The 288,358-nt window shown below is 43.1% G+C and overlaps 1 protein-coding gene and 1 pseudogene across 8 annotated transcripts; both read left to right on the top strand.

Annotated features, from left to right (window-relative positions):
* Positions 1-15,464: 15,464 nt before the first annotated feature.
* Positions 15,465-43,935, top strand: LOC118656519 (annotated as a pseudogene).
* Positions 43,936-154,626: 110,691 nt separating this feature from the next.
* SEMA6A (semaphorin 6A) lies at positions 154,627-285,311 on the top strand. 8 transcript variants are annotated; one of them, XM_036309091.1, is made up of 20 exons: positions 154,628-155,259; positions 225,080-225,216; positions 227,409-227,526; positions 231,499-231,559; positions 232,527-232,589; positions 233,313-233,414; positions 239,914-240,004; positions 243,051-243,170; positions 243,828-243,916; positions 244,776-244,993; positions 248,411-248,542; positions 250,920-251,075; positions 252,458-252,634; positions 253,002-253,142; positions 253,223-253,303; positions 255,265-255,323; positions 257,412-257,432; positions 257,570-257,620; positions 262,885-263,049; positions 282,151-285,311. In XM_036309091.1, exons 2-20 carry the CDS (start codon positions 225,117-225,119, stop codon positions 283,344-283,346), a joined length of 3,141 nt encoding a protein of 1,046 aa, XP_036164984.1. In that variant the 5' UTR covers positions 154,628-155,259; positions 225,080-225,116; the 3' UTR covers positions 283,347-285,311. The 8 variants fall into 8 exon arrangements, with proteins under 8 accessions (XP_036164987.1, XP_036164986.1, XP_036164984.1 ...); XM_036309094.1 differs by lacking the exon at positions 248,411-248,542 and having other exon boundaries at positions 154,627-155,259; XM_036309093.1 differs by lacking the exon at positions 253,223-253,303 and having other exon boundaries at positions 154,627-155,259.
* Positions 285,312-288,358: the final 3,047 nt, after the last annotated feature.

The raw sequence follows: 288,358 nt of genomic DNA, 5'->3' as shown, positions 1-288,358 counted from the left end.
TCTGTGCGCATGGGCTGTGCACAGTGACTTCCTTCCAAAGAATACAGTGTGGGGGGCGGGGGAGAGAGAACAACTTTACAGTGCAGACACCTAACCAACACCACCTCAGCCAGGTGATCAAGGCTAACATCATCAGTGACAATTCACGCTGATATGATGTGATGACGATAGCACAACAAATCCATAGCCCCAGTCTAGTTATAAGAAAAACATCAGCTAAATCTCAACCAGCCAGGTATCCTCAAAACTGTCCAGGTCATCCAAACGAAGGAAGTCTGAGAAACTGTCACAGCCAAAAGGAGTGTAAATGCAAAGTGGTCCCCTGGATGGGATCCTGGGTCAGAAAAGGATACAAGGTGAAAGGCAAGGAAATCTGAATAAAGTAGGGATGTTTGTTAATAATAATGTACTAATATTAGTTCAATCATTTTAACAAAGGTACCACACCAATGTAGGATATTCATAATAGTGAAGACTGGGTGTGGGATATATGGGAACTCTCAGTGCTATCTTTGTAACTTTTATGTATATCTAAAAGTATTCTAACATCAAAGATATCTTTAAAAAAAATCAATTTACTTCACATTAAAATCTTGAGTCCTAGCTCTTCAATAATGCAATGTTGAATCTGGGATCCAAAGATCAGAAGGTGAGTGCCCTGCTACCGCTACCTCTCTATAACCTGCAACCCTACTTGCCAAGCGAAACAAGAAGAGTAAGATGCTCCCAATCCCATTTTCCAAATCTTATACAGCGCATCTAACTAGCAGAGCTTAATTCACCTAGAGTACCCGACCTGCAATCCAGAAATCTGCATAGAATAATACAGAAAAGCACGCTGAGTACCAAGAGCAAAGACAGGTCCATCACACTCGCTCTCCCCAGCACCGAGGCCAAATGTGACCCATCACTGACCTTGTGCTTACATTGTTCTACACGTGCCTCTGCTTCCCTCATTCACAGTCCGTTCCTACTCCAACTTAAGGACCCTGGCACAATTTAAAGGTGTTCTATACATGCTGGTGGGAAAGTTTGGGAACAATCAAGGTTTCAAAAGTCATCTTTCATATTCTATTCAACAAAATTTATCAGGCTTAAAATACTCAGCTAAAGTAGGGAAGAGAAATGAAGACACCTATTTTGTATGAAAAACTGCCATCCTAGTTGGGGCGACATCCTGTGAACACAAATCACTCTATCACAAGGCAGAACACTGTAATGTCATGCATGTTAACTGCGCAAATATCATAAGCAGAATAATAAATACTATTTTTATTATAGATATATTATTCAAACATTGCATGTATGTTCACACATCCTATATAATAAAACCCTAATATGCAAATTGACCGAATGGCGAAATGACTGGTCGCTATGACACGCACTGACCATCCGGGGGCAGATGCTCAACACAGGAGCCAGAAGCCGGGCTCATGGCTGGCGAGTGCAGCTTCTTAGCATTGCCTCTCCCACCTCTGAGGCAGTGCTAAAAAGCAGCGAGCCCGGCTTCTGGCTGGTGAGTGCAGCAGTGAGCCTAACCCAGCAGTTGGACATCCCCCGAGGGGTTCCAGATTGCAAGAGAGCGCAGGCCAGACTGAGGAATCCTCCCACCCCATCCCCCCCTCCCAGTGCATGAATGTCATGCACTGGGCCTCTAGTCTAACTATAACTACAGAAAACTTAAAATTTTAAACTTAGTTACATACATTTAAGAATATTACATATCACTATTTTCCAACCATCACACCATTTATTCACTGATGTTTTATAAACAAGAAAATCTATCAATTATCTTTACAATTAGTCTTTTTTTAAAAAATATATTTTATTGATTTTTTACAGAGAGGAAGGGAGAGGGATAGAGAATCAGAAACATCGATGAGAGAGAAACACCAATCAGCTGCCTCCTGCATACCCCGTACTGTGGATGTGCCTGCAACCAAGGTACATGCCCTTGACGGAATTGAACCTGGGACCCTTCAGTCTGCAGGCTGATGCTCTATCCACTGAGCCAAACCGGTCAGGGCCAATTAGTCTTTTTTAAAAAATATATTTTATTGATTTTTTACAGAGAGGAAGGGAGAGAGATAGAGAGTTAGAAACATCGATGAGAGAGAAACATCAATCAGCTGCCTCCTGCACATCTCCTACTGGGGATATGCCCGCAACCCAGGTACATGCCCTTGACCGGAATCGAACCTGGGACCTTTCAGTCTGCAGGCCGACACTCTATCCGCTGAGCCAAACCGGTTTTGGCCAATTAGTCTTTTTTATGTGCTGAGCCTACCTTGAAGTATTCTCTTGAAACCTTCCAAACATGCCAGTGTTAGAACTGTTCAAGAAGCCCCTTCCCCTGGAGATTCAAACATTGTTTACACATGTCCATCTGCAAGCACCTTGCAATAGCTTGCAAGAAAATTAACAGGCAGAAAACAAGGTCCAGCTACTTGAACGTAAAGAAAATCCTGACTGAAGAAAATACCTGGCTACAGTCATCTGCTCTTTCTAGCTTATATTTTATGACTAATACCTGTTTGGTGGGGAACATGCACACACAGCACCAGTTTTCTCTTCCATTTGATAGGTATTATTTTCCTAAAGGAAAATAGCCCTGCCAGAAAATGTTCTAGCTGGGATTTGAAACCTAAAGACAGATATTAAAGGCCTATGAAGTGAGGGCCAAATGGCATCATAGAGGTCATCCACTCAGCCTCTAAACCTTACACAGGATCTCTGACAGATCCAAACTTCACGTGACTAGTCCTACAGATGAGAATCTTGCTGCCTCATGAGGTTCTTGGTTTAAATATGCAACTAGCTCTACTTGATAGAAAGGGCTTTTGCTGAGGGAACTGGCCTCCCTTCTGCTTACTGCTTTCTGGAACTGGACAGAACACAATTGCTCCTTCCATCTCCCCTGGAGCTGCTGAATAACTTAAAGCAGCTGTTCTTAACCTGTGGGTCGCGACTCCTTTGGGGGTCGAACGACCCTTTCACAGGGGTCGCCTAAGACCATAGGAAAACACATATATAATTACATATTGTTTTTGTGGTTAATCACTATGCTTTAATTATGTTCAATTTGTAACAATGAAATTGGGGGTCACCACAACATGAGGAACTGTATTAAAGGGTCGCGGCATTAGGAAGGTTGAGAACCACGGATAAAGGATCAAGTACACAGTGGGGGATTTGATACGGCACTGTAAGGAACTGGCAGGCCTGTGCCTTTTAATTGAAGGAAGTTCTCTGAAGCCAAAGAAGCTGGACAATCAAGTTTAGTTAGTGTTGCTTGTAATTTTTAAAGAAAAGTAGCAAATAAGGATCATTATATAAAATTATATTATATTAAAAAGAAAATAAGCAACTATGTGGATCAGACAAAACATGTCTCTGTAAGACATTTATCTAGATGCCAGAGACAATTAGTGGGGTTTTTCCCAAAGTCGCATTTTCTTTGAGCTCATCCTGAACTTCCTGCATGACTATTGCTTGCAGGCCAGTTTCCTGGGTCCTGGCTAGAGGCAGGGGGTTTTGGACAAGCCTGGTATGAAACCCCAGCTCTCTGCTCATCAGCTGTGCGACCAGGGAAAGATTCTGGAGGACCTTGAGTCTCATTTCTCATCTGTGAAAGACAGTGCATACCTCCTAGAGCCCTCCTGAGAAATAAATGAGACAATGCTTGTATACTGCTCAGCGGTGCGCCCGGCCTACAGTAAGTGCAAACTAAGGCTGGCTGGAAAATTTCTTGTCATGCTTCTCTTGACACATTCATGTTCATACTGCTTATTTTTAAAAGGTATTGTCTATAGGGAAAAAAATACCGCTGATGGGTTTTGAACAACAGAGTATGACAGGCCTGTTACTTAAGAACATTACAGCTTGGACTTGTATAAAAGCAGCATGAGACGGCTGTTTTAATAACTACGTCACAATGCTGACTCCAGTTAAGCTCAAAACCAGCTAAAAACCCTCAGCAGCTTTACAGAGGAGAGGGGCTGTTTCCAATCTGGGCATACCTCCTCATAGACGAATCAATTGATTTGGGGGGAACTCAAATATGTTACTGTAGATTCATCGCTATTTGAGTTCAGATGGTTGGTGTGAGTACTGCCAAATCTGTGGCAACAGGAGTGTATTAAGAATGTAGGGGGTGGCCCGGCTGACATGGCTCAGTGGTTGAGCATCGACCTGTGAACCAGGAGGTCACGGTTCAATTCCAGTCAGGGAACGTGCCCAGTTGCAGGTTTGATCCCCAGTGTGGGGTGAGCAGAAGGCATCCAACAGATAATTTTTCTCTCATCATTGATATTTCTATCTCTCTCTGCTTCTCCCTTCCTCTCTGAAATCAATAAAAAGATATATTTTTAAAAAAGAGTAGGGGGTGTGGAGTCATTTATCATGGAGTCAAATCCTGGCTCAGTTTCCCTATCTGTACAATAAGAATAATAATAGAACCTACCTCACAGGGTTGTCATGCAGATAAATGAGATAATGGAGACAAAGCTTTTAGGGAGAGCCTGAACAGCAGCACTCTGTGCATTAGTGATGACGGTGGTGGTGATGATGATATTATGTGATCAAAATACCAAAAGGAGCAGAGGACTCTTCAATACTCAAACAAAGCTGGGAAATGTTTGTTCACAAAGATATAAATCATCTAACAGAAGTATTATTTAATCTCTATTTGGCATGTTTCTTGGGTCACTCTGCCAAATCACGAACAAGGAATATAAGAGAATGTCCCGATAAGCTAGGTCTCATTTGAGGTGCAAACAGCTTAATGGACTCCCTGCTCCAAGGAGTCATCTGTAGCTTAAGATCCCATGCCCACCCAGAACTAATATAACACTGTATGTCAACTGAAACTGAAAAATAAAATTTGAAAGAAGATCCCATGCCTTGATGCCTTACATATAAAAATAATATCCTCCAGAGCTCTCAGACTCCTGCCTGTCACACTCCCGTCACACTCCCGAGTGAGTGTGTGTGCGTGTGTGTGTGTGTGTGTGTGTGTGTGTTGGGATGGGAGGGGGGCAGGAAGTGAAGCTGACCTTTGCTCCCAGGTCAGAACACAATATTTGATCCAAAAAAGAAGACTGTTTTCTCTGCTGATGGGAACAGATACTGCAGAGAAGTTGCTGTTCCTCAGGAATGCCTGCCTTCCTTGTTCCATTGCTCCTTCCTCTGCTTACAGGTTACCTCTGAAGCTCCCGCTAGTCTAAGAACTACTATTAACTCCATTAACTCCATCTTTATACTTATAAAAAGCAACATGCACTTCTAAAACATGTAAAACACACCAAGGAGGTACAAAGGAAATACAATTTACAATCCCCCTCTGCACTTCTTCCATGAGGGCACCCCGGTGACCCTGTTAGGACAGGGTCCTGGCTCTGGTTCTCCACACACATAGCAACTCAGCATCACAGGCACAGAGAGGGGGGGAGTCCCTTGTTCGCTTTTGGTTATAGTTGTTAATGCCTTCACTTAGATGTTGCATACCTCATAGGCATCCTTAACCCTAAATCAAGTGGAATTTTAAATAGGCGCCTAATACTCCATATCAAACATGAACCATCATTTATTTGTCTATTGATGGGCACTTAAGTTGTTTTCTAGATTTTACTACTAAAAGCAATGTCACTGTGGTGGGGGTGGGAGGGAGAGTCCTTATTTCATTTTTTTATTACTTTTATTCTTTTACTTCTGAGGCTAGATTTCTTTGGGGACTACTGGGTCAAAAGGATGTGTGACTTAATTTTATTATGTTTTACCAGGTTATATAATTGGACTCTGTACCTGACTTTAGGTTGTTTTCCCCAAGACCCCAGCTCCCTGAATGTCCCCAGAGCTCCATGCACAGCATTCAGCAGGTTCCCATGTACCTATGGCACAGCTGAAAACCCCCATGTAGCCAGGGCCCTGCACCATGGATCCCTATGACCTGGGCCAGGGCAAGGCGTGCCTATTGTCACTCTTCTGGAAGACCAGGTAGTCCCCAGCTCCACTGTTGAGAGGAAAAGGATGTGTGTCTGGCATCCTGCCTTGAAATTCGCTAATTTTTCCACTGAAATGATGTTTAGACAGTAGGTAGATGGAGGGGGACTAGCACCACAATAGTACTAGTACCAAAGGAGAGATACATTAGGGCTGAAAGGGGAAGGATTGCTGGGCCAGTGTGGGAATCTGACCAATGTTTACACCACGGTTTTGATGGGAACATACACTTCACATGCCAAACAGCAAATGAGCTTCCAGGACACTACTTATTTCTGAACTGGGAACATATCTTCGCAACTTGTGAGAAGCTCATGGTAGAGTCTAAGGCACAGCTATAGACACAGTGAGTTGATCATCTGACCATGGAGACTTTCTCAGTTAACACACGCCCTTGGGGTCAGGTGCCAATGATTTGAAGGGCCCTGGGAGGTAGGAAGGCACACAGTGTCACTTCAGCAGGCCCCATCAGGGCCATAGACTCTGACTCCTCGCCCAGGGTCCAGCAGGACTCAGCTTCAGTTTCCTTATTCACAAAAGGTGGATAATACCCATGGGTATTTCATAGGTATAGTTTGAGAATTAAAGGAGACAATGCATGCAAAATGTTTAATATCAGATATGATACATGTTAAGTCCTCAATAAATGTTATATATGACTGGCTACTGTCATTATACCTTGTGTCCTGGTTCCTCCTCCTCCTTCTCCTCCTCCTCCTCCTAGAGTTCTGGGCACAAGCTTACTCAAAAAAAAAAAAAAAATCGCAATACATCTCAGCAGGCACCTCATGTAACTGTAGTCTTTAAACATCTGAGATCTGCTAGGTGCTGAGGGTTGGCAGGCACTAGGGAGATAACAGTGATGATGACAACTAGCAGACAAGCATTTCTTCAGGACTTAAATCCATGGATAATTACGCCTTCAGGAAAGTATTGAAGGGAAAAAAGAGCATGACCAAAATTCTGGCTGGCATGAGGGGAATGAAACAAGGGGAAGCAGAATCATGGTCAGATTGGTTAAGAGTGGTATTGTTCAAAAAGAATTGAACTTGGATTCTTGAGACTGGCCTGGCCTCCTCTGACTACTCATTCCACCCCTCCGCAATGCTTCTAATTCATACAAAAGGAAGAACTAGACCTGAGACCTTAAACTCCACTCTTTAATTCTTCTCCAACAAGGCCATGCAGAGTCTGACTTTGCAAAGCTGATGGGTCTCTGTGCGCTAAATCTGGTGAAAATGAGCCACAGCACTTCCCCGCTCTGCTTACACAGGCTCGCCACTGCTTCCCAGCAGGTGCTGCACACTGACAGAAAGTGAGGGACAAGAGAGTCATCTCGCCTTCTTTCTAGGCTCATTTCCCCCTTCTGATGACAATGATGACAATATGCTCAGTTCAACCACTTCTAAAGAGAATGACTCCCGTGGCCATCATGTTAGCAACCACTTGGATAGAAATGGGACAACATTTTCTTTTGTGTTCCTGCCAAGTTTCCAACTCTAGAGATGTGGCTTTTAGGATTTACCATAAAAGCCCAAAATGGCAACATAAATAAACTTACCACAATAATTGCCACCCCCCTCCACCCTCCTCCAGCTTCCCAATAGAAACTCTTATCTTTCTTCTCAGTAGTTATCCTATTTGAGCTCTCTCAGATTTATTACCTATGTGGGGCAATTCATCATCTGGGATAAATACCACTTTCCTCCATTGGGCAGGCTCATGCTTCAGGTGGCTGTCATTTCTATCTGGTCTGCATAATTAAATCTGGGCTGGGGGAAGAAGGAGACTGTTGAGATATGGGTTGCTTTTTTCAGAGTTATATGTTCACAGAACAAGAAATTTGCAGTGAGCTTTATTTCTTTTGTCTTGGGCACCTTGAAGGATTCAAGCACAGTGTTTTAAGTCGATGTGATACGGTGAAAAGTGTATGGGTTTCAGAGGGACAGACAGTTCAACTATTGGAACTTGTGTGAACTTGAATAAGTAAATTAAATAACTCTGAACCTTGGCTGCCTCATTTGTAACATAGAGTTAAAAATTTTCTATTTGCAGGATTGTTATAAGAATTAGAAATACTGCCCAGTCAGTGTGGCTCAGTGGTTGAGTGTTGGCATATGAACCAGGAGGTCATGGTTCAATTTCCAGTCAGGGCACATGCCCAGGTTGCAGGTTTGATCCCCAGTGGGGGATGTACAGGAGGCAGCCGATCAATGATTCTCTCATCATTGATGTCTCTCTCTTCCTCTCCCTTCCTCCCTGAAATCAATAAAAATATGTATTTTTTAAAATCAGAAGTGCTATTTATAAAGTATCTAGTCTTATACCTGGCATATAGTAGGTACTTAATCGTTATTATTGTGACTAATTTCACATAAAAAAACTAGAATGGGGAGAGAATTTACAACGTTTTTTAATAATGTTAGTTTAGTTTTTAAATAATATTATTTTCTATAAACATAGTGAAGAATAATATATCTTTCAAAATATATAATAACTAAGGCTGACGAGATAGAATCACTTGAAGATAGTTAGGATGGGATTCTCAGTGTTAGTCCTGTCCTTAGTAAGGGGCTTTCAAAGAGAAGTTTCTACATAGATCATTCAAGACCAAGGAGTCCTCCTCACAAGGGGAACCAAGATAGTGGCAACTTGGAACAACTTTGGAACTGAATATTGATCTAAGAGTATTAAGTGTGACTGGCTGTCTTTCTCTCTCATTAATTAATTAATATTCAACAAATGTTTATTGAGCACCTACCCTGTGTCAGGCTTTGTTGTAGGTCTTAGAACAGTGTTTCTCAACCTTCTGGCCCTTTAAATACAGTTCCTCATGTTGTGACCCAACCATAAAATTATTTTCATTGCTACTTCATAACTGTAATGTTGCTACTGTTATGAATCATAATGTAAATATCTGATATGCAGGATGGTCTTAGGTGACCCCTGTGAAAGGGTCGTTCGACCGCCAAAGGGGTCGTGACCCACAGGTTGAGAACCACTGTCTTAGAATAAAACAGAAGTCTGCGCTCATGAGACCTCCTGACCTCCCATAAATATTCCCATCACCAGCCAGAACCGGTTTGGCTCAGTGGATAGAGCGTCAGCCTGCGGACTCAAGGGTCCCAGGTTCGATTCTGGTCAAGGGCATGTACCTTGGTTGCGGGCACATCCCCAGTGGGGGGCGTGCAGGAGCCAGCTGATCGATGTTTCTCTCTCATCGATGTTTCTGGCTCTCTATCCCTCTCCCTTCCTCTCTGTAAAAAATCAATAAAATATATTTTAAAAAAAATATTCCCATCACCAGATCAGGGGCAGAGGCCCTGAAAGCATACATTCTAGAATATTGCTGTCCAAGAGGGTTGGAAGCCACTAGCTACATGTGGCTTAATTCAAATTTTTATTTTAATTAGTTAAAATTAAATGAAATTTGAAGTTCAGCTCCTTAGTGGCATTGGCCATGGTTTAAGTGCTCAGCAGCCACATGTGGCTACCCTGATGGCTATTAGAGATACAGAATACTTCCATCATCACAGAAAGTTCTACTGGATGGCACTGTCTCTGGAGGCGCTGCAAGCTGATACTGAGCAAGCTGAAACACGTCCACTGAACTACAGGACCTGAGGTGCAATCGCAAGGCATCCACAGCCATCTACCTGCCAGGCTGTCCCAAATGTGCTCTCCACGGAGGGCTGTGAGGCTGGCCTGGCTCTTCTCCTTGAATATCCTCAGGCAGTAGTAGAAGGGGCCCCAGCTCTTCTATTCCTACATTCAAGTTTTCTTCCCTGGGAAAGCATCCCTGGTTAGATCTTATCTACGAGGGACCTATTTGCTGACCCCATCCCCTCAGATACACTTCAACCCACTATTTGGTCCCCCATTTTGTTTTTTCCATGGAGCCCCAATCTTGTGGCCCTCATGTTTCATTGCAGATAACCAGTCTAGGTCTCTTCTGCCTTGCCACTGTGTTTGGACATAGGCCACCAGATCTGATCCTTGGCATATTCTCTCAGAAACCACTTTGTATCTACTCCCTGGCCCTCATATGCCACTTGGTGCAGTGTCTTACGTCACCTGGAAATACTCAAAGTGGACCATTTTGGAATACCAGGATATTCTTTAGTAAATTACTATGTCACAAAACTCTCTGGTAACTGGATTCATGCGTGAAGTGTTCTTGGACAAGTGAGCTAGTCACACAAAACTGAACTTCTGACTCATGTGGACTCACTAATTGTCACTGTTTATGATTTGTAACTTGAAAATAATGCAGAAAACGCAGTACAATCTCTCTTAGTGGAAGAGTGCAATGACCTGGATAATTTAAAAAAAACAACAACCAAACTTTCAGTTTGATTTTAGAATGAGTAAAAGAATTGATTCTCTCATGTAACAGATTGATCTTTCTAATTGCTTTATGCCTGGGCTAAAAAGTAAAAGCAGTGTCCCTTGTTATGCACTTATCATGCCTAGAAGGAGATGGGGGTGGGGGAAATGTGAACAATGTCAGTGAGGCACAGCTAGTATGGGTTTTAAAGTTTTGTAGGTGGGGGGATTTCATAAAGTTGAAGATTTGTGCATGAGGAGCAAAGAGCTAATGGTATAGAAATAATTATTTGTCCATTATATTTTTTAATTGTTTCCCTACCTCTTTCTCCTTTCCAAATGCTACTTCCACCCTCCTATGGATGGCTTGACCTGCTCATTTTGCCTTCCTGTCCATTTCCTCCCTTTGGGCAGATCCTTTCACTCTGAAAACATGGATTCCTAGCTTCCTCTTTTTCAGTGATTGCTGGCCCTGGCTGACTCTCCCACTTCATTTCTCTCTCTCTCTCTCTCTCTCTCTCTCTCTCTCTCTATCTCTATCTCTATCTCTATCTCTATCTCTATCTCTATCTCCCCACCCCAACAACTGACTTCCCACTCTCCCCAAGCATGCTCCTGCCTCAGACCATTTGCGCTATTGTCTCTCTCTGTTCTCCGGTAGAACACAGGTTTAGTTTCTCATCTCATTCAAGGATTTTTCTCAGAAAACTCTTCCCTAACTGCTCTATCCCATTTCTTTCTTTTTAAAATTTTACAATAGTTTCATAAGTTGAAATTTCATATATGTATGTATGTAGTTATTTATTTATAGATTATCTCGCCTCACTAGAATGTAACTACCATGAGGGTAGAGACTATATCAGATGACTCTTGCTGAGTAATAAGCCTCTCAAAAATTTAGTGGCTGAGAACAGCAGCCATTCCTTTAGCTCGGAATTCTGCACTTTGGCTATTTGGGCTGGGATCAACTGAGTGGACCTCTGGGCTAGGTCAGGCTTGGTTGTTCTTGGCTGAAGCTTACTCAAACATCTGCATTCATTAACCAGTGAGCAGAAGGTTGGCTGGCTCTTGGCTGGAGGGTCTTGGTCACTTTTCCCATGTGACTTCTTATCTCTAGCTGGATAGTTGGGTTTGTTTATATGGTGGCCAGGGTCCCAATGCACAAGTGCTATGCATGCCTCTGAATGAGTTGCATTTGTGACAGTTCCATCGGCCAACCCAGACTCAAAGGTCCTCTATGCAGAGAGAGGAATTCATGGTTATTTTTACAAACTATTCCAGGGTTATTTTTACAAACCACCTGTTTTATTTACTTTTGTATCTCTAGCATAAATGCAGGCTCTCAACAAATACTATTTTAACTAATAAATTAAGTTTATTCCAAGGGGCTAGAAACAGGAAACACAAAATCTGCCAGAACACCATCACACCTGGATGCTACTGCTGTGACTGTCACCACTGTATTCCCATCAGCCGCCCTGGCCCCACCATTCCCAAAGAAGCTGTGCACCAAAGCTTCCTCTGTGCATGGCTGGCTCAAGGCATGAAATCCGCTGGAGCTTCTGATTGGCCCAGCCTTGCTCATGTGACTGCCCTGGCTTTTAGGAGGTGGGGGAGGAAGACCAAGCTAGAAATGTACACACACATTGGGGAAATTCCCACAAAAGAAGGAGATGGATTCTGGGGAGATCAGTGCGGGTGTCCAGGAAACACATACTATTTAGAAACTGTTATAAACTGTTCCAATGCCTATTTTTTTGTTAATTGATAATAACAGCTGATATCCATCTGGACTACACACACACACACACACACACACCATGCAAACATTAATTTGCAGATGAGGGAACCTTTAAATTCAGCCAAATAATTATTCTTCCCAGAAACAGCTGTTTAGTGAATGAATTGATTATTTTGTGCCTTTAAAAAATCATTTGGATTGCATATAGAGGCTGCAAAGTTCTCTATGTATAGAATGTTTGCTACTCATTTATCTTACAAAGGAATCATTAGGATGACGGGGGAAAGTGCTGTAACTGTCATTTAAATAGTCATGGAGAATAACATACAAAGACCAGGCACCACTGTCCCTTGAATAAATATGTGCATCCAGAAGTAGAAGACCTAGAATTGGTTATTGTAGTGCAGAGCAGAAGACAATTTCAAATGTGTTACATAAATACTCAGAAGCAATACTAGGATCTGTGGCCTTTAAATCAAAGCTTCTTACAAAAAAGGGGGAGCTATAGAAAATACCTAACCCACACAAACTGGTATAATTTTTCATTATGTCCTCCAGTGTTTAGAAGACAGTTATATAACCACCACCCTGACACACACACACACACACACACACACACACACACGGAACAGTGCCCAACTTGGATCCAATATTACTTTTGGTTCTTTTAACTCTCTACCTAGAAAGGGAAATCATGCTGGTGAACCTAAGCCTAAGGGGGGGGTGTCATTCAGGATGAAACTCTTAACTTCAGAGCCCATGGTTTCAAGGGGTCCAAGGAGGCCAGAAGCAAGTCAGGCAGCACTCAAGTGCCTGCCCATATCCCCCCGCCCTTCCCACGCCACAATCTGTCAGCCTCATTTCCCAGTGCCAGCTCCTGCATTTCTCTCCCTGAGGGTTTTCTCTAACCATCAAGTCTGCTTTCCTGCCTATTTGGCAGCAGAAAACACAGATTCAACACTCCCAACCCAGCCACGCTCAACCAATGACCAAGGGACTAGTATCCTAGGCATAATTTCCTCGCCCCTCAACAGGATAATTCGGAAGCATATGTTCTCCCATAAGAACAAACATCTCCCAAGTTTCCCCAGCGGGGAGGAAGCTCCAGTAGCCCATAGAAGCAGCCACTGGACAGAGCCAGCTTTCCTGGCTGCCTCCCCTTTCCTGCTTTATTCCCCCGTCCATTGTCAGAGCCTCCTTCACCTCCTTCCTGGCCGACTCAGAGTTAGTTTATGGAGGAACCCAAACCAATACAAAGCTCCAGCCTTCCAACCTGCCCCCAACACACATCCTTGCCTAACACGTGGATTGGTCCTTGGAGCTCCTTGCCTTTAGTATATGGTCCAGGTGAAAACTCGGACCCCCGAGCAAAGCCTCTCGTGGAGCACTGTGAGCTATCTGTTTCCTAAAGAGCAGAGAGGATCTGCGGACAAGCTGGGTGGATGGGGATGAAGGGGAGGATGCCAAGAGTCTGGGTCGTGAAGGACGGCACACCCAGAAGGAGGCAGGAGGGGGCCCATCGCTCCGCTCTCTCCCTTGCTTGGGAAAAGCTGTGCTAGAGGACACGGCTCTAACGCAATCAGAACGTGGCAGATGAAGCCCATCACCTTGACTGTACCAGGAACCTCTGTGCTGTCACTAAGCCTCAATTTCCTCATCTCTAAAATAGGAATAATAATAATAATAATAATAATAATAATAATAATAATAATAATACCTCCCTCTGGAAGCTGTTAGTAGTAAATGATAGTTGCCTGGACAGTTGAGCATCAACCTATGAACCAGGAGTTTACGGTCTGAATCCTGGTCAGGGCACATGCCCAGGTTGTGGGCTCGATCCCCAGTGTGGGGCATGCAGGAGGCAGCCAATCAATGATTCTCTCTCATCACAGATGTTTTTATCTCTCTTTCTCTATCCCTTCCTCTCTGAAATCAATAAAAATATTTTTTTAAATGAAATAGTCCACATAAAGCATTAAGCACAGTGCCTGCCACACAGTAAATGTGTTCTTTTATTATTCATTAATACTTTCTCAGAATTACCTTTCTAATGTTAACTAATATCATTAAACCTTGAAATTCTCTGCATCCTCCTGACCTGCTAAGGATCTAAGACCAAAGCAAATGGTAACTTTAAACAGTCAGTTTGTGCCATCTGCTTCTGCGCTCTCCCTCCTGCTCTCTAACCAGCACACAGGCACTAGGCTCCCCACTGCAGTTCCTGCCCGTTTCCTTCCTGCTCTGTGACATGACAACCCCAGGGCGAGGGTGTGGAGGGACGGGAATCTCATGTGATTCAAACCGTGCAGAGCAACTGCAATGAAAAAAAAAAGCAGAAAGGACCAGTAATACTCATGGGTACCAGGTGATCCCTTCTGTGAAAGCACCTTACCGGCATCCCTTCCTGCCCAGCCTGCTCCACTGCCTCACCGCAGGAGCCGGTCCGCAGCCCAGGCAGCCTTCCAGAGCCATCTTTCAGGCGCTCGCAGCAGATGTGATCATTATAAAATGCACCATCAGAGGGCCCGGGTATTTATCTGTTTGCCTCAATTTCAATTTTTACTACCTTTCCTTTAAAGACAGCTAGACACAGATTGAGCCATAAACTGTCAGATTCCCTATGTTACGAGGCTACCAATTTCCTGAAGTGCGAGATGATTTAAATCCCCAATCGGAAGGACCGATAGGCTTATACACTGCAACTCCAGCAGGAGCTGTAAAGCTCTCAAGCCCTTTTAACCTCCATCAGCTCAGCGTATTGATAGGGACACAGAGACAACAATCGCACCTTCACAATGAGACGCAACTTGTCGGAAGCCGGCCTGGCTGGCTGGAAGTGATTGTGGACTCCTCACCAAAGACCCCCTTCCCCTCCCACCCCAGGGGGTTCAGGCTGACAATGTGCTGCATGTGCTGTCAAGACTCAGGAAGAGGGTGCAAACGGCAGGAGTCGGGAGGCAGGCTGGCGGGAACCCTGCCTGCGAAGTCGTTTTGGAAGCCGGCCAGATCCAAGCTAATGCACTCGCAGAGACCAAGCCAGCGTCCTCTGTGGCCCCTAACAGGTGCCGCTAGTTTTGGACCGTTGTCTTTGTTCCTGTTAGCTCGATCTTGGTTGGCGATTTGTTTTTCCTCTGGATGGACAAGACGGAGGAGAAGACAGGAGGTACACTTTGGAACATGGTTTCCCAGATGGAACTCTTTGCCTGGCAACTTTAACACCTTGAAGCTTGCCTGGCTCTGGCAGATAAGGATTTGAACGCTACCAGTTGAGCTGGGAAGTGATCCCAGGAAATGGCGTAGGGGAGGAGGGGAGAGAAGTGGGGACAGGACGGAAGGGAGCCAGGATGGAGTGTGTGAATGAGCGGGTGTTTATTGCAAGCACCTGGGACTCGGTCTCATGGGGGCCCCTGGGTGGACGTATCCACTCCAGGGCTGCCCCACTCCAGGGACAAGGAAGCTGCGGTGTTTGCCCACAGTTCCCGAAAGAGGCTGCTTCCAGGTGGGAACTGCGAGCACAGAGCCAGGCCATGGGAATCCACAGGCGGTGCCTGCAGAGGAGATGCGGGCAGGGCACCAGCAGCATCTGCTACAAGCCCTGTTCCAGGCACAGGAGCAGCTGGTGGCCGGGAGCCAAAGCAAGCACCAGGAAAACCCAATCCCAGTAAGAGCCAGCAGCCCGAGCAGAGGAAATGGTGCTCCGAACATGGAACATGTGGTGATGTTTTGCTAGGCGCGCTATTGTGGGCTCTGAAAGGGGCCCTCCGAGAGGATTTGCAATGCCTATCAAACCGTCCAGAAAGCAGCTTCCAGCTCAGCGGTGTGGTGGTGTTTGGTGGGTAACAGGCATGGAGAAGGGGAGGCCTGCTGGGACTTGGGGCTAATTAAATGCAATCCTGTTCCTCCTTCCTTCACTGCTGAAACACATAAGCCCAAATCTCCTAAAAGCTCGAAATTTGCAGCTATATTCATCTCTTTAATTACCGTGTCTGGTTCGCTTTATTTGTGGGCTTGGGAGCTTTTCACAGCACTTTCACATCTCTGTGCAAGGTGTCAAAGAATCATAAAGACCCCAGGCGAGGGGTGGGGGATGGGGGGACGACCACGCTCACTCGGGCCAATGACTGTGCTCCTGGCCCTTTTTTACATCACTACAAAGGCATGTAAACAGCTTAAAACTGAAGGGACAACAGGCTGGCAGAGCACGGAGGCCTGTGGGACCTGGGACGAGATTTGATTGGAAAAAGGCAGCCAAAGCCTGGGCATGTCACTGGGTCCTGCCTTCAGACCAAGGACCTCTTTTCCAGTTGCTAAGAGTGTTGCTAGCATTCAGCTCATAGCCAGTTCCTTAGCTGGAGGGAGCTGCCATGTCCATGTCCCTGGGAGTAGACCCCGCTTCAAGAGCAGGTCTGAGTGGCGTCCAAGCCCCTTCCTCCCTGCCTCACTTGGGACATCTCTGAAAAACCACCCCAGCTCCAGAGCTCCCTGTGGCTGGGGCCTTGGTTGCAACTGCAGCCCAGCTCATCTCCTCTGCCTGCTCCCCTCTCTCACCGATGCTGAGAGCATCCCCAGCGAGCTTCCTCCATAGAAAGTGCGCCTGAGAGTATGTTTCTCCAGAACCCAGTGTGAGGCAGCTGAATGCCAGACATGCTGCTGCCCTGGCCAGGTGTTCCTGGAGAGCACTGTCTTGAGGAAAACATGGATGGGAGGAAAGACGCACCCAGGGTGGATAATGGGCACTGGATGCCTGGCATTTCCCTATTACCCCACAGTGTTCTCACAGCACCCACATAAATTAGCACATTCAATATGATTGAAAATGTTGGTGCAAATTTCTGCAGTGCAAAATGAATAACTAGAAGGAGAACTAAGATGGCGGCATAGGTATAAACCTGTATATGCTGCCCCCCACAACAACATTAAAACTACAAATATAAGACAAAACAGCTGTCATCCAGAACCACGGGAAAGCTGGCCAAGTGGAAGTTCTACAACTAGAAGGAAAGAAAAAAGCGCATTGAGACCGGGTAGGAGGTGCAGAGGTGCCAAGAACAGAGGTACAAAGGTGCGCACAAGGCAGCTGCACCTGGGTGCGTGGTTTTTTTTCAATCAGAAGGGGATACAAGCTCTCGAATGCACTGAACTCATTTACGGCGAGACTCTTGGGTCCCAGACTCCTACGAGGAGAAACTGGACTGTCTTGCAGTGGGTCAGAAAGCGAGGGTGGCTTTCTCGCAGAGCTGCTTGCAGGGATCATTGTTGCTGTGGGGGTGCGGGACTTGGGGACGCAGTGGGACTCTGGGATGCAGAGACTTGGAGTCCCGGGGATGGCTGATGACAGCCATTGCTATTTGCTCCGCCCTGGTGATTCTCTGAGACTCTGCCCCAAACAAGTTACATCCCCACCCAAGCTGTTCGCAGTGGCACAAAGGAATCACCTGTGCTTTTGCAGCCTAACCTAACAAACTGCAGCTGGATCAGAGAGCTCTAAAACTTCCAAACCCCAAACAAAGAGGTGAAATCTGATGATATTACTGTAGCTCCTGCTGGATGGACTCACACACTGGTTGACTTGGAGATCCAGGAGCCAGGGTACCCCTGGTCAGATACCAGATTTCAACTCCTCACATTCATAAGGGACACACTCAAGAAGCAGACTCAGTGAGCACCAAAGCCCCACTGAAGCAAGTCCTACCCCATAAGGGTGTCTCCAGCAGTGTTCATCCATTGTAGACACAGCAGGTCCTCGCAGTCAGCCAAAAATGCAGAGACAAAGAAACATGTCCCAAATGAAAGAAATGGAGGAAAGCAAACTAATGGAGGACATAGAGTTCAAAACCACAGTTATGAACCTCCGAGGAATTTAGTGAGACCTTCAAGGATCTTAATGAGAATGCCAAAAAAAAAAAAAAGAAAAAGGACCAGTCAGAAATTAAACATACACTGGCTGAAACTAAAAATAATATATAGAGATCCAACAGAGGATATATAGAGGAGCCCAAGAATCAAGTCAAAGATTTGAAATATGAAGAAGCAAAAAACACCCAACCGGAAAAGCAAAACGAAAAAAGAATCCAAAAATATGAAGATAGTGTAAAGAGCCTCTGGGACAACTTCAAATGTACTAACATCCGAATTATGGGGATGCCAGAAGAAGAGAGAGAGCAAGATACTGAAAGCCTATTAGAAGAAATCATGACAGAAAACTTCTCCTACCTGATGAAAGAAATAGACTTACAAGTCCAGGAAGTGAAGAGAACCCCAAATAAGAGGAATCCAAAGAGGACCACACCAAGACACATCATCATTAAAATTCCAAGGGCTAAAGACAAAGAGAGAATCTTAAAAGCAGCAAGAGAAAAATAGTTAGTTACCTACAAGGGAGTACCCATACGACTATCAGCTGATTTCTCAACAGAAACCATGCAGGCCAAAGGGAGTGGCAAGAAATATTCAAAGTGATGAATAGCAAGAACCTACAACCAAGATTACTCTACCCAGCAAAGATATCATGTAGAATTGAAGGTCAGATAAAGACCTTCACAGACAGGAAAAAGCTAAAGAAGTTCATCACCACCAAACCAGGATTATATGAAATGCTGAAGGATATTCTTTAAGAAGAGGAAGAAGAAGAAAAAGGTAAAGATAAAAATTATGAACAACAAAGTGACAACAAATAAATATCTATCAACAAGTGAACCTAAAAATTAAGTCAGAATAAACTGGTGAATATAATAGAAGCAGGGACATAGAAAGGGAGTGGACTGACAATTCTTGGGGGGAAGGAGGTATGTGGGGGTGTACGGGAAGAGACTGGTCAAAAATCTTACACCTATGGATGAGGATAGTGGCAGGGGGTAAGGGCATGGGGTGGGGTGGGAACCAGATGGAGGGGAGCTATGGGGGAAAAAAGGAACAACTGTAATAATCTGAACAATAAAGATTTATTAATTAAAAAAATGAATAACTAGTACCATCAAAAAGGTTACAGGACAAGTGAGAAATTGGGGACATGTGCAACATATATGATACAAATAATAATTTTTTTCATATATAAAGAACACTTGAAAATTAATTTTTAAAAGACCAGCAACCAAAAATAGCAAAAATGCAAAGAAGGTGAACTGAGTTTGCAGAAAAAACAAATTACAAAATGGCCTTTTCACTTATAAAAAATATTCAACCTTACTCATAAGAAAATAAATGCAAATGATTGCTAACCTGAGATGCCATTCACACCTAACAGGTGAATCAAGATCAAAGAGCTGAATAGCACACTGTGTGGGCAGGTGTGTGAAGTAATAGGTATGCTCATAAAATCCTGGCAGGTGCATAAATTGATACAACCCTTTGGCAAATTGGCAGTTTTAAATGCACATATGCTTTGGCTCCTCAATAATTTGTCTCTTTAGGTATTTATAAATCCAAAAAGTGTGCAAAGGTGTCCATACAGGGCTATTCATTTTAACATGGCTTATAGTAGCAAAAGACCAGAAATCATCAAAATGTTCATCATTGCATGCTAGAGTCAATAAATGTACAGTAAACCCATCAATAATACACCCTCAGCCCAGTGCCCTGCTCACCCTGCAAAGGATCAGTGTGGGGGCCAACCAAGCTTGAGGCCAAAGAGCTGGCTGTACAGGCTGCAAATCAGGCAGAGCCCACCCCAGCGCCTCCCCAGCCACCCAGTCACTTTGCTGGGTTTGGCCAACTTGACCATCGCTCTGGGCAGCAGTACTGGATTAAATAACCTTTGCAATTCATGATAAATGGGGTTAAAAACACATTTATCACCAGTTATATTTTGCCAGATATGGTGTTGGTTGTTCTGACTTCCATTAGTCTTTCACTTTAAGAAAAGATTATTTCTAGTGTAAGTTTACATTATGTTAATTTTTGGATGTTCAAACCAATCCTACGGAATTTCTTTTTTCAGTACTCTTCCGCCAGGGAGTTTATTAAATAGCTTTCATCACAGAATGATTTAAAATCAAGTCTTCCCTAGGTTCATCCTATTTGTTATGGTCTTGAGCATCTTTATTCAGAAGAGTTCTGAGGGGTTTATATAATTCTGTCAGCCATAAATTTCTGTGTTAAGGGAGTAAGAATCTTTGGAGTGAAACTCTCTTAAAATATTTTTCAAGATACTAATTCCTGAAAAAAATTTTAACAAAGAAACAAACCAGAACAGAAAAACAAACCCAAAACCTTCAGAAATGTTCACCTGCTTCTTCTCGACTGGAATAAAAATTCTTAAAAAGCCCCCGGATGTTCTTCAGAGATAAAACTACAGGGTGGAAGAGGAGGTTAGGAGAGTTCCAGGTACCTCTGCCCACTGCCCATCCACTAAGGCCTGCTGTCCTCGCCACAAAGAGGCCTGGGGGTCTATTCACAGCAGGTTTCATCGACACAGGCACACTGTCCGGATTCTGTGCCACACAGACCGCATAGTGCTCTGTAGAAAAATTTCCAAGGCTCATCAACTCAGATTCCCACACCCAGAATTGATATCCCTGAAAACCTGGACTAGCACTCACGATTCCCTGCCTCAGCTGCAGAGCCCAATCCCTTGTATGTTGCAACAAAGGCTGAAGAAGAGATGAATTGCACTGGGCCTTGTCAATTCATTGCAGGCGTCCAAATGTCATAAGGTGCGGGGATACTACTCTATTTGTGTAGCTCTTGAGATAAGCTGGGGGAGGGGATGCTGTGCTTGGGGAACTGAAAAACCATCCTTCGGGTTACACAAATGAACTAATGCGTCATCCATCATTGGTGCTTGAAAGGACTTTGGATCACGTGATGCATTATTTTCCACTGAAACCTGCACATTGTTTTTAATTGCTCTACCTAACTGCATGACAGGACACTTGCTTGGAGTTCAGATAGCAACTCCTCCATCAGGTCTTTTGGCAGCTTCGGAGTGAGCGAGCGTTCTTGGCAAGGAGTCTTTCTTAGCTGTGTGTTGATTAATAACTTGCTCTGCCCCCTCTCATTCTCTCATCCTCTCTTCCCAACAGCCCTTCCTCCTTCTCCCAGAACATTTTCCCACAAAGCCCTGGCTCCCTTCAATCCCAGGCCAGGAATTGGATGCAGGGCCTGGAAGCTCTAGAGGGAGTCTGTGCTGGTGTTTAAGCCACAGCAAATGAAGTGAGTGCTAAGGGACTGGCAGGGAGCCTGCTTCTGCCTCCTCGGGCTGATGTATCGTGGGAAGTTGTGCCAGGGGCTGGTGGGGACAGCCCGTTTTATTAGGAGTCAAGGCTGCAACATGGAGCCTTTCCAAGGCGTCTTTCACATGTCCTTGCTACTCCTCTAATAAACCGAGATTAACCCCGAGGGAAGCACATTTGCTGGAGAGAACCTGTAAATTTTATCTTGCACCCACCGTGGCCCTGAAGTGCTGGCCTTGCTTTTGGCAAACACAAAGCGAAACAAATGAGCAGCCACTTGCTTGCTTCCCCTCCACGCAGTGCAGGGCACACCTCTCAGGAAGCAGGTTTGCAGAATGGGTGCCCAGCATGGCTTACCAGTGTGCGCACGTGATCGCAGCTCTGGCGCTCTAAAACCCACCCCTTTTTTTTTCTAGGACAGAGTGCCCCCCTCGTCAGCACATCCCCTCACTCCTTGCCAGAGCCAGCTTCAGGGTGTGCAACCTGAGCCATTGCTCAGGGTCCGGGGCTCAGCGAGACGCCACACTTGGCTTCATGCTTGGCCACTGCCCTCTTGAAATCCTTGCTATATTTTCATTTTGCAGTGGAACCTGCACATCATGTAGCCAGCCCTGCTCCTGGCTTTATGGATCCTGACCCAGAGGAGGACCTGCTGGGAGGACAACCTCTGCTGAAACACCCCCTGGGGTTTGTTTTTTTGACATGAGGCTGAGGGCTTTCCAATCTGGGGGCTGGCCAGGTTCTCACAACTTCATGGTGATATAGTTCTTTATTGCCAAAGCCCCCTTGGCAATATTTTTGAAACACTGTAGAAATTAATACTTACCAAATGATTAGTAAATCCCAGACCCTGTTCTAAACACTTTCGTGCATTTTATCCTATAATCCTTACAATAGCATTGTGAGGCAGGCACCGTCATTGCCCCATTTGAAAGATGAGGAAATGGATTCTCAGAGAGTCCAAGTAATTTGCCTCAAATCAAACTCAGATGCAGTTAACTCCAAACCAAGTCATTTTAACCACTAGACCATACAGCTTGATTATAAAAGGAAAATATGTTCTCCATTTCATTGGCGGTAAGATTCGTGATTGATGTGTTGACTGATTATGAGTTTGGAGATGAAGATTGGATGGAAGGAAAAAGTAATGGCAAAACATTTTTTCCCACTGAGTACACAGGAGACTCTACACTGATAATGCCAGAGTGCCATGAAGAAACAGGAATCTCCTGTAGCTTTTCCTGTTCACTTTGGTCTGGGCATTTCATTTAAGGCTGTTGGCATGAGTAGCTGTGAGAGCTTTGGCTCTAGGACTGGGGGATTTGGGTTCCAGGTCTCCCAGCCCTCTATCTTCTCAAATGCTTTCAGCAGACCAAGGATATGCCCAGAATCAGGGAATCGTCTATGACCGTGGTCAGCAAACTGCAGCTCGCGAGCCACACGCGGCTCTTTGGCCCCTCGAGTGTGGCTCTTCCACAAAATACCACATGCGGGCATCCATGTACAGTGCAATTGAAACTTCGTGGCCCATGCGCAGAAGTCGGTTTTCGGCCGGGGAGAGTCTATTTTGAAGAAGTACTGTTGATATTTGGCTCTGTTGATTAATGAGTTTGCCGACTACTGGTATGATAAACCACCATCATCTCATAATCGGAGGCAATGTTTATTCATTGTTATGAGCCAGTTTACAAGTATAAACTTATTTAATCTCCACAACAGCCATGAGAGGTAAGCATTTTCATTGTATTTTACAGGTCAGGAAACTGAGGCCCAGAGAGATGAAGCAATGTGGTATGGTCCCTTAGCTGGTAACGCTCAGAGCCAGGTTTTGGATTAAGGCAATCTAGGGCAAGAACCATGCTCTTCAGCCCTACGCTGTATGAAAGCTGCGTGTCCCCTGTCAAAGGCACTGTGATGAGGACAGAAATCTAGAGAAATGAATAACAAAGAGCGGGAGGGCCGGTGGGTTTCCTGATCCTGGAACCACATGCCCTTTCTCTCTGACCTCCCCCTTTTCACCTATCACTGACTGAATGCTTGTTCACTGGGAATGAGACCTCTTAGGCCAGCCCCAGGGGCTAAATGGTTCTTTATTGATCTGGGTTACATTTTAGATATGTCCATAACTCAAGAATCTAATCTTCCTCAGTTTCCTTACTATGCCTACAAGGGAGTGATAGCTACGTAATCTGAGGGAACCTTGTTCTTGACAGTTACTTCTCGTAAAACCACTCACCAAAGAATAGTTTTCCTAAGTGAGTGAAGAACACATTTCATGAACCCTGATATATCTCCTTCAATTTCTCACTGCACCCCTGAGAGGAAGGTATCATTATCTCCATTATACAGATGGGAAAGCAAGGGTTCAAGCAAGTTTAATAACTTGTCCAAAGTCCCACTGCAAGTAAGTGAGATAAGGATTCAAATTTCACACAGCTAAAATGAAACCCAGGGTCTAAGCCGACATAACCTCTCCAACCACTGTGTAACGAAGCCCAGCACCAGCCCACCCTCTCACATGGAACTGTGTAGCATCTTACCTCTCAGCACGAACTGTGCTGCCAAGGTCACGTACAGCCTCTAAGCCTCCACACCATGGTTTCCTAATCAATACTGGATGCTCACTGATGTTTTCTCACATCCGAAGAGGTTCTTAGCAAACCTTTTCCTTAGGACTATATCATACTAATTCAGAATTATCTGATGGGACGATTTCATGTCTACAGAATATAGTAATAGCAACTTACCGTCTACCAAAGCTTTTCATCTTCTTTTTCTTCCTCTTCTTCCCTTTAATTCTGTAAGGGCAGGAAAGGAGTCATATTTGAGAAAAAGCATCACGCCAGATGTCATTAACTTGCAGCTGTAGAGGTTACTGTGAACTGAAGGAACCCATAAAAAGAGAGCTTTCCCCCTCCCTCTGTGGCCTCACCACCACCATACAGATGTAAGTACCTAGGCATGCACACACACACATACACGTTCACACAATCACAGGCAAGCCCAGAGTACACATACCTGCATGCACACACACCCAGCCCCCCCACCCCCCTCCGCCACACACAGATTTGCTCACTCCCCAGGACTCACTGACAGGGTGCAGAGGTTCTTAGAAAGCAGATTGTCCAGGTAAACAGTGTCCTGTTCTGAGAAGCGCCTTTTCCCTCTCCTCTTAGACACACTCCCTCTTAGCCGGAAGCCAGCCTTGGGACTCACCCCATATATTCAATTAACAAAGGCTACTGTCACTTCCCAACAATGACAGCAACGTGACTCCCCACTGTCCGCAGAATTTTCAATTGGTGGGCAACACTGTTCTATCCATGGGGCACTTTTCTAGCTTTAACCTAGGTATGTAATTAGGACTATAACAATTCTCCCTCCTCCCGAAGTCCAAGATGGTGGCTGCACAGGACGCTCCCGGGAGCAAATCAAATGCACAGGTTTCAGGTGCACCAGGCGAGACACCTGGGGGCTGAAGGAGCAGCTTCTGACAACAAACAAGACAAAGAGAGGGAAAGGAGGAGCCTGGGGAGCCAGCGGGAGCTACCGGACGCTCCAGCCTGGGTGGGGGGTGGAGGGTGGGGGTCGCTGCCCCAGGGCTCTGACCTGCAATGTCCCTGCAGGAAGGTCACAGCTCCCTGCCTGCGCATTCTGCCAGGGGAAGCGGGGAGAGCCAGCAGGAACTCAGCCCCTCACCACAGCCCCGGGCCTGGGAGGTCAGGGCAGGCTCGGGGCCCAGGTGCCTCCGCGGCTGCGTGACTCCAAGCGCTTCCCCAAACCGCCCGCACGGAGGCCCCTTCTATGGGCAGCACTGCCGGTACCACAAACAAGGAGACACGGTGCGGCGGAATTCTCGGAGGCCAGAGCGGCTGGCAGGTGCCATGGTTCATGGCGCCCTCCGTCTCCAGACGGAGGCTCTGGCCTGCCTGCAAGAGAACTGCAGCAAGTTCCGGACACACGCGCGAGCCCCCTGTGGCCCGAGCCAAGCGGGCAGGCAGGGGTAACCGGCCACACCACACACACCGGCCCTGGCCTCCCAGCCAAGCTGCTCCGGCTGGGGAGGCCGGGCCGAACGCCTGAAGGCCCTGCTCCGCTCCCACCTGCTGCCTAACCACCCTGCACACACAGTGCACCGAGCCTGCGTCTACGTAATGCCGCCTTCCCAAGACCGGGAGAGACAGCTATTCTGTCTCATTCATATAAACAATGCAGAAAGCAAAACCAAATGAAAAGACAGAAGAGTATCTCTCAAGTGAACAAGAAAAATCCTCAGGAAAAAAACCCTAAGTAAACAGAAATAAAGAATTTAAAGAAATAGTCATGAGGATTCTCACCAAGCCTGAGAGTAGAATAGATGAATGGATACAGAAAGTGACATATATATATATATATATGAAATGGAATATTATTCATTAATAAAATAGAATGAAATTTTGGTATTTGTGACAACATGGATGGATCTAGACTCTGATCCATCTAGATTCTAGAGCAGTGGTTCTCAACCTTCCTAATGTTGCGACCCTTTAATACAGTTCATGTTGTGGTGACCCCCAATTTCGTTGTTACAAATTGAACATAATTAAAGCATAGTGATTAATCACATATGTGTTTTCCGATGGTCTTAGGCAACCCCTGTGAAAGGGTCTTTCGACCCCCAAAGGGGTCGCAACCCACAGGTTGAGAACCGCTGTTCTAGAGGATATTATGCTAAGTAAAATAAGTTAGACAGGGAAAGATAAATACTGTATGATCTTACTTATGTATATGAAATCTGAAATAAACCAAAATAAATAAATAAAAGAAAAACAGACTCATATAGAGATATAGAGAACAAGCTATTGATTACCAAAAACTTTTTTTAAATAAATTAATCAGCAGTATTCCTTACTAAGCACTCCAAAGAAAAATGCACTGAACTTCCGTTGACTTTTGGGAGCTATATAATTCTTTATTGTAAAAAATAAAAATTCTTACTTAGAAGTGCTGATTTCCTTTATAAAGAATTCACCATGCTTTGAAAGAAATCTCTTAGTGCATACAACACATGACTCCACTGATACAATGTACCAATACACTTGGCTTGTCAGTCTGACCTTGTCACATAAAGTTCTGGAGAACAATCACTACAGGGCTCACAGATAATTAAAAAGTAAGGTTCTTCTGAATAAACAAAAATTATGAGAAGGAAAACTCTTGATTTGAAAGCAAACGTTAAAAATGTGTTGAGTGGCATTAACTGCTTAAAAAAGGAAAGTTACTTCTGAAGATATTCAGAAATTCTCAAGGAGAAAAAAATAGACGTAGTGTGCAGACCTCCAGAGGTGGGACAGCCCTGGAGGCCTCGCCTAAGAGTTGCAGTCTGGATGCTACCTCTGCACCCAATACCCCAACCCTTTGTCCTGCCTTGCTGCCAGCTGGTCCCAGAGTCATCAAGCAGTGCTAAATATAGGCCAGCCGTCTTTCTTTTTCTCTGTGCTGCGGAAATGATCATATTTTAGTCCACATGAAAGCAAAACAAGTGACTACTTTTTCTGGAAAGCATATGTTTATAATTCCTAATTTTGCAAGAACCGGGCAGTGTAAATTCAGTTTATTAAACATGAATTTAGCACATTTGCCTAAGTGGTGATATTCATTCCTGCTGAACTTGAAATTATCTTGGATGTTAAAAGAGATCTTTAATTATGTATAGACAAAGAACAACAGAACACAATGTATCGGGTTGTTTTTTTGTTGTTGTTGGTTTTTTTTTCCAAGAGCAAGAAAATGATAGGTTAAACATTTACTGTTCTTACAGTCTTCATTTTATTTCCACCAAGTTCTGAAGTAAGTAAAATTTTTATTTTGGCATTAAAAGACCTCCACTGTATGAAATATACAGGTTTACGATTGGCCAGATGTTTTTCCACTGGATTCAATTGGCTATTAGGAATTCACAAAAATTGGCTTCTCCAATTTTCCATGGTTTAACATATGGAAATGGCCAGAGAAGAATAACTATGTAGGTGAAGAACTGTTGTGTTTGCCAAAGACATTTATACACAGCATCTCATTCTGAGCCTCCTGTAACCCTGTGATACAAATTCAATTACTCTTTTCTGACCCTACCACAACGATGGAGTTAAAAAAAAAATCATTTCACAGGAGGAAAACTTCTAGAGAAGTTAGGCAATTTGACCAAGGTTGCATAACTAATCATGGAGGAACTGGAACTAGAACTCAGACTCTCTAACTCCCAGATTGCTCCTTTTTACCACACGTTCTATCTGAATTTTCCAGCAGAGTCTGGTGGCCATTGGCAACATGAACTCCTGCGTTGGTAAAGAGATTTCTTAACAAAGTACATTTATGGCGGTGCTGAGAGTTCCCAAGGCCTTCTGAAGAATTCTGAGTGCACCCCCAAGCTCATCCCTCACATGCCCTGAGTACACAGGACCTGCCTTTAGTGCTGATCTCGCCTGCCAATGCCTACTCATCAGTGTGACTGCCAGGAGTGCTGTGTTGAGAAGGCATCTGTGGCTGATTATTCCAGGATCAGTGAGCAAAAACGCCATGAACATTGGCCAGTGGACAAGGGCAGGAAATGGGAGTATGACTTGAGGGTCAATGATGTGGGGCTTGGCTTTACATGGCATAATTCTGAGCTGAAGTTGAGCATTTTCTTACAAGCCTGTCCTGAATACTTGTGCCACACATAATTGTGGCTTCAGATGACTGGGATCCCTTCAGAGTACAGATCCTTTTTTTCTTTTGGGGAATGTAGGTGGGAGGGGAAAGGTAGCACAACTGTATAAACCATTACTCATTAAAATCTTAAATCTAGTAGTGCCTTGATGAGATTCTCAGATTCTCAGATTCTTTATGAGACCTGCAAGGCTTCCCAACTGGAAGTCTCCCCTCAGAGGGTTTGCTTGAGCAAGTTCTGAGGTTAGCAGTGTCTTCAACTTGACTGCTCTAGACAGCATTTGTTCCTCTGTGCACTGCAGGCTCCCTACTTCCTATGGACTACACCCACTGCTTACCTGCCTATCCGTGCAGGCCCCTGGCTTTCCGTCTCATAGGCACAGGACATGGCATGGGACACAGAGAGGCAAGAGGCTTGGCTCCAGAGAGAATGGGGCACCTGCATTTTGGAGTACCCAGGCAATAGGGCAAGATTGAAAAGGGGAGGCTGCCAAGTGAGAGGGGTTACTGAGATACAATAAAAATACACCAGACAGTTTTGTTTATCACTGAACCACCACAGTGAGCTTTTCGAGTTCTCATCGCTGCCAGCTGACAGTTTGCAAACAAGCTGAATCTTCAGCATCAACTAACATCAGAAAAAGGGGTCTCCTCCCCCACCCCCACGCCTTGCACCAAAGGCGGGCAGGATTGGCAGCAGCACGGGCAGGAGGGTAGATTTCTCTCCTAATCCTGAATGCAGGGAGCATGTGACCTGGTGAATAGCTTCCTACTTTGTGGAAATGCTCTCTCATTTGCTTGTTCTCTACCCTCACTGCCTCACGACAAACTATTTCTTTATAGAGTCCGTGTTCCTGTGCTACCATGTGCCGCATGGAGAGTCTTATTGCTTTTGATCTTTCTGATTAGTTAATCCGTTTGCATGCTCAGGTTTGTTGTCTGTACATACTCTTTTTTAAACTGATAAAAAGGCAAAGGAAAAGCAATGCACTCTTTGATTTTTATCTCCTGCAGATTGAAAATGAATTCTAAGTGTGTTTTCAGAAGTACCTTGCTTCCTCCTAGATTTCATTTTTGTGAGGCTAAGAAAGCAATTGAACAAGGAGTGAGGGTTGCAGGGACTACAAATATGACTCTGTATTAGATTGTGCTGATGGCATGCATCAAACGGAATATCTTTTTCTATGTACTTATTTTCTTCACTTTCAAATCTGAAATTATGAGGGGGCATATGTTAGTATTTTCTTATTAACTTGTGTTTGTTTATTTATATCTACATTAGTCTAGTAAAGATTTAAGGCAGCATAATGTATAAATTTCTGGTCTATGTTCAGGAGCAGTTCTATTTGATTTTTTAAAAATCAAGTCCACTTGTTAATGATTGGCATGTTCATGATTTAATGAATACATTGGGTTTGATTCATTTACATCATCATTTACATTTCGTCAAGATGTGTTTTCAAGGAAACACTTGAGGTCCTACTCAAAGTACTCCATTTCTCAGCATGAGGGCCTTTTATTTTCCATAAGCAAAACAAAGCTGAACCTTGGAAGTCTGGCTGGCATCTAAATCAGGAGAGGGAAAGTAATCTCACCGAGGTTTCTCAAACCTGGAGGAGCCCACTTTTTCTATGCCTATGTTTGTCCTATGAGGTTCATTTCTCTATAAGGTACATAAGTCTATATAATTTCTAGAAGAAATCTAGGTGTGACCAATAGCCACCTACCCCAGCAGGCTGAGGAAATGCCCAGAAAGCCTCAGGACCCAGGCACAGGGCCTGTTTTGCACCCGGTGAAGAAAGCTGCGTGTCCTGCGGAACCTCGAAGCCAGGGTGTGGCTGGGCATCCTTTGCTGAGTCATGGTCCAAGCTGAGTCATGTTCATGTGGAATAGAGTGGTTAGGGCGAACCAGTGGTATTTGAGATGATTTAAGTAGGACACGGGCAGAACATCAAAGATGTTGAAGGCATTGTGAAAAAAATCATTCTCTGCTGTCATTTTCATTTCTCTTCCAGTACTTCCAATGACATTAAGGAGCAAGTCTCCCCTCAGTGTTTAGTGGACATGTCACACCCATCTCACTCCTGCTGAATTCATTGTCAACAAAGAGCGGCATCAGGATAAAAACCTTGCGTGAGCCCTGGCTGGTGTGGCTGAATTGACTGAACATTGTCCCATACACCAAAAGTGGTGGTTCGATTCCTGGTCAGGGCACATCCCCAGGTTGCAGGTTTGATCCCTGGTCAGGGCACATGTGGGAGACAGCCAATTGCTGTTTCTCTCTCTCTTTGTCCCTTCCTCTCTCTAAAATTAAAAAAATAAAAATAAATAATAAAGCTGTGGGTAAGAAACAGTAGTTAGCTAGTCTAGTGTTTCACTTTTTTTTGTATTTGGACTCATGTTCACCCTTTTTACCAGGTGATGCCAGCTGTCCATTTGAGGAGTGATATAAAGTCATCTTCTGAAATAAATATATCCAAGTATTTTTAAAAATAAATTTAAAGAAAAAATTAGTTGAATTAAATAGGTGGCAAGTAAATGATGACATTTGGGTAATGGGAGGAATAAGATAAAGGGCCTCCAAGGAAAGACAAGCCGCTATGTCCTGAGAAGAGAGTCCGCATTGACGCCAGCAAAGCTGAGCCTGAGACCAGTGCTCCTCTGAGACTGAGAAGCCGCGGGAGGCGATGAACACCTGCCTATTGGCTTCCCCACGGATAAGCTGGATATGATCAAAATATCAACTTTTCACTGATGGGTGGTTTAGGATCAAATGAGATATTGTAAGAGACAGGCTTATCACACATTATGAAGTATTATACCCATGTAGGGGACTCCAACAATAAATGAGTGGGGGAGGGGGGTAAGAAAGAGAAAAGGAAGTTCAGTTGAAAGAAACTAGTTCATTAGCTAGAAAGAAAATTCTGCTGTCGCTGTGAGTAATGGGCCTGGTTCTTGGAAAAGCAGGAAGAGGCCCCAAATGTGGCTTGTCTTGCAGAAGGGTAGGTATCAGAAGAATAAAACTATCAAAATCAAACAAACAGAAAAAAACTGGCTTCAATTTGAAGACCCAGCAGGAGGGACGAGAAGGCTTAGGAGCCCCTGAGCCTGGGTGCAGCTCTCCTGAGGATAAAGTGCCTCACCTTCCACCTGCTCCTGTCCATCCACAGGAGACTGCACACTGACAGGTCGCCACACCTGCAGCTCAGCAGTGGCCCCCTTACACACCCCGCTGCTGAATGGGCTGCCCCACGGCTCCTAGATGGAAAGGGACAGACACAGCAAACCCCACGAGGCAACCATGTTGTCAGTTTCCCTTGGTGCTTAGCATACATGTGGGAAGAGTGCCTGACAGAGTGGGTGCCCAGGAAGCATTTGTTAAGAGAGTAAAAGGGAGAAGAAAGGGAGCGGGGAAGAGGAAGAGAGACGGGGAAAGGAAGAGGGGAAAAGCTCCGTTTCCAGGCCACAGCCCAGGCTGCAGAGGCTGAGGTGGCATTCCATCCCAGGCCCCCTGCTCCTCTCCCTGGAGGTGACAGCAAAGGCAGCAGGGTTCCTGAGCGCAGGTCTGAGTCCAGAGGAACTGACTTTCTTCACCTTGACCACTTGCTAGTGTGTGACACGGGGCAGGTTACTAACGTTCCAAATGTCTTCTCTCTGCAGCGTGGGAGTGATCAGCCCAGCTTCAGAGAGTTACTGCTCGTATTAAATGAGAGAAAATATGTGCACGTGGTCGATGGGCCTGAATTGTATCTTTAAGTATCCCTCTTGCTATTACACAGACTCTGCAAAAAGGCAGAGAAATCATTTTGATTCTGTTAAAAGTGGGACATAATATGGATTTTCATTCCATAAACATACTCTTATACTTTTGCTTCCTAATTAGACTGTTATCTGTCATGCCTGTAATTCCTGTGTAATGAAATTGAAATTAAATGTCAATTTACTTTGAATTACAGAGTAATTCTATGTAGACATGCCACGCACTCTGCATTTCGTTAGAAGATGACAACCAAAAATACCCTGACAGTCCCTCTGTAATTACAAGTGATCTGATTAGGATCAGTGTGACAAACTACCTGCCAAAGCCTGACAAGAAAAACCTGAGCTGGCGGGAGGGGTCGACAGAGGTTAGGCGCAGGAGGGAGGGACGCGGAGCTCACCGCGGACCTCACCCTTCCCCAGGAACCCGCAATATCCTGACCCAGTGGAAATCACTTTTGCAGGCAGTGGGGGCGATCCTCTAAAAGAAAAAACAAAATACACTTAGCTATAGAACATGCTAAATGGCGCTGCTTCCTCTTCACTCTCTACCCCAGCTCCTTGAATGAGGTTGGTGTCTGAGGTCTTGAATCCCCGTGCCTCAAAGACAGCCATGAATGTGCAGAGAATCCTTCAGTCCTCACCCAGGAACAGGAATTTTATCTTTCTGTAATGCACAAAGGGGCTTCCATCCTGTGACTTAAAAAAAAAAAAAAAAAAAAAAGGAAAGGAAATACGGCAGATAACATGAGGAAATGGTGAAGAGCAAATGTGGTGTCCCCACTTCACGCAGGTTTGGAACTCCAGACTGGTCAGTTCTTCTACCCAAAAGGCAGCAAGAGCAACCACTGATAGAAACTTTACCCAGAGGATCAAATGACTTTCAGTGTGTAGCTTAGGGTGACATGACCTTTGCTTTCACACTCGGTCAGGACCCCATTTCTGCCAGTGCTTCTCCCCCCTGTGAGCGCTCCTGCGGAAAACACCATCAGAGTGCTTTCTGGCCCTCCTCTGCCTGCCACCTGACCCCGAATAAGATGCTTCTCTTTCCACCATCATGCTGCCTCGCTTCTCTTTAAATCGAAAGCTAATGCACATCCTAGCCCGGCTGCTATCGAGGTGGCATTGAGCCAGCTGTATGCTCGCCTGCTGGCCAAGGACATCGGCAATGTGAAACGGATTCTGATAGATCTGCCTGGAAATTTTTTAAGGTCACTGTGCTTGTTGCATCTGTCTCTTGTGTTCTGAATATTTCAGAGTTCTGCATAATGGGCAACGTGAAAAAGTCAACATTTTCCCCTTTTCGTCTGCCAAATTCCATGGATGAATTTAAAAACACAACATTTTCTCTGAAAAGGAAATTGTTACAGCTGAGTAGCTTTTAAAACGAAGCCTACTATTGCCCAAAACATAAAGTCATCTGTCTTCCTAGATTGCCTTTTCTGGTAGGTCATTTTGGAATTCAAGAGAACCCAAATGGACCTCCAGGATTTCGGCTCGACATGTGATGAGCTTGGCTCTTCCTTTAACACTAATTTTAACTCAGCGTGATTCTCCTGATCCAGAAGGTCAGCTCAGCTGTTCACAAACCAACAAGCCACGTGTTTGTCCTTGGCTTTACGTTTTCCTTTTTGTTTGACTAATTATTATCTGGATAGAGGACTTTAAAATTCATTGGGTATGTAAAGAGATCCATTGCAAAGCCAGTGCCCCCAGGCCTCCAGCCCAGAGTCTCTCACTGTTAAATACCTGTGTGTATTTTCACACCTGCAGATGTCCCATGCCTATAAAATGAGTAAAGATATATACACACACACACACACACACACACATACTAGTGTCCCGGTGCACAAAATTCGTGCACATTAAAAGGGGATTAATTAGAGGAAATATTTTAATATTACTATTTGCCCTTTCTCTATAATAGAAGTGTCAGAGATGAAAGAAAAATAGTAAAATGTATATGAAAATCCTCCTGTCAGAGTCTGGGGAGCACAATGGGATGCAGAGTCAAGTCTCCATCCACTCACGTGCGCCTCAAAATTGCACGAGACCCAGACCTGGCCAGCCCCACCACCATTGGGCCAGATCCAGACCTGGCTGGTCCCACCCTTGTCAAGCCCCGACAGGCAGGGTCGCAGCCTCAGGTCCCCTGGCACAGAGCTGGACAAGGGGTACAGCCTGAGGTCCCCCGTCAAGTCCCTCTAGGTGGGGGGCATGGCCTGAGGTCCCCCAGCCTGGGCCGGGGCAGGGGGGCACACCTTGACGGCCCCTGTCAAGCCCCACCAGGTGAGGGACATGGCCTGAGATCCCCCATCAAGCCCCCTGGGTGGGGGGTGCAGCCTCAGGTACCCCGGCCCAGCACCAGGAGGGGGGCACAGCCTCAGGTCCCATGTCAAGCCCTGCTTGGCAGGGGGACACGGCTTCAGGTCCCCCAGCCCAGCGCCGGGATGGGGTTGCGGCCTCAGGTCCCCTGACCTGGCGCCCGGGCAGTAGGGTGTGGCCTGAGGTTCCCCGTCAAGCCCCACTGGGCGAGGGATGCAGCCTGAGGCCCCCCGGCCCAGCGCCGGGGCAGGGGTTGCTGCCTCAGGTCCCCTGGCCTGGTGCCGGGGCCAGGGAAGCATCCTGAGGTCCCCCGTCAAGCCCTGCTGGAGTGGGGGGGCATTGCCTGAGGTCCCTGTCAAGCCCCATGGGGAGTGTGTTGGGGGGGGGCGCAGCCTCAGGTCCCTGCTGATTGCTCATTAAGGCTCATTACAGAAACTTGGCCTCTGCTGTGGGTGCAGCCATCTTGTTTTACGGAAACCCCCCACCCCACCTCCACTGTGGGCACAGCCATCTTATGTTATGGAAACCCCCCACCCCACCTCCACTGTGGGTGCCGCCATATTTGTGGTAGAGTGATGGTCAATTTGCATATCCCCTCTTTATTATATAGGAGATATATATATACACACACACAGACATACATACACACTGAGTGGCCAGATTATTATGACCACCCCATCAGTACTTCATTGGGCCATATTTGCCTTCAATACTGCAGCGATTCTTCTTGGCATTGACTCCATGAGATGTTGAAAGGTTATGTGATGAATCTGACACCAGGCCTGATGAATAGCACTGTCCAGTTCTGTGAGATTTGATGGTTGTGGAACCAGCTGCCTGATGGCTCTTTTAACTTCATCCCACAAATGCTCAAGTGGATTGAGATCTGGTGATTGTGGGGGCCGCCGAAGCAAGGTAAAGTCTCCCTCATGTTCTTGAAACCACTCCTGCACAATACGAGCACTGTGGCACGGCGCATTGTCTTGTTGGAAGAAGCCACCTCCATTGGGACACGCCATCAACATGATAGGATGAACTTGATCAGCAACGATACTTAGGTATGTTGTGCTATTCAGACCTTGTTCCACACGAATTCAAGGGCCCAAATCATGCCAGGAAAACATGCCCCAAACCATAACACTGCCCCCACCAGCTTGAAGGGTTGTACTCATGCATGTGGGGTGCATGCTTTCATGCTGTTTATGCCAAATTCTCACTCTGCCATCTGCATGATGCAACTGGAAACGTGATTCATCGGACCACATGACTTTTTTCCAATGCTCGACTGCCCAATCCTTGTGTTCCTGTGCGAATTGGAGACATTTTATCTTGGTGTTCAAACAGGCCTTCTGCTTCCATATCCCATACAATCCAGTGTACAGCTAATTTGCCTACAAACGTCGGGTGGTCATAATAATCTGGCCACTCAGCAGTGTGTATTATATATATATATATATATATATATATATATATATATATATATATATATGAAAGCTGTTTCTTCTGTGCATTTTAAGTCATTGAAAATATATACAGTGGGGCCTTGACTTATGAGTTTAATTTGTTCCATGATGGAGCTCGTAACTCAAATTACTTGTATGTCAAATCATAAAGTGAACGAGTGAGACACGTGATGCTGGGCTGATGTTGTGGCGTTCACTGTGACGTTCGCTGCACCAACTAGCGGTGGGGTATGTGAAGCTGGCTCGTAACCCGAATTTTAGCTTGCAACTCAAAGCAAACAATCGGCCAAGAGACAGCTCGAATCTCGAAAAACTCGTTAGTTGGGACACTCATAAGTCAAGGCCCCACTGTATATTATATTTCCCCATAAAGGGCAATCTATCCTATCTAATAAAAGAGAAACATGGTAATTAGCATACAACCGCTACCCTTCCCATTGGCTAATCAGGGCGATATGCAAATTAACTGCCAGCCAAGATGGCAGCCGGCAGCCAGGCAGCTTAAACTGAACATGAGGCTTGCTTGCTTCAGTGGCGGAGGAAACCAGCATTCCCCGCCTGCCTTGCCAGCCTCTGAGCCTGCAGTTTGAAACATTGTAACAAATATAGAAGCTAAACAAAACCCCAGAAACCAGCTTTCAGCCGGCTGGGATCTCAGAGCTGGAGTTGATACAGAGTTTCGATTATAGAACCTAAACAAACCAGATACCTGCTTTCAGCAGCAGAGGCCTCAGAGCTGGAGCCAAGCCTCAGAGCTAAAGCTGGCCCAGAATAAAAAGAAAAAAAGGAGCAGTTGGGAGCTTCAGTCCCAGCCTGAAAATAGCCCTCAGCCCCTCACCCAGACTGGCCAGGCACCCCAGTGGGGACCCACACCCTGAAGGGTGTGTGACCAGCTGCAAATAGCCGTCAGCCCCTCACCAGGCTGGCCAGGCACCCCAGTGGGGACCCCCACCCTGATCCAGGACACCCTTCAGGGCAAACCAGCCAGCCCCACCCATGCACCAGGCCTCTATCCTATATAGTAAAAGAGCATTATGCCTCCCAGCACCGGGATCAGCGGAGCCACGAGGCCTCCGGCACCAGGATCAGCATGACAGGGGGCAGCGCCCAAACCCCCGATCGCCCTGCGGCTCTGTGTGTGACAGGGTGCCACACCTCAACCCTCCCACCCCACGGGCCCTGCTCTGTGTGTGACGGGGTAGAGCCATAACCTCCCCATCAGCCCTGCCCTGAGTGTGACAGTGGCGGCGCCCCAACCCCCTGATCAGCCCTGCTCTGTGGGTGATAGAGGGTGGCACCCTAACCCCCTGATCTGCCCTGCTCTGTGTGTGACAGGGGGAGGTGCCCCAACTCCCCTATCGGCCCTACTCTGTGAGTGACAGGGGGGAGCTCCTCAACCCCCTGATGGGCCCTGCTCTGTGCGTGACAGGGGGGAGCTCCCCAACCCCCTGATTGGCCCTGCTCTGTGCATAACAGGGGGTGGCGCCACAACCTCCCCATCGACCCTGCCTTGAGTGTGACAGGGGGGAGCTCCCCAACCCCCTGATTGGCCCTGCTCTGTGCATGACAGGGGGTGGCGCCACAACCTCCCCATCGACCCTGCCTTGAGTGTGACAGGGGGCAGTGCCCCAACCCCCCAATCGGCCCTACCCTGAGTGTGACTGAGGGTGGCATCACAACCTCCCGATCTGCCCTGCTCTGTGCATGACAGGGGGCGGCGCCCCAACTCCCCAATCGGCCCTGCTCTGAGCCCGACCAGGGGCTGCACCTAGGGATTGGGCCTGCCCTCTGCCACCCAGGAGCAGGCCTAAGCCAGCAGGTCATTATCTCCCGAGGGGTCCCAGACTGCAAGAGGGCACAGGCCAGGCTGAGGGACCCCCCCTCCCCCCCGAGTGCACAAATTTTTGTGCACCGGGCCTCTAGTATATATATAAAAGCCTAAGCGACAGGACGACCAGACAGTAGCTATATGCACACTGACCACCAGGGGGCAGACGCTCAATGCAGGAGCTTCCCCCTGGTGGTCAGTGTGCTCCCACAGCAGAAGTGCTGCTCAGCTGGCAGACGGGCACCAGATGCCAGGCTCATAGCTGGTGAGTGCAGCTGCAGTGGTGCCAGCCTCTCCCACAGACACTCACCCTGCGTGCCCCAGCAGCGGAGGTGGCCACAGGCTCAGTGGGGCTGAGATGAGCTGCAGCGCTGCAGCGCCCAACCCTGGGCTCCTTCCTGGCCACCTGCCACTTCCCACACTACTTCGTACTCGGCGGGATTGACAGGGACAGGGGTCTGGAGCCCCACGAGCTGATAGGTAAGGCCAGGCTGCGGTGGCACAGAGGTCCACTGATCCCTGCAGGCCAGGCCGAGGGACCCCAGTGGTGCACGAATCCGCGCACCAGGCCTCTAGTAGTATATATTTTTCTGCAACTTGCTTTTGCTTTTTTTTTTTTAATTGGATACTATATCTTGGAGAGCATTCCATATCACCACTCCTGGGATTCTTTTTCACAGCTGCTACTGATGGACTGCATTTTGCTATTATAAACTATGTTGCTAGATTAATTTCTAGTGGTAGAATTGCTTTGTAATTTCATATGTGCAGTTTATTGTATTTTTAAAGTACATTAATTCTGAAGATCGAGTATATTCACATGATACAACTATAATATAAAAGTGTATTTAGGAAAAAGTAAGCTTCCCGAATACCACTGTTTAAGAGCCATTCAGTTCCCACCACAGGAGCAACTTCTGTTACCAGCTTTTTTTATATATGCCAAGAAATGCAATGTTCTACACCTTCCTTTTTCTCCCTTAACCATCTATCTTGGCTATATGACTGTATAGCAGCTCACTCTTTTTTTACAGTTGAGTTGTATAATATGGAGGGATGTGCCATAATTTAATTTAGCCAGTCCCCTTTTGATGGATTTGTAGGTTATTTTCAGGGTTTTTTTTTTTTGCTTGTTCAAACAATGCTACAATAAATAATCTTCTATACACATCATTTGACAAGCAGACAAATATTTCCAAAGGAGGATAAATTTCTAGAAATAAAACTGTTGGGTCAAAGGGTAGCTGTATTCTCAAATATAACTACTGCCAAATTGCCCTACAGAGATTGTAGCAATTTACATTCCCAACAGAAATCTATAGACGTGACTGTTTCCCCGTATTCTCACCTTACCTGAAAACACATAATGTATTAAGGAACTTTTTGATCTTTGCCATACTCAGATCAATACCGTAATGATCTGAGTATCTCTTCTTACGAATATGCATCTTTTAACATGTTTTAAAGCCATTTATTTTTCCTTTTCTGTGTTCTGAGTATTCATATTCTTTGTCCATTTTTCCTATTGAGTTAGTGTTCTCATTCTTTTTGATTTGTAGAAGATTTTTATATACTAAGGAAAGCAGCTCTTTTTGTCAATTATAAATTACAATTTGCTATTTGTCTATTTTTTTGTCATACAGAAAAATTAACTTTTGTATAGTCCATCAGTCTCTGATATTAAGGGGTTTACATCATACTTAAAAATGCCTTCTGGAGATTATTGTTTTAATTTTTCATATCTTTTTTGGGCACTCTCTTAAATTTTTATAGATTTAGTACTTCAAATTTTAATAGATATTGATAAATTATCCTGCAAAGAGATTATACCAACCTACACTCCAAGGGCACCGTATATTTACTCTTCAAAATAATGGCTTATCTCTTATTAACTGTCCATTCCTCTGTAAATTTTAATATCCTTGCCAGCAAAGACTGTGTCTTCTGTGCATTTTAAGTCATGGTACTAAGTATAAGGACTATGTCCATGAAGGACAATCAGTAGCTTTTCTTTTTCATTGGGAATTATTTCTGACCAAGAAGGGATGGCCATGTCACATCTCTGCTTGCCACCCCAACCATAGCAAGTGGTGCTAGAAAGGTGGGTGTCTTGGTATCTGAGACCATGTTTTTCTGAAACACAAGTTAGGAATCATGGTCTAATTATTTTTGGATTTGTTAATTTATTTACACATAAAGATTTTCAAAGCATAATAGTAAAACAACCTTTTAATTGCATATTACAAATCTCCTTTATTGAGGTGATATGAATGGGTAAAATTGGGGTGACTCCAGGAAACACAGGGAGCTGCATTGATTCCTGAAGGTTGGATCCCTGGGAAAGAGTAGAGAAAGCAAAGAGAGACCACTGCCTGCTGAAAGCATGCTGAACACCTAAATAGGATGCCTATTTTTGCATATAGAGTATGGAATGTCATTAAATAGTATTAAATATAAACCTACTGGCACAGAGAGACTCTCAGAAAACAAATCTCTCTCCTGTGATCTTCTCTCTGGGGGCTTATATGTAAGTTTAATTTATTCCCCTCAAATAAAAATAATTTTAAAATAATTAAATATGGTACTTCAGCACAATGTAAAATCCTTCTTGTGAATTCAACCCTCTTTCCTATTATACTGGCAAGCAAATAGACAATAATTGTATAAATTGGTAGAGAAAGAGGCTGGGGGTAAAATCATATTTAACACTTCCTGAAATTTCTAGGTTTCCCCCAAAGAACAGGTCCCAGTTTCCCTTCCTAAGACTCAGTGGTAAAAATCTCCAAGGGAGTTTCCTAGTCAAGGGACTCAAGACCCTAAAAAAGGTAGTGAGAGTTTGTTGACCTTTGCCTGTTCAGCATGCTTCCTGTTCTAATAGCCCCTCACCATTCCTTGAGGGAATCACCTGAAATTTCTGTGAGTTTGGGGGATGTTCTCAAACCTCATCCCTAGAAGCACTGGCATGTTTTTTAGGCCTAGTAAATCACTGGCTTCCATTCCCTATCTGTGGTCATTAGGTCAGGAATGGATAAGGGACCCAAACCACATTCAATGAGACGTAGCCCTGAGAGTTTTATTGGAACTACAGGGAAAGAGCAGTGCTCTCTCTGCTGGGATAGCTAAGCTGAGAGAAATGCAGTTAAGGACCTGCTTGAGGATGAAACCAACTGAGAGGACAGTCAGGCTAAGTGATATATGGGAGTCATTGAGTCCTAACGACATGATATGAACCCCTAAATCTCACTATGCCAGAGACAGGCCAACAGAGTCATTCCTGAACTGCTGTAAGAACCACACACAAAAAATCTCACCCCCCCTTTTTAAAATTTAGTTTGAATTGGGTTTCTGTGAATTACAACCACTAGAGTCCTAAATAACTTAGTAGAAGAATTGGGAAACTCTGTTCATGAGTGAACCTATGAAAGACTTCATAAATATACTCCCACATCAAACAATCAAGACAACATATTAAGCCCAAGAATATCTTTGATGTTTTATAGAATCTAATCCTATATAATAAAAAAGCCTAATATGCTAAGTGTCTAGTCGACTGGTAATACTGTCTGATTATTTGGATTTGTTAATTTATTTTATTAATAAATTAGCCAGCTAATTTACTCTTTCTCTACTCTTTACTTTATTAATATTAAAATATAATAAGCGTAATATTCTAATGATATGCTAAGACTGCTCACCCTCTTGCTATCATGTGCACTGACCAAGGGGCAGACGCTCTGACTGGTAGGTTAGCTTGCTGCTGGCGTCCGGCCGATCGGGACTGAGCGAGACAGGCCAGACATGCCCTGGAGCCCTCCTGCGGTCCCTCCCTGGCCCCAGTCGTGCACAGGTGGAGTCCCTCGACCTGGCCTGAGTCCTCTCACAATCAGGGACCCCTTGGGGGATGTCAGAGAGCCAGTTTTGGCTGATTCCACAGGCCAGGACAAGGGACCCCACTGGTGCACGAATTCATGCACCAGGCCTCTAGTTTAACAATAATGAGCAATTTGCCATTAATTTAGATTTGCAATCTCCCACTAGAAACTTTTTCGGGATTTTCCTCCCCATAAATGTCAATAAGATACTTGTACATTCATTTTACTTTGATGCAGATAAATACTTTGATGTAGGGCATTTCCTGTGACTCAGATTGGAATCCACAGAGTCAATAAAGCAGTAACAGACATACACAAACATCCACATATAGAAGAATTTCATGTCAAATAGCCTCATCTTCACAAGGCTATAGTAAAGGGCTTTATAATGGGAATCCTTACAGGTTAAAACCAACTATGTTTTAAGGCAAGAAAATGTTAGAGTCTATAATATAGACAAATGGTTCTCAAACACGTTTGCACGTAAGAATCACCTAGAGAGATGATATACACATTCACAGTTTTCTTCCAGGATAGCCAAGCTGAGAAAAATGGAGTCAGGTTCTATTCTATACCTTCTGACTTACAACCTATCTTCTAGTCCCAGAATGTAAAAATAATGCTAAAGATCAGGTGTATGGAGATATATGGATACATGGATAAATATGGATATAGATATAGATTTAGATATAGATATAGATATAGATATAGATATAGATACATTATATATTCTGTATTTGTGCTATTATCTCATCAAATCTTTATAATAACTCTATGGAGTAGTACTACTAAGCAATGAAGTAGTTATAATTGCTATGTCTTTTATTACAGATTAGGAATATAGAGTTTAAAGAGTTTGAACACTTTTCTCAAGGTCAGACAACAGGGCACATCCAAGACTCTTAACCCCTCCAAATACAAATTTGACAGATAGTGTCACGATTGATGCATGAAATCAATAATTGAACTTCACTAATAATATCATTAGAGAATCAGACAGAATAACACTGCTCACAAGGGAAAATAAGCAAAGAAACAGCATTCCTAAAAATAAAAATGGGTATCAGAGAGAGCTGGAAACAGTTTTTAACCCCTCAGAAGCCAATTTTCAGAGAAAAAAAAATGACTGTTGCCCATTTATTTTAAAGGTTACATACAAGAGACTCTGTAGTCTCCATTATTAAAAAGACCTGTATCTCATCTCTTCCCTTAATAGCTAATTTGAGTCTCAACAGATGTCCTAAATGCTGATGTATGATCCCAGAAAGGGACATCCTACGGCTGTATAATATATGTTATCGATAGCAATAGTAATGGGGGTGGAGAGAAAATACATTTCCCAGTGTGTACATTACATAAGCCCTCTGTTTTTTTTCTTTTGCTCCCATGAACTCCAACTAAACATCAAAAATACATCCTTTTTGGAAGCAGGTAAGATACAAAGAGCTTTAAAAACCATCTAGAAATAGCAACAACCCAGTATATTATGAAGAAAAGATTATGGTGAGGAAATAAAATTGCAAGTGTTGATAAAGGGCAGTTTAAGGAAGTTTCCCCTATATTGGCAACAAAAAGGAATATACAATCTCAAGTTCCTTCCTAGTTCGGATTCACTTTATCTTCCCTACGACAGGCTTACTGGGAAGTCATATTTTTATATGTTAATAAAATCAGGAGATCCTCACGATGTCATACAGGTTATTGCCATCACAAAATGTCAGTGCGTTTTGTATAGGGGGAGCTTTCATCTCTGGCCATTGGGATCTCTAATGGCATGGGTAGGCTGCCTGAGCCTCTCTAATGGCGTGCATCAGATACATTACTGGTTGCCAATATCCATATGCTTTTGCAAAATGTCCTGCTGATGGGTACTGAAAAGCTAATGGAAAAATCACTCTTTGATAATAAAACATCAATGCTTGACTTTCTGGCTTAGTAAAGTTTTTTCACATTAGGGATGGCAAATGGGGACCTATCACGCCGCTTCTCAGAGAGAGATATGCATACTTGTAATTGTCCTTCAAAGATGTTTTGATAATGGTACCTTAGATGAGGTTACCTTTATAGATACTAAGCTTGTGGATGCTTTTGGCAGGTCTTTCGAGGTTTATATATACACATTCCTCCTAATTTATGGCAAAGACAGACTTTTGGTTCTCTGAATAATAGGAGAGGAGCAGCAGCAGCAGCAGCAGCGCTGTGGCCCAGAGGGTTTCTCTGGCCAGTGTCTCTCACTCCGGTTTACAGCATGGGGAAGACTTTGCCAAGCTCCTCCAGGGCCATTTGGGAAAAAAGGGGATGCACATTCTAATGGTGGGCGTGGCCACTGCAGGGAGGACCACCATCCTGCACACACTGAAGTTGGGTGAAATTGTGACCACCAGCCCCACCACAGGTTTCAACGTGGAGACCGTGGAGGATAAGGACATCAGCTTCACCATGTGGGACATGGGCAGCCAGGACAAGATCCGGCCTCTGTGGCACCACTATTGCCAGAACACACAAGGTCTCATCTTTGTGATTAACAGCAGCGGCCCAGAATGGTGAACAAGGCCCAAGAGGAGCTCCTGCTCGTGCTGGCAGGAGAAGAGCTCAGGGAAACAAGCAGAAACACCCCATCGCCATGAACATGGCCGAGATCATGGACGAGCTGGGCCTGCACTCTCTGCGCCATAGGAACTGGTACATCAGGCCGCCTGCCCACCAGTGGCGCCAGGCTCCAATCCGCTTCGAAACCAGAGCCAAACTGCATTCTGCAGTTTAATTGGCAGTGTCTGTTCTTTTCTTAATATAACATAAGGTAATAGTGCATCTTATAATCGGTGGTATTTTAGTTTTAAAAAATTCAGTTATACATAGTTTAATGAATCAATTCAATGATATTTTATTTTGGTAATGAGATAAGTTACATGGAGCTATACAGGATCTTATTACTGTGGTGAAATTATTATTATTAGCTTTTTCTTAATCTGTTATCTCATCAGTGTTTTAGGAGATTTTTCTTAATTCAAAGGCTATTGTTTACCTAGAATAAGTATTTGCAAATTGATCATCTGCTTGGTACTGTTCATGACCCTGAAATGAAACTGAGTTCTGGTATTATTTTATTTAGCTTTATTTTATTTAGAATGTGGCTTCTTTTTTTGTCTTCTGCCTTTCCAATTGTTGTTCCCTTACTTTGGAAAGATTTACAGGAACTAAGATTCAGATAAAGTATTTCTGAGAGAGTGTTTCGTAGGGTGGTTAAATCCAGGTTATGCCAGTGAGTAACTGTATAGACGGCAGGTTATTGCCATTTTCTCAGCCTCAGTGTCCTCATTCGTAAAAGCCTGTTCACTTCAGTCTTTCTTGGGAAGAACTGCTCAGGTAATGCACATGGACTTACTTTCTGAACTCTAAAACTACAAAATTTCTGGAGGTTATTAATAACCTCAGAGGTCACCTTCAACAATAGCTAGTTTTAACTAATTTCCTGAGCAATGACGCAAGGCACCCCCACGTATTGAGTTAATCTAGGGTGAGTTCTTTCACTTATAGCTCATTATTGTGTCTTCTCATCCCCAATGGCACCTGCTCTAATGTTCAGATAACCTTAAGAAAAAATAGAGTACAGCAAGAATAGATCATGAGCCTATGAGAAAGTATGTGGAAAATTCACCTCTTAAACCAGGTTGCTCTGACTTCAATAGATCAGCTACTTCCCATGCCTATAATGTTCATTCTATGCATATTTCTCAAGTAAACATTCTTTTTCTGTAATTTTGTAATCAGTCTGCAACCATAGGATTAAGTCCAAATTGCTAACCACGCAGAGCTCTATTCACGACAATATTTTGTGAACAAAAGAGCTGTATAATCTGGAAGTGACTCAGAGTCAATTCCCTTGTCCTAACAGGTAATCATATCTGAAGCAGCATCTAAGACAAGTTAAAATTTAGTCCATTCTTAAAGACCTCCTGAGGTGAGAGAGGCTCCAGCCTCTCTCAGGAGCTCATCCCAACATTTAGCCAATGTGACTGTCAGTAAATATTCCTTTGTACCTCAGGTACGTTTCTTATGCCACAAAGTAACCAATGTTTTTGTTGTTTCTACCTCAGTGAAATGAGATAACATTGACAACATAACATCTTTTTGAGCTTATCACTGACTTGCTTTAAACCCTGTAATAAAGAGCTACCTCTTGCCTACAAGGTAGCTCTCACATCCTTCAGCATGCCAAAGCTGCCCCTGGCTCAGATTTTGAAAACAATGATGATGTAGATAAAAATCTAACAGCTTTTGGTTATGATAATTTCTGCAATATATGGAAGAAAGCAGGCAAGATGTAAATGATAAAAATACATTTATATGGGGTTATTAAGTAAAGCATGGAGAAGATAGTCAATAAGATTGTATTATGTAAATATGTACGGTACCAGGTGGATACTGGAAATATCAGGGAAACATCATAAAATATATGTTTGTCTAACTGCTATGCTGAAACTAATACACCTGAAACTAATACAAAATAATATTGAATGTTAAAAAAATAAATATGTATTTTTCCTGTTTATTGAATTCATTGGGGTGACACCGGTTAACAAAATTGTATAGGTTTCAGGTGCACAATTCTACAGCACATCATCTGTACACTGTATTGTGTGTTCACCACCTTAAGTCAAGTCTCTGCCCATTAACATTTATCTCCCCTACCTCCCAACAGGCCCCCAATCACAATAATGTTGTCTCTATCCATATCTAAAAGTTGTCCAATATCTAAAAGTAGGCAGTCCTTATATTTTGTCCAGTTTTAGTGCAGCAGCTTAAGTCTGGTCATTGTTAATCCTTCAAGGATGAGAGCAGAATCCTAGTGCCTTTTTGATGGTAGATATTTAAAACTCTTCATTTCTCAGTGCTTAACTCTTTGTTCAATTTTTGTTTTTGTCCTTTTTCTCTTGAAGCAATTCGTGTAATTTTAATTTCCTTACAAAATGATCTAGTTCATCTAGGTTCTCAAATTTAAATAATTATTCTCTTCCATTTATAGCACTGCCAGATTTAGCAAATAACAATATAGGACACTTCAGATAAGCAATGAATAATAATTTTTGTGTAAGTAATGGGACATACTTCTATTATGAGTATGACCCATATACTAGAAGAATGTTGGATGTTTATCTGAAAATCAAATTTAACTGAGTGTAGGGCATTTTATCTGGCAAGCCTATTCATTAGGCATCCTCGTTTTGTTTTTGTTTTTATAAAAAATCTTATGTTTTATTAATTAAGACCAGTGCCTTTGTAGGTTTTGGGGGTAGGTTTTATAAAATACAGCACTTTCTGCCTTACATTTATTAATTTCTTGCTCTCTTGCTTTCACTTGTGATTTATTTTGTTATTTTTTCCCCTAGTTTCCTAAGTTAAGTGTTTGATTCACTTGGATTAAAATAATTTAGAAGTTTGAAGTCATGAATTTGGCTCAGGGCAGCTCTGTCCCATGATGGAGACGTCTCAATGAAAAGGGCTCATTTGCATCATTTGCATTAATTGCTAAAGCATTTGCAATTTCTGTTATTTCCTCTTGATTCAAGAGTCATTTAGGAAAGTTTTTCCACAAAATTCTCAGCGGATTTTTATTATTTTGTTTTACTATTGGAAAATAATATTTTAGTTTTATAGTCAGAATGTGTCCCAGAAGTATCCTAGTTTGGGGGAAAATGTTACATTTTCTTGCAGGCCAAGTATATAATTAAGTTTTGTGCATACTTTATAAAGCATATTAGAAAAATATGTATTTCCTCTTTACTAATTTTGAATAGTTGAATACAACAACATTGGTTAATCCTGTTATTTAAATCCTTCAAATTTGTCCTTGTTTTTGGCACAGTTCACCTTGAACAAGATCATAACAAATAGAAACCATACTGAACTTTTGCTCAAGACTGGCAAATACAACAAGCTTTTCTCTACATGTTTTATGAAGCATTTTTAAACATGGCTGACTGTCTATAAAAAATGTTTCCTTTGCCCAAACAGGTTTTGCTCAGTGGATAGAGTGTTGGCCTGCAGACTGAAAGGTCCTAGGTTCAATTCCGGTCAAGGGCATGTACCTTGGTTGCAGGCACATCCCCAGTGCAGGAGGCAGCTGATGGATGTTTCTCTCTCATCGATGTTTCTAACTCTTTATCCCTCTCCCTTCCTCCCTGTAAAAAAATCAATAAAATATATTTTAAAAATTTTAAAAAATAAGTGTCTTTTTACAGGGATTTGTTAGAAAATGTATCACTGAAAGCCAATTAGTCCCTGTTCAGAAGATAGTAGAAGCCAAAACCATGAGGTTACACAGACAAAGTGCTTTATACACTCACCAAAGCCAAACTTGCTCATTCTTCCACATAAAAAGCATGATAGTCAATGTTTCCATCAATGAATTGCTTGAAGGGATATAGAGAACACTAAGAGAGATTTTTGTAAGATTTTAATTTAACCTCCAAAGTAAAAGCCTGGAAAGGTAAAATCATAATTTTACCCTCTCCCAACAAGTTGGGGAAAGAGACAACAACAAAACTAGAGCTTGGATGCCGCCAATGCTAACCAGTGGATCACAAAATGAAAGGAAGAGTGAGAGCCGCATCTACATGTAATTGTGAAAACTTCCAAATGGAATGGTTTTTCAGTTTTCAGATGTATCAATCACAGATTTTTGTGAAATAGACTGGAATTTCAAAATGTGAAGTTTTCACTGGGGGGTAGGGGAGGCCAGGGGATTGTCAAGGGCGGGGGGGGGGCGGGGGAGGACACATATTTAATACCCTTTGTATTTAAGCAATACAAAAATAAATAAATAAATAAATAAAAATAAATAATTTTTAAAAAAAATGTGGAGTTTTTTCCATTTTTCTGAGCTTTTCAGCAGATTGCACTATCTTTGGGAATACTCCATGAAATGCCTGGGCTATGGGATGATAATTCAATTATACAAACACTAGGAGGCAGGTCTTTTTCTATGAGGATTACAGCATAGTGACTACAGCAAAAGCTAAAAAATTAGACCTCCTATTTTCAAATTCTGGCTCTGACACCTCCTAGATAAAGCATGTCATCTTGCTCCCTCAGGCTCAGGTTCTCCATTTTAAAATAGAGAGGATGATAATGCCTCTCTCCACAAACCTGACACTCAGTAATATTACATACTGCTAGATAGTATTTTATAAGCATCATATCTTGACTTAGCAAAATCTGAAAATAGAAATGGTTTTCACATGGTTTCTTTTCTAAAAATATATTTTTATTGATTTCAGAGAGGAAGGGAGAGAGAGATAGAAACATCAATGATGAGAGAGAAGCATTGATTGGCTGCCTCCTGCATACCACCCACTGGGGATCAAGCCGGGAACACGGGCATGTGCCCTTGACCGCAATCGAACCCAGGACCCCCAGTCCACAGGCCGATGCTCTATCCACTGAGCCAAATCAGCTGGGGCTTCACATGGTTTCTTTAAAGCACTTCAACACACTGGTCCTCAAGCTTTACAAAAGCCAAACCATCCGTGGCTTTTACCAGCGAACAACTCAAATCAGTTCCAAAGAAGATCAACAGTGTCATGTTCCAATTATGGCAATGTTACCACTCTAGAAAATTATGAAAGCGCTTCACCTTTGAAGCACTGACAAGGCCAATGAAACAACCTTAAGCACATAGTGCAAATGGCTTCTGCCAACAAAACTGCTCACCGAAAATCTTCCTCCAACTGACCCAGCAGGATGCCATGTGGTAACTTACCCTACACTGGAGAAGCTCTGCAATTGGACTGCAGTTCCATGAGAGCAAGATCCTGATTTTTTTCCATGTGGTATCCAGGAGCTAGAACAATGCCTGGCCTATAGTACATGTACAATTCATTTTTTATGGAGAGGTAATTGACAAGTAACATTGTATTAGTTTCAGGTGTACAACATAATGACTGAATATTGGTATTTATTGTGAAATGATCACTACAATAAGTCTAATTAGCATCCATTACCAATACATATTTTTAAACACATTATTGCAAAGGATACTGATAATGAAAGAAAAGTACATTTTTAATTCTTCAAAGTTTATAAAGAAATAAAATGTTCATATCATCCTGCCAAAATCAGCCTCGCAGTCACAAATGGAGATAAACAGGCCTAGTGAGGCAGTGTGCATAAGGGAAAGCCCACAGGTGGGGAGTTAGAACACTTGGGTTCCAGACCAGTTTAGCTTCCAGGCAAATCACTGACTCTCCCTAAGCCTCAGTTTCCTAGTTTGTAAAGCAGCAGTCCCTGTGCTTATGTCACAGAAAAGTTCAAATGAAACCAAGGATGAAAAGGCCTTGAAACCTAGAAAGCACTCCACAATACCAATGAGCCTTCGAAAGTGTAAAGTATAAGGACTATATTCATCACACCAAGCACATAGGAATAAGGTGAGTCATAAATGGAAAACTGCAAAAAAATATAAACATTCAGCAAAACAATTTTCTTAAAAGAAAAGTCCAAAAAGTGTGTCTACATAGCTGATGTCATTGCTTGATATTTGAAGAGAACGTCTAATCATGTATGTTGTATTCATTGCTGGGAAAGCTATTTTGTTTTGTATACTTTCTCCTCTTCATTTTTGTACAAAAATAAACTTATTACTTGTCTTTATTTATAGAACAAGAAATAGCTCCACTGCTTACATTGTTTCTTTCCTATCTTGTCAACAGAGCCCAGAGAATGCATGAAATATGTAAATGGAGAATTTAAGAAACCCAGAAAACACATCTCTTACACTGCTCTATGCCCAAACATAAAGGATTGTAGAAGTAAAGAGAAAGAAAAAGAGGAGGATCCACACACGTTACACAAACTCTTTCTAGCATGTCAGACAAAGCAACTGGGAAAGAATATTAGTAAACTTTCACAGTTCTTTAAACAGCTGAGATAGTTAGCCAGTGACACAACTGCTTTGTAAAGAAGTTGAGGTAATACCGAAATTAGTTGTAATTGCTTTCTTCACTGATTTGTTTGATGGAATATTCCTTATAGTGACCCTGCTGCTTAGAAATCTTTGGTTTTATGGATAACTATTGTGAAAAATAAGCCATGAACACTGTGAGTAAATGTTTAGACGAGGATATAAAATCCTTGATCACAAATGTCTAAATGTTTGTACTTTTCTATACATGTACAAACATGGCCATTAAAAACACACACACAAGATCCATGACTTATGCTTTTGGAAATAATGTTTCTGAAAGAGAAAAAGTGTATGTATTTTCTTAATTTCCAATAGTAAAGTTTTATGCATCATTTTCTTTTGGCCAAGATTCACTGTAGCAAAATTTCTTAATTCTGTTTCTCTTAAAAATCTATATTTTCTTTTCTTATCTTTCCTGGAATTATCATCTCCTCCTTCTCTGCCATACATTTCCATCAGTGAAACAAACATTTTGTTATTTCTTTTGTTATTAAAGAAACTGTGCAGACCCCACGAAGCCTTCCAGCTATTCCCTCATTTTTTTCACCTTTCTTACATCAACCCATTCCAACACCAATTTGATCTTCACCACTTCACTGATGGATGTCACCTAGGATCTCCATCTCTCCAAACACCATGCTCAATTTTTAGTCTCATTGTACTCAACCTCTCATTAGCATTTGACACAGCTGCCTGCTCTCTTCTTTTACAAATATTTTCTTCATTTCATTTCCAACAATTGTATTCCAAGGTACATAACCAAGAGAAAGCCAGCTATGTGTATATGAAAAGATACGTATAAAAATATTTGTAGTAACAATATTTGTAATAGCAAAAACTAGAAACAAACTAAATATCTATCAACAGTTAGAAGAGGTAAATAAACTGGAATATTCATACAATGTACTGCTATTCACTGGTGTAATCAAATTAACTACAACTCTATCTGAAACCTAAGTCAAAATAATACATAGTACATAACTCCCTTTTTATAAATTTTTTAAAACAAGCAAAAGTAATTCATGTTATTAACAATCAGGAGAGGAACAGGAAAGGGGATGACTTGGGGGAGACAGGTGTGAGAGTGGCTTCTGGGGTGCTGGTAATATTCTACTTCTTGACTTCATTTGTAGTTATGCAGATGTGTTCATAGTGATACCCTATTGATTTATTCATTTTTAATATGTTTATTTACATTAGACATTTTATTCAAAAATATCTACAAACTTGTTTCATCCTGTTATTGTATTAGCCTTATATATGTAAAGCTCAGCTCCCCATTTTCCTGACTGAATGACCATGGCTGAATTCAAATGAACATTCAGATGACAACTATAGAAGCAAAATTGACAAATGGCAGCAGTTTAGCAGTGCAGAAAATAAAATAAAGCTTCTTTAAACCACAACAGAGAAAGTCTCATTGAATAAAAAAATATATTTTTAAAGTAAAAACATACCTTGATCACTCAAAATACACTTAGGTTTCTTTGTTGTTTGATTTTTGCTGAGATTTCTCAGCCAAGTACTATACTATTTAGTTAGTATTTTCAATGTTTTTTTAAGCATGTCAGTGATAAATCAGTATCTTGTTAACTGCTTTGCTCCCAAGGCAAATAGTTGCTTGGGATACTATTCTGCTATGTGTGTGTTATTGCTATTTTTACACTTTTTACACATCTCACATACTTTGCATATACAGGTACGGTCAATAGGAAAAATGAGGGACAACTTATGTGAAGTAGTTATACATAAGAAATATACACAATTGGATTTTTACCTGTTGGCAGCCTAGTGCCTCTCTCTCTTTTCTTCTACACCATAAAATCAAAAATGGAGAGAAAAATCCTCCCTGATAGAATCCCCTGCCTAATCTAATTATGAAGTGCCAAGTTTGCAGAGAGTCTGCAATATATGACATCCATTTTAAAAACCGGCATCAACTTTACTATCTTTTGGTTAACATGAAAATTATTTTAAGTTTTTAAGTTAAATGACATCATAGTTCACATACACCCTTAGGTGAATGGGGAGGGTGTGTGTGTGTGTGTGTGTGTGTGTGTAATAAATAAATATTCATACAATATAATACTACCAACAAGTGTCAATGAATAAACCTGGGTAAATCTCAAAAATAATTTTTAACAAAAGAAGATGACACAAAATAGTGAATAGTATGTGGTTCAATTTTTACAAAAATTTAAAAACAAGCCAAATCAATTTATGGTTTTGGAAATCAGGAAACCAAGAGGAAACTAATGAAGTTATATTTGCTTCTATAGTGAAGCAACTAATTTCACTGATTTTTCTTCATCTCAACTTTAACACATCTCAATAATGAAAACTGTCTGCTGGCTTGATTGCAAATGTACCTCCATGAGTGTGGAACAAAAGACAGTAGGAGTAAAGCATGAACTGTGGCTCAGGGCAGACTGGTTCATCCCACAGCCCCCCAAGTCCTGCCTCATCCTGGACCGTCCAGAATTCCTCCCCTCCCTTGCATCTGCCCCTGTTCTTCACCTCAGAGGGCTGCAGAGTTGAGATGGAGCAAGTGGTTTTAGCATTACACTTAGTTTGTAATGAGCTCTGCTGTATTGGGGAATGAGAAGCACTTTGGAAATCTATGTGATTATTGTTGCATTAGAAGCAAACCTAGGATAAGAGAAAATCCATTAGCAAGTGTTTTTGCTAAATGCTTTCTCAGGTGGTCATTCAGAGATACATTTGAAGACCCAAATGTAGGAGACCCAACGAACTCTTCCCAATAAGAAATACTTGCAGTGTCCAACAAGTGCTAATCACAGAAATCCATCAGAGAGCAGTAATTTCTAAAAACAAGCTGAGAGCAAGTCCCTCCCTCCAGGACAATGCCTAAAGACTTGCTTAATAGAGACTTCCAAAATAACTTGCCTATTTTTAACTCCAGCAAAGGTCACGATAACCACTTGATCTTACAGTTTGCCACTAGCCTGAGAGATTTGAAAAAACTGGAGTTTTTTATTACTGTCTTAAATCTGTAACACTACGCCGAAGCCTATTATTTTAAATTGAACTGATAGCAGAAATTAAGGTGCACATTTAACGTTAACAAGATATCACATTTTATTAAAAATGCTATAACTTTTATAAGTAATACATAGGCTCAGCCTTTGCATATGGGTGAAACACTTTTTTTCTGCCAAAATTGGTGGTAGGCAGTTAGACAGAAAAGAGCAGAGCAAGGACAATAGGCCAGGTAAAGAAGGTCACCAGGGCGGAAAGCCCCAGATGCCTAGCAAAGGGCAAAACTGGGAAAACAATGACCTCACTCCCAGGGTAACCTTTCCTACCCCAGCATATTGCTCGTCACGAGGTTTGACCTTTCATATTGCTGGTCATGCAGCTGGGACCCACTCTTGACCTTTCCTCTCCTGGAATGTTGCTAGTCATAGAGTAGGTCCCCTTGGAGGAGGAACAAGGGGCCAAAGAGTGGCCTCAATGACTCCCATTCCAGCCTTCCAAAGACCACTCCCTAAGCATTAACCCCTGGGGATAACTGTAGGCCTCAGTTATGCCTCACCTCCAGACCCAGAAAAGCAGCAAAAGCAGACTAGCAACACCCTAGGCTGACCTCAGGATCAGCTGCATTGATCAATGACCTCCTGCCCTGGCACCCACCAATCAGTGGAGAGAACAACCCTGAAAGGACACACCTGGAAAGCTAATGAATATTCAAATGAGATCCTCCCCTGGGACCTCCCCCTCAAATCTCCACCCTTAAAAGTCCTTAGTCTGGATGGACCCAGGGCACTTTCCCTCTTGAGAGAGAGCACAACCATACATTTCCCATCCCCCTTCTCCTCCCCCTAGCCAGAGTTACCTTTACCCTTCTCTCTCCTAATCTCTAAGGGCCCCTTCTTTTGCCTCTGTAACTTGTTACCAGAGCCTATTTCTTCTACCACTCACTTCTTCTATTTCTGTGACTTTCTAAATAAACTTTCTCTTATAGTTTGAGTCTTGGCTCTAAATTCTTTCTTAGCCAGAACTCAAGTACAGAGGTAGCTGAACCAAGATCCGGTCTGATTCCACTGGTCTAACACCTTGTGCCATTCTCTCCACTGCCAACATGTGAGCCACTATCTGTAAACCACTTAGTACACCGAGCACATAATAGGCACCCAATGAATGGTAGTTGACTTCCCTTTTCCCTGAAGACTTTCTTATTCTCTCAAATTTACTTAATCCAGTCTGAAGAAGAAAAATAATGACAACAACAAGTATCTTTCAGTTGGTGTCTATGTGCAAACCCTTATATAGTAAATACTCTCTAATTTATATAGTTCTACAAGGTGAATTGTATTGGTATCCTCATTGTACATAAGAGGTTAAGAAAATTGCCCACCATTTGGATAGCAAGTTTTTAAATGGAGGGCCATCTCTACTCCCAAACAAAAGCCCTAAAAAAATAAAAACTGTTATTAAAGAAGACTTGTTAGCTGTTTTTTCTCAATACAGAATTCTTCTTTCAGGGTTCTGTGTTGAGTATATAACTAGACACATACAGGTAGAGTTTGGAAACTTCTTTTGGTTTTCAGAGCAAGCTGCTTATTTTACTTCCAGTACATCATATGTTTATATTTATATAAAAATTTAATACTTACTTGAGGATATGTTTATTGATGAGAGAGAGAGAGAGAGAGAGAGAGAGAGAGAGAGAGAGAGAGAGAGAGAGAAAGAGACATCAATATGAGAGACAAACATTGATTGGTTGCCTCCCATATGCACTCTGACCGGGGATTGAACCTGCAACCTAGATATGTACCTGACTAGGAATCGAACCAGCAACCTTTTGGTGTATGGGTCAACACTTCAACCAACTGGCTAGAACTTATATAACTTTCTTTTTTAAAAAATATATTTTATTGATTTTTTACAGAGAGGAAGGGAGAGGGATAGAGAGTTAAAAACATCGATGAGAGAGAAACATCAATCAGCTGTCTCCTGCACACCCCTTACTGGGGATATACCCGCAACCAAGGTAAATGCCCTTGACCAGAATCGAACCTGGGACCCTTGAGTCTGCAGGCCGACGCTCTATCCACTGAGCCAAACCAGTTAGGGCTTATATAACTTTCTTAAGGACAAATATATAGGTTTAATTTATGTAAGCCCTCATATGAAGCCCTACAAATATGTGCCATATACCTTGGGGCAGCACAACACTCAGGATGTCGTCAATGCCAAGTGGAATCATATCAGAGATTCCTTCAAAGTTCAATTCTTCTCACCCCTGAAAACGAGTTTAAATTACCTTATTAGTGAATATTGCTATATGATTCCTGATTGCTCTACCACGTAGCGATTACATGGTGTTCCATTAATTAGTTCCAGCTATCTATTAAATTTCCTGATAGAGCAAGGTAATTTTATTTGTGGGATCATTTTTCATAATTAAAAAAAGAAAGCCAGTCTCAAAAATAGGTTCATTCATTCTTAACCATATACCTTCACTCATGTTATGGCCCTTGCTGGAAAAACCATACCCTAATCTATTTAAATTCTAATCATTTTTCAAGGTCTAATTAGATTTGGCATCTGCAACCATCACTGACTTCTACCTTAACTCTCTCCTCCTCTCTCTCAAAGCCTCTCTCAGTGGCCTGCATATATCATCAAAACACATTGTTAATATATCATCTGTGGTCTGTAGTACAAAGTTTAGGACTGAATTATTTGTTGTTTCACCTTTAAGTCATAGGTGTATGTCTAGCATATTTAACTGAATTACAGGATCCTTAAGGGAAGAAACTAAGGGCATACTTCTTTATTATCAAACACTGCAACTAACGTGTAACTAAGAACACAGCAAGTGCTGGGAGAATAGAGCCTTAGAATTGCTCGATGTGCCACTTATCCACCCACATATATGCAAAAACATTGAAAACCCTAAATGAGATGATTTATACAACGTTTGTTAAATAGCAAGCTCTTACCAAAAGAGCACTTACCAAGTAAACACATGTGCTCAATTTGTATTTAACCAAAGACTGTCATCTTCATTTGAAACATACAGGGTGACAAAAATGCAAAAGACAAAAATGCATATGTTACTAGATTGGGAGAATGTGGAGAGAGGGCACCTTGATAAACTATGAAGAATTTAAGATATCAAAATAATCTTTTAGGAGGGAAATTTGGCAGTCGAAAGTGATTCTACAGATAATCATTTTCTTAGATCTTTTAAATTTTTAAACTCAAACTTTTCCCCATAATGAATAGACCCATATTATTTTTTAACATTTTTACTGTTGTACATTTATTAAACATGATGAAGTTAATAATTAGTGATAAAATATCTCAAAAAATGCCCAAATATACCTTACACTAATAGGCATTAGCAGTTGCTGCATTTTATATTCAAGAGTGTTTTTTATTAACATGTATTAAAGCTCTCCTATTGAAAATACTGAGACACTACTATGGTGGTTAAGAGCACAGTTGCTGGAGCCAGACTACTTATATTCAAGTCTCACTTCTGCCACTACCAGACTCTGGACCTGTGGCTTAACCATTTCTATGCTTTGGTTTTCTTAACTGTAAAATGAGGATAAGAGTAATGTCAATTTAGGACTACAACAAGGATTGAATATATTCATAGACAATCACACTTAAAGCAATGTCGTGAAATGCTTAGCAAGGGTTGGCTTTATTAGTATTTCTAGAGGCCCAGTGCATGAATTTGTGCACAGGTGGGATCCGGCCGGCCCATCCCAATCGAGGCTGATCCAGCCAGGCTGGCCAGGGGGAGAGGACACGGGAGGTTGGTCTGCTGGCCCCACCCCTGATCAGGGAGGGGGACTGATTGGGGATGGGGATGGTGGGGGGAGGGGCCATGGGCGGTTGGCTGGCCCCATCACCTGGTTGAACTCCTGGTACCCTGTCAAGGAGATAATTTGCATTTTAGTTTTTTATTATATAGGATCACTATTTATTGAGCATTATGTTGTTCAAGAGGCTCCTTATACTACTCTGACTTTTTTTTTATTTTATTACATCTGTTATTTTTGCTGTTCTGATTGGATGTTTTCTGCTTCCTTCTCTTCGAAATCTCTGATTTGATCATCAGCTTCATCTACTCCACTATTGATTCCCTATAACATAGTCTTCATTTCAGTTACTAGTTCTTGTTTGTGTTTTCTACTTCCATCTTTATGTGCCCTGTCTCTTTATTGGAATTCTAACTAAGTTCACCAGTTCTTCTCCTAAGTTCATTGAGCATTTGTATAACTAGTGTTTTGAACTCTGCATCTGGTAAATTGCTTGTCTCCATTTTGTTTAATTCTTTATCTGGAGTTTTGTTCTGTTCTTTCATTTGAAACGTGTTTCTTTATCTTCTTATTTTGGCTGCCTCCCTGTGGTCTTTTTTTGTGTGTTTTTCTTTTTGTTTTGTTTTTGTTTTTTTGTATTAGGTAGAATTGCTTCATCTCCCAGGATTGATACAGTGGCCTAATGTAGTAGGTGTTCTATAGGGTCCAGTGACACAGCCTCACCAATCATTGAAGCTGCGTACTCCAGGTGCATCCCTGTGTGGGCTGTGCGCACCTTTCTGTTATAATTGACTAGAGAACCTGTGCACAAAATTCGTGCATGGGTAGGGTCCCTAGGGCTGGCCGGCGTTCAGGGCCAATTGGGGCCTTCTGGCTGCTGGCCAGGGCCTTCCTTCCCCAGCTGCTGGCTGCTGTCCAGAGCCTTCCTTCGTCCCATGCTGCCCCCTGGTGGTCAGCGCACATCATAGTAAGCGATTGAACTCCCTGTCTCCTGGTCAAACTCTCGAGGGGACACTTTGCATAGTAGGCTTTTATATATATAGATCCTTGATTGCTGTTAGAACACCAATGGTAGGGGTTTATCCCCAGGCCCATCAGCTATGAGAATTGGCTATAACCACTGTGGGGAGAATCAGCTGTGCAGGAGCCAACTCCATGGACCAGGACTTACTGAAGTGGAGTTCTGATGCCCACTGAGACTGTCCCTTGAGTGTGTCTCAAGGAGGTGGCTGGGTGGTACTTCAACCTGATCTGAAGCTGTCCACTGGGTGTGCTGGCTCTGGGGCCTCCCAGGATGCACAAGTCAATATCAGATGCTACCTGTGCCCTGCCTGGGGCCACTAGGATGAGCTATACAGTGATCTTCAGATGGCTGCTTTTTGTGCTGGGCTTGGATCTACCCAAGAGAGGCCAAGCTGCAAACCAAAGCCAGCTGCTACTAGTGCTATGCCTGGGGCCACTAAGCAAGAGGTATGGGGCACACTGAGCCCAGATGCTGCTTGTTTTAGATATTTTAGGAAAGTCTTCAGCATGAGCTAAAGGAGGCCATTGCATGGAAAAACCACTGGAATTGGCTTGGGCGGGCCCAATAGTTGGGTGGGACATGGTCTCAGGGAATTACCAGGGAAAGTGAACAGTGTTAGTCTGATTGATGGAAACTCAGATATGGCCTCTTCCTGTCAGCTCTGTGAGGGAAAGGCTCAGAAAAGAAAAAATGGGGGACTCTCAACAATAAAATACATTTTCTTTAAAAAAAAAAAAAAGAAAAGAAATAAAAGGAACACTGGCCTCTACCAGCATTTTTGTCTGACAGAAAATTGCCCCTCCAGTTCTTGCCCTGATGCCAGATAATTCAGTTTCTCCCCACATGTCCCTGGTGCCTTTTGAACTCCTGCCCCAGTGCTGGAACTCAGAGGGAGTGAATCTGAAAAAAAGTCATGTTTGGGCCCTTTAAGAGGAATGCCTGGGACCCCAGAAGCCCTCAATCTCACTCAGCCTCAATTCCCACTGGTTCCACAGCCCAAAGTTATGGGGACTTCTCTTCCCAACACTGCAACCCTGGGCTGGTTGGCCTGGTGTAGGGCTGGGACCCCTCTCTCCTGAGGGGGGTCCTCTGTGACCAAGACATTCCTCCTAGTTTTTATCCACCACATGTGGGTGTGAGATCAACCCATTCCACATCTCCACCCTTCCTCCCAATCTTGATGAGACCTCTTCTTTGTACCTTTAGTTTTAGGACTTTCATTCAGGTAGACTTCAAGCGATTCTAAATGATGGTTGTTTTATAGTTTAGTTGTAGTTTTGATGTGGTTGTGGAGAACTCGAATACCACATTTACCTACACTGCCATCCTGCCTGGAACCCCAAAGCCTAGCTTTAATAAATACCTATAACCTCCTGTCCTCTCCCCATTCCCCTAAAGTGCCACAATGTTGAAATTATGTGGGATTTTAATTCTAAATTTTATATACTAAACTAGAGCCCCAGCGCATGATTAAATCATGCGGGTAGGGTCCCTAGGCCTAGACTCCTGTTATCAGGGCCATCGTCTGCCCATTCACCAGTCCCCAGGCCAAACACTGCCTCCGCCCTCGGGCTGTCAGGCCTTTGGGATCACCAGCTCATCCCCGGCTGCTCCAGGGCTCAGGCCTGTGGGAAAGAGGGTGCCGGAGACTTCACCTCCATGAGCGTACACTGGGCTGGCGGCTGATGGAACACGCTGCCTTCTCGGGCTGCTCACGTGGGCGCCGCCGCTGCCGGCTGCCGCTGCCACTGCTGCTGGGGCTTGAGGCACTGATGGAGGCTGCAGGGCACACCCACAACCTACCCACCCCGGGGTGAGTGGCCCCAAGAGGGCAGCGCATTCCATCAGCAGCTGGCCTGGTGCATGCGCATGGAGGTGAAGTTGCCGACCCCCACTTTCCTGCAGGCCTGAGCCCCCAAGGAGCTGGGCATGAGCTGGTGGTCCCAATGGCCTGACAGCCAGCCCAGTCCTCCCGCCACCCACCCGATTCCCCTGTTCATCATCGCTGATCCTTCGGAGCCTGCAGGGGGAGGGACCAAGAGGTCAGCAGTTCAGCCCGCTCGCCAGTCATCAGTCCTACCCCACCCCCACTCGCAGGCGGCAGGGAGGGACCGAGAAGTGGTCAATGCCACCTCATGGCGACCAGTCATTTGGTCGTTCTGGTCGTTAGGGACACTGGCTTTTTATATATATAGATAATAAATACTCAAATAATCAATTATAAATTATGCTTATATTTTGCTCAATATTGCTTCCATATCTTCCTTTTGAGTTCATTATTATCACTGAAGTATATTTTCTATTAATTATTCCATGTAAGGTTCACAAGTGATGTATTTTTAAGTGTTTTGCTGTTTAAAAACATCCTATTTTACCTTCATACTTGAATGATATGTTGATATGTTCGGAATGCTATAGTCTCACACCTCTCTGAATATACTAATTATACACAGTCTGAAGAATCCTCTTGATTGCTCTATTCATTATGTATCTTCAGATATTTCTTTTTTTGTAAAATGCGATAGCTGTCTTTCATGATGTCCTCTAACATTATTGATTTGGAATTGTGAGGTTGTCATTTATTACCCCTTTCCTTATAGCCTGTCTGTGATCACAGCTTGCAGTCCTGGGCACAAGGGCTCCTCATTCCTTATGGGCTTCACCAACCATTCTGGGTGTTGCCCTTCCTCCCAGATTTGCAGCTATTACCTAGAGGAGGAGAGGGTGCCGCTCACGTCCATGATGCTTTCACAGCGCCTCTCAAGCAGGCCCCTCCTATTTCTATGCACTGACTCCCAGCCTCGTGTTCCCCTGGGGCCACCTGCAATTATTCATCCCCCTCTCCTGCACCTTTTATGGGCTATGGGTTCCTCCTTCAATCTAATCTCATCTAAACTCAAAATCTCAGAAATTCCTCATAAATTCTGATCCCTTGATGCTATCTCTTTATATGTTTTTAAAATTCTTGTCTGTTCATTCTAAGGCCTTGAGGGGTGGGAGGAAAAAAATATGAATCTGCTCAATTCATCCCTTTAGCCTAATCCCCAATCTTGCTGACATTTTTTAAAGTCACACACACACACACACACACACACACACACACACACATGCACATCACGCATCACACACACATATACACCCTCCATAGTTTAATGCTAAATCTAAATAAAGTACTAGGTCTGCTTTGCTCACTTTCACAAATGGTAAAACACACTATTTCTATGACATACTTGGAATCAGCAACTTTCTTAACAATCCTCTACCAAAAAGCAGTTCCCTGAATTTATTTTTCTCTCTCATTTAGAAAGGAGGCTTAGATTATCTGATAAGGAGATGCTGCTTCTTGGTTTGACAGCTCTTTGTTACTTTGTCCACTTCTTTTCTTCTCTGCCTCAGCCAGCCTGTGGAGCCCTCACAGCCTGCATAGGATGATCATGGGATTCCAAGTTCAGTATGTTTTCAGACTCCTTTCCTTTCTCTAAATCCAAACTTTGGAATTTGCATTTAGATGAAGTTACATGGACCCTATATCAGAGGCCACAACTACACACCCAGCACCAATAGACCAGAATATAAAAATGCGGTTCACTCAATTTACCACCATGTGCACATCACCAAGACAGGTGTATGCACTTCACATCAGTCAACCTTTCAGAGAAAATGTCTGAGGGGTGTTAGTAAGTTATGTGCAGTGATATACATGCTTGTGCTGTGGACTGACCCTTTCTTTGGTTTCTGAGGTAAATCTGCCTGTGATTGCTAAATCCTGTCACATATTTTCCCCCACTGAAATATGAGCAAAGAAACAAACAAACAAAATATATCAGTGACTAAACACATAGTGAAAGACAATTTAGTATAATGATTAAGTGCCCAGTCTCTGGTTGAATTCAGATTCTTCTATTTATCAAATGTGTGTTCTTAGCCAAATGACTTAAACTCTCTGTGCCTTAGTTTCCACATCTACAAAATGGGGACAATAATAGCACCTAATTCCGAGAATTACTATGAAGATTAAATAACACAGTGTGGGCCAAGTGTCTAGAGGAGTACCTGGCACACAGCAAGCCCCATATAAGTATCTGCTAACATTACTGGCAGCTGCTGCTACCATGCTCAGAAGAACAGGCTAATTTGGGCCTCTGTTTTTGGAAAGAGTGCATTCCTCTTTTCAAAACCCACCTGGAGATTATGCGAAGAGCAATGCTACAGAGCAGCCCACACAAATGGTGCGGAGATGACAAGTCACTGTCAGACTACTGGGCGGTGCCCAGGTGCCCCCAGGAGAAGTGTGCCTCTGTGCCCTTCAGATCTCTTAAGAAAATCCAAACCAACCCTCTGCAGCTCGGCAAACTCATCGGCCCACATCTGCTTTGAGAATCAAGTGGCCCGTAAGTGCAGAGCTGCCGTGTCTCACACTCCCCAGGTACAACTCAAAGAGCCAGGCCCCGCCGCTCAGACAGCCTGCTGCTGCCAGGACCGTGTGCAGGACCAGGTACTGCAGTTTTAGGCTCTGCACATGGCCAATGGCCATAGGCCTGTTCAAGTCATACTCAGCTTCTAGATAGAGAGAGAACATCTCTTAGTCAGTCCTGGGGGTCCAGGCTGACTAGGATTGATTGTGAAGGCATCCATACTGCCAAGACCCTGCCAAGAAGTCTCTTTCCAGTCCCTTATCTTTATTTAGCCAGAATTCACTGGATGCAGAATGCCAGCTTAAGTGCTTATGGAGGGTGGGGAGGGACTATTAGAAAGAAGATAAAGGTGATATGACTCTTGGCTTATAGTAAAGACTAGAATCTGCTTATGGTTCTTGGGCTGGAAGTGCAAAAATACAGCAGACTGATGAATGGGTTTCCCCCCCTTCATTTCATATTGACTGGATGGATTATAGTTCGTGTAAATTTTTCCCTGGTCTTCCCCCTCCCTCTTGCATTGTTACATTAGCCTCACAGCCTCATTTAAGGATGCATTTGTTTGCATGACTCAATCTTGCAACAGGCCTATTTACTAAATCCTAGAAATCAACAGTCTAGTTTGAAGGTGTGGCCTCCGCCTTGCCTTCCTAGAGATGGTCTCTGAAAGTATGGGGTCGCATCGTGTACACACACACACAGCTCTGTCATTTCTATGATCATCAGGGGACACATACAATCCTAACCAAACAAGGTGAGACAGTAAAAGCAGCTCTAAGGTAAATGCATTTCATCAGAGTTTGCCAGAACCAGGCTAAGACAGGTGGGTGCCCTAGAGAGTAATAATCTGCTTTCTCAGCCAATGGATATTCATTAAAATATTGACAAAAGAACACCTGCCGGATGAATTAAGAGGGGATAGAATCCCTGTGGCAGCTTTCTACCTCTCTGCTGCCCAGCAATTCACCTCTTGCCTCCAACTCGCACACCCACCTCAGCAAAACAACAGCCCATTAACTGAATCTATGCTCTTTAGAAAGCAGTTTAGTAACTTTAGGGACCACTTAAATCCCTTGGGTTCATTACACCTCTCCTCCACTCAGAGCACCATACCAAATTATTCCAACAATGCAACCAAAACAATTGTCACCCAGAAAGGAATTCTGTCAATATAAATTTCCCCATGTCATTGCATTTCCAGGGATGCCTTTGTGCCTTTTATATATTGACTCGAGGCCCAATGCACAAAATTAGTCCCCTGCCTGCCCTCCTTACCAGAAAGCCTGCCCTCACAGCCTCGGCCATCCCCCCCACTCCTCCCACCCCCTGGCAGCCTCGGCGGGCCTCGTAGCCTCTTGCAACCCCTCACAGCCTCAGCTGGCCCTCGCAGCCCAGGCTTCATTCGGAAGGTCGTCCGGACGACCATTGTCTGGAAGGATGTCCGAATGGTCATTCTGCTATTCAGTCTAATTCGCACATTAGCTCTTTATTATATAAAATGCCCAGACAGCCATGGCCAGTGCAGAAGGGAAACTAGGTGGAAAGAAGCAGGGGTGGGAGAGCAGCTGGGCCCTCAACTTCCAGGCAGGCTTTCTGGTAAGGAGAGCAGGCAGGGGACTAAAACATTTTCTAAAACTAAGCAAAACAGCCCGACAAGCATGGCTCAGTGGTTGAGCGTCGAAATATGAACCAGGAGGTCATGGTTCAATTCTGGGTTGTGGGTTCCCAGTAGGGGGCGTGCAGGAGGCAGCCGATCCATGATTCGCTCTCATCATTGATGTTTCTATCTCTCTCCCTTCTTTTCTGAAATAATATATATTTAAAATAAAACAAAGCAAAACAAAAATGTAAAGAATATAGAGATGAAAATGACCAAGAATGGGAAGTCATGGTGTAAGTGCCAGCTTTGGTCATATGGAATATCACTCATAAAATGTATGAGGATTTAGTTTCCAATTTTCTCTGCGAGCTCCTTCATAGAACACTGAGGTATCGCAGAGAAAAGACATTCGCTCCATCCTAACGCATTGCTGTCCAATAGAAACTAATAAGAGCCCCATAATGTAATTTTAACTTTTCTAATAGCCAAGTTTAAACAGTAAAAAGAAGCAGGCAAAATTAAATTTAATATATTTTCATTCCATATATCCAAAATAACATCATTTCAACATATACACAATACAAAATTCATTAATTTTGTCCATACTATGTATTAGGTAATGTAGTTATGGAATTGGACAATCTACTTAACTTCTCCAAGCTTCAGTTTCTTGGTCTCATAGGATTATTTTGAGGCCTGGCCCACACAAGAGAACTATTAGGTATAATAATATACATTATAAAATCTTTATTATCATTGATATTTTTACTAAGAACCTGGCATATTCTCTCATCTTCATATCCCTGAAAAGGAAGATTTCTAATTTACCAATGAAGGACAAAGCCCTATGATGAGAAAGAGAGAGAGAGATAACTAGGTAGGTAGTCAGTCAGCCAGCCAGCCAGCTGGTTGAATGGAAAAAGATATAGTGGAAATGGGAAATAGAACACCAGCATAAGGAAACAGGAATTCCCTGGATTTATTCTGTTCTGTATCTGAAAACACTGACGAATGAATCAATTCTGGGTTTAATAAGTGGGGACATTTCCCAACTGCCATATGGCTGGGACATAAGGAACAGAGTAGCCAGTTAAGCTCAGTCTCATGGCCTATGGAGAAGAGAAGGAAATGAGCAAGGCGAGCAGGGGCCTACCCAGTCAATATGAAAGCAGTGATAGTCCAAGCTCCTGCTCCCTGGCAGCAGAACACATCTCCCGCTTCCCTGTCAGAATCTCCTCATCTCAGGATCTGTTTTCAACACTATGTGATAAAAATCAATGGAGGAAAACACAAAGTCCCTGACATTGTAGGAACTTAGCCCAATCTCCTATCTATTCCCCGCAACACCCCTTTCTTATAAGTTCCTGAAGGCTCTTATTCTATGCTCAGCCATTTGTACAAGTAAGCTCTTTAGGTGACAAGGTAGCTTACAGTTCTGTATGTGAGAACGATCCTCCCTCCCCACTTGGAGCCAGGTGTGCTTTTGCTTTAAGTTGCATCTCATTCTTGGCCTTAGTTTTGCCCTCCGGACATGCATAATATCTCCTCCACAGACCAGTCTCCAAATACACAAAGGCAGCCCTTAGATGTCTTGGTGTGTGTGTGTGTGTGTGTGTGTGTGTGTGTGTGTGTGAGAGAGAGAGAGAGAGAGAGAGAGAGAGAGAGAGAGAGAGAGAGAGAGAGAAACCAATAACTTTGGTTTCTTTAGTCTTTAGTCTACTACTTCTCACTAGTCAATGTCTCCAGGCACCTTCCTTGCCCTTCATGGGATCTGCTCCATTTTTAAATGTCCTTTCAAATCACAATGCACAGTGTGAAACATCCTCCTCCTGACATGTGCTGGGCAGCGTCCAGTAAAGTGGACTATTGTTTGGGAGGCACAGCTTAGCAGCCCCATGGCACGTCCACCTCACCATCCTCCCAGCTGATCAACCCTCCCTCCCCTTCTCCCTTGGTAAATACTGTCTGTTTCCCTTCCACAGTGTCTCCCATATCTTCCCCCAACCTCACCCAACCCCTCCCCACCCCGGCCTCACCCTGGGCTTCATCAATGCTCATCTGGATTATGGAAATGGTCTCTGATGGCTTACCTACCTCTGGCCTCTCACCTCTGCAATCCATCTTTCACCCTGTTGCCAGGTGGTTCTTTCTGATTATAGATCAGTTCACATCACACCCTTACACAGAAACAATCACAACTCCAATGGCCTTATGAATAAGGCTTAACTCATTGTATAGCATCCAAAACCCTCAGTGATCCTGCTTTAAGCTATTGTCTTGGCCTTATTATCCTCTACACCCTTCTGGCTATGCCAGACTCCTTGTCACTACCCTCAACCTCAAATGTTTTATCCTTCCTCCCTGGTAGAAAGCCTTTTTAGTCATTCTCTGATGCCCAGAATAAATGTCTTTTCTCCATGATGCCTTTAATAATCTCCTTGAAAGTCCTACAGCATATTAGTTGTGTTTCCTTAGTGGATCATTCATTTATAATTTCTTTTATTTTATTTTATTTATTCCTTTATTTTTTTTCCTTTTCAACCAGACACTGTCCCTGTACTCAAGGAGGTTCCAATCTAATGAGACAGCTAAACAAGCAAAAAGGAACAGAATTTTGAGTACTCTACAGGGCCATGGTGTGTCTAACCAGGCAGACTATGGGGTCTGGGACATTTCACGGAGACCAGAACATCAAAACTGAGTCCAACGTGACTGGGAATTCCAGACAGAGAGCCTTATCAGTGAAAAGCCACATGACAAGTGAGATCATGGGCCATTTAGAGAAATAAATTTGTAACCTTGTGGCTGCTTTGTAGCATGAGGATGGGGTGTGATGAAGACAAAGTTGCAAGACTGGCCACGGTCGGTTCAGACGGGACCTTGAAGCCTGTGCTTTAGTGTGGGGAGTCACTGAAGGGTTGAAGCAGGGAGTGAGCTGCTGAGATTGTGAGCTTAGAAATTCCATTTTCGCAACAGTGTGGAGAATAGACCACTTTGGAATAGAGACAAGGAGGCCTGTTATGAGGCTAGAGCAAAACTACGGATATGGCAATGGGTCCAAAGATTAGTAAACAGACTCAAAAAATATTAAGAAGTAGGAACTTCAGACAGTGAATGTGAATGTGAACAGAGAGAAGAAGGATAAATGCTGAGTCTCTATTTAGCTGGGTCTCTGTTTATTTTGTCTTTTTTTATATATAAGATGCCTTCAACAAAGCTTAAAGCCCCTGATAATAGGCACAATCTCTCAATCAGCTCTAAGCCTCTGCGTGGCCTTCAGTGGTGTCTTGCACAGGTAGGATCTAAACAAGCTTTTTCCAACTTTCCCAAAACACCTAAGTTTTGGTAGGCAATTTAATGTATAATAATGTCAAGCAGGGCACAATATTTTCAAAGGACTCCTTCTATAGGAACATCACTTTGAGAAAGGCCTATAGCTGGGTCATTCCATGTTCGACCACCCATTTTTCATTCCACAGCTATTTACTCCGTGTCTCTCCCATGCAGGCATCATTTTCGGTGCTGGGATTAAAATGGTAAATAAGACAACAAGCTTCCTGCCTTAACAGAGATTATTCAATCAGGAAAGACAAAAATAAGTAAATAAAATTAAAATCTAAATTCACATAAGAATAATTGCAAGGAGAAAAAAATTGAGTAGGAAGTGAAAATCGACCAAGGAGTAATAATAATCATAATAACTGGATGACAAGAAGGTGGCAAAGATATGTGAGAAGAGTGTTCTAGGCAGAGGAGAGAGCAACATGCAGACAGCTTGTACTTAGGGACTTAAGAGGCAGGGGAGGAAAGTGCCTGGAGATGAGTTCAGAAAGGCAGGAAGCTCATGAAACGCCTCATAGATCCTGAAGAAAAGTGTGGATGTTCAGCAAGAGATGATCTGACCATGAAGATGTATATTTTTCCCCTTAGAGGTTGTCAAAAACTATATCCTTGGAGAAAAGCAGAACACTTTCCCATGACTGTGCCTTTCCTGGGGATATTCCACAGGGAGCCAGCCAAATCCTATCTGTGACCTTCACTTCGTACAATCTCACCTGGGCTTTGCTCCAGTGTCTTTAGTAATAGTATTATGTATTCTTTGCCAGTTACAAGAATGTACACAGCACTTGGCCCAACAGGGGGCGCTGAGCCTAGCAAGGGCCAGAGTCTCTACTGTGAGCCTGCTGTGTAAGCAGGCTTTACTTCTGATACCTGCCTCTCCCTGGAGCCTGAGCAACGGCAGTGGTGGTGGAGCAGGACCAAGCCAGCAGGCCTGCGGTAACTGGAGTGCTGTATGGCCAACGCAAGGGGAGAGAGGGAGGCTGGCGCACTGGCGATGGTGCCAGATGGTGGCGAGAGAGCAGAAGCCACAGTTGCAAGTGATGAGATTGAGGCTGAAAGAACAGGGAAACAAAGGCCGAGGAGAAAATTGGGCTTTGAGCCTCTTACAATGAGATAGTGGTTCACATCAAAGTAACAACTGTGGGACACTTGTCTCTTCAGGTTGCCCGAAGAAGAAACAGACTTAATTATTTCTGAAGTGTCAATGAGAAAAAAATGAAATAACCAAAGAAAGAAGTTAAACTATAACAAGAAGCTAGATGTTACGAGTCCCTCCTATTCCTCCCTCCCCACTCCGTTTTCACATCAAGTCTTCTCAATACCTTAAAGAGACCAGAGAATTTTTAGAATAAGAAAACAGACTTAGAACTGAAATTCACATAAAGAGGAAAAATATCAGTGGCAAATGGTCCTCTGGATAGCAAATGCTGTTTTATTTTCTCTTATAAAGATTAAAAACAGACTGACAGCTGTCAGAGGGGTGGGGGTTGGGGCTGGATGGGAAGGGTGAAGGGATTAAACAAAGGAAAAAAAGGACTAATGGACACAGACAATGCCATAGTGATTGCAGGCAGGGGGAGGGGGGTGGAGTGGGGGGAGGTAGAAGAAGGTAAAGAGGAAATAAATATCAATGGAAGGACACTTGACTTGGAATGGTGAATACACAAAGGGGTATACAGATGATGTACTGTAGAACTGTATACCTGAAATCTGCATGATTTTATTAACCAATGTCACCCCAACAAATTCAATTTTTTAAAAAGATTAAGAATAAGAGGGCCTGCAATGGTGTTTTGGTCACTGCCATTCTCCCTGTGTCCTGACCCTCTTCCCTCAAAACATTCCTCATCCATAGAAGAAGCCTGTCTTCAATTGTCTCTAGGTTCAGGGACGAGTGTTTCTTTTGCTTGTTATAAATGTGGTTGTGGCCATATCATACACATGGGGTCCTGGGCTTTTTTGCCCAATCACTAGAATTTCACCAATGCCCTCACAATTGAATGGCGCTCACGTGTTAGTGATCTCACAGATACACCCTTGTAATGCTTCATTATGGTTTTCCTTAGCGGGGGGAGTAATGGGGGGGGGCGGGTCTTGCATAGGCTCTAGCATGCACAAAACACTACTGTCAGAATTTTACCCCTAGTAGTAGCCTGAGCATGTCATTCTAATCACAAGGGAATCCTGTTGGCTCCTTGTCAAATGTGGAGTTGATTCTGAATTTGCTTTGATGACTTATATATTCAGTGCACAGTTTGGGGCCTCTGTTTATCTCTGCATATGAGCCTCGTTGCAGCTTGAGAGCATCTGAAGCTTGCTCCATTGGCCATTTCAAAACACAGGTTTCCGTCCCAGGGAGCATGTGCTTTCGGTTGCTGTTGCGGAGTCTCACATTTGGAGTTCATTCCTGGCTGGCCTCCAAGGCACTGAATGAATAGATCTATTTAAGATGGAATTTCGGTTTTATCTTTACACAGAATGCTTTTGAATTAAACATACACATAAGTCGTGCATGATTTTATTTTGGGTTCTATAGCACATGAGAGCTTGAAAGAAGACAGGAGGCAAGGAAAACAGAAACATCAGCCAGTTTACTGGTTAACTTGGTCACATGTTACCTGGTTTACCTTCTGAGTTCAGCCAGGTGTTCCATACAGCAGGAGGTTTGACTCTGGCCCAAGCCTCCCACCACGGTAGGTAAGAAAATCTTGCTGGCATAGAGTGAAAATTCAGAACAAGACTAGAAAGGTTAGACCTGTGTTCACCTAGGAATCGATTAATAAGGAAAGGAGGCGGGAACTGAAATAAAACCCAGGAGGAAATCTGAACTGCCCATCTGAGGGAACGGCCAAGCTTTTGTGCTGTGTGTTAGGTTAGTGAGGATGATCATTAGTTGAAATTAGGAAAATGAAAAGACAGGAATCTGACAGCCTGAAAAACCAGAGTTCCCAGAGCTCTGCCTGTCCTGTCATGACTGGCTGATCCTTGCACAATCTTCCCCAGAGGGGGTGCAGCACAAAATTCCTTATGCTTATGGACGTGTTTGATGGATTAAACTAAAATCTAACCTGGGATAGCCATTACATTGCAAGACGCATGCTCGATGCTGCTGGACTGAGTAGAAAATTTATGATGGGAGGCAGAGATGAGGCGAGCCTGCTTTTTAAAATTCATAATGTTAATGACTATGCTACCCAAGGTCTAGAGAGCTAATGATTTCACTTTCTGATCATGCTTAGTTCCTGTCTACATTGGAAAGAAGCCAGTTGCTTCAATCCTGTCTCCAGAGAATGAAAATACCCTTAAGTTATCTTCCTGGGTGTAAAGTGATAGCCAGCAAGCTCTGAATTAGCATTTCTCACCCCCTTTCAGGGTTTAATGTGCATTGGAGAAGAGGCAGAAAGAAAAAATGATGTCACAGCCCATCCTGGCCATATTCTATCAATGCCATCATTTCATTTTCCAAAAACATGGGGCCCAAGTGCTGAATTCATTAGAGAAAAGTATACTGAATTTGGGGCAGCTGGCCAGGGACAGGACAGCGGAAGTATTCACAGCTCTGAGGTTGCCAATCCAAGCTATAAAGGGATGAGACCTAAGGTCAAGGCAAAATGTGGTCAGTCTGTCTGTGCCAGCCAGCACAGTTCATAATAATGTTCTCAGTCTGAGCATGAGAGGTGGATTTCCAGTGACGCTGATGACAAAGCTTTAGGACCCCTCACTTTGCACAGACCCTGAGAGGGTGACCTGTCTCACAGTGCCCTGAACCACAAGTTTATGAGTGGCAAAAGACAAACACGTTTCACAATGCATGGGGCCAGAAGCTTTTCTGGAATGTTTTCTGGATTTGTGACATTTGTGGTATCTCATAGCTTTTTTAAATGTAAACTTTGTGATTTCTTTCTCACTCTGAGTTAATATTTATTTTCACATCTAACTTATGTGTAATGGTGTATCATTTTTTCTAACGAACCCTAAAGGCCTGGATTCATTTCTGCCAGTGATTCAAGGTGGGGGTCCAAGAAGCCAACCAGATAGCATCAGACACAACAGGCAAAGGGTTAGTGGAGTAAAGCTTTCCGGAACCTGAGATTCCAGAAGCTAAGAGAGGTATGTGATCAACATTCCCAGAGATGCCAATGCAGCCCCCAGATACACCTGCCCTGACCAATTCTGCCTGACCAGTTCATCAAGGGAAGGGATTTTAAACAAGATCTTTCGCTCGACACACCCCTTCCCAGGGAGGACAGAGTGCTCTGAAGGGGAGCTGCACTCCTCATGGGGTCGTAAGTCACATGCCATGCTCCTTCCCATCACTGCCTCCTCCTCCCAGGGCTGGACAGGGTACCCACTAAGGAAACTGAGATCATCTATCACACACACTCGGATAAACTCCTATTATCACCAAAACTCAAACCTAGGAGCCCCTCCCTATCACCTCCAATCCCCGTCTGTGCTCCTCCAGGATGCCAAGCTCCTCATTCCTTCCAGGATAAAATATGAAATGAAAACCAAGCTCACTATGGTTTACTTAATCACTCTAACACATGCTTTCTTTCATTCCTTAGAGCTTAAGTATTCTTTTGCACAAACACAAGGCTTTGCTTAATGTCCTAACATGATTTTATTATTTTTCAACCTCTCTACTTCTTTCACAGCCCATCTATAAGCCATACTCCAAAGGATGTTAATTAACAAAAGAAAGTAGCTGATAGGATGCAGTGTGGTGTCAGGATCTACGATCGCATGCTTTGTTTGATGTACAAAGCACAATTGTGACACTGATGTCCCAAGCATTTTAAGTCCATCAAAGGGGTTAAAGTAAGGTATGCTCAGTATAGGCAGCCTATTTGCATAGTATTCTCACACAGAACTATAGCAGACTGGCGACAATAAAAAAGCACCTAATAACTTTGAAAGACTAAAGAATAGGCAAGCTTAAATCCCACATATTAAAACTGACAAGAAGTTCCTGGGTGTATGAAAACGCTTTTAAGCATACATGCAATAATTATATGGAAACTTTATACCATTGATGTTAGCCATGTGTCAGCAACCATGTGTCAGTTACCCAGTTGTAAACCCACATGCTCAGAAATCTGTTGTCAATTATTAAAGTAAAATTTAGTCTTGTGTTCAAAAGCATCAGACTGCAAGCATAATAAAGCATAGTTCCATTATTTCAAATGTCCCCAAGCAAAGACAACACTAAATGTGAACATCAAACATACTAGTCTTACCCTATATTTACCAACACCACATAAATAGTAGAGTTTTACCAGCGAGATACCAAAACCTACAAACAGCATCCTAGGATAGCCAGTCTTCACCATGGCCACCAACCATCCTTGCCTCCTTTAGGATTCCCACCTGCCTCACAGTCTCCTCCCACCTTGTATCAGGTTGGGTCAGTGTAGCCAATAGAATACAGCAGAAGTGATGATATGTCACTCTTGAGATTATGTTATAAAAGACTGGCTTCTTATGAACTCTCTTACTTATTTAACCTCTCCCCTCACCTATTACCTCCACCCCACCCAGCCCCATCACTTCCTCTGAAGGGAGCAAACTGCCCAGCTGTGAGCAGTGCTATGGAGAGGTACATGTGGTGGAACACTGAAGCCTCCAGCCAAGAGCCAGTAAGTAACAGAGACCTGCCAACATCCACCTGTGTGGAGGGAAATATGACTGGTGTAATCCCATCCCCAACACCCCCTAACTTCAGTAACCTACTGGTAGAGGGCAGATCTCATGACCTCACAATAATAAGAAAAACCTGTGTATGTATTTGAACATGAGAGGGTCACATGCTGAAGAAATAAGCATCTCCCTTGTTCACCAAAATACAAATAAGTGCACTTAGAGGCCATGAAAATGAGGTAGAGTCCAAAGGAAACTATCAACCATGGTTCTGTTACATTTTAGCTTCAAGCTCATCATGTCTTCCAAACCCTGAAGAAAACTCTAAACTCAACCCCACGTTTTAAAGGCATGTTTAAATCTCAGTGCACTGAATTTCTTTCAGTAGGTTTCTTTGAATATGACTTTGCATTTGCTGTGCATTCAGAGATTGTTTCAATAAGTCAATGAATGCTTTTCAGAAACTGTTAACTTATGCAATATGTCAAGTAAGAAAAGCATTTTTTAACCCACCAGGGAATAGAATATGAAACATTCAATTATGAAAGTTCCCAAGTTAGAGGTCAATAGCTGCTAATTCACTGATATTCCTAGTGCAGATTGTATAGACAAGAAATCAATATTTCTAACCCCAAACTTCGGAAAGAAGCAGAGTAGACTTCCAAGTGACTATGCATATTTTAAGCTGCCCTTTTCTTTTTCTTTCTTCTCCTTCCTATGTAGGACTCTCACTGACTTTTCTGCTACCATATTCTGGAGATAACAGACTATGTTAAGTTCATGCCCACGCACAGGGCTTATCACAGTGCAAGCCTACACTAGACCTGTCAAATGGTTTGATTTTAACTAAGCCCTTTCTTCCCAGGCAAAACCTAATGAGATCCTATGAAAGAGAACAATAGTCAGTAAAATAAAGAGTGAGTAACATTCCAAGAAAGCAAGAGAAGTAACACATAGGCACATTGTCATACCCTCCTAATGAATTCTTGCTTGATTCAAAGATGAAATATACTCAATATACTAAAGTAGAACAAGAACTGATTTGTAACCAAGAAAGATTTAGAGCATTCCCTCATTCTACTAATCTGCCAGAACAAAGTAGGGGTTTTTCTGATTCCATAAAAATGACCAATTTCATACATTTTAAATAATTAAAACAAGAAAAGTGTTATACTTTTTTATGTAAAAATGGGTACTAGTGAATAATTCTTTTCATGTATGTTTCCACTGAAAATGTTTTTCTATGAAGAATCAATTGCTACTCAGTACTGAAATTTGTCTCATAAAAACCACAAAACTACTTAGTCTTCCAGGAGATAGTACCAGCACATGCCATTAACATCTCATTCCAGGCAACCAGGAAATAGAACTTTATTTACAAAGTTAAAATAGAAGCTGCAATAAATAATTACTGCCAGAAATCTAAAAATAACTTTTACTCTTAATTACTATAAAGATAATACAGGGAAATGTTGGAGCCCTATTTTCCAGCACTTCCTGGCTATGCAAATGTCAAAGTGTCACTTGGCAACAGTTGGACAAACAACAGAGTTTTGTGTCAACGAAGACAAAGCAACTGATGATGGCTGAGATGCTTGCTGCAGAGGAACGGGGTGGGGGAGCTGCTGGGGAGTGGGGGTGGGGGTGGCAGTTCCTTTATGAACAAGATTATTATCTGTACCCTACCCCAACCCTTTCATATTTTTTGCTTTCCCCAAAAGTCTCTTGTTAATTTCCCATTAGACTGAATCAAGAGGAAACATTCTCAAGTATTGAATAAGCATCTGGCCATAATGCAAAACAACTGTGTTGGTGAATCAGCACCTTTATAAAATTGAGTTTGACCAATGAAGCAAGCTGTCTATGAGAACTTTTGTGTTCAACAACATCTGTCACTAATGGAGATATTTCCAACTGCTCTAAATTTCCTATCTGCTAAATAGTTCCCACATCGCTAGTAAGTTCAGTCTGACTTTGCTAAACTAATACTCTTCTGTGCAATTGGACACTGAGTACATATTACCCAGAAGAATGAACTGCCTGGGTTTCAAACTTACTGTACCAATACTAGCTGTGTCCCTGATTTCAGCCACGGTAGAGAGGAGATAACAACACCCATTTCCTAATGTCACTCTGAGTATCAAAAGAGACAATGCACATATCACATGCTTGGCCAGTGCTGTGCATACAGTTAGTGCTCAGGAAGTGTTAGTGCTCATTAGTCTTGTGCTGGTTTTTTAGTCTTATTTTTTGTTGTTAATATTATTGCTATTGCCAAACGATGAGATCTGGCTTTCTAAAATAAATGTCCAGAGGCACAGTCATATGTAAATTTGATTATTGCCCACAATTAAGAGGCAATGTGCCCAGCTGGTTGGGCATGGGCCCATGAACCAGGAGATGATGGTTAGATTCCCTGTCAGGACACATGCCTGGGTTGTGGGTTCGATTCCCAGGTAGGAGGTGTGCAGGAGGCAGCCGACCTATGATTCTCTCTTATCATTGACATTTCTATCTCTCTCTCCCTTCCTCTCTGAAATCAATAAAAATATATTTTTGAAAAAATAATTGATCATGTGTACGCTCTTGTCTCATTTGAGTCACTGAGCTGTTCCTCTCAATATTCTGCATGATGATTATTTTGCGTCTGCTATTAAAATACATTCCAACCTTTCCTTAAACCCAGACTCTTATACTCTGCATAGTATTCTCAACTTCAGTGATAGAATTCACAGGATAAGTGATGAAAAGAACTTTGAGAAATTCATCTCCACTGTAATGAACAAAACCATAGCCAACGGGGATTCTATAATTTACTCACGTCTTTATTCAAATTAAAAGATGGAGACACCAATAAAGGAAACCCAAGAAAGCTGTAGGCTAAAAAAAACTCTTCCAGAAGGGGCAGGGGGAAAAAAGGCTCTGAAATGAAGTCCTCTTCATAAAAGCAAGATTCCTGTAGGGCAAGTCAGCTGATTGGTTTTTAATGGAGTGCAAAGTTTAATCCAGTTACAAACCAAACAGCACCTAAATCAAATCAGCATCCCTCCAGCTGACTATAAAAGGAATCTAGAGGGTACCGTCCCTGTTGCTTTCCTAAAGATCTTACTCCTCTGTGCTCTAGTCATCATTCAGTAACATGCAGAAACTATGTACTGCTAACTCTGAGTGAGGATTTACATTTAGCCAATTGTCTATGGGGGAGGGACAAACAAACAAAAACCAAAAAACAAAACAAAACCCTCTTCTCTTTCTAAGGGCAGGGAATAATACAAGGCTTTTTTGAAATAATATGAGACAATATACTTTGAAAGAGGGATATCAGTAATGCAAAAGTTAACTTTCATCTATTTTGAACTTAGCAAAAATAAACCAAATAATTGATGTGTTTGAAGTTATCACATATGGGAGGGTTATAATTTATGTCTATCAGTGGAATTCATCTGGCCATGATTTAGCGAAAAAGAGAGGGAGGGAGGGAGGGAGGGAGAGAGAGAGAGAGAGAGAGAGAGAGAGAGAGAGAGAGAAGGATTTGCCATTATTTGAGACTCTATTATGTGCCAAACTGTAGTGATTTGTGTAGACTAAGTCATTTACTCCTCAGAACAATCCAGCAGTGAGAGCATTACTGTTCCCATTTTAGGACTGAAAAAAGAGACTGATGTTCAAAGAACTTAAATAACTGCCAGAGTCCTACAGCTCCTAGTGATTCAGCCACAGAGCCCAGACCTTGTCCATAGGCTTTGCACTCACTGTACCATTAACCTACAAATGGGCCACATTGTTTCACACATATACACAGAAATTAACTTTTAAACAATATTTAAAATTATTAACCTGGGTGTTAAGAACTCAACATGCATTTTAAATATAGAGATAACATTATAAATGAGAGACTTATGGACCAGTTTGCAAAGGACTATTAAAACCAGAATTCCCCCCACCCCCACCCCCAGTGCTTAATCGTTGTTGCATAATCACTGGTTATTTTGTTTTCCTTCTCTTTTCTTGGATTAGGTGTTTAAATTTGTGGGAGAAGGAAGATGGGGAATTATAAATCATGACTCTCCAGGTATTAGCTGGGTACTTTCTGGTCGCAAGAAGCAAAGCTCACTTAAATTAGTTTAAGTTAAATAGGAGGAAAGGGGGGCTGAGGCCAAGACCTGAAAGCTGGCAGGAACGGATAACTCATCCTCTAGCTCTGAGGGTTCACTTCTTGCCTTTGTTCTGCCCTGTGAGGTTGCGTCTTTATTCTCTCTCTGAAGATAATTTTCTCTGCCTCTCCACACTCAGGGCAAAGAATGTCCCACTTTATATGATGTCCCAGTTCAAATACATGCCTGAAAAAAAAATCTCTGAATAGGTTTGCAAATAATCTTTGGAATATCTGGTTCACTGGAAACTTATATATCTTTTCTGCTCCAGCAGCCAAAGGTGAAGGGGATGGGGGAGCTCTCCAAATTCTCAGAGCATAGACTGTGTCTTAGTCAGCTCAGGCTGCTTTAGAAAATACTGTAGACTGCATGGCTTAAATAACAGGCATTTACTTCTCACAGTTTTGCAAGCTGGGAAGTCCAAGGTAAAGGTGTCCGTGGATCTATTTCCTGGTAACTGCTCTCTCTTGTTTGCAGACAGCTGCCTTCTCTTGTGTCCTCAGATGGAAGGGAGAAACAGAGCTCTGTCCTCTTCAGCATCTTATAAGGGCACTAATCCCATCATGGGGGCCACTCTCATGACCTCATATAAATATGATTACCTCCCAAAGGCCCCATCCCCAAATACCATCACATTGGGGGTTAGGGCATGGACATATGGACGCGAGGAGGACACAAACATTCAGTCCATAACAACTTGAGTCACCGTCTTGGTTCACAGGCCCACTCCTCCACCACCACCACCACCACCAGTGCCCCCAAAGAAGTCCTGGTTCCTCAATTCCTGGCCCTCTCCTTCTTCCACCTCTAATCTTCCTTCTGCGCCTGGTACTTCTTTTTTCTCTGCCTCCCCAATGGGCAAAGCCTGTGCAAGAGATGTTGAGCAAAGACTCCATTGGCAAGAGTAGATTTGGCACTGAACATTCTAGCAGCATCGGTCTCCTAGAGGGGTCTGATGGATGTGGCCTCAAGTGCAGCAGCCAGAGGGCAGATTCAGGGATAGCCCACTCTGGGTTTTATTCCAGGCATTATCATCATGTACAGTGTCCTGGACAAGTCAGTTCTTTCCTCTAATCTTCAGTTTAAAAGTGAGAGGGTCTGAGTAGACGACCCCTAAAGTCGACAGTTCTGAGACCAGGACACAATGCCAGCTTTGCCATTCCTCCATCGTTTACAACATGAAGTCTGTATAGCTATTCTTGATGCTTAACCAACACCTGTCCCCATATTACAAGTTACCTTACCTACATACTTATGAATACACTTATTTTTAGTTCTTCAAAAATCATAATAAATCAAAAAGGTTATGTTGTTTTTATGAGTTTTTCATTGCTACTAGCACTCCAGGGAATTTGTTTATTTATTCATCCTTTCAACCACTGCTCAGTGAGCACCTTTGCCAGGCATAAAGATAAATACAAGACATGGCAGGCCCTCAAAGGAAGCTGAACCTCATTGGGAAGGGATAATTGATTACCAAGAAACAACGGCAGAGAATACTAACAGCGTCTATGAGGGCTAACCATTATGGCAGCCTGATGTACTTTATAAAGTTCAGAGAAATGGGGAAAAGTATCAGCAATGATGTTGGTCAGGTTCCTAAATGTGGCTGAGAAACCAGTCCTTACTAGAGCAGCTTCAGTAAGCTGTCTTCTGGGGAATTAGCTATATCACCAAGATCTACAGTTAAAATGAGCACAAAGGGATTGGGGGAGGGAGGATTGATAATTGGTTGGTTTCTATGTGCCATCCAGACCCAGTTCTTATTTTCTTGCTAGAAGTGGGGAGTCGTGAGGCAGAGAGGGTGAGGGTGTCAGACATCTGTCATTCATTATGCCAAACTGCAGCTGTAACAAGGACGATTCATTGAAGTACCAGCCAGCCAGCTGTGCAAGGTCCTTCTGGTCATTTCATTAACACCCATCACCATTGCCACACCACATGGCCCTGAAACCTGTGCTTTACATGATTGGGTTTTTCCTCACCTGCATTAGTCAAAGTTCTCCAGAGAAACAAAAAAGTTGCTATATATATATATATATATATATATATATATATATATATATATATATATATATATATATGGTAGATATAATCAATTTTGTTTCAATAGATAGATAGGAAGAAATTGATTTACTATGAGAAATTAGCTCAAATGATCATGGAGGGTGAGAAGTCCCAAAAAATCTGGTGTCACAATTCAGTCCCAATTAGAAGGCCTAAGAACCCGGGGATCAAACAGGGTAAATCCCAGTTGAAGGTTAGGAGAAGATGAGATGAGAGATCCCATCTCAAGCAGTGAGGAAAAGAAAAAAGAAAAAGTGGCCAATTCCTCCTTCCTCCATCTTTTGTTCTATGCAGCCCCTGAAAACATTGGATGAATGCCCTCATACTGGGAGGGCAATCTTATTTACTGAGTCCATTGTCTTAAATAATGCTAATCGTACCCAGCATCACCCTCACAGACACACCCAGAAATAATGTTTAATCTGCTATCTAGACAGCCTGTGGCCCAGGCAAGTTGACACCACCTATCCACTATGACATGGTTGTACCCTATATGCACAGTTTATAAGGAGGGGTGAGGTGAGACAGGGGCCAGAATAATTAGAGAAATGTGAAGTAAAACCAAAGACACAACTCCCACAGGCAAAACAAAACTATGCTGGAAATCTAACCAAATGGCAAGAAGGAAGACCTGTCCGGCTCTGCTTTTCTTTCCGAATGTCTTCCTGGCCACGTTTTCCTGCCACTCCCATGCTGCCATCTTGGCTCATTCACAACAGGGCTCCCAGCTGGCCTCCCCAAGGCTATGTTTCCTATCCTTCAATACTACCTTCAGAACTTAATGAGATTATCTTCTCCTAGCTGATTCCATCACATCATTCCCCTCTCAGAAATTTGATTCCATCTACATAAGAAAACCAGACCTACCATTCAAAGCTTCCTGTTCTCCATTCCAGCCCAACGGGTCTCACTCCTACACAGGGGCATGTTCATTCCTGCCTCGCTGCCACCTTCTCTGCTTGAATACATGATTCCTCCCCATCATTCGCTTGAATATTTCAGTCCTTCAAGGTCAATAAACCTCCACTCTCTTCAGGAAAATGGGCTGTGACCACTCTGGCTCTCTCCAGTTGATGGTCCCTTCAATAAATATCTATAATTCTGTCAAACAATTTTGCAAGTAATGGTGCATTTTAATATCTTCTAATCTTGTCTCCCCAGTTAGACTGTCAATACCTGGCACTATACCTGTCAAACAGTCTCAATAGGTCTTTTAATAAATAAAAGAATGAATGATTGCACTGGCCATGTCATTTATATTCTTTATCTCTCATATAACAAGTCACCAAGCCAGTGCCAAGATTTTATCCAAAAGCATTTACAAATGGTCCCCAAATGTAGCACCTGGAGGAGTCCTGGAGTGGTAATAATGTAGGCAAACTCACGCCTGCACAAAGCAGTGCACACAATTAAAAAAGACAGCACTAAAAATGTACAAATGGTCAATGGAAAATTCTGGACATAAAAATGATAAGACAGTTGTCATGTATAGGCTAAGGGCTCATGCAGGGGAGTAGATTTTAGGGCAGTGAGATGGCAGGCAGAGAACCATTCGGTGAATAATGAAGAAGAGCATATAGAAAATTGTCCACATCCCAGCTTGGACATGAGAAGGGGTAAAAGCAAGTAACAGAGGAAAAAGGCACAAGATGTATATACATCTGTTACCTGTTTCGATCTGTCCCCAAAGGATGAGTATGTGCCTGTCAGAGTTGGAGCAGGAAAGTGGGGGCTTGTTTGTTAGTTGGTTGATTCTAACTCCAAGTATCTGGATATACAGCACCTATTCATTGATTCCAGGTGTTCTGTGTGGGTTCTGTTGGTGATTCATTTGTCCATACACAATTTTATTAGATACTTACTGTTTGTTAGATTCCCTGCCAGCTGATGTTAGAGCATATAAGACCTTGGGTTGGTCCTTCAGGTGAAAATAAGGCAGAGAGGAAGGAAAATGATAGTGCAAGAAAAGTAAGCAAGGTGCCTGTGGGTAGGACAAAGAGTAACCCTTTAAGTGTCCAGAGAAAGACGAGCCATTTCTGGAGGCAGCATACAGTTTATCAAGCCCGCTTCTAAGAATATTCAATCTTTTATGGGTTTAAAGTGTATTTTTTTATTTTACATTTTACTGTACCTGATCATCAGGTTAATAATAAAAACAAATATTTAAATAGCACTTACTGTGTGCCCAAATTCATTCTGAACATTGTACAAATTTAAATTAATTTAAATCTTTATAACAACCCTATGAGGCAGAGAGTATCATCAGCCCCATTGTAAAGATGAGGAAACCAAGGCACAGAGTAGTTAAGCCATTTGCCCAGGGCCAAAGAGTCTGTCAGTGGTGCAGCCAACCTTCAAACTAGGGAACTGGGCTCTAGAACCCACGTTCATCTGTAGCAAATTTAAGGGAATATTCACGCACATACATTGAGTATATCCAACTCTAAACAATTATGAAATCAAAGGTACACCTTACAATCAAGGGCTCCTTCCTTAAAATCAAGGAACTCTGTATGTTGCCTCTGTACTTGATACAGTGCATTGAATTGGGAGTGGGAATTTGATATGATTTAACAAATATTTATTTAGCTGTGGAGGATTAAGAAATGAATAAGATGCAGTCACTCTCCTCAAGGAGGTCAATATGTAGTGGAAAACACAGATAAGTAAACAGCTCATTACAGTGCTCTGCGGTAAGTGCTTTGGTGCTATTTCAATTGTGTCAACAAAGCTTGTGGGCTGCTAAAGACAAAGGGATTAATGCTGCCTGCCAAGTTCCAGGAGGCTTCACAGAGCTGGTAACCACTGAACTGAGCCTTGACAGAAGATAAGCTGCACGCAGTCTCAGGTGTGTGCGGAGGGAGCGGGAGGGTTGGGTGGGAAAGAGGACTTTCCAGGCGTGGTTATGTAGAGAGCTAATAAGGAGATAATAAAATAGTACGTAATAGTACCTAAGTTCTGCTTTGGCCTCTACAGTTCTTTTCCTCAAAGGTCCCTGAGGGGTGTATGTGCGCAAAAAAAGACAAAGCAAAGCCAGCTAATATTTTCTTTTCAGATTCCCACCCCTCACCCTACCCTAAACCCTAGTGTAAACTGAGAAACTAAACTAGACTCGTGGAAAATGCCTTTTTCTGAGCTAGGATGGTTGAAATGCCCTGGAATCCCAAGAAGGTTTGCACTATGTCACCCAAAACCTAAACCCCAAGTGTATGTCTCGCCACTCCTGGGGTGAGGGAAAGCTAACCAGAGCATAGTGCCAGAGTAAGAGGAGCCAGTTAGAGAGTGAGGGTGCAGGGACTGGCAGTGTGAGAGAGACCAGAGCCTCCCAATGAGGAGCCAGGGCTCTCCTGAGGGAACACGCCCCAGGCCTTAAACAACTCAGCCAAGCCCAGCCAGTGTGGCTCAGTGGTTGAGCATCGACCTATGAACCAAGAGGTCATGGTTAATTCCTGGTCAGAGCACATATCTGGGTTGAGGGCTTGATCTCAGTGAGGGCGGCATGCAAGAGGCAGCCAATTAATGATTCTCTCTCATCATTACTGTTTCTCTCTCTCCCTCTCCCTTTTGAAATCAATAAAAAAGTAAGTAAATACAACTCAGCTAAATAAGTAGAACTGAAGGTAAAGAACAAGAGATAGAATCCGGCTGCTCCAGGGAGTGGCCTTGGTCCTCATTTCCACTCCTGCCTGGGGGATCCTTTGAAATTCTTACAACACATGCCCTGCAGCTGTTCTTCCAGTATTTTTTTTTACATGGAGAATAATGAAATTTCCAGCCACTAGCAGTCCTTATAAGGGACTAATCGACAGCACCTAGTCCTCCTTGGAGCAGAATAAGGGTGGTGAGGGAAAGACTGTGAGGAACAAATGTCCCCCACATAACACAAAGGCATGAAATTCCACAGTGTATTCAGGGGACTAGTTTAATTCTGCATGATGGGGCATATAGTTCATGCATTGAAGAGTCAAAGAAATGAGGCCATGTCCCTCTATCAGTCTTAGTTTTCCCATTTGAAAATGAAGATTATCTTGAAATCTTAGTACGAAATATTTATTTCTAAAACTCTAAACAGTTTTTGTTCACAGCTGGGGTTATAGAGAGGCTTAAAGGAAAAATGGGGTTTTATTTCCTAGCTCTGTGCCTGTAGGCAAGTTACTGACCTCTTTGCCCCTCACTCTATAGATAGGGACCTCAATAAAGGGCAGTGATGCCTACCTTCTAGTGCTGTTGGCATGAGTCAATGAAAGAATGTGTGTAAAGTGCCTCAGCTCACTGATTCCCTGTGAGGGTCTACTATATGAGGACAGTTCCTGCCCTCAAATTCTATATGACTGGACACGAGTAACGTTATTTGCAGTAGGATCAATATAGGAACCACAATTTACCCCATGTATTTTAAGTAAAATAGATTTAACACAGGGATGAGTGGTTTATTATATCCCAAGGGTGAGAAGTGAGCTTCTTGGAATGACCTCCAGAACTAGCCTATTAGAGGAGTGGCTAATTCAGAGGCACAACTAGAGCCATGGCAGTCTGCAGCAAGAGACAAGAGATGCTTTGGATACGGACATGAGAAGCTTTGTTCAGAGATTAGAGCTCAGATCAAGATGTAGCATCACTGCTTCTTTGCACCCAGGAAACTAGAGAAGCCTGGAAGCCAATGCATAAAATCCACAGAGTTGATGGTCAATAGACAAAGGAAGCCCCATCTCTCTTCTCCTAAATCTCCTGTGAGAACTTTTATCAGGGGAACCTAATTTATAGCCAGAATCTTAGCTGCAAGGGAGCCTGGACAATGTAGTTTCTAGGTGGGCAACCATGTGTCAAGCCAAAACTCGATTATGAAAGAGGAGAAAAGAATTTTGGAAACAACTAAACGACTCTCCCTTTCAGTACAAAATTGAAGAAGAAGGCATTTGAAGGTAGACCCAGACAAAGAAAAGAGGAGTCAATAAGAACAACTGGGTAACTGAGTGAAAAAGAAGAAGGACCCTGCAAAGAAATTAGACAGCTGACATTGTCTAATAGCTAAATAGAGACCATTTCTGACTTTCCACATTTTCTCTATTTAGAATAGTGAAAACTTTCTATCCTTTCTTGAAAGTTCTTCTTCCCCAGTAGTCACCAAATCAATCTTGTTTAAAGTTTCATTAATTTGCCACTATTAAATAGAGGATGCTTACCTGGGTCTGTAAAGAACTAGAAGTCCCTTCCTCAAAAGCCAGCCAGCTTTGTATGGAGTTGGACCCCATGAAGCTATATTATTTTGTCTGCTTAGTTTCAATTAATGCACAAAGCAGCTGTCTTTTTTAAAAATATATATTTTATTGAATTCAGAGAGGAAGGGAGAGGAAGAGAAACATCAATGATGAGAGAGAATCATTGATTGGCTGCCTCTTGCACACCCCCTACTGGGGATGGAGCCCACAACCTGGGCATGTGCCCTTGGCTGGAATCAAACCCGGGACCCTTCAGTCTGAAGGCCAATGCTCTATCCCAGGGGTCCTCAAACTACAGCCCGTGGGCCACATGCAAATACAAATATTGTATTTGTTCCCATTTTGTTTTTTTACTTCAAAATAAGATATGTGCAGTGTGCATAGGAATTTGTTCATAGTTTTTTTTAAAACTATAGTCCGGCCCTACAGTGGTCTGAGGGACAGTGAACTGGCCCCCTGTTTAAAAAGTTTGAGGACCCCTGCTCTATCCACTGAGCCAAATCAGCTAGGGCTCAAAGGAGTTATTAACAGTTACCTGCCACTAGGTTTTCTGAATTTTTCTTTTAAAATTCCATGCGTTATTATTATTATCATATTAATCAAGGTGTGCTCTTTGAAACAAGAAAGAGTTTGCTTGGAGTTGAATATTAAGTGGTATGAAGGAAAGTAGACAACAGGTAACAATTACATATTTATAAGGAAACTGTTATGTTATGTCTCAAAGTACAGCCCCTGATGGCTGGAGCCATTTTTATTTGTTCATGCCTGTGGTACAGGGAAGGACTCTAGTTCGTTGGTGAAAATGGGGTGGCAGAAAAAGAAAAAAAAAAAAAGACAGTACTGTTTTCAGTTCACACTAAGGTCCCTAGACAGAAGCATGCATTTCTCACATTTGCTTTCTCAAGGCCTTTATTGTCCTAGCTTCCTGTTAAAAATCAAGCTGGTGATGGCAGACCCATGCAATCCCATTCGAATACTGAAAGCAGTGTATTACAGTACCAGGCAGGAGAGTGAGGGCCAGACAATGGGTATAATAGGAAAGTGTTAACCACAAATGAAATTGATAGTAAGCACAAGCCATTACCATTGCAGAGCCCAGGCTACGGCTACAAAATGAAGACACAAGTATCATTGATGGAGTTTCACAAGCAAGCAAAACAGAAGAGGGTTAGGGCAAAAGAGAGAGAGATTGAGGAAACCCAGCTTTGTCCCTGCCAGCTCTCCCATGGAATTCACTATCTCTCTAATTTAAATCAAGTCTGTGCTACCAGACACAAGCTTAGCTTCGACATTGAAATAACAGTTTTGAACAAAGAATGCTGGAGCCATCAAACAGATAAATATGTCTGAAGTCTTTGATCTTTTTGTGTGTGCATGCCACAGTGTGCATCACCATAACATCTAATCCAAACTCCTTCTTTGCCTGAGCAGGAGCACCAAGAAGACAATGTCTTTCAAAAGCACAGAAGATTAACTTCAGGGTCAGTCCTTAAGGGCTGATAGCTAGATTCCCTTGACCCTTTAAGGAATCTAAGATCTAGTAGGCAAGAGAGAGATCAGCAAGCAGATAAACATACAAAGATAAGGATAAATGATTCTTCAGCTGGGTTTGAACATGTACCAACAGAGGAATTGTGCTGGAATGTTTCTAAATCATTATAGAGTATGTTTCTAGAGATGTAGATATACAGTCATAGATACATGTCCTCTGCCACATTCAACCTTGCACTAGAGAAGGCAGGCCATCACTTGCAGAGAAAGACTGATTTGAAGTTCTTCATAAAGGTATTTATTCCAAGAAAAGAAAAAATTTAAATAAACTGATAAGCTACATGGAAACGGAAGCATGGATACATAGAACAGACAGGGAGAGGGAGCAGGGGGTGACTGGAAAAAGAAGCTGAAGGGATTAGCTAAGGAATATATATGCATTCTCCATGTACATAGACAATAGTGCAGTGAAGGCCAAGGGAGGAGGAGGCAGGGGAAGGTGGAGGTGGGCAAAGGGGAAGGATATGGGGACACCTGCAATAGTGTCAACATTAACTATTTTTAATTAAAAAAAAAAGAAAAATTTACCTTCCTCACATCCTCCTGCCTGAAACAAGTATCAGACATTTTAGACAGAGAGGATACATTATCGAAGGCATACAAACTTTGGAAAATATCAGGCTAGATGTTTTCAACAGAGGTTTATACACACTTAACTGATGTCAAGAAGTAGGAAACCATAAGATAATTCAAGTTAAACAAAATACTTTTGCCTTAAGATCTATATGAATAAAACATAAAACCTTACTGAAGGTCACAAAAGAAAACCTGAATAAATGATTAGACATGCCACATTGTTAGATAGGAAGACTCATGTTTTAAAAATATCAATTCTTTCCAAAAAAATCTATAAATTCAGTGCAATCTCAAGTAAAATTCCAACAGTACCTCTCATGAAACTGACAAGCTGATTATCTAGATGTCTGTGGAAAAGAATATGTACAAAAAATAATCAACTATCTTTATTAATGTAATTGATTAATTAACTAAAGCTATACTATTGAAGGAGTGCATGATTAGCATAGGAAAAGTCAACCAGATCAACAGACTAGAATAATGTACCAAATATCTGCTATAAATGTATGTGGTGTGTGAGTGTGAGTGTGTGTGTGTGTGTGTGTGTGTGTGTGTGTAAGAATTTATTTCAAAATAATGGGGAAAGGAGAATAAATGGTATAAATATAATATTTTATCCATGTAGAAAATAAAAGGTCAATCCCTACCTTATAACATACCTCAAAGACATTCCAAATGAATAATTTTTTTTAAAGCTAAATATTATCGCAAAAGCATTAGAACTGGAAACACAAAATCTAGAAGGAAAAGAAAAACAGATTGAAAAATATAACTATGCAAATCAAACTCTTGTCAAAAGCAATAACATAAAACAAAATTAAAAGACAAGGAATAGACCACAAGCAAATATTTGGAACATGTAACAGAAAAAGAAATAATAGCCACAATATATAAAAAGATACTACAAATCAATACAAAAAAGAAAGGGCACACTATAGTCAAATGGGCATAAGGCTGAAAAGCAACCACAGAGGAACTTGGCAAACAGAGTCTCCCTTGATTCCTCTCTTACTCACCCCACACATACAATTCATCACCAAGTTCTTTTTTCTCCAGCTCCCCCATCACTACCCTAGTTCATGCTACCATCATCTCCTTCCCTTCTACCATGAGAGCCTCCCATTTAATCTCCTTGCATCTAATTTGCCCCTCTTCATCAGTCCTCCTCACTGAATAAAACATATGTCACCTCCAAGCCTGAACCAATGCTTCCATTATTCTTAGGGCTCAGAACCAAGTCCCCAGTCCTTCAAAGGTCTACAAGACCCAACAAACGTTGGCTCCTTACCCACCACACAGGGCTTGTCTCCCACTGTGACAAACTTATTCTCTGGATATTAGCCTTGCTTATTATCTCAAATGCACACGCTCCCTCCTATTGCAAATCCTTGAAGCAAGTTACCTGGAAAACTCAGCTGCTCCAGATTCCTCCTTTTCCCTCTCCCCATCTTTGCCTAGGTGCCATCTATCCTCTGAGTCCTCCTTGAAATCCAAACCCAATATATCATCACTTCCTCAGGGAAACCTTCCCTGAAATCCTGGATTAAGACCTTGTCCCCTAATACAAGGTCTTATCCTATGCACCTCTCCTTTATTGCACTTGCCACAATAGTAGTATTATATCCCCTTGTATGATTTTTTAATTAATATCTCTCTCCTGTAGGCTGTTAAACTCCAGGAGGGGAGGGACTATGTCTATTTGCCTTGAATGTAATAGGTGCTCAATAAATAATGTTGAATAAATAAATATTTATTTAAAATGTATTTACACATGTTTGTCTCTTTTAATTATATTTATGTATCATATAAAAAGGGCTGCAAGAATAGACACTAAATATTAGCAAAGTTTTTCACCGAGGATTTTTACTTTATTTGAATTTTTAATAGTGAGCATCCATTGCACTTAGAGGCTTAAAAAAAATAAGGTTTTCACCATTTGGGAAAAAAGGACTCAAAGGTAAAAATTAAAGCTCTATAACTTGATAGCAGCAGGGAAATTTTAAAAGATGCCAGACTTGGGGTAATGATGACCTCGATTCTTTCATTTTATGTTAGACGGTCAAAGGGCCACTGCTCAGGCAACTTGCTTGTCTACACCTGCAGGGTCCTCAGACCTCTCACGGCTCACTGACTTAGCTTAATTTCTGGGTCACTTCAGTTTCTCACCCTCATTTGTTGTCGTGGCTTTCCTATTGTTATTATTAGCCTTTTCTTTTTTTAGTTCAGTAAGTGCCTTTTGATTGCTTACTGCCGATACCATCCACCTACCTGGCAAAAGAGACTGTCCTCACCCTGTTGGAAACGCCGCCTGATTAGGAATAATGCTAACAAGAAACCAAAAGGAAGAGAGTGGAAGAGGCAATGGAAACAAAAATACAAGCATACTTCCAAGATATTACAGGCTCAGTTCCAGGCGAAAACAATGAAGTGAGTATCTCAATAAATCAAGTCATAATCTTTTTGCTGGTTGGAGGGTCTTGCCTTCAATTTGTAAAAAATGCAACATCTGTGCAAAGCAATAAAGCAAAGCACAATAAAATGAGGTATGCCTATAGAGAGACATTATTTTAAACAGTTACGGGAAGGGCTTCTAGAAAGACAGAGATGGTCCTGATTTTTGAGTGATTGTCAGGATTCTCAAAGGTGATGCTTTTCAAATAATTACCTTGGTGGAGCCAGAAAAGGTGTTAATTAACATGGAAGTCAATTACTTCCAAGATGATAGCTCTTTTCACCTTTGCATAATTACTCAGGCGAAATGCAAGACAGTTGTAGGCTATCCTAATCTGAGTCCAGCTCTACAATAACCCAGGAAGGGAATGGGGTAGCGATAAATGAAAGTTAATGAAACGAGATTTTAGATGAAAAGTTTTAGATTTTGTCTTCAGCATTTCTATGATTTCATTCCCCTTGAAACACTGAAAACTGTCAGGCACTGGACCACATTTTAACAAAATTAAAGCTATGTACCAATTTTAAGCCTTAGAGATCCTTAGAAGTCCAGACATTTGCTCTGATTTTATAGCTATTACGATATTATTACAAATCTCACCTTAAAAATTAATAAGTGACACTCCATGAGCATAATTACATTGTTCATCTTTCCCTAATCCATAATTCCTCTGCGTGTAATAACATGTGATCAGTCCTTCCTGTAACCCAGCTGTTTCAAATAATTGCTTGCTGTCCTACTGAGAAAAACTTTTAATCAACAACACATTAAGCAAAATAGTGCAACTCTGTTTTCACAGCTACAAAATCAGAAATTGTTTTTCCACAGAATTGAATCCTATGATTCTTTCTCCCTTTCACCATAGCCCTGGGTAGACTGAGGAGAGAGATCCAAATACTTCCATTAGAACCCCCACAGTTCTTCAGGAATGTGACCAGAATGTTGCCAATAATTGAAGAAATAGATAACGCAGCCTTTTGTTCAGCAGCTCTTATTTTCTTAATAGACTTTTTTTTCTAGCAACTTTAAGAAATGTGTCCCTTTGAAATACAATATCACATAATGGGCCCCATCTGGAATAGCAACTTTGCACACAAACTGAGAAATTGGAAAAAGAAAGATTCTTTTTTGTGTGTCTTTGTCTAGGGTGGATAATTGCAATTAGCTACCACAAAATCTATATATGTTACCATGATAGAAAATGAGCAAAGCTTTTCAAAGACTAGGCACTCAAAATCCTGAAAACGCCAGTATCAAAGGAAAAAAATCTAGTGAATTTTATTTGTTCAAGTTGGAAGCATTTTGCTTCCTATTCAGTTCTATATGACCTTCATTTCTGACAGTTCTTTTTTTTTTTTTTTAAAGATATGATTTTATTTATTTCAGAGAGAGGAAGGGAGAGGGAGAAAGAAATAGAAACACCAATGATTGGCTGCCTCCTGCATTCCCCCCACTGGGCAGGTGTCCTGACCAGGAATCGAACTGTGAACTCCTAGTTCTTAGGTTGATGCTGAACCACACCAGCTGAGCTCTTTTTTTTTTTTTTTTTAAGATCCATTTGGAATAACATCTGAACTTTTTAATCCCCTTCTTCAAATTTGGATGGATTCTTTAATAAAAGATGCGTGTTTTGCTTTAAGTCAAAAAACATGGAGAATTTCATAGGAAAAGGTGGCCTCTGAAACCTTGTATGGTCTTGATGGGGGTCAATGAAGACTGGAGTAAGCAGAAGAATTCAAGACCCGTGGACTTCATTCCATTCAGTAACAATTTCCTAGGTCCACATTCAAAGGCACACAAGAGGTATGGGTATAATTTAGAAACATTAAATACCCTGCAATGCATGAAAGCCAAGGCCCTATGAGAGAAGGTTAGGGACCAAAGGCGAGGGTTGAAAGGAAGCAGTGGATTATATGATGGGGTGATTATTGTATTAAAAATCAAACCAAAGAGGGATTCCTAGTCCTGTGTGGAAAAGACCCCGAAACCTCAAATTATGTCAGTGGGATCAAACATTAGGTGGGTGAAGTGAACTGGTAGAATCCCACTTCGGCAGATTTTCACAGTTAAGATTGCGCTGGTTGCCGGATTAGCATAATTTTGCATTTGCGTTGCTTTTCTCTGCCATCAGCAGTGCAGTGGGACCGGTTTCAGGCTGAAGTAGCCGGTTCAACCCTTTCCCTTAGTTCTAATTTATGACCTGACTCTAAATCAACATTTTTCACCCAGGTTTGGCAGAGTTTTTTCCCTTCAGAAATTAAGGAAAGGTATGTTACTTGGCAAATGAAAAAGAGAAGGGGAGGGCTAGTTCTAATTAAAAGGAGAACGTGAAAGTGATTTGAAAGCATGGGGTCATGCATTCTCCCTTGTCATTATACCTGAGAACCTTTGTAAACCCAATCATCATCGGTGACAGTCAGAATAAGAAGTCTTCTCACTCTTCCCCAGCCTTTCTAACTAACAGTCTGGGGACTGCTGACTGTGGGAATGGAAATCCTATTACCATGCCTGTGCGTGGAAATAGCAAGTGTCTTCCAAGATAAAACAATAAGCGCTAAGCTCAAGAAGCATTAAAAGGAAGCTCTGGGTATTTTCAGACCTCGAAGGACTATATATCCTTTAAAGATAATGACATTTTGGACACAAAAATCACTACTTGACAATAGAAATATCTGATATTCAATCTGCCTCTGTCAACATCTGTTCAGAGCCAATGCGTGCTGCTTATTTCATTAAATCACTGTGAATCTGGGATTGGAGTCATTATGCTATCGCATTGCAATGCCTTCTTCTAAAGCATAATGTTCCCCATAAGTGTTTAGTTTCATTCTTTAATTCTAGCCTTCCATCCTGTTTCCCTTCTCCATGGCAATTATCCATGACAATAAGAATGGTCTGATGATGCTGTTTTGTAATCCAGGAACACAGGAGATCATACGAAAGTTTTACAATTACCTCTGGGAGGTGAGATCAAAGACTAGACCATAACACTCCATGATTGAACAAACATCTATTACCGCAGAAATAAGGTAATAACTACCTTGGCAAACAGCAAGGCTTAACAAGTAGAAATTCCTCCACTTGTGTGTGGTTGGGAGCCTCCCAGGGTGCTGCTGTCCAGCAGCCAGAATCCACAGCCTCAAATGATACCTCCCCCTACACAAGCAGCGGGGCCCACAGGGGTCCCTTTGGAGGCACAGATACTGAGGGTGCTATGCCAAGCCACTGAAGCTCAAGTCCCAGTCAACAGAGGTGACCCCCAGTACAAGTTCATCTTTCAGGCAAGGTCTAGAATCTATAATTAACACTTGACAAATGTTTCCCTGGAGAAGAAAAGCATTAAACACTCTACAAATTGTCATAACAAAAAAAAAAGGGTAATGTTCTGATTGCAGCCCACCCACCACACAAACAGCTGAGGAGCAGGGCACCCTCACACGGTCCTCCGAGGCCTGATTAAAGGCACCCCGCACTTCTCCTGAAATCTCCGCGTGATGACACACTCTCGGGCAAACCCTGAACCCTGCCATTACCCTCCTTCGTTCAACAACACTCAGAAACCCTGGTCCCCAGGGGCGCTGTCATGTTTCACAAAGGGTCACATTGTGTCTCTAATTCCTACTCTCTTTGTGGTTCATTTTATATCCTTTGTATGTGCATTCTGATTTTCAGAACATGACTCACGCCTTTTAAGTTACTCTGCGAACGTACAAAGGGAGGAAAGGAGTAATGGGTTGGCTGATTGGAAGTGAAGGAAGGTGTCCCTCTTTCCCTGGACAAGGTGGCTTTTTAAAGGACGCACTAAGCCAGCGGTTCTCAACCTGTGGGTCGCGACCCCTTGGGCAGTCGAACGACCCTTTCACAGGGATCGGCTAATACCATCCTGCGTATCAGATATTTATATGACGATTCACAACAGTAACAACATTACAGTTATGAAGTGGCAACGAAAATAATTTTATGGTTGGGTCACCACAACATGAGGAACTGTATTTAAAGGGCCAGAAGGTTGAGAACCGCTGCCCTAAGTGATTCCCTGGCTCAGCAAGATCAATGCGATGTGACAGCTGAGAAGGGGCAGGCAGAGCGGTGTTCACCCTCTCTTCTCTTTAGACAGATCTTTATTTATTTACTTACTTACTTACTTATTTATGTATGTGTTTATTTATTTTTACTGACAGAAATAAGTCGTTTTCTCTCCTGCCTTTCTCTCAATAAAATAACAGAGAAACATAGCATGTTTAAGCTTAGCTAGATCTTCGAGACAGCGGGTCTAACTGAAAGATTTCACAAAGTGACCTATTTGAGTTACCGTCTAAACGTACTGGACATGATCCTGCTGTCAAGGTTCACCCTGACGGGACCCCGGATGTAGGTACTGTGTAACTATCTCATGCTTTGGGAAGGAGGTGAAGACAATTCAGTCTCTAGATTCACCTGGGGAGACTCCATGGCTTGAAAGGGCTCCCTGTAGAAGACGAGGAGCCCCATCCAGGATCAGGGCCTGGAGTGCAGGATGGGGGTGGGGATGCGGGGAGGATACAGGAGTCGCTCTGTTTGAGACAAGGAAAGGAATGTGCTATTTGGGGTGAGGGATGTGGGGTGTAGAAAGGTAGACAGAAGTAAGGAGGGAGAAGAACAGGCCTTTGGAAATAGGGTTTCAATCTCCTCTGGAAAGGGGTGGCCACAGTGGATAATACCTCCTGAACTGATTGGTGCTGCCTTCTCCATTGCCATGTCCACTCGGTCCCCCGGCCGCACTCTCACCCAGGCCAGCACAATCGAATGGTGTTTGGACAGTGCTCGTGGTTGGTATCAGAGAGGGGCTGAGTCTCCCTGCGCTGCGTAGGTTATACAGCAAAGGTATACAAACTCAAGGGCGGAAACCATAGGAACTCGCATAACCACAGAAACCTGGGGAGTCTGCAGAAATCTTGGGCTGTTTAGTGGTAGCGCTGCTATGGAGCTGGGGACCGAGGCAATCTGATCCAGATCCATAAGAAGCGAGATGTTCCAGCTACATCTGGATTATCCTCTTCCCTTTCAACATTTACAGACGTTTATGTATTTCTTACATGTACGTCTCAGGTATGTGTAGGTGTGAGTTGTGTGTGTATGAGAGAGAAAATTTGGGGTGGTATCCGACTGCCATATGAGCCCACTGCTCTTTTTCATTCTTCTTTCTCCCTGGCTAACACAGTGCCTAATTTTAGACAAATCTGTAAAAAAGTTTGGGTGCATACCCTGCTGCCTATGAGAGAACTTGGCTTGTCCTTGCTCTGACTGACAGCTCTGACTGTCCTGGGTGAAATGCTCTGACATAATAGGAATCATAATGCTCTTTGTTCTCTAATTATTATGACTTACGTTTTTATACTTTTCAAAGGGCTTTTCATCCATTATGTCATCTCATACTGACGACACCCCTGGGAGGCAGGACAGGTATTATTATAACCCAGCCCCTCTCCCATCATCAGTCACGGTTCATGACTGAAGCTGCTGTTCCCCACAGCAGGGAAAGCAGCCAATGGCTTTATGCCCTGCCCCCCCCCCCCCCCAAGGTCCTCCAAGGCTGACAGTGTGACCAGGCTTTGCAAGTGGCTAAATAAAAGGGTCCTGAACAAACAGCAGCCTGCCTAGATGGGGCGGGGCGGGGGGGGGGGGGGGCGGGGAGGGCTGCTGCCCTGTAGGATCACTTTTTTCTGAGTCTGTGAGGGTGCAGGGTCTGAGGTGTCAGGAGTCTAGTGTGAGTCTTCACTCTCTTCATTCACCTGGGAGATGATAATGCAATGAAATAGGATTAAAAAAGAACATTCCCTCTGTTTTGTTTCGAGGTCTTTCTTTGGTAAAGCAGCAAGAAATAAAAAATCTCTCATTTCGATGAAAGACCCACAATGCTCTATTTCTCTTTCCCAGCCAGTGATGGCTAAGTTTAGATGTACCAAACAGTTGGACTATTTCATGGCCAGGTGAGTCATTTTTCATTTTTTTTCTTCCTCAATAATTTATATGTTCACAGCATGAGGTTAAAATAATATGTAAAGTTATCAGCCTAGTACTTGGTACATAATACAAGTACACTAAGTGCCATCTATTATTATAATTATATGCACAGGATCTGCAACAGAGAGTATAAATTGGTATGTCTTTCCAAACGGCTAGATCTGCTACATGGTACTTAAGTGCCTAGGCCTGTTTACATAAGGCTAATAATTAAAGTAAACAGGACAAGTCTCAGGAACTGATGCAAGCCAAGCCCGAATGGAAAAGCCAATACCGTCAATCCTTCCTGACCAGTCACTGCAATTGTACTGCAGCCAGAAGACCACCTCATATGGCATTACCATGTGAAATAGTTCATTAGAATGAGGGGTAGTGCTGCTGAATCAGATGAGTCTATTGACATTTGTTTCATGATCCCCTGATTACACACAACTCTGAAGGCAAGAGCCTAAAATGATTTTTAAATGTATCCAATTCACAGCCAAGTGAAAATGTTTCCATACCAAGAGTATCTTACATTCAACTCCTCCCCTCCCCCCCCCCACCCCCAGCGGCCTAAATTTAGCCAGTGGGAATTTTTTTTTTAGATGCTATTCTATTCAATCTTTAAAAATGAAAGATCTGATTTTAATGTAAAATCTACATTTCATCCAAGACAGGACACACTGTCCTTTGAGTAATTATTCTTGGGAAATCAAGCACCTTCTCTACTGCATGCTCAACAGGTAGCAAGAACAAATTGCAGAAAATCTGCCTCCGGTCTGAAGAACTGAATCCACTGATTGCTTCTGCACCGACCAAGCGCAGGGAGCCCACCTTGTACAGCCAATACTCACACGCCGAAGGGGCAGGTGCTGTACTAGTCACGATAATGTCACTTATAAGGAGAATTTAGAGCACGAATAAGTAAAATGATAACACTTTACAAATCTATGACACTTTGCTTTATAACTCCCCCAAATAGCTATCACTGTATTTATTCTTTTATCAGCCCTGGGATGGAACCAGCCAGTAGGGCTCATGTAAGAGAGACTGAGGTTTTGACCATTCAACTAGTAGGTGGTAAAGCCAAGACTTGAATCTCACCTTTCCAGAGCACTTTTTTGTCTTGAAACTCCCTAATATATGTTGAGACTTTTGTGAATGGTGGCAGGAGGTGGGATAACTTAAGGAAACCATTTCATAAAAAGGAAAGAGAGAATGATCATTGGATTGGAAATCAGATAGCTGGACTCAAATTCTACATTTCTTATTCATTAGCCTCAGCAAATGACCTAACTTCCCCTTCCACCTGAAATGGGGAATAACACGAAGGCTCCCAGGCTCTGGAAGACGATGCTCAGGCTGTGTCCTTGGGAACAGAAGTGGAAGGACTTAGGCGGGCAATGAAGGGTGAACATGGCTGCCTCCATCATTAAGCCTGCCTCTGTGGTGGGAATATGGCATCACAAACACAGTGTCCCTCATCTTTGAAATGCTCTAGTGTTCCAGAGGGGATGTATAATGTGCAAAGGAGCTAAGATACCCTTACCTTCTCATCCATTTATTATCTAGGACAGCAATAAAAACCTAGGAGAAAATGTGTCCCAACAGAGATTTCTTTTAGACCCTGGGCAGACAGCTGGGGTCCAAGACTATAACTTTAAAGCAAAGGAGACTCAGAAGCAGCGCTATAAAATCCACGAGGTCAAGGCTTTGGGGGCCTCTTCAGGTTACGGACATCAGAACCATGGGTCCACATTCCCACTGCAAAGCCAAAGCCAGTCGGTCCAGCAAGATATTCATTTACATCTACTTCACTTTCTCAAGTGAAGATGTCTAAGGTAGCCACAGACTGGCTAATGTAGCTTATTTATACTCTCCCAGAATTTTTCATGCCTGCATTACTTTCAAAGTAGCTACCCACAAACACACCCTCCTTCTCCCTCTCTTCCCCGCCCTGCCTTCTTTTTTCCCTGCCTACTTTCTTTCCTCGCCAAGAATTGCTTTAGAAACCATCACAGCATTACGTGCAGCATCAGGGGTCTACAGTGCATTTATGATTATATTTACATGAAATTAAAAAACTAGCAAAACTAAAGTATAATGTGAGAGGTCAAGGTCATAGTTAACTAGGTGGGGGCTGTGATTGGGAGCACCTGCCAGGGAGCTCGGGAGTGCTAGTGATGTTCCCTCTCTTCATCTGGGTGCCGGTTACATTATAATGTATTTTTCTGAATGTTTATTTTACTTCATTTAAAAAACAAACTGCGAAGTGCTTTTGAGGGAACAGACTCCTCCATTTCATCAGTAAGCCAAAAGTTCAATCTCACGAAAATGAATATCGTGTTAGTTCCATTTCAAAATTGAGTATATGGCCTAAAGAAAAAAACGGTCCCAAAAATAAATGAAAAATCTATTACACCATCACATATTTTAAAATCGGCATGAATGCCTATAATGTTCTAGTATTAAATCTTTGAAAAATATCTCAAATAACAAGTCTCAAATGTTCACATTAATATGGTATCCGTTGCCTACTAAAATACTGAATATATGCAATGCATGTGCTTAATTGGCATTTGGAATTTTTGGCAAAGCCAAAGCATGGTCTGAGAGCAAAGGAGAAATGGAATGCTATTCGCTCTTCTGAAATATATTTCTCAGGAGAATCCCACAATATAAAACTTCAACATAAATTGTGATATGGAACCTGTCTTCCCTGCCCAGATTCTGAACCAGTGAGGATGGGAAGCTGCCCCTGGGGAACAGAAGAGATCATGTGTTCAGTGTAGCTGACAAGCCCTGGAAACAAAAAAAAAAGGCCGGAGAAACTCACCAAAGAGGTACTTTCACACCCTCCTCTTTTCCTCCTGGGAAGGGAAGAGTGAGGCCCAAGATGTCAAAACTATTAAGTTCCATCCTCAAAGAAGGAAACATCAGGAGTGGGGTCTAAACTTCCTCACTTAGAGAGAGCAAGATTGAACCAGTAAGTCAACGGGTGCCTTTAATGAGGTGGTCATTGCTAGAAGGACACTTTATCAGCAGAGAAAGCCGCGCTAGCCCACGTCTCAGGCCCAGTCTCACACACTTGGAAGCCGCTCCGATGCTGCTTTTCCATGTCACTTACTGCCTGTACCCGGTTAGGTTGGGCTGTGCATCCATGAGCCAGATGAGGCACCCAGCCACCCCAAAACGTATTATTATTCTCTCCCTGCAGGTGAAATAACTGGCTTGCAGAAAAGTTAAATATGTGCCCACAGGTCCTGAGCGGCGAGTCCTCTCCTGCCTGTAGGACATGCCAGCCTCCGCCTTCCTGAGACCTTAGCCATGACCATTTTAGGAAAGAGAAGAGGTAGCAGAGGCACGTAGGTGAGTTGTGTGGAGCGCTGGGGGTGATACAATCAGGCTGTCTCCGGAGGCCCTCAGGATCACCGGTTAGAAAGACAACATGATTCTTATCAAGCAGGTTTCCTCATAGCTGAATGGCACCAGAAGTAAGTAAGGATCAAGCCGCCCGCCTAAGGGCCTGCATTCCAACCCCATACTGCTCTGACCTGGCGTGTTTGACGTATGCCCGTATGCCCGTATGCCCGTATTCCCCGGGGGAATCCAGAAAGAGCAACTTCTCTGCTGGGGAAAGAGTGGTTGGACAGGTTAGAAGAGGGGGTGGCAGGCCTATCATGACAGGAACTCAGGGTCCAGACAGCGTGATGCAGTGCGCGGAGCCATCCCTGCCTAGGCTCCTTACCTGGACTCGGATGCCTGCTCCAGCACCTCCAGCTGCACCAGCCCAGGCAAAGGGCTTCAACTCTGTGTGTCTCCGGCTCCTCATTTGCAAAATGGGGTAACTATAACTGTCTCATAGGCTTATTGTAAAGTGTAAATGACTATAAACATTTAAAGTATTTCAAATACCTGGCATATACAAAAAGTTATGTGAGTTTTTACTCCTATTACTATAGTGTCACGTATACTAGATCATGCGGTATAAAAAAGGTAAGGCAGGTTTAGAAGCCTGGAAACATGCGACGTGGCTTGTTTTGATTTGTTTTTCTAATTGATCAAGAGAGAATGCAAACAACGGTGTCCAGAAGAGAAGTAGCTGAACCATGTGAAATTGCTGATATGCAAACTTTTTCTCTCTGATGCAATGTGGTGTGAGCTATTATAAAGAAAGGAATAAAAGGTTTTGCTTTTCCTGAATGTTAAACTACCAGAGCCTGCCTTGAAGCTAAGGCCAAGGACTGCATGTGGATTTGAGGGCCCTGCGCTCAGCCATTAAACAATCTTTACCCCCATGTGATGCACACACACATACGCACGCACACACATGCACACATTGGCAAACATGGCACTGGCCCTGGGTGGCCTGGGAAACACTTTCCTCTCACCTGAGCTTTCAGGTGGGCAGGGGAGACCACCAATGCCTGAAGGCATCATGGTGTTATCCAAACTAACTGATGGACTTTTACAAAAGTATATACAATCTTTAAATTGAAAGGAATGTGAGCTAGCCTCCTTCTGGCACAAATCCCAGCCCCGTTGCTGGGACTGCTGCTACGGTTACTAACAGGTGAGTATCCAGCCCGTTTTAATGTGCAGAGTTGTTTTCTTCAATCCATCCATAAAGATATAAAATAAACACCAACTCTTCCTCACTTACCCTCAATAACTGATCCCCTTCCCTGAAAGAAACACTTTTAGCTATTTCTTAGGTATTTAAACAGACAAAAAAGTTATGCTTTTTCCTCAATTCATGTTTCTGCTTTTAAAATTTACACAAATGTGATCTTACAAGCATGCTGCTCTTCTGTTTTTTTAACTTAAAGATCAACTTAAATCTGCCCACTATGTAGGTATAGAGAACCATGTGTGAGGAGTATCCCTGAGGAGTCAGGAAGACCGGTTTGTCTGTTGGGGAACCATGGTTGCGCATGTTATAACAGTAGTGACAGTCCCATCATAATAGCAGCTAGAACAGTGATGGCGAACCTTTTGAGCTCGGTGTGTCAGCATTTTGAAAACCCTAACTTAACTCTGGTGCCGTGTCACATATAGAAATTTTTTTGATCTTTGCAACCATAGTAAAACAAAGACTTATATTTTTGATATTTATTTTATATATTTAAATGCCATTTAACAAAGAAAAATCAACCAAAAAAATGAGTTCTCGTGTCAGAGGTGTCATAAGTTCGCCATCACTGAGTTAGAAGCTTCAGAGACCAGAAGAAGAGAGATCTACCTATGGGAAATTCCACTGCAAATATGTGTCCCTAATTTAAAAAAAATTGTTTTTAATTTATTGATTTTAGAGACCGGAAGAGGAGAGAGAGAGAGAGAGAGAGAGAGAGAGAGAGAGAGAGAGAGAGAGAGAAAACATCTTTTTTTGTTGTTCAACTTATTTATGCATTCATTGGTTGATTCTTTTTTTAAAAATTCTTTATTAGTTAAGGTATTACAAATGTGCCTTTATCCCCCCTATTAGCCCCCCCCTCCCCCCCCCCCCCGACTCATTGGTTGATTCCTATATGTGCCCTAACCAGAGATAGAACCTGCAACCTTGGTGTATTGGGATGACACTCTAACCAACTAAACTACCCGGCCAGGGTCCCCCTAACTGTTTTTAAACAGCCTCTTATTCATGACCTTTTATGTTCCTCCCAGTTATTTGCTATTAAAATGTTGATATTGTATTATCTTTGGCTCAGGGATGCACTGTTTTTGAGACAACTTGTTCTACTGCAGGATACTCCTATGATTAGAAAATGTGTCCTTGAACTGATTTAACATCCAACACTCCTTGAGTTCAAAGTGTTGGTTATAATTTATAATTTTAGAGTTAGCAAAACAATCAAACGAACAAAAAAACATATGCAATAATGTACTCTCAAATTTTAAGACATTTCCAGTCAATATTTCAACACGTATGCTGGGTAGGCATGATAAAATTCAACAAATAAAAATATGAGGACCCAATCAAATATGAATTTCAAATAAATAGAGAATATTTTTTAGTATGAGTTTGTCCCACATAATATCTGGGGCATAATAATCCTGTTAAAATATTAATTTGTTTATCTTAAATTCGAATTTAACTGGTGCCCTGTATTTATCTGATAACCCTACACCTGGATTTCTTTTTCTAGCTAAAAATGTCCAATTTCTGTGACCATATCTGTATGATGTTATGCCAAACCCTCTACCATTGGGACATAGAGTTCCAAAGAAGCTCAGAGCTGGTCCTTCTTGCCATTAACTCATTCAGGATGGGTCAACCATTTCCACCCATCCCATAAAGATTGTACCCCAGCCGAAACCGGTTTGGCTCAGTGGATAGAGCGTCAGCCTGCGGACTGAGAGGTCCCGGGTTCGATTCCGGTCAAGGGCATGTACCTGGGTTGCGGGCACATCCCCGGTGGGGGATGTGCAAGAGGCAGCTGATCGATGTTTCTCTCTCATCGATGTTTCTAACTCTCTCTATCTCTCTCCCTTCCTCTCTGTGAAAAATCAATAAAATATATTTAAAAAAAAAAAAAAAAAAAAAAAAAAAAAGATTGTACCCCAAACAAACACAGATCTATGAGTAAAAACACACACATTTGGATCCTACTATATTAGAGAGAGATGGGGACCATTCCCAAAGTGCAGGAAACTGAATATCCATCTCGACTGTCTATAAAACGTGTCATCAGAAATCCGCTGAACCAGGAGTCCTGCTGTGCAACCTCACTTCCTTGGGCCACTATTCTCTCCAATACAAAAGGGAGCCATTAGACTAGAACTCTTCAATTCAAATACTCTACATGCTCTAGTAGCACAAAACACAATGCTACTTGTACTTTCTTTAAGGCAAACACTAGACTTTTATTATTCAAACCATGCGTGAAATTTCTTTTGTACATATGTGTTTTGTAACTTTGTTGAATTGTTGGTTTATCTTTGAGACTTTTATAAGTAGCCAAAGCAGGCATGCCTCCATATAACACATCATATAACAGCTCAACTAATTAGTCATCAAATTGATTGTGTGAGCTGGGGCACGGGCACTGGATCCATTTATTTTGACACTTTAACTACCAGTCTGGCTTGGCCTCTTTGCTAATCAACTGAGTTCAACTGGTTGATAATGAGAGTAAACACACACACACACACACACACACACACACACACACACACCAGCAACAACAACAGTTCCTGGTATGTAGATTTGGCTCTAATTTTAACCCATGAGAAGAAGTAATTAAGAGAGGGAATAATGTGGAGTGAAAAGGAAGGCAGAAATGATAAAGGAAAATAGGAAGAAGTGGCTAACGGAGGCAGAGTAGGGGAGAGGATTAATCACTCTCCCTATGCCAGGCCATTTGTATTAGGTGATCATTTTCCTAAATAGCCCTGATAAAATAGAATCATAGTACATTTCTCATTCTGCAACCCCCCTTTCCACCCAATATCTCCTGAAGATTTTTTTCCTTGTCAGCACTTTAGATCCACTCCCTGTTTTTATTACTGCATACAATGCCAATATAAAAATATACCACATTTGTTTAGACCCTATTAAGTTGTTTACCTTTATTGCTATTATAAACCATGCTACAATAAATATCCTTGTGCATTCTTTCTCATGCACAATCAAGAGGTTTTCTTAAGTGTAACTTCTGAAAAGTAGAATTTTCAGGTCAAAGAAAATTTAGAACTTTAGTTTAAATAGGTACTGCCAACATGGAAAAGGTCTGGAGGATAATGTTTTGTCTTCTGGGGAGAGGATTGGTCTGACAGGCAAGAGGGACTTTAGCCTTATCTGCAATGTTTTAATTATTTTTTAAACTAAGATAATGAATTCGCTTATTATATAATGAAAACATTTTTTTATAATTCTAAGTTATTTTTTAAAAGTACATCTTTTTATTGATTTCAGAGAGGAAGGGAGAAGAAGAGAGAGATGGAAACATTAATGATGAGAGAGAATCATTGATTGACTGCCTCCAGCACACCCCACACTGGGGATCAAACCCAGCAACCCAGGCATGTGCCCTGACCAGGAATTGAACCGTGATCTCCTGGTTCATAGGTCGACACTCCTGGTTCATGGTCGACACTAGCCATGCTGGTTGGGCTGAAAACATTTTTTAAGATAGATTTTAGGTGGACTACACCAATGGTTTAAATAACCTTGAGAATAAAAGAGATCCAATCAATCTATCTTATCAGGGACCCTGTCTAGGAGTGAAAATAGCTGAACTAATTAGAAGAGTCTGAGCTTGCTAGAGGCCTTCCCCACCCCTGCCCCCAAACAAACACTGTCTAAAAGGCCCCCCTGAACAGGCAAACACTTGGCTGCTCCTTCCAAACTTGGTATAAGCTGCGCTTGATGGGGTGGGGTTTCTGAGGGAGTCATCAAGAGTAGCTTCCTTACTCATGTTCTGAATGATTGAAACACAGAATTCATGTAGAGGCCAAAATATATTTATCAACCTGATTCCTGTAAGTTTGAGAATGCTGATTCTATCTGTGAGTAAAGAGATCCTACTAATACCAACCTTAGAACTGGGCAGAGTCACCCACCAGTCATGGGATGAGGGCCCTGGACGACCCCATGTTCCCAGCCCTATCAGTGAGGGTCCCAGCAGGGGTCAGAGGGCACACTCAAATTAGGATAATTCAAGAAGACTCTATCAAAAGTGTGGGCAGGGAAAAGTACTCTAAGATGAAGACAGTACTATCCTAAGTTGGTGCCGCAAGAAGAAGGCTCTGAGACACAGATTAGCAGGCAGGGAGTGTGTGGGGAGTCCATTCAAGATGGAGTGAAAGCAGTGGAACTGAGCAGAGGGAGATGTTGAACTGTGAAGAAGTTGCAACAAAGGCCTCAGTTATTCCAAAGACTGGGATGAACCTTCCCAAATGCCCTGCTTGATGCAAGAAAGTTGAATGGAGGCTGCTTCTGGGGACAGTGTCACCGCTGGCTCTCTTCAGAGGAAGGCATTTGCTGGAGAGCCTCAGCCAAGAGGCTTACCTCACGCCACTAGCACTCTCAGAAGGTGGGAGAATGATCTGCTCTGTCTGAAAGCAGGATCTGGGCAGTGCCCCCTAGACCTCACCAGGGTTCAGCCACTAGGGTCCATTTTCTTTAATAGTAAAAGCTGGGAACGGCTTCTCCAGCATTCTGGCTGGCCTATTTTCCTGGGTAAACTTGTAAGGGGGAGGTTAATGACATGAATTACAGCCCCCGTTGCTGCAGCTGGTTTCCAGGGAACTGATACACATTGTCTTCACTCTACTACTCGTTTTAGACTCCCCTCTCCCTGGGCTAGCACCTCTGTTGCTGTAAGAGGCTTACCTGGTGGAGTCACTCTGACCTTCATTAATAAGATGATTTGATGCCCTGGCCGGTTTGGCTCAGTGGATAGAGCGTCGGCCTGCGGACTGAGGGGTCCCGGGTTTGATTCTGGTCAAGGGCATGTACCTTGGTTGTGGGCACATCCCCAGTGGGGGGTGTGCAGGAGGCAGCTGATCGATCTCTCATGGATGTTTCTAACTCTCTGTCCCTCTCCCTTCCTCTCTGTAAAAATCAATAAAATATATTTAAAAAAAAAAAAAAAGATGATTTGAGCCCCTGGTCACCACATCCTGTTCATTCCATAGGTACTGCATTTGTTCCTCTATCGTTAAAATTAGGGAAGGGAGTTCAAAGAGTCACCCAGTGCAATGGCAGCCCTACCTCCTCCTGATCATCGGGGTCAATTACTCCTTTAAGATGGAGCCTATTTCTCTCGCCTGATCCACTTTGAAGGCACAAGTGTCAGTCAGCAAGTAGAGCTTAAAGCTTAATGGGACCCTGGCTGAGTTTCCAGATGGAATGTTCTCCCTCTGGAAATAGAGACCTCCAAACTCCAAAAAGCCTGGAAGTGCAGTAACGGGAAGCAAAAATCCCCTCGGGGAGTCAACAGGAATGGTATAAGCAGAGCCACTACTCCTCCTTCCCCTCCTCGGTTCCCAGACTCAGGCTTGCTGCCTACTAGGGACATACCCCATAAAACAGTTGTGGATGTGAGGTATTCACTGTGTCCTAGAGACACTGGTGGAAGAACAGTAGGTGAAATTATCTCATGTGGCTTCCTTGTGCCCCTGACCCTCTTGCAGCTCTGGGCACCATAAATTGCTGTTATTTTATGGTAGGTCTGACAGAGGTCAAAGGAGGTCATTGATATAGATCATTCAGGCCATGTTCCTGGAGCCTAGAGAAAGGTGCAGATGGGTGGAGAGTGGACTCAAAGGACAACAGAAGATACTCAAGACACCTCCAAACCCTGCCCACCACAGGGCAGAGAGCCCTGAGGGAACTGCGGAACTGTGTTCCTGCTGGGTAGCTCATTCCCAATTCTTCTTCCCAGATTATCCAAGCAGTAAAACACCTCCACCTCCCAGGAGTAGAATGAATGAAGAGGAAGACAGGTCAGAAATGAGCTGTCAGGACTGCTGCTTGAACCTGAGTCTTGGCCTCTTGCCTTCCTCTCTGAGCAGCATGAGTTTCAGCACCCGCTCCACCGTTTCCACAAACTGCTGCTGAGGGAAAATTCCTCCCAGTGGAAACCCAGAGTGGGACCAAGCATGTCTCCTCTGATAAGTAGGATGAGCTGGGCTCTCCAGGCCCAGAAGGACTACGTGCAGCCTTAAGGGGAGGCCCCATGAACAACAAGGGCGTTCAGTCTCCAGTGCTGTCCTCCCAAACGCTTGGCAAAGATGAAAATGTTCTAGAACAGCGGTTCTCAACCTGTGGATCGACACCCCTTTGGGGGTCAAACGACCCTTTCACAGGGGTCGCCTAAGATCATCGGAAAACACATATATAATTACATATTGTTTTTGTGATTAATCACTATGCTTTACTTATGTTCAATTTGTAACAATGAAAATACATCCTGCATATCAGATATTTACATTACGATTCATAACAGTAGCAAAATTACAGTTATGAAGTAGCAATGAAAATAATTTCATGGTTGGGGGTTACCACAACATGAGGAACTGTATTAAAGGGTTGCGGCATTAGGAAGGTTGAGAACCACTTTTCTAGAAGGTTTTGCTATCTGGAAAGATAGCCACTGGCCACATGTGGTTACTGAGCAGGGATGTGTTGCCTGTGTTGTAGCCAAGTCCCTTGTGATTTTAATGCCCTTGTATTTTGGGGAGCTACAAATAAATAATTTAATTCCTAATTAGAATATAGGTATAGGCTTTAACTAAATGTTTCCATTGCTTTGGTTGTCATATAGGTTATAGTCAAAGATTATAAAAGTATGTTAGTCATGTCTAAAGGACTGACTATAAAGCAAACTCCAGGAGAAATGTTTAAAAGACAGTTTGCTTAAGATAATAGAAAATTATAGCTAACTAAGCACAAAACAATGATAGCTTAAACAATGGCTGTAGTCACAAGATGTCTGGTTTCTGCTTTGGGCTTTAAAGATAACATCACTGTAGCACAATTATGAGATATTTTGCAGAATCTTGGTTCTTTAACCCAGAACTCCTTGTTCTTACAGTATAATTTTACGTTGTCGATGCCCTGTTAAGCAGGAGAAGATAACTTGAGGGCTTCAAGGAGAATTTATGAGTTTGTTTTGCAGAAAGAAAGAATGTCTTCAAGGTAGTTGTGACCACTTGCTGACGCCCAGGAGTCTGATACGAAATAGTATCATCTACGACTAAAGAAACACAGACTTGCCCTGGCCAGGTGGTTGGAGCAACGTCCCTATAAACCAAAAGGTTCTGGACTCGATTCCCAGTCAGGGTACATACACAGGTTGTGGGTTCTATTCCCAGTCAGAACACATACAGGAGGCAACCAATCGATTTTTCTCTCTCACATCAATGTTTCTTTTTCTCTGTCTCTCTCCCTTCCTCTCTCTCTAAAAATCAATAAAAACATATCCTCAGTGAGGATTTAAAAAAACAAACAAACAACACAAACTTATCTCTCAGTTCCTTGGAATTCCCCCTCTCCTTGCTCCCTAGCCACACAAAAACTCCCTAATTTTGCATTTTGGTAGAGGCAGATTTGAAAAATCTTGCTCTCTCGTCCTCATGCCTTGGTCAAAAAGAATGAAGCTTTCTCTCCAAACACCAGTATGTCAACCTTTTGACCTACTAGCTCATTGGTACACAAACGTGAATTTTGGGAGGTAATTCTGCCACAGTATGACAGAGGACCTAAATTGCTTATTTTAATTAATTTAAGTAGCCACTGAACAGCACAAAGAGTAGGGAATATGTAGACCTTGATCCCAGAGATAAGACCTTCAGAGGCTCAATCACACCAGTTCTCATGGATAATGAAGGCACTGGATGCTTTCTCCTAAATCCCATGACCTTGATGAACCAATGCTGTAGGTGTACAGAGTGAAATGAGCTTTGCAGGCATGGAGGCCCAGGCCACTGCTCGGCAGCTGTGTGATTGCAAGCAAGCTGCTTGCTCTCTCAGACCCAATTTTCTCTCCTGTGCAAGGAGAATAATACGGGATAGGGCTAATGTGGATGTGAAATGAGAGGACATCTGTAAGGTCTCATTTCATCAGTACATCTTCTGGCACCAGCCACCAGCCTCAACTTCCTTCGACTCCTCCAGTTTTTCTTTAGCGAATCCCCAGCGTATCAGGCCAGCTCTTACATCTGAGCTCGCTATCCTCACTGTGGAAGAATGAAGCAACCAGGGCTTCCTGCTCTGGATATTCCCATTTTTTTTTTTACCTCAAGGAATTGGGGCATGGATTTCTTAAGAGGGCACTGTAGTTACTTTTGGGGAGGGTGAAGTGATATTCATTCTATTATCTCACAAACACGGCATTTCCTTCCACATCATCCCAATGACATGAACAACACAATTATCTGCTAAAACCCCACAGCCTCATTGCATCAGTGGAAGTGAGATTCTCACCTATTTCTGCTGCCAGTTCTCAGGAGTAAAAATTTAAAATGAGGCTGAACTTCTCAGTCAAGGGCTGTGGTCTGGGAATTACATAATTCCCGCAGGGCAAACATCCAGAAGTCAAATTTGGCAACTCACCAGGGCTTGCTGGAGGCTGACTTCACCTTTGTTTATTTGGCCATTTGGCACAGTTACTTTTGTGTTGGTTTTGGGATGTCATGATGGTGTTTGGAGCTGCGCGTATTCTCAGGCCTGCCTTTTCGCCTGTTCTTGGGCAGAAAGGAGCGTTTCCTTTGTTTGTGGGGTTCAGTAACAATCTTGTTATTTCTGTAGCAGGAGGTGGCTGGAAGTTCAGAGGCTCAAATTTTAATCTAGCCCCAAAGTAGGTCCTGCTGGGGGATTTATGTTTCAATGTTTTAAAACATATTTTTATTGATTTCAGAGAGGAAAGGAGAATAGAAACATCAATAATGAGAGAGAATCATTGATGGGCTGCCTTCTGCATACCCTCCACTGGAGATCAAGCCAGCAACCTGGGCATGTGCCTTGACCGGGAATTGAACTGTGACCTCCTGGTTCATAGGTTGACGACGCTCAACCACAGAGCCACGCTGGCTGGGCTGTTTTAGTATTTTTAACTGTGTCTCCGCACCAAACATCACATAAGTAAATGAATATATAAGTAACATTTCTGAAGCTGGCCTGGGGAGTTGAGGCTGAGAAGCCTTGCTGAGTTTCAGGGGTGCGTTTTAACCTCAGCCAGAGCCTCCTCATATTGTTACTATCACCTATGCAAAACCCTGCAAGGAGCAAAGTAGGTCAGTCCCAGCTGTACCGACGCAGAACACAGCGAAGGGATTATCAAATAAATTAAAAGGCCCACAGGTCACTGAAAAAGTGCACTTTGATAGGTTTTCTTGCAGCAATGATCCTGCAAGTCAGACCAATGCCAGAGGACTGACTTGTGCACCCTTCTCAGAGCACAGCAGTAAGGGAGCGCTCCTAACAGGTTTGTGTGGAAAAGAGCACCAGGTATTCAGGACCATGAGAAGCCCTGGGAACCTAGAGAAACTCTCCCCCCCACCCCCACATTATGCTCATATCATTCTCTGCTCTCTCTTGGGGTCTTGTTTCCCAGTGTGAAATAACTTTAGGTAGTTTCCTCTCAACTCCTAAAAGCCACTGTGTACTCTTCCAAAAAATAAATCCACGTCTGAATAGAATACACCAACATTTCTCCAGATTACCGGCACTTACGGAGCTCCACCAGAGTGTAAGCCTTCTTTGGAAAGATGGAAAAAAAAAAGTTTTGGCAATTTGACATCTTAAAATGAACTAAAGTAAAATCCCTGGAGACAAAGAAAAAGTAAGATTAATTACAGTCCCAGTGTCTTAAAAGACAAAAGTAATGAATGAAGGCACCAGGCAAGTAAAAAGGAAAGAAGAAATTAGGTCCTAACTACATTGCAGGGTTTCCTTTTCAGAGTTTTCCTCCAAGAGAAGCCTCCCGTTGGAAAACATTTTTCTCACAGAAATAGTCTTAGCAGACAGGCGGGGGGCCCGAGTCGGCTCTGCCCGGCAGAGAGGAGGCATCTCTTCTCTGGTTCTGGAAAAAGGCAGGAGAAGCAAAGGGCCTTGTGCCTGGTCACTACACCTGGTCAGCGCTTGTGAAATCCCTTCTCGCCTTTCTCCTGTCCCCCTCCATTCACAGGGCCCCGGGGAAGGAAACAGGAGATGCCCAGAAACATTTAATGAAAGTGCTTCCTTTCTCTGCCAAAGGGCCCAGGAAACAAAGTTCTCTTGTTAGGTATTTACCCAACAGGTAGGGTGATCTGGGACTTTCACTCCCCTGAAGAGAACAAGATGCCTGCTCAGTCCCTTTCCCTCCCCCTCCAGCCTCACCCAGGTCCCTGGTAGCATCTATGCAATCAGGCAGCATATAAGGGGCCATAACACTGGTTCTCAATGCCTCTGCAAGATCCCTTTTCCTCCCAAAGTCACTTCAGAGGGGAAAAATACCCTCAAAGTGAAAAGGAGGAGAGAAGTAGGGCCGGTGACTTAGGAGCAGTGCCCTGCTGAGCAGGAGAATATCTCCCCCTCCCCCATCTCTTGGGTCACATCACACACACATACAGGCCTGCCCTTGCATCAAGCACGGAGGTGAGGTGCACGCCCTCTGAGGACATGGGCAGCCCCTCATCCCCCACGTGAAGAGCAGCTGCCCATCATTTGAGACGAGGGCAGTGCTCCGCCCAGGGCCCTGCAGACACGGTATGATGGCACAATCCCGGCCAAGTAAGAGGTGGATCCTGACTCCAGCTTCTCCCAGATGTGAGATCTTGAACAAATTACTTAACCTCTTTGAGCCTTCATTTCTTCCTGCTGTACATGTGGATAACAACACCTCATTCACACAGCTTATAAAGATGCTCAAATAAGATAAATACCCTCTCTCTCTCTCTCTCTCTCTCTCTCTCTCTCTCTCTCTCTCTCTCTCCCTCTCTCTCTCTCTCTCTCTCTCTCTCTCTCTCTCTCTCTCTCTCTCGCGCTCTCTCTCTCTCTCTCTCTCTCTCTCTCTCTCTCTCTCACACACACACACACACACACACATACACACGCACGTGCACGCGCGCACACACACACAGCAACACCAGACAGAAAGGACAAAGGAGTCAGGAAAGGAATACACGTAGCCGTGTATATATGTCACTCAAGCTTCCAGGGTCACTGCGTTCTCATCTGTAAAATCAGGAGTTTGGGCTGCATGACTTTGTCAATTCCGTGAAAAACTGAACTGATCCATAATGGAGAAAGAGAAAATAAGGAAATGAAACAAAGCAGGATGGCAGGTGGGACCCGCCTGCAGAACTAGAAGAAGGAGAAGGCTGCCCTGGAGGGGATCCAGGCGTCTATCCCCCTGACTCCCTTACAGACCCCAGCCCCGGAGGGAGGCTGCAGGAAGACGCAGACCTCAACCAGTAACTCCGCTCCACAAGGCAGGTGGGTAACCAGGCCAACAGCCCACACTGAGGCTGGAAGTGCTTCCTCCTCCTGGTTCCTGTCTTGCTTGCTCTGAGCCGAGAGGAAAGGAGGTGGCAGGTGGAAGGGGAGCACAGAGGAGAGGGCCAAGCAGGGCCCTCTCACCCACTTTCCCCCGGGGTTGCTCCTGAGCCCAGATTCCTTTAAACAAGCCTGGGGACTGGGAGTTGTGATAACATATCAAAGTGTAGATTGTGAATGCCACAGGGAGCAGGAATTTCAAAACACAGATTCTCAAGTGATATTGAGCACGTATCTTTTTTACCTGACCCAAGTGAAACCAGGAAACTGTTGGGTCAGAAATTTCATTATGGCATATATGAGAGAGTGAAAAAATGCCAGGTATTGTTCAGAATGGGCATATACACCCCATTCTCATCGGGCTCAGCTTAGGAGGGGGAACACAAGCTTCCTCCCTCTGCCCCTGAGCTGTTCAGGAGCCCTGGGGCCCAGGGTGTGTGGCACTTTCTTCCTTTTTGTATAACATAGGACATGAAGACACTGGATCTGTCTCTAGCTACTCTCAGGACACTAACACATCAGTGGTAAGTGGTGAATGGACAATGGTCAAAGAAAATACAGGAAGAAAGCATGCAATCTGTCTTTTAGGATAGCTGCCTCTACGTTATCCTGAGCTGGGTGGTAGTCAGAAACCGGGTGGTCCTGGAGAACCACCAGCGACCCACCCAGTCAGAACCTGGTAGATAGAGTAAGCAAGAAAAATACTTTACATTTTTTGAAAAGGTGTTGGCTTGCCCGGCCAGCATGGCTCAGTGGTTGAACGTCAATCTATGAACCAGGAGGTCACAGTTCTATTCCCGGTCAGGGCACATGCCTGGGTTGCGGCCTCGATCCCTAGTGTGGGGCATGTGGGAAGCAGCCGATTAATGATTCTCTCTCATCATTGATGTTTCTATCTCTCTTTCCCTCTCCCTTCCTCTCTGAAATCAATTTAAAAGTGTGTGTGGTGTGTGTGTGTGTGTGTGTGTGTGTATATATATATATATATATATATATATATATATATATGCAAAAGAAAAATTTTTAAAAGTTGTTGGCTTTTGATTGAAATTCAGTTTAATTCAACAACATTGTTTCCCTGTCTTGTATTGTCCTTGGGAGAATGAAGGCTGCCGGTCCTCGAGCTGATGAGGGTTGCTTTGGTGCCTTGCATTGGACTCAGCAAAAGTGGGGGATTTTGTTTTCCTAACTCTGGGTATTATAAGTGTTTTGCTTGGGCAGAGAAGGCCTGGTCTCTGTGCTGAACTCATTCAACCTGAAGACAGACAGCTCTGCACATCCCCTAATGAGTGCTTGACTCTATCTAGCCAGCACCACAGAAAATAAACCCAAACACTTTTTTTCCTGGCAGGTGAAAGAAAGAAAAAAAAAAAAAAAAGAGGAGGGAGATTAGTCCTAAAACCTGTTTCTCTCACTATTAGAGTTCTTTCCTTTGTTTTTTATCGCAGGTGAAATGGCTGTGTTCTCATTATAAAACCTTAGAAGAATGAAAGACGCAAAGAAAACAAAGATTTCTGGTGAAATAAAGTATCACGGACTCCTGTCTCTCCCCACTCCCCCTACCCCATAGCTATAAAAAATAAAATACTTTTTACAATTTCCTCAAATTTTAACTCTGAGGAGGTTCACTTGACTCATTCAGAACTGGACTGCCCTGCACACCCCACATCCCAGCTCTGCACCAGGTCTGATCTGCCGGCAGTGCTCCGTCACCATCTCAAACCGGTGACTCTATGGCAGGGGTGGGCAAACTTTTTGACTTGAGGGCCACAATGGGTTCTTAAACTGGACCGGAGGGCCGGAACAAAAGCATGGATGGAGTGTTTGTGTGAACTAATATAAATTCAAAGTAAACATCATTACATAAAAGGGTACGGACTTTTATTTCAATAGTTTTATTCATTTCAAACGGGCCGGATCCGGCCCGTAGGCCGTAGTTTGCCCACGGCTGCCTATGGAGAGCCCCATGGCATGGATTTGCTCTGCACTTTGGGCCTTTCTTCAATATGTATGGATGAGAGAATGCTGACCGAGGAGAGTTCCCCTCCTTTTAGGAGGGGGTCCTCCTTACTCCCAGCAAGGCTTTCATCACGCAACTGGAGAAGGGGTCGGGTGCCCGGGAGTCACTGGCAGTTTTCCCAGCCGCAGATGCGAAAGGAACATGTGTCTTGACCATTTTGCAGTTTGGCCGGTGAGTGCTCTGCACCCTCCCCAGGCAGATCAGCCTGTTGTTAGAGGGAACACTGATTAGAATCCCAAAGCCCAGAGCTAAGAAGCCGACTTGCAGAGGTTGCAGGGTTGGGAGGCCCAAGTCTCAGGAGCCAGAGGAGCTTTTTGATTTAGTGGCAGCACCAATCTGATCCTGTAAATTGTTTCCTAGCAGAATGTAACCAGCTCTTTTGAAAGTCAGTCTGACTGTAATTTGCTACTAATTGTAGTTTGGAATGAGCTACTCTGGGCCCAGCTGATAGCAAAGCATAAATTGAAGTGGCTGCTTTTAGGATGTCCTTGGATTAAGGTGAGCTGCCGGATTTTCACTCCGGGGCTCCTGGAAAGTGGATCATCTCCATATCACCCTACTCATCAAATTAAGACAAACTCTCAAGTGCAGAGGGAAATAAGAGTTTTCTGGAGTGTTTAAATTCCGCCAGAGAGCAGCATCCCGGTGGCTGTTCTGCAGTTTGCCTATTCCAGATGCCTTTCTCTGGCTGCCCACCCTCTGAGTGTTTTGCTGCTCCTTAGACCACTTCCTCCTTAGAGCCATGTCCACAGAATGTGGTCCATGGAGCACACGGGGTCCTTGTAGGAATGTAGAGCTCTAGGTTCCAGTCCAATTTACTGAATCAGAATGTAGGTATGGGGTAGGAGACAGGTCCCAGGAATTAGCATTTAAAATAAGATCCCATCAGTGCACGCAAGTTTGAGAACCACTGCCCCATAGAGAGATTCGTTTGGTTCATCCAGAGGAGGTTTGTAAGTGAAACAGCTGAGTGCTGAATGTGGTGAAATCGAAATCAAGAGGAGAGTATGGAGCGGAAGTGCTAGTACGAACCCTGTCTCTCCCTCCAGCCTCCACCACTGCACCTCCCTCCAACCTCCACCGCTGTTCTTCCGCCCTGGGCACAGATGTCCCAGCAGGACTAGACTGGATCACGGGGTGGTATCAAGAAGGCAAACTGGCCCTGGCCTGTGCGGCTCAGGTGGTTGGGCATCACCTGTGCACCAAAAGGTCGCCGGTTTGATTCCCCATCAGGGCACATGCCTGGGTTGCATTGTAGGCTCAATCCCCAGTGGGGGATGTGGGGAGGACAGCTGATCGATGTTTCTATCTCATATCGATGTCTCTCTCTCTCTCTCTGTCTCTCTCTCTCTCTTTCTCTCCCTTTTCCTTCCTCTCTCTCTAAAAATCAATTTAAAAAAATAAAAATAAATAAATAAATGAATGAAAGAACACAAACCACACAACAGGTGTGATCGCCTTGGCCTTGATCGCCTCCTCTCTCTCTCAAGCACACTCCACTCGGGCCAGGTCAGTGGCCCCTCTTCTCCTCACACAGCCATGCTCATGCCAGTCTCCAAGTCTTTGCTTGTGCTGTCTCCTCCTCCCACCCAGAAAGTCTCACCTCCACTCCTTGATACATCCCAATCCCACACACCCTTCCTGCTTGAGTCCCAACCTCACATGAACCTTTTCGGCCCATTTGGGAATACCTTCATCTCTCCATTTTCTAAAACTCTACTTCCCTTAGAATCAATCTCGGGCTTGTTTATTTTTAATGAGCACTTAATGATGACCTCTGTGTAAGATGCATCCTGCTAGCCAGATTTTAAAGCTCTCCAGGCAAATTTCCCACAATGTTTAGCACTGAGTGCAAAGTAAGGATCAGGTGGGAATCTAATACATTCTTGTTAAGGTGTTGATGGATGGAACACCTCCCTGCCTGCCCAGAGGATCATGTGCTAGTTTCTACCATTCCTATCATGTCTGTCCCAGTCAGCACCAACTGAGTCACCAGTATTACAGAGGACACTGAAAATTGGCACAAGAAACATGCACAAAAAGTAGAGTACTCGCGCTAGTCGGTTTTTCTCAGTGGTTAGAGCAGCCGTGGGCAAACTATGGCCCGCGGGCCGGATCCAGCCCATTTGAAATGAATAAAACTATTGAAAAAAAAGACTGTACCCTTTTATGTAATGATGTTTACTTTGAATTTATATTAGTTCACACAAACACTCCATCCATGCTTTTGTTCCAGTCCTCCGGTCCAGTTTAAGAACCCATTGTGGCCCTCGAGTCAAAAAGTTTGCCCACCCCTGGGTTAGAGCATTGGCCCTTGGACTGAAGGGTCCTGGATTCAATTCTGATCAAGGGCACATACTTTGGTTGCAGGCTCGATCCCTGGCCCCAGTTGGGGCATATGCAGGAGCTAACAAATTGATGTGTCTCTCTCACATCAATGTTTTTCTCTCTCTGTCTCTCCCCCTCCCTTCCACTCTCTCTAAAAATCAATGGAAAAATATCCTCGGGTAAGGATTAACAAAAAAGAAGAAGAAGAAGAAGAAGAAGAAGAAGAAGAAGAAGAAGAAGAAGAAGAAGAAGAAGAAGAAGAAGAAGAAGGAGAAGGAGAAGAAGAAGGAGGAGGAGAAGGAGGAGAAGAAGAAGAAGAAGAAGAATAAGAAGAAGAAGAAGAAGAAGAAGAAGAAGACTCAACCATTCATTACATATTAAGCACCAACTATATGCCAGCCAGACACTGGGTTAGGTATTGAGAATACAGTGATTAGTAAAACACTTTCCTTATGGAGTCCCCACCCTTCTGTTAGAGACAATTATCCAGGTGGCCATAAGAATGAATATAAGATGATAACATGATACATATTAAAAGGGACCGATATAGGTGGGCTCTGAAAGCAAGAGACGAAGGACCTTCCCTTCCCCTCTGATCAGAAGGAAAGAATCACACTGTGCTGGAGACAGAACTCTGAGCCTCCAGGTTGAGATTGCAAACCTCTCCCCCATCCATCTCGCTTAATTCAAGTTGCATGACCTTCCCTTCAGTGGCTCCCACACAATTAAAGAGCTGCTGCAGTCCACGTGACTGAGTTGTGACTATCAGGTGATTAATCTGTTTTATCCCAAGATTGGCCAAATCCCTGGAATTCTCGCTGGACTTTCTGGCGGCAAAGTGGGTATGATAATAGAGCCCTGCTAAACACACGCTGTGGACATTGAGGAATGATGGTAACACATTTGAACTCCTGGAAAGGGAAAGCAGTCATGGCCCAGAGCCAGCAGAAACGTAGCCCCAAATTTCTTTGCTAACCAACCCCAGAGAAAATGAGCAGAAAGGAGGGACGAGCACTCTGTGCGCGCGCATATGTATGTGTGTGAGCGTGTGTGTGCGTGTAATAAATAAAGCTCAATTGCACAGTTCAGCTGCTCTCTGGTGACTTTCTGTGGATTGCAACGAAGGGACTTTTAGGGGATTCCGAAGGGATCCTCTTAGGAAACTTTGGCGACCTATCAAATGGCAGCGGTATTGTTTGTCCCCGAATAGCTTTGTCAGCAATGGGCAAATTTAACAACAAGATAGTTACCCTGCGAGCTCAGTGTGTAGAAAAAGCAATAACATATGGAAACAGAGATGTGTTTCTATTGCTTTTCTTTCCTGAAGGGCTTGCATAACGTGTGCGACATATTCCCCTTGAGAGTGTGTGGGAAGGAAGGGAAGGTTGGGGGGCGCCATGGGAGAGGCTGGCCAGCCACATCATATAGCTCTGTTCAGTCAGATGGGTTGTGTTATGCAAATGCACACACTGAAGACATTTCTCTTCAGCCTTTAAACCACATGATTCAAAATAGCACTGTTATAAGACCCAGAAGATTTAAATAGATAAAGCGTCTGACTGTATTTAACAAAAAACAAAACACTTTCAGTGACTAAATCTAGGAACACCATCCTATTAAATCTGATCTGCCTCTAAAGGCCATTTTATAATTACTCCAACCATAAAAGCAAAAGACACCTGTTTTTACAAACATATGCTTTCATGGTCTATCTTGGCTGTCTCTCTTCCTCAAGGATTCAAATAACACACATTTAGAAGACAATTCAATACGAAGAAAATATACTTACATTTGCTTTCTATGTGTCAAGCACCCTTCTAAAATCTTTGGGTATCTTAACTCATTGCATCAACCCTGTGAGGAAGGTATTCGCTCTACTTCCATTCACAGATGAGGAAACTGAGGCACAGAGAGGTTAAGTAGCTTGCCCTTGGCCACAGAGCTGATTATTGGTAAAGCCACAATTTGTATACAGGTATGGGAATGCTAGAGTCCACATTCTCGCCCTCTCTGCCACATCCTCTCTCTAAGGCTTAAGAAGAGGCATGGCTGATAGTGATTATAATTGTCTTGGACTAGGTTGGAAAAAATAGAGTGTTTCCTTAGGCTTTCCATAGGCTAATTTTTAAAACTGTTGTTTGGCTAGATGGTAAATAAGGTAGTCACAAGTTAACTCACAACAAACTTAATGTCATAAGTAAATCTACACGGCCAATTTCTATCACCTAAGTCAGAATTTGCAGCGAAAGCAGGGGGGGAGAAAATGTTTACGAAAACTATCTTCAGAGAAAAAAAAAGTAGTAAGTTGAAATTGACTCCCTGAGGTAAAACGACTCCACTCTTTGCAATTTACCCAAGTGCTTGGAGGTGACTTAAAATTCCCAGCCTGTGCTCAGATCTGAGTTTAAAAGTGCTTCTTTTAGCAGCTCTTGCGGGATAAATTATGACTTCAAAGCAGAAATGTCTCCATTCACAAAATGGGTCACTGACAAAAGCTCTAGGGTGCACAGAAACTATAACAAGCAAAGAAATATGGCAACAAGAAAAATGAATTTTTACCCGAGGTTCTCCTTCCTCATCTCTTTCCCACTGCGTGATAGCGAGCCTCGCTCTCCCTCTCGTCACAGTGGGAAGACCATGAGAAAGGGCGAAGACTCAATGAAACCCCACGGGCCTGGTCCACGCAGAGTGATGCTGGGAACCAGAGATGCACCACTGACTGCTTCTCAGGCCTTTGTGGCTTTTGCAGTGAGAGCTGCGGACTTAGGTCTCATCGTGGTGGTTGACCGAGACTTAAGGACCAGCTTGAGGCTGGGAGTCTGAGACCAGGCCAACAGGGAAATGCCCCTCAGAGGCGAGACCTTCTGACCATCTGAGGACGCACGGAGGCCTGCAGCCCTCCCTGCTGTGTGATACTGCCCACCTCTACACCAACGTGGGCACCTGTGTAAACAGAGGGCAGGAATGGCCCGCGCTGACATGTGTTAATTGCATGTATAGAAGTGGCTTTGGAAGTGCAGTGCTGACCACGTGGAGATGGAGGTCGACTGTTTAGGGAGCGAGAAAACCTTCTGTGTGCTTAGAGGGAGGAGCCTAGAGCATTGGGCGGTACAGGTAACAGGGCAGAGCAGCAGTTCGAGCGCTCGAGAAGGTAATGTGTGCGTGTGAAGGGAGGGGCCCATGTTAAGACACACATGGAGGTGGCAGGAAGACACCCTGTCAAGCCAAGTGGTGAGGGCGCTTGGCAGGATTAGGTGATGGCGCTCCTGGGAAGCAGTCCTTAGCAAAGCTCAGCCAGGAACCCCAGCCGCCTCAGTGGAAGTAGCGGGAGGAGCCTCCTCCGCTTGGGTCTCTGGGCTTTGCCTTGGTTTCCAGGCTGGCCCTACAGTTCTTTCCAAGGGTTAGAATGTAGCTGGGACTCAGACCGGTTGGCTGAGTCCTGACGCCTTATCTGAGTCTTACCATCTTCCTCCTTCACCCTCCCCGGAGCCTGAATTCTTTCTCCTACCCTAACCCTGAAGAGAGGAAGCAGAGCTCTGTTTCACAACTCCTTGGTTCGGAGAGAATCTGTGAGTGGGTCCCAGGAAACCACGTCCTACCTATTGATGCCACTCAACAAAAAGCACAACCCACTGCAGGCCGGCTCGAGCCAAGCACTCAACTAACCCTCCCCTCTCAGCCGAGAGGGAGGAATTTTTGTCTCCATTTTGCAGATGAGGACACTAGGCACAAAGGGGTCATGGCTCACCCAGGGCCTGCAACCAGAAAGCGGAAGAGCCAGGGGGCATATCTGGACAGTCTGCTCCTACGTGGCCCATCACAGTTCTTCCAAGACTCGCTGGATGCTCTGTCTCTCCTCTCAGTGCTTCCCTCCAGCAGAGGGAAGGTCTCGGGAAGGGCGCCACAGGGTGAGCAGTGAAAAGACGTGATCTGATCCATGACTTGGCGCTGCAAGGCCACTGGCACGATGAGACGACCCTCTTTTATGAAAGGGGGGAGGGGGGGGAGATTCCTGCCATTATTTAAAATTTCCCTCTCCACCAGCCCATCTCTCTCTACTTTTTGTGGTAAAAGAAAAAACAAGACAAAGTCAGCACTTCAAATCTTCCTGCTGTCTTGATTCTGCCAGGAAAGCACAGAAAACAGACCCAGTTTCCTGGGAACAGAATACTGACAAAACAGGGTGGGGGAGAAAACTAGATGCATCAGAAGAAATTAGAAAAGAAAACAAAAGTGAATTCTTTTATTACTTCTAATATACATAGTATCAAGACACAATTGGAGAAAACGTGGGGGGAAATAAATAAGAAAAGCAAAGAAAGGGGGACATTTTTGCAACTGTGTCTCTGTCCCTAACGGAAAGACAATCCAATTGGCAGTCAAAGCCGATGGTCTGATCTTGGCTGTGCTGCTCACTGGCTATGTGACTCTGGCCAAAACACTGCCCATTTCTGCCCCTCCGTTCCAGGTTTTGGTCCAGCCACAATCTAAACAAACTAACTAATCAATCCCCTGGCACCGGCCTGTCACAAATTGTTCCTACATTTTTATGCCCACATACAGAGACCCAAAGGGGAAGGAAGAAAACTGTCACACTAAGTTGCTTGCTTTTTTGTAGGAAGACTGTTTTATTTCCTTAGGAAAGAATTTAAAAGTCATGTTTACATATCCACACACATGTACACACACACACACACACACACACACACACACACACACACACAATGCTTGCCCTGTGATTTTAAAAAAATATTAGTTTGTCCTGACATTCCAAAAATAAAGTGTAGGTGATATACTGTGAAATGAATTTTGCTGTATCTCTCTTCTGCCGTCATTAGCTGTAGTAAGACAGGGCACAAACAGAGCTGACTAAGCATGTGGGCTTGTAGAAAACAATGCTATTTTACTTCCAGGACAAGCACAAATCATTTCCTGCAGATAAAACAAGGACTCGGGGACTTTTGCCCTTTTCTCTCTTTTCTAGAAGTTAGTAAATAATGTAGGCACAATCATCGAATCTGAAGATATGTTTTCAGAATACGTTCTTTCTTAGCTAATGAGACTACCACCCACATTTTTAAATGTTAAATCCGCAGTGTTAAGGAGACGAGAATAACTGTGGCAACTGGTATGAAAATTAGTCTTTCTATAGTTACTGGGAACTCTGAAAATTCTCTGAGCACTCTGCCATGAACTGTTGATGAAAGCAGAAAACTTGAAAATGGTAGATAACGTGATGAGAAAAGAGATGTAGAGAATGGGGCCACCCTCCATCTTCGCCTACAAGATGCTAAGTGGAGAAACACAAGGCATCGCTTATAACATCTGCAATGGCATGCTCTTTATTTAATGCACTCAGCCACTTAATTACCACGCTAATATAAATCTTTTAAACACTGTGTGCAAAGTCAACAGGGGGTCTGAGTCCTGATGTTATTTTCCCACAGCTGAATAAATGATTTCCTCTACCACCACCACACTCATAGGCTGGTCCTCATTAGTATGTATGAAATGAGTGGAGTAAGCATTGGGAGATTTATACTGTACCATATACAACTTAATTAATAAGAAAGGGAGCCATTTCTAGAGGAGGAAGTAAATGTTCATAAGTTCCTATCTACCTCTGTTTAATTAATAATATAAATCAGTCATAAAGAAGAATTCTAAAAGTGCCCTTCTCATTTTCTCTACCTATTTGACTATTAATTACCTTTTTTCTCATTAACTTACAGATGTGAAGGTACCATGATCTAGGAAGAGTCTGCAATTCCATTATAATCTTAATGTTCCTACCCTACACCCAACTCAGTCATTCAGTGACTATTAAATGAGTGTCAACCCTGGCCCCACAGTGTTCTAGGTATACAGGACACAGAGGTGAATAAGGAAGAGCCAAATTTTCAGGTAACTTAGCTAAGCAGAGGAGATAAGGATAAAAAGAAATGTGACAACAGGAGGACATTTGTGAAGGGAAGGTATGCATAACTTGCTAAAAGAGACTCAGGCAATGGTGGTGGGGGAACACAGCACAGAGGGAGGGCAGTGGAGGTTTCACAAAGGAATAACAATTGCAAGGACAGGTGCCCATCTCCACCCAAGACCCTAGTGCCAGGAAGGCAGGATAAGTCTTGTTCACTAGTGTAAACCCAGCACACAGCACAGACTACGCACTCAATAAAATTGTCTGAATGAGTTACTGAATGAGTCTGCCAGGCAGAGAAGGATGTGACTGTACTTCAGAGGAGGCTCACAGCCAAGGGTCCAATGGTCACAAGTGACTTGCTACAATGGAGAATATGGTTTGAGTGAGGAGGTGGTGAAAGGTGGGGTGGGAATGAGATTATAAAAATCCTGGCTTATAAAACTGGGTAAAATAAATGGCCACCTTGCAAGAATTTTTATTCTCTAAAACCGAGGCACATTTCAGAGCACATGTCATACATAAATAAAGCATATTTGTGGTATCTTCAGAACCACCCTGTATTGTTTTTGGACTTGTTTACATGAGTAAAAGAAAACAGAGTTAATTTTTGAGAATGGTGTCAGATAATGATCCTGTTTCATTGTTTTGCATGTGACTGTCCTTTACCCATTGTATATTCTTGGCTCCTTTATTGTAGATTAATTAACCATATATGCGTGGGTTTATTTTTGTGCTCTCTATTCTGTTCCATTGATCTATGTGTTTGTTTTCATGCCAAGGAGGAGGAGATGTTTTCTGTTACTTCCAAGAAGAAGCATCCCTGCTCTTTCCTGAGAGTTTCTGGAAAGGACCATCGCTCCTGCTCTCTCCAATGACACATGTGAAAGCTAGCATACTGAGAATTTGTTAGCAGCCAGATTACCACCATGAATCCAAAACTGGGCAAAGAGAAGAAATGGAAAGAAACTTCGATGACAATGTTGAGCTACTAAATTAAAGTAATCCAGAGGTCTGGCCTACGTGTAGACTGCCAGCTCGATAGACCAATATACACACTTTCAATGTTTAAGTCAGTTTTTGTTTCTTTGTACCTGACCTGCTTAAAGTGATACATGTACAGACAGAATGGAACCCAAGTTGCCTAAAGACCTGGCTGGAACACGAAAATCAGAGAGCATTGCCCATTTCAAAGCCATGGTTTTAAGCAGAGCACGAGTCTAAGCTTCCTAAAATGACAGGTCATACTAAGTTACTCTCTAGTTCTAGTCATGTTGAACAGAATGATAAAGAATTTTGGATAAATTCTTTTTTATTTTGGGGGAGCATGGGGGAGAGTGTGAGCAGGAAGGGAATGGCAGAGAAAAATGGCTAACACAGATCTGATGATGATAATAATAATAGCTAACACTATATTGTGTTTACTAAGTGCCTGGTGGTATATTAACTCATTTACTCCTCATAATATCTCATAATAATATAATACTTATCCCCATATTTTTCAGAGAAGAAAACACAGGCACTAAAAGGTAAGCACAGTGCCCCTGCCCCAGGTCCCACAGCTAACGAGACAGTCTGGCTCCAAGCCTGGCAGAATCCCTCTCTGCTGCTCTTGCCTTTTTGGTCCTTAATTTAAGGCTGATGAGAAGAATTCCACTATCGATACTGGGCACTCTTTGTGCGTGGTTCCCTTTGAAACCCAGACGACATACCTAAGATGCACCTGGATGAAGCACCTGGATGAAGTTCAGACTGAGATGTATCTGGCAGAGCCTTAAGTGGGCAGTGTTTGCAAATGACGCATGCCGAGGACTTAGGCAAACAGAGGGAGTTCTCTGCCAGTTACCTGCACAGACTTCACCAACACCTACTCACCTGTTGATGTCATTGAGAGCCGGAGCTTCTTCCCTGTAAACAGATTCCACCTTTCTCCCTCACACCCCGCTACAGGCAGGGATGCTGTATTAAGATGAAAAAGCACAAATAGGGAGGAGCCGTTCCGCTGAAGGTGCAACAATGTTAGCTGAATAGGCCCAGCTGTAAAAGCAAACACACGAGAAAACAAAACAAAAGGGGGCATTTTAAACTTCTAATGCGAGCAATGGAGGCTCCTGCTGTTTTCACTGTGAACGTGAAGAGCGAGCTCAGTGAGCTAAAGGAGACTGTCATAAGCTCCTTGCCCATCATCACCAATGCTGTGTACAGCTCTGTGGAAAACTACGAAAAATGCCTGGAGATGGTTATGATTGTAAAATATTCGCTTACTTCTCGACTTCTATTTTTCATTTTTTTCCTCCTCCCCCAAGCTCTCCCACCCCACCCCATTCCAGCACCAGCTCAGATCTCCACTCACTCGGCAGAGGCACACAATAGAGTGGAAAACAGGGCAAACCACACGCTTTTGTGTCTTTGTTTTACCAAAGCCTAAACCCCTGGGGAAAGAGATGCTCTCTTCACATCCTGAAGAAGCAGGAACGGAGAAGCTCCTCTGTGCTCTCTGGTTCCCTGGGCTTGGGGAGTGTGGAAGAGGCGGAGGTCTGGGACCCGTCCCAAGAGCGCAGTTATGCCCTGCATTTCGCAGCCACTAGGAAGGCTGCCAGCCTCCAGACGGGGGGGCTACATTGTGCACATCGAGAGAAATATAAGCAGCCTTCATGAAGATTCCTGGCTCCCAGCTGACATGGGAATGGCAGTAGATGGAAGATGGAGAGGACAAGCGCTCGGGACCACCCTGTCTGGAGCACTAACAAGACTATGTGGTGTCTCCTGCCTCCCGGCACTCGGCTCAGTGGAAGGTCCCAGAACTGAGGCACAGCTCCAGGGAAGTGGTTAGAGTACCCCAAGACAAACTAAAATGTAGCTGTGTTTTGTTTGTTGGCTTGCTTTTCCATAGGCCCCATAGAATGGGCAAATCATAGTCTGGCCTCAAGTTGAGATGTGGAAAGTGACAAGCTGAAGTATTGCTCCTATACCAGAGTTTGGGGAGTGAATCCTAGCCACTAAAGGAGAGTGCATGAGTCCTGCCATGAGTTTATAATTTTCTAGTGCACAGGGTACAAAGACTAAATGAACTTGAGACCAACACATGGATAGTAGCCAAGTGAGAGACTGTGTGGCAGAGGAGATATGTTTGTGAGCCAGGGACACAAATGAAGCTCTCTGGAGGAGGTGGAATTGAGCAGAATATGTAATAACTAGAGGCCTGATGCACAAATTCATGCACAGGGGGGGTCCCTCGGCCTGGCCAGCAATTGGACCGACTGGGGCTGGACTGCTGGGGAGGAGGGACCGAGGGAGGTTGGCTGTGGGATCACACTGACACCAGGGGGCAGCTCCTACATTGAGCATCTACCCCCTGGTGGTCAGTGCACATCATAACAACCGGTCAACTGGTTGTTTGGGCGACCGGTCATAACGGTCACTTAGGCTTTTATTTATATAGACTAGAGGCTCAGTGCACAAAATTCATGCACTGGGGAGGGGGGGTGCCCCTCAGCCAGGCCTGTGCCCTCTCTCAGTACAGGAGCCCTCTCGCAGTCCAGGAGCCCTCAGGGAATGTCTGACTGCCGTGGAGGTGGGAAAGGCTCCCACCACCGCTGCTGTGCTTACCAGTCGTGAGCCCGGCTTCTGGGCTTCTGGCTGAGCTGTGCTCCCCTTGTGGGAATGCACTGACCACCAGGGGTAGCTCCTGCATTGAGTGTCTGCCCCCTAGTGGTCATATCATAGCGAACAGTCATTCTGCCATTCGGTCAATTTGCATATTAGCCTTTTATTACATAGGATAGGACATACCGTGGAAGAGGCAGGGCTCTCCAGGCCCTGGAACAGGATAAGTGAGGGTTCAAGAATTGATGGTGAGTGAATTTATTCCAGGGTGACAGGAAGGAGACACATTTGACAGACTTATCTGAGGGAATAGTAGATGATTAGAAAAATAAATGTGAGCTATTCCCCTCAAGGGTCTTGAGTGTCTGGCTTGTGAGAGTGTATTGAATACCATACACAATGAAACACCAACAGAGAGTCTAAACTGGACTGTGAAATGGTTTATAAAACTTATAGTCTAAGGTTAATGTGAAGTTGGTGTGACTGATTAATAGCCAGTGATATTGGAACCAAGTAGAGCACATGGGGTGCCATTTCAGTAATCCAGGAAAAAAAGAGAGTTAAAGGCCTGCATTAGAAGTAGAGGGAGAAAGAAATGCACACAAATTAGTGGAAGAAAACGTTTTGAAGAGTGGGACTCATTTGGCAAGTTGGAACTACGACTTTAGCATTCTGTTTTGCTGAGCTCACAATCAGTTGATCACTTTGGTCACAAGATAGATCATTCCAACTAAATAATGTTATAAGCAAAAATCACGTGATATATATTTAGTTTGCTTTGTAAGCTGTTGTTCACCTTAGCCCCTTTGAAAATGCTGTGCCTTGGTTTGGGCTGGAGAAGAATTACGGAAGTGAAGAGAAAACAAGTGTTTCCACCCTCAGAATGTTTTCATTCCTGTAATGTTTTGTGCTACTGCTGTTTAATGTCTCCTGACACACTGACGCACTGCTGTACAAACCAACTATGAAGACAAGCATGCCTAATTGCAGGCACGAAGCCACCTTAGAGAACTTGAATCTGTTAGTTCTGGGGAAGGAAGAGAAAACTTAAAGAAACAAATAAGATTTGTGCAAAAAATGCCTCTGGAATACAAAATATATTCCAGAGGCTGCAAGGCACTTCTTCAACAGCATAGCAGAGCTTCAAGAGGGAGAGTGCTTTGTTCAAATCCCAATCCTAACATGCAATGACCATGTAGCCTTGCATATAGTTCCTTAAAACACTATCCCTTAGGACCTCGTGCAAATTATAGATTTTTTAAAATTTATTTCAGAAAGGAAGGGAGATGGAAGTAGAAATATCAATGATGAGAATCATCCATAGGCTGCCTCCTACACATCCCCCACTGGGGATCGAGCCCACAACCTGGGCATGTGGCCTGACCAGGAATCGAACTGTGACCTCCTGGTTCATGGGTCGATGCTCAACCACTAAGCCACACCAGTTGGGCGACCTCGTGCAAATTAGAAACAGGTGCCCTTTGAGGAAGATAAAATCTCAAGGAGGCTGTAGGCCTCATTTTGGACCCCCCTCACCCTGTGGCTGAACACCACCTGCAGTAAGCAGTCCACACAACTGAACACAGTAGCTCTATTCCTTCAAATCTCTGCGATTTCATTTCCTCTTTGTATAGTGAAGGAAATGAGAGCATCTACCTCATGGGGCTATTTTGAGGATTCAATTGCCATAGAACACAAAGTGTTTAGTATAGCACTTGGCACACTTTAAACATGCTGCAAATGTTTACTATTTTTTTAAGTATTTACTACTATTATAGTGTTTTTATTCATCTAAACCTTTCATGTTTTAGGGCAGAGATTAGCAAACCAGGTTCCACAGGCAAAATCTAGCCCACCACCGGTTTTTTGTTGTTGTTGTTTTTGTGGGTTTTTTTAGCCTGAGAGGTAAGAATTGTTTTTATATTTTTCAATGGTTGAAAGAAAAAGAAAAATATTTTATGACACATGAAAATTATATGAAATGCAAATTGAATTGTTCATCAGTGAAGTTTTATGAGACCACAGCTACTACCAGTCACGTGTGTGTTGCCTGCGGCCGCTTTCACAGCAAAGCAGCGGAGTAGAGAAGCAGCAGCAGAGGTGGGATTGCCCATACAGCCCCAGGTATTTTCCATCTGGCCCTTTGCAAAAAGCGTTTGGTGATTCCTGTTTTAAGGTGCTGTCTCACTAGTTCTAGGATGTGCTCTTTGGTTTCTCCAAAGGATTAGAATGGAATCAAAATGATTTTTGAAATTCCTGAGCATCAGTGAACAACAAGCTGTTGAAAGGGAGGCATTCCTATTCCTTCCAAGTATTCTGCAGTATCTTTCAAAACACTGTCACCTCTTTTCATGGGCGATGACAATGTGCTTAACATTAATTCTCCTTCTAATTTACAAAGATTGTGGCAGCACGGCGCTGTGCCAGAGCCAGAGCAAACACATGCCTAGAGAGGCTGCCCCAAGTGTTCCTACATGTTAAGCAGGTTCAAGTTGGAAACACTGTCTATGGACAGGTGCCAAGAAACATTTGGCTGTCACCTGATGTCAATATAGATACAACCAAAGCAACAAATTCAGTCGGTTTTTTAAGATGTTTCATCTATTTGATGCCCAAAATTCAGGTATTTGGAAACATATGAATAATTGATTACATTTTTCACTTTTCATCTGGATTTGGCAGTCAGCCTATTTCAGCTAATAAGAACAGCCAAATATTAGCTGTGTTCAAAATACTAACCTGGGGGTGGGGCGGGCGGGGGGGGGGGGGGGAGGACCACTTTCTTCCCAGCTTCTCCAAGATAAGCTTCCTGGTTCTACTCCTATTTTAGTATAGGCACTGCTTTCTTCTTCTGGTTTCACCTCCTTTCTTTATCTTTTTTTTTTTTTGCCTTGACTATTCTGTCTAGCACAATCTCTACCGTAAAGTTTTTAACGCGTGTCCTCTACTTTCTAATTCCCTTTATCCCAAGAAGAAAAATAATTGGCTTCATAGTAATTGGAATTCTCACTTAAACCCAACGTTCAAGCTGCTGATGGTGTGAATGGCTTCCCAATGCTGGGAGGCTGCTTACATGCAATTGACCACACCGCATCCAGGGCGGAGTTCACGGGAAAGGTCACAGAGGCAGCCTTTGATTTACCTGCTCATACTTTTTCTATTATTTTCAATTGATTGTTAACAATCTGTTCAATGTTGTAAGCATATGTAAAACCCCTATGATATAATACAGACTTCTCTGGGCCACTTATTTACAATTATGGCAATTACACCCTTTCCTTGACTTCAGCTATTTCAGGAGGCATGATTATGGTCTATGCTGGTCCACAGCCTTCTTTTGTAATAACATGGACCTTGCCAAGACAAACTCACTCCTCTCTCCCTGCTCCCCTAAATTCTTGATTGATGCCCTGCCTTCATGGAGTCTTGCTGTGAACACAGCATTTAATCCATGATGCTTCTGTCAGGATGTCTTTTGCACATTCCCACTGAGGGCCTGTTCTTCTCCAAACAACACTGCAAGGTTAGCTGTAGCCCCGGATCATATAAATGGGGATAGGAGCTGCAAAGCTATGAGTTTTATTGTCTTTGGTCCTAAGCTGCTGACTTCATATTTAAAAAGAAAGAGCTACAGAAAGAAAAGAAAAAATACCTTGATGTTAAAATAATTATTGCATGATTCCTGGAGGTAGTGAGCTAAGTTATGTTCATACAAACACTTGGTTTCCTTTTTGCTTAAAGATCACTATCAAAAAAACACAAAACTGCCCAGCTGGTGTGGCTCAGTGGTTGAGCATCAACTTATGAATCAGGAGGTCACGGTTCAATTCCTGGTCCAGGGCACATACCCAGGTTGCAGCCTCCAACCCCAGTAGGGTGTGTGCAGGAGGCAGCTGATCAATGATTCTCTTTCATCATTGATGTTTCTATCTCTCTCTCTCCCTCTCCCTTCCTCTTTGAAATCAATAAAGTAAAAAAACACACACACACACAAAAAAACCCCCCAAAACCCAGCCTGCATGGCTCAGTGGTTGACCATGGACCTATGAACCAGGAAGTCATGGCTCGATTCCTAGTCAGGGTACATTTCTGGGTTGCGGGCTTGATCCCCAGTATGGGGTATGCAGGAGGCAGAAGATCAATGATTCTCTCTCATCATTGATGTTTCTATCTCTCTCTTCCTCTTCCTTCCTCTCTAAAATCAATAAAAATATATTTTAAAAATAAATTAATTAATTTAAAAAAACAACCTTCTTCTTGAAATCCTTTATAAACAAAGAGGAAAAGAATATGCTTCCAATACTAGATTGGTCAGCCTAACTTAAATGCCAGTCAACATCATAAAATTATTAGACAAAAATCCTAGAAGAATGTCAGTAGTGATGATGAAATAGCAACCAATATGGTTGTGTGTCAGGAAAATCATGCCAGACAAATTTAATTCACAGTAAAATTACATTACAAAGTATACTATCAGAAAAATATCTCTGTATAGCTACATTGCCTTAATGCCTGGGGGAGGAGGTGGTAAACCAGGATGACAGTGATTTTTAATTAAATTAAAAATAAACCTACATAACAAACTATTTTATGGAATACACAGTTTCTCAGGTTTGTACCAAAAAGCTTATATTTCCAGCCCTTGGACATCATTTTATCTTTTTACCTGTGTTGGAGGAAGAAAGGAAAGTAGCCAAGATCATCTCAGCTCTTCAACTAAGGTATCTATTAAAAAGGCATCACTTTCAACTCTCCTTCCCACCAGACACTTTCAACACCAACCACACCCCTCAGCACAGGGTTCAGTCCCTCAGAGTGGGGAGGCGACACGGGTGACAGCTCACTCTTCCTTTCTGGGTAGAACTTACTGCTCCCTTCATTGCCTGACTCACCAGAGAGCCTGGGAAGCAGCTTTGTTTGCTAAGAATGTAATTTGATATTCTTTCTACATTAGTATGTTCATTTTCAGCAGTTTAATGACATCTTCTTAAAATAACAATTCTTATTTTTTGTAAGGATATAGCTAATTCTAGTTTTGTGAATAAATGGAACAAGTTCCCATACTGAGGTTTTTTGTTGCTTGTTTGTTTGCTTTTGTTTTGTTTTTTTAATTTACCATGTTAGTGGTTCTTTTTAAATGGCATATATCAGGATTGGGTTCACTTCAATAATATTTAACTAGTATATAGACCTGAAGATAGAAATTTATTATCATGGAAATAAAATGCAATAGATTACATATATCTTTAAATTTCTCCAGAAATATTTAAACAATGCTTCTGAAGACTAAAAGAGTTTTAATCAGAAATTTCTATATACCCTCCCTCAAAGAAGTAGACACAAGTTTAAAAGATATAGAAAAATCAACATGAAATTTCACTTACAAAATTGGTGGAATTGGTAAATGGATATCATAAACTCTCAATTAGTCACAATGTAAGAGTAGAGCATATGTACAGAAAAATTTAATTCTCAGCCAGTATTTGAGACCTTTTTTTTCTCTTATTATCTTGCAATATCTACTAGAAAGATGGAAATATGCATGGATAGATGGATGGAAGGAATGAGTTTTGCTTATCTTCTTTAACATACCAACTGCTTTCCAAAGTTCTTTTGAAGAGCAAAACAAACCAAATGAAAGAAGTAAAATGATGAAAGAGGTAAAGAATGCACAATCCACAAATAAAATCATTAGCTTCCAAACCAACAAGTTTGAGGGTCAATAAAAGCAGTACAAAATAATTGCACTTATATCTAGAATTAAAGAATGAGTAAATAGCGTGGGGGAGGGTTGGACATGCAGGTATCATTGTGTTCTGATTCACTCAATAAAGATTTATATTTAAAACATAAAGTATTCTGATGAGGTAAAGCTGAGGACAGAGGGGAAGAGAATAGAGGGCATGGCTGGAAGTTTCTTTTTTAAAAAAAAAAATCCTCACCGAAGGACATTTTTTTTCATTGATTTTTAGAGAGAGTGGGAGGGAAAGAGAGAGGGAGAGAGCGAACCTGCAATCCAGGTATGTACCCTTGACAGAGAATAAACCCAAGACCCTCGGTGCATAGGCCGACACTCTAACCACTGAACACACCAGCCAGGGCTGGAAGTTTCTTAAAAACACAGACTAGACTAACACCTGGGCAGACTCAACTGCTCAGTATTTCCAACTGAGAAATGAATCTGTAAAGATGGGTGAAGACCCCTCCTCTGCCGTCTTCCAGAGGTTTCTTCTCTAAATACCTTTCTCTTTCTCTTTGTCAGGATCCCTTTCCTCAAAACATCTAGCCAGCACAGGGGCATAAGCCACTGTTAGAAACACACAGCTATTTCACTCTACTTTGAGGGACTCTCAGGTTGCAAACTATGTTTAGAGAGTTAGTCTACTACAGCCGAAAATGTGGGTCCGTTCTATTGATGTTGGGTGAGTCTCTTAGGCAGTCTACCTAATCGGCCACCTCAGCACATTCAGAGGGTGTCTAGATGTTGGAGGACAACGCAACAGCTCTGTAGTGAGACAGCCATGGATTTACTAGTACATCTCTTCACTAGTACTGGCCTGTGAGCAGCATTAGTCTCTCTGAGACACTATTTTCTTATCTCTGAATCTAGTGTGCACACACCTGCCTTTGTGGTACAGAGCAAGGACCCTGAATGTCAAGTACCTGTGTGGCAGAAAGGACGGTCCTGGAGTCCAGTTCCAGTCAATGGATGGAGAGCCCAGGGGTCCATGTTCCAGATGGACTGAGGACGTTCAGGGCTTCTCCCGTCCTTGGAGGCTGTCTGGGCAGATGGTAAAGCCAGAGGATGCATCCCACGCCGATGGAACTCTGTGAAAGCAAGAAACAAACCTTGTTGTGTTTAGCGACTATGATTTTAGAGTTTATTTTCTACTACAGCATCACCTGGGAACTGGATAGAAAAGGCCCCACCCCTTAGCTGCACACTCGGAAAATCTGGCGATGGGGCCCAGGAATGCACATGTTAACCAGCCCCCAGGTGATTCTGGTGTACTGTCAAATTTGAGAACCACTGGCATAGACCATGCTGACTAACCCAATCCAGCACATAACAAGACTACAAGAAAAGGTAGCTATTAGAGGTTAAACCATTTGCGACAAACTAATTAATGCAACCAAGCATAAACAATCCTGGCTATTTCCATTCCTCATTACAAAATACATTTTACAGATGGAATCTGATCCCAAGTAAATATCTGCTCCTTCCTCGGTTTGGAAATGAAGATGGAAGAACTCTTCAGGTAACCAGGAAACCTAGGATGTGGTCATCCACATGCTAAAGTCAAGTTTATGATTGTAATTAAAGTGATATGTGAGATTCATTAGTGAAATTTAGAAATCGAATCCCCCAAATTCATAAATTTTTCCTAATCAATTAGGCGGCAATGCTGCAGCCACCAAACAGCAAACCTCATCAGAAGAGTTTGAGCTGTATAATGTTTACCGAATGGCGTTTGTCTGATCTATACAAAGTGTGAGTGTGTGTCTGTGTGTGTGTGTGTCTGTCATAGTAAGGTTGGCCTTTGACAAAATACTGAAATTTCATTACGATGAGATTTATTACAATTTTCCCTTCTCCCTTTTCTTTTGTTCATTAATCTCTGTTTAGATTTTTAAATTTTGCTTCGGCCCCACCCAGTGCTTGAGGTGCTGGAGTTACCAGCCTGTGCTTCTCAAACAGAAAAATGCAGGCTTTACAGGCTCAGGCTAAGCCAGGAATAGATCATATAATGACCTTGGAAAATTTTAAATGCCTAAAATCTTTACATTAGGCTGTACAGAGCCCAAGGTTTTATTCTAAGACAATAGGGCCCCACTTATCATGCCCAGCCTCGTTAGTTTGATGTGATAATCCATTTTTCTCTCCAAAGTGCTGCATAACATTTATTTATTTGTCCTAATTAAAGTGAATTAAAGCAAATTTGGTTTGAAGTGGCAAGCACGGAGCTTTCCCGGAGCTCAGCAGAATCAGATCTGGAAATCACTTTTCGGAGGATGCGGCAGCTCGACCATTCTTTTTTTTTTTTTAATTTTATTTTATTGTTTAAAGTATTACAAATAGTAGTACATTCTTAGTGAGCGGGCACAGAGGAAAGAACAATGGGTTTCCCCTCAAGGACTTTTCTCCTTTAAGAATTAGAGGACAATTTTGCCCTCTCATTTGCAGTGTTTGATGCTAATGGAAATTACGATTTTTCTATTTTGTCTGTGCTAAGGAATTTTGTCCTTTATAAAATAGCGGGCCATTACAGCTGCACATCATCATTATTCTCAAAACCTTGGAGGGAATCACCAGAGAATGAATGGATTTTTATAAACTCCTTCTGTGCTCTCTTTGGCTGTTCCTTAAAAATTCTGCTTTCTCCCCTTGGATTTTCATACTATCTTCAGAATTCAATCACCATTCATTTGACAAACATTTGTCCTCTCTTAGATTAGTTATTTTTCTATTTTATCTTATTTTCCATGTCAATTCCTCCTTTCTATAAGCTGTCATTCTGATATGTTTAATGGGTACCCTTTTGTTTGCACTCTTGCAAAATATTGCTGTTCTGCATGCATGTATTTTTAGATTTTTTTAAATGGCCTTATGATATATATCTAATTTTCTTTTATGCTGCTTTCACTCAACACTATGTTTTAGATACAATTATATTGTATGCAGTCAGTCTGTTATTTATAATTCTTACATATTAATGATGGATTCTTTTTCTAGCTATTAGGTATAAAGTGTCGAATAAGAGAACTGTTTCCCCGTTTCCACAGAGCTTACATTTTAGTAAAGAAAATAGATTTTAAACAAATAAGTACAAGCAGTATGGTAAAATGTTCATCATTCATTTTTTCAATAAATACTTATCAAGTGCCTTTCATGTGTTAAACATGATGTTTAGCACTGGGGGTAAAATAGAGAATGAGACAGAAGAGATACCGGTCCTCATGAAGCTTACATTCCAGACAAGTCTTGCAGATCATGGTAAGAATGTAAGGCTACAGGCAAATGATTAAATGGTTCCTGCAACAGAATGCTATGGTGAGATTTGAATCTTTATTCCGGATGCAGGAGGAATAATGGATTAGAGGGGAGCACAATGGGAGTCAGGAACGCCAGTCAGGGGCTGCTGCAGTGAAACAGCTGAGAAATGACCGTGGCTTCAGTGGGGATGGTGGCAGTGGAACAGAAAAGAAAAAAGAGGGTAGCATAACGAGGGTAAAGTCGGAGATAGAACAGTCAGAATTTGCTGAGCTGGAGAAGACTGAGCCTGGGTCAAATTTAGGGAGAAAACCAAGTCCTGTTTGGGTCTTGCTGCCTTTGCAGCACCTAAATGAAGGCCTGAAGCAGGCAGTTGAGAAGATAGACCTGACTCTCCGGGAAGAGCTGAAGACTGAAGATGTATATTCAGGACTCATCATACATGGGTGGCCTTTAAAATCATGGGGATGAATAAGAATGTAGACAGAGGCAGACGGGGGGCACACGAGAGAGCCCAAAGGAATCCCAACATTTAGAGGCTGATGGAGAAGGGAGTCAGCGGGAAATGATCATGGAGAGCTTGGGAGGTGGGCTGTGTGAGCCAGTTGGAGGCCTCCATGCTTCCCTAAGGAATACCTTTAGCCAAAGCTTTTGTGTGTGGAGAGACGGGAAATGACACTACATAGAACGGTATAAAGAGCAAGTGGAAGGAAGCAGAGACAGTGTGTGCAGACAAATCCTCAGTGAACACGAGGAGGAAGCGGGGGACTAAAAGCAGGGTGATTACTGGAAGGGATTTTTGGATTTTTTTTTAAAAAAGTAATTTTTTTAAGTGGGTGAGAGACTTGAACATGATTCAAGTGTGACACACAGTTCCTGAGTGGCAGAAGGAGATGAACTCCAGCCCAGGGGCAGGTCCGGCTGCCGGTGAGAGGAGGAGCAGCTCCCTGTGACAGCACCCACTCCACACCTTCCTCTGGATGTTATCTCACTGGTAAAATGAGATAAGAGGAGGAGCTGGGGTGAGAGCTCTGCTCAAATGGGTTCCCAGTGAGCAGAAGGAGAGGGGCCTAACTCGTTGAAAAGCAATTTGTTCAAAGGTCACTCTGAAAGAAACCAGACCTCCAAACAAGAAGATATCTATAGAACATGGCAGCGAATCTGATTTTTTATTATCACAGGGCAAATTTGGGTTGGAAGAAGGTTGTCTGGTGGAAGAAAATTACTCTTTTCTCTCTGGGAAAAGACTATAATAGGCTTTGACAGAAACCCAGATAAATCTTCCTCTGTGTTTATCAAAGAGCTGGAAACTCCCTCCTTTTCCAGCTTCAGGAAGCATTTAGAGCAGAAGACAGATTCGCCAGGATAAATAAAATTCAGGAAAATCCAAATAAGTAGGGGGAATGATAAGCCACATGGGCAGTGATCAGGAGACACACTAACGCCGTTCAGCATTTAGTTGGGCGCAGGCCAGGGTGCATCTCCCTCTGGGACCTTCCCTATGAGTCCAAGAGGACCTGTAATGAATTTCCTGCTCAGGCCTGGGCAAAGACCACACACAAATTAAACAGCATTTAGTAATAGCTAGGAGAGGTGCAAATGTATCTAAACAGATTTGTTTCTTTCAGTCTTAGGCTAAAGAGTACAGATGTTTAATTTTCCTAGTCATAGTATTCATAGTCTTTTGGCACTTTCTCAGTTGACTTCTTATACGTGGTAATACATTTATTGAATCGCATCCTGTGTATTATATTTCAGATCTTTATGCCATTGAGGAGTGTAGGGAGCTGACCTGGGGGCAGCTACATGGTCAACGGAACACTCAGAGGAAATAAGCCATCTCCGCAGGGTTATACTCTCAAACCCAAGCTATAAAATACATCACAGCTAGTAAATAGAGGGGTGACATAATGGTATGACTTTGGGCAAGTTACTAAACTCCCCAAGTTATTGCACATACCAGAGTGCCCACAGGTACTCAGGGATTTTTAAGGTTCATCCTAGTTTTTAAATCCCTTGATCTGATGTATTAATTAGGATTAGCTTGGTACCTGTGACAAAAGCAGACTTCAAACTGATTTAAGTAAAAGGGGAGACTTATTGATTCATATAAGTGCAAAGCTATTAGCAGCCCATATAGTCCCTTTTGAGAACTGGAAACAGGGACCCCTGAGTGAGCATGTGGCTTGGCAAGCTATTGAAACCTTTATGTGGAAAAAAATTAAGAGAAATCACACATGTCCTTCCTCTAGGTCAGCGGTTCTCAACCTGTGGGTCGCCAACCTGTGGGTTGCGACCCCTTTAGGGGTCGAATGACCCTTTCACAGGGGTCGCCTAAGACCATTGGAAAACACATATATAATTACATATTGTTTTTATGATTAATCACTATGCTTTACTTATGTTCAATTTGTAACAATGAAAATACATCCTACATATATCAGATATTTACATTATGATTCATAACAGTAGCAAAATTACAGTTATGAAGTAGCAACGAAAATAATTTTATGGTTGGGGGTCACCACAACATGAGGAACTGTATTAAAGGGTCACAGCATTAGGAAGGTTGAGAACCACTGCTCTAGGTAGATACAGCCTTGCTCCCAGATGCACAACATGGATTTCAGCCCCCATTTTTCCCTTTGGCTGAGAACCCTCTTCAATTCACAAATTGCTCAACTCTCTATAGTGGCCCTAAATCCAAGTTGTCTAGCATCAAGCCCTGCTGGATCTATCTAGGGACTCAAACACGATCACTGAGGCAGGATAGTAAGAAACTAGGAAAATTCCTTAGCAAATAGAATGGGGAAACTGAGACAGCTATCTGAACAAACTGGCCCAGCAATTTATACCAGATACAGAGGTAACATCTAGGCCTCAGTTGTATTTCAGTTCGGGGCCTCAAAAAGAAGCAAAACCAGGTGGGCCCCCTGACCTGGTGTTGACCAATCAGTAGAGACCATGACCCGGAAAACTGATGAATATTCCACTGAAACCCTCCCCTGAGGCCTCCCCTAAGATTCCTGCCTGCAAGAGACAGATAAAAACACTCAAAACAAAGGACCACCACCCTCTCCCACCTGGGAACCTTTCCCTTCCCCCCCCTACTTCCCCCACAGGTATGAATCTCCAAGGGACCCGTTGAGACTTGCAACCAGGGGAGCAATGGGCAGTGGCAGCTCCTCCCAGGCTAATGCCCTGAACTTGTCTCCAAGGCCCCCTTTTCTCTGACTTCCTAGTGAACCAAAGCAGCCCAGACTAGGCTCTCCTGTTGCTTCTTCTATCCTAGGCCAGTGGTCGGCAAACTCATTAGTCAACAGAGCCAAATATCAACAGTACAATGATTGAAATTTCTTTTGAGAGCCAAATTTTTTAAACTTAAACTATATAGGTAGGTACACTGTTATTAACTTAATTAGGGTACTCCTAAGGCTTAGGAAGAGCCACACTCAAGGCGCCAAAGAGCCACATGTGGCTCGAGAGGCGCAGTTTGCCAACCACAGTCCTAGGCCCTTCCTTGTTTCACTGTCCCCAGTTTTAATCAATGTACCCTCAACATCACCTGGACTCATATTGTGAAATCTTTCCTGCACGAACTCAAGAACCCACACACTACCAGCAGGCCAGAGGAGGACCAGCTCAGGGCGGGTCCCCTTTCAGGTAACATCACCAGAACTTACTCTCACTCTTTCCTCCTGGCTCTGCTTGCCTTTTATTGAATCCATTTGTGCATGTTTCAGATAGGCAGAGAGAAAGAGAGAGAGAAAGAGAGGTACCACACGGGGTCACATGCTGACCGCTTGGATCTAAGAGTGACCTGGGTTTCTCATCAAACTAGATGTGTTGTAGGCAGTTAGTCATGAGCAGAGCAAGGATGATGGGCCAGGTACACAAGGTCACCAGAGTGGAAAGCCCCAGCAAGGGACAATCAATTATAGGGTGTGACTCCTGGGTGACTTTTCCTCCCCTAGCATATCGCTGCTCATGAGGTTTGAACCCCATGACCTTTCCTCCCTAGAAAGAACATCTAGGCCACAAATTGTATTTCAGCTCCAGGCCCAGAGAAGCAACAAAACCAGCCAATGCTGACGTCAGAACCAGCTGCATGAAATAATGGCCCCCTGTCCTGGTGTCATCCTGGAAAGCTACTGAATATTCTATTGAGATCTTGCCCTGGGACCTCCCTTAAAAGCTCCACCCTTTAAACCCTTAGGATGGAGGACCCAGTGAGCTCTCCCTCCCGGGAGCAAGCGGTGCCTTTCTCTTTCCTGTCCCCTCTCCCTCCCCACCCCTAGGCACGTTACTTTTACTAGTAGCTTCCTCACTCCCAAGCTCCAAGGGCCCTTCCTTTACCTCCATAACTCATTTTCTAAGCCCATTTCTTCTAGAAAATACCTTTTCTACCTCTGTAATTTCTCCAATAAATGTTCTCTTACAGTTTGGGTCTGGACTCTGAATTCTTTCTGAGCCAGAACCCAAGGGCCGAGGTCAGACCCTGGTGCCATTCCCACCACCTACAATATACTAATTGAGAGAGCAGAGGAACGCAGAGTTCCCACAGGAAGGGAAATATTCAACTAATCTGGGAAAAATAATCCTTGTCCTTTTATGTGATTCTGCAGTTTTCAATCAGTTCGCCAAGTAGTCTTAGGAGAACTGAGTAGCACCCCCCAAAGTTTTTACATCAGCAAAACAATGTCAAATGATGCAGCCAGTGCCCACCAGCCTGTGGTGTACCCAGTGCACCAGCACGGTGCTGGGCCCATTGTTAACAGTCACTTGGCTTTGAAAGCTATTGAGCAATTTTTATCAATAGGAATAAAAATTGCTCGATCATGGAGCCCTTAGTAATAGCCCTGAGAATGTATCCTAGAGAACTAATTCAAATTTTAAAATTCATGTGTGTGAAAATGTTTATTCAGCATTATCTATAATAACAAGTTGAAAATAGGCTCAATGTCAACCTCAGGGGAACAGATAAATTATAACAACTGAATGAAATATTGAGTAGCCATTAAAACGACAGTTATAAAGTGTATATAACAAGCATGCTAAGTGGAATAAGGTATGCAGAAAATTATATAACCCTTCCAATGACAACAGAAAAATATGTAAGCGTCTCTAGATGAAGCCTAGAAAGGAACACCCAAAAAAATGGAAATCTTGTTTGTGTTTACAGTGGAGGGGTAATGGGAAATTGTTTTGTCTTTAAATTTATTGCAATGTTGGCAAAATATCCTTTTACAGTAAATAAAATTTACTGAGAAAATTCTATGATTTAAGAATTATTATCTCAAGCTCCTCATAGGGGGATTCGTGAGGATTAAATGGAATATTACAGATAAAATGTTTAGGGAGTGCCTGCCACTTACTGAGGGTGAAATAAATGCTGGCCATCCACAGTAAGGTAATACATTTGAAACACTGTGTGCACATTAGGTGGTATTAGAAGACGACAGAAAGTGACCTTTTCACTTGAGCCTTCTCTTCTAACACTAAGAGAGTGGTTTCCCCTTACCATTTACGCTGCCCTACTCTACCAACCAAACCTCAAGTGCCTTCTATGGTATTTCCTCAGAGGTTCATGGTCAGGGAGACTCAGAACATAAATGTCTGCCTGTATTAATATTGCTCAGCAAAGGTGAGGAAATGGGGGAAGGGTAGTCAAAGGGGAGGAGGGAAGAGAAATTGACTTTAAAAAGCTAATGTTTTAACACATACATAATATGTAAGCACATTTTCACTCTAAGTATGACAACTAACACGTCAGCTAAGGCTAAAGTCCTGTTTTACAGTTATCTTAGCTCAGGCTGCCATGATGAAATACCACAGACTGGACTTTAGAAAGACACATATTTTCTCAGTTTTGGAGGCTGAAAGTCCAAAATCAAGGTTCTGACAGGGTTTGATTCTGGGGAGAGCTCTCTTTCTGGCTTGCAGAAGGCTGCCTTCTCACTGTGTCCTCACACGCTTTTTCTTCTTACAAGGACACTAATCCCATCAGATCAGGGCCCCAGCTGTATAATCTCATTTAATCTTAATTACTCCCTTACTCCAAATACACCCACACTGGGGGTTAGGGCTCCAACATATATATTTTGGGCAACACATTCAGCCCACTTAGATGCTTCTTCCCTAATTATGATCTCCATTAACAATTCTCTGGTAGAGGAATGTATCCAGACTTGAATATATATATAAAATGAGGTTATTTTATTCTGTGCAGTTTTTTTAAATCTTCCTGTGTGTAGAGTTCTTCAATTTGTTTTTTAAATAAAATATGTCTTGGCAAATTTTGAGAGTAGCTTATAGGTAGCTACTTTATTATTTTTTAGCTGCTGCATAATATTCTAAAATATGCTGACCAGCCCTAAAACCGGTTTGGCTCAGTGGATAGAGTGTCAGCCTGCAGACTGAAGGGTCCCAGGTTCTATTCCGGTCAAGGGCATGTAGCTTGGTTGTGGGCACATCCCCAGTAGGGGGTGTGCAAGAAGCAGCTGGTTGATGTTTCTAACTATCTCTCTCCCTTCCTCTCTGTAAAAAATCAATAAAATATATTTTTAAAAATAAATAAAAATAAAATATGCTTACCAGATCTTATTAACTATTTTAAATAACTAATGGCATATTGATAAGTGTTTAAGTCATTCCTAATATTTTTTCCTGATTAAAGACACTCATGCTATGAAAATCTTTATACAAATGTGCTTCTTTGTGTACAAAGGTGATGTTTCTCTCAGGTAGATGATGAATTGCTAGATCATACAATATGCACATTATCAATTTTAATAGGTAGTGTCAAATTGTCTTCCAAAGTGCCTATCCCAATTTATATTATCACTTATTTACAAGGCTGCTTGAACATCCTTGACAACTTTTGAGATTATCAAATTTTAATATTCTTTGCCAATCTGATGAGTATAATGTTATCTTCCTATTTAAATTTAGATTTCCTTGATTAATGTTGAGCATCTTCTGGGATATTTTTTTTTATTTTTATTTTTTTAAATATATTTTATTTTTTACAGAGAGGAAGGGAGGGGGATAGAAAGTTAGAAACATCGATGAGAGAGAAACATCGACCAGCTGCCTCCTGCACACCCCCTACTGGGGATGTGCCCGCAACCAAAGGTACATGCCCTTGACTGGAATCGAACCTGGGACCCTTCAGTCCGCAGGCCAATGCTCTATCCACTGAGCCAAACTGGTCAGGGCTCTTCTGGGATATTTATTGGCCAATTGCATAGCCTCTAAGAATTTCCTTTTTATGTGTTTTGCCATTTTTTCTTATCAAATTGTTTACCATTGTCTTCTTCAATTTGTATACTCCTTCATATATTCTATATGCTAATTCTTTTTTTGAATCCTCACTGGAGGATTTTTTCCATTGATTTTTACAGAGAGTGGAAGAGAGAGGAGAAGACAGAGAGAAATAGCGAAGTGAGAGAAAGACATCGATTGGTTGCTTCCTGCACACGCCCCAACCAGGGCCCCAGCTGCCCTAGACTGGAATCAAACCTGGGACCCTTTGGCCCACAGGCTGATGCTCTATCCACTGGCGAGGGCCGATATGCTAATTCCTTATCCATTAGTTAGGTTGCAAATATTTTCTCCCAGTCTGCCATCTCCCTTTTTACTTTATTTACGGTGGTTTGCCTTACAAAAATTTTTATTTTCAGAATGGTCAAAATTTCTGATTTTGTTCTTCAGAGGGTTTTGCTTTTAGTGTCAGAAGAAGGCCTTTTCTGTTCCAAGATCATAATTGTATTCTCTTGCACACTCATTTAATTCTCTTATATTTTGTTTTTATTTTACTTTCAGATTTTTAGTCCATCTGGAATTTACTTTCAAAAGTGGTATGAAGTAGGAACTAACTTTACTATTTTCCAAACTATTAGCTAGTTTCTCCGGTGCAAGGAGTTGACTTTTTTTGCTAGAAGCTCAAGCTGCAAGATGAGAAAACCCTTTTGTATCTCTCCATTTCTGGATCCAGCTCAAGAGGAAAATTCACTGGTGTATACAACTGTGCCCAAGCTCCCCAGATGCACAGGACACACACGTGGAAGCACCGAAGTCAGGACGCATTCATTCTTCATGCTCCAGGCAGTTATAAGTGATGTTTTAGTAAAGCTAATCACTAAACCTCAATGGAGAGCTTACCTCAATCTTGCTTCTCAAAAGCAAATTTTCTTTTCTATAAATCAATTACCCACCCCTGCATTTCTTTCATATTTAAGATTTTCTTCTAATTTGGTTTTTTAAATGAGCATGCATTTAAACTTAATTTGCTGAAATTGCATTGGGGGAAGACTGGCCACGACGTGATACACATTTTGAACCAGACTCTAATTTGTTAAGTTAGCAGCAGCATTAAACACCACATGCCTCTAGGATGTTTTGGACTTCCATGTTTTTCTCAAAAGCACTGAAACAAGGAACCAATTGCATATGGCAAGCATGACTCCTTTGTCTGACTGTGCAATGCAATTGGCAGCTGGGTGCTGAGGCCTGGGTTCGAATTCAGCCTCAGCTATGTCACAACTACCAGACTTTGGCCACATTTTCTGAATATCTACCTCATTTGCTTTGTCTGCTGAATGAGGATAATAAAAATACTTACATATTAGAATCATTAAAAGACTCAATGGGCTAATGCCCACAAAGCTCTTAGAAAAGTCTCCAGCATGACCAGCATTCAGTGCAAGGGAAGCTGTCAGCCCCGCAGGGTACTGCTTTCATCTTGTCCCAATTTTGTCCTTTTTAAAAAATTCGCCTGCTTTCAGATTCACTTCTCTCTACCGTTACCACTACCTTCTTTCTTATGTCGTTTCAAAAATAGTCCTTGCCCCAAATTCATTGTCAAAGGATGTTGGAAACCGACTCTGCGGACAGCTGGGTATCAGAGCACTGGATCCCCACACCCCAGCTGGACTCCAAGGGAATGCTGTCATGGACCCTTTCCCAGTCGCCCTGGAAGGCCAGCCCCACGCCAGCATCATTCCTTCGCTCTCAGGATGCTTTGAGAGCCGCCCGCCACCTTTATTGATTGGGGTCCTTGTTGTGAACAGCACTTTGCTAAGAGATTCCAGGTAAAGAGGTAAGGCTCAGGATGGCCGGCTCCCCTGGGTTCCCTGGGTCCCACTGCGTGGCTCTTTTGCCACACAGGCTGCCTCACCATGCACCAAACTGTCTCACCAGAGGCCCCCGTTTTATAGAGCCAAGGCCTTAGTCCTCATTTGGAGGCTTCCCGGTGATCCCCACCCTGGGAGAGGATCAGTTTGGGGAACAGTTCGCATGTTTTTGGCTCCACCTGGATGAAGTCCTTGTCACCCAAGAATGGCCACGAAGAGCCCGGGTCCTTGTGGGTGCCGTCCGCATTAGGGGAGAATCCGAGGTGAGGAGATGAGTCAGTGAAAATGTTGAGAATGGGAGGTGGAGAGGGCGCATTGCTCATTCTGGAGAAATCCTAACGCACAAGGACAGTAAAGGGAAGTTTGGAAGGATCGAAAGGAGTGGGAGACCCAGCTGAGGGAGAAGCCCAGAGCTGAGTGAGCAGCAAAACACAGGGAAGAACTGCTGGAAGGAGAGCCATGGTGCATGGTAGGCGAGAGTAACCAGGATGACAAGCATGGTGGCCGTAGGGCTCCACAGCTAGAAGGCGGTCCCTCCGACACTGAAAAAGGCTAGACAGTATGCTAACAGATAAGGAATCCTAAAACAGGCTCCTAAGCACTGCGCAAATATTTAATTTGTAAAAAAAAAATGCAATGGTTATATATGTGTTATGTATATTTTATATACGTTATATACTATATATCTTAGATACACATACATGTTATATGTAATATATTGTGTGTATGTGGGGTGTGTATGTATGGACATCATTTGAAGAAAAAATTAAAGATCATTTAAGAACTATCCTGAATGTGAGAGCCAAACCAAAGGGCCCTGCTGGCCCTGCTCTATGTGAGCCTGTCTGGAGGGCAGTGGGCATGTGATTTCTCATGATTAATTTCTCCTGGAGGGAGGCTGTTAGGAACTGAGTGGTTGTGTCCCCTGAAGTTCATATATTGAAGCCCTAACCCCAGTGGGGCTGTATTTGGAATAGGAAGTAACTAAGGTTAAAAGAGGTCATATGAGCGGGGCCCTAATCCGGTAGGATTAGTGTCCTCACAAGACAAGACACAGAGAGCTCACTCTCTATCTCTCTCTGCTCATGTGTACTGAGGAAAGATTGTGTGAGTGTACAGGGAGAAGCCAGCCGTCTGCAAGCCAGGAAGAGGGTGCACACCAGAAACCAAAACAATCAGAAGCTTGATGGTAAATGTCTAGCCTCCAGACTATGAGAAATAAATGTCTGTTGTTTCCGACCCCGAGTCTATGGTATCTCATTATGGCAGCCTGAGCCCACACAGGGCCCACATGGAGGTGGTGATGTGAGGCCAGCTCCTTTTCCTCTTGGTCTTTGAAGTGATCATCTGAGGTAACCAGCAAGTAACAGGAAAAGCCCTCATCATCCATCCACACCATCATTTCTCCTTCAGAACCTCCTGGGTCAGCATACCTAACTCCTATTCTCACCGCTACACAGCAGGTGCTACACAAAAGCAAATTGTACTAAAAACAAAGCACACCACATGCTGCCTGCTGCTACAGAAACAGAAACAGTTAGAGAGAACTCTGTTCTTGAGAGCATTTCTTGACAGAGAACTACTCACTTTGCTCCAAACATTACCAGGTGTATAAGGCACGCACCCACTGGCCCTCACGTGGCTGACATCAAATGTGGTTATTTATTCATTCACTCAACAAATGTTCATTGGATTTCTAGATGTGCCCAGCACTATGCTAAGTGCTGGGGATACAGTGGTAAGTGAAACCAGTTCTTGCCATGATGAAGCTTACGCCTGTGTGACAGGAGACAGACACTAAACAAACAAACAGGTAAATACAGTCGTCCCTCAGTATCCACAGTGGACTGGCTCCAGGAACCCCTGCAGATACCAACATCTGCAGACGCTCCAGTCCCTTAGCCGACCCTCTAGACCAGTGATGGCGAACCTTTTGAGCTCGACGTGTCAGCATTTTAAAAAACCCTAACTTAACTCTGGTGCCGTGTCACATATAGAAATTTTTTGATATTTGCAACCATAGTAAAACAAAGACTTATATTTTTTAATATTTATTTTAGATATTTAAATGCCATTTAACAAAGAAAAATCAACCAAAAAAATGAGTTCACGTGTCATAGGTTCACTATCACTGCTCTATACCCACGGTTCCACATTCGTGGAGAGGGAGGGCCAACTATGTATACAGGGTCATATGGCACCAAGGGCTGTGAGGAAAAATGAAGTAGGGGAAGGGAGTAGAGAAAGCACAATAGGTTGAGAAGTTTTATGTATGGTGATCAGGGAATCCTGACTTTTGAAAAGAGACCTAAAGGAGGTGAGGGAGTAGCTGAGGACATGGTGTTTAGGAAGAGGAGAAACACGAGCCTGAGGTGGATGTGCACAGGCAGTGAGACTGGAGTGCAGTGAGTGGCCAGGAGGACAGGAGATAAGGGGAGAGAAGACCACGTGATGTGGGCTTGGCTTTCACTCTGAGGGAGGTGGACAGACCAGAGGTGTGCCATGATTTAATTGAAAAAGTAAAAGAATCTTGCTGGCTGCTACTTTGGGACTAGATTTTACAGTACAGAATACAATAAGGTTAAATGAGAAAGGACCAGTTACGACAAAGCTACTGGGAGACACCCGATGAAAATAATGGTTGGTGGCCTGGACCAGTGTGATAATGGTGGAAATGAGAAGTAGTCAAATTCTGGATATATTCTGAAGGTAGGGCCAATAGGATTTGCTGATGAATTGGCTGTGACACATGGTAAACCAAGTGGAGTCAAGGATGACTCTAAATTGTTCGGCCGCAGAAGCATGACGTTGTCATGTGATCAAGAGACACAACGTTGACAAGTAAAATGTACTGCATCTGAGTCACCATAGTCCAATAGCACACTGACAGAACCAGAGAGCATAAGGCTAATTCTTACTCCACCATGAGTGAATTCATACTGCCAGAAACATTCTTATTACAGTTTATATGGCATATTTTGTAAGAAAACGAGCTAACCATTGATAGGAAGAAAGAAAGAAAGAAAGAAAGAAAGAAAGAAAGAAAGAAAGAAAGAAAGAAAGAAAGAAAGAAAGAAAGAAAGAAAGAAGAAAGGAGGGAGGGAGGGAGGGAGGGAGGGAGGGAGGGAGGGAGGGAGGGAGGGAGGAAGGAAGGAAGGAAGAAAGGAAGGAAGGAAGGAAGGAAGGAAGGAAGGAAGGAAGGAAGGAAGGAAGGAAGGAAGGAAGGAAGGAAGAAAGAAAGGTAATGATTAAGAAATTAAGCAAAAAGGGAAAACTCCCTAAGACAAGGGATCTAGCAAAACAATGTCAATGTCGGATTGCAGTAACTAAAAAAGTCCATACTTGAGATCTTGTTCAGAGGGTAGAAAAGGATACAGTGATGGTGAGAAGGAGGTGATGGTTAGGGACTTTCAAAAGTTGCTTAAACAAGAAAAGATTTTAGAAGACTACTGTATTTGAAGAAAGGAAATGACTCAACCGCTTTGAGGCATGGAAAGAAAAGGAGAGAACTATGAGGAAATCAATGTGTGTTTTTATAAGAGTCTTAATAATATAGTTCACGATACAATTTTTCTTAAGAAAACAGATGCGTAGATTTTCAGTTCAAATGTAAAAATGTAACATTCTAGTTTATGTTAATAGGTACCTGGTTATGAATAAAGGCGTATTTAAGAGGTTTCACAGAGAAACTGACATCAATTGTTGCACTTGTCTTAAATTTTGGTGAAGTACAAATTAAGCACTAGTAACTACTGAATCATATGAAACTTTTGGGACATACCAAAGAATATGTTATTTATTTTTAAATGTGATATTTAAGCTCATTGTAACCTAAAATCTGAAAACATTCTTAAATATAGGTAGTTATGTGTCAACAGTGTTTTATAGTGCTATTAACTAGAGACTTGCCTCAGCACAAAATCCAAAGTCAGGCTAAGGCACCAGGAACTCACCTTTATATTTTATAGTGGTTTGTAGTTCAGAGGGTAATTTTATATTCAACAATGTTAGTTTTTATACTTCATTTTAAAACCTGCTTTATAAACTTCCAAGCATATCTTTTTTTTTTTTTTAAGTACTTTCATTGTCCACAATGATCCAGCCTAAATTTAGGTGTCTAAAGCCACTGTTCTTTTCAAACTTCAGTGTTAAAGCAAACAAAATACCCTTAATTTTCTCTATTTCTTTGGTTATAAAATTACTCTTAAATATGTATTCAGCATAAACCACAAGGAAAAAGTCTTTCAGTTGATATCAATGCAGTGCTTTCTCACATAGTCGAAACACTGGATTTGGAATGAACTGAAATTCATATGAACTGAAGTTTTATATTTAAGCACGGCCAGAACAATTCCCTGTACCAGGAGGCCTTCTACCACCTGGGAGCAGAGCCTTAAAAACAGTTCTCAAAAATAATTATAGTTTACTTTTCACCATTCCTTTGGCCAAATAACAAATTCCAAAGTGGTGTTTAATCATCTGGCTTATCTGGTTACGAAAAGTATAAAGTACATTTAGGTAACTGCATTTTTAAAACAAATTCATATCCAAGTAGATACTTCTAAGTCTAAATGTTAGTAGGAAGGCAATTAAAAGAAGTCATGTTGGAAGAGAAAGATGAAAATAAGGTCAGAGACAGCCTTTGCTCTTATTACATAACTGAAGTCTTCAATTAAATGTAAAGAGCTTTTGTGGGGGGGCGGGGGGGGGATGGAGTTCTGGTTTACTTAGCATTGATTGTTCATTCATTACCTTATTTCTAATCGAGCATTCTCTTCATTTCCCAAACAATAATTTGATATCAGAAGGGGCTGGAGCCCGAGCGGCACTGTGGCACAGAGCAGTGATTGTTCCACACGGAGAGAGCACCCGTGAAGCTATTCATGGAGGGCAGACAGTAAATCACTGTTCGCACACTCCAGCTCACTGGGAGAGTGGTCCTGAGAGATGCTCTTGATTGTCCCCAGTGGATTCAAATTGCATTTTATCTCCTTCCACTGGCCTTTTGGAGTTATATTATATTCTCACTGCAGCTTATTTTCCAGCATCCTGTTTTGTGATTGTGGTATTTACTCATCACTTGCATCCATAAATCCTCATTTCCTCATTCAATAAGCAAATTAGACACCATGCATGGGAAGTCCTGTGTTGAGGGAAAGCCTAGGTTTTGTTCATCTTTCAAACTGGAATCTCAAAATAACGGTCCAGGGTATTCTTTCTTTCTTTTTATAAATGGTCCTATCCCATCCAACAATCTTTTATTTTTTTTTTTTTCTATTTGAAAAAGCACTTTTCCTTGAAAAAGAACTCACTGCTTTCACTAACTCATCCCCTCTTTTATCCACCAAGCTCTTTCTCTCTGCTAGGTATTGCAAGTACAAGAGAAACAAAAGAGATATAATTCCCAGGACTCAAGGAGATTTAGATCTAATAGGAAAGAGAAGCTTTCTACAAATAACTGCACTGAAAATTAACTAGAGCTATGACATATGGACTAATTTGGCAGGTACTTTGAGAACACATATGGAGGGGGTCTGACATATCCTGGAATACAAGGAAGTTTTTCTTGAGGAGGGGACATTTAGGCTGAAATTTAAAGGATGAGTAGGCATTAGCTAGGGAGAGAGGTGATAGTGTCCCAGGCAGAAGCATGAGGGCAGGCCTGTAGTTAGAAAGCAGCGTGGAACTTCCCAGATCTGCGATGCTGCAGAGGGAAGATAGTGCTGGGAGCATGGCAGAGAGATGAGACCAGAGAGATAGGCAAGAACCAAATGGTGCACCGCCTTGAAGGGTTGGGGATGCAAGCAGGTGGGTGATGTGATCAGATATACATCTCGCAAAGGTCACTTTAGCTACAATTTAGAGAATGGATTGGAGGGCAAGAGTAAACAGAACATTATTTAAGTTTAATTTAGGGGGAAAACCACCAAACACATTGCTCTATTGGTTCTAAGTACAGATGGTGCATGTAAAAGTATAGAAAATGAGCCGAAACCAGTTTGGCTCAGTGGATAGAGCATCGGCCTGCGGACTGAAGGGTCCCAGGTTCGATTCCGGTCAAGGGCATGTACCTGGGTTGCGGGCATATCCCCAGGAGGAGATGCGCAGGAGGCGGCTGATCGATGTTTCTCTCTCATCGATGTTTCTGACTCTCTATCTCTCTCCCTTCCTCTCTGTAAAAAATCAATAAAATATATTTTTTTAAAAAAAGTATAGAAAATGAATTACCAGGATGCACAGAAAACTCATGATCGTGTTACCTGTGAAGAAGTGGATGGAAATGGGAAAGATGGTGTTGATGATAAGAAAGTTAAGCTTTATACATCATAGTTCACTGCTTGAAATAAAGGCAGGAAACAACTATGACAAAATATTAACAGTTGCTAATTCTGGGGGGAGGGTGAAAATTGAGTTGATATGTTGTTCTTTGGAAATCTCTGAATCTTTCCATTTCCTCAAAAGAAAAGTTGAAAATGGAGAGAGGTGGGAGGCAAACCAGGAGAATTATGTATTGTAGAAGCCAAAGGCAAAGAGTACTTCACAAAGGAAGGAATGGTCGTGTTCATCATTGCCAAGAATGCAAACAAAATAAAAACTTAAAAACATCCACTAGATTTACTGTCCTGGATGTCATTGAAGGCTTTAACAAAAGCCTTGTTAATGGAGCAGGGAACAGAAGCCAGACAGGAACTAGGAAATGGGAGAGAAGGAAGCGGCTATCGTGATTGTCAACAATCTGTGGGGCTATTTGGCGGAGAAGGGAGGAGCGAAGGGGTAGCTTGAAAGCAAGAGACGATCCTAAAAGGGCTGTTTCTAAGACGTGAGAGACTGAAGCTTGTTTACATGGGGATGGGGAGGTGGGAGGGCGTGGCATGGAGACAATAGGACAGAACTTCTGAGAATGTGTAAATGAGAACAGGTGGAGGGACTGGCCTCGGATGGGAGGAGGGACACTGCCTTCACCAGAAGAGACAGGTAGGACATGAGTACAGAAGCAAAGTTCCCTCTGATCGACTCGAGTGGTTTTTCCAGGGAAGTAGGGGGCACAGAGGGTGAAACATCTGGTTAAAGGGGAGACCGTTGAGACTGAGAGAAAGGGAAGATGATGATGAGGCAGTGCTGAGGGTCCAACTGAGGTCGATGCCTGAGTGTACCCCACTGGATGTGTGCTTTACATTGGTTTCCAGCGGTGTCAGCTGCCCATAGCAAGAGCAGAGAAGGCTGATATTTGTGTAATTCAGGACCGGTTTAGTCAGATGGGTGTGACCAAAAGATAGAGGAGCTGGGAGTTGAAAGCGTTTACTAGAGAGAGATTGTTGTTATGAAGCTGTGCTAGGTAGAGAGGGGAATGAGAGAAGGAGGGAGTGGAAGGATGGAGAGAGAGTGGCAGGACCCAGGGCTTGGAGGTCTTCGTGAAATCAGGGTGAGCGCAGAGGGGTGCCTGAGGAGCAAGCTGGGATGAGAGGAAGTGGTGACTGGAGAAGGTGATGAGAGCCTTAGTGATTTAGAAGATGCAGCCCTTTCAGATAATAAGGCTCAGCAGCCAGCCCTGGTGTGGGGGTAGCAGTGGGGGGAGGAGGGGGCAGAGGTGAGTGAGAGAAAAGGACCGTGTAGATGAGGTAGGAGGGAAACTGAGGAGCAGAGGGTGGGTACTTCGGTGGACACTAACACTTCCATGAATGGTGTGGTAAAAGGACTGTAAGCCCGGTCCTAAGTCTTTGAAAAATGGGGTAAAAATGAGGTCTACATACCACCAATGTATTCATAGGGCAGAGCCTACAAAGGTTTGAAAGTTTTTGAGAGGAGAAATGGCCTGAGAAGCAGGGACACCGACCTCACTTCCCAACACTGGGGTTAATGGGCAAGAGGGAAACTAAACAGCCCCACAGAAGAGGCTGGGGGAAGCAGTGTTCTAGAACACCACCAGGGCTCATTGCGACAGTGGTTCTCATCCCCGCTCCGCACGGAGATTCGTCCAGGGAGCTTAACACATACCCAGGCCCAGGTCGCACCCCTGACCAACAAGCAGCATCTCTGGAGCGTGAGGCTATGTGCCACTTACTGCTCATCAGTCATTCTAACATGCAGGTGGATTTTTTTATAACCACTGATTTAAGACAAGGAGGTGAAGGGGACTTTGAAGAAGGAATTGTAGATACAAAGAGATTTCTTTTTTTTAAAATATATTTTATTGATTTTTTTACAGAGAGGAAGGGAGAGAGATAGAGAGTCAGAAACATCGATGAGAGAGAAACATCGACCAGCCGCCTCCTGCACATCCCCCACCGGGGATGTGTCCGCAACCCAGGCACATGCCCTTGACCGGAATCGAACCTGGGACCCTTCAGTCCACAGGCCGATGCTCTATCCACTGAGCCAAACCGGTTTCGGCAAGAGAGATTTCTTGATTAGGATTGATAATGGCCTGATGTACAAACCGAACTTCCAGAGTGTCCGCCAGGAACTCATACTCACCAGGAGTTGAGTGCTAAGCACCAACAGACCCTTCTTCTCCCAAGTTCACTACTCCCTTTTGTCTTACAGCAGAGATTTTGATCAAATGGCTAGAGGTGATCTTCAAGAGGATCCTGTGTGATTTTTACCTTTCTATGTAATCTGCCTCCATACTTTCCAGGTGATGTGAAGGAAAGCAGGTGTGGTCAAACCAGCATTTATGACGAGGAGTTATGGGTAACTCTCAGCACTGACACAGAGCAAGCCACATCTTTCCTCTGTGCCTCCGTCCGACTCCTGTAAAATGTGGTGGAGGATGACAAGGATGCTAGTTAACTTTTACAGTGCAGTGTGAGCCAGCCCCTAGACTTGTGGTTTACATTCACCATCTCATTTAGTCCACACAATCCCTGGGAGTGAGTAGTACATGAATCCCCATTTATAGGTGAGGCTACTGGGGCTCCAGAGAGATAAGTGACTTGCCCAAGGTCACCAACTAGTAAGTTATAGAACCACAGCTGGCCTCAAGGGACCAAGGCCTTCCTTACTCCACTTCATGCTACTTAACTGCAAAGCAGTCTACCTTTCCTCCTAGTTCTAACGCTGTGATACTTTAACTCCCATGGGCTTTCTTTCCCCTAAGAGACAGGGTAGATTGCAGATTTCAAAAGCTTTGGAGGGGCAGCAGTTTTTCTGAAAAGATAAGGCAGGCTCCTGAAGTCATCTGAGGTGCACAGAGGGGAGATGACATCATGGGGTTTCCTCAGCCTATTCCCTGCAGGTGCTCCCCTGAGGACTTCCGGGGGAGTGACACAGTTGCTGGCTTACCTCCCCCCCCCCCCCCCCCCCAGCTCCCAGAGCCATCTCTTCTCTGGCAGGTGGACATGTAATCTCACCTGGTCAGGACGATGGGCACCTAATTGGATGGTGAGGCTTCAGGATCTAACAATTGCCAGGAAGATTCTGGGTGGTATTTCTTATCCTTGTAAAGTTCACTCTAATTCTTTTCTTCCTGTATTCTATACGTTTAAATTAGGTAAATTTAATCTCTCCCTTCTTGGCTCAACAAATTAAAATGCAACTATTAATGAAAATAATTTCCCTTTAAAAATATATCCTGAAACTCGATGTGGGGCATTTCCAATATACCCGTAAAGCAAACAAGACAGCTTAATTGTTTGTTTCTCCAAGGGAAGAAGCTAAACTCGGAATTAATTTGGTTCAGCCTGTGAAACAACTCGGTTGCTCTGCCTAATTCTGCCAATGAAAGAACTTTTCCCAGATACAATTAGCATGTAAATCGGCGGCAGAGCGAGCAAGGGGCCCTGGCGGCGACCCCGGCAGGACGGAGGTGCCTGTAGGAGAACCGCGAGGACCCTCCGCCTCGGGCCCGCGCCAGGGGCGCAAGGAGGAGCTCAGGAACCCAGCTCGCGCTGGCCCTGCCGTCAGCAGCCAAAAGCTGGCTGTTAAATAATCTGGCTGTTAAATAGTGCAGCCGAGGATGGAGCCGTCCTGGCCCACCAACGCCCTTCTCCCGATCCCAACCGGATTCGAAAAGGACCTCCGGGAGCCAGCCTACACCCAGGGTGCCGGAGCGCACAGCCAAGCCCGCCGCCCCAACCCTCCCCACCCCGCCCCAACCCCCGTCCCCCTCGGAGCCAGCACCCCGGGTCCCGGGGCTGCGCGCGCACCTAGAGTCGCCCTCCTCAGCCCCCTCCACCACCCGGAATCTGTACGGCTTTGGTTTGGGAAAGGTGGGGATAGCGGCCCCTGCTGGCAGCTCTGGCGAACAGCAGGGAGATCGACTTTCCCCCCATTTACCATTTCCCCACCTTTTCCAGGTGGGTTGTGGAAATAATAATAATAATAATGATAATGATAATGATAATAATAACAACAACATATACATGGACGGTGTTGTCGCGTGTGCACTTATTCTCCGTGAGTCCTCACGAGCAGGTGTCTGTATATAACTTGGGTTCTCAGCCCATTAGTGACCCTAGTCCCAACTATGGCACAGGTACAGTTTCTAATGTCATTTATTTGAGGGCACTCGGCGCAAGGATGACCAGACTCCAATCTTCCTCGCAGCGCTCTTCTCGCCCGACCCCTGGCTAGTAAATATTGCTTCGAGAACGGCTTGGCCGCCCAGTGTTACTTTCTTTAAAGGCCGTTGAGTACGGCCGCGCCATCTGCGAAGCCCACTGGGGAAACATCGGCCAAAGCGCGCAACTGTTTGCACCGCGAGCGGGCGCGGCAGGGGGCGCGCAATGGCGGGGCTGGGGGGAATTGGTATGCCCGGAACAGTTGGCACAAGTCTCTTACAGCAAGGCTTTTTGGCGAACGAAACTTCAAGCGACGGAGGATGGCTGCGTCTACCATTCTTCGTGAAATCACATAACAATAGCGCCTTGGAAGAAGTTGAGATTTACTTCTTCCATGAAGCCACTGGGTTCTCATTGGAATTGTTTGCGTTTTATTTAAGTTTATTTATTTCTAAGAACAGTCTACACACTTCTAAATTTTAAAACAAATCGTCGTTATTAACACCATTCTTTGTACTATGGTTTATTTGCTTCTTAACATGCTTTATTAACGTGTTGTATACGCGTTCACTCATAGCTGTGTTCCTATCTAAGTGTATTTTTAACCGCGCCGGCTTCTATCCAATTCATTTGGGTGCGTAGAGCGTCCATCACTTCTGGAATCTACCTCTTGATACAGTAATTAGAATTAGGAAGGCTAACCGTTCACTTACCCTCATGCTTTAAAACTTTTCCACTTAAGAAAATCGATGGACAAATCCTTTCTTGTAACTCGCTCCTGCGCTACATCTATTTTTATTTATTTTTCTCATGTGGCAGGACTCAGCAATACTGTCCTGGATTTTTTTTTTTTTTTTTTTTTTTTTCCATGCTAGAGCAGATGCGAGGGTGGGGGAGGCAAGGGCTGGGCTCCGCCGGAGTCGCCCCCTCCGGGCCTTTGCCCAGAGAGCATCGGCGGGTCCAGGAACCGCGATGGAAGGAAGCTCTACTGGTCAGTCGGTCCAAATCTCCACCTGCCGCCACACGGCGTAGGTTCCCTCTCTCTGTCTCGCTCACTCGCATGCACACACAAACACCACAGCTCTCCTTTGGGTCGGAGGAGAAGCCAGCCAAAGTAGGCGGGGTTGCAGGAGGAGAGTCCGCTGTGCGTAATCCAGTCCGGGACTTGGCTCAGCCCGGGAGCGGCGGCCTCTCCAGTGACAGAGGAGTAGTGAGCGGCAACGGGTGAGGCTGCAGCCAACTCCGCTCCCCTCGCACTCGGCTGCCCAGGCGCTCGGGACACAGCAGCGGCGCTTTCCCCTGGGCTGACTGCCCGCGATGTCCACTTAGGAGCGGCGGCAGCGGCCAGCATCGCCACACCCGCGGCACACCGCTCCGGGTCGCAGAACGGGGCTAGAGGGTGCACCCCTGCCCCAGCCCCCACCCCGCCCCCCACCCTGAAATGACTTGTTAATCGGCGCAGACACTACCGAAGGGACTCGCTGGAGTGGAATCCAAGTGGAATTTGGATTTGGAGAAGAGTTTCTTGAACATTTACTCCTTCCTTATTGTTTTTTTTTTTCTTTCTTTTTTCTGATCCCCTTCTCCGCCTTTCATTGGAGATGAACACAGAGCTTTTGCATCCCAGAAAGTAGTCGCCGCGACTGTTATCCCCAAAGAGACAAGCACACATGTAGGAATGACAAAGGCTGGTGAAGGAGAGAGCGCAGCTCGCGGCCCGGAGAGATCGTCTCGATAATGGATTACTAAATGGGATCCACGCTGTACCAGCCCGCTCCGAGCCCTGGCCGCCTACCCGTCGATGCACCGAAAAGGTACGGCTGGGACGCCCCGGTGCGCTCCACCTCCGGGGCGGCTCGCCTCCAGCTTGCGGGTCTTGGGGCCGCGGCCAGAACGCTCTGGCTGCTTTGTGGTGCTTGCGTTTTATTTTGTCTCGTATCTCTGTCTCCTGAGCATTGCCCGGCCCTGGGGACGCAGTCGCTATCCCTGCCGGCCGCTCCTCTCTGCCCTGAGCCCCAGAGACCGCCGGGCTCCGTGTTGCGGGCTACCCCACCCGCGCCGCACACAACGCCCGGTGCCGCCCGGGACCGCGACCGCGACCGCGACGGCGCGGATGGCCGTCTGGCCCGGGCATGTGTGTGCAGGACCGTCTCGTCCTCACTTTGGGGCCAGCAGGGAGCAGAGATGCCCCATGAGGGTGGGATTCTCGGAAGCGCCGTGTCCTGGTGCGAAAGCCAGGAAAGGGGTTCTGCCCTCGAGGGCTGAAAGAGGTGGGGTGGGAGAGCGCTGTTTTCATCCATAACCAGGTTTGGGTTTCGGAGTGGGAGAATGGGTTCCGCAGAGACGGTGGGAAAGAGAAGGGGATCTTTTGTTGTCCGCGCGGGTCTGGGCTGGGCTCTGTGTGGTGTGTAAACTTGTAATAGCCCTGGCACCCGCGCGCCCTGCCACTTGGTGATAGCCGGGTTCCCGCGGCCACTGGCACCAGGGGTTCCGGGCTTTGTTTGCTCGAACGAGCGCCCAGGAGCGGTCTCCTTCTGGGGTGTGCGGCGCTCCGCCCTGGGCCCCATCCCTCGCCGCAGCTCCTGGGCAGTGAGGACAGCATCTGTCGGGGCTGCGTCGTCCCTCTCCAGACAGAGCCTGCCACTCCGGGGCGGGTGCGCGCCGCGACCTCCTCCAGAATCTCTGGAAAGGAGGTTCCCGGGAGGTGGGAGGGTGGGAAGACCTGGCAAGAGATGGTCCAGTGCTGCTACCCAAGCAAGGGCTCTGCCCCTGCCCCAGGTTCTGGGTCTGCGAACTACTAGCTACGTTCTAGAGCTCTGCCTCTCGGCAGCGGCGCTCGGGAGCAGCCCGGCTGTGCCCACCCACCCTGCTTGGCCCTGATGGGGTGCGAGGTGGCTATTCTCCAGGCTCTCCTGCTTCTTCTCAGCTCCGCTGTGGTACGCAGTGCAGAGCAGGATCCTGATGTCCGCTCCCTCTTCCCTCAACACGAGAGGCGCTGGGGGAGCCAGGGAGCGTGCGGGTGTCGGGAAAGGAAACAGGACTCTGCTGCCTTTCCCGCTCCCTCTCCGCCCCTTCGCCCAGCGACTCCTCCTTCTTTTCCAGCACCGGTCACTCCACCAGGCGCCTCTGGAAAGTTTCTCTGAAAGCCAGGGGCGGCGGGCATGACATGACTGGGGCTCAGCATGTGCAGCCTGCGAGAAACTGAACCCCAAGGGAAGCGGGTGGACAACCCAGGGTGCAACTAGGAGCGAGGTGCGGGCTTCTTTGGACAGTGGCGCCCCCGCTCCCCTCCCTCCACCCTCGACCAGCGGCTGCACTTGCTGTACCAGTCTCTCAAGCAATGGAAGGAGGGGAAGGTCAGGGTCAGGACTCGGGATGCTGATGCGGCCACTGTGGCCATCGGCTGGCGCGGGGGTGCGTGTGGGCATTCGCCTGGGCTGGCTGCCATGCAGGTACCAGTTCCAAGAGCAGCATCCCGGCCTCCGGAGCGCGCGCGCAGGTTTCCAGTCAGCGGGAGTCCAGGGAGGAACAGAGCAGGTAGCCTGGTGTGCGTGGAGCGGGGCTGCAACCTCTGTCTTCACAGCCAGAGCGAGCACTCGCAGGCCAGCCACCGCCTGTGTTGCAGGGGGCAGCCCCTCCAGCCCCTCACCGTCTGTCCATGGGCGAGAGATGGTTGCGTTGGGGAGGCCGTGGCCAGACACGGCCAGGGTGGGAATGCGCGCTCTGCTTATGCTGGATGGAAATCAAGTTGCCACTGAATGTGATCCGTGAAAGGTTTAAAAACACAGAAGCGCACGAGACACACTTTCGCACACTTGTTCGCACAACTTTTTTTTGCCTCCACTAGGAAAAGATCTTTAACCCAGTTGCAGCGTCCTGCCAGTAGGTCTCAGGAAAGCTATTTAATGCCCCCCAGCGCTGGTTTTTAAAGTCTTTTCCGAGTAGAAAGTCGAGCGCCTTTTCTTGCCTTTCTCTAATCCTGTTAATTGTCAGTTTTCCTTCCAACACATATCTTACCTTTGGCGTTAAGTCCAGGGGTTGCCACTGATGGCAGGGGGGAGACTGTTGGTTTGGGATACATGGCTCCTCTATTTTTTTTTTAATTCTTTCCCCAAAATAAAGATGCCTGTGCTCAATTCTGAATAAAAATATCTACTTGTTTACGCCTTATCCAATTGGCTATCAGGGTCGTAAAAAGAACATTTTGTGTTTTTTTCAGACCCTGTTTAGTCTGCATGGAGCAGTTTTATGATTTACAGTAAGCTTTGATTAAACCACTCCAGGCACCAAAGTTAATTATTAACCTAACCTTAAATACAGTGGCAGAACCGTGTCTCCACCTATTAACCTAAACTATCTGTTAAAAAATAATTGCATTGACTATTTGAATTTGGTTTACCCATGCTTGTTTACATGGTAACTCTTATTCAAATCTTGAGTAACCTCCACTCTCAATGTATATTCTGGTTTTAGGACATTCTTGAATGAGGCACCTTGCAAACCAACCTGAAAGCAAACAGGAATGAAATCAGATATAAAACTTCATTTTTATGTTAACGTGTTTTTTCAACTTGATATAAAGCAGCATTCTAGTTCATGTTTCTTATTTACGATGTTTGTGTTCATGTTTCTTATTTCTGACAATCTTCCCACAGTGTTATGTTTTGCTGTTAACCACCAGGTAGAGATGGGCCAATGTTATCCATCATGCATGTAATCCACCTGTGTAAATGTTCAGCAGACACCTAAAATCTTCATCTCAGGAGCCACCTGCAGAATATACTTATAGGCTGGAACATCTAAGTTTAAAGAGGTTAAAAATTCATAAGAATCAGTGTATAAACTTAACTAAATGTCTAATGAATAAATGAGCGAATGAAATAGTCACACGTGGTTCACATTTCTCCACTTACAGTGGACCTGTTTTTTTCTAGTGAAAAAAAAATCTATGCCTTCAAGTATGTGGTTATTATAAAGTAGCAATAAGTGCAACTCTTTATTTATGCACACAGAGACACAAACTTACACCCCTCAAGTTCTTTCAAAGTCTAGTGAATGCTTTCCTCATTAGAAAAATATAACATTTGCATTCTGAGTAGGCAGATAACATTGCCAAGTGTGTTGAATGAGAAGAATAGCAAGAATTAGGGAGACTTATCTTCATGCAATAAAAATAAGACACCCAAATTAAGAACTTTTATTAAATTCAAAATAAATACTCATGCTTTAAAAGTAAATGGGTAATTGCACTCCCATATAAAATGGAAGGAAAAATACTGTTTTGAACAAGGAAGTAAGTCAGATACTTTACTATGGGTGCATAGTGGGTTCAGCTCTTTTCCAAGCAGAACAAAAGAGTGTTTATGGGAGGAAAACTTTTTTTTTTTTTTTTTTTTACAATTACATGGCCAAGAGCTAATATATTCTCCCATCTTTTTTTGTTTGTTTGTTTGCAGAAAGGAATCACAGAACAAGCCAAAGTAATTGCAAATACTTTAATTAGCACTGTAAAGCCTGGGAAAGCCTGTAGCTATCACACCCCATGTTAGGTTTAGGAAATTGTCCAGCTCTCAGAGTGGGTGTTCCCTGGGTGTTCACACTTCCAGGGGGAGGTGCAGCCTGGAAGCATCCTGCTGTGCCCCCCACCTCCCAATATCAATCAATCTCTCTGTGCCTTTGGAGCCAAGTTGTCCCTGATAGTTCTATTCCAGGGTGAAGGCTTTTCTCATCTGCTTTAAATGTGCTGCAAGAGCAACTGAGCTATTCTCTGCTGGCAACCACAGGGTTGCCTCTTGGGGATATGGTAAGGTAGGGAAGGGAGGGAGGCATTTAATCCCTTTGAAATGGGCAAATAAGATATCATACCACACAAACCTCAAGGGGAGAAGGGAGCTCAGGATACTTTTCAGGCTGGGACTATTATAGTATAGGATATACACCAAAGTATCTTGCTTTGTGAAGCAGATGACTTACTGTAAAACTTTTTTATTAGAATTATTCTAATTACACTAATGGAGAGTGTCACATAAAACTATCAATACTCTGATGTCTCCCAAATAATGTGCATCTCTCAGGTAGTCAACATTCAAAACACCTACTTCTGGATCTTTCTCCCCCAAATATGCTTTTCTTAAATTCTCCATCCCGGTAAATGGCATGTTCCATCCTTTGAGTTGCTCAAGCCTAAAATCTGTGACTCTTTCTCTGTCCACACCCATTCCAGCTGCAATGCTGTTGGCATTCGGACTTCCTGCAGGCCTTCCACTTCTGGGGGCCACACACTGGCTAAGCCACTGAGCGCCCCTGCTGGGTTATTGTGCCTGCCTCCCCGCCTGTCTTCCTGTTTTGCTCTGGGCCCCCTACAGTCTTTTCTCCCTGCCATCCCCAGAGCGAAAAGGCTAAGCTAGATCAGGTCACTTCTGCTCAGCTTTCCCACTTCATCCCAGTGAAAGCCGAAGTCCTTCCTGTGGCTTTGTGGCCCCACATGATCTGCACTTGGGCCCCTACCTCGCTGACCTCCTCTCCTTGGGGTTACTTCAATGCCAGTTGTGCTCTCCTTGGTCCCTTGCAGGCTCTTTTATGGCTTGGGAAGGGTGTTGCCCCTGGATGGCTTCATGATTGTTCCTCACATTCCTTAGGTTTCTGCTCAAATGTCACTTTCTCAGTGAAACCTTTTCTGATCACCTTATTTACTTCACCCTTTTTCCTCAACACCTCCTACCGCCCTGGCCTGCCTCATTTTTTTCCCTTAGCACTTTCACAGCCCAGTGCACTATACGTTGTCCTAGTTTATTTTGCCCTCCACTAAAACATAATGCCATAAGGGTTGACATGTTTATGTTTTATTCACTACCTTACCTCCAGCACCTACACCTGTGCCTGGCACATCCTAGGCCCTCTAGGACAAGTACTTGTTGAATGAATGAATGAATGAATGAATGAACGGTGACTCTTTTTGCAAACAACTAATCTTCATCTCTTTTGTCTGCTCATTTTCTTTTTCATATATATATATATATATATATTATATATATATATATTCTTTCTTGATTTCAGAGAGGGAGAAAGAAATAGAAACATCAATGATAAGAGAGAATCATTGATTGGCTGCCTCCTGCATGCCCCACACTGGGGATAGAGCTGGCAACCCAGACATATGGCCTGACTGAGAATCGAACCGTGACCTCCTGGTTCATAGGTCAATGCTCAACCACTGAGCTATGCCAGCCAGGCAATGTCTGCTCGTTTTTCTATGCCATGTTCCCATCAAATGAGCTATCTCTCTGCCTGCATGAGTGTGTGTGTGTGTGTGTGTGTGTGTGTGTGTGTGTGAACAATGTCTTCCATGTACATAGGTGATATGTCTCATGCACCATTAGTAGAACATTCACTGTGGGTTGTTTTTCCAGTCTTGGTGATAGATTGGAGCCTGCTCATTCCCACACTCTCACCCAGTTCCCTTCTGTGGCCAAGAACACACATCTGTGGGACACCTGGTTGAAGCTGTAGGGAATCTGAGTTAGGCAAAATCAACTTGCCAAGAAACTGAGCTAAGAAGACAAGCCAGCACTTATGGGGATTGAGCTTTTGACCTTGGCCTCATTTGTTCTGCATTCTAACCATTGGCCACAGAACCTTCTTGCTTTTTTGGAGTTTACTAACAGTAGTTTTCAAAATTGAACTTCCTACCAGGAGAAAATAATATGCTTGTTAACCCACATTTCTGCCCTTTCAAGTATAGCAGTAACTTGTTGAAGGTCCTGTACTTGGAGTCAGAAGAACTGGGCTCCAGACTTCAACTATCTTAACCTTTCTGATCTGCATTATTTTAAACAAAAAAAAATGTGAATAGTAACCTGTGCTTCCTACCTTGTAGGACTGCTGGAAGAATAAGATGAAATCAGGAATGTGAATGTATATGGTAAACTATGAAATGCACTTTGGAAATTTGAAGTTTGATGCTAGCTCCTCCCTCCCCACACCCTAGGCCTAGCAGAGACCCTACTTCATTGTCTTCTAAATCAGAAAAGAAAGATTAGACTCTGTTGATGTCATTTTAGTGTAAACCACATTGTGAAATTAAACAATATCCTCAAATTCATTGAAAACACACAGTCTACATACAACTGGGATAGTAGGCATCTTAATCAGAACGCCAACTGCATCAAGTAAAGATTGCTCTCAATGTGACCATTAAATAGAGCGAGGTCATGGGAGGGGCACTCTGCCAGTCATTATAAACAAAGCGAGGGCATTGTTTGTGCTTAGGTAAGTTCTACACTGGTTAACGTCAACGTGTGCATGAATGTGGAACAGACCGGTCAGGGTGAACTAGGACTAGTAGAAGTTCTGATCTTCGCTGTAACGCGGGCAACTTCATTAGATTTTGTGGTGCGAAGTTGATAGCATGGAGGGACTGTCACGGGGAAGGCAGGAGAGGGTTCTGGAGGGAGCGCCGAGGTCACGCTTCTTAGGTGGACAGACCATACTTGGATTTGCGTCCTAGTGTTTGCCATTTACAAACAGTGTGACTTTGAGCCAGTTACTTAACTTGTCTGTCTCCATTTCCATTTGTAAAATGCTAGTACGATGATGTTATGGTTGTTCAGAGTAAATATGATGGTATCTGTAAATTTGTAGCACAATACCTGGTACACTATACACATTCATTAAATACAAGGTGCTTTAAATTTTTTTAAATCCTCACCTGAGGATATGTTTTTAATGACTTTTAGAGAAAGAAGATGGGAGAGAGAGAAAAAACATCGTTTGGCTGCCTGCCATATGCAGTGCATCTAGGTATGTGCCCTGATCAGGAATCAAACCCGCAACCCTTCAGTGTACCAGACAATGCTCCATCCCACTGAGCTACCCAGCCAGGGAAGGAGTTATTTGTATTTGGGTGACAGTAGTCATGGAGAGTGCCCAGATGGGGAGAGTACAGAAGGAAATGGCCACAAGTCTGTAGCATAAAGAGATGATGCAAAGGAAACAACCTTTGGGCTAGAGAGGAACATTCACACGGTCAGCTGGCAATAGTGTCAGAGGTTTTAAGCTGAGAAGCATGCGAAAGAGTCACTTGCATGGGAAGAGTAGTCATGATCCTTTTTCTAACCGTGGAAGTTGAAATATCACACCCAACATAGAAGAAAAAAAACAAAAACACTACACAAACAAAACAATAGCAAGTAGCATAGGGCCTCACACCAAATAAGACCCAAAGGAGAGTTGTTTTAAAGAAATGATATCCTTCACTTACTAACATTTTTTTTTTAATATATCTTATTGATTTTTTACAGAGAGGAAGGGAGAGAGATAGAGAGTTAGAAACATCGATGAGAGAGAAACATCGATCATCTGCCTCCTGCACATCTCCTACTGGGGATGTGCCCGCAACCCAGGTACATGCCCTTGAACGGAATCGAACCTGGGATCTTTCAGTCCGCAGGCCGACGCTCTATCCACTGAGCCAAACCGGTTTCGGCACTTACTAACATTTTAAGGATAAAACACACAATCTGAACCCACCAAAGAATCTGAAAGTGCCCACCTTTGGCATCTGAGAGTAGCCAGAAATGACTGTTCAGTGATGAGCTGAATGGACCCCAAGCACCATACCTGTGACAGGAGACACTGGCTGCCCAACGACTCCTAGGAGGCTGTCACCAACTTCTGCAAGAGGGTCTGCATGCTGGCCATACACTTGCTGGGTCACTCTTCCCTGGGCAGACCTGCAATCCATTTGGGAGAGCATGACTCTTTCTCCACTCAGAAGCAAAACATCACCTTCCCCACCAAACAGAGGAGATAGTTAGCTGACCCCAATAGAGATAGCATTTACTCTGACTGATATACTGCCATGAAATTTGATTCAAATGATAGCCATGCAAATTCTTATCAGTGAGAAGAATCTGACTTCTGAAAGGCGCAGCGGAAGGTATAGTAAATGGGCATCATCACCACATTCCCGAAGGACTGCTGCACCAGGAGGAATAGGAATCTCTCCTGGCCTAGAATTAGTTATTTTTGTCTAAAAGACAAATTTGTTTTCCTCTTAAATTTTGTAAGTAGAAAGATAATATAAAGAGAGAGAGAAATAAGTCAGCAATTAACATGCCTCAAAGACTGAAGGGCCAGGTCTTCTGAGCAGTGAGTGAGATAACCTGCTATGAAAGTATTGTTAGTATTCGGTATTTCCACATACAGCCCACAGACCTGAGGCTTTCATTTACGATGACTCAGCGCTTCTGTGGTTTCCCACTAACCTATAATTGCCATTTGTAGAAAATTTAATTCAAAGAATCCCCGCCAATTAAAAAATTTAGCAGGAGATGCTATTTACCCCTCTCTTAGCCTTTCTACCCTCCCACGTGTTCAAGACCAAGCCTTTGGCCATGATTAGATTTGAAGCATTTAAGCACGAGCTGGCACTGAACACAATGAAAACACACCATTGGAAAATAACCATTTTGGGGGCTGAGAAGAAACACTATATTAGTTATGGTTTAATGTTATATGAGACTTTTACAGTCGAGCTTTCTGTGATGGATCCACTCTTCTTTCCTTTTTCTTATTCCTGACCCCTTTTAAAGGAGAGTATTCAATCTTTTCATTAATATTGCAGTGACTCCAGCTGTCCTTGAATGAGGAAACTGAGAGAATACTGATTGAGCTGGTGAGAGGGAATGTTCCTTCACCGAAAATGGAATGCTTTATGAAAAACTGCGTTCCACAAAAAAACATTCCAACAATCCACCAACTGTGTCTCCTCCTTTTTACCCCAAGAACCACGTGACTTCATTCACTTATTTTGGTGTTTGTATGCATTCGTTCCTAGGCTTCAAATACCCAGGTGGGAAGCCGGTAGATTAAGCCTTTAATTATTCTAAAAATGAGAGCATTAGAGTTACTAAGAACATGCTCATCTCAGCATTGTGAGCAATACATGGAAACCGAATAGTTTACAGCATCCTAAACTGGAGTATACGCAGTCAAATGGCCGTTGGGTGGATTTTTATAAGAATACTTGTTAATGGTTTTCAAGATGGATTCTGTGCTAATTTTTCACGCATCATGAATGATGGCCCCAGCTAGACACTGTCGCTGGGATCTTCATCTATTAATCATGGAGGCTGCTTTCTTATTCGGTTGCCATAGTTTCAGTGCCTCCGATAGTGTTGGGGTGTCTTGGGAAAGGTTTGAGATATACTAGGGCTTGCAAGACTGGCAGTTATGTTGGCAGTTGCGGTGCTCTTGAAAGAACTGAAAACCACTTCTCTTCTAATTCAGTGCCGGATTCAAAGAGGCAACTTCTGAGAGCGTCTCCCTGGACCTTGTTATGTGCACAGCCAGCTGATATTTACTCCAGGATTTGCCTCTTGCTCAGCGCTGCTGGCAAAAAATTACAGTCCAGGGGCTGATGTCACTTTCATCTTCCGACGAGAAAGCACAAGGGTGCGAACTCTTCGTTAGGACTATTTATAAATGTGGAGGTAAATGAGGGCATTCATGACTTTGCTCAACATTTCAGCTTCATAAATTGGTGTTGGCGCTGCAGATTGCTAAATAAATAAAATGACCTCAGGAGTGCTGTGTCTCTTGCCTGGGTATGGCAATGCAAACATTTAGTGCTTTCCTTCAGGTTTCACCTTTATTTTTATTTTTTTTAGGTTTGACACACATTCCTGAGGAGCTAGAGACCATTTGGCTGTATTTGCAACATTGGCCCATAGGTCTGCTGCTTTGTCAACTCTTGAGTATAAGAGCATTTTTTTAAATTTCTGTAATTGTAATATTTTGCTATTTTGTGTTTAAGATTTGTGACTTAAGGGTTGATTAGGAAAAGCTCTCCAGTTGTGCATATATTGCATGATTGAGTCAAGAAAAGATTTGGAGAAGTAAATTGTTGCAAGAGGGAGACCCACATACTAGCTGGATTTATGTGCTCCCTGTGTGATGTGGAGCGCAGCCTTCCTTTGTTAGGTAAATGTGGCCTATGTAACAGAAACTACCGGGGCACTTCTTAATGTTTTCTTCCCCATTCCTCAAGTGGACTTTCAAGGACTCCCACCAGTCTAAGCTGAGCCATTAAATTCCTCATAGACTAAAACATAAAATAAAACAATCTCACACTTGATGCAAATGGCACTGAATTCAGGACATGCAAAGCATCAGATGAAAATCCAGGCAGGTTCAGAAGAAGAAAACCTTTAATTCATTACAAATGGGCCTCATCTAGGAAAATAGTCATTTTTATTTTATTTTATTTTTTTACTAGAAAATGACGAGTTTTCATTTCAGGGTGAGCTTCAAAGCAACCGGTTCAAATTTCCCCACATCCAGCCTGTCACATTTTTTGTGTCAGATCAACAAGCATTTTAATGCACGTGCCTATTATATTGACCCCTCCCTTACCCAACCACACTAAATGATTGATTTTAGAGGCCAATAATTTGAAGTAAATTAAAAGGATAACATGCCCTTAATTGCTACTGGCTTCACCAGGCTTCTGGGCACGGGAATTCCTTGCCGAGAAACACTTTTAAGTGTCACAGCAGTTTTTGATCATGTGGTCGGCTTACCCATAGGCTGCAATTATCCCCCAGCCCTTCTCCAGGTCCCCCTCAAATATCTCCATGAAGCAAAACAAGCATGCATTTTTAAATCCAGCATTATGGACCCCCAATTGTTTGACAGGGCAAGAAAATGTGTCCTGCACGTCGTATAGTATTCTCGTAAGTTAGTTGTTTTAAGGGCGGGGTTGGGGGGTGGAGTTGGAGAGAACAGTGGGCTAATATTTCCGATCAGAAGCTTTTGGTGTGAGAAGAAGAGTTTGTGTGAATTCAGTTTGCTGTCCTCTCTACAGTCACAGATTGGCATTATTCTTGGGTGACAGGTCAGGCAAGATGCTACACATAGAGCCTTAAGAAAAGCAAGCAGTACTTCTGTGTGGATGTCAGTCCAATACAATGTGGACTTTAATTAACCTTAATTAATGATTTCTGATTACAGATTTTCCCTTGTGCCTCCAAGGCACAAAATGTATTTTGGTGGAACATTTCCAATGGCAGTGACTTGAATATGCTTCCATTTTCTTGCCATGCACACCACACTAGGTTCTTGGTGTATGAAGAATGTCTTGCTGCATCCTTCCTAGACTGGTAAAATGCATTGTCCTGCAAGTGGTCATACAGATGCAGAGTATGTTGGAATGGCAGGTGAACCATTTTTAATTTTAAAGCAATTTACTTATCAAAATAGGTGACATTTTCTGGCTTCGACTTGGATTTTAAGGCCATTCCTCCCAAAGACTGGATGGGACTAGGAGTGGTGCCTCAGTTCCTTCAAATGAATGCTGCCATACGCTGGGGATGGTAGACCAGGTGGTATTGCCTTTGCCCACAAGTATTTACCAAGTGTGACAAATATAGACCAGGGACTATTGTAGGCCCTGGAAGGAAATAGGTCTCACATCTTGTTGGAAGTGCTTTTGTCCTGTGTCGTGAGTTTTAGAACAGATATCAAGAAGCTGAATTATATTGTTAGGGAACTATTTACATTCAACTTTTAACTAGAGGCTCTAATGAAAGTTAGATATAATAAATTAAGTCCAACTTAAGAACTGAGTTTCTGTGACTAATCATTTTGTAGCTTATATGATGAAACTAATAGCATATAACTCATCTAGTTTAGTAGAGTGTGTGCTTATTATCATTGCTTTGCTTTTACAACTAAGCTTACTGATCTATAAGCATCTTAATGAGAAAGTGCCTAAATTAAATTGATTTGTAATGTTTGCTGTACTGTGTTCTAGGGTAGTGATTATGTAAAGTAATTTCTAAGATGGTTGTCCCAGTGCATGCAGTATGGTTTTACTTTTTTTTTTTTTTAAATATATCTTTATTGATTTCAGAGAGGAAGGGAGAGGGAGAGAGAGACAGAAACATCAATGATGAGAGAGAATCATTGATCGGCTACCTCCTGCACTCCCCCTACTGGGGATTGAGCCCACAACCCTAGCATGGGCCCTTGACCAGAATCGAACCTGGGATTCTTCAGTCCACAGGCCGATGCTTTATCCACTGAGCCAAACTGGCTAGGGCTGGTTTTACTTTTTTAATAAAGTCAACCCAGCGTCATGATCCCATGTTTGCCCAGCCAGGAGGAGATACTACTCGTGTCAAAAAATAGAAAGAACAGAGTAGTCTCTTACGTGGCCGAGAGAAAAGGTAACAAACATCTTTGGGATTTGTTTTTCTTTTAAAGGGATGTTCGGGAGTACAGGAAAAAGTTTTCTATTAAAAAGTCAACTTTTATCTACAAGGTGTTTCCTCTCATTTGTGATGAGAGGAAGTTCAACATGTCGAATATGTTGATTAATTAATTCTCATGGGATATCTTGCAGGGTGGAGCTTTCGTTTTCATATTTTGTCATGTCCAGAACATAAGACCTGCTACTATTGCCCAAACACATCTGTTCCCAAGAATAAAAGGACAACAAAATTGCCTGCTCAGATCCTACAACATGCAGGTGTGTGAGAGAAGGCTTTGCAACGCTGTGAATAGCTTTACATTTTCACATTGTTATTGAAATGCAAATTCTTCAGAGCAGAACTTGAAAAGGTTTTAAATGTAGGACAGGGCAGTATCTTTTCTTGTTGTCAACTATACCTGGTCTTAACTCCCAGGCTTGTCCTATTAAAAGTAATCGTAACTCATTTGCATATTTCATTGCTTTCCGGTGCCTGTGTTTACAGTGCAGATACTCCTTCCTGGGTGGCACTGCCCAGGGAGAAGAGGCTGCTTCCACAGTGAGGTACCAGCACAGGGCTGGTCACCTGGAAGGAGTCTTGCTGAGCCCCACATCAAATTTAGAAATCAGGCTTGCTTACAGGTGATGATCAACATCAGCAGTATTTACAGTGTTATTATTAATAATAAAGACCTCATTTCCAAAGTGTTTATAGTTTTCAAAGTGCCTCTATAAACATTGCCTCATTTAATATCATTACATCCTGGGTTAGGCAAGGCAGGTATTAATTTACCCAATTTAAAGATGAGATAACTGAGGTTCAGAGAGGTCAAACAATTTGCCTAAGAGAACACCTGGTAAGGGAAGGGCTTGGGACAAAGCTCCCAACCTTCTGACTCTGAGTGTTGTGCTCCTCCATGTTATGTCACTGTTCACTCAATAGTTCAAAACCATTACAGTCTCCCAACCATAAATGTTCTTACGTTATGCCTATTGTGCAGATTGAACACTGACACAGAACAAAAGTAGCTTTCCACGGACTTCACCTGTGGCTTCTCCTGGGACCTGAATTCTGCTTCTCAGTGGAAAGCCGTTTCTGTACATTGTCTCCAGAGGCTCTTAGGGTCTTGAGTCTGTCATCTGAAAGGAGATCAATTAAAAAATGGAGGCTGTTTTTATTTGAGATCCTAGTCCTGTTTTATAGTAGGGATGAAACTAAACAGTAACATGAGGATGGGAACTTTGGCCAAGGTGCAGGGTAGAACTGGAGGGACAGAGGGTTGAGCCAGATACCCTGGCAGGAGTAGCCTAGTAGCCTCCTGGGGCTTGCAACTTATGCCTATAAAACAGAAACACGTGTTTAGCGAGGAATAACGTGGTGTGGCACTGCATACGTGGATCTGCCTTCTGACTAAGTCAATTTACTCTCGGGTCCATGCTGCCAGGTCTAGTGAAGGCAGCAACTCAATTTAATTCAACAGATACACATTTGGCATCTACGTCAGACAAGTTCTAGGTACTGAAGAGACACAGTGATGACCCAGTTTAGAATTTACGAATTGTGTACTCACCATAGGCCTGAAATTGGGCCCAATTCTGGCGAGAAGGATGGGTACCTAAAAAATCACTGTAGTGTCAGGTCTATTTTCCATCCCAGAAGCAGAGTGGTGAGGATGCTAAGGAGGACAGGAAGGAGCAGCTCTGTCCAGATGAGAGCTCAGGCAGGCCTTTGTGAAGGAGGAAGCATTTGAGTTGTATCTAAAGAATGAGAGAGGTTTCAGTAGGTGGGAGGCTAGGGGAGGAAGAGCAGTGGGTCTAAGGGAAAGGCAGGTGCAAAGGTCCAGAGGCAGGAAATGAAGGCCTTGGCCCCAGAGCAGCCAGGAGCCTCCCGGGGACTGGTAGTGTGGTATGGAAGCCCTGAGGACAGAAAGGGGCATTGAGAGCAGCCTGTGGAGGGCTCTGCCCTGTTCTACAGAGGGGACTTGGAGGTGGAGGCAGGTGATGCTTTTGATGACATCATCAAAGGTGTGTTAGAAATACAAATCTGCTAGCACTGCAAGTGGAAAAGGGAAACATTCTGGGTGTGTTTGCAAGGTACAGTTGTCAAGACTTAAGGACCTTGCCCTGCCGATGTGGCTCAGGGGTTGAGTGTCGACCTATGAACCAGAAGGTTGCGGTTGGATTCCTGGTCAGGGCTTGGTCCCCAGTGTGGGGCGTGTGGAAGGCAGCTGATTAATGATTCTTTCTCATTGATGTTTCTATCTATCTCTCCCTCACCCTTCCTCTCTGAAATTTTAAAAAATATATTAAAAAAAAAAGACTTAGGGACCAGTTGGATGTGTGGGATAAGGGAGTGGAAGGAGTAAAACATGGTTCCAAGATGTCCCATCTGGAGAACTAAGCAGAGAGTAGGGACATTGGCCAGGTCAAGAACCCAGGTTTACAGACAACAATAGTTAATATGTATTTTTAAATATATTTTTATTGATTTCAGAGAGGGAGGGAAAGGGAGAGAAAACTAGAAACATCAACGATGAGAAAGAATTAATGGTCAGCTGCCTCCTACATAACCTAGGCATGTGTCCTGACCAGGGATCGAACCATGACCTCCTCAGTAGTCAATGTTCAACCACTGAGCCACACTGGCTGGGCCAAATAGTTAATATTTAACAGCTATGATAAACCTTATTTACATGACACATAATAGGCCAAACACCAAAGCCTTGGACCTCATCCATTGTGCTCACACCCAGCTCTGTGAAAGGAGTGCTAAGGATTTGAAGTTAAGAGTGTTTAAACTGTCATATTTGGTCTGGCAGCTGGGACCACTTTCTCCAACATCAGGGAGGTTGATACCATAGCATGCTGAGCAAAAGATGGGGAAGAGCGAAGCACCATAAAAACTGATTACGAAAGTGCAGGAGGAACAAGGGCGAATGATTCACTCGTGAGAATCGGGGCATACGTTGGGCCACCTGTCTCCTATTTTTTTTTTTTTTCATTCTGAACTATTTTACTTTATGCAAGTTTTTGAATTCTGAAATTAGATACACGTGTGTTCGTCTCTCCCTGCCCCTCCCCACCCCCTACCCGAGCTGGGCATGTTTATGTAAGTGTTTATCTCTTAAGTTGCCTTGAGCAATCAAAATGTTACAGATGACGTCATTCACAAAATACAAATAACACCTAAATTGTGTTGTTTATTTAATAAGACGGTGTTAGCAGATAGCTAGGCCTTTTTTTTTTTTTTGCTGCATTATGCTAACTTTGAAGAAAAAATGTGTTTAATAATATTTTATTCAGAAAGAAAGCAATCTTCATTACACAGGTGATCGAGGTATCACAGATTTTGTTATGTTCCACCCCCTAGATAGTATTGATGTTGTACAGTGGGCCCGAGGAATCCTCCTGTGTCTTTAATTGTTGAATATAACGTTTGTACTATAAAAAAGAATTCTAAAAAAAAAATGGGTATTATGTATTTACCCTTCACTTTGCAGTTTTCTTTCAGAGGGTTCTAAATAAAACTTGAAACAGGAAAGTCTTATTCTATAATAAAATAAGGTTTTGTGCCATATTTTTAAAAGAGGTTGAAAACAGAAGTGAAACAAAGCAGGTTTAGAAACATCAAGTATCCTTAGGGAGCTTTCACAAATTGAGTGGGTTTCTGGAAGGGAGAAAACCTTTATGATTTAGTTTGCTTTGATGTCTTATTTTAAAGGCACATTAAAATTAAACATTAAGGAATCATTTGATTCTTTTATGTTGGGATGCCGTATTTAAGTTGGTGTCACAATGCTGAGAAAGTAAACTGTAGATTACTTGTTGTGATGTCAAATTATTGCACAGATGTAGTATCATTTGTTTTTCTAACTTGCAGGCTGCCCTCTAGTGTTACTTAATCTCAACACAACCACTTTGTTTAGATCCCATGAAAGGTGAAAAAACATAATAGAACATTTTACCAACGTGTCAGCAGCTAACCCAGGCAAGCTAGACTCTGTCTCTAAATGCAGTGTTAACAAGAGTATAATTCATGGTTTGAAAGGCTGTGCACAAATTTAAGAGTGCCCATCACCAAAGCTCTGATAGCAGCAGATAGTACAGTAAGTCCTCACTTAATTTCATGGATAGGTTCTGTGACTTTTAAGAGAAAAGACATGAGTATAAGGAAATCAGTTTTACCATAGGCTAATTGATGTTAACAAGAGTTAAGTTCTTAAACACCTCATCGACATTATAAGGAAGCCATGTTATTCAAGGACCTGCTACACTGTGAGAGGAAAAACACAGCGATGACTGCAATTTAATGTCAGACTCCAAATATAAAGTCAAATACCGGACGAGAAGGTTTAGGACTACATTGTCCAATTAATTTCACTTACTTTCTTTTGTGTGTGTTCAGAAGAGTGATATATGATAAAATAAGCTCTCTCTAAATAAGCCTAAAAGACCTTGTTTAGTAAGTTTAAATAAAAATTACAAGTGTCAAGAAACATATTTCAATCACCATCAGGTGGGAGATTTCTGAGCAGACAACCTCAAAGTTTATCATATAATTAGCCCTCAGGGAAGAGGTCTCAAACTTCAATGCACTATCCTATTCCAAACCTTCAAAGAGTAAATTCCCGCCCTTTATAGATTATTCCCTGAAGCTGTTAAGGAGAGAAACACATACTGCCGCCCAAACTGTGGGCATTAAGTACTTTCCGGCACTGGTGCCAATCCTGCTTTTGCTCCAGAGTTTGCAATAGTGGAGAGTCACTTTCAGACTCAGTCGCTGTTTTTTTCACGTATAATGTTGGCATCCTCAGTGGATTACACAGATAACGTTACAACATTCCAGATACATCCAGCTCCTCCCAGCAGAGCAACTGATAAAAATGGCTACTGCTGCTGCTGATTTTTCTGTTTTTGTTTTTAAATATATATTTATTGATTTCAGAGAGGAAGGGAGAGAGAGATAGAAACATCAATGATGAGAGAGAATCATTGATGGGCTGCCTCCTGCAGGCCCCACACTGGGGATTGAGCCCACAAGATAGGCTGAGAATTGAACCTTGGCATCCCTGTTCCTAGGTCGACACTCAACCACTGAGCAACACTGGCCACATGATTTCTCTGACGTTTTGAGACTAAGATCAGGAGGAACAACTAGGAGCACGTGAGTGCAGGACATAGAGAATGAAACCGATGGTCAAAATTACACTTGAGAATCAGATTTTCCTCTGGGGGGTGATGGGATGTAGTAGTTAAAAGTGTGAGCGCCAGAGCTTCCTATTCTAGTGGCCATGAGATCTTGGGAAAGTTACTGAATCTCTCTGTGCCTGGTTTTCCTCAACTGTAAAATGGGAATGCCGACAGTGCCTGCCTCATAAAGTGATTCCTATGACTAAGTGAGAACCTATGTACCAGAATGATGTCTGGTACACAGTAAGCACTCAATAAAAATCAGTGTTGCGCCCTAGCCGGTTTGGCTCATGGATAGAACATCGGTCTGCGAACTGAAGGGTCCCAGGTTCTATTCAGTCAAGGGCACGTGCCTTGATTGCAGGCTCCTCCCTGGCCCAGGTCCTGGTTGGAGCCTGTCCAGGAGGCAACCAATTGATGTGTTTCTCTCTCATCGATATTTTTCTCCATCTTCCACTCTCTCTAAAAATCAATGGTAAAATATCCTCAAGGTGAGGTTGTTGCAATTTGACACCAAGTTCTCCTAATAGAATGGATTACATTCAGTGCCTTATGTCACCAGCTGTATGGTTCTTGGCATGTAGGTTAGAACTGAAAAGACAAGATGACAAGATGAATACGGTCCAGATAAGTCTTTCTGCTGCTTCTGTCTCCTTCTCCATATTCTTTTGTGGGTCAGGGCATGATTTTAAATAACTGGTTGATCAATCATTCATCATTTCATTTTATTTAAGGAACATTTAATATGTATGCAGTACTATGTGCATTGAGCTATATTAGATCCTATTAGATATTTCCAAAATACTAAGTAAGGTGTTGAGGGAGGTGACTAGATTTTGTTCCAGATTTAATTTGACTTTTTTGGGTTAGTGCTCAGACGAGCCTTGAGTTTATCAGGCTGAGGCAATGCCCTGAACTGCAGCCTTCCTAGACTCTGGGGATAGAGGATGTGGAAACTGAAGGAATATTGAAGGGTTTTCTCACTCTTTTGTATGTAAAATTTAGATTGTAATTAGTGTTGTATTTGGGATCATAATATTCAGAAATTTTTCACTAACAAAATCTCAGAGGGCCCAACATCGCTGTTAACTTAATATCTGACTCGAAACAATGCGTAAAATGTATTTTATACAACAAAACTTTTAAGTTATAGGGGGAATTAATGACTTATACCAATAAACTGAAAATGTTGAATTGATGAATTGGCTTTAAACACTTATTTTTCACAACATCTGAGAGTTGAGCCACTAAACAGCGTGGTGGATGGGTTGAAAAGTAAAACCTTATTCCAACCCTGCCCTCACCCCTACTCTCTAAGCCAGCGGTTCCCAACCTGTGGGTCGCCAACCTGTGGGTCGCAACCCCTTTGGGGGTCGAACAACCCCTTCACAGGGGTCACCTAAGAACCATCAGAAAACACATATATAATTACATATTGTTTTTGTGATTAATCACTATGCTTCAATTATGTTCAATTTGTAACAATGAAAATACATCCTGCATATCAGATATTTACATTACGATTCATAACAGTAGCAAAATTATAGTTATGAAGTAGCAACGAAAATAATTTTATGGTTGGGGGTCACCATAACATGAGGAACTGTATTAGAGGGTCGCGGCACTAGGAAGGTTGAGAACCACTGCTCTAAGCTCTAATGAGAAGGCAGAAAAAAAGTTGGGTGATTAAAGAAAAGCAAAGGCCAAATGGATCATTCGCTTCTGAGCTAACAAACAAGTTAAGTCTGGCTTTATCCATCCCAAATATTTCCTCCAATGCAAAGCCTTACTCACAAAAATGAGGAAGGTGCTGGTTAGGAGTTAGGCAACATGCTAACTTGTACATCTAGAGATGAATAATAAGGAAGTGGGGCCCCCCTCCCCAGTAGCAGGGAGCATTGTGTTCATTTGGTCAATTCACCCAAACTCAGGACCATCTGACAGCTGTTTGGTGTTTCTTGTGAAATGGACTTGGGCCCTGGCCAGATGCTAGTGGACAGATGTTCACAACACAAAAATCTTTATGAAAATAGGGGCTAATTGGCACCTTCCTAATGATCTGAACAAATAAGGTGAGAATGGGCTGGATCTGCCTGCACCACCTCCAGGCCCAGGCCTGCCCACCAGCCTAGGGAGGAGGCCTTGTTGGGAAGCTGAGCTTTCCCAATCCTCCAGGTCTTCTGGTTCCTGGGCTCCCAGACATAAACCCTGCAAAGGGATAGTCAGTGTGTGTTTGTGTGTATGTGTGCTTGTGCACATGTGCTTAACCACGGAAACCTTTCAAGAAGGTGGGCAAGTCAAGGGTCGACCTCCACCAACACAAGTCTTGAAGTGCAGAATTTTCTCCACGAATTTGGTTTCTGTGCAGTTTTTGAACAAAGACATCCTACAAATGATTACATATTACCTTCATGTGAAACCTCAAACAGAATGTATATGCTCCATTTCAGACTTTTAGTTGTAATTGATCAGTAATAGCTGCAATATAATTTTGTTCAAATGGTTTAACCAAAGTTATATTAAAGTGAGTATTTCAGGGGTAAACTGGTTTGACAATTCCCCATTCATAATTAGGTGGACTTGCTCCTACTTGTAAAGGCTACAGTTAAGTGTCTTTGATTTAAACTGTCTTTTTAGTGCCTGGGGCACTTTTGGAGTAGGAGTACTCCCCTCTCTTTCTCTCAATTTTACAAGTTGGGAACAAACGTTTAACTCCTGGCCTATTACTAATCGAATCTGTTACCCATTTAGAGACTGACAAATAATGCTTTTCTAAGGCAGGACATCTTACCTAATAATAGACAAACATGGTAATTGACCGTACCTTTGCTATGCTTCCCATTGGCTAATCAGCGAGATATGCAAATTAACTGCCAACAAAGATGGTGGCTGGCAGCCACAGAGTGGAGCGAGCAGGAGGCTTGCTTGCTCCAGTGATGGAGGAAGCCAGCCTGCCGCCGGCTCTGAGCTCCACTCAAAAAGCAACAAAGTTTCAATTATAGAAGGTAAATAAACCCCAGATACCTGCTTTCAGCAGGCCATGGCCACGGAGCTGGAGTGAGCAGGAGGCTTGCTTGCCCCTGCAATGGAAGAATATAGAAGGTAAATAAACCCCAGATACCTGCTTCTAGTCACCATTGCCACGGAGCTGGAGCGAATTAAAAAAAAAAAAAAGGAAAGGCTGGGAGCTTCAGTCGCCAGGGGGCTTGGTCAGTCTGAAAACAGCCATCAACCCCTCACCCAGGCTGGCCAGGCACCCCAGTGGGGACCCCCACCCTGAAGGGGGTTTGGGCAACCTGAAAACAGCCATCAGCCCCTTACCCAGGCTGGCCAGGCACCCCAGTGGGGACACCCACCCTGAAAGGGGTGTGACCAGCTACAAACAGCCATCAGCCCCTCACCCAGCCTGGGCAGGCACTCCAGCAGGACCCCCACCCTGATTCAGAACACCCTTCAGGGTAAACCAGTCGGCCCCCACCCGTGCACCAGGCCTCTATTCTATATAATAAAAGGGTAATATGCAAATTGACCCTAACAGCAGAATGACTGGGAATGACTGGTCACTATGACACACACTGACCACCAGGGGACAGATGCTCAATGCAGGAGCTTCCCGCTGGTGGTCAGTGCGGGGGAGCTCTGCTCAGCCACAAGCCAGGCTGATGGCTGCCAGTATAGTGGTGGTGGCGGGAGCCTCTCCTGCCTCCTCAGCAGCACTAAGGATGTCCGACTGCAGCTTAGGCCTGCTCCCCGCTGGCAAGTGGACATCCCCCGAGGGCTGCCGGGATGCCAGAGCGATGTCTGACTACCAGCTTAGGCCTGATCCCCCAAGGAGCGGGCCTAAGCCAGCAGGTGGACATCCTCCGAGGGGTCCCAGACTGCAAGAGGCCATAGGCCGGGCTGAGGGACCGCCCCCCCCCCCCCCGAGTGCACAAATTTTTGTGCACCAGGCCTCTAGTAGTTTTATAGTGAGTGATTTACTACATTTTTACTGATGTTATTGTTCATTGTTTGCCGTGGACTCAGATCATATACAGATTAGGGCACAGAACAGAGACCCTCTCTAAACTCCCAACCACACTCAGTTTAGCCTCCTTTTTCCCCACCTTTTCCAAGAAATAAAGACCTAAGGGGAAAAAAATGCATCTCCACCCAGACCTTCCTTAAAAAAAAAAAAGAGTCACTACTATACTAACCCAGTTGAAGGACTAGACATATTTTGCTAATCATCGCTATAGTTATTTATCCAAAAAAATTATAGATTTGGTTGAAGCTATCTCATGTTGAGTGTGAGAGGATATCTTAATCATGGTATTCATCCTGATTGAAAGTCCCTGGATTTTTTCCCCCTAACAATTTACTCTCAGGATTTCGCCTTCCCATTCTGTGGCTCCTGCTCCCATGAATGAAAGGCAGCCCCGATTAAAAGAGCTAGAATATGCCCAGCAACCAGTGCTGGGTACTATTGAGTCCATTGTTTGCTCCCAGCACTGTGGAGCCAAATCTCATTTTATAGCACAGTGTGTTCTAGGAATTCCACTTCATCAGGACAACAGACCTTCTCTAAAGCTTTCCTCTTTTCCCTACTGGCCTCTGTCACCGGCAGCGCCACACAGTCCTGCGGCAGGCAATTAGAATTCACTTCCCTCCCAGGCTCCGCTCTCCCTCATTTGCAAGGGACCGCAAGGCATCAGCTGCCATATTAAACGGACGCTAATGACACCAAGCGTGATCAGCCAAAGCAGCTGATGTGGCGGCGTGTTGGAGCTTGAATCCCTTTGAGGGACTGAACTTGGAGTTCAGAAATGGTCTTCCGACAGGGGTTAGTTACACTGAGGCTGATAAGAAATTCGGGTAAAATTATACTTGATGGATTTCCAAGCGCTTAAAGGTAAACAAGATGACTGTATTTAAAGTGAACATTATTTATAGAAGTTTCCCAACACAGTCACAAAACTAGGCCTGGTACCCAGTTATATCTACAAGGTGGGGCAAAAGTAGGTTTACAGTTGTTCCTATGAAAAATAATACAATTAATAAATCACAATACAAGAATCAACTGTTTTGTGCACTCACAGCTGTAAACCTGCTTTTTGCCCCGCCCTGTATGTTATTTGATTGTACGATATATACCTAATTTTTTAATTCTATAGTTTTCAAAGCATTTTGCGAATTAGTAACATTGTCCCCATTTTCCAAGTGGAGAAATGTTCTTGGATGATTGGCAGGGATTCTTGGGAATGAATGAATGTTCTCTAGAGCACAGCCGACTCCTCTTGGACCCGTGTCTATGCAGGGACCGCTCTCCCCTGGAGATAGGATCTCCATCATTGCCTATCTACTTCTATACCCAATCCACATTAACGTTTTATTTTATTTTTTTAACTTTCTAGCATATTTTGGCAATGGTTGAATGAAAATATTTTCATTTCTATCACATCTGGCAACATGTGGCACCACTTATGAAATAATTTTCTATTGGATTTTTGTAAAATTGCCCCCATTAAAACACTTCCTGTAAGTAAGTGTAAGTGTGAGTAATTGTCTCCCACTGATTTAAGGGTTTGAGAGAGAAGCCGATCTGCAGTTGCAGGTTCAGAGGCTGACTGGTACCACAAACGCTCCTCCCAGGAGAGAGGACGGGGCCTGCCGCTCTGCCTCACAGGAGGCTGGCTTCCCCAACTCACTCCAGGGCTTCCAGCAGCTGTGCTGAGAGATGGCGCAGAGCACCATCCAAATGGGCCCACCTTGGAGGATTTCATTTAGTACCAAATCATTAATTGACCCACAGGGTGACCAAGTAATTAGTGCAAGGCTCCTCAAAGCTGTTCTATGTGCTATATCACGGCACCTACCTGTGCCCTGGTTTGGAAAAAAAGAAAAGAAACACTCTCCTCTTGAATGAAAAGAGAGTCAGTGTAAAGTTATGTGTTCTTATCATGTTGCCCAAAGGTTGTGCTTTGCAATGTTCAGCTTGGTAAAACTAAAATACCCTGAAAGGGATGCTTGGCTACAAAATCCCTTTTTAAAAAGAAATGTGAACGTCAGAGGAAGCCTTAGGCAATGGACACAATAATTTTACACTTTCTGGGAAGTATTGAAGAGCGGGCACAAAGGCCTCACAGTGCTTTCCAGGTTCATCGGTAACTCTGACTGGGGCCGGTGACATGTGGGCAGTGGTTGGCGTGCCCACATTTTCTGCGGTCACCGTTTCTTCAGGTTAACACAGAAAACTGAGTCAGGATGTATAGACAGGATCCTGTGACTGACCCTCTGCAGAGTCCTTGTGGAAACATCGGGCAGGTGCCTTTAAAGCCTTCCCCTAGCTGTCAGAAAGTTGATGGCTCCTGGTACTTTAGGATGTCAGTCCCGGCATTCCCATTCCTTAGAGGGATTATTGATGTTGTTGTTGTAGCATGTCTGCGTTTAATTGCAAACGGGAAACTGATAGAGCAAGCTTGTTGTGATTACATCCTCCGAGAGGCCTCTTCTATCTGAATTCAATGACCAGGTCAAACCTTAGGGGTGAGTGGGAGCGAAACAACATTAGCCAACAGAACGACGTGCACGCTGCAGAGAGGTGGGAGTCTGGATTCAAATCCAAAGTTCACCATTCACTCGCCTGTGACACAGGCAAATTACTTAACCTCCCGTGCCTCAGTTTCCTTGTTTGTAAAACCAAATAGCTATAGTGTCAGCCTCATAGGGTTGCTGTGAGCATTAAATAAGTCAATATGTGTAAATTGCCTTAAGGACCTGTTACATAGTAAACACTAGATATGTATTTTCTGTTTTTACTCTTTCCCCCCAAACCATTTGTTCATGTAAGCATGCCGATGAGGCATAAGTTGCAAAAGTGTGTGTGTGTGTGTGTGTGTGTGTGTGTGTGTGTGTGTGTGTGTGTAGAATATCATTAGAATTGATTTCTGCACTTGAATTGTAACACAGGCAGATTTGGCTTTTGTTGCCTACCTGATCATTCTGACACCTTCTCTACACCCAAAGTTCCTGGTTATCATCCTTCTCCACCTACCTCTTCAGGTATTTTCTACCCATGTTCTCTTTGGTCGTGGCCTATATCTCATCGAAGTGATGTTTTATGAATTCCACAAAGCCATTCACCTTCCAGGTCCCCAAGAACATACTATACTCTAATTACCTTTGCACTCAGTGTGACCTGCTAACCCAAGTCCTCTTTTGACAGTGTTGGATTTCTGTCCTTAAGGGTGAGAATTGTAGGCATGAAGCTATTTGGGATAATGGGTTGCCAAAGACCTATCTTCAGGGTTGAGGCTGGGAATCTACATGCATCGAATGTCCTTCAGGTGACTCTGATAGTCGGTGAATTTTGGGAGCCTCTGTTTTCATTAATGGTTCTGAGAATAGCATTCTTCATGTGCGAGATGATTAAAGAGCCAAGCTTTTCTCCCGAGGTTTTGGTGCACAGCAAATGATGCCTTTTATGCACTGTAAAGCCCCAGGTAAACCTAAGGCACTGTTCTCCCTGTTAGATGCAGAGCACTGGGCTGCTGTGGGAGGTCTTCAGACCACAGGGCACATAGGTGTCTGCTGGGCACCTGCTAAAAGGGCCTTGGGAAGCTGGTCATTGGAGAAAATCTCTCCTTCTGTCTCACCTTTGCTTCTGCTGTGATTCAGTAATCCCAGTTAAAGGCCAACTTTCAAGCTAGCCTTTAACTGACATGGGGTTCTCTGTATCAGTAGATATTGTTAACATTAGCACATTTAGAGTATTATTTCACAGAGCTGGTTTCAAGTTCAAGAACTAAAAGGTGGAGTAATGGTGTCAGATAACCTCAGAGAGGATCATTCTCTTAGTAATCTCTCCTTTCTTAAAATAACCCAGACATTGCTGACAGTGTGAAATTTGTGACCTTCGGTAGATATGTTTATTTTGCTTTTAAAATAAAACCAAGGAGGCTTAGAAGTAGCCATAAAATGAAATATTATGGAAATTAATTACCTGAAATAATTGAGGAATATTTATAATACTTACATTTTAAAATGACAATGGCTTAAGATGCCTCTAAAAAGAATAAACTCTTTACCCACCAACCCTGTTTCATTCAAACCCAGAAAGGACACAGTCCCTTATTTTCTATCTGTACAAAGTAAGGACCCATCACTGACTCAACCATGATCTTAAGATGCCCATTTAGAAGGCCTATGAACAATGGAACGAGTTCCAGCCAACTGAATAAGTGCTGTCACCTGCCCCCAAAAGAGCACTGGCCTTCGGCGGAGAGGTGTTTGATGGTGCACCAACACTGGTTGAGCCTTCTGATTATTGTTTGTATACTACTCAAAGCTCTGCAAATGTACAATGTAATGATATGGGGAAAACTCTCATGAATTTTGCATAAATGGTTTACTGCATTCCTGTTGTTACTAGGAAAGTACTCACATGGCGCATTCTGTTAACTATAATTGGATATTTATGCTTCATTAGAAGAGGAGGGTGTAGTTTCTCACCTATTATAAATAAAATTATAAATAAAATCTTTTTTTTCCACATCTGCAGTTTCCATTTCTATTTGCTTTTTGTTTCACTGGTCAGTGCTGGCAGAGGTGAAAAGAAAATGAGCCTCCCTAACCCCCCAATCAGAGGTTGGGCAGTACTGAGTCACTGAGGGCCTGGCTGGAGCTGCCCCCATGCCAGCTCCCTATACTACTCCTCCCATGTGTCCTGAGGGGTTCATGGTACTCCAGTCTTTTCCAGGAGATAAACATAATCATCCCAATCCTTCTGCTTCTTATTTCTCTCCAGGCTTTAGCCTGAATTCAGTTCTAGTATCTGAGATCTCCATATGCTATGGGAGGTACAAAGCAGAACTTAAACCATTATTTAGGCTAACCTCTCAGAATCCAAGAGAAATTTTTAAAAGTATGTTTTCATTGATTTCAGAGAGAGAAAGAGAGAGGGAGAGAGAGATAGAAATGTTGATGAGAGAGAATCATCAATCGGCTGCCTCCCGCATGGCCCCTACTGGGGATCAAGCCCACAACCTGGGCATGTGCTCTAATGGGGAATTGAACCCTGACCTCCTGGTCCATGGGGTTGGTGCTCAACCATTGAGCCACATCAGCCAGGCCCAAGAGAAATTTATTTTTTGATTCAGCCTTCAAATGGTAGAGTTTTATAAAGTAGTCTCTTAGTAGGTTCTTGGCTTTATTAGGGGAATTTAGTATGTGATTCTCTCCTCCCTAATTTTCAGAGATAACTTTGAGATGATTTATCGGGTCCATTTTGTTGTTTGTTTATGATGATTTTGATTTTTAGTTGATTCATCGAGATCCTGAACTGGAAAGCACCTATTTGGTCTTCCCATTAGCTAGCACTGAGAACTTTTAAATTAGTGGTTTGGTTACTGTGTCTACAAGTTCATGCTTCAGCTACTGTACACTTCTTTCTAGAAGTAAAAAAACTGCAGACAGAGAAGGCCAGACCTACCCCACAATTCTCAGTTTCCAGGGCAGCATTCATGTAGGAACAGAGTGTAAATGTTTCTGGATAATGACAAAACCTTTTTGATTATCCATTATGATTTACAGAATGGAACTCTTGTGAAGAGCAATACTGTTTTAAGGTGAACTGAAGCCATACAAACAAAGAGAATAAAGTTGTCTTATACCTTCTGCTGATTTGGTATAATCTGTGGGCAAGATCTGTTTGTTCCTGGCCTCAGTTTTGTACTAAAAAGGAGATTTTTTGGAAACATCTTAAACCCTCCAGCTGAACAAGTTATGTCAATGAAAAATGTATTACTTAAGCACAACAGTAGCTTTTGCATGATATACACCATTATATTTATAGACTATAAATTAAAAAGAGCTTTCAATGTAATGCAAATACTAGGAGGTCTGTTTTATATTCTTGACCACCAAAATCCCAGGGATGTATTAGCAGCCTTTGCAGTCTTCCAGAACTACCTGCAAAGTTGTCTATATAAAATAACACGTGCTTTCTGTCCTCCATGGCAAGAGCTTGAAACTTCCCTCCATTCACCCCAAAGCAAGTTTTCTGCTCCAGTGTAACAAGAAATGTGATAGTCACTGAAACACACCATGGGCCTTGAGAACTACTGTTGAGCTGACTTGGATGTGGCAGCTAAATGGACAGGGTCGGGCATGTGCCAGTCCTCCCTGCAAGCAAGCATTAAGGTCCATAAATCAAATCTCAAGTATGGAAAAGAAGAAAGAAAAGAGAAAGTTGTCAAGGGGGTGCCGGCTTTATAACTGGCCCTTGCTATTCTGTAGTGCCCAGCTGTGTTGAGGCCCACAGAGCTTTGAAACCAATTCAAGACACATCAAACCCCAACTAGACAATGAAGTTCCAGGGCTGCCCGACATCCCTGTCTGCAGGTGTGAATGTAAATGATAGGGTGGATGGTCTTACACAATCACCATGATAGCCAGGAGCCAGAGTTCCCCGAACAGAGGCATGTCCAGGGATAAGGCTCAGCACTTAGGAGACAGCATTCATTAGTAGCCCCTAAAAGCACTTGAGCCACTCTCAAAGAGTAGCTTACAGATTGCAAGGTTCTGGGTATAATATACCTTGATTAATCGTGCTGATCATGTTCCCTCCTTATTTGCAGAATGCTTTACTTTCACGGGTGTTGACTCAAGGGATCATTCGGCTTCTTTTATTAAGCACCAGACATATAGCAGTTTACATCATTGGATTTTCTCCTGGTTTAGATCCAAAGACATTATTAGCCAGCCTTAATGCTCACTTCTTAGTAATCCTGTTATGAAATAAAGCTTCTGCTTTAGAAGCTTCCTTAATAGATATGATTTTTTCTTAATCAGCCCATTACTTAAAGAGACATTAATTAAATAGTTAAGTAATGAGAAAAAATGATAAATACTTTGGAAAACAAAGCCCTTTTCATCTTAACAATATATAAAACCACTATGTTCTAACAACTGACACACACCCAGTTTGCTGGCATTTTAGGAGTTAATTTCATATGTTTGAACATTGAAAAGTAAACAAATATAAACGTAGTGTAGATACATTTAGAAGGTTTAACACACCCATGCCTTGGCTTGGAGTCCACTTAGGGCAGTGGTTCTCAACCTTGGCTGCACATTAGAATCACCTGGGAATCTTTTTAAAATCCTGATTTTTGGGCCTCATCCTCCGAAAATTCTGTTTCTTTGTTACTAATGTTGTGGCCCCACCCCATAACAAAGAAACAGAATTTCCGGAGGATGAGGCCCAGAAATCAGGATTTCAAAAAGATTCCCAGGAGATTCTAATGTGCAGCCAAGGTTGAGAACCACTGACTTAGGGCAGTGGTCGGCAAGCTCATTAGTCAACAGAGCCAAATATCAACAGTACGACGATTGAAATTTCTTTTGAGAGCCAAATTTTTTTAATTTAAGCTATATAGGTAGGTACATTGTTATTAACTTAATTAGGGTACTCCTAAGGCTTAGGAAGAGCCACACTCAAGGGGCCAAAGAGCCGCATGTGGCTCGCGAGCCGCAGTTTGCCGACCACGGACTTAGGGTGATCTGGAAGAACAGGATCAAAGCTAATCTTTCCATAACATTGACAATGAGGTTTTTCAGAGCTACACCTCTTAGTACACTTGGTGCACATGCCCAGAATCACCTACCATTTTTTTAAGGCACTAGAATAAAAGGACAGATTTTTTCCCCCTAAGGATAATAGATTTTTTAAAATCCTTTTAAAGTTTTCCTAGAATTGCAGGAAAAACTGATGCAAAGAGCAAACAGGATGACTAAATGGAAATCAGGCCACAAGCCTAAGGGAAAAAATAGGTTTGGAACCGAAAATAAATTGAATATATAACACCTCTCCATTATGTTCCTTTCCCTTTTTGTTTTTCATGAGAATCTATATTTATGGAAAAGTCGGTTGACTGCTTATCAGGCTGAAGCTTGTGTTTGCTCAAACTCACAATAATGAGTAATAAAAAGAGGTGGGAATGGCTGAAGTGCGAGGAGGTGGCGTCAGGGAAAATGGCCGGCTCAGCACAGTGTTCAGCATCTGAGTTTTGAGAGCTCTGTATTCCCCCTGGTGCTGCCCTGTTCACTGGAAGGGGGTTAGATGAGGATCTGGATAATGAGTACGCGGGGCTTTCCAGGCAGTCCAGGAGGTCAGCTGGCTCCAGGGAAAGAGTTCCCAGCAGTTACTTAGTTACAGCCTTATCCGGCTGACAAGTGATCTAAAGCCTTGCCCCTGAAGGGTGGCCCACCAACCAACAGCATCAGCATCACTGGAGAGCTTACTGGAAATGCAGATGCTCAGGCCCCAGGCTAGCAGGACTGGAGGTGAATCTGCATTTTAATAAGGGGGTTGGTGCTTGGCGTACATATGGACATGAGATCTGAGGACCCACTTAGGGTGTGGGGTGCAGACATGGGCTGTCTTAGGAAGAGGACAGCTATTTTTAGAAAGCTAGCTAACAACCCTGTAGGGGTGTGATATCTGTTGGTAGTTTATCTCTGAAGATGTAAAGCAATCACAGGGTCTCGGGAAGTTAACTTGCACCCTGACATGCTTGCAACCTGTGGTGTCACGGAAGCCCAATATTTGCCTAGCAGCCCCAAGGCCACGTGGGCAAATGGAGCTGAGACGAGATCTGGGTGATAAGAAGAGCGACACTAATCTCAGTGGCCTTTAGGATTATGGCTGTTGGCAGGTTTCAAAACCAAGGCTCTGCCCTTGGTTCCTAGCACGTACTTATTAGTGAAACAATTTGCCACCATTTTATTAAAGCTTCCTGCTTTTGAAATGCTTTACAGCCCTCTCAAAACAATCTGACTCATCGTAACAGCCTCACTAGATAGGAGATAGCTCATGACTCTAAAAGGCAAATGAGGATTTCTGCCGTCACCCCTGCATTCGGATGGATGGCCGACCTGGATGGGGCCATGAAGACGGCAGGACGATCGATGCCCCTCTTCAGGGCAGATTGCTGCCACACCTGAATGGCATCTCCACGCCTACATAGAGAGAGGAGGTGGGTCCTTGTCTCTCCTTGGGATGCCATTTCTCAGAACAACCAAGTTTCCTGTAACAGTGAAGGGCGAGGCTGCAGGTAAGCCCTCTGCCACTTCGACCTTTTATGCCAAAGTCTAAAAGCAATAAATACCAACCTAGAGAAACATTGACCAGAAATGGTGATATCACGGCAATTACAAATCTGTCTTTGTCTTTGTAACAACATTTTGATCTAATGATCTCAGCCCTGTTTGGCAGGCAGAATCCAATCTCAGAGTCACGGGAGGCCTCTCCTAAGAAGCATCTGAGGAAACTGCCAACTGGGCCGTGCCTGACCCCGGGCTGGGAAGGCGATTTCTTAGCAATCCCAGAAACCAACTCTGTGAAAGAGGGACCACCCATTGTGATAGCAGTTGGAAGGCGTGCCTTCCACAGTAATAAACCAGACGTGTAAACATGTTGCTGAAAGAAAGACGCGTCTATGACCAGCCTTCCCAGTACTGGTTATTTCTTGGAAACATCAGGGAGCAAAGAGAATTCTTTTTTCCCTGTTGCTATCAAGGTTCATTTAATCTACCATATACTCAAAGGTCTGTCAGATGTATTTTAAGAGCTGCCCAACAGATTCAAGAATGTAATGAAGAAGTAAAGCAGAAGGGAGAAGCTGGGGAGTCTGCCTTGAGAGTGAAGAGGGCTAGTTTGGGCATAAATTGAACCATATTGGGGACCTAATCAAGAACATGGAGGCTTGACACATTATCTAAATGCATACTGGTCTTATCATATGGTCCCATTGACTTTGTCTTCTTCTCGCACTAACTCCTATCAGCATGTGGGAGTGGTATTTCTGCTGCCTAATCTGGGCTAAGCAGCCCTGCAAAGCCAGGAAACCAGTCAGATTATAAACCTCTGGAGAAGATCTAGCAACTATCACATGCTGATCAGTCTGGAACACTCACTCTGAATTAAAAATGATATTCTTGGCCTTACTTAAAACTGTAACAAGTCTAGATGTTAAGCTTTTCATGTTAGTGGGTATTTCTGTATAGCCTGTTATGTTTAAAGAGTAATGAGAATTATTCAGGAAGAAAATCGTATTTTCAGGAGGCACTAGACCAAGAGAAAAACAAAAAATTGAGACATCTCTGCAGTTTTGAAGACTACCCTCATGAGAGGTAAAATAGTGGGGTGTCAGGTGATAGAGAACCCCCCCCCCAACTGGGTCATTCTGCTCACCTGCTGCTACATAGGAGGGAGCAGGAGAAGGAGGGGGTTTTACTCAGCTAAGGGGTCTTGTGAGAGATTTACAAAACACATCAGGGAAAATTTAGGTAGTTATGAAATAGAAAAGCAGCACCTCTATGAATTAAAGGAATTCAGAGTCATAACAGAAAAACCAGTCATCATCCCATTGTAGATGAAACTGACATGTTCTTGACACAGAAAAGCTAGTATTTTCTGAACTTAGGGGGAAAACCCTCCCTCTTCATGATTTGCTGCTTGGCTCTGTGAGCATTCAAACTGCAGGCACAGAATTTCAGGCTTCCAAATGGAAAACGATGCTGTCTCCAAAGGGACAAAAACTGACAGGGGAAGGGGTCAAGTGGTGCTAAAGCCGCAGCTGCTGGAGGCAGTGGAAGTGGTTGCCAGTCCCGGGAAACGAAGACATGGAGACCCTACCGCCCTCACTCCTGCTCCCTATGCCATTCAGCCGCAGGCGCTTCCTGGTCCTCCAAGCATGGCACAGGCCTCAGCTTTAGTCATAGTTTAAAGTGATGATAACCCCCACAAGTTTTGCTCTAATCTACTAGTATCTGCAAATGGTCACTCATTTTCAAATTAACCCATATTATTTTGGAATCCTAGTAGTGTGATATTTGCCTCTTTATTTGCTTTTTTAAATTTTGTTTGTTTTTGTTTGTTTTACTTTTAGTTTCTTTGATATGTTAAATACATGAACCCACTTTGCTTTTTAAATTCCCTGTAGTCTAAGGTAAATGAGAGGGGAGAAAACAAGTTTTTTCTGAACCATATTAATGAAAGATAAAGGGACACTCGGAGTCCTTTAAAAAGGCTATCAAAAATGATATCTGCATATAAAGAGGTTGAGGAGGGGTCTCCTGGGGAAGAAATAAAATACAAGAAGAGGCAAGAGCAAATGCTGAGTGTCCTTTGGAAGATAGGTTATTTCCCAAAGAAGTGTCCAGATCTCTGACTTATTAAATACCAGAATATTAATCAATTATGGTAGCAGCTTCAGTGGGTGGCTCCTAGATGACTTGGTTAGCAAATAACAACTGTAAAGGATATGAGAAATGATGATCTCAAACTCCCTATGCAAAGTCTTAAAAATCCCACACCAATTCCTGCATCTCAAATGAAGAGGGACTAGAAAGAGATTCTTAATTTTTGATGGATCTCCAGGCTACCCTCTCAGCAGCAGGGACTGAATCCTCAGAAACCTGGAGAAGAAAATGCATTTACCAAGATATGACATGTGCTCTGCATGTGAGACATCTTAACCAGTAAATAAAGCATCTTAAAGAACTTACGATTTTCTTCGGCCCTAGATACCAATTCATGTGTAAGATGTTACCAAGTTCACTCTGTTAATTAGCATTTGAACTTGTAATGACAATAAGATGGGCTTGGTACTGATGGGATGAACTTGTGTGGGTGGCCTCTTAGCACAGGAACATGCACAGTAATTAACCCTTTATTTAGTCATGTTAGTCTGATGCCTTTTAAGAATATTACTTTCAACTGTCCTTGGATGCTAGTTATCATTTAAAAATAAATAATAATAATTTTGGTGACTGTACCTTCCCCCTTGCAACCCACACAATAGACATAATAGGACTTCTGAATGCAAACACAACAGGTTTAGATTAAAGGCCTGTGATATTAATTTGAATTCTGATTTTGAATATTTAAAGTGTATGGACACAGTGATCATCACTAATTAGCATTTTGTGTAGCCAGGCCAGCTTGTGATTCAACTGTTTTTGTGTTTACCCTCCATCTCCACCACCCATCAGTAATGATCCATATGAATGTTACCAAGGATTTGCAGCCTGAGAAAGACATGATCCAGACCTGCCTCCTTCATTTGGCCCCAATTAGTATCAAGTGGGAAAAAGAATCTTCCCTACAAGTCGCTTATGTTGTCATCAACATAATCATTAATACTATCATGATTGTGAGTTTTATTGCTTGGGGATGGATCGAGAGCTTTGAGAAGTTTGTGGTACATAAGTTCAGTGTTTCTTATGGAAAATTTTATTTGCACAGGACTTTTCCTTGTCTGCGTTCAGCCATACAGAAATAAATATACTGTCATCTCAGTGCCAAAAGATGCTGATCTGAAGTAGAAGTTGTTGGCTGGTATTGGTGCCAGTCTGATGAGGATCAACTGCCAAGGCAGAAACAAAAATGATAGTTTGGGCCAAGTTCTCTCTCTCTCTCTCTCTCTCTCTCTCTCTCTTAAAACTAGTTATGCAGCACACGCATACACAACATCAGTCTCTGTGAAATACGAGGGATGCCTGATTACAAGCAAAGAGGGAATCTTGGGCAAGAGTCTAGTGCAGCTGCATGCCCCACCCCTTATCTTGCCAAATCATGGTTCTGTTAGAGAGAGAGAGAGAGTAAAGTGACATGTGGGAATGGTGGGAGTTTTTCTCCTCGATGTCAGAGTACATGACAAGGGGCCAGTTCCTCCCAGTAGAAGTGAGTTGAAACAGAAGCTATAGCCTCAAATCAGGGGACCTTTGTGAACACCTGAAGCAGGAATTTATCCAGGGATAGAGACCACCGATATGGTGGTGACTGCACACAGGCAGGGGCAGAAAACGGCCTCCGTGCTGGAGTTTATAATGATTATGGAGTCCAGTTTTACCATAATAATTTTTTTACTCACCTACTTTAAAAGTGAATCAGAAGCGTGATAATGGATACTTTTCCCAAATAAAAAAATACACCTAATGCATGTATTACTATTATAATGACTACATGCCCTGAAAACGAGTAGTTGAATACTGTTGCATATCTAAAGAAAATATCAGAGTAAGCATATAAAAAAGACCGATCTTTTATCTAACCAAAAAGTTACAGTGTAAGAAAAGGAGTTTTATAAAAATACACAGTTTAGAATAAGAAAATGAACAAGATGAAATGAACTTGAGACAGGAAGAAAGACTTAACAGAACAATGAATGAGATCAGAAAATTCTCAAGAACACTTACCACACTAAAAAAATTAACCAGACAAAGCAACATAATGCCTTCTATATCTAGTGTTAGTTTAAGGTAGCTTGGAAAGAATAATTGATATGACTGATGACCAACACAATTAAAACTGTATATAAAAATCAAGAGGTTAAGAACTTGTAGGACAGAAGTAAAATAAAAACTAAAGCAAAGTATATGGACTTCAAAGACCTGTAAATCATTTCATCTGAGCATCTACCACTGATGAAAATGGTGTTAATTCTAGTAGTGAAATCAAGTTATTGAAGAAAATCCATCAGTTATTTTACGTCTATGTGTGATTAAGGGTCAGCATTAGAGGAACTGTTGAGATGCACTGCAATGAAAGTCACACGGTTACCATGTAACTATCCGGGGAGCCATTTCTTTGGAGTATAACCTCCGAGTATGGAAGGCTCTCTGCATGCTGCCCAGCACAGCTGCAGAAGTGAGACAATTCTTAACCAGAAACGACTCTCACTGATTTGTTTTGTTCTCAGATGGCAAAGCAGAGAGAATGCTTTTTGTAGCATGTCAGAGTATGTGCCTACACAATAGCCGACAGATCTTCACCAGCCTGAGAATCAGGAATGTGGCATACATTCCAGAGAGAAACCAAAAGCAAACACAAAGTGCAGAAGCGACCCAGTGTCACCTGCAGCTGTTGGAAGTGGACCTGCCGCATAATGTGTGCCCAGATCATCACAGCTAAACGGCACTGCAAATAGAAGGAAGAAATGCTGTTTGTTCTCACTTCCAGAGCTGGGCTCATTGGTTTGTGGTACATAAGGCTAAGGTGCAGTCATAGTCATGCGCTGCTTAACATCAGGGATACATTCTGAGAACTGTCTTTAGGTGATTTCATCCTTGAACAAATATCACACCTACACCTAGGTGAACTACACACCTAGGCTACGTGTTGCACCACCATCGTATAGGTGGTTTGTTGTTGACCAAAACGTCATTATGACTACAGTAGAGGCCAGGTGCACAAATTCGTGCTTGAGTGGGGTCCCTCAGCCTGGCCAGCGATCGGGCCTATTGGGGCTGTCTCACCCAGTCGGTGGGGAGAGACAGCGGGAGGGTGGCAGGCCGCGGGAGGTTGGCTGTGGGAGCGCACTGACCACCAAGGGGCAGCTCCTGCATTGAGCGTCTGCCCCCTGGTGGTCAGTGCACGTCATAGTGACCAGTCATAACGGTTGCTTAGGCTTTTATATATATAGATAATGAAGAAAAATATGCTTGCCTTACAGAACACATAATTGAAAATGTTACTTTTTAAGTAACATTTTCAATTATGTTATGAATGACTTCAATAAAAAAAAATTTCCTGGCAACTCCAAGATTAATATAAGCACATGAAAAACAGCTATTAAGTAGTATATTCTAACTTATACAACAGGTTAAATAACAGACAAAAACATCACAAACTGTTGTTGCAAGTAAAAGCACATTTGACAACACTAACTGAAATTCTGCTCCTCTGAACAGAACTATCCTGAGAGCTCATGTAAAGTGACAGTGCCACAGAGCTTTGGGAAACATGGAATACAAAGGGCCTGAGAGTAACTCATTATTCCAGCACTCTGGGTGGCTCCTCACATGTGAGGTTGACATCTCAGGACAGTAAGTGGCATTGCATCTTTTTCTTTAACCCTCTCCTAAGGAAATGTTTCTATTGATTTTATAGAGAGAAGAAGGAGAGGGAGAGAGAGAGAAACATCGATCGGTTGCCTCCCATACGTACCCTGACCGGGAATCAAACCCACAAGCCACCTGGCTAGAGCTGGCATTGCATCTTGGCTATCCACCTGAATTATGTCAGGACACCCACCAGTCATGGTACATGACCAGCAATAAGTTATTTGGGGAAGATAAAATGTTTTTAAAGAACCAACAAAGCCTATTACTAATACTGGCAAAAACAAACTCATTGAGCCAAGTAGATGGATAAGAGGTGTAATATTCACATGTGAAGACAACATATTGTTAAAGTCCTATGAACCACTTGGCCCAAGTTTTAAGAGTAGATAAAAGAATTAAACGTTGTTTGTGTGACCTACCTGAATTTATTCCCCTTACGCTTACTCATATACCTCTGTGGTTATTTTTTTATATCCATTTTGTTATCTTTTTTCCCTCTCTTTTTTCCCCCCAAAAAACATTAAGATTCCTGAGAAGGTGAAAATGTCACTACCATCGCTACTAGTAGAAACAGTCATAGTAACCAGTGTTTATACAGTGCTTGCTACACTTTCACTTAATCTCTGCAGCAACCCCAGGGGCACATGTTACTGTTATCCACCGTGTTTAGTCGAGATTCTGAATGATAAAGGGATTTTTTTCCCCCGAAATCACAAAACTAGAAAATAGTGCTAGGTGTTCCAGGCCAGACTGGGCCCATGGCAACACCCATGCTCTGGTCCCCCCCGACCCTAAACACTGTTTCCCATGCAGGGCAGTCCGGAAGCACCAGGGCCTCCTCCCTGTTTATTTGTGAAGGGTCTGTGTTTTTGGACAGGTCACTTAACCTCTCCTGAACAGGCCGCGCCTCGTAGACAGAAGTATTAGATTAGATGTTCTCCCTCTGTGAGTCTGGGTCTTATTACTGCCCCCCTTTTCAAGAAGTGGATTAATTATGAATAAATGCTGTAGTTTCCTATGGCTAGATCTCTGTGAGTGAGCGTGTGTGTGTGTGTGTGTGTGAGAGAGAGAGAGAGATTGTTGCCAAAAGATTTTCATCAAAACCACAGGAGTCAAAATACCTTCTAACTGCTGTTGGGGCTGCTCTGGCTAGGTGGCTCTTCCACATCCTGGGCTTCTCTTATCATAGACTTGATTTTAAGGAACACCTATTCTTTTTATTTTGTTTTTCAAAAATGCTAATATATTGTCCATCTTGCCTCTCCTAATAGCCCATGAGTCTTAAACTTGGAGCCAGAAAAGCACTGCCTTTGTAAAGCACAAAAGAACACCAGCTTTGTGGATTTTTTTTTTTTTTAAAAGAAAAATCACACGAGGTCTGAATGAAAAGCTCCTGGCCCATTCAGAGGCCGCTGCATTGTGCAGCTGTTCTGACTCTGCTGAGAGCCCCTCCGCGGCAGACAATGCGGTACCTGGAGGAAGCGCAGCTCGGGGCGCTTATTCAGGAGCCGCGGGCCCTGGGATCCCTGCCAGGGTCCTCTGGAAGCTGGGGGCCCTTTTTTCCCCCCAAACCCTGATAAGCATATGGCAGTTTGTGGTTGCGTTTTGTTGTTCGCCTGCCAGCGTTTGTTTCACAATTTTATTGCAGCGGTGTCTTCCCAACATGCTGGCACGGAAGGGCTCTTTCTTCTCCTGTTTGGGTCCCACGTTCGTGATGTGGACAGGGAGACTTCGATTGGTCATAGTCCGCTCCGAGTGAGCAATGCCTCACTGTGGACTGAGTTCCCAGGGCTCTGGCTCCCTGGGACAAAGTCTCTTTCTTCACAAGCTGATGGTAAATATCTGGTCAGCCTCATCTATTTAGAACCAGCCAAGCAGGAATCCTAGTGCAGGGGAGAAGATTCTTTTGTTTGTTTGTAAGTAAACAATGGACTCCACTCTTCCTAACTAAAATTAAATTACAATCACTCTTAAAATAAGACCAAAGAACTAATCTAATCTAATTGCAACAGGGGGGCGCGGAGGGAGTGGAAGGCAAATTCACTGGTGCCTCACTTCTCTGTTTAAAGGGTGTTCTCTAACTGATAATTCCAGAAACTTTTTTTATGCAGAGGAGATTATTATGTTCCTTACAGGTAGACAGAGCTGTGTGAACTAAAAGCCAGGTGGGCACCTTTTTCTGAAATCATTTCCTTTTGGGAACATAGGATTGAGTTATTTGGGGGAGAGCATTTTTTTTAGTGTTTTTAAGAATGCCTAAAAACAAAAAAGCTGTGCAAAATGACTTGCGCATCTTCTTGCTTTAGAGTGGTAAAGAGACCCTGCTGTAAACAGCCTCAGTCTAGGAACATGTGCAGTGATGCAAAAGTCAGGGCGTGGCTGTGATGTTTTACAAAATCATTTCTAGGAGGAAACTCTTAAGCAGAAGCTCCGCTCCTGTAGTTGTATCATGGCTTATTTAAAAGCTGAATATTGTTGAAAAGGGCAGCCTCATCCCACTTCTCCCTCAGCTCGGCACCAGGCCCCTGGCACGAGCAAAGGGGAGAGTGAGGCCTCCAGTGGAACCCCAGCAGATAAGCTGTCACTCATTCTCTCCCTGAGGTTGACAGCAGCCTTCTTCCCTGAGGTTTGCATTCCCATCTGATCCTGTGAACGTCATTAGCCTCACTCCCCTGCCTTTCTGACTGGACACAAGGTCCGTATAACTGTGATGTTACCTTGATCACAGTTTCTAAATAGTTCAAAATCCAAAGATCACATGCCTATCAAGAAACTCCTGCTGCTCATTCATATGTGCTCACAACAACTTCCTTATACAACCGGGCCTTTTGCTCATCGCTGCAATTCCTATTCATCTCCACCCAAATCCTTCCTGTCTCCTTCCCAGAACCGTCCGGTGGAAAGCCAGCTCTGTGTTTATACAGACTTGCACTTCTGCACCCACTTGCTACCCAGCTTCCCTGTTTCCAGCCAGGTCAATGACCTTAGGACTGGCCCTAACTTTAGCTTCCCTGGCTGGGTAGGATTACCCCCCACCGTGGGGCTCACCCCTCCTTTGCACTCTGGACTCCTCTCAATTGTGCTAGTGCCAACCCATGCCGGGCAGCCCTCCTCCAGGCCACCCTAAGTCACTATGAACACAATGTCTGTGGTTCCCTCATTTCCCCATGAAAGGTGTATTTGTATTATGCTAAGTGCCTTTCTCCTCCAGGATGAGGGGCCTGATTTGCACATATGTCAACACGAGTAAGGCATTTCAAATGCTAGAAAGCTTAATGTGGATTCCCTCGGTTGTTCTTTATTGACGTATGCCTCTGGTTTGGCTTCTGTGGTCCTCCTAGAACGGCCTTCTGTTGTAAAAGTATAAAGTCTTCATTTGTTCATTCAATCACACAGTAACTACGTGCCTGATTCAGGGTTCAGCTCTGGGTGTCCAGGGCAAATAAAAAGGACATACATGATGCCAAAATTCACGGGGCTCACAGCCCCATGGAGGCAGAAGATAATTCAACCAGTAATATTCGAGTCCATTCCCCATGACAACCTGTGGTCACTGGCATGAAGGGAAAGAATGGGGTGTCATGAAAAAGGGCCTTGTGGGGAGGGGTGGTGTCGGGAACCCACACAGATGGCTGGCCACAGAGGTCTCTTCAAGGAAGTAACGTGAAGGAGGAGCCAGCCAGGAGAAGTGAGGGGAGAGAGCTTTCTAGTGAGAGGGCACCTCCGGGCAAGAAGGAGCTCTAGGGTATGTGAGGACCCAAAGCCTGGCCGGGATGTGGTGAAGGCGGGGGCAGGGCTCTCGGGAGCTGAGCATGCAGCCAGTTTAGGGATGTCCACATGCTGTTCCGAGTGTCCGGGGAAGCAGTGAAGAGAAGTGATGAGATCTGACTTACACTCTATACACAAGAAGTTCAGCAGAACAGTGGTGGCAGTAGAGATGGAGAGAAGGTAAGGGATTTCAGCTGCGTTAGGAAGAATCAACAAGGCTTGCCAAGATAAAGCCTTTGGATCTGGTAGCTAATCATCAGTGGCCTCTGTGAGAGCCGTGTTGGTGGAATCACAGGACAAGGGGGGCAGGGGCATAGCTGCGGAGGGGATGGAGGGTTAAGGAGCAAATGCAGGTCTTAGCTGTACTGACCTTGCAAGGCGTTTGGCAATGAGGAAGGACGTAGCCTTCAAGGGAAGGAGACGAAAGGTTTGCTGGGAGAAGGGAAGCAGGCATGTCTGTGAGCATGTCACTGGATGGCGAGCAAAGGAAACTGCTAGAGCAGGGCAGCGAGGTGGGCACCCTCTGGGAGGTGGGGAGAGTGGTTGCAGACAGGGGTGAAGAAGGGGTCATGTGGAGACTGGAGGGAGAAGTCCGGAGGTGGAGGAAGGAAAGGTGAGAGCTGACGGCCTCCTGGCCTTTGTTTTATCAGCCTGGTAGGAAGTTACGCTCTGTCCAGAGAAGAGAAAAAGAGTAGCAAGGGTTGGGAATTCCAGCTGCCTCATCAATCTGGGGGAGGGGGCAGGGGGCTGCTCTCAAGCAAGAGAAAGCACTGAAGAGTGGGCAGCAGCTTGGCGGAATTGTTTCGGAGCCCTTCCAAACAGCGAGGTACCATTTTTTCTCCGGCACTGACTGCTGCCTCACTTCAGAGAAAAATGTGCTGATGTACTTTGGAAAGATTTTCAATAACAAGGGCTTTCTAAATAACTTTCAGTTTAACCAGGGCATCATTCAACCAGAACGCCCTCTCCCAAGTATTCCAGTTAGTCAAAGTTTTACTGAAACATGTCAGCCCTGAAAAGTGCAGAAGGCAGCTAAGTAGGACAGACTAGAAAGGTGTCAGAGACCCCACGTCTGTGCCCAGAGCCACAGTGGCAGGCCTCCTCAAAGCCTAAGCCTTTCAGACCTGCCATCCCAAATGCACGGCAGCACCGTGGGTTACACAAAGGAAGAAACAAAGAAGGGAGCCTGCGGCCCAGCAGGAAGGCGTGCAGGTATTCCAACTGTGGTTCTTTAGGTGAACACGGCCTTTTGAAATGTTAACTTCGAAATGAACCGATAGCTTTGCATGGCTTGAATGAACAGTTAAAGGGACCCAAACGCCCACAACGTTAGCAAGTAGGTCCCTTCTGGGATGGATTTGAAAACAATTCTGTAAGAATGTGTACAGTGCACACACAGGGCCAAGCTCAGGTGTGTTTGTGAGCTGTTGGCACAGGGCACGGAGAAACCCAATCCTGCACTTTGTAAATTATAAACTGTTTATACCTGTCATCTCTGTCTGGGTCTGGGCTAATGACACTTGAACAGTTGGCTTATGTGTGACGGAGCGCTAAGAGCCAGGGTTTCAAAGCAAACACATCGAAGCACTGCCATTGATGTCCACTGGCGTCTGCGGGAAAATAACAAGCACAGTGACACAGGTGAGGGAGGACTGCTCCCAGCAGGCTGTGGGTGTTTTTAGAAGGCTTGCCTTTGGAAATGTCTCCAGTGGAACAAGAGGGCCTTTACACAAGCAGTTGGGGCCTGGGCATGCAGTTCTACCATCCAGCGGGACTCAGATACCTCAGAGGCACCAACTGCCGGGTCCCACGATTCCCCCAACTAGAAGGGCTGGTTGGAAAAGGCAGGCTTTAGTGCAGCGGTTCTCAACCCTTTCACAGGGGTCGCCTAAGACCAACGGAAAACACATATATAACTACATTTTGTTTTTGTGATTAATCACTATGCTTTAATTATGTTCAATTTGTAACAATGAAATTGGGGGTCACCACAACATGAAGAACTGTATGAAAGGGTCGCGGCATTAGGAAGGTTGAGAACCACTGCTTTAGTGTCTCATATTAAAGTCGTGTCCATCTGGCCCACAAAGCTGTGGTAGGAATTGTGCTTTTTTAAAGCTCAGTTCCCTCTTTTCTCCACCCCAGACCCTCCCCATCCTTGCCCCCAACTTCTAGTGAGATGCCCTGCATGCAGACACTGATTAAATGTTAGTGAATTTACGATTTCGGAAATGACTATGATTAGAGAGCAGTGTACATAGTAGTTAAGAATGTGGGCTTTGGAGCCAGCTTGCCCAGGGATCAAATCCGTGCTGCCCCACTTACTAGTGTGTGACCTTAGGAAGTCTCCTCATCTGTAACATGGGGATGATAATAATAGGATGCATTCCAATGTGTTGTGAAGATTAAATGAGTCATTACACGCTTGACGCTTGGAAAACACACAAAATGTTATTATTTTGCAAAAATAAATTACTATTAGGCAGAGGAGCCCTTCTGAAAATACTCCACCTAAAATAAAGGTTTTTTCGGTGACTGATTAAGAAAGATTCTACAAGTTTTGCATCTTCAGTAGCCTGTTTTTAAAGTTAAAATTTTTAGATCAATATGGGTTTGCAATTTTCAGAAGTCTAGTGGGTTTTATATAAAATGTTATGCAATTTTATTTTTAAAAAAACCCAAAAAAACAGAACAAACCTTTTTTTTTTTTTTTAAAGTAAGTTAAGCTTGCCTGGCTATTGTGACTCAGTGGTTAAGCATTGACCTATGTACCCAGAGTTTACCAGTTCAATTCCCAGTCAGGGCACATGCCCAGGTTGTGGGCTCCATCCCCAACAGGGGGTGTACAAGAGGCAGCTGATCGACATTTCTATCTCTTTCTCCCGTCCTCTCTCTCTAAAATTACAAAAAAACACATATTTTTTAAAGTGTGAAATATTTTAAAAATAAGTAAAGTAAGTTAAGCTTCTAAAATATTTTTTCTCCAAAAAGAACCCCAAACAAACCCAGATTCTGTTACTTTTTGGAAACTAATTCACATCTGGGATGCCAAATTTCAGTTTTAATACAGTATGGGACAGCTGAATAATAATATTTTAACTTCCCAGAACATACAGACTTCTGATGGGAACATGGGAAAGGACATTTATCTTTTCAGTTGCATGAAAATGAAACCCATACTATATTTTAGTGAATAAAAGAAAAATATATATGAAAAATTAAGGCCATGTATAACAAGGAGTCTATGTTGCTGCAACATTGGAATTTGTACAATAAGCCTATTGTACAGATTATAATGTCCCTTACCAATTATTGGAACCAATAGTGCCTTTTATATTAGAACGAAAGAAATGTAAACATTGGTTATTTTCATTCTAATATATTTAAGATTTACAACATTTAATTCAAATGGATGTATGTGCAGCCACATTGAATTATAACCGCCTTCTGATTAGGAAAACAAAAGGCAGCCCTCCAAGAAAAGGGGGAAATGCTGATGAAAATTGCTCACTTAATCCCTGGTTTTAGACCACAGAACAGCTGCCTTCTAGCTGCATCTCAAGATACTAAACTAACTGGTTGAAATATAAAGTACTTGGTTAATCCCTATTCACTCTAAATAGGTTCATTATTTCCACTGGCCAGATTCTTTTTGTTTTGGTTGTTGTTTTACTGCCTGAGGTTAATAACACCTTAGACACTGCCTACATGTCCACCCAGTCCTGGCAGAGCCATGGCTTATTATTATGCCAGTTTCACAATCAGAATCCATTAGTTAATTTAACGCAGTCAGAGGAAAACTCATTTATCTCCTTCAGTGTGTTTCACAGTCAATGTGACACAGAGTCAGGCATTATCTGGTGGAGGGGGACAGTGAAATTAAAGTCCCTGGGCACCAGCCGTTCGCAGCAGTAGAATGGATGATTATCAGGCTGGATATAATTATAGAGCCACAGCCGTCCCCGCAACACACTGGCTATCTGCCTAGCACAAAGGTTTAGATCCTTAATTTGTTGCAGGCCAGAATATCGAGGACGTAGTCATGCATTTTTGTGTATTATCAATCACAACGTAGATAGGCAACTGCTGCTGTTTGCATTTTGGAAGCTTGGCAGCTGTTAAGCTTTTGCCTGGTTTTCAGAGAGGAAGATAGGATGCAGGTCTTCGGAAAGGCTTTTAGTGGCAGAATGATGACACCTCTGCCAGGATCCTATCGCAGGCTCATTAGCTGAGTGGATATTTGAGCCCAGTCAAAGATATACTCATATACAAAGTCATCTTTTTCATTAAGCTAATTTCCCTCCATTGGCTTTCCTGATAATCAGCTGCTTCTACAGTATCAGCTCCACTCTGTAAAGATAAATGAGGATTGGGGGTGGGGATGGGGGTGGGGGACATGAGGTATTGGCCAGCAAGGTACTTGGGTCTATGTGGTGGTGCTTCCCTTCCATTGGGCACTTCTAGAAATCCGCATTATATCCACAGGCAAGCGTGAAACGTGGCAGGAAGTTTACGAAGGCTTGTTACTCACTTTTTGGTTGCAAAACATGAAGGTGGAAAATGAGAAAGAGCCTATGTGCTATGTTAATCACATAAAGCAGTATCCGATTGTTAAGAAAGGAAATGAAGAAAGGAAATGAAGAAAGGAAAAGGAAGCGGCAGTAAGGGGTACACATTGTTGATGAGGTGTTTAACCTGTAGTGATCCTGGAGAGTGTAAATTGCTTTACAACTAGATTCACTTAAATGATAGGAACTAAAGGAAATTATCCCTGCAACCTCTATCCTGCAAGGAGATGCTAAGGAAAAATCTGCATCCCCCTCCCCCATCCCTCTTTTGGTTCTCTAAATTGCCTCTTTGTTCATTTTTAATAAGCTTTTGCTTTGTGGTATTTAGACTTGAGTGTTTATTAAATTAATGACACTTGAATTGGAAGTCAGCGGGTTAGATAAATTAGTTGAGAGATGTAGATGTTTGGATGTTAAAATTTAATTGTATCTAAGGATTTGTGGTCTCAGAGTTTACTTTTAACTGAAAGTTCTTACTGACTTTCGTGCCATGCTGTTAACTCTGACTGCCTTAAAACTAACAATTAGAATTCATTAAACCAACTGGTTTGACAAAGAGACACGGAACAGTATGTGGTACCTAGCACATAGCTAGAACATCAGCTAGTAGGAGGGAGATGGGTAAGAATTCTTTCTCCGACCTCATTTATAATTTCACCTTTCATGGCCTTTTGGGTATAAAAGATCACTTTCTGAAACTTCTTGGATAAGAAATATTTCCCTCCATGTAATTAAAAAACCATATATTTCCTTGCATTAAGGCATTAGAAAAAGTTTATTTTATTTAGCAAGCCCCAAATCCATTTGTTTAATTTGGCAATCATCATCTTTTGGCCACATTCAGTTTTCTTTATCCAGCATTTTGCAAGATCCAACTCCACCCATTTTTAGGGCAGAAATGTTCAATTACTTAGTTCTGATGACAAAATGTTTAAAGCCAAGTATGACTGCGAAGAATTAACCTCTGTTTGAATTGATATTTTGCTGGTAGGAGGTTTAAGTAACAATTTTAACTTCATTGTCAGAAGTTGATAAAATAAATATCATCATTTCACACCCGGGGGAACCTGGGCCAGCAACATCTTTCTCAGTTCTTATTTCATTGTCCATATAATTGAATAAAAAATCGACTCCAATGCAATATTACGGTCACAGATTTAATAACACAGAACTTGGGGAATGCCAAATTTACTTTTCTCAAGATAACAATTTCTTCCATGTGCTGGGCATTACATGCACTTAAGCTCTGCTTTCAGCAATGTAACTAGGTCAGGGATTTCATAGAATATGGAGGTGTTCACATTATTGTAGGAATACTAGCGTCTTACATTTCATGTATATTTCAAGAGCCTGTGTTCCCAAGTACAAAGGCAAACGCTGTGTCAGTCTGCAGTGTATTACCAGGGTGTGTGTACACAATGGAGTTGCTGAGGTCAGCTAGCACTAAGGCCCTTAAAAAAGCAAGTCTGGTGCAATCTATAGTAACTGCTTCAAGACTCCAATCCACTATGAAGTGAACTATGTAAATAAATTTACACCTCTCTGGAAAAATTAAAACTATGAATGTGTAGCACTTTTCATGTGGTTTATATGTATTTGTAACTTTATTTTGCAGTTTGTTATTGACATCTGTCTCCCCATAAATTGAAGACACAAACTGTGTATTCAATCATTCATTCATTGATCCATATATTTATCCATCAAACATTTGTTAGTCTTTCCCAGGTTCACTGTCTAGAGGCGTGGGCAGATTAGTAAACAAATAATGTCAATTTGGTTGTTATGATGGAGCTCCTTCATGTGGAAGAAAGGAGAGACAATAGTGATTAACTGTCAGTGAGGATCAGGGAAGACCCCACTGAGGAGGTGATGTTTGAACAGTGACTTTAAGGGAAGAATAGGAATTCCCAAAGCAGAAAGAAGAAAGTGACAGAGAAGTTGGGTGAGGGTAGGGGATAGTATTGGGGGAAAAATGGCCCAGGGCAGAGTAGTATAAGATACAAAGGATCAGAAGAAGAGAAGAAAGCAGAAGAAAATCCAGTAAGAGCCATTCTTGAAAACTTCACCAATTCAACTGGATTGTGAGAATTCTCAACCTTATTGTTAGGGGCAGTTCACTGAAACCATGGTGTATGTTGTGAATCCTGGGTAGCAGGCAGGCGAACCAACATGCGTGGGCAGGCTGCTCACCTAGAACTGGTAGGGGAGAAGATTAGAAAAAAGTTCTTTGCTGCTTCCTTCCCAAATTCTTATACATCAGCCACCCCTCATCTTTCTCCGGTCACAATGCCTGAGACAGTGCCTTGCTCATCAACACAGTCTAACAAGTGCTCAATGGAAATTGCTGAAAATAAGTAGAAGTGAAAGGGTCTCCTCTTTGAGATATTTTCCATGTAGTTGGGAAGAGAGATATGAACCAAGTAGGTAATGACTAACATCAGCGACCAGAGACTGTTTCTCCTTTTTACATTGACATGGTCCTTAAAAAAATGCATCATAAAAAGTGCAACCCTCCTGCCCGGCCAGAGTGGCTCGGTTGGTTGAGCATCATACTATGCACTGAAACGTTGCCAGTTTAATTCCCGGTCAGGGCACATACCTATATGCGGGTTCAGTCCCAGGTCAGGGCACGTATAGAAGGCAACCGATCGATGTTTCTCTCTCACATCAATGTTTCTCTCTCCCTCTCCCTTCCTCTCTCTCTCTCTACAGTCCATATAAATATATACATTTTAAAAAGTGCAACCCTCTCCCACCCAAAAGGAACATTTAGACATCCATGAAATTTTGGTTAAACACCAAATGGTAGTTACCATCTTCTCAGAATGGCAGCTATGCATAAGTGAAATAAATGTGGGCAGCTCCCATGCAAGACATAGCAGGCTATGGTTGGTCAGTTTGGGGGAAAGAGGAAAATTGATATTACCACGAGGAAGTATTTTTAGGAAACAAGTGATGCTGAAACATGAGGATACTAATTGTTTCCAGATGCCCACCGAAAGCACAAAGGGCATGGAGAAGAAGATGGGAGCATATATTTATTAGACACGACTTTATGGGCCAGGCACCATCACAACTGAATGAAGACAAAGCATCACTATCCCACTTCACCGTCAGACACCTGAGGCTGCCAGAGCTTGAATAACTAACCCAGGGCCACTCAGCTATGAAACGAAGGAATGGGATGGAGACCCACTAGAATATAAGCATGAAAGCAGAGACCTCTTTTGTTCACTGAGGATCCTCAGTGCCTAGGACACGTCTGACACACAGTGGGTGCTCAGTGAGTATGTCTGAAACAACCCAGACTTCCAAACCTGTGTTTACAAAGTAGTCAGGGTCAACTTAGTCACAGAGAAGACAAACTTTTGTATTTGCTCCTGGGATAAAGAAGTGCCTAGATAGGCAAATAGGCAGACATTCAGTTGGGATAAATGAACTAACAGCAGTCAAAACAAATAAGATAAGGAAGATGAGTTAAGAGAGAGAATTGCCTAGGTCTTTACCCAAAACATTTTTTTTCTTGTACTAGTAGAAGAATGTCCCCCTTGTCATTGAAATAATAGCTAAGACAAAGCATAGAACATCTGACCCCCTAAAGAATATCTTCTCAAAATTGTGTGTGTTCGCGTGTATGCGCGCGTGTGTGTGTGTGTGTGTGTGTGTGTTTGTGTTTGAATGTACATGCAATTGTACACACATTCTATAGGAGGTTAAGAACCTGTGAAAATAAATGGTTATGTTGAAAGATGTCTTTCACCTTAACAGGAGCATTTTTCTGGTGGAAACTCGGTAATTACTGTTGTGTTTTTGGTGGTGACTGTTCATGATTTTTTTAATGGTCTGACAGCTGCCCTCCTGATATTTATGTGTTTCTTGTTAGGGAGCCCAAGATTCACAACTCTGAGCTTGTAATCAGGAAAAGAACACAATACAAATAGCATGAAAAGGAATATGAACTGGATATCGCCCGAGAGACAAATCACATATTCTATGCTGCCTTAATTGGAAAACAGTTCTTTCATGGGGTTACTTTCTCTTCAGCCGAGATAATTAAGTCTGGGCTGACACTGGTGACCAGCTACTGATGATATATAGTCAGTTACTAACAATGCAGCAATCAGTAATCAAAATTTATATTTCCCAGGTTACCAGGGCACACAAGAAGAAAACCATTTTGATAAAGCTACGAGATAGGCTTCCTAGCGCAGTATTCACAGGGCCTGTCCTCCGTAGCATCTCCGTGGGTTAATTAGGTCTGCTTTATTTCAATCCTGTCACTAAACAGAACGTACCTATTGTCTGTTTACATTAAAAATACTTTGCAAGCCCTGTGCTAGAAAAGTTTCTGCATGGCTCCCTGTAATTTTTAATGTGTTAAATCATACTTTGTTAGTGGTTTGGCATGAGGGTAGGGGGGCACGAAATAAACTTAGATGTTTTAAAAGCCACTCCATGCAGCTGGCGCAAGTACAAGTTTTTTGAATCATGATTAATTATCCCTGGCTATAGCGGCAGGCATTGAAATGGAAGGGATTAGGATTGTAATTTGGATACCACTTGTGTTTATATCAGCGGTTCCCAAGCTTGTCTGCTCACAGGAATCACCTGGTGGCCTTAAGTCACAGTCTTTGGGTGTGGGACACAGGAATCCTTAATTTTTGAAACTCTCCAGCCGATTCCAGTGTGCAAGTTTGGAAACCATTGGTTTATACTCACAGTATGACATATTTTTGCATCTAGCTATGGACAGAGCAGCATATACTGGTGGAGTGATGCTGGGGTTCAACCCCAGCAGGTCCAGGGGTCCCCAAAGGTGTGGACAGAGTCGGCGAAGAAGGAATGACATGGAGACAGCATTCAGTTGATCAGCAGCCTAGCCAGAATCTCTAGCCAGGATCTCCAGCCAAGTTCTGGTCTGGATCTCCAGCGAAGTTCTGGTTAGGATCTCCAGCCAGGTTCTGTGTCCATGTTCTCTTGCTAGGTTCTCCAGCCAGGTTCTGTCCAGGTTCTCCAGGTTCTGTAGCCAAGTTCCCTCACTAGGTTCTCCAGCCAGGTTCGGTCGCCAGGTTTGGTAGCCGGGTTCTATCTCTAGGTTCTTCAGCCAGGTTCAGTCACCAGGTTCTAGTCAGGTTCTCTTGCCAATTTCTGTAGTCAGGTTCAGTCCAGGATCTTTTGCCATGTTCTCTCCAGCGAAGTTCTTCTGTCTCTAGGTTCTGTGTAGGTTCTGTCTTCTAAGTTCTGTGTTGTTAAGTCTGTATTTATACCAGTTGATTCCAATCCTATCAATCTCTGTTCCAAAGGTTAGGGCGTTTCTTGTCTCCATTCCAGGGAGTAAAGATTATGTAGCTTAAGCATGATTGTTCGTAGTTAAAGTGATTAATTACCCGCCTGGCACTTAGTTAAGAGGTTTTATTCCCTCCCTAACTTCAGGGGAAAATCCCTACCTGGGGAAACAACCTTTCTCAGAGACCTTGGTTAAAACACATAGTGCCAAGAAGGTGAGCAAACATATTAAGAACAGTATGCCATATATGCCAGGTCCCTTGAAACAGCAAGCATGGACCGGCTCCCGGCAGAGTGATAAAATGAGAACATGTGTGTTCCAATGGGCAGTTCTTGGTGCCAACGTTCAAGTTGGAGTTGAAACTGAATCAGAAACTGCTATCTCCCACCCCAGTGAGAGACTTTGAGCCCAAAGAAGAGGAGCATACTGTGACCCACCTGGTCAACAGAGAAGCAACTTCAAAGTGACTGAGATGGACTTGAGGAGAAGGGGAACAGAGAAAGTAAGAAATACACCCCCCCCCCCCGCACCCCTGCAGCATATAGCTAGGTGTTTGTTGAATAAACAAGTGAAAAGATGAGAAAGGAGGGGACAGTCACTTGTAGCTCACTTTCTAGAAAAGGATGCTGGGACAGGATGAAGGATACTTTCCATCCATCAGATCCTGGTACAGCAGGTGCCTCTCCACTCAATGCTCTTTGCTTTTCTGATCAAGTCTCTATCTTAGTCAATGCCATCTCTTCTCAGGGAGCAGTCATTCTGGGATAGTCCAAGGTGACCGTCCCAGAAGAGACACTCATTCACCTTCTAAAAAGTGGGGGCATCCTTTGGGGATGCTTGAGAAGCAGCCTTTGGCCTTTCTTTGCCATGGGAGGTGATGGCCAAGAAAGGGCAGTGACACCAGAGAACATGGAGACACCAGAAATGAACATGCAAACAGAGGGAAAAAGCATTCCCATGCACAGCACTGGAACCTTGTTTATGGAAAGGAAAATGAAAAATAGGAAGGGTATGTGCTTTGAGCGCATCTGATTCTTTGTATTTGACTTCACTGCACCTTGGCTTTCTGAGTTTGCTACATTTCTATTTGACAGGCAGTAAATTAGGCAGCCATTCAAATGGCATGCAGGCAGGTTTACAGTGTTGTGCCAACTACCAGCTACCACATATATCCATCTGCATCACAGGTAAACTAAAGTTGTCACTACTGACACTACAATGGCTATAAACTACTCGCATCCCATATTCCAGAACATTACCACTGGCAGAACATCTTGTGAAGGGACAGGATCCTGGGGAGAATTGTGGGAATTGGCAGAGATCAGTAGGCCTGAGCTCCAGGTTTGCCTCTGGGGACACAGATTTTTTTAAAAAAACACCAAAAAAATGAATTTTGTTTTCTTCCAAAAATTAAACATATGCGCAAGAAAAAAAACACATGAAAGAGTACACTATAAAAAGTTAGTTTCTTTTCTACATCTGACCTCCAGTCCTCCTCCCTCAGAGACAACCACTGTTACTAGTTGCTTGTATAATTAAAATATTCACAATACTTTTAAAAAATCAGTCGTGGTTTGTATTTCAACATTTGTTTAAAAAAATTGCCCCTTTTACAATCATTGTAGAACTCAATGTGCTGGTACTTAAAAATACTCAAAGCCAATTGAATCAAAATCAACAAATTTTTAACAAGTACCTTCAATGTACAAGATGTTGCCTAAGCAAGCCATTTCTAATGAGGACTTTATATGTATATATTTCATATTTTTTCCGGTGTATAATAAAAGAATCTCAATTTATGTCTTTGTGTTAAAGCCTTTTCTCAGAAACAAAGAGCATGTCTTTCTTGCCCCTCACCTCCACCACCCCCTCCCCTTTAACTTCTCAGCCTTTCACACATTCTCTAATTTGAGATCCGTGTTGAGCCCAGATCTCCGGGTGGGTGGTGTGTTTTGGCCAGAGTACTATCACTCATACCTTCTTCCAGATGGACTGGCTCAAGGATTTGATAGTCCCAAAAGAAATAAAACTTCTCTGAGTTTCATAAGGAGAGGAGCTGTAGTGCTCTTTGCTCGAAGACAGAAGGATGAGAGATGGCCCATGACAAAGAAGACATCCCCACCCATGTCTCTTGTCTGCAAAGCGGGGAACACCCACACTCTGTGGCCCACCGAGGCATTCTGGGCTGATTGCACAGATGAGGGCCCCCAAACTCCCTCTAACTCCAGCCAGCAACATCTGTGTGTCTTTTCTCCAGCTGGCTGGCCCAGCTGTTGTGGTGTCAAGAGAAAGTTATGAGTCACTGGGAAGGGATTTGAGACAAGAGCGGAGTTAAATCATCTCTTGAGGTCTGTATGTCACTGGCAATTGAGCCTCAGTAACAAGCCAATGTGGATGCCATTCATCCGCAGGAAGGCCACACACCAGAGCTTCACTTTGTATCCCACACTCGAACACCTTCTCTGAGCTTCGCGGAGATGAGAAGAGGTAGGGCAGTGTGTATGGTGTATGTTCCCACTCCAGAAACCCTCTGGTGCTCATTTGGTTATGACCATCTCTCTCCTTGCATATACTTTTTGACTACTGACCTATCACCTAGCCAAGATGGTCAAACTGGGATCCTGAATGAATGAGACCTGGCCAAAGCCTGAGGACTTCCTCTTTAGTCTTTTGATTCCAGACATGTTATTTCATCAACAGCTATCTGGGCAGCTTCCAGCAAGAGCTTGAGTCAACAGTAGGATTGTGCTGGACCATCTATGGCTTCTTCCACTAAGCAGTGTTTCCTCACTCTGTGGGAGGAAGGACTTGTCGGAGGATCCAAGAATCATAAGTAATTCATTCCACTGAAATCTTAAACATTGTCTAGTCCAGCCCTCCATCCAATATCTGCCTCCCATGGACAATGTTCCTTCCACCTGGCATTCATCCAGCCTCCCACCCCTGTAGGTTGGCCAGTCCATGTTTGTGCTACTGTAACTACTACAAGTTCCTCCTTATTTTGAGCAGACATTATCTCCTTATAGTTTCTGCACATTGATCTTAGTTTTACCATCATAACTGTCTTCCAGGTTTCTCTTAAGATATATGAGAATGCCTACCCTTGCCCCTTGCATATCCACTCTTCTTTAACATGGATTTGTCAGAAGTTGTTCTGATGTCCTTTCTTGGAGTAACACTTATTCCATCTCCAGTATTTCCGGGGAGTTCACTGTGTCGTAAGCTTTGCTCCAGAACATGGAGATACAATGATTAACAAGACAAACTTGCCCTTACGAAGCTTACATTCTAACGGAGGGGAGGGATAGACAAAAGTAAACAAGAATACACTTGTGGAAATGTCAACAAGGGACAAATCCATTACAGATATTGAGAACAAAGTGATGGGGGGAAAGCATTGGATTGTTTTGGGGTCAGGGAAGGCCTGTTCAAGGAAATGACATTTTAACTGCCTTCCGAAAAGTGAGCCAGCTATATGAAAACTGGATGGGGGAGGGGAATATCTTTCCAAGGGGAGGGAGCAGCAAGTCCATAGGCAGGAGTGAGAGCCTGTGTTTGAGGGAAGCCAGGCTGCGGGCTGGAGCAGAGTTGGGAAATGGTGGGAGGGAACAAGATGGGGGCAGGGAGTATGTGGCACATTTTGCATCCTGGATTGTGGGTTTCAACTTTGTTGTAAACACACAATAAGTAACTATAAGAGTTTCATGCAGGAGAGGACATGATCTGATCTGTTTCTAAAAAGACCATCAGCCTCTCTGTGGAGATTAAATGGAAGGACGGCCAAATGGAAGGAGGGAAAGTGATTAGGAAGCTACTGCAGTTGGCCAAGCAGGTGCTGATGGTGGATTGGATGATCCTAGGTGGCAGGTAGCATGTCGAGAAGTGGACAAATATGGCATGTGTTTGGGTTGTAGAATCAATATCTGGTTGTTCCCTCTCAGTCCTCTGAACTCCTAGAGTTTTTCCTTTTACATCTACATTGCCTTCCACTTTGGTACAGCTAGCTGCTCAGGCACTATCTCCCACAGTGGTCTGGGGGCTCTTGACAGGCACAGAACCCACGACAAAGCCCATGACCTCAGTATCCCACTCTCCCAGCACAGTGCCCTGCTTGCACATGTTAGACTCAGCCACTTCTTGAGTGAATGAATGGATGAGTGAAGGCAAACCACTAACAGAGGCAGTTTCTTATTTTACTGAACACTGAAAATAAAGTCCTGTCTCTATGCCTACACACTTGTACTATGTTTTCTCTGCCAAAACATTAAAGAAGTAATTCATGATGTACAAAAGCAATGCTCCTTTGGAGTAAAATTGCTTGCAAAAAAATGGAAAAAATTACTATTGATTCTTAACCTTCAAATATACTTTTTGTGTGAGGGAGGAGGAGGCATTCTTAGACCCCTCACTTCCATATGGTGACGCAGTGCCCAAGCTTGGATCATCTTGCTCAGGTGCCATACAGCATCTTGCTCTCTCCTCACTGAGGATTCTGGGTGAGTCTCAGCCTTCGTTCATACCTTAGTGTTGCTGGAAAGGACTGATTAAATAGGTCTGTGAAGAACACATCCGCTTATTCCTGCATACCACTTCAGGATGACTTTTCTTTTTTTACTCTTTGGAGCGATGAAGATTATGTTAACCGAACAGGAAGAATATCGCTGGGGGAATGTGCCGTTAGAAAAGTTCATGCATTATTCCTTTTCCACCTGTTCCAGAGCTGTGCTTTTTCCATCTCACTGCTCAGCCCTCCGAATCCTTACCAGTGAAAGCCTGCCTGACCCAGATGGGCCTCTGGGCTTTCCAATAACCAGGCAATGAGTAGATTTCAGAGCCATTTATGCATTTCCTGTGCCTCGGAGCACGTGCATTCAGGGATCCTTGTGCTCTCCTGGGGTGACCAGCTGCCTGGGCCCCACTGCTAGGCTGGGCATGGGCTCACGCTCGCTTTCTCTCTGATTTATCGCCTCTCATTTGTCTTACCCTCAGCACTTTAATTTGGTTTCCGCTTGTCACACTCAAGCTTATTGGATAATTTCACTTTCCCTCCTGATTCTGGTCTCTCTCACAGAGATTGTAATTACAGTGATTGTCTGCTGGGCTATTAATTATAGGGATTGCAAGACTTATTTATTTATTTCTCTTTCGATTCACGGGTTAATTGGTTATATCCATGTGCTGTTTTCCCTCCAGATAATTTGGATTGCTGCTATTAACCACGTGCCTCCACTTTATCGCAGAGTTAGAACTGGTTACCGCTGTACCTGATGCCCAGTGTCTACTCAGTGAGAAAGAAAGCAGGGCCCTCCTAGAGGAAGGAAAGAGAGAGAGAGAGAGAGAGAGAGAGAGAGAGAGAATGTCTTCCTCCTTTGTCACTCCCCAAGATAACATTTGCCCTCCCAAATTAGTCTTGAAATACAAATTCTTCATTTTTTAAACTTAATCCTTCAACTTACTGGTGTTATATAAAAAGAAAGTTGCAGGTGTTTGAAAATTAAGCAGAGAGCAGTCACTGCCAGCTGACCATTCCCTCTGGTTATGGGGACTGGAAAAACCATCCCCAGGGTCATTCCTCTGGGGAGAGAAAGGTTGCGGGCTGCAGACACTGGCTATTCCTTTGGAGACACCACCACCAGCCGCACAGAGAGCCTGCGATGGCGACACAGTTAGCACAGAGAGAAGAAGGGGGCTGACCCACCTGTGGTTGGCTGTCAGGTGGAAGGAAGATGACGTGCGTCCAGGCTGAGGTTGCTGCCCCCGGTGAGGCAGTCACATGTGCGCTGCTGGATGTCACTGCTCACCCATGAGAGGCATGAGACCGACCGTCTCTACCAAGATCACCTGTGCTGAGCATCACTCACGTTGTGGAAGCCAGTTCTTGTAAGTTGCTTGTCTGGATAGGAGCCTGGAACCCTGTTATGAACACAAGATAGGAAATTAAGACTAGATAGCACAGTCAGCAATTCACAAGCTCTGAATTATTCTTGCAAGTAAAGTATAATATGATAGAGATTTTAAAAGATAAGTGAAGTCGATTACGTTTTTTAAATTCTTTGGGGATCTCACACTTCACTGTGGGGTCATTAGAGAGTTCCTGGGTTTAGAACAACCAGTGCTGGAAATTCTGCTCAGCGGGTCTCCTTTCCCTCTTTTTTAATTTCCTCAGGGATGAAAGAATAAAGTTCTACAGTCTCTTCTTGGAACAGATGTGTTTCAGAGTTTTAAATTTTTCAGATTTCAGAGAAGTAACTTGGGACATACATGCCTGTGGGGGCAGCATCCAGTAATCAAACCCATCAATGTTTGTGCAGTGAAATCTATACTAATAATAGAGGAATATGCAAACTGGCCAGGATGCCGTCACTGAACCGCCAATCAGGACGGGGCGGGGCCCCAGCGGAGAGATCTCAGCACTCTGAGCCGGGGGTCCAAAGGGTGCAGAGAGGAAGGGAGAGCAGATAGGCAGTTAGGGCGATCAGGCCAGGAGGGAAGAGCAGATAGGCAGTTAGGGCGATCAGGCTGGCAGAGGAGCAGTTAGGGGCATCAGGCAGGCAGGTGAGTGGTTACGAGCCAGTGGTTTTGGATTGTAAGAGGGATCCCAGATTGGAGAGGGTGCAGGCCGAGCTGAAGGGACACGCCTCCCCCCCCACCCCCCCACCCCCCGCATGAATTTCATGCACTAGGCCTCTAGAGTGTGAGTGTGTGTGTGTGTGTGTGTGTGTTTATATATATACATACATACATACATACATACATACATACATATATCCTAAGAGTTAGATAAAAAAGACTTTAAATGGTCTCATGTCAGTTCAGGTAAAGTTTAGTCACAGAATGAATAGGAAAACTTTTGGTTTTCAGGTTTTGGGATTTATTTTTACTTTTTGTGTTTTTTTTTTGTAATTGCAAATAAGGGATTGTGAACCTGTATTTCTAAAACCAACTTGTTTTATCCACATTTAGAGGAACAGAGAGAAATGAACCTTGGTTTTCTTATAAACTTAAGGAGAAACAAGGTATATTTAATTAAAATTAACTACCACCAACATAATAGTTCATCCAGATGCTGACCCCCTTCATCTCTGTGAACAGGTCTGTAAATCTGTTTCTGTTCGGTGACCTTTAAGTCACCTACATAAGGAATCAAGTCGTTAAGTGCTAGAGACATTTAAACAAACCCATAGTTTCCTGGAACTTACTCTCATTGGCCTTAAGGAAGCATATTTTTTCAGGATGTTTGGAAATAGTTATTAATTTTGAAGGTAGGGTTTCACTTTAAAAACAGATGGACATTTTAGGGAGTGTTATCACTAGATTTGACCGATTGGGAAGAGGCGACTAGTGAATGGTGCTCTCTCCACCCCAATTCAAACTGATACCTGCTCCAAGTAAATCCAGCCAGCCTAATGAGTAGCTTTTTATGTGAAAAGAACATGAGCAAAGCCAATAAAGATATCACTAATTCCAGAAAAACTTCGCAATATCTACCAAATTCAACAATAAATTTAAATAGGTTTAAATGTATGGGTTTGCAGTTTTCATCTGGTTTATCAGAACATAGCGCAGGTTCTACCGCCCCGCCCCCCCCCCCCCACCTTGTCTCTCCCTGACCTCCTTCTCTCCCCTACCGTCCTTCCTCCCCTTCCCACCTGCCCTTTTAAATAAAAAAAATGAATTTCCTAAAGAATATAAGAACATTGTGGAAATTCAAAAGATAATGTTTCCATCTCATTTTTGTTCTGGATGTGTCTAGATATACATACAGATAACCCACTATGTTTATAATATTTTACTGGTGAAAAAGCCCACTCAGCAGTATCATGCTTCGTTGCGGAGCAGATCCCAAAATGACATGCTGTCTCTTGATATACAATTAGAAGCTTGCAGTCAAATTTAAACTGTCTCTGGCTCTCGGGGGACTGGGAGAGCATGAGAGCTCATTCTAGGAGACAAGCAGACAATGAAAGGCGGCATGCAGCGAGCGCGCGAGAGCCTGATCTGAGTCTAATTCAAGGGGATGTTTTTCGCATCCTGATCTTGAGACTTGTTACCAAAAAAGCAAAAGAGTTTTTGTAGGGTTCAGTCAAAGTTCCAATCATCTGTGATTGGTGATATTGTTATTTTAAGCCATTACTCAGAGCTCAGAGAGGGGGGCTTGCAGGTTGTTTTTATTTCTCTCCGAGCCAAGTTTGACTTGACTTCCACTCCAAAGTGGGAGAGAACACATCCCTGCAGCCATGTAGGCCTGAGCAATCCCAGGCCGAGCAAGGAGCAGGAAGGGGAGAGTTATGGCTGGGAGACTCTGTTTTCTATTTACCACACTGAACAGAGGAGAAATTACCAGGGAGAGGCATCCTGTCAAAGGCCAGCGATTGCGCTATTTTAGTTCAAATCAGCTTATGATTTTGACAAAGGTTCATGGAAAACTCCGGTCATTAATATCTCTAAAGTCTCTCTACAAACATTTTCCTAAGGGCTAGGGAAAGTGCCCTCAATTTAGGCATGTTACTTTTTTAAAAATTTTATTTTATTATTTAAAGTATTACAGATAGCAGTACATATGTCTCCTTTCCCCCCCCCAACCCCCCCCCCCAACATTTACCTTCCCCCGGCCTCCCCTACCCCCCGGCTAGGCATGTTACTTTTGCCCTTTACTTCATTTTTAATGAAATTAGAAATGTACAGACACCCAGAGAGAGGACTGTGACAGTAACTCACATAGCACCTGAATGTAAATACCAGTCTTCTGAGATTTTGCTTCACACCTATGCCCCACTCCCTCCCCCCTCCCTCTTTCTTCTACCATATTCTTAGAAGGAAAAGGTAATCAGACATGATCTTTATTTTGCTATGATTATTAGACTGAACTTCGGATGAAGTGAAAAAATCCATCTATTTAGACAAATAATTTGAAACTCCTTAAACAAAGAGTGAAATGGTCCAATTTGACTTTCTGAAAGTCCAGCTGGCATGGGGTTGATTATTTTAACATCCCACTCTCTTCACCTTGTTTTTCTACCTGAAATGTCTTGCTCCTACCTGGCCCTCCTCTAACCCCCTCCGTCCACAGTGAACCATCGTGCAACCTGCCAGGCTTTCTCCAACCAGGCCTTCACCGATCATCCCACCCACATGCCTCTGCAACCCCTTCGTGCTCCAGGCAGTATTCTTCCCGACAGAATTTTAATTTCTCTTTGAAAAGTTATGGTTGTCTGTTCATGTTCTATTTTGGGGACAATGGCCAGGAGCCGTCAGGCCCATCTACTAAAGAGAGAGGCCCTGTGGGAGTGGGGGGCACAGGGGACCTTTTTTTCCATCTCTGTCTATACCAGCTTCTAGCACAGAGCCGGCTCCCAGCAGAAAAGCAGGGAATCAGTAAGATGGAAATCAGGCAATGGAAGTAATGAACATCAGGCAGCAAGCCAAGGAGAAATGAATGAGTCTTGGCTTCCTTTCTGAAAGCAGCATAATGTAGGGGCAGAGCTCGGTGGAGGAGTCAGGCGTCCTCAATTGCTGCTTAGCTTTGCCACTTTTGAACTGGGCCGCATTTCACAAGGGAGCTGACTTCTCAGGGCCTCAGTTTCCTTAACAGTAAAACAAAGGGGGCATTTGTTTCTGTTTCTGGAGCAGATGTTTGAGTTCAGCAAACCACAAAAGTTGAAAAAGACAGAGGTGGCAAAAAGCTGGGGTGTGACATTGGTAAATATGATGGGAATTGTTGCAGCTCTTTGAGATCAAGATAGTTTGCCACAGTATTATCAGGCCTGCTAAGATCATGACTGTAACTGCAGAGCCCTAAAGAGTCATTAGACTGTATCTGAAACCTCCAAGCAAAGTACATTAAGCGCACTGGCTCAAGAATGTACGGGAGTGTGGGAGTGTGTAGGGGTTGTTGGTAGAGAGAAAGAAGACTGTCATAACAAAGGGTCACCTGAAACACAAGACTTGTCTTCTCCCCTTAGAAGATAACAGGTTTACAACCAACCTTAATTTTTCCAAAAATGTTTTTTCTAAATGTTCTTCTAAATTCATAGCTGGTTTCCTGTTCCTTCGTGATAGTGGTTTTAGACTTAAAATGGAACATCAATTATACACAGTCGATATTTATTATTATGCTCCATAGAACGCCATCATCATTCTCCAAAACATGTGGAAGTTTGGTCTGTGGTATTTCCCTTTCCTCCGAAATGGGTCCTTTTATGTCTCTGCTAATGGCTGAGGAGAGGAGGGGAGAAAGACGAGCTGCTTTATTAAGAGGCTCGAGCTATTTTTCTCATTTGCATGAACCTTCTATCTTAATGCAATATCATCAAACCGTGGCCAGTGTGGTCCCTGAAGACTGGGTGTAAAGGTTTCAACCAAAATCAATGGCCAAGTTGTTCCTAATTCCATTTGGGAAGTAGTCTTCGGGGGGCCCAGCTATGCATCCTGTAGACAGCAGCATCCTCCTCCTGCTCCAGTCCTGGACACAGGGCTGTGTAGGTCGGTGAAGGGCACCTGCTGTTGAAACACTGTAATTCTCAAAGTGTTCCTTTGGTGCAAGAACAATCAGCAGTTCAGATGTCTGAGAGACAGGGCCCCAGCGTGCAGCAAACTGGATTTTTTGCACAAACACCTGCTCTCCCTCCTCTCTCTGGGCAGAGGTTTCTTTCTCTAACTTGAGAGGTTTCCAAATCGGTTAATCGTGTCAGCTAGTGAAGCAGGCAGCCTTGTCCTCACCCTGTTCTCTATGATATATTGACTTTAAAACATTACTATTAAGGAGGCTGTAAGCGGACCAGTGGTTTCTCTTAACACAGTGGTGTCACGAGATAATCACTTCCTCCTAAAACTGTGGCTGAGGAGCATTTGCATCTTTCCTATCACCTGAGTCTGCAATCACAGGGCCATAAAGTGGAATGAGCCTTGCATGCCAACATGTTTGCAAGCCACCGTGTACTCCTTTTATAGATTTTTATTACTGAAGTCATTAGGGATGTTCAGCCACTCTGTCCACGTCAACTATTATCTTAAGTGCAGTTTCCGTTTATGCTAGCATCTCTTTCCAGACTTCCTTCTGGTCCCCGTTCTTTGTACTGGAAAAGACACAAACTTTGGCATCACAGAGACCGGGGTTTGCAGCTTGGCTTTCCCTTTTCACGGGCGTGTTGCAAATGTGGACTGTGTGCTGTCGGGGCATGTTGTCCAGCTACTCTGAGCCTCAGTTTCCTCCTGTGCACAATGGAGATAATAAGGCCTGTGTCCCTGGGTTGCTGTGATGTTCAATAAATAATATGCATATGTATCTTGCACATACAAAGTGCTCAGGAAACCTCTATTTACAGCCTATCCATTCTCCATTTCCCAAATCATTCTTTCCTTTGCATTTGTGTGAATACTGGGATCTGCATTTAAAAAATCCCACACTCTGAGTTATGCTACGCCGCGGCTGACTCTCCTCCTTCCCCAGCTGCCCAGACAGCGAGAGGCAGCCGGTGGCCTCAAGGAGGAAGGGGGGAAGGAGGATGAGAGAGGGCTGCTTCTCCCCTGAACGAATGATACACCACTTACTAGTCTAGGGCCGTCCTGACAATTTCTTAAGGAACTCCAAGAAAAGGTATTAAAAGGTAATTTTGTGTATCTCCACTGACAAACATTTTCCGAGGGCTGCAAATATATGTACATTATCTCACAACCAATCTTGCGGTCGTTTTACCCAAAGATGGAAACGGGGGCTCAGGAAGTGCCAGCATTTCGCCAGCAGTCCCAGCAAGTCCGTGGGACAGAGGAAGCCAAACCCCAGGTTTTTGCCCTCTGCTCTTTCTGCTCCCCTCTCTTTATTAGCAGTAGTTTGATTTCGTGTAGGAGCTCTTAAACTGATTTCAATTCAGATTTACAAAGACAGTCCCATGGTACAGGCAAAGATGCGGCGGTCAGACAGCTGAAGCAATGAAAATGAAAATGTTATCCTTCGTGTAAAACCCAACGAAGCTCCGAATGTGATTACACAGTAACAACGGTGGTCTCTTTGGCCAGGTTAGGATTTCTGTACTGATGGGACTTGAACTTTGTCCTACAACTAAGGCAGTGCCGCCTGCTGGGGTTCCTTTGCTCTGGCTTGAGGAACTGCAACTTTCATGCGGGTCCCAGAGCAGTCCGAGGACAGGGACAGTGAAGTGAGCTTGGGCTGCTCCATCCCTCATCGTTGCCACACGCAGTGCCACTCCCTCACTGACACACTGATTACCTCTAGCGTTCCCAAGCCAAGTGCAGTTGAGGGGAACCAGGAAAGAGTGCAGAAAAACCAGTCGTGTTCCCTTTGGAAAGAGCGCTCACCAGGTGCATGGGGCTTTTACTGCCCAACCGCTGCAATAATCCCAGAGCCATAAACCTGGCTCGTGCCAAGACAAGTGCCAGGGCCGGGCCTCACTGCCCACCGTGCAGAGCTCCAGCAGCCGCCCGCCTCAACTCCTCATCCTCCTCCCACCCTCACACCGCCAGGTGGTGTCCCTGGGCTTGGAAATGGGTTACAATGACGTGTCCGGCCCAGGGTCACTCCATGTACTGTCCTCCCTAATCACCTTCACATGCCCATTCCCTTCTTCATCGGGGCACAGTCACCTAGAATTGTACAATCTCAGAGCCTGAAGGAGTATCATAGGCTTTTACATTTCGTATTCTTTCAATTTACAGGTAAGGAAACCAGGGGCCAAGGAGGCTACGTGACTTACCCAGAGTCACACTGTTAGCCTACCCTTCTTTCTATTAAGGCCAGTGTGAATTATTATCTTTAAAACTTCCCATGATGGCAGTAGAAAACGTGCTTTTCTGTTTTAAATCTTCACCTGAGGATATGTTTTTATTGAACTTAGAGAGAGAAAGGGAGAGAGACAGAAAAACACCTTGGTTGCCTCCCATACACAGCCCTATCGGGGATCAAACCCATAACCTAGGTACGTTTCTTCACCGTGAATCGAACCAACGACCTTCTGGAGCACAGGATGACGTTCCAACCAACTGAGCCACCCAGACAGGGCTAGAAAATGTGCTTTTTAAGAGAATTACTGAAACATGGTAGTAATTTGCCTTTTAGAAAAAGTGCCACTACTATCACTTCCTTTTTATCTCTAGGCCACAATTATCAAGCACGTTTTGTATTTGCTAGTTTCTAGGTAAATTATTTTTCTCATCTTTTTTTCCACTTATTATTAACGTGTTCATTTGGATGCCAGTGTTCTCAAAGACGCTATTGTTGTACCAAATCAGACACAAATTACACTGCTACAGCCAAGTCCAAGTACACTGATGAACTGCTTGCTGCAGTTGGACATGCAAACAGTATGGAGCAGCCCAACGGGGTGTTTAAAACAAGCAACATCCATCCATTCATCTGTGTGCACAGTCATTGGGTCCCACTTCGCAGGTTCGCTTGCTAAGACTGACTGACACAGAGCAACTTGCACATGATGGTAAGGACGAGCACAATAACTCGAGCCGCAGTGGTGAGGGGCTGCTCCTGCGTGGCATGAAGGTTGCCCTCAGCGGTTTCAGGGATCAGACAGTAAAGTTTTAGGGGGGTGAGAAATGCTTCATAAGACAATGGAGAGTGGTGGCCATGTTTCCAACTGGAGAGGGCCAGCCCCTCTGCTTTGGGCAGCTACTACTCAGCTCCGGAATATAGGCCATGTGTAATTTTGGCCCACAAAGCCAGACCTCTGATTTCTTTTTTTAAGAAACCAGAAATCTGGAGTTGTATATTAAATCTCCCCCATTTTTTCCCCCTCCTGAATGCTAGCAACTAATTTATTTATTTATTTGTTCTCTGTGAGCCAGCTTTGGCCAAGTCCTACCAGTTTTGTGAGCCCAAGTAGATTTTGCTGGGGCAGGATTTGGGGAAATACTTGGGCAGAGAATTGGCCTCATCTTGGGGTAAATGTGAGTGGTTCTGTGGCTGGGCTTCCCAATCCTAGTGGCTTTTATGAAGTTGACCTGATTAATCAGAAATAAGATGTGGCAATTTGTGACCTCATTCTCTGACTTCATAATCATTTCCAGTTCTGTCAGAGGTGGTCTCTGTGCCCTCGGTTCTTGTCTTGCTTGTAGGAAGGAATTCAAATAAGAGACAGTACCAAATAGAAGCAAAGCATGCACGAGATTATTTGTAAGAAGAGGAAATACACTCAGATATAGTCCAAGCAGGAAGCTTAGCTGGCCAAAGCTGAACCAAATGCCCAACTCATTTGGGCATTTGAGATTTTATACCCTGGAGTGGAATTGAAAACCTCCTCAGGTTTCAAGGATGCCTCACCAGGATTTAAGCTATAGACCACATACTGGAGGAGGTTTCAAGTCTCTCCCTTCCTCACTCTTGTGTCTTCTAACTCTTGGTTAATTCTTGTTTGTTACGTCTCCCCTGTGTTCCCCTTGATGGTAGCCATCTATCCGGCTCATGTCATCTAGCTCTACCTACTCTAACAGTTCTAGTGACATTCCCTTTATTAATGCTTTGCTGACAGAATGACCTGCTATATGAATGACAAGGGTATCGGGGGTGTGGTGGTGGAATATTTAATCATTTTTAAAACAATTATCAACACAAACACAGTCACAGGATTTTCAGACAGACTCTTTTTAGCCCCTTTTGTTTTGTCCTCAATCTGGAATACCTGAAGGCTAGTTTCCTGGCCTTCTGCAAGGGTCCATTTAACTAACGGCAACCTGCGGTCACAACACCATTTATGCATCAGTTTGGCCTTAAAAACTATAGGGGAAAATTACAGTAAAAAGAATTTTTCTCAGGTCTCAGAGCGTGTAGAAAGTCAACACAATTCTTGCCCATCTGACTCAGAATAAAGTTGTATAATTAATTTGAGATTAACCCAAACAGACCTAATAAATTCACCAACAGAAGCCTATTAAACTTTCTTAAGGTTTTCCATGAATTTTGTGGGTTATAAAAGAATAAGAATACAACTTTATAGTAATGGTGTATTTTACAAAGGGCATTTCTCTTCAGGCTAAGCATAATGGAAGGTTGAGACAATTAGATGGAAATTTCAGGCATAATAAGCTTCCTTCTGAAGTAAATTACTTACTTTTTTTTAGAATCCTCAGATTGACAGTCTTCCCATTATCTAATTTTCTGGATAGCTGCTTTAGTCTGTCATGTTAGCCTCTATAAGCAGGGTTACAGAGAGGGAAACCAACAAATGTCTGCAGGTGCCCCAAAACATTTTTAGGTAACACTTCAAGTTTCAAAGATTACCTAAACAATATCTTTAATCGCGGCAGCCCAGCTAACTCAAGATTTTGAAGCACAGTGGAAAGTTCTTGTTTGCTTTTGTTCTCCCAGCCAATCCAATTGCTCTTAGCAGGGATACCCAACCTATGTTCTACAGCAGCCGTGGGCAAACTACGGCCCGCGGGCCAGATCCAGCCCGTTTGAAATGAATAAAACTATTGAAAAAAAAGACCGTACCCTTTTATGTAATGATGTTTACTTTGAATTTATATTAGTTCATACAAACACTCCATCCATGCTTTTGTTCCGGCCCTCCGGTCCAGTTTAAGAACCCATTGTGGCCCTTGAGTCAAAAAGTTTGCCCACCCCTGTTCTACAGGATGGAAAATGACAATGTGATTGAAGTGAGATTTCTCCACCAAGTAATCACTTCAATAAGAAAACATATTGACAATATATTTACAAGGTTTAGAGCCCAAAGTTGTGTAGGAAGGGAGCTATACATCAAAGCCTCAGCTGAAGAAAATTGTAAAGTGTTCATGTGGACTGGCCAAGATTAACCAGTATTGCCAGAACACCCTCACCCTTATGATATACATGCTAACAACTTGATGGTGTGATGATAGAAAGACACATAAAACAGCTTTTTTTTTTTTTTTCCTGGCATAGAGCCCTATTGTAAACCTGGAGATATTTAATTTTTTTGTTAATCCTCACCGAGGATATTTTTTCCATTGATTTTTAGAGAAAGTGGAAAGGAGGGAGGGGGAGAGAGAGGGAGACACATCGATTGGTTGCCTCCCACTAGCACCCTGACCAGGGCCCAAGAAGGTACCCTTGACTGGAAATAGAACTCAAGGCCCTTTGGTCCTTGGGCCTATGCTCTACCACTGAACCACACCAGCCAGAGTTAAACCTGGAGAAATTTAAATAACCCATCTCAGCCATGATCCAGCTATGTGTAGGGATTAAAAGAAGCCACTGAAATGTATAATAAATAGATTTATTCTGCATACAACGCTCTTCCTGCCAGCCTCTGGGGTTGAGAATGTTGCATCTAACCCAATTTTAAGATGGAAAAAGATAAAATCAGGAGATATAATGAAATAGCAGAACTTTATTAGCTTGTAGGACATCTGCACAAAAATGAATGCAGTTGTGGAAGGATAGAGATTCATTTGTCATGTCAAGAAAAATTAATCTTTAAAAGTATACATATATTCCCGAAGATTGCTAAAGAAATGAGACTCAGTCTTTTGAGTGCCATTATTCTTCCATTACATGCTGCAAATTCTCTGAGGTACTATGCTCCTGTATAACACTGTAATACTGCTCTTGAGCTCTTGGTAAATGTTGCCGCTTCCTCTTCCCCATATACTTTCTCATCTAAAATATAACAGCCAACTGATGTCTGGTTTATGTTTTACTTAACTCTTATTATTGACTAGAGGCCCGGTGCACATTTGTGCACTCGGTGGGGGTCCCTCAGCCCAGCCTGTGCCCTCTCGCAGTCTGGGACCCCTTGGGGGATGACCACCTGCTGACTTAGACCTGCTCCCCAGGGGGATTGGGCCTAAGATGGCAATCAGACATCCCTCTGGCAGCTCAGCAACCCTCGGGGATGTCCACTTGCCAGCAGGGAGCAGACCTAAGCTGCAGTCACACATCCTTAGCACTGCTGAGGAAGCAGGAGAGGCTCCCACCACCACCGCTGTACTGGCAGCCATCAGCCTGGCTTGTGGCTGAGCAGAGCTCCCCTATGTGAGAGCACACTGACCACCAGAGGGCAGCTCCTGCATTGAACATCTGCCCCCTGGTGGTCAGTGTGTGTCATAGTGACCAGTCATTCCCAGTCTTTGTGCTGTTCGGGTCAGTTTGCATATTATCCTTTTACTATATAGGATAGAGGCCTGGTGCACGGGTAGGGACCGGCTGGTTTGCCTTGAAAGGTGTCCTGGATCAGGGTGGGGGTCCCGCTTGGGTGCCTGGCCAGGCTGGGTGAGGGGCTGATGGCTGTTTGCAGCTGGTCACACCCCCTTCAGGGTGGGGGTCCCCACTGGGGCGCCTGGCCAGTCTGGGTGAGGGGCTGAGGGCCGTTTTCAGGCTGGCGGGCAACTGAAGCTTCCAGCCTCTCCTTTTTTTCTTTTTCTTTTTATTCTGGGATTTATTGACCTTCTATAATTGAAACATTGTTGCTGTCACTGGCGCTCCCAGCTCTGAGGCCGTGGCCAGCTAAAAGCAGGTATCTGGGGTTTGTTTAGCTTCTATAATTAAAACATTGTTGCTTCCGGAGCTCAGAGCCGGGCCGCACCAGGCGAGGAACCTTGGCTTCCTCCATCACTGGAGCAAGCAAACCTCCTGCTCGCTTCAGCTGCATGGCTGCTGGCCACCATCTTTGTTGGCAGTTAATTTGCATATCGCCCTGATTAGCCAATGGGAATCGTAGTGGAGGTACGGTTAATTACCCTTTTTGTCTTTTATTAGATAGGATTTCACCTCTTCATTGTTATACTGAACACAAACTATGAGAAACAAATATGAGTACCTCAGAGCTTCTTCACTTTGGGATGAGATTCTCCAGAATAGGAAGAACAGGCAAATGAATGCATGAATGGGCTGCTGTGTTTAACCTGTCTGTAAATACATGTTTATGTCTCTTGGTAACAGGTCACCCCTTTGAACAAGTAATCATTTAAAGTTTAATTTTAATCTACACATCAGAGCTGAAGATGTGGAATTGCTTAGGCTATTCTTTCAGCCTCTTTCCCTCTTTGATTTTCAAGATAAAGCCAATTAATTAATGTGCACTTTTCAACTGAAAAAACGATTAAGACCCAGCTGTGACTGTAAAATTATAAGTTGTAATGCAACACTCCGGACTTGTTAATGCTTTTTTTGGCATGAAAAATAGAGACATAGGTATCTTATATTAAGTGGTGTTCTAAAAAGCATAAGTTAGCAGTTTGTTACTAAGTTTGACCTTTCTACACACAAATCTTAAATGATTGATGGACTAATGTAAAATAGCTTTGTTCAAAAGAGATCATCTTTGGCAGGCTACTTCTAAGGCTTTACTACTCTGGAGAGATGATAAGATATCCTCATTTTACATTAACTTCCCTGATAGATCAACACTTATTTGAAATATGCCTCAGAATTATGTGATATTTACTGTTTTAATAGTCTTCTTTCACTGTATCCAGCTGCTCTACATGGAATGGTTGTTACTTCTAAGATTTAGAGATTTTTTTCTACACATAAAGAGCATCTTTAGGAAAATACAGATGGGTAGAACAGTATATCTGGCATTTTTATTCATGACTATTTCATTGCAAGGTGGTATATGAGACTAAAATATACAGAGATATGCTTTTTAAAAAAATCAACCTTCCTATTTCAATATGTGGCTTCAAATTCTCCCTAGAGTATTCTTCAGAGTCTGAAAAGAACTATTTACTTCTTTTTAATCACAGACTCTGTAATTTTATGTATGTCTAAGGTCACTATAGAATTACTATGGAATTCCAGAAAGCAAGGGTAAAAATCTCAATTAAAGGGTCAAGCAGGTAATAGAAACAGTGAATGGGACCAGTTATAGGTATAGGAGCGTGTGTGTGTGTGGGGGGGGGGGGGGGGGAGTAGGGAGAGGTGTGGTGCCTGAGAGGAACTGTTATTTTAAATATGAAAGATATTCTGGCCCTAACTGGTAGCTCAGTGGTTAGAGCGTCAACCCTCAAACTGAAGGGTCTTGGGTTGAATTCCTGTCAAGGGCACGTACCTCAGTTGCAGGCTCGATCCCAGCCCCAGTTGAGGTGCTGGTGGGAGGCAACCAATTGATGTGTCTCTCTTGCATGATGTTTCTCTATGTTTCTCCCCCTCCCTTCCACTCTCTCTAAAAATCAATAGAAAAAAATACTCAGGTGAGGATTTAAAAGAAAAGAAGAAAGAAAGATATTCTGATTTGTCTAAAGGTTAGAAATCTCCTAATTTTTCAATATTGGCAACTACAAAATTTTGAAAGATCCTGGGCTGGCCAAACAAAACACGTCTGAGGGATGTCTTGCTGCTAAAAACCTGCTGAGAAGGAAAAGGGATTTACACCTTTAAAAAAAATGTTTCTTCAGTTGTTCACATTTTGAGGGGTGCCATTTCGTAATTGTGAAATAGCCGCCGATAATAGCCTATTATAGGCTGAGGACAGAGGAACGAAGGCTCTCTGTCACATGTCTGGGAGAAGCTTTGTGAAAGCGCGGGTGCCTGGGGAAGGCGGTGTGCCGTAGGGTAATGGATGGATGCAGGTTCCTTATGTGAAACACAATAATCAGTGAATTCACAATGGATAAGATATGAAGCAGAGACTTCTTCTCTCTTAAATTTACCGTCAAGGCCATTTCATTTTTATGGAGCTGAATAAAGCTGACTTGCAAAAAGAGAAAGAAAATCCTTCTTTGCTCTTTGGCAGGGTGAAGTAGAGAAAGAAAGTCTCCCCCTGAACTACTATGAGGCCAGAAGCCTTGCTGCTATATCTCACACTGCTGCACTGCGCTGGGGCTGGCTTCCCAGAAGATTCTGAGCCAATCAGTATTTCGCATGGCAACTGTAAGTACCCACAATCCCACTCTCTCCCTTTGTGGACACTGTCGCGTGCATCAGCCAGTGAAACATTAAAAAGTTTAATAGAATAGGAGACTTATTGGTCACTTTGAACTTGTGCAGGTGGCAAAGTTAATTCAAGTCAAGTCGGTGGAATGCCCATTCTATAACTTCATTAAATGCTGTTGTATGACACATACATGTGAGCATTTGAAACGTTCCTCAATACTTTCAATGAAGTCTCCATTACCACATGGAGGCTGTGATCCAGCTGGAAACCAGCTGTGAAACAATATCACTCTCCCTTGGGTATTACTAGTATTGCACATTTTCATATGTAATTAACATATGAATTTTCCTAGAAGATAAGGACAGAAAATAGTAAGACTGCTTTGGAGCATTCTAGAGACAAAGATGAACTTTTTTTTAGACTTAGAGATTATATCATTGCTAGATTTAGGTAGAGTGAATTTTAATCCTGAAGGCCTATTTTAACTGTTTATACAATTTTCCTTTTGGTCTGCTTCATTATCAAGGATAGAAAGCAACATGACTGAGAATTTAGTTGATTCCTCAAATGAAGAAAATTTACTTGTACATTGGATGGAGCAGCCAATGTACTGTTTTTTTTCCTTCCCTCCAAAAGACAAAATATTTTATCGCAGTAAAAATGAAAGAGTGCATTTCCCCCTAATATATATTTTTCCAGTAATTATCCCCAAACAAACATCGAATAAACCATACAAAAGGTGTTTAAACTAATATGGAATACTGATAAGATCCATTAATGCCCAGCTTTCTGCTGGATGGTCCGGGATGAAAAAGATAATTTTATAAGGTGAGGTGGCGAGACTGATACATAAAACAATGAGAGAACAGAAGTCAGAGCATGACTGAGGCCAAATTATGTAGTTTAAGATCATCATTCTTGAAGTGGCAGAGTCCACTTAATTCAAGGTACCAAACCTTAGTAAGCACTTATTTAGCACCATTTGAGATAGGTATACAGAAGAGACCCCAGCCCAAATGTGCTGCTGAAAGGATACTCCAGTGAGCACCTGAACCTTGATAGTACCGAGACATGCTACTGTTTGAGCAAGCTCCTTAATGAATGGGTAAATGAAATTTCAGAGCAGTGGAGAGAAAGGCACGAGATAATTCCATACTAAAGCTTAATTGTGAGTAAAATAACTGTGGCTCCTGAATAAGACACCCTCTGTGAGTCATACCCAGATACTACTGAGGTTTATAGTGACGGGTCTGAGCATAAATCTGTGAATGGTTTTCGAGTCATTATATGCCCACCCAACCGCCTGAAAACAAATGCCTTTTAAATGTGACTCATCTTTCTTTCCTCCTTAGTTTCTTTGGGGGAATGCTTGTGCTCCGAAGTTGGTAGGATTGCAGGCAGAGAGGTTTTTGAGATGTAGGTATGTCTAAAGGTCAGGCATTATTACAAATTGCGCACTGTCAACCAAAGAGAACTGTGAGAAAGGAGAAATAGGCTCACTCACTCTCCAAGCCAGGGAAAGTCCAGATCACCCGACTGGCTACACTCAGTTTGACCCTGTCCTGTCAAAGTGCCCGTTACTGTGAGATCAACCAATTGCTTCACTCAAGAGCAAACTTCCCACAGTTCCTAGAATGCCAACCAACCTAGCGGGGCCGCCTTCAATGGCAGATTATTCCAACTGGACGCCTGTGGAGACTGTATTTTTCTTCTGGCTCCTGGTCGAGGGCTCTCGCCTCCAGACCACATTGCCTTTGTGGTGATTGATGGGAAGGCCGCTTTGAAACAGTTTTGTCCCGAGACAAGATCTTTGGCAGACTGCCCCCCAGGCTTAGCACTCTAAAGAAGATGAAAAGAGAACTGGGGAAAAAGAGCACCTTCATGTAAAGGGTTCACTTGCAAGTTTAAGCCCCAGGAAGAGGGACAAGTCAGAAATGGTGACACTTGGAAATATAAATGCAGGCTTATTACCATCTGAAAATGAAACTGTAACATGATCATTCTTTTAAAGAGCACTCTTCCATCATAATTTTTCCTAAAATAACAGACTCATTGAAGATGGAAAATGGTTCTATGGTCTGACTTAAATATGGTTTTGTTTTGTAGACAGCCCCCTTTCTCTCCCTGCCCTGTCAATTCTTGGCTTGATTTCCTTTTCCCTTTGTTGCCCCATCTCCTCTTTTCACAGATACAAAACAGTATCCGGTGTTTGTGGGCCACAAGCCAGGACGGAACAGCACACAGAGGCACCGACTGGACATCCAGATGATCATGATCATGAACAGGACCCTCTACATCGCTGCCCGGTGAGTGGCCTGGTCCACAGCTCTGCCTTCCAAGCATCTGAAAGTCCTAAGATATAAATGGACCCGCTATGCATCTTGTTAAAAAGACCATGACATTCCCAAACAGAGTGTTATTTAATTAAAGGCTACTTTAGTGTGTCAAGCAATCATTCTTTTGAGACTTTCTGTGTCTGCCTGATGTAATACGGCTTTAGATAATTGCCTATTTTGGATTTTAGACTCAAGTAATCCAATGTTTTTCTGGGACATATATGCTAGTATTTATTCAAGCACTGAGTAGAGTGCCTTTCTCCTTGATACTTGTTTGTTAAATTAAGTTGAATGTGTAAACATGTATTATTATATAGTTTGTGTATATTAAACCTGTTTGTATTTCTGCAGTGAATGGATAGTATATATCATTACTTTAACAGATTGGCAGTAGCACCCAAAGAATCTTTGATTTGGATCTAGTAAGAAAATATTCATCCACTGGGGAAATGTCATTTAAACACACTATGTCTTAAAGCTGACTGGCATGGTAAGAAAACTGCCTAAACAGGTGTCACATGGATTTAGGCTTTTGTTTTAAGTTCGCTCTTGATTTACCTGGAATATTTCTCTGTCAAATGAGAGGTTGGAATAGATTATCTTAATGAAGTCTCTTGGGATTCTAACAATGTATGATCCCCTTTTGAAGGTGTGTAGCACATTCAAAATAATCTCTAAATGAACAGAAATAAGGAATACCATCATGTGAAATTCCACTGTGGTCTTACTGAGTCTAGATTGATTAATAATCTCACACAGGGAGAAAGAAACAGATTGTGTTTGTGGTTCTTGTCTGGCTGTGAGCACAGGTAAAGAACAGGTAAATGACAACAGTGGTTGATTCTTTTAAAGCACGTAGATTTTCTGAAATGACAAGCTGTATGACAAAGTAAAAACAACAACAAAACCATCGGTGAGATTAAAATATCCTGCAAGTACCCCGCATATGGTCACAGGGAGCAATGTCAAAACACTTTTTTAAAATTTCAGTTCACAAAAACTATATAGTACATACTAGTTGTATGTGCCCTATAAATTGCAAATATAATTTTAAGTTCTTTAGAAATGCTAATTCACTCGATCCTGAAAGAAACCCTATGAGAAGGAGATATTATTATTCCTCATGTCTTATGGGAGGAAACCAAAGTACAAAGAGGTAAATGATTAGGTCCAAATGACAGAGCAGGATTTGAACCAGAATGGTCTTGTTTTAGAGTCTGAGTCATTACTCCCTATACTGTACAGCCTACTGAGCAGTAGAGGTGGTAATATCTGTCCTGGGAATAACCTTCTAAGAGCTATTGCCCAAGAACATAGTCATTGCATGCATTCATTAAAAAGCATTTCAACAAGGTCTTCAGTAGACATGTCTGTAGCAGAATATTAACTTCTTCTTAAATACTTTTTGTTTCCTAAATGTAGCAGGGCGGGAAGACTACATTTGTATCCAAACAAATGATTAAACATTGGGTCTGTGAGAATAGGCTGACTCGATAATGTTCTATAGATTGTTCACTTTGCAATGGAATCTCTGGATGATATGCCTGATGATTTAGCATGGCTGTGGGCTGCAGTTCCAGGGTGTACCTGAGTTAGGAGCAAAGTGCTATGCAAACCTAATCCTGACCATTATTCCAGCTGGTTAAAACCGTTTTTAAACTAACCCCTTGTACCAAGAAAAGGAGAAAGAAGAAATGGAAGGGGAAAAAGGAGAAACACATTCAATTTTTAAAAACTATGAAGCAGACTCGCCTTTTGTTAGAGGTAAAATTTATAAAACCCTAGCACTGACAAGCTGTTTTCACTCTATACTCAGCCACTACCCTTCAATACACACTCTTGGAAGATTCCTAAAGGAGTTCCGTGGCTGCCATCTTTAGGGTCTTTCCTCTCACTTTAATTTCACATTTCCCATCATTGCTCTGAGAGATCCAGGTTCCTAGGCAGCAAATAACACGATTTCAAGTTAAATCCTTCCACCAGGCTCAAGCCAAGGCAACACAATTCAGTGGTATTTACTGGAATGGGAAAGAGGAAGGCCTAGGATTAAGTCAGTTTATGTTCAAATAACTTAATTCAGTAAGGGCTGGGTATGAATCCTAGGAGGCACTCGTTGGTGCTTGGGAATACCCTCTGACCCTGGACTGCTTGTGTTTGCTGGGCAGTGAGATCTCTTGGATATTGAAAAAGACTGCATTGTCCAAAAGGAGATTTCATTCACAGATTGTATTGTTAAAAGGCTTCCCAGTGCTTCTAGACAGTTGGTGTCAGCAATCGGAAGCGCCATCCAGAACCCAGGGACTGACTGAGGCTTGATGGCACGAACCCCTTTCAATTCTGCTTCATTATTATCCATTTTGTAAATTCTTTTCTTCCCTTTAATCTCTAAACTGCTAATTAACATAAACAGGTCATGCCAGGAGGGGGCAATCCCAGAGCTTTCTGAGGAATTGCCAATGCATATTAATCAGCTGTTAATTTACAATTCATATATTCAGCTCCTACTTAAAGTTCTAAGGAGAGGCAGGGCAAAGAAAACCTGGAGTCCTCTCAAACCTGATTCCAAAGTCATAGGCAATTCCATTCCAATAATGAGCCTGACCCACAGCTCCACCAATAAAGTCAAACAAGTAATAAAAGAATGTAATAAAACTGCCTGGAAATTAAAGGGCAGCGAAATTCTGGCACCCTACTGAAGTTTGAAGAACTTCCCAATTCAGCAATTTACAAAGCAGGCTCCCTGTTCTCCCCCTCACACATTCTCACTCTCTTTCTCTCTCTCTCTCTCTCTCTCTCTCTCTCTTCCATAGCAGGCAAGGAAATTTTCTAAGCCCACTGCCTTGCTCTCTTCTTTTATTTTCACATGAGAGAGCCTGTTTTTACATTTTATCGATTGTACCTTCTCTTAAAATGGTAGCAAACAGATTTCAAAAATATTGGGAGGGAAAATTGGGGGAGGGGGGATTGAAGTAAATCCTGACAGATAATTCCTTTCTTTCCCCTTTCCTTTCTCTCCCCCGCCCCCCACCCCGCCTTCCTTTTAAGTAATGAGGGACTTGAAAGTCTGCATGGGAGCCTGGAGGTCTTGGTTTAAAGCTGTGGGTAATTTTCCAGCCTCAGGACTTCCTGCATTTTAGAAAAAGTCAATGTTATTTCAAAGGAAAATGAGCTGTTTTGCTTTCCCTCACTAGCCCCCCATCTCCCCAGTTGAGTGTAGTTCTTTTCTTTTCTTTCTTCTGAATTCCAGACAAAAACACCCTTGTACTCAGCTCAAACAGAAGGGGATGTTTAAATATAGCCCCACACCTGAGCTGCCGATTCCTTTCTCCCCTTCCTAGGGGAGATTGGCAGCGAGTCACAAAGACAACCCAAGTTCTCAGCGAAACAGGAAGGTGAACAGAAGCAAGAAAAGGAAACTTAGGCTCAAGTACATTTTAGACCTTAATTGACCATCCTTGTGTGAAGAAGAGAGTGACTTCTGGAAATAGTTTTCCCTTTATCATCTTCGTCTTGCCAATCATATCACCAAAGCGAAGGCTGAGAGACGGAGATAAACCTTAGCTTTCGTTCGCCCCCCTGATGAACAGATGCTGCATGCTGAATACCAAGTGTCTGGTACATGGGTTTGAAGATACTGAAATGGGAACACATCTATATTCCAATTTGGGGGCCAATTTAACTTTCGTAGTCCTTTCTCCTGAACTACGATATGCAGAGGTTACAGTTCTGATATGAGAGAGACTGCAGGAGAGTTCTCATAATAGATGCCAGCGTATCCAAAGGTGCTGAAAGCTCTTCCCACTTCCTTGCACGTGGGTGTCTTGTTTTTTTATAGCGGGATATGGATTTATCTGCCTTGGGTGAGATACATACTCATTCAGGAGAAAATGAACTGTCTTGATGCTTATGTTTGACATTGTATTCATTTTTCTTTGTTTCTAGGGACCATATTTATACTGTTGATATAGACACATCACACACAGAAGAAATTTATTGTAGCAAAGTAAGTAGTTTTAAAACCATCCTTCTGAAATGAAGGACTTCAGGATAATTCTTGAAGAGAATTTGTATTTTAAATGCATGGATTGGGAGGACATGGCTAATAATAATTGAAGATAATTTTGTGAGATCTTAATTTGGGGCTAAGTTAGGGCTTCATATGTGTTCAGAAACAGTTGTATATGTCATATTTTATTCATCATATATGGGAGCATACACATTTTGGAGTCTTAGGTAATTCCTATAGTCCTTCAATAAAATATTGCCATGTTTGTCCAGGAAAATATCAGTTTTCATGTGTAAAACTTTGTCCCACGAATGTTTAAATGTTATGTTTCCAGGTCTTGCAGTATTAAGTTTGATTTGACGGTTGTGGCTCAGGAATTTGATCCTTATCCATTTCAGACAGACATAATATATAGCCTGGGCTCCCCTGATATCTCCGCATGGAGGTATTTTAGTTACTAAAATCTGCCATAGAAGTAGACGACCCCTTTCGTTCACGAATTTACGTGGCGTGTAGCCTGAATTAAAGCTTTGTCCACCTAAAGTGAATGTCTCCTTTATTTTTAAGAAAATGACTTCCATATTTTAAGGAAAAAGCCTGCGTTATGAAAATTGATTTATCAACTGAAAGGAAAGGGCAACGGCATGTGTTTTGTCAAAATGAGCATGAGTTAGCAAGTTAATGGGGTATTTCATGTGAAATTTCCACAGGTGTTTATTCTTCTTTTCCTCCATCTGTATCTCAAAGAAAAGATCATCTTGTAGTTTAATGAATACACAGGAGTTCAGTGAACATTTCCATCTTTAATCTTTTCTTGTTATGGTGAGTTAACCATGGAGAAAGGGTGTAGAAAGCTGTCAATAAATATATGTTCAGCCTCTAGTCTCCCCAAGGGAACTCTTACTTCTAAAATCAAATGCAACAATCTCTGGGCTCTCATTGATTTCTTTCTTGGTCCCTGCAGAAACTGACATGGAAATCTAAACAGGCTGATGTAGACACATGCAGAATGAAGGGAAAACATAAGGTAGGCAATTTTCATTTCTCCTGCAGCTGACACTTTGGGTTAAGGTTTGGACTGTTATCTCTAGCCATAGACCGTGATGTGGAATGATTCACGCTAGTAGTCCCTTTACCACCAGTAACTGCTTTTTCCATCAACTTATTGAAGGCTTTAATTTGCAAAAATAGTTTGCTTTGAATGTGATGAAACACCAGGACATCGGCTAGGGCTGCATCACGAACTACTTAGGGGCACTGGGGATTATGGGCACAAAGCCGGCTGCCCTGACTCTTCTAAGTGCACTTTCTAGCAGCCCACCTCACAGTCCAAAGCCCCCAGGGACTCTGCAGAACAGCTTGGAAAAGGCTGCTGCAGGCACACAGGGGTTGTTCCTTTGGCCACAGCACCACATAAAACCACACTTCAGCCTAGAGTCGTCCTGTCTATCAAGAAACCCTACGACATCTGGAATTAAAATTAACACAATGGGAGGTGGCCAATTCCAGGCTTGCCTTCTTTTTGTGACATAAACACAGGCTCTACGCCCTGTCTTTATTTACTGTTCTAAAGGCAATTGTTGTTGTCAATATCATCTTCCGGTAAACATGTGGAGGAGCTCAAACTTTTAACAGACGGGCGCCTCGGCCACCTTCCTTCTAACCTGACTGTCTAGATCACCGTACACAGCAAAGAACAGGTTTCTGGGTTGAATGGATTGAATACAAAGGAGTTTCGATTATTTTTCAGGATGAGTGTCACAACTTCATTAAAGTTATTCTAAAGAAAAACGATGAGACTTTGTTTGTCTGTGGAACTAATGCCTTCAACCCTTCCTGCAGAAACTATAAGGTAAGTGCGATTTCCTCTGTTGGCACCACATGTCCTGGAGGTATTTCATAATTCACTGTGATTGTACCGGCAGCAACCTAAGAGGGGTTGAATTACCTGGGCTCCTCTCTCTTGCTGGACTTAATGTATTGTTCCACGTGAGTGATCCTGAACAAGCTTCTAAGCTTCCTGTTAGTTCAGGATTGACTGACAGGTCTTTAAAGAGCCTAGCAAGCAAAGTTGGTTTCTATAAGACCCTATTCTTTATTGTTCAGAACACCAACATACTTACCACACATACCATGTGGATTTTCTCTCTCTTCCTTTCTCTTTCTCCCTCCCACCTCTCTGAGCACAGAAACACACTCATATTTATTGTGAGTCATTCCTATTTTTAAAGGTATCTCAAAAGCAGACCATTGGAACCTGTAGACTTTCCCTCTAAGTAAAATTTTCAAGAACACAGTAATTTAATTCCATTTACTACTCTGCTTACTTAACCATGGCCTTACCTTCCTTGGCCTTTATGCAAGGGAAAACAATTAACTCTCAAAGCCTTAATAAATCTGGCTAGTTCTGATGCAGCTGATAGAGCTATTGCTGAAGAAGTGGGAGCCACCAGCTGCAAAGCAGAGGTGGCAATGATCTGAGGTCCAGGCTCCACAGTTGTAGTTCTCCCTGTCCCTTCTTTCTGCTACAGTCTTTCGTTCAGCATATATTGAGTTTCTCCAATGGCCAGGCCAAGTTTAAGGACAGACAAGAGGTCTCCATCCTTAGGGAAGCCAGACTAAAAGAAGAAACCACAATTCCACAGGGTTGCTGCCATGGCAACATAATGCAGAGTATTATGGAAGTACAACAGAAAAGTACTTAGCCTGAGATGAGGAGTCTGGGAAAGCTTCCAGGTAGATGAAAGAGGCAGATGACCCCTCTCTTCAATCATCCCCCACCCTGCTGTTCTTACATATGGTACACAAACACCTGCTGCCTGGAAGAAACCCCTAAACTCTATGAGTGCAGGAACCACACCTGTGGTTGCCCAGAACCTGACATAGTGCCTCCAAACAGCTGCTCAATTGATTTTTGTGAGATAGTGAATGAGATAATGCCTAACCTTTGTCTTAAAGAAGTAGAAGTTAGCCAAATGAAGGGAAGGGCAATCCAGGTAGGCGGGACAGCGTGAACTAAGGGCATGGAGTAAACCTGGTCAGTTGAGCTTCGGAATCTTCATTTGGCTCTGGAGTGATGGACTGTGAAGTGACAAGTAGTAACAAAAAAGAGGCTGGGGAGGTAGGTGACCTCATAGGTGAAAGGAAGAGAACAGATTCAGGAAATACTTAAGTGACAAAAATCAATAGGACTCAATAACTGATAAGCACAGGATAACGAGAGGGAAGAGTTAAGAATTACCACTAGGTGTCTCTTGGGTGAATGGATGAAGCGGGCTGCCTTGTTTAGACAAGGGATGATGGAAGAGCATTGGGGTTGAGCAGAGTAGTGAGGAGATGGGTTCAGTTTTGTGCAATATGAGTATGCATAGCACTGCGGATGGCAATGCCTATGAGACATGAACAGAGATATCTAACAAGAAGCTGGATGGCTAAGCCTTGATTTAGGGAGAGAGGTGGGGAGTACTAAAGATTTGGGTTTCACCAGCATAAAGTGAAACCCTGAGGTATGAAAATGAGAAAATGTATCAGAACCAGGAGGGCACCAGCCTTTGCTTTCACAGTTTTCAGAGACCTTCTGCCTTAGACATTGGAGGGTCTGTTTTACCCTAATGCTCATCTTCAGTCTGATACTTGGAAATGGGCACCAGGATTAGGGTGAGGCAAGTGAGGCACTCAAGTGCTAAATATAAGGGCACCAAAAAATTCAGTAATCAAGCAAGATAAATGATGTTTTTAATGCAATATTTTTAAAAACCTAAATAGATGAAAAAATACTATCATAAAGTATCAAAAACTTAAATAATGTCAGGATCCATGCAGTTTATAATAAAGGCAACCAATCCAGTCGACCATTTACTCTAGCCAATAAGAGCACACAGCTGAAGTTTTCACTTTAATTCTACCACTTAATATTCCATTTGTCATTGTTTAGGACTCATTAAGACAAATGCTTCTAACAAATCCCAACACACTCCCTAGCTGGAGGGCTATCTTTTATGACAAAATACAGGCCGAGAGTGATCTCCCTCATCCTTCCCGCACATGTTCCATTCCCAGGATGCCTCACCTGTGGTGATACCTTCACCGCTCACTTGTGCTAGCCTCATGTTCCAGGAGCACGAGCCTCTGAAAAACCAGACAAGATGTACTTCCTGTGCAGGCCCCATCTATATGCCTAGCATGGCGAATGGTCGTGAGAACACTTGGCATTGCTCAGAAAAGTGTTCTTTTACGTATTTATTTATTTATTATTTTTAATCCTCACCTGGGGATATTTTTCCACTGATTTTTAGAGAGAATGGAAGAGAGAGGGAAAGACAGAGAAATATCGATGTGAGAGAAACACAGTGATTAGTTGCCTCCTGCACGAACCCCAACCAGGGCCCAGGCCAGGGAGGAGCCTGCAACCGAGGTTCAGCCTTGATCAGAATCGAACCCAGGACCCTTTGGCCCACAGGACAAGGCTCTATCCACTGAGCCAAACCGACTAGGGCCGAAAAGTTTTCAAATACATATTGTATTTGGCTTCAGAGAGAATGGACAGACTCTCTCTTAAGCACTTTTTATCAACAGATCAGAGCCAAAGATTTAAAACCCTTTGCGGTCCAATGTTATTTTGGGAATTCAAACAGTCTGGTCCAAATTAATTGACGGGATTGAATGTTGAACTTTTTAATGTTCTTATTGCTCGACTTTGGACCTGTTCCTAGCACCTGGTCTGTCGAGTCAGCCTCAAGGTTGGACCGAAAAGGGTTAAAGCAAAAACACTGACCAGTCTTCCACTGAAAATCCCAAATCCCATAGTTGATACAGAGGCAGCAAGTTGATTAGAATAACTTGAAGCAGGAGGGTGACGTTTGCTCTCTGCTTCTGCTCCATGCCTTTACTTATGTAAAAAAGGCTGAATGTGTTAGAAAGATTATGGCCCCAAATAAGATTATCTGGGGAAGAATTCTGAAGGCTATCCACTATAAATCTAAAACTGCACTCCATACCTTTTCCCTCCTGTGCTCTAAAGCTCTTGAACTTCTGCAAACGTCAGGCTGGTTCTTAGCATATTTATCTGTACCCTACGGTGATTTAATTTCCCAGGGGCTGCTGTCAAGTCTGAGGCTTGATGACTAATGCAAAGATTAGTTCTTGCTTCATGAAAAGAGGATTTCACTGCGGCATTGTTTTGTCTCTGCACTTTCCATACTCACAAACCAATCTATTAATTCTTCCCTGCTTCCTGTCTTTGAATAGCTGTGCTATGGCCACTGTTTTAGAAGTAGGTACATTTAAAAAATGTCTCCCCATTGTACATTGTTTCCCCAATGCCAGGATTACACAGTGCACTGCTTGGGAGAAGGGCATTTCTGTTGCATCACTGTGTACTAAGCATCTTTTTGTTGTTGTTGTTAATCTTCACCCGAGGACATTTTTCTCTATTGATTCTTTTTAGAGAGAATGAAAGGGAGGAAGGGGCAAGGAGAGAGGAAGAGGGGGAGAGAGTGAGAGAGATTACACTCTAACCACTTTGCAATACTGGCCTAAGCATCTCTTTTGAATACTTGCCAGACCCATAAATGGCAAAGTCTGTCACAGTTCATCAGGAAGGTCTTGTTGGAATAAAATATCAGAAAAAGACTTTCATAAAAGATGTGCTGGGGCCCTAGCTGGTTTGGCTCAGTGGATAGAGCGTCGGCCTGCGGACTGAAAGGTCCTGGGTTCGATTCCGGCCAAGAGCACATGCCTGGGTTGTGGGCTCAATCCCCAGTAGGGGGCGTGCAGGAGGCAGCTGATCAGTGATTCTCATCATTGATGTTTCTATCTCTCTCTCTCTTCCTCTCTAAAATCAATACAAATATATTTTTAAAAAATGTGCTGGGGGGAAAAGAGTACATTTGCTTTAAAGGGTGTCTGACTTTAAAATATATGGTTTTAACACAATTGGTTTGTGAATCTCAACTACAGTTTAAACCAGGGGTGGGCAAACTTTTTGACTCGAGGGCCATAATGGGTTCTTAAACTGGACCGGCCGGAACAAAAGCATGGATGGAGTGTTTGTGTGAACTAATATAAATTCAAAGTAAACATCATTACATAAAAGGGTACGGTCTTTTTTTTCAATAGTTTTATTCATTTCAAAGGGCCCGGCCCGCGGGCCGTAGTTTGCCCACGGCTGGTTTAAACAAATAGGATGGCTTCAATAGTGGCTATCTCAAAATGGTTACAGATAGAAAAGGCCTGTCATATTCCAGAAATGGTTTCTGGAGGTTCAGGGCAAAAGACACTATTGACTGGACAACACTAACGGCTGCTTAGTAAAACCTCTTTCCTCTGGGCAGTGACTCCAGGCACCTTGATTTAATGATGAAAGCTTGTCCATGGATCCTTCCTCAGCAGCAATGCTATCTTAGGTTTATCTCCTTTCAGTTTTCATATCTGTAGTCAAACCATGCAACTGCCAGGTGATAAGCCACGCGCCCTAAAACTAAAGAAGACTGAATCACAGAGGGGCATAAAAACACTAATGATGTTGCCTGGCTGGAGTGGCTCAGTGGTTGAGCTGTAACCTCTGAACCAGGAGGTTCGATTCCGGTCAGGGCACATGCCCAAGTCACGGGCTTGATCCCCAGTAAGGGGCGTGTAGAAGGCAGGCGGTCAACGATTCTCATCATTGATGTAACTATCTCCCTCTCCCTCTCTGAAATCAAAAGTATGTATTTAAAAAAATAAATAAAACATTAAGGATGTGGAGGAGATTATTTTATGGGCTCTGTGGTTCTGAGATTAAACACTAGAAGATCCCCTGGTATAAGGAAGAAGACCATGAGGTAGAGGCTGAAACTACTGAACATACTGGTCAAGGTGGGCCAGCCTCTGACCACTGTTAGTGGCTGACCGATAGCACTTCATTTCCTGCTACCCTCACAGTTGAGCATTGGTCAGCAACAGAGATTTTGTTCTGCAAGGTTATTCAGGAGGCCAAGCTCCAATGTGTGCTCATACCTCTGCATCTCTTAGGGTCTTGGAATTGTCCACTGGATCCTCTGTGTCTAGAGGGAGAATGTGGAAGGATAATAAGAGCAGAGGACCCTGAAAGTTCTTTAGGGGCCAGAGCTAGGGGTGGTGCATAGCCTTACACTCACATTCCACTCAGTCATGTGATCACACCTAACCACAAGGGCGGATGGTAAATGTCGGTTAGTGAGATACTGAGGAAAGATAAATGGTATTTGGTGAATAGCTAGTAAGGCTTTGCCACACCTGAAAATGCCTGTAGGATCAGGCAGGTAACGTAGGAGTGAAGCATGTAGGCTGTTGATGCATTCTGTGGGTGAAGGGGCCTTGATACTGGATACCACATGCTTGTTTGAGGAAATGGCAGGGTGTCCATTACTCAACAGTGGCTTGTGGCTGCCACTTGGGTAAGAAGGGCCTAAATTGACTTTCCCGCTTGTTCAAAAGCAAGAAATCCAGGTTTTCATGTGAAAAATCCCATTTTAAAATAGTGCTCTGTTTCCCTCCCTCCCTTCCTCCCTCCCTCCCTCCCTCCCTTCTTTCCTTCCTTCCTCCCTTAGTCTTTTTTTTTTTTTTTACATACTAAGATGGCCAAACAAAATTCACTGGCAAGCCAGTGATAACCTCTAGCATACAGTAACAAGGCCTGGGTTGGGCACTAGGAGACCAAAGTCAAATAGCAGCCCCATCCCTTACTGCCTTTCACCAGTGTGAGCCCCTCAGTTTCTGAGCCTCCATGATCTGAGGCTGGGACATGTTTCTAAAGTAGGTGCAAAAGGCCACCGGAGCTCTGCTTACATCCAGGTTTTAGCACCTTTGCTGATGCCACACTAGTCTACCAGGTAACCCAAGGAAGAACTTGGAGTCTTCTCCTGGGATTTAAACCACAGAGGCAGACTTCCTCAGGCAAAACAAAACCAAAAACTTAGGTCCTCCTCTGTAGAGGTCATGACTGCACAGATAATTTGGGGGGATGGGGGTGACGGAGGGAAGCAAATATGTTTTCCTGGTGATTGCCTTGGAAATTCCTTCTCCAAGGAGAAGACACTCATTTCTAGAGCAATTTTAGCAGAATATGGGAATTTGTTTATCGTAATGGTTAAGAGTCAAGCAGACATGACTGGATTTCAGACTCTTTTAGCTGTAGAACCTTGATCAAGTGAGAGACTTAATCTCTCCTAACCTCAGTTTCCTCAGTTGAAACCAATAAACTTACTAAGAGGGTATCTGAGAATCCTTGCACCATGAATATGAATTACTTAGCACATAAGTGCTTTGTAAATATTAGTTGCTATTACTACTGTGAGTTGTTGCTCCTAATGAAGTCCTGTTATTTCATTTAGATGGATACTTTGGAACCTTTTGGGGATGAACTTAGTGGAATGGCCAGATGCCCCTATGATGCCAAACATGCCAACATCGCATTGTTTGCAGGTAAATGCTCTGATTTCTTCTCAATGCATTTGCTTCTGCGTGCTCTCCTGGCTGCTGCAAACCTACTCTGTGGGATTTACAGAGTCACAGTCATACTTTACTTCTCTGGTAAATACTATAATTAACAATGCCTTTTCCATTTGAAATTAGTATGGAAGTTGTACTTTTGCTTCTTAAAAGAAGTCTTTGCTATACTTACCCATGCTTTTGTGCCTTCAGAAAAGGCTAATAGTTTTGCACTGAACATAACATATTGGTTAGGGCCTGTTTGGGCTCCAATAATAGAAAACCCCACCTCAAACCACTGATATAGATTTATTATTTAGGGTAAGAGTTGGTTTGATCCAACAATTTATTAATATCATCCAGGACAAAGGTCCTTTTCATTTTTCTGCTCACTTTCATTTCCTTCTAAGAGAGACTGGCTGACCTCACAGTCATAGATGCTTGCCAAGCCCAATTAGGAAGTTTCTGGAAGCTCTCTCAGAGCAGTGAGGCTACATACCACCACCACCAGCACCCCCCCCCCCCCTGTTTCCAGCAAACACCTTCTCAGATATCATTGACCTGATTGGGTTACATGCCTATCTATGATGGAACGGTTGTGGGAGCCAAGGGGACGATGCTGGTTAGCTTAGGTTGACCCATACTCCCCATCCTTACACCTTCCTTCCATTGCAAAAGATATAAATCAGCAGGAAATAAGCCATCATTTTCAGATTGAGATTTTTATGGATGAGTGTATGTGCTTTAATTAGAAATTTGTTTAGGAATTCAGTGCCAGCTGTGTGTGTGGAGGTGGGTGTAGGGAGAAGAGTTGGCATAATAGTGATTGTTATAGCAAGCAATGAAGCAGTTAGTTATAATTTCCATTATAAAAGATAAAAACTGGCACATCCTAGCTAGATGAGGAGCTTTAGGCCTTTGATTGTGAAATAAAATTAGCTCCTTGTGCCTCACTCATCCTCAGTGTCATCCATTTGTGGTCCTAAATCTGTAGTCACAGAATGTAGAAACAGCTTGTGCCAGTTAAGGACTGTTTCCTTGGGTCCCCTGCCAAAGTTAGAGCACAGTATTACTGGAAAGCAGCATTGTAAGGGCCACGAGGTCTTGTAAACCTATGTCAGCATGGGCAGGAGCAAGCCCAGCAGAGGAGATGCTTGGGTATATTCCCAAATGTGTAACTTACTGTAGCACATTTCCGACACCTGAACCTGCATTAGTTGGTACCAAGGAGGATGTGGGCTGCAATGGAGAACGTAAATTTAATTTTAAATTAAAAAGAGGACTTATTTTAGCCTGGCATAGTAAAAGGAGAATGGGCAAAGTATTTTCTGAAGCCAACTCTCCAGGGGCTAAATAAAACAAGCCACATGAGACAATCCTATGACTGCCCCTCCCCTTCCTCAATAGGTGTTCCCTGGAATATTTGAATCCTCACACACGTTCAGCCCTTATTAACAGAAGATCCTTGCTGCAACTGAATGGTTGCCATACTATCAATTATGCCAGAATAGTGCTCTGTTTTACAAGTAAAAGTCTGGTGAAATACCCAGTGTTAAATATAAAACAAAAAGAGTAGTGGGTAGTGGTCAGAAGGAACACACACACACACACACACACACACACACACACACACACACCTTCCCCTTAACCCCCACTTCCCAGTTCTGTCTGTGTGACCTAGGGTTATGATTCTATAATTAAAGTTGTGATTTGTGTAGATATGTTTATCAACAGAAAGGTTTGTTGTCTGCAGTTCCAATCTAACCCAAACAGTCAACACTTGCTAATATATGGCTGTTAATAGTGCAGATATTAAGGCAGCTCTAAACTGAACCTGAACCACTTTCAGTTATTTGAAGTCCAAAGGCAGACATTAAGAACTTTACTTAGGTATGTTTGCATAAGCTTTTTTTTTTTTTTTAAATATATATTTTATTGATTTTTTACAGAGAGGAAGGGAGAGAGATGAGAGTTAGAAACATCGATGAGAGAGAAACATCGATCAGCTGCCTCCTGCACATCTCCTACTGGGGATGTGCCCGCAACCCAGGCACATGCCCTTGACCGGAATCAAACCTGGGACCCTTCAGTCTGCAGGCCGATGCTCTATCCACTGAGCCAAACCGGTTTCGGCTGCATAAGCTTTTTATAAACCATTATGCTTTCCCACAAGTGGGAGAGCTTAAAGAATACTATATTGTACAGAAGTGCCAACATATAATTAAAGAAGATATGCAACCCATTAGAAAAGAACCAAGGAAGTAATTTTTTAGTTTGAATATAATTATTGTCTCTGTTTCATCTATATAGATTTTTCTATTCTAGAATATCCCATTTAATTATTTGTGTGCCAAGCGTTTGCTAATCCAGGAAAAGAATAAAAATTTTTAGGGATCAATCTTTAGTCCAGTTCAGTCCCTTCTGCTTTGGATGTACTCTCAAGCCTGTCTCTAATGTAGCCATGTTGGCAGGGTTCAGTATGAACCCCGACTCGGGTAAAGGGGAGCAGTGCCTCTCAGGATCTAAGTAGCAGTTTAGTCAGCTCCTTTTTTGTTTATGAACCCCCTTTCTTAACTCCCCTCCCCTGTTCAGTCTGAGGACTCCATTACTGCTGCTGAACGGAAACTTTCAGGTGGTAACAGCCAGCTTCTGTCTTCCCCTGGGACCCCGGCTGATCCAGTCCGCCACAGCGCGGTGGCAGCAGCAGCATCCAAGGGGCCTTGGCCTGGAGAGTTCAGTCAAGGACCATCTAATCAATTGAAGCAAACAGCATTTTTCATTCACCCTGTCCCCCTGGAGCTGCTGCTGCTTAGAAATTGCCGTGCAATTTAAAAATGAAAAATGTTTCCTCTCTCATGATCCCAATTTAAAATGGTTAGGAATGTGGGCCAAGTATTTTCCCAGTGACTCTTGGATTTTTCCCAGTTGTCCTATCTAATTTGCCTGATATGGGAAAGCAATCTGGGGCATGTCTCTATTATCCCTCCATGCCCACTGTCTTGCTCCCCACCCCATTCACCTCTTTTCTCTTTCTTCTAAGATGGAAAACTATACTCGGCCACAGTGACTGACTTCCTTGCCATCGATGCAGTTATTTACCGGAGTTTTGGAGACAGACCAACCCTACGGACCGTCAAGCACGATTCAAAATGGTTGAAAGGTGAAAAAACAAAAGAATAAAGGGGCGGGGGGGCAATAGGTGTCTTGAGGGACATTTAGGTCCCAAGGGACCAGACTAGTTTCATTTCATTAGTGGCTTCCGACAGACGGAAAGGTGCAAATTGCATCTTTTGCCTCAACTGATTTATTTACCTCCCTTTTTCACTTCCCATCAGTTTCTGGAACGTTAACAGAACTACCAATGCTACTACAATAGAGCACATTACATTCATCTTTCCTGCCTCCAACTCTCATTTCAGAGTCCCACATGAAAAGAACAGGGAGCAGGGGGTTGGAGGTGCGGGGAACAGGAAAAGAGCTCTCATAACTCTGAATGAGTCAGGTTGACAGGAGATGTGTACGAAACCCTCTCTGTAATGTGGGCATTCCATTGTGGAAAATAAAAGACAGGAATATGCAGCACTCATTTAGTCTTCATTGTTGGTTGCAACCACTTCTGAAACATGTAATTTGTAGGCTCGAATGCTTTCTGAAATCACCAGCACTCACATGTGTGCAGTCATTAGAAACGGCTGGTGTTAACCAAATGTCTAATGGCCCTGTGCTTTTAATTAATAACATGTCACTGGTTGCAATTGATTAAAATTCTTTCAACTATGTGATTTGTCCCCAACTAAAGTTCCCAATTTGTTCACAGAACCATATTTCGTCCAAGCAGTGGACTATGGAGACTATATCTACTTCTTCTTCAGGGAAATAGCAGTGGAGTACAACACCATGGGAAAGGTAAGAGGGGAGGAGGTCTCCCTTTTGGATCAATATGGTTATAAATGACCTTGAAATAGGAACCATCAATCCAATGACAAGGTCATCATTTTGAGACGATACAAAGATTAGTGGAAGTGAAACACTGTGCTGCCTCCAAACCCTGGGTGCTTTAGCAAAAAAAGCAACGGAGTACAGGGGACGTCTTAAATATTTCTTTTCAAAATGTAATAGGCAGATGTTCAGTGATTTCATACTGAGTTTCAAGTGTCTTGAGATGTGGTTTCCAGGTATACTCAACAGTTTTCTCTTTTTAATGAGATGCTCCACACAGAGAGAGTAGATATACAGTATCTTTAAGCAAACTGAGGGTCCTAAATTTTATCTTTATTGAATAAAGCAAGAGGACACTTAGGGGATGTCCCTTTCAGTTATGATTGCCAGAGAGTGGATCAAGATCACTACTGGTAAGTTGGAGGGCACAAAATCAATGCCGGGTGGCTTGCACAGTTAGAGGAATTCAGGGTATGAGATTCGAGGCCCAGAGGCAGCTAGTGAGGATGCCAGAGATGGTGCATACAAAGTGCGCTTTTGTTTGAGGCAATAAAAAGCTAAGCAGTCCATATGGAAATGAGTGTATGTGGCTGGGAGCTGATCCCCTGAAGGATTTATGGCTCTGTATTAAATGCCACAGCCTTATCTTTTAAAACATGCTGTTCCAATGCTGAGGTTTTCCTTTTTTTTTTTTTTTTTTTTTTAGAAATGAGATTAATTTAAGCACCTCGTTGTTCTGTTTCTATTTTCAAAGAAAGGAAAACTCTAATAAGATTGCCTCGAAAAGTGAGTGCATTTCATTCTCCCTGTGTGTTGTCCCCTGCAGGTCGTTTTCCCACGAGTGGCCCAGGTTTGCAAGAATGACATGGGAGGGTCTCAGCGAGTCCTGGAGAAACAGTGGACATCTTTCCTTAAGGCTCGCCTCAACTGCTCAGTTCCCGGAGACTCTCACTTCTATTTCAACATACTCCAGGCAGTTACAGATGTGATTCGTATTAATGGCCGTGACGTTGTCCTGGCAACCTTTTCCACACCTTATAACAGGTAACCATGCCACGGCTGTGTGGACCTAATTGGTTCTTCCGGCTTCCTTTCCCCAAGGGCTCTCTTCTAATACACAAGATTCACAACTGATGGGAAAGTTGCCCTTCACTATTTGTGGCTAAAAAAGCACTTCACACTCAGTTTTCATCAACAAATTAACGGTCATTTATAGGAGTTATTAGATTAGGATTTTAGGGAAAGTAATTAGGTAAATTATAACAATATCTTCTAATTATAGGCCTGTGTGTATAAACACTATTCACGTGCTGTTTCTCAATCCTTCTGTAATCCTGGCAATGAATACTGTTGCCCTCTTTTTTATACTGGACAAAACAACTCAATTTTAGTACCTGGTCCAGGCAGTCAGTAGATGGAGGAGGCAGCTTCAAACTCAAAATGGTTCTTTCTCTTCTAGTCTATGTACCATTCTGTTTGACTTTTAATATTAATATCTTTTGAAGTAAAAACCCTGGAAAAATATTTAAATGCTACCGAGTGAAAGTTAGGCTCCAGATGAGTCCATCCCCACCTAAGACACCCTGGTTATTCTTATCCCATCAGAGGAGCCTGCATCCCAACCATAGCACCACTGTCGGACTCCGGAGCGCTGAATGAGGACTTAGACATTGTCAAACCTTGAAATACTGAGTGTCAACCTGTTTATTCCTATTTTGGTAGTTTTTAAGCTGAGACTTTGAGGAATTAAATAATATTCTAATAACTGTTCCTGGAGCAGTGGAAATATGTGGGGTTTAAAGAGCAGAAAGAAGACAGGCATTTAGATTTTCTGGTTCTCAGCTTTCCCAGTCCTTAGAGTCCTAGCACAGTTGTGAAAAGGGTCATCACTCTGGGCGTGGCCATACAATTTAAATGTACTGTATTCTCATTTCTATGTAGAATTTTGGATATTCTATATTATCTTCCTTTGGGAATGCACTGTTTTATTTTGGATTACACTTTTTTACAAAGACTTTTAAGAACTCAGTGAGTACCTAGATGACAGGCATGTACATGTTGAGATTGAAGGACAGCATCTAGAAAGACGTGTTTCAGAATTAGGTAGAGCCCGGATCAGAACAAGCTAAAGGATGAAATAATGTTCCTTTATTACATGGAAGTCAAGAGTTCCCCACTGAAGATGCGTGAAAATATGAAACCATACTACAGCAAGAAACACTCAGTGAGATTTAAGCAAGCTTTAACCATCTGTGGAGATTTGTAAGCCCGAGAATAGAAAAGATTCAATAATTCAGACTTCGGCTGTTTATACTTCTGAATGCATCTATCTAGATTCTAGACTGTTGAAAAAGAATACTGTCATGGTACATGGGAAAGCAGGGGCTAGCAGAATTTCAGAGTACACTTCCGGTTTGTTGGTTTAATTTTTGAGGTCATTGAGTTACTTTATGATTATAATACAGCAGTAGATTCTAGCATATTATAGATACTCCATTTAAAGTATTTTCTTTAATGGCCCCCAAGAAACATTCAAATATTGCATGCTTATGCAGTCGCAGAGACATATTTGCTCAGCAAAATCAGAGAGTGGTAAAAATGCACATACTCATTTATCTATAAATTATTGTTCTCCCTCTAGATTCATTCCTCTCCACCCCATGCTCCACTCATGCAACCTTGGTCACTGTTAGGTTTCAAGCCCTTTGGGTGCTCCTCTTTGCCCTGGGGATAAAGCTCACGCTCCTTAGAATGGTGTGCAAACCCCCTCATGGTCTGGCCCATCTCTGCCAGCAGCACGTGCTTTCTGGAACTAAGATCTGTCTCAAACATGCCATGCTTGCTCATGTCCTGTTCTCTGCCAAGTCCCCCGGTCCAACCAATGTCTGTTTGGCCGTTGTGACCCTAAGGATGCTCCAAGTCTCAGCTGGAGTCGCTTCCCATGAGATCTTGTGCATTCCTCTTTAAATACTGTTCTTAGCAAGTTGTCCTGCATGAATTAGTATCATCATTGTTGTTGTTATTTGCCTCCACACTGAACTGTGAGTCAACTGAGAGCAGTACTCTCTGTTATTTATTAAGCATTTACTGCCTGAGATTAGGGATTCCATAATTATAGGTTGAATGAACAGCAGGTAGAAAGAAAGGAATGAAGAAAAGATGAAAGGAAGGAGGAGGAAGTAAAGTAGGGAAGGAAGAAGAAAGTAATTCTAAGCTTGGGAAGATTATAAAATCCCAGGGTTATTACAAGGTTCCTCATAAAATAATTCAATATTTATCCTATTTTTCTTAATATTTAAAGTAAATATGTATAACTGTTACTTTTTGGAAAGGGAGATAAGAAGAATCTTACAAAATTAAGTAATGCCAGGGTTCTAAAATTTTAAAACAAATGGGGATCACTGCCTTGCATACTCAATTCTCTATTTCTTGCTTTACTAGTAATTCTTCAATAACTGTGTTATGAAATTAAAGATAGCATAAAGTTTTCCTGATCATTATGAGGTGATTTCCATATCCTTCCTACATTTGCAAAATCCAGACCAGTCACTCTCTCTGTGCTGAACGATGTTCCCATACAGCACAGCCTTGTCCTGATGCTGCTGTGCGCTGGCCCACAACCTCAGTGCCTGATTAACACACTGGCCAGCTGGTGCCTGCAATTTATTTGATCAAAACCAAGGAATAATCATAGTCAATAACAAACATGGGTTCAAACACTATACCCAGATGAATGAATTATTCATGCCTCTCACCACTGATGGGGAAAAAAAAAATCCCAAAGTCCTTCCAGGAGTGCTAGGCCAGAATGTAATTATAGGTAGAGATTACTGCCATTATTATTACTTAGCACTTAATAGAGCACTTTATTTGCAAAGTGTTGATGCTTTAGAGACTTATATTGTTCCGTCCTATGCAAATAAACGGGAGTAAAAACTGGAATGTACACCAACTAACAAAATATTCCCGAGTTCCGCACACAGACATTCCCACTGCCGCAGTCCTTAGCTTGAGGTACCAAATCCAAAGAAGCAATGTTTGGACAGTGGAGGCACTTTTACTTTAAATTTTTACTAATATTGGAGATGTAGAATATTTTCTAAAATTTTTACTGGGGGAGGGGGTTATTGACTAAGAATTAACATCAGCGAATTCATGAAACTTCTTAATCACCAGTTTGACCACTCTTCCTTTCTAAACAAAAGCAGTCCCAGAAGACATGAAGAGGTTTTTTTCTCTTTATGAGTTGCTTTAATTAGCCCTTTATTTAAGGCCACTGATGAAAATTTGATTCCCAGGAACATTCGCTTTATGCACTAGGATACCTTACATTTATTGTGTTCAGTATATGAACTTTACATTTCAATTGCCTGTAATAGGAAAGTTTCTTTGGAGTATGTTTTCCAAGCTGCCTGTGCACCTGGGCATGAGTAACACTGTGTGTGAAATGTCATGTTGCAGCATCCCTGGGTCTGCAGTTTGTGCCTATGACATGCTTGACATTGCCAATGTTTTTACTGGGAGATTCAAAGAACAGAAGTCTCCGGATTCCACTTGGACACCAGTTCCTGATGAACGAGTGCCTAAGCCCAGGTACATACAAAATATGCTATTTTGTTGTTGTTAATCCTAACCCAAGGATGTTTTTACCAATGATTTTTAGAGAGGGTGAAATGGAGGGGGTTGGGGGGGAGAGAAACATTGATGTGAGAGAGATTCATGGACTGGTTGCCTCCCAGGGCTGTCCCTACCGGGGCTGTGGACCAAACCTGCAACCCAAGTATGTGCCTTTGACCAGGGATCAAACCCAAGACCCCCTCTAACCTCTGAACACACCAACCAGGGCTATATGCTATATTGAAGTTCTAGAAATGGTACAGCTTGCTCCTCTGATAATGAATTGTACCAGTGTCTTCCATGCCCATGCCAGCCATACAGATAAGATGCTGGAACAACAGCAAGGCCTATGAGGTCATTCACCTTCATCCACTTAAGCAAAATTCAGGGTTACTTATATTATCTTTAAAACAATGGCTCTAGTCTTTTGTTTAATCTCTATATCTGTGGTTTATCCATGTAATCCTAGGACGAATAGATCCATTTCGTCCAGCTAGCTCCAATGTCTGTAGTCAAGGAAACTGGGGCCCAGGGGGGTATAAAGTGATTGTGTATGTTCACATAGCTGGATAGATTGTTTTATTGTCCTTCCCTGCTTCCCTTCAATTTTACAGAAACTCTTGTCTTTAAATCCTAATAAAATGTGGAACAGAAATGGTATGTGTTCCCTGGATTTTTTGACCAGGCTGGATCAGAGCTGAGTCAAGACTCAGGCCAAGGGCAAGAAGAGAGCACAGGTGCAGTGGACCTTAACATGTCTCTGGTCTGCCAGGTTCCGGTGTATTTTGGGTCCATAAGCAACCCAAATTCCCCTCTCCCCAAAGTGTGCCCCAGAATTGCCTTCATTGGGAACCTACTGTCCAGAGACCTCTTGGTCCTCTGTAGTCTCCTTCAATTCCTCACACTAAAGCAGTGAATTCATCCTTTTTAACTGGGATGGGAGAAAACTGTCCCGCAACCCTGTGCCTGCTCTCTCTGTGGTACCCACTGGATACCTTCATTACAGCATTTGCAAGTTACATGGAAACATCCTTGTGTGCCCAGCTTCCTCCACTGAATTTGTGAGCCTCTGGAAGGAAGAAGCCCAATGTCTTTTAAGTTTTTTGGTTTCCAACCATCTCCTCCCACCTCAAGTCCCCCACAGAAAATACCTAGCCCAAGCCATTTAATGGAACTAATTTAGATAATGTGAACCCTGTACCCAGGAGAGAAAGCCTCATAGTTCTGTCTTGTCTGAATTGTCTGGCATGTGCATACCCTGTTACTTATGGAGAGCAGACGGGGTGCAAAAAGCACACTCTGGCAAAACCTCAGATAGGCCTTCTAAGTCGGTGTCTGGAACGGTTGGCTACTTTCTAGGTAAGCAGGAAGGGGAATTCAGCCTGAGGGATCAGGTTTCAGGGAGAACATACTTAATGTGTTCTCCTTGGTGTGTAAGCCATGACCAGGAAACATACTGTAAGTGATTTGCCAGTTCCAGATTTGGCAGTGTATTTACCCTCATCATTCCGCATGCTTGCCTCGCCCCTCTTGCAGATATGGGGATACGCCCACAGGGCTGGCTGGGTCAGCGCCATGACACAGTGCACGCATGGGCCAGACTATGCCATTGCTGTCAGAGTCCAGTTTCCTCTCCTGCACCAGCAGGCAAACAGCTGTGTGGATAGGCCTGGTGTCAGTGTTTCCCTAATCTGACTTTGCTGAGATGTCCCTTGACTCGAGAAGCCATAGCATTTCTTATAGAAAAAAGTTTTCACGTCATAATGCCATGACCTTTCAGGAGAGAAGCTTCAGTGTCATTGGCTTTTCATACCTGCCCAAATCAAACAAAAACAAAAACATCCGTAAAAAACAAAATACAGATGTTCTCTGACTCCCAGTGGGAGATGGTTACATGGAGTGTTGCTGGTACATATGCTGGCTCGTGGCTTTTGAGTGCCTTTGTTTTCTACATTTGTGGAAAAGTCAGCTTAATTCTCTCCTTTTGTAGAGCAAATGCCTCGAGAACTGCCAGCAGGGTTTTAGGGTCGATAGAGCAGCCCTGGGACATGTGCACACCACACACTCCCCAACTTGTTTCGAGCTCCATCACTGTTGATGGAATTTGTTTGTTCTGCTGGGGGGAAGCCAAGCTGCCCCCAGCCAAGGTTGAACTGCCCTGGCGGAGGCTCCTCTAAGGCATGCGAGGCGGCCTGGAGGAAATCTAAGCACATTTATTTGGTGGCATCTGCATTGTTCAACTTCCTCCTCTCAGCCTCTGGTACATTTTCCCTCATGCCAGATGCTTAGAGAAGCAGTTCATTCAAAGAATTAGCCATAAGGCATGAAACACCCTCCCTCCCTTTCTTTTTAGGCCGGGTTGCTGTGCTGGCTCATCCTCCTTAGAAAAATACGCAACCTCTAATGACTTTCCTGATGATACCCTGAACTTCATCAAAACGCACCCACTCATGGATGAGGCCGTGCCTTCTGTCATCAACAGGCCGTGGTTCCTGAGGACGATGGTCAGGTGGGTGCCAAGCACACCGAGTCCTACAGGCATCTTCCCTACTCCATCTCATGCTCATATCAGTGGATCATGTTTTGAAACGGCACAGACATCTTCTGTAATCACATGCATTGGTTCCACTATGAAATGCTGGCGAGTGGGGTGGATGCCACCAAACCCTGCACCCACATTCCCAGTGAGAAGAGTTTGGGTATTTGGGGGCTAACTGGCACATGACAGCAATCAGAGGAAACAAAAGTATCTCCTTCCCAGGTAGCCCTTTAGTCCAGACTGTGCAAAAGTGGAGGAGCAGTGAAGTAGAGTCAGTCGATGATGTGGATACCTGTTTGGTTGGATATGGTTGCAAAACAAGCTGCAGATTCCATCCAAGCATTGTGCCTTGGGTGTTAACTTTCCAAGTGGAGCATGAACAAAAGGAGGATTTGCACAAGTATACCAGCATGGAGGTTCATACTTTAGCATTTGTTATCTGAAGTGGTGGCCAACCGAGATGGGATAGCTGATGTGAAATCTGTGAAAGCATTAAGTACTCCTCCTTGTATGTATTTAGAGCTTATTTCCAAACAATTCAACAGGCTTTCCTGAGTACCATCCAGTCTGGGCAATCATCAAACACACAGTTAATTAAATTTACCACCATTTTTAAACTGTGCCTTTATTGAAATATATTAAGGTATTATAATGGCTCTTGTCCATATGATGGAAACAATATAACTTGCAAGAAGGTCCATGTTTTCTGGAACCTGCCATGGTGCTTAGGACAAATGGGTGTCTATGGAGTATTGAATGGCTGAGAAAAAGAGGATGCCCACCCAATAGGACTTATCCTAGATATGTGACAAGGCTGATGCCCTTCACCTTTGCTCTAAATGTATCTTGCTTGGCTGGCACATCCTTCGGAGCTCTCAGTCCTCCTACATACAATTGAAAATCTTTCTAATCTGGCATTTTGTTGATAAGGCTTTACATCGCAGAAGAATGGTATAAAAAAATGGTAGCCATTGCTTTTCTTTCCAATGTTAAATGAAATGTCAAATGAGTTCCCTTATTCCTCCCCTCTTCGGAGGAGACATGAGCCTTTCCTTGTTGCTCAGGGCAGAGATAATTGTGGAATGGTTTCAGATGGAATGGTTATGGCTGGCTATTTATTATGTAACGTGGCCTCCACACCCCATACCTCTGTTCTCCCCTTGGAGCCATACTAATGCTCTGCATATGGAAGTAACGTACCAGAACAGCTTGAGAGCATTATTTACATGCATATATTTCTCTGGAGGTTATTGCTAGAAAGCTCTGTCACAATTCAATTGTATAAAGTGGGAAGGGGGACACTTGAATGACAGACCAACAGAGAGATGAAGAATGCAATCTTGTCGTTTCAGATACCGCCTCACCAAAATTGCAGTAGACACCGCGGCTGGGCCCTATCAGAATCACACTGTGGTTTTCCTGGGATCAGAGAAGGGACTCATCTTGAAGTTCTTGGCCAGAATAGGAAACAGTGGTTTTCTAAATGACAGCCTTTTCCTGGAGGAGATGAGCGTTTACAATCCTGAAAAGTATGTAGAATATTTGGTCCTTTCTCAGTAATTACTTATGTTATTCAGAGAAAGTCAAGGCAGACATAGGTTTTATACATTTTTAGGTGTGGCTTTTAACATTATTTTTGAAAATCTTTTAATACATAAAAGGCATTATTTTCTCCTTGCCAATAATGTATGTGTTTATATAGAAACACATATAGATGTGTGTGTGTGTGTGTGTGTGTGTGTGTGTGTGTATGTACAAGGATCTATTTCACCTTTACTTAGATCAGATTAAGAGATCACTTTGTAGGCTGGGAGGTGGGTATGAGGATGGTGGCAAGAAAAAGAGAACTGACCCGAGGGAAGCTTTTAATGATATTATCCTGCCTTATACAATTAGGTGTAGCTATGATGGAGTAGAAGACAAGAGGATTATGGGATTGCAACTGGACAAAGCAAGCAACTCTCTGTACGTTGCATTCTCCACCTGTGTGATAAAGGTTCCCCTTGGTCGGTGTGAACGACATGGGAAGTGTAAAAAGTATGTACTTTGCCTCATTGCCTATTAGGAAATGCTTAGAAAGGAGGCCTAGGTAGCTCACGGTCATCCTCTTCCTGCAGGACCTGTATCGCCTCCAGAGACCCGTACTGCGGGTGGGTGAAAGAAGGAGGTTCCTGTGCCTATCTGTTGCCCGGCAGCAGGTAAGGCGCCCCAGGTGTGGGAGAGTATAAGGTGTATCCATTCTATATGTATTAGTTAACTGTGCTTGCACATACCACCAGCACTCAGCCTTCTGTGCACAGCCTCATCAATGGGACGGCCAGCCATTCTCCTTCCTTTTCCCATTTCACAGAACACCCCGATATCACAGGTGGCAGATTTCCAATTGATTAATCATGCATCCTCAGGCTGATTGAAAACACAAAGAGAAGAAAGGCAGTGGGCTTCTAAGTGTTCCCTGGAGAGAGGGAAAGGGATGTGCATGCCTTAATCATCACAATTCGAGAACAGCAGAGAAAAGGAGCAGTTGGGTAACAATTAGATTAGTGATGCAGTTTGCCCAGCCATCGCAAAACGGGCTCCTCTAATTGACCATACAAGGCTGGGAAGAAATTGCAGAGCATTTGTTAAGCGATGCGTTTGTACTGCAAGCATGTTGTATACATCCAATAAATCTTCTCCTGCGCTGAAGAACAGTTGACCCTATTACTCATTAGGTAGTCAATTCTTGGCAGTTCTCCAGGAGATCAGCTCGATCGGGGCCGTCTAACATGCCTGTGATTTCGGTGATTAAAATTGTGACCCGGTCTTTAAATGCTCAGCTGGCATTCGTTAAAAGGTTTCTTTTATGTGTTTACTTCATTGGATGTGAAATCCAAAATAACATTGGAAAAACATCCAATGCATGTCCTTGACAGGTTATGGCAACTCAAGAGAGGTGCCATATGGCGGCACAGTTCTTACTTAGCCAATTCCTTCAACTTCCCCAGATCCAAAGGGGGAACAGAAGGGCTCCCATCACTGACTCTCCTCTCCCATTTTAGAACAGCTAGACAAATAGGCAGAAGGCCACCTCATGACTACCACCTGCATCATATGAGGGAAAGTATTCCCATAAACAGGGCAAATGATAACGAAGTCTGACCTGGATATTTGACTAATATAAAGGGTTGACTTCTATATTTTATTATATCATCTTTACAAAAAGCAATATAGACATGCTACAGTGGTAGCACTTTATATCTTTTCCTGGGACTCTTGAAGTAAAGGAGAAAGGATCACAGAGCACAGTGAAAAAAGCTAAGGCAAGATCTTTCTATATTCAAGGCATAACCAGAAGTATACTCCTGAGGATGGTAGGAGTGAAGACAATACCTGAATGGTCTCAGCAAAATGCACCTCCAAGCCCTCTCTTGTTGGGCCCACTTAGCCACTGGCCATTTGTATCTTTTAACACTTTGTTATATAAGTTATTGCTAAGCAAAGAAATAGATAAAACTCTAGCAAGGCAAGGGTCAAGGTGAAAGAGAAAGTAGAGGGGGAAAGACTTATTTTTAACTAAAGGCCCAGTGCACAAATTCGTGCACATTGAAAAGAAATTAATTAGAAGAAATATTTTAGAGGCCGGGGAGGAACTGTGGGAGGTTGGCTCCAGGGCATGTCCAGTCCGTCTCGTCCAATCCCAATCAGCCGGACCCCAGCAGCAAGCTAACCTACTGGTCAGAGTGTCTGCCCACTGGTGGTCAGTGCGTGTCATAGCGACTGGTCAAATGGTCGATTGACAGGTCGGACTCTTAGCATATTAGGTTTTTATAGAGAGAGATTTATAGATTTCTATATTGCTCAGAACAGTGTATTTTAACATTTAAATGTTTAAGACATGCTCAGGGAATCAGAGTAAAAGACAGGTATAAGTAATGCACACACTAATTACCTCCTGAATAATATCTGAATTAACTGCGTAAGCCAGGCCTTCTCTTTTGGATATTCTTGTACATAAAACTCATTTCTGTAAATTTCAAAGATATAATTTTCAAGCTGTTATCTACATATTGTTTGCACCTGTCACTCAATTTATCAAACTGTGTTTGTTGCTTTAGTGAAACCCGAGTAATGACTCACATGATTGAATTTGTTTTTCTCCCCCCTCTTTTTCTGAAAGACTAACTTTTGAACAGGACATAGAGCGTGGCAATACAGATGGTCTTGGAGACTGTCACAGTAAGTGAAGCTTTTATCTGTGTTTATCTTTGGGCAGAGAAGTTTTTCTGGAATGGCCTGGAAACATTACCCTGCATGTGGAACTGAGTACAGCTGGCACCAAAATATGCATAAATAACAGAAACCATCTTCTAAATATCAAATAAAGAAAATAGTGTGTTTCAGAGCCAATGTTGTTGTCGATGCTGTTGCTATAAGTGCTGGCACCGAGTGCATTATCACAATAGTGAGGAACAGATTCACTTGAGAAGATACTAATTATGCAGGGCAGCAAGTTATGTCTGCATTTTCATTTTTCTGAAAGCCGGGTTTTGTTGTTTTTTAAAATGTGCTATTTAGGCTGTAATTTTTAGCCAAATATGATAAAAAGGTTGGACATTTTACTCTAGCTTTTTATTTGAATGGACCTGTTTTATTCTTCTTCAACATAGGAACTAACAAAAGTAATTATAATTTTTAAATTGGATTTTTGTCTGTTATCATTTGCAGTAGAAAAAGTTTCAGATATAACCCACTAAGTACAAGGTGACTCAAAATAACCTTTTCATAGAAATTAAACTGTGCGAATCTGAGTTCATTTCAAAAGTTATTAAATGGTAACATTTTAGTTAGAACTTGATGTAAAGGATCCTGGTTCTCCTATTTCTGATTAATATCAAAACTCTCCTGAAAATGCTAAGGTGTCATTCAACTTTCTTATCTTTTATAGAAATCAGATATAATCAAATAAAGAGACATAGCAGCCTTATCTCCAAATTTTTCGCATATATTTTTTTTGTTTGCAAATATGATATATTGGCAAAAGCTTATTATGTCTTCACACACAAAACTTAATGAGTTAAGAAATCAGCATAGGAGACAGTGTCATTGCCAAAAGATCTACGTTACTTTTGTGCAGTGAAACAATTTGATCCATGGATGTTAGTCACATTGATGCCTTAAGGCGCCATTTTCAGGAAACAGGTTTTGGTTTCTATGTGAACTGAATTAGCTGACTTTAGTGAATAATTTTCATCATAGTTTTATGATCTGGTGGTGTGGACATCTATAGAAAATCGGGGTGTCAATTTGGATTTCATAGGTAAATCTATGAAAAATGTGAAAATGGTTGTTAATATATCCACCAAGTGTCCACGGCACCAGTGGGCTCACACCACACCTGTATTCTTGGCAGAAAAGCTGAAGGAAGCCTCAGTATTGAGCACAGGGGAGACCCTCTCCCCTAGCCCGTGACTTACTCTTTAACCTCAGCAATCAAGCCTCTGTTTTCTTGTACTCCGCACCCTTGAACCTCATTCCCGCTGAGGCTCTTAGAGGCCTGCTCGGGCAGGAGGTAGGGCTGAGCGGACCCTCGGCTGCCTATCCGAGTGCCTTCTCAGCTCCCTGTGCTCTGCTGGAGCGTGACCTACTTCTTGGGACTTACCTCTTCACAGACAGGCATTCAGAGGCGTTAGGCCCTTGGTGCACAATGGCTCTGCATCAGGATTTTAAGGGGAGATGAGAAAATCATACAGAGCCAGGGCCAGAGGCTGAGGAGCAGGCTGAGTGAACCAGTGTTCTGACCCAGACACAGCACGCACACACAGGTGCATGCTGCTGCGGTGTGCATGTAATTTCTTTCATTTTTGTTTTTAATTACCTAAGTAAACCCCCTGCTGAGTTCAGAACATTGTGATACTGGACAGTTCCTCACAGCCCGGCTGTGAGGATGAAATGAGAGAGTGTAAAAAAAGGATACTTTATAAGTGTGGGTCCATATGTCACTTATTTTATCCACATATATGGTAGGGCTTAAGTTCTCTGAAACACATATAATCACAGTTACCATTTCTTTACTAACTCTTGCTTTCTCTGCCTCTTGGCAACAAAAGCAGTGATTCTGAGGAAACTCACTTGGGGAAGAGATGGGGGTGTGAAATTGGACCGAATATAAAGCGTCTTATGTTACAAGCTAGAATTGAAATGCACTTACTTCGTGTTGGGTATCACATGTTCTTTTAGTCCTGTGTTAGTTCATTCCCGCTTACTATGTAAGTCACACTAAGCAGTGTTAGACATAAGTAACCTCTCCTCCCTTTTGTCTTTCAGATTCCTTCGTGGCACTGAATGGTAAGGATGACATTACTCGTGATTAATTATCGATGAAACTCTACTTAGGAAAACCTGCTTCACTAATCCTCTTCAGTATTCTCAAACTTTAGGTTTCTCTCTAAATTAATTTTTTTGTCCTCATTATTTTTTTATAGACATTTCAACTCCTCTACCAGATCATGAAATGTCTTACAACACAGTATATGGTCAGTTGATGGATTTCTTTTTTTTTTTTTTAATTCTTCAAGCCACTCATCCTGTGGTAGTTTATAGTTTTCATCCCTAAACACCATGGACCAGATTCTTTATTACTTCAGGGCCCCAATTCACTAAAATTATTTATAGATTTCATGATGCTTCAAAAATCACTCTGCCTCTATTTGATGTATGAGACTTGAGTCCTACAGTTTAATCCATATAGCATGAAATATGCCAACCTTAGGGAATTTGGTGAATATATTTAATGAGTTCTTGAAGGAGAAAAAATTGCTTTTGGACATAAGTATATCCAAGATAAAAGAATAGTGCCTACAACTACACGGCCATAACTCTTCAACTGATAGAGAGTAACATTCCCAAAATGCTGACTCTCAGGACCATACCTTCTTCTGGGGAAAATCTATACAGAGTGAACATACCAGCTTCTTACTAGGCAAAACTTTCCAATAGAGCATGAAATTGGCCATCTAAATTTAAGTTCACAAAGAGTGCAACTATTTAGACATATTTTCATCAAGATTTCCTTAGAATGTGTACAAGGAAGAGTGACACCATGTAAATGATGTGCACACAGGGCTTATCCCATTATTCCTGCTCTGAAATGCAGATGCTACATTAAACAAAGCTATTAAATCCATAAACAGCTTATTCTGAGTTCTTTATAAGAAAAGTTTAAATGTAGTTGAAACATTCCATTTCTGTTTCTCAAAGTAACACCAAATATTTATTAGGGTAAACTATTCATGTGTTTTTTAAATATAAAATGAAAAATATGTGTGATGGCAAACTTAAGCTTATGCATTACTAGAGGCCCAGTGCACGAAATTCATGCACAGGTAGGCTCCCTAGCAGCTGCGGGCTGCGGGCTTCGGGCTGCCAGCTGCCGGCCGGGGCCTCCCTTCTCCTGGCTGCCTGCCACCACTGCCGCCAGTCAGGGTGTGGCTGGCCCGAGGGAGGGGCCGGCGGTTGGCCAGCCAGTCCCACCCCCTGGTCGAACTCCCGGTTGAACTGCCAGTCGAGGGGACAATTTGCATATTAGGCTTTTATTATATAGGATAATGGGTTTCATTGATACACAAATTTTATAGATTTTGTGTTTAAGAACAGTAACAGTTCTAGGACAGTCTTTAAATGTAGAGGTAAATAAGAAATGAAGGGGGAAAGTAAAAAAAAGAAAGCAAGGTGGATTTCAGATTCAAAGAAATAGTTCAGGATGGCTACAAATGTTTCTAATAGCTCTATGTGAACTCTCACTCCCTGTGAGTATTAGTATAAATAAAAAGCCTCTTTGAAAGTCCTAAAGACTATCTTATAAACTGGAGCTGTGCAGCTGGTTTCTCCTAACTGTCCCCCACATGAAGTGAGGTAGTGTGAAGAGGAGCCCACAAAATTCATCCAACCTTTAACATTCTCTCCTCTGTGATTCCAACCAACACATTAAACACCAACTACTGGAAAAAAATGTCTCAGGAGGCACATGTCCTCTCACTTAGCCTGTCCTTCAGAAAGAGAACCTACTTAGCTTCTGCTCTTTCTCAATATCATACTTTGAAATCACTTCTGATAACTGAATAATCTTTATCAGAAATTGAGAAATTCAGGTCTTGATTCTCCCTAGCATTCATCAATTTGTACCATTTTAACTCCCAGGTAATTTCTCATATCGATAGAACAATTAAACTATGGGATCCTCTTATGAACAGAAATAATCTATGTATCTCTTTTTCCTTTTCAAAAGGAAAGGAACTTATTAATATCTCCGTATTAATACTTTTAAAGGACAATGCCTCTTCCCCCTCAGCTCTTGACCAGTGGTTTCTGTGATGAAACTAAAGAGTTGGAATACTGTATTCCTTTAAATGAATGATCCTGTCCATTTCAGGCTAAATCTATCCAGGATGGAGTGGTTAGATGATTAACTGACCATCAAAATGAGGCTGCTCCAGACAGTACTTAGAAAAATACAGGAGACTTTCTTTTCACAAACTATTGAAGATATGCTTATTTAGGAATTAATAAACATAGAACAGATGTAATTCATTCATTCAGCAAATAGTTGTTGAGTGCCTAGTATGTGCCAGGCACTGCACTAGGTGTTATATTGGTATCATCAAAGGAAATACCAAATTGCTATTTTTAAGAGCAAGGATGTAGATTAGGAAGCCAACCTCACAGTCCAAAGTGTACGCACTGCTTCCCACTGTGTCCTTTGAATGTTTCCATAAAAAGTTCATTGGCTGAGTGCAGGCTCATAGAGTGAACAACAAAACCACAACTGCCTAAAAAAAGGATCATTGCAATAAACCATGCACTCTCTGCTTGGCAAAAGATCTGTGCAACATCAGTTTCATAACCAAGAAACCCTTTTTAGTGAATTGGACCCTGATTCTTTTCCTTCTCTCTTGTATTGATATAGTATCTCTTTTTTGTGTCTAATTAGCTATAATCATTGTTAATAGGTTAGAGTAGTTTGAAGGGTCTCTAACCTCTGGAATCACAAAGATTTGTAGATATAGAGAAACGGTATGATGCATATTAAAGTTAACTTTTAATATCTATCTCTTTGTATATTATAAGAATACATCATAAGCTCCATTAGTTAAAACATGGCCTCCCTAATTGGATTAGCAAGACAAAATTATAGATTTGAACTCTATTGACATGTAATACTATATCCACAAATGATTGCCTATTTTTTGTAGCATTATTTTGGTTACATGGTCTCTTAGGGAATGCATAAACTAATATACTCTGTAGAATCAAATTCTCAGAAAAAATAAAGTGATTTTCTTTCAATATTTTTTTAAGCTTGGAGAGGTAATAATAATATGCCTCTTTGATTTCAAACTAAGGACTGCTGCTTAATGGTCCTTTTCCATGGTGCTTCTAAAATTTTTAAGAATCAGGTATTACTTTCTGTGACTACTTGATTCACCAGTGACACATGTTGCCTGTCCTCAAGTATAAGTTTAAAAGATTACAAACCTCATGCTGCTCTATTTTTTTTTTTCATTTGAGTACATCAGATGCATGGTTTCTCTAGATTTACATACTGAAAATGGAGATGTGGTGGGTATTAGACTAACACTTCAGTGATAGGAAGGAGCTGATTTCTCACATTTGTGTAAAACATTTCCCTACCTAACTGCCATCTGGTCCCCATTAATATCCTCTCATAGCCATAGCTTTCCATTACCAATGAGTTTTCCACGTAGTTGCAGCATATGGTCCTAGAAATCTTTCTACAGAGAATGTGTCCCTTAGGCATATATTTCCCCTAGATTACCGTATTAAGAAATGTTCTCCCTTAACCATACTTATGGTATTATCATAAAATTGCCCCTTGGACACAGTTACATTGAAAGTGCTTAAAATGCATATCAATTCAGGTAAAAAGAAATTTTTTGCTACTTGGAGGAGAGGCTTTTTCGACCCTTCAATTCACACACACACACACACACACACACACACACACACACCTCTTTTAACTGCCTACAAAGCTATTTCTAATTGTTTGCTTATGCTGGGTGCTAAATTCTTTCTTAGGTTAACAATATATTTCATTAGAGCTGTGTTGAATTGAAGGGTCGAAAATTTTAGAGCTCAATATAAAAGCCAGAGGAAGCAAAAGCAATTCTGTATTTCAAATTCCAGGTGATTTTCCTACCCTTGTTCTCTTGTCAGTGTCATGAGATGAGGTGTGACACCCCGAAATGTGAAAACAAAAAGTCTGGATCCAAGCCTTCTTGAGTTTTAAAGGAACGTGTTTCTAGCAGTTGGTTATGAATCAGACTATGTGTAACAAAGTGGATGTTTGAAGCTGTGTGGGAGCCAAACAAGTTCTACACAGAGAGCGGCCTCTTAAATGTTACCAAAGCTTTGCATAGCATCTAAGTGTGGTGCTTTCATAGAAATCATTATAGCTTAGACAAGCCACTTGGCTGACTTGCTTTTCCTGGCTCTTTTACATATATATTCTGCAACTGGCAGTATTACGGTCGCCTGGGAATCCAACTTCCAATAATAATTGTAAAAAGGAAGAATGTAATGCATTGATCATTACAGCCTTTCTTTCTGGTGGCCAGTATTTTATTTATCACATGCGTGGTGATGACAGCCCAAGGTTGAGACCACCTGGGATTCTGTCCTGCTTTTTACCAAAGGCACCAATTACACATTCACAGTAGTTGCCCCTATGTCTTCCTAAAAATTACTCAAGAAGTTGCTACAGGTAAAATTACTGAATACCCAAAGACTACTTAAAAATCCCAGATAAGTCATACTTTATTTCTACTAGGAAAAAAAAAGGTAAGGGGCTTCTTTAAATCATTGCACCAGTTTAGATCAAAGCAGTTCATAGGATCTGCATTTAACCTTGTGGAATGATGGAAGGAAAGCTTAGGCATGTATTCACAGGAAATGTCCAGTGTCTGCCATAATTCCCAACCCAGCCATTCTTCTAACATCTATCACGGGCTACTCTGGATCTCAAAAAGCTATTTCTTTCCAATCGGAACATAATTAGTCGGTGTGGCACAAAAACAACCTCTCACAATTGTGACTCATAAAACCATGAAGCTAGCATTGTTGGAATAAGACACAGAAGACAAAGCCATAGCAACATGGAGCATTTGAGGGGAAGGGAGGTGGGGGCAGATCCTTTTAGAAAGCAACCACTTCTTCCAGAAAGAGGAGTGCCTGCAAAGTTGAGTTGCAGCTGAAACGTAGATGCACCCTCGATGAAGAAGGCTCAGGACCACTGAGCTGTTTGTGATGGGGGAGAGGCTGATGCACTACCATAAACCTCCCCCATCAGTCACAAAGAGTGTCCCCAGAGTGGACACCTTCTGCCTTTCCTTGCTGCTATGGGAATACCAAACAAGGGCACTAGTAACTCCTGAGCACCTACAATGTGTCAAACACTCCTAGAGATTTTCACCATTATGTCGCTTTATCCTCCCAACACTGTGAGGTTAAATGGCATCATTTTGTGCACAAGGAAAACCAAGGCCCAGAGAGGTTAAGTGATTTCCCAAGGCTCACTCAGCAAGAAGCAGAGATGGGATCTTACCCTTTATCCTCTAAGTTCAAAGGGTCTTCTGATGAATCCCACCCCCATGTTTATTATGTGCAGGGCAATCTCCTTCCAGTCTTACAGCCAGCTTGGGAGTCCAATCTCCTGGCCTCTGAGCTAAGGGGATGGGGGTGTCTCGGGTGATGCTTTCCCTAACTGTATTTGTGATGAAAACAGGGCACTCCAGTTCCCTCTTGCCCAGCACCACCACGTCAGATTCGACGGCTCGAGAGGGGTATGAGTCTAGGGGAGGAATGCTGGACTGGAAAGATCTGCTCCATTCACCCGGCAGCACAGACCCTATGGGGGCAGTGTCTTCCCATAATCACCAAGACAAGAAGGGTAAGGCCTTGGAATTGCCTCTTCCTCTGGGGGGAGAGGGAGGGAACGTAGGGAGAACTCTGTAACTGCTTCCAGCAGAATCATAGCAAGATGTAAGAAACATCCAACACGCTATGATTGAAAGCATCTCAAAAAAGACTGCAACCCAATCCTCTTTGCTAAGCTTGATCCTAAATTATTGCCCACGCAAGGAGAAACCACACAAAACAAATAACACAGACTCTAAGCTTCCTCCACCCAAATGAGGTGTGGCTTGGCCCAGCACAGATGCTGGCTCCTGAGCTCCCTCTCCTCCCCTCTCCTGTAATCTGTGGGTCCTCTCTTCCCACCACATTGGAGTGAATGCAGGGAGGGCTTTGGCAAGTGCATGCAAGCAAAGTAAAAGCCCGCTTAATCAGCGAATGGAGAAATAGCAGGGCATGGTCTTTCCTGGCTGGTAGCATCTCTCACTCTTGCCTGGTACTGCTTTTGCATAGAGCCAGGGTCCTGAGACATACTCTCATTGCCTCTAGGACAACAGCTAAAACAAAAATATGTTATTGAACCAAGCAGAATTGCTATGCATGGAAAACGGGAAGGAAGCTGCCCTAAATGAAAGGGACTCTACTGTGAACTGTGCTAAATTCTCCCTGGCTTTCTTTGCTCAACTAGAGACATAAAATGTCATTTTTTTTTTCTTGCCATTTGCTGCTCTGGTAACACAGCCTACTTTAGTTGCAGCTGCAACCAAAGAGGCCTTTACTTGTCCAAAAACACCAGTCTTGTAAATCAGAGACTGAAAAGCCCGGTTATGTTGCGAGCTGTTTCCCCCCCATTCAGAATTGTTGACTCCTATATGTTTTCAAGAGTCTCACCCAAGCAGGGGTTGGAGTCTCGAGGGCAGACCAGCCGCAGTGAGGGCAGTCCCCATCATGTCCTCCCTCGGGGTTTTCTGTGTACCTATTCCCGTGCACTTGGAAAGGAGGTTTCCCAGGCAGACTTGCACGCGAAATTTCCATCCTTTTTGCATCTCATCTGCTGAGAGTGCCCTGCATGCTGCTTCTCTACATGCCAAGCCAACCTGTGAAGATGTAGCCCTTTTAACTTGTTAACTTGCCCTTAATCAATTTTATTCTTCTTCTGTAACTTCTTATTGCTGTTCCCTGCCCCAAATCTTTTTTAAGTGGCTTTTGTCTCAGCGGCCTCTTTAAGTTGGAGGGATCCTTGCCCTTCCCCTTCCAAGAAAGCACCAGGCTGATCCGTGAAGGGCCAGACTATCACACAGGCCACAAGCCCCAGCATGTGCCATGATTTGTTATGTGTGGCTCCAGACCGCAGATGTATTCGTCTTGGCTGGGTTCTCAAGAAGAGACAACTCAGAAAAAAAACACTTTGTGTTTGCCCACTGCGACTTTCTAAAAAACCAAACAGCCTTTCCAGTAAAGCATTAAATATGTCGACCAAATAATCTAGCTGTTGGTTACAAAATTGTTCTCTTCACTTCACCCGAGACCTGTGGCTTGAATTTTCTCCAATTATTAACTCCCCCCAAGGGATGGAGGTTATCAAAGAGTCCAATTAACACTTTGACATCATTTTAAAATTCTGCCTTGTTCATTCTCTTGGGTCTTATTGTGAATATTGACAAAGCTGGAAGCAGTCTACAACTTGTCAAACAATGGTGGCAGAGGTGTGACTGCATGGGTGTTTAACATGATCACTGTTCTTGTGCCATTAACTCCTTGCCTTGCCCTGTCAAATTCGATTTTTGACAACTGTGTATTTGGTGGGGCAAAGACAATGAGATGCTGTGCAGAAAATTTTGGAAGATGTAGCTTTGATGTTCCTTTTACCATGATTTTTATGATTTTAATTTCCATTTTTGCTCTGACTCGTTTTTGTTGAATGATCATGATTTCTTTTGATCTTTTGTTTTCTTTTGCCAAGCACTGTGTGTTGTGACTTGGTGGTGGCGTTACTCTGTTGGAAAAGTCTTGTTTCTTTTCTGACTCATTATGACGTTCCTTAACTTGACCCAATCTGTAATCCCCTGGCTGCTTCCCTTTTCATTCCCTGGCGTGGATGCCTCAATGACGTCACATCCGTGTGTGCAGCATCTCCTGGGATGCGAGAGTTTCCTGGGTTTTCCGAGGGCCTCTGGCAGGTGCTCTCTTCACTGGGTCGATTGTCTCATGGGAATGTGACATTTGTACGCGCCAGCTTTAGGAGCTAAATATACTCTGGAATTGTTTCTAAAATGCTGCACATTTCCCCCACTAAGCAGAAAATGTGTCCGCTGACCCGCTAGCTGAAGAGTCAAATGTCCAATGCCCTTTTTATGTTGGCCACTGGAAAAAAAACACACCGGTGAGCAGACTAGACCACGGCTCTGCCCTGCAGACATGCTGGCCACCACGGCTAGTCCCATGCTCTGACCCACCTCCTCCTCCAAACAAGTCTGCATTTCCAGAGTATGTTTGCTTGCCTTTTCTTTCTTTTCCTTGCTGTGTCTTTCGTGTTGAGTTAATCCTGTGCGTCCCTCGCATTCTGTTAAAGCACCGTTCCCGGCCTTGCAATCTAACCCCTTCTGCTGCCATTGTTCTTAGCCTCCCTCTTTCCAAATAATAGACCCAAGCCCTCTGCCCCTCTGTGGAATGTTCCAAGGCTCTTTCCTTCTCTGCTGTGAGTAGCACTCGGATGTTGTCTGAATATCTAGTCATATTAACAAAGCGTGAGAAGAGACCTGCAAAGCACACAGAAGCATCATCACAGAAAATGAAGTAATTTTCTCGCTCAGTAACTGGCCTTGCCCTTCATTACCCTACTGGCCTTGTCTAATGTCTCTTGTCCTTGCTGCTTTTCTTTAAAATTGCCTGATATCTTTCAAGCCCTGGATTCATTAGTAAAAACACAGCCAACTGCTCTGTTTTATCTCTGGGTCCCTAGATGTCTGGAGCCTCTAAAGCCAGCCCTTTAATCACCAAGTTGATAAATTAGATGCAGCCCTGGCTACTTCCTTCTTAGTTTTGCCACATTTAAAAGTATATATTATATTTATTCTTCCTATAACGATTGAGGTAGTGATCAGTAGTTACAAAGGGGCTCTAATTACATGTAAATAAGAAAGAAAATCCAGTGTATTTTTAGATCTGGCTTGTCTCCCCTCACCACCAACCCTTCCCACAGCAAAAACAATAAAATAAAAGTTTCTTTTCTTAGGGTAAGCAATACTGAGGATTAATAGTCACTCTTGTGCTTCTTGTTTCTGACCAAAAGTAACAATACCATAAAACCTGATTTCCAAGAAGACTACAAGATATGGGAGGAAATTAGCCATGTACAGATGTGCCTAGAGAGCTGTGTAGCATAAATGTAAAATATAAATGCTGACCATTGGGATGCAAGAATGAATTAGAAACAGAAGAAAATCTCCTACTTCAGACTTTATTTTATAGAGTTCTTGTGAGCTCTCAGAAAATAGATGACATAGTCGATCTATACGATGTGCCCATTTGATTGGAAATGCCAGAATTGCAGTATGCTTATTTATTTTGGGAAATCTTTAAAGTGAAATGTTATCACATTATCACATTTAGTCAAGATATGCTTGCTATAGACATGGAAAAGATATACAAACAGAATTTAAACAAGAAATCAAATGAATAATTCAAACTAAAATGTACAGTAAATGTTGAATATATTCTAATCAATGTACGAGCTATTTGTATAAGCAATATTTAGTCCGGGAAATAATAGCCTGGTAAGATTCATAAGGTCTATAGAGGATAATGAGTATATTATACACACTCCATAACAATCCTGAATGGAATTTTATAAATCACAGGGCTTGGTAACAATCCTCTTTATAGTCGATTATTTATTCCTCAGAGGCACCTTAGCCCAGAGTAGCACTGCCTCCAGGTCAGACACGCAACACCTTACAGAAGATGCGTTAGGGGGCTTGGGGCATCGTGGCTTTCAAGAATCATGTGGTGGAAAGCCACACCACTTTCATTTCTCTTCGCATCTTATTGGTGATTTCAAGGAAAAGTCTGAGTTTGGTGCTTTATCATTAACAAGTCCCTAAACTTGCTCCTATCTCTTTTGACAAGAAAGAATTGGCTTTAGGTTGTGGGCTGTGACTTGGAGCTTGAATTAACATTGTTTTGCTTTCAGTGGATTTTATTATAGCCACCTTTTATCTATGAAAAGTGACACTTTTCCCCATGTCTGGTAATGATATAAAGTTTCCATTTGAAATACATTCTAAAGGCAATTTAAAGAAAATATTAAGTAAATAACAAGTAATTAATATAGTCCATGAGAGTCATTGGTAGCACTAAAATTGGAGTATTGGTAGCTGAATGACTCAGATTTGGGTAACTCTGGCCTACAGTAGTTAAAAGACTCCACCAAGGATTAAACTACCACCAAAACTTTGCTTCTGGCATTTGGAAGAACAAAATTTAATAATCGCTCTACCTTCTGTTGCTGGGCTCTAAATGTTCCAATTACATTATCTAGTGCTCTTCCGATTTCTCCTCCAACTACTAAGCTTTTGTGATTGGCAATGAAAAGTTTGGTCAAGGAGGAATTTAGAGTAAAATGAATTTAAACTAAAAAAAAAAAAAAAAAAAGTCATTCTAGGCTTGTTAAGCATCTGGTGAGATTTTTCTCCAGACAGCAGTGAGCAGCCAAGTGTAGACTACAGCTAGCTGTTACCCAAACTGTGGCCTGGGGGCGAGTTTACCTTTAGCGCTTGGGCTACTTTCCCCACATCTGGAAGGGCTCCTGTATTACAGTGCCTCCCTTGGCCTGGCAATAACCTACACTTGACCCTTCTTTCCCTTTTCTCATTCAAACTTTACCTATTCTGAGTCCCAGACCATTAGAGCCCAGCTTTCCTCATTAGCAAGCTTAGAAACCCAGCTTTAAGTGAGTATATTTGATAATAGAACCTAGCCCTGATCGCTCTTCCATGTTAACAAACTCCAATGTTTGAAATCTTATGGGTTGGGGATTTTAAAGCATCCCAGTTCTCCCGATGAGGAAAGTGATTTCTTAGCTCCCATCAAGTCATGTGTAGGTAATTTTCTGTGCAGAGCAAACTACTGCTAATGACAGTAATAAAGGAAGGAACATAAGCTTCCCTTCTTTTCCTGACTCCTTCACTTGGATCCGATTTTCTCTGCCATTTCTTCAGTGCGATCACAATAACAACAAAAAAATGTTTTCTGAAGCTTCTCAGACAAAATGTATTACTGGCTCCACAGCACAGCATTGGATGCCAGTAAGGAGGTAGAGGCCATACTAGGGATAGACATAGTTCCTGTCCAAGAACTATCAACCCGCCAGACGGATGAAGCACACACAGACTAGGAAATGCACCAAAAAGCTTTTACGACCACCACTGTCTTTGTGAACAAGGCAAACCTGTGCACAGCAGATTTTAAAAAAAGATATTAGACAACTTGGCCAAACACATCAAGGACACACGGCTTGGAAACCATTTTTCAGTCCCTTCTCTTTAGTCCTTCCCTGTAGCACCAGTATTATAACCGTCATATATCACTTGACAGGAAGAAGAAAGTGATGGGTGTTTGGGATAGGGTTCATATTTAAAATTGCTGTAGAAATGCTGGCAAACGCAGGCCTTTTTTTTTTTAACAGTCTGAACTTGAATTAAAAACACACACAGCTTTAACTGGTTTGGCTCAGTGGATAGAGCGCCGGCCTGCGGACTGAAGGGTCCCAGGTTCGATTCCGGTCAAGGGCATGTACCTTGGTTGCAGGCACATCCCCAGTAGGGGGTGTGCAGGAGGCAACTGATCGATGTTTCTCATCAATGTTTCTAACTCTCTATCCCTTTCTCTTTATCTCTGTAAAAAATCAATAAAATATATTTAAACACACACACACACACACACACACACACACACACACACACACACCTAAGCCCATGATAGTGTGCATAGCTTTTTTAAGTAAAACTTCGTATCACGGCCATTTCTAAACGTGATGGTTGAACAGGACAGTCTTAGAGAATTCAGAGAAAGCGATCTGCCTGATGAGAAGGGCTACCTAGTGGGAAGGGCAAGGAGCTGGACTCCCACCCAACAATTTGACCATTAGCTGAACCAGTTAGGAGAATGCGTGCTTAGGGCCCAGGATACCAAGATGGGAAATCGATGGCGATTGTTCCAACAACCCTTTTGAATTAGAGTTCATTTATTTCTGTTCTTGAGGGTTAGAGGAAAGGTATCCTTCAAAGTTCACAAGAAATTTGGTATCTAAGTGGCTATTGTTGCTGATAATGAAAAAATAAAATACAGTTCTTGAAATTCAGTTCATTAGGATTTTCTTTCATTTGTAAATTATGCTATACCTGGCCCATAAAGGTTTAGTATTATTTGTATTACTATCTGTTAAACTATTTTAGTCTCCAAAAGTTTAGAGTGGGTCTAAAGAATATTTGTAAGAATCATTAGAAGCACATTACTTGGGGGTAGGAGAGTAGGGTTGCTAAGTAAAATACAGACTGCCCAGTTAAATGTGAATCTTAGTAAACCGTGAATAATTTTTTAGTGTAAGTATGTCCCACATATTAAATGGGACATACTTATACTAAAATATGATTGTTTGTCTGAAGTGGACATTTAACCAGGTGTTTTATATGTAGTTGCTGCCTGGCAATCCTATTGAAGAGGTTTCTGTTAACTTATTCAGTGAGAATATGAGCTAATCTCTAGATTACACTTGCTCTTTAACCCTTAGAATAACCCATATAAGAGGAATTAAAGTAAAAATTTAATTCTGTGAAAAATATTTAATTTTTCACTAAAAGTTATGTGTTTGAAATATAATAACTTAATTATCACTGAAAGTAGGCTTTCAAATGCCAGTTTTAAGTAAGGGAGGGTCAGAAATCAAACCATTCCTAAACAAAGGCATGGTTAAAACTTTTAGTTCTTTCTAATTTTATTTAACCTCAGGTTTTAACCAACTATTATATTATTCATCTTTTTTTCCTTCTTTGTGTGGCTGTTCTGTTTTTCCATTTCTCATTTCCATGGCTCTGAAGGGGATGAACTGGAATCCAAAAGGCACTACAAAATAATAATTTAATAATAGTGACAATAACACTTAAAGAAAAGCAAAACAGCATCCTTCCTTCATTTCTTTCTTCATACACTCAGCAGACATCCAACAAGTCTGTGCTGTATATAAGCCTTATGCTGAGTGTTACAGTGGACACTGATCTGAAGTCAACACATAAGCCCTGCACCCAGGAAGCTTACAGTGTAGCAGGGGATACACACGTGTGACCTCCTGGTTAGCCAATGAGGCAGAGTGAAGTCTGAGAGTAAAGGAATTAAAGGAAAGAAGGGCCGGCCAGGGCTGAGAGAGGATAAATGGAGGTGCAGCTCATTGCAAGTTGAGGACTAGGTAAGGCAGTGATGGCGAACCTTTTGAGCTCGGCGTGTCAGCATTTTGGAAAACCCTAACTTAACTCTGGTGCCATGTCACATATAGAAATTTTTTGATATTTGCAACCATAGTAAAACAAAGACTTATATTTATTTTATATATTTAAATGCCATTTAACAAAGAAAAATCAACCAAAATAATGAGTTCGCGTGTCACCTCTGACACGCGTGTCATAGGTTCGCCATCACTGAGGTAAGGTCTTGCAAAGTTTTGAGGGAAAAGGGGAAAGGACATGCCCAGTTAAATAAGTAACATGACCAAGACACAAAGCTATTAAAGCACAGAGAATAATGATAAAGAGGCAAGTAGCATGCTATGATGAACATGATGAAGTATACAGAGGGCCAGAATGGGAACTGAGGTTGAAATGATAGTACGGAGCACCGTGCTAAGGGGTCCTGGCTTTATCTGTAGGCAGTGGGGGATAGGAAGGTAGATGGATGGAAAGAAGGGGACAAAAGGAGGAAGGAGAGAGGGAAAGACAGAGAGCCAGAGACTGATAGGTGACAGATAGTCATTGAATTGATGATTCCATTTCATGAGGCTCTAGGATATTGATTGCATATACACAATAAATGTGGGACATGAAATTTTGCTTCAGCTTTGGATCTGAGGGGTCTGCACATCACTGGCATTTTCCCAGGAGAGCTCTGGCCAAGCTCAAAGCTCTGTGCTAGGGAAAGCTGCAGCAAGCTTCCCGTGGGCTTCCCTGTCACTTTAAAGCACTGGGGTGCACGGCCAATGGCGGACTTTTCATCCAGAACAGATTCTGAAACCAAGGAGACTGAGAAAGTAATGGTAATATAATCCAGGGTGCCACCATTTATTTTTTCCATATTAATAGTTCTTTGTCACCTACTGGGAAAGGAATTTATTGGCAGTCTCTGACTTTTCTCTGAAAAACTGGGGAGAATGATATTCTGAGGTCAGGAGCTAGGCTTTCAAACAGATGACGTGGGGATTTCCCTGTGACTGTGTGCTGGGAGGAGGGACGAGGACTAGAAGCCCATGTAGAGGCTGACATTGTTCTTCCAGCAGCTGGGGCAGAGACGCTGATTTGATCTAATTAATCTTGTGTCCTCTTGACAACTTGCTGAATTTCTCTAAGGTCTTGATGAGATTATTGTGGAAAGGGTAAAAGAGAAAATAAGTGGTCAGCCATGTAGAAAATGGTTTCATCTCCCTGTCTAGCTGAATCTGCACACTGGTATTTAAATTTTCTTTCTAGAGATAACTAATTAAACCTATTTTCACCTAACAACCATTTTTCTTTTTTTAAAAAATGGACTTAAATTATGATTATGGTGACTGGAATTTTTTCTTTTAAAATCAGCAACTTAAACTTTAGGGTATTTTTAAAAAATCAATTCACCTTCTAGAGGTGCTTTTTACCTTTACTCCACAGCCACCTTTTCAAGCCATATCACCACTGACTTGAATTCACTTCGCCCCTTCCCTCCCTTTTCCTGAAAAAGCTCTTTATTTCCATCCTCTCCCATCTTATGCACAAACACACACCACGATGACAAAGTTTTCTGACAGCCTAATGGAACTTTCAAGGACTACAGGGACGAGGTTAGGCACGATCTTATTAACTGAACATCTGGTGTAGTTAAAAATTTGCTCTTTAACTGGTTCAACTGCACTGTGTTCATCTAACATTTGTTTTGTCCTAACAGTAAAACTGTGAAGTCATTTGTATTCAGAATCATGTATAATAATGGAAAAATAACATTAGCTCTGTAATAAAACTTTCTGATAGCCTCACTTCCTAGAGTTTAAAAAAAAAAAAAAAAGGTTTGTTACAAGTCTTACTTTGCACACCTCCCTGCTCCATAGGCAAAGGAGTCTAACAAGGCAAAATAGCGGAAACCAGGACATTTCCTAAGGACATTTTCTCTTGTCTTGACATTATACATGAGAATGGCCTCGGAAGCTGCAAGAGTCGCTCAGAATACATAATTCATGCAGTTGCCACAGAGAGAAAGAGGACAGAGGAGCTGTGTTCTTGTGCGGGTCTCAGGGAGATAGTACAGGCTGTGCAAGTAATAGGGAAAGTCCTGCAAAGCCAAGGGGCTGTGCTTAAGGCCTGGCAGGATCCACGTGAACCGCGTCAGTTGTCAATTCCCCTGCACCTTAAATCGCTGAGGGGTCCTGAAGTAAGCTCATGAGGTGTAGTTGAAGATATTCAAAAATATTGGATGCACAGTAGATGGGATCTTAATCGGTGTCAGGAAACTCATTATGAGCAATGTGAAGGTTTGTCATCCTTAATTAATATTTCTTCAGCTCTTGGTAGTCTACAGCCTGAAAACTGTCCTTGTAAAAAGATTCATTTTTAATGGGATAATAGGAATTTCCCACTCCAATTATTTTTAAATTTCATATTTCTTTAAAGGACGCATTCTTTTTCCAAGATGTGCCTGCAATTACACGTCTTCACTGAAGACAGGGCAGTCATGATGAACTGCATAGAAATAATGGAAATTCAGTGTAGTCACCACTGACAGTGCTTTATTAGGAGGGAAAATGATGTCAAGAAATTTATAGGGCAGCAAACCGCATTATGCCTAACCTTTTGGACATATTAAAGCTTGTCATTTCTAGTCTTACAGCTTCTTGTTATTCATAAATAATAGATAACACTGGACACAATCATCTGACATTTGTTGAGGTAATAAATATACCCTAAGTGCTGATGGGTCTTGCACTCTGTGATTTAAAAGCACACAGCAGAAATTTAATGTAATTTAAAATGTCTTATATAATTCTATGGATTTGCAGATTCAGTTCAACTCAGCAGATCTGTAGGCACTGAGCTCCGATGAGTGCACTGTTTTGCTAGGCATTTTTATTATTATAAAGCAGGACCTTAATGTGGGGAATGAACCATGAACTCAGGTCCCTCCTTCGATCCAGAAATATAAAGAAAAATAATCTTTCTGAGTTTCTTATTCTCTTGCCCGATTGTGCAAAGATAGGGAGAAATGTTGTTTGATGGCTGTGTGTTGTTGAGTGGAGTTGATTTCGAGGTGATGAGGTGCAGGCCTGTAAAGAAGGTTGGTTTATTCAATAGTGGGATTCTGCTGCTTCTCTCCCTGGGACCCAGTCCTGACGGGGCTGATCTAGTTTAGGACCTCGCTGATGGCCCCTGTGACAGAGTTGGGGAGCAGCCAAAATTTCCCTCCAAGTCTCCATGCTGGGACAGATAAAGAGACCACAGGCATTTTCCCAGCAGCTTTGGGCTCTGTTACAGGAGTAGTGGCACAGTATTTTAGGCTGTATGTCAAGCTTTTGTCAGGTACCAAGGGGCGGTGTTAGGGATTTGCCTTTCCAATACAACCACATCAATTTTTGTGTTCTTTACCGGAATAAGGTAACCACAGTGAAGAAATTGTCATACATGAGAACCACCAAAGATTCATACTTTCAACACCAAGCAAGGCTGCATTTGTTCATGTAAAATCTGCTTATATACTGCCTGAGTGGTGTGTGAGGTTGGACTTTAAAGCTAAAGATGTAGATGCATTTTCTGGAATACTATTCATGTCCGTGTTTCTCAAGCTTTTGTGAACGTAAGAGTCATCTGGAGGCCTTGTTAAAACACAAATTTCTGAATCCCAACCCCAGAGATTCTACCTCTGGGTAGGACCTAGGAAATTGTGTTCTAGCAAGTTACAGGTGATGCTGATGCTGAGTATCCAAGATTTAGAACAATTTCCCAGTTGCTATGGACTATCTTTCTTATTTACAGTCACTCTCCAAGATTTTGCTGTATTTTTAAATCCTTATTTTCCACTCTTGGCTAACATGAACCCTCCCAAAGTGTTGCATTAAAATAGTCTATCTTGGACCCTGTCAAAGGCAAGTTAATGTGTCACAAATTCTAGAAACACTTCCCTTACATTATTAATTGAGCATTAACACGTGTCCTGCCAACACCAAGTGCTTTAGATGCATTCATTTACTTAATCTATTTAATCCTTCCAACAACACTTATCTCATAGCCAACACTACTGGGACTTAGAGAGATCCAGTAACTTACCCAAGGTCACGCAGCTAGTTAGTTATAGAGCCAAGACTTAAACCCAGGTCTTTGTGACCTCAAAGTTTATGTTCTAAACCATTAACACTCAGCCTCATCTATGACCTAGGTCCTAAGAACTATATCTCTAGAAAGTTTAAGCTGTCAGTTTTAGGATTTTCCACAGATCTGTTTCCTCATATTTATTTTATCTTTGCTTTGTAAAGGAAAAACACAAAAGAAAGCCTGAAAATTATACAAAGAATGCCTGAATTTCACAATTTTTAAGGATATCCTCTGCCCCATTTTGTAGCTTTGATGCCATGTGAGAGAGCAAAGGAAAAAGATGGGACCCGGAAGCTGGACAATAGAAATGCTTTGTCTGGTTTCAGAAATGAGTTAGATGTTGGGTTTCCAGTGTTATTAGAAAGAAAACCTCTAAAAGAAGGGAAATAAGCCATACAAATATTACTAAAACTTTGCCCATCTGAAATAACTGTTACCTTTACAAAAACAGTGACAGTTCCAACACATGTCACCACAGACCAACATCCCAGGACCTGGCTTTTAAAGTTAACTTATCATGACTCCCTGTCCAGCCTCAGTCCCAGCTCTGGGGGTAGCACACCCATCAGCAGCGCCAAACCTAAAACACTGGAGCGGAGGAGGAACCGTGAACTGAGCACTCCTGTTGGCACAGAGCGGGAAATGAAGCTGTTTCTCCCCTAAAAAACATGAAGTCAAATGAGTTTCATGCTCATTCTTCCTGTGATGGCCTCCCAACAACAACAAAATGCATCCGTTTCAAAGGTGATAGAACTGGAAGCGGGTCCATCCGCAGTCAACCACACAGTAAGCACTATTGCAGTATGTAAATTATTTAAAAAACAGCTTCTGAGCTGAGGTTATTAAGCAGCCAGAAAGCTGCTTTTACGTTGGCATGGTCAGTCATTAACTTGATCATCTTGAAGACCATGACCCCTCCCAGCATCTAATCTTCAGCCTCCTGTTGGCACAGAGGGGGAAAAATATCAAAAATAAAAGGAAAGGGAAAGTTTGAGTTATAAAACCCTGAGCCCATTTCCATGGCTGCTGGAGTTTCAGTTTATTCCTAAGCCATCTGGTTCACATTATCCCGTAAGACAAGAAGAAGGCTGCTTCCTGCCCAGATAACCACAGAGAGCTCCCACTGCGCTTTCAGTGTGGTCATCAGCATTGGCGGGGTGTGGCTTTGAGGCTGAACTGTCTCCCTATGTATTTTCTTCTCTCCTTAATGGGGATTACAGCGGGCCCTCTGTGGTTAGTGGCCATGATGCTTGGCCCAGGGTTAGTTCATTCATACCGCCTTGCAGGACTGTAAGCCTGGCATTTTGTTGCAATAAGATTTTCAAACAAGAAAAACTGGGTTGTTAGATTCCATTCAACCAAGTTGTTATGAGGATTTCAAGGAAATTGTAGGTTTGCCTTACTATAAAGCAGAATCAAGAGTCTATTTTTAGGGGATCCTACCCCAGGGCTTTCCTTGGTGTTTTGCCATCTTTCTGAGCTCGCAGACCCAACACGGAAACCCACTCTGGCTCGCAGTGGAGGAAATGTCCATCCTCCTCTCTGCCTTTGCAGATTTTTCTAAAGGACACAGAGAGGCTTTGTTGTCTTTGTGGCTACCAGGTCCGATTTACACAGATGCCTATTAATCACTTCACTATGGAGACAGACACATCCATCATATCACAGCAGCTCTGAATCAGGCCGTCCCATGAACACTGAGGGGAGCGTATGCACTTAACCATTTCGAGGTACTGGCTACCTAGGTCTCATAAACTTAGCCAGGTAATTGGGGACAGATGGATGGGCTCTTTTCTGGTGTTTAGCGTAGTAGATGCAATAGATTTTATGTGGGGGGTTTTTGTTTGTTTTGCTTCATTTTTTGAAAGGACAGATAACATTTACACCTATTTCTGTCGTATGCAAGGGATAAGTATAGTTGAAGACCATTTTAATTTTTAAAATAGTAGTAATAGATTCGGGTAGACTAGCTGTGCTTTTAATGCAAAGGTATTGACTCTCTGAAGCCAGTTTTTCAATAATGGATTCAAGCTAGAAAGGAGACCCTTGAAATTGCAGGCAAATTAACCGAGAACTTTCCTTCCAAAACTGGCATGTCTTCTAAATATCTTTTTTAGTTACTCAAGGCTTTCACAGCCTGCTTCCAAATGGTGTTCAGTTCTCTTATTTTCCCTCTGCAAATACTCATTCACTTAAACTACTTATTTAACAGATATTTACTGAGCACTTTTATGCCTGGGACTCAGTGGTAAATCTCTCACTCCTAGAGCAGCCTAGGTGAGAAAAACAAACATAAAGCAAGTAGCATAGAGTTACGATTTTAGGATTGAGAAGTGAAGAGTTCAGGACACTTGTTGGAGGAAGAGCGGACCTAGTCTGAGGGATTTGGGGAAGGTGAGCAAGGATATTCCAGACAGAGAGCAGCCTGTGCGAAAGCCCAGGAGAATCACAGCATAGCACAGTTCTGGTTACCTAGGGCAGAAGAGACCAGAAGGGATTGAGACCTTCTGCCACTAATGAGCACAGCATTCCTCTTTTCCCTCCATGCCTTGTTCTTATTGCTCTCTCTTCAGCTGACAACCTATGCATTTTTTTTAATCCTCACCTGAGGGTATGTTCATTGGTCTTAGAGAGAGAGGAAGGGAGAGATCGAGAGAAAGATAGACAGAGAGAGAGAGGAGTGAGAGAAACACCTATCAGTTGCCTCTCCTATGGGCTGGACTGGAGATTGAAATCCACAACCTAGGTATGTGCCCTAACCAGGAATCGAATCCACAACTCTTGATGTATGGGACGACACTCCACCCAACTGAACCACCCCGCCGGGATGACATCCTATGCATTCTTAAGACTTAGCTCGAATGCCACCTCCTACATAAAGCCTTTGCCCATGTTGAAGTAGAAGCGATGTATCTCATGATACTTTCACACTTTGGATGTAGTTACAGTGTGAGCACCTGCCTCCTTCTCCCCTCCTGGATCACGGGGTTGTGTCTCCTTCACCTTTTGTCTCCCCAGCACCTAGCACAGTGCCTTAATCCATGCTCAGCAAATGTTTGCTGGAGACAGTTCCAAAGATGCTTGGAGTCGAAACCTGATTATACCAGAAGAGTGACAGTAAAGGCACCAATAACATCACAATCCGTCCCGAGTTAGGAGTGCACCTTCCCTGAGGTGACTGTTCAGAGCCTGGTGCTGTGCTTCCCGAGCAGGCCAGGAAGTTGTAGAGAACCTGCAAGCAGGGCTGCCAAAAGCCATTTTTAAAGAATTTGATGTTTGAAATTTCAAAATGCATAGACATGGTCATCACAGGAAAAATCAGAACTGTGCTAGATGCCTCTTATTTTACAGCTTATAATTGTTCTTATTTTGAGTTACATATTGCAGGGCCTGGAGGGCGGGGCTGTTCATAATCTTTTCATCACTTCAACCTCTAAAGCCCTTTAACTGCTCCTCTGAGACCTTCTTCCAGCATCTCAAAACTCTCTCGCCTCAGGAAAAAAAACACAACAGTGGAGATTCTATTCTTTCTCAGTTCTGCCAATTTAGGCATGATTTCAGAGAAATCGGGAAGCCATTGTGTGCCTTGCTTCCTGCAGTAGGAAGGTGGAAAGAATAAACCATTTAGCACCTCATGACTGGTGAGAAATAGCTTGTGGTTAATGAATCAATGCAAAGGATTTTTCAGAAAATGTTTTCATTACTAATGTCCCATTTTCAGCTGGAGAGCATAAAAAACCCAGGGGCTGGTATAGAAGCCAACTCCGATGGGTCCCTCTTTGGGGAGGGAGTCTACCACCCACCATACAAAGGTCCTTCCACTTCCTCGGGGCTGCCCCGTGATGGTTGCACAGATGAATTTGTTTCGAATTATTCAGTTCTTCTATCTGAACACTCAGTTGTTACAAATAACCCATTTACCCTCATCTCTTAGAATTATCCCAGAATGAATTTTCTTTTCATTTTTAAAATAGTTTATGTCATTATTTTGAACAAATACTGAGCAGCTTTATAGATTTCTTTTGTCTAATGGATGCCAGTATGATTATATTCTGTTACATGATTGGAGATATGTTTTTGTGACTTAAGAAGCAAGGTTATAGTCACTCCAAAGATGACCCACCAAGTGTAGAAGTCCACTTTAAAATGTCTCGACAATGCACTGCAAACCCATTTATTTAATAATCCTTTATTACATGCCTAAGAGCCCTGGGAATGGTGAGGGTGGTACATCCATATAAAATTCAGTCCCTGTCCTCAAGGAATCTAACTGTAATCACTATTTTGCTGAACATTGCCCACTTTTGTTGTTTCACTTATTTCAAAATTCAGCACCAATAGGCAGTGTTTTCTTAGGTTGTCTCAACATATCATCCTTTGGCAACATTTGGACAGCACAAGGTTTGGGGCTGGAAGAACATGCCTGCCCTCTTCCCCATGAGATCCATAGCAAATGAAACCAAATGGAGCGGCCTGTGACTGTTGGCCTTGAGCCGTTGGTGAGGTACTAACCCACCACTTCTCTTTGGTGGCTTGCCTTTTAGATTTGTCCAGCAAACTGTCGCATCTAAGCTCTTTCTGATTCATTATTTCATTTGAATCTTGCAACAACCCACTAAGGCATTAAAGTTAGGTGTGCTAACCCCACATTACAGATGAAAAAACTGAGGCCAGAGACGTTAAGTCACTCGCTAGAGGTCACCCAGCAGTAAGCAGAGGCCTAAGATTCCAATGGCACGGAGATGATTTAATCATTTCCATGAATGCCCCTTTGCCCCTTTTCATGATATAGGCAAAAAGCTTCACATTTAGAAGGCATTTTCCAAAAATAACTTTTAACTTTTGACTGCACTTTCAACTTAATCTCTGTTTCTAACTTTGGCATGGAGTTTCTGAATTTGCACAAACAGATGAGGGAAGCCACCTGCTTCATGGTAGATATCAAAGCTGAAGAGATACAGAAAGGTTTTTAAGGGCACTATTTTCATAACAAAACAAGACACGGGGGAAAGTGTCTGACACATCATTTTTCTCAAAGGTCAGACCCTACTTGATTTGTTAACAACCAAAAACCTGAACCCAAATCACTCGCTCAAAAAAGTTTTTCCCAGTGAAAGAACAAGTGGTTTCCACGAGTCTAAGATAGAAGTGGACCTTCAGATATGAAAGGAAGAGTGGGAGCTGAAAGTAAAGAAGCAATAACAAACTTGAAACTTTTGCAGTGTTCCCAATTAAACAATGAATGAAAAAGATGGACTGCTCTAGCCTTATTCTTTTCATGTTCCTCTTCAGCTGAGAGGGCAATTTAAATTGTAATATTCATTCCAAAGGCAACTGTAGGTAGCTACCAGTTATGAGTATGCATTTAATGGGAAAACACAGCCCCCATAGATATGCTTGCCTGAAAGGGATTCATAAAATACCCTTTAATGAAAAAAAAATTTATCTGGTGCCCCCATCCATGAGGGGGCAAGTCCATGAGGGAACTTAAGTCCATTTTATTCTTGTAGCATTATATGTAAGTGGTTAGAAATGATGTTCCATAGAACCCCATACACAATCAAAATGGGAAGAAAAGCAGTGCTGTTTTAGCATTACAACAAGGAAATGCAAATTTAAGGAAGAAATTTTCATTAGCACAGATCCTTGGTGGCTAGGTATTAAAACATATTTAAACTCAGAGACACCCCACTGTTCAGGGAGCTCCACAACATAAAAGATGTGAGGAAGAGCTGAATTTCCTGCTGGCTTTTTGCTTCTCCGTTTCTACCCCTTAAAACTTCGTGAAGCTACATCTAGAAGTATTTGAACAGTGTCACATTTGGAAATTATTCAGTGTCTTATCATCTTACATACACTTTCCCTGGGGTGCATTGCCGCCCCTGCCCTTCGTTACCAAGGCATTTGTTTAATCTCGGAATCTTCCGCAAGAGATATTTGCTGCTTCTATGTATTCCTCACCTGAAGTCACAACCCTTGTCACTGGACCATCATTTCCACAGCAACCAACTGTGATGTCAAAATTGAGAGGAGGACGGTTTAGGAAGAAAAGAGAACATATCATCTCAGGCTAAGGTTTCTGAGTTTTAAAACCATCACTCCGCTAATCAAAATATTTTAACAGAAAAGCCCCAAAACAAAGCTGCGTTTCTTCACGGTCCCAGCTGTGACATAACAAAGCATTTCAGCAGAAGTGTAATGGTTGCATGCTGTGGGTTTGGGAAACAGTGGAGATTTTTATTTCATTTCATTCTAATTCTGTGCCACTGATATCTGCCAGGAAAATACATTAAACATATTCCAGAAAGAGTTGATTTAGTAGATGAAAAATGTGTCTCCTGGGACCAGGAAAGGTACATTTTCGGTCTTACTATCAGTTTCCATAATAGGAACAATGTTTACATTTCCTCAGCCGGAGTGGAGCGAGCGGCGCCTGTAATGTATTCATGTTCTTTCACTCTCCAGAGGCAGGAATTGAAGTATTTGAGGTTTTATTTTTTAGCTACCACATCAAGCACTTAAGATCTGACGATGGTGATGTGTATTCTCACTTGGCATTAAATAATAAGAGCTTCAGTGTTTGCATTTGATTAGAATCGCTCTGTTTGGTGGCTTATTAAGTAGGAACAGGGATAGCAACTTTCGTCAGAAACACAGAGTCTTGGTTAGTGTTGTGTAAGATTACTGACGGGTATAGTGACATAACTTTTATTAAATGGAAGAGATTAGCTCTGCTGAAGAATCTCACCGTGACAGCAAACTCCGGCCGTCATAATGAGACATGACACTTCTCAAACCCACTTCAGGGCCCCAAGTGGCCCCTCTCCTTTTCTAACCATCCTTTTAGTTCAAGTAAGGCAAGAGCTTAACTCAAATATTCAGCATATTTACCTGAATTTGGGTGTGCGTGGGGGTTTTTGTTTGTTTGTTTGAAGGGGTGATGCAAAATCAGCACACATTTGTAATCTGTGGGCTTTAGCTATTTTCTTTCACTGTAAATGACACGCTTTCCTCCAGTTGCTTGAAAGACAAATATATGTAGCTTTTCTCCAGATAGAGGCCCTCATGCCCACCAGGAAGTCATCAGAAAACACTCTGGAAGCCTGAAGTATTGTGTAGTTTGTTCGTTTACCGTGGGTGGAATTGTTGCCTCTACCCCTGACTCAAAATATCTCTCTTGTCCCCCTTCTATGAGGGGAAGATTGAGAAAAGATGAAGAGGGGGAAAGGGCTGAATTTTGGAAAAGACAAAACTGCCATATTCCACGGAGTGAAGCCAAGTAGAAAGAGGGAGTACTTGAGAGGGAGAAGAAGCACTTTTCAGAACACAAAGGCAACAGTCTATTTACATGCGGGGGGGGGGGGGGGGGCGCCTTGGGGGAAGGGTTAATTAGTTAATGTTTGGCAGCTGCGCCTGGAAGACGAGTTATGCTGAGGTGCTATTGTCACTTATTACTGTTATTCATTAACAGGGTGACTGCCTCACACAAGTCAGCTTCGCGGTGTCCTTTCCTTTCCTAACGCCACGTGCCATGTCTATTGCAGGAGTGATTCGCGAGAGTTACCTCAAAGGCCAGGACCAGCTCGTTCCTGTCACCCTCCTGGCCATCGCGGTCATCCTGGCGTTTGTCATGGGGGCCGTGTTCTCCGGCATCGTGGTCTATTGCGTGTGCGATCACCGGCGCAAGGACGGGTCCTCGGCGCAGCGCAAGGAGGAGCTCAGCCACTCGCGCAGGGGCTCCATGAGCAGCGTCACCAAGCTCAGCGGCCTCTTCGGGGACACCCAGTCCAAAGAGCCGAAGCCGGAGGCCATCCTCACGCCGCTCATGCACAACGGCAAGCTCGCCGCGCCCGGCAGCACGGCCAAGATGCTCATCAAGGCCGACCAGCACCACCTCGACCTGGCGGCGCTGCCCACCCCCGAGTCCACGCCGACGCTGCAGCAGAAGCGCAAGCCCAGCCGCGGCAGCCGCGAGTGGGAGAGAAACCAGAACCTCATCAACGCCTGCACGAAGGACATGCCTCCCATGGGCTCCCCCGTGATCCCCACGGACCTGCCCCTCCGGGCCTCCCCCAGCCACATCCCCAGCGTGGTGGTCCTGCCCATCACGCAGCAGGGCTACCAGCACGAGTACGTGGACCAGCCCAAAATGAGCGAGGTGGCCCAGCTGGCCCTGGAGGACCAGGCGGCCACCCTGGAGTATAAGACCATCAAGGAACATCTCAGCAGCAAGAGTCCCAACCACGGGGTGAACCTAGTGGAGAACCTGGACAGCCTGCCCCCCAAGGTGCCCCAGCGGGAGGCCTCCCTGGGCCCCCCGGGAGCCTCCCTGTCGCAGAGCGGCCTGAGCAAGCGGCTGGAGATGCACCACTCCTCCTCCTACGGGCTTGACTATAAGAGGAGCTACCCCACGAACTCGCTCACCAGAAGCCACCAGGCCACCACTCTCAAAAGAAACAATACTAACTCCTCCAATTCCTCGCACCTCTCCAGAAACCAGAGCTTTGGCCGGGGAGACAACCCGCCCCCCGCCCCGCAGCGGGTGGACTCCATCCAGGTGCACGGCTCCCAGACGGCGGGTCCGGCAGTGACTGTTTCGAGGCAGCCCAGCCTCAACGCCTACAATTCATTGACCAGGTCGGGGCTGAAGCGCACCCCCTCGCTAAAGCCAGACGTACCCCCCAAACCTACCTTTGCCCCCCTTTCCACCTCCATGAAGCCCAACGATGCGTGTACATAATCCCAGGGGATGGTCAGGTGTCAGGAAAGGCGAGGCGCGCTGCGCCCGCACGGTTCTCCGCTGCCTGAGTGCACACCAGACCAAGACGGCCGCGCAGCGCCCGGACGCTGGGCCCCTGGGATTCGGGGGGGACTCGCCAAGTGGCCCACGTGGTTTGGTGAAGGTTTGCAACGCGGGACTCACCTCCATTCTCTTCCTTCACTCTCCCCCCACTCCCCGCTACAGGTCGTACTCACGAAAGACTTAAATTATCATCACAAACATGAGCCAAAAGCACATACCCACCCACCCCCCACACGTGTGCACATGTGTGCACGGACACAGAGAGAGACACACACACACTCACACACAGACACTCACACAGTCACACAGAGGTGAACAGCAATTGCAGGATTTTGTCCGTGACTGCACAGGGCGCTGCCAAAGTAGGCTAGCGTTCCAACTTGCAAAACACAAATAGATTTTTTTTTTTTTTTTAAATCACGCAAGTTAAAAAGACAAAGGAATTCATTGATAATTCTAACTCAGACTTTTAACAATGGCAGAAGTTTACTATGCGCAGATACTGTGAAATGCCCACCAGTGTTACAGCTTTCTGTTCTAGCAGGTTAATGCCATGTTGGGCAACTATGTCATAGATTTCTGCTCCTCTCTTTTAATGAAATAACGTGACCGTTAACGCAAGTAACTTTATTTATTGTTCACCCTTTGTTTTTCCTTAAGGAATGGACTCTTCCACACACCACCCTATGAACAGCTCTTCAGAAAGCCCCTTGAAGTTACACTATTTAACGTGAAATCCATTAACTGGAATAATTTGAGTTTCTTTATTTTTACAATAAATTCACTGAGTAAATAAGTTGGAGCTGGAATCTGAGCTTTGTGTTTGGACTGTCTGATCTCTAGCTGAAGGAGAAAGTTAAGAGGGGAGTATTTATTTAAATCTGCCAGTTAATTTGCTGGTGAAATCTCTGTGCTATAACATGCAAAAATGTAATCGGTTTAAAAGTCCTTCCAGATCCTAACTTCTAAAGCAACCAGGAGAGGAACTTCTAGAATGGCACAGCCATGTCTCATTGCTGCCAACATGGCTTTGTCAGTGGTTCCTACTTTCTTGCGAAGGCACCAGCTTGTGATATGCCATCTCATTTCGCCTTGCATGTGAGACAGCAAACAAAATCTACAAACGGTGTGAACTAATTAATACGCTGGCTGCTATCTTACATAAATTAATGGTTTGATCACACAGGTTTTTCATGGGGTTACATCTGTGAATAGCCTGTTTTCCACATGTAAATTTGTGCCTTACACCCTGAGTTGTGTACACTTGTAAACTGTCACTTATGATAAACTTTTCCCTCCTTTTGAAACACAGATATTTATTTAGCCCTTGCCTCACCCCACTCCAGTCCTCTGGAGGGTTAGCTGTCCAGCAGATAGAAGAAGAATGCAGTGGTGATGCTTAGACTCTCACAGCCTGGGAAAGCTGGGCGCACACACCCTCCAGTTCACACTTCCTTCTAGTCGTGCCAACTCCAACCACCCTTTGGCCATGTTGATAAACATGGACCCTAGTGTTGTGGGTGGCAAATCCCTTCTCCCTCTAGAGCTCCCCGCTTCCCTTAGATTCTCAGATCATTTCAACATGGTAATACCCTCATTTGCCAGCAGAAAAAGGACTAAAGTCCCAGTCTTTATTTCTGCCAGGTTCACTGGCCGGAGAACACGCCGTGTGCAGTTGGGCAGGCATCTGGGAGGAGTCTCCAGGCCCTGTGCTCAGCGCATGCAAGCGATGCACACAAAGAAATAACATGGAAATAGATGCAGGCAGGCTGGTCCCTGCTGTGATTAATGAGTAACTCCGAGTGCAAGGCCAACTACAATGGATGCTGCAAAAACCTTGACTGGGGCAAAAGATTTTTAATTTTTTTTTAATTTCTTTACCTTTTTGTTGTTATGGTTTGTAGGGGGTGGGGCGGGTGGGTGTTTTTCCCCTTGGTTTTCATTAGCGCAAGCACACCGAAGGGACTTTTGTTTACCATGAACAAAAGACTTGTCAACAGACTGTAAACCGTGAGCATTTCTGGTTGTTGTTTTTAAACAGTTAAACATATTTTGTGGTCTCTTTGTCTTTTTATTTCCTGTTTGATCTGGGGTTAGTTTTGTCTTTAAAGAAAAACTTTCTAAAACGACAATTTGGGGCAATTTCAAGTTGGCTGGTAAAAACGAGATGCCTCCATAATCAGAGAGAGACCTAGGTGTGTGGCAAGGTTGCCCACCCAACCTTTTGTCCCAAACATCTCTTGCCATTTTGCTGTTGTTTGGAGTAATCCTTGTTGTTTTTGTGTCCTTATATTTTTGTTCTGTTAGTGGAGTCAATGCTCACATTCTGTGAACTCTACCCTGAAACCATGAAGTCTTTTTTAGATAGAAACCTAGATATTGGTTTATCCGTTAGATTTTCTTTAGAAATGCGGAGCTTAGGAAAGTGATGGGTGTATATTACCCTGCTCCCTTCTTCCCCAAGCTTGACTCCCAAGAGTATTGACGGGGCAGTGCCCACCCTCTCATCCCCATGTGTGGACGTCATTGCCTCAGCTGTGTTATGGAGACCTGTGTCAAAATTCCAACCCACACCCCTACTTCCCACAACTCATCACTTGCAGTGTTGACCCTAGAATGCCTACGTGTATTGAGCTGGTCTTCTGCATTTGAGTATTTTTCCGCCTTTTCTTTTTTCCCCCACCCCGTGTGGGGGGAGGGTCCATAAACCTGAGTGTGCCTTTGCTTTCCACCCTTGCTAGACACTGGTAGATGCAACAAACTCAGATTTATATTTGTTGTAAAGTTGTAAAAATATTGTGATGTCACCAACTTTCCTTCCATCTCCACATCCCTTAACATCTGATTCACAACTTAATGTATGTTGTAAAAAAGAAAAGAAAAAAGGGGAAAAAAACAAAAAAGCAAGCAAAAAGGCTCTTTATTACTTTAAAGTAATAAAACAAGACTGTTCATTATCCTTTGTGTCCTGAATGCTTTTATTTATCTCTTAATTTTCCCCTTTTTAAATTTCACACTTTTGGGGTAGCAGTCCACTCTTTCCTTCATCTCTATTTGGCTTCCAATGCATGAGTAACAATGCAGTTAGACCTATTTGTTTGCAGTACCCATACCCTTCCCCCTTCCGAAAAAAAAAAAAATTGTTGATGTGTTTTCTCTGCCTGCACCCAGCCTGGAGCAGGATTGTACAGAAGCCACCGGTAATTAAAAGGCAGAGCACGCACTGACTCCTTCTATTCATTTTATGCATTTTCTTTTTATGGGCTTGTTCATCATCAAACATTTATGGTAGGCTTGATAGTTTAAGAGATCAAAGCTAGGATTTTAGTATGTAGAGTCCACTAAAAATAGATCCTTGCACAGATGTGACTTCAGCCTTTTTACATATTAATAAGGTGGAAGGTGCCAGATTTCACTCCTTGTTAGCATTTATCTCTTGTAACCCAGAAGACACTGTTGGAAGTAATCTGGGATGCAGCACCTGATTTCTACTTTGCAGAATAGCATTATGAAATACCTAGGTCAGGTTTTCCCCTCTGGGATATTTTTAAAAGTTATTTAAATAAGTCCTCAGCTACAATAGTTTACTTTTGACCTTCTGAACTAATTTTTTTAATGTTTTAGGTCAGTTTGAGTGTGGAAAGCTTTGGGGTGGGGCCTCAGTTCACACCTGTAGTAATCTAGTCGCCTTTGATAAGTCATTTCCAATTGAGATTCTGAAATCCCACCCATAGGGCCAGGCACTGTCAGGCACAAAATGGATTAGACCGTGGTCGGCAAACTGCGGCTCTCGAGTCACATGCGGCTCTTTGGCCCCTTGAGTGTGGCTCTTCCTAAGCCTTAAGAGTACCCTAATTAAGTTAATAATAATGTACCTACCTATATAGTTTAAGTTTAAAAAATTTGGCTCTCAACAGAAATTTCAATCCTTGTACTGTTGATATTTGGCTCTGTTGACTAATGAGTTTGCCAACCACTGGGTTAGGATATGGCTCCTTCTTCCTCCTGTATGAGGACAGATTGATGTGCCTCTGTAATTGCCTTTGGGAGGAAGTGGCCCAGAAGTTTGGGTCACGAGGCTGCCGTTGAGCTGGTTCTTATAGAATGAGTTCTCTGGACAGCTAGCCCCCGTAGAAGGGATCACTTGTGCAAAAGCACCAAGTGTGCTGTGTTTGGGAAATGAAAGTTCTGGCTGGCTTTGAACAGGGCCTGAGAGTGCCTGTGGGACAAGGCTGGGAAAGGGGGTCGGTGCCAAGACCAGGAGGGGCCTGGTTACCTGTGCTAGGATTTTGGCTGATGGGCAGTGGAGCATCTCTGGAGTGTATGAAGCAGCAAACACATATGTTTGTGCTTTAGAAAGCTACCTGGCAGCAATGTGAAAAATGGATTGGTCCAGGTAGAGACTGCAGGCTGCTGGGTGATGTGCCAATGGCATGCCAAGCTATTAGAGGACACAAGTGAAAACTCCCCATCCAACATAAGATTCTTTAGGAACCCCCTTTTGCCAGAAAGATCTTGTCCCTATAACTGAAAGGTTTGCCCTGTCTACTTACACCCAAATGTAAAACAGAGAATGACCAAAGTTACTCTAATCCTTTCTTTTAAAAAATGAGGAAGCTGCCCGACTGGTGTGGCTCAGTGGTTGAGCATCGACCTATGAACCAGGAGATCATGGTTCGGTTTCAGGCCAGGACGCATGCCTGCATTGCCAGCTCGATCCCCAGTAGGAGGTGTTCAGGAGGCAGCTGATCAATGATTCTCATCATTGATGTTTCTATCTCCCTCTCCCTTCCTCTCTGAAATCAATGAAAAATATATTTTTTAAAAATAAATAAAATATGAGGAAGCTGAGGTCCTCTGAGTGAAGGGATGTGCCCACAATCCTAAACCTGGTGGTAGAACAGCCCTTCTGAAGACAATTCATCTGTCTCTTACCCCTTCCCCACACC

Source organism: Myotis myotis, unplaced genomic scaffold (genome assembly GCF_014108235.1).
Source record: "Myotis myotis isolate mMyoMyo1 unplaced genomic scaffold, mMyoMyo1.p scaffold_m19_p_5, whole genome shotgun sequence".
In the NCBI taxonomy this organism is placed as follows: domain Eukaryota; kingdom Metazoa; phylum Chordata; class Mammalia; order Chiroptera; family Vespertilionidae; genus Myotis; species Myotis myotis.
Note: the sequence above shows the minus strand (reverse complement) of the source record. Positions and strands in the feature narration are given on the sequence as shown.

Excerpts from the sequence above, each read along its gene's own strand:
- SEMA6A (XM_036309091.1), top strand. The coding sequence starts at position 225,117 with ATGAGGCCAGAAGCCTTGCTGCTATATCTCACACTGCTGCACTGCGCT. Across the intron at positions 227,527-231,498 it reads ACCCTCTACATCGCTGCCCG|GGACCATATTTATACTGTTG; the intron begins GTGAGTGGCCTG and ends CTTTGTTTCTAG. Across the intron at positions 252,635-253,001 it reads AGCGTTTACAATCCTGAAAA|GTGTAGCTATGATGGAGTAG; the intron begins GTATGTAGAATA and ends TTATACAATTAG.